We start from the raw sequence: 267,037 nt of genomic DNA on the forward strand, positions 1-267,037 counted from the left end.
ACTTTTCCAGCTTGAAGACACTCAAAGCACTTTACATCAGCTCAGAACTTACCCATTCACACACACGTTCATACACCAGTGTACACAGACACTAGGGGCGAGGTAGGTTAAGTGTCTTGCCCAAAGACAGAACCACAGCATTCATCTATGGGAGCTGGATTCGTGCCGCCAACCTGTGGGTCAGTGAAAGTCTGTCCAGCCAATGATGTTTATGTCGACAGCGGGATTCGAACCCCTCTCCCCTCTCTCTTCAATCTCCTCACGCTCTCAACCCTCTGCCTCCTCCCTCTCTCCACTTCCTCCTTCTTTCTCTCCCATCCTCTCGTATCCCACCCCCTCTCTTCCCCCCCCCACCCTCTCCTTTTCTCTGACCTTTTTCCCTCTCTCTCTCCCCCTCTCCATGTGTCCATTCCTTTCACTCTCTCCTGTCCTCTCTCTTCCTGTCTTTCTCTTTCTATCACTTCTCTTTCTTTCCCTCTCCTCTCCTCCCCCCCCCCCCCCCCCCCTCCTCCCCTCCCTCCCTCTCCCTCCCTTTTCTCCCCCTCTCAGTGATAATTATAGAGTTACAAATGGGATTAGCCCATGGGGAACTTGGACTCAGATGCTCTGGTGCTTAAACAGAGGAATGTTTAAAGAAGAAAATACCTGTGATTTTATCTGAATCTGTAGAGACCAGACTTCAGGGACATCTGTACTTAATGTCATTATGCTTGTTTCTATGGTAATTAAACATCACACTTAAAGGTCCTGTATTACACAAAATTGAATCTTGTGAGCTTTAAGGCATGTTAGAATGTGGTTATTTCATCAAAAAACAGTCCTGGAGTTGTGTTTTGTTTCATTCACACATGTTTGAGTAACACTTTATTATTAGTCTGTTTACATAATCCACTCTCAAAATGCTCTGTTCCACCTTGTGATGTCATGAAGTGGTAGTTTTTAAGTTAACAGCTCCTTTTTACCTTTAGTTCAGTAGAGATTGGCAACTCTAGGACTGAAATGAGCCAAATGATTCTAGTGAAGGTGTGTGGAGTTTAAAAACACAGTGGAGCACTTTCTGTATTATCACATGATGACATCACAAGGTGGAGCAGAGCGTTTTCTGTTTGAGAGAAGAACTCAGTCTAAATATACAGGGTTTGTGTGTTAAACATGTGTGAATGAAACAAAACACAACTCCAAGTCTGTTTGTGATGAGGAAACAACATAATAACATGGATCAGAAAATAGTGTAATATGGGCCCTTTAAAGGTCCACTGTGTAATTTTTCTGGTACAATATTACAAGTTACAAGTTATTACAGGTCAGAGCTATGGAGAGGCGACCCGACTCGCTTTAAGAATGCATCCTGTAATTGAATAAATAAGCTAGAAGTTGAATGTCATATTGTGGAACATTACAGGGAAAGCAATAACAAAGTGACAAGCAGATGATAGACCCTCCACCAGAAAAGTTACACAGTACACCTTTAAACCGTTAAAATAGAATTACAAAAACAATCTGCATCGTGATGCCCTCTGAAACACAGCAGTAGTATGATATAAAAATAAAGAAATTTTCTCCTAAAAAAAATCATTATTCATTATAAATTTATTTATCTATTTATTATTCTTTATTTACACACAAAATCAAAGTCCTATGGTGACTTACACTACGTTGCTCTCTCCCTGATTTTACACTGTTGGGACACTACAGAGATGACTGCAATTCACCTCAACTCAGACAACACTGCAGCAGATCTCAGATAATTCATAACCCACTATACGGTCCTATATGATTCTTTATGGTCCTGTATGGTTCTGTATGGTCCTGTATGGTTCTACATGGTCCTGTATGGTTCTATATAGTTTTATATGGTTCTATGTGGTTCTACTGATTTGCACATAGATTGAATGTAGAGTCTCAAAAAGCACTGGGGCACCCAGAGATGCCATGTGCTCAGAACTGCGTCTGTATTTCCCTCCATCCACTCTCTCCATCCTCCCGCTCTTCCTTCTCACCTTCACTCTCTCCCTCTTTCTCCCTCTCCCTGTATCTCTCTGTCTCTCTCTCCCTCTCACTCGCTCTGTCTCTCGCTCTCTGTCTCTCCACCTTTCTGTCTCTTTCTCATTTGCTCTGTATTAAACCCGCTCTCTCTCTTTCTGTCTCTCTCTCTCTCTGTATTAAACTCTCTTTCTCTCTCTCTCTCTCTCTCTCTGTATTAAACTCTCTCTTTCTCACTCTCTCTCTTTCTCTCTCTCTCTCTCTGTGTATTAAACTCTCTCTTTCTCACTCTCTCTCTCTCTCTCTGTCTCTCTCTCTCCCTCCCTCTCTCTCTCTCTCTCTCTCTCTCTCTCTCTCTCTCTCACTCTCTCACTCTCTCTCCTTCATGCGCTCGTGCCTCTCTCAGTCTCGTGCCAAACTTGTGGTGCGTCTGTGCGCGCGGAGTCAGTGGGACTAGACCGCGCGTGGACGGGGCTCGTGCAGAGACAGAGAGATGCTCCGTGCGCTCTTGCTCCTCGTGTTTCCCGTGTTTCTCGTCTCGTGAGCCATGGCGTACCCTCCGGGCTTCCTGTTCCCGCCGCCGCCGCTGTCCTCTTGCCCCTCTGTGGTGCTGGGGTCGCGCGCCGGCCATGAGGGCTCGGCCTTCGCTCCATACTCCTCCTCCGGCCCGCACGCGCCCTACGGAGCAGAGCCGCGCACCGCCTCCGCCATCAGCTCCTTCCTGGTGAGTGACCGGACACGAGACACGGAGGAGCGCGAGATTCGACACGCAAAAAAGTTAGCGAAACATTAAGATGTACAAAAAAAAAAAAAAAAAAAAAAACTTATCAGAGCTTTAGGTAGTGGTAACTTTTATGTTATCCTAAATAAAACAATAAAATAGGAAACGTTGTTCGTGGGAAACTCCAGACCAGCGTAATGCGTGGACCGTAAAAATGCTTTGTTTTAGCAAGTCTCTTTATTGCTCAATATAAAATAATGCAATTCAACATTTTGTTTTAATTATATGAGTTTTAGACGGAACAGAAATGTGTAGAATAGGCTCTAAATGAAAATAATGAATAGTATAATTAATAGTACCGCTCCGTGTGGCTGTGTCTATTTTAAAGTTTGAGACACGCGCGAGGCAAATCTGACCCACGCGACCCACTCCCGTGAACGTGACCAAAATGACAACAAAATGCGCGTTTCCTCAGTTTAAGATGGAGAGAATCTGTCACTCTTTATATATATACAGCTTTATAATGATTTAAATGGCATCATAATTACGCTTTTACGCTTAATCAGATCATTTTATTATTTTGATATAATTCCTAAATTCGAAACGGGGCAAGCCTGTGTTAGTTTTAAAATGAGCGAATGGTTTATTATGTTTTTATGGATTAAAGAAAAGCGCAGCGCGGTCCAGCCTGTTTTGAGTCAAAGCGCGTTAAAAACACAGAGGAGCTGTCCAGGGTGCTGAAGCTGCGACCTGCACAAAATCATCATTAGATCATTAGATAGAGTTATTTTAAACAACAGTTACATTGAACAGAAACTATAATATATGCTCCTATTTTAACCTGGGATATGTGTATTTACCGGTCAATAGTTGTGTAAGGCATCAGATGTTAAGATAATAATAATTAAAAAAAAAACACATAAATAAAAAAAAAAGAATATAATAAGATAAAAAAACAAACAAACAAAAAAAACAAAAAAAAAACAATGGTCCTATTTAAAAGTTGTGTTTTGGTTTTTTTCCAAATTTTTCAAAGTTTTGATATATTGCCTATATGTCTAAAATATTAAAAAGCTGCAAAAAGAACCAATGATATTAAAGAAAGAAATGAAACTAGTTATTTAAAAAATTGAAAAAAGTTTATGAGATGATATTTCTACACTTTTGTGGTATTTTTCTTGGATTTTTGCCAAAAATCTAGATATAGAGTATCTCCCACCCCAAACCTAAATAAAAATAATTAATCAAACTATTTTCATAAGGGTTTAGGATTATAATGGTGGGATATTCTTGTATTCTTGTGGTATTTTTTCACTCCATCCACAACAATGCAAAGACATTTACAAAATCATTTTAGCACATTTACGATGGACTGCAAAAATAAATATGATAATGTTCTGGTTTATTCTCCCAAAAATGCATATATTTATGTTAATATCACCCTCCCCTATGTTCTGTATTCTGAAAAAGAGATAAAAAAAAAAAAAGTAGGCTTACAAATGGTATTCCTGTAATTTTGTGGTATTTACAAGACATTTAAATCAGTGCTTCTCAGCCTTTTTCTCGCATCGACCCCAGTTCTATCTGTTTTGGATATGTTCGCGACTCCCACATCATTCTCCAGCCTGATAAAGAAAATATAATTGATTTTCTGGTTAATGAAGATGTTATAAAGCCGCAATTGTTATAAAATACTTCAGGGAAACAATTAACATGACATCCACTTTAAAATTCTCATAACCTTGTTTGAAGCTCTTTTTCTCTTTTCAAAGAACCCCTGGGGACCCCCTGAGAATCTTGAGGGCTGGGAAAGACTGATTTAAATTATTTGAATGAGCACATTCCTGAAACTGCAAAAAATCTATTTAATAAAGTCATAATGCACAGTCTCCCGAAAATCTAACCTGTTTAATGTCTGTCTCCTGCAGAGTCCTGGTTTCGAGGCTTCCACTGCTTTGGACTTTCACCCCTTTGCACCCTTGGGATCCTGCCACCCGTACGCTGACCCCGCCTACAGGAAAAATGCCACCCGCGACGCCACGGCAACGCTCAAGGCCTGGCTGAATGAGCACCGCAAAAACCCCTACCCCACCAAAGGAGAGAAGATCATGCTAGCCATCATCACCAAAATGACACTAACACAGGTGTCCACGTGGTTCGCTAACGCGCGCAGGAGGCTAAAGAAGGAGAACAAGATGACCTGGACCCCCCGAAACCGCAGCGAAGACGAAGAGGAGCCCGAGGAGCTAGAACCAGAGCGACCAGACGAGTATGAACCAGCACTGAGGCAGGACCACCACCAGGGGGAGACAGGTCAGACCGGGGCTGGAATGTGTGGAATGGGCAGTGGTGGAACGTAACAAAGTAAAAGTAGTAAAGTATGGTAGTTAAATATAAATTTTAGGTATCTATACTTAACTTAAGTCCATTTTACAGTGGATACTTTAACCTCACTACATTTGAGAGCAGTATCTGTACTTTCTCCACTACATTTTTGAACTGGACTGAAAAGTAAAAGTATTTTTTATTATTGTTTGAGACATTCTGAAAAGGCTGAGGGTTTATTTTTAACACGTTCATAGTCTGAGCAAACAAAAATATACAAATAAAAACAAAACTATTGATTCAATCGTTTCCGTTGAACAAAATTCAGCACAAATCTTTATTAAAATCACCACATTTGATGCTTCATTAGATCTCAAAATCTGCACAAAATACCTTTACTTTTTACTCTTCAATTACATTTTTAAAAAGCTACTTTAATATTTTTACTCAAGTAGATTTTTTCATGTGATACTTTTACTTTTACTTGGGTACATTTTGCTTTTGTGCTGTATCTGTACCTTTGCTTAAGTACCAAAATTGAGTACATCTTCCACCAATGGAAATGGGCAATAGAAAAACAATGATTCATATTTACTGCACATTTTATTAAATATCAGAGTCTGAATCACAGTGATGTTTATTAGTCCCAAAAGCATAAGTCTTTTTGTTACAGACATGCAGCCGGTCAGCAGAAGGATAGTTATCACATAAACTTATGAAATTGAAATAAAATATAAAATATCAGGAGAAGTTAAAGCAAAGAAAATAAGTCTAAACTCCCAGTGAAAATAACATAAACTTTCATCCATCTATTTTCTTCCATTTATCCGGAGTCGGGTCGCAGGGGCAGCAGTCTAAACAGGGACTCCCAGACTTCCCTCACCCCAGACACTTCCTACAGCTCCTCTGTTAAGACCCCCCAGGCCGGCCAATATAAACTTACATTTTAACTTAAACTGTAAAAATATAGTACCCTCATAACATATTTACATCTGTATAGAGTTTTACAGCAGTGAGGTGTGAACAATAATGCAGAGGGACTTGGTTTATGGTTAATATCTCTGTAATTACTGGGTCTATCCACATTAAAAACTGGCACAAACTTCCATGCACAATTGAACCTGGGGGAAATGTATTTTTTACTGTCAGGGCAAAAGCTTGAGGGATTATTCAAACACTATTGTTGAATTATTGAACTTCTAGTCACTAGATTAATATGGCAAGTTTGAGAACGCAATCTCACAAAAAATATATAAGATTCAACATCTGTGGATTTTAAATTTTTTTCTTTCAAAAACAGCAAACACAGTTATACAGACCCTTATATCTAAAATTATGTCAAATTCTGTATAGTCGTGAACCTGTTATATAACACATTTCTTAGAGGTAAGTTCATTTCAAATATGTGGAATATTACAGGGTAAGCTCTCAAAATACAGCTTTAGCATTAGGGCTGTGGGGCCGTTTAGTCAGTTAATCAGTACTGGTGTATTGGTTCACTAATTATTTTCATTTCGATTATAAGGATTTATATGGGACAACATCAGAAAGGTGAAGTGGGGGAGTTAGCTGAAGATTTGGTATTGTTTGGTATTACATGTAAAAGGCAGATTAAATTTCTTCTATTTATTAGTGATGTGACGTATGTGAGCGTTTCTTAATGTGAACAGGTGGAACCGGATCTCATTAAAAAAAAAAAAAAAAAAGCCAAATCTTTTTTTTTTTTCTAATTTGAATGTATTTTATCCTCATTAATGCTGAACCAACACAAGAATCAGCAGAAAAGCAGAGTGGGTGACATGGGTTAGAGCTTTATGAACAAACAACATATGTAAAAGTTATTATTATTATTATTATTATTATTATTATTATTATTATTATTATTATTATTATTATTGTTTTATTTTATTTATTTATTTTTTTATTGTAGTGGAACATTTCATTTTTTTGGATTATGCATACTTTGAAAGAGTAAACACTCCCACTCTCAGTTTGAACCATTTTAAACACATCTGAGCTGTGGTCAGTTCTCTCTGTGATTAGTTTTTAGATAAAATAAGTTCTCACACTGGTTTCTGTCATATAAATATAAATACTCAAATAGCTGCTCTTTGAACAGCTCTTTGAAAGGAATGGATCCAAAAGATTCAGATCCCTTAAAAGAGCCAGAAGTCACATCACTAGTCTTTATAATTCTCAGGCAGTGCATTATTTTTGTGTAACCCTGCAGGTAGTTCCGGCCAAGGTTAATCACTGCTATATATCACTACATTGTGAGCATCACCATAGCAACGGGTAAACAAATGAACTGCTGGGACTAGATTCAACAAAAACAGTGTCCTGCGCATCCACAGACACATGGAAAGTCCGTCTGATTTAAAAGTGAACTATTCTCAGTTTGAGGGACCATGGTATAGACAGCAGGAGCGGTGCTTATATAAATACATTGTTTCCTAGTACTTTTTTCTGCATAAATAGTTGCTTTTGTATGAACTCCCCCTGCAGGTGTTGGTTTGTGAATGCAGTTTGGGCCAAATACACAGAGATACAGAATAGTTTTGAGAGCTTTTGTCATATACATACATTCTATTCACATGTTTTGAATGTTCCTCCCTCTCTCTCTCTCCCTCTCTCTCTCTCCCTCTCTCTCTCTCCCTCTCTCTCTCTCCCTCTCTCTCTCTCTCTCTCTCTCTCTCTCTGTTGCAGCTCCTGTCTCAACCGGCCCCTGGTTGACCTCTGACCCCGCCTCTTCCTCTGACTGCACGCCCCACTGCAGCCCTGAACCTCCCCACTCCCAACAAGCACAGCAGCGCCCCCTCCTGCTCGCCACAAGTACTACAACACCTCCACCACGCCTCTCCTCTCCACCTGCCCCTTCTCTTCCTCCTCTTCCTCCTCTTCCTCCTGCTCCAGACCCTCCCAAACCCAAGCTGTGGTCTCTGGCTGAAATTGCCACATCTTCGGACACAAAACCCACCCAGGACCCCCCCACCCAAAGGACTTCGTTCACCCATGGGAGCCCCCTAAGCAGACCGCTGTACTTTTCCCCCACGTATATCTACCACTACAGCCCCGTGCCTCCCAGTCTGCCCCTAAACGGATTATACTCCAGACCTGATCGGGATTTTGGACTTCGGACTTTTGGATCGGAAAAACAGGACAACCAACTCCTCATCCCCCCGTGATTCAAATTATTATTATTATTATTATTAATATTTATGAAAGATGTCCCAGGAATGGATTTAAATTAACTTTTATTTAGGAAAACGAATATTTGGAAGAATTTTAGACGTTTTTCTATGTTGGTAAGATGTAAACTTTGTATTAACGTATCATCATTAAAACTAGTTTTATCAGACAGACCTGAGCCACAGTCGTTTTTGTACTTTTCAAAGAAGCCGTAGCGATCAAATGAAAATTGGATTAGGATTAGGTTTCACTAAAACACAGTTAACATCATTGTATTTAAGATTTTACAACAAAAAAATCTTGCCTATTTTTTTCTAGTTTTATAATTTTGGCGAGGGTTATAATTGTACTTCCAGGTTGGACACAGACAGAAGATATGACATACAAATTCAATAACTGTTACCTAGCAACCAATCTAAATTACATAATAGTTATAATTAGACACATAAAAGTAACTTATAACACCTTTGTTTTGTTAAATGAAGGTTTAAACTATCAAAAAATGTCTTGTGCCAAATTGTGCTGTGCTTATCATGATGGTAAACAACATTTCCCAGTTCACTTTTCCAAACAAACACAAAAATAAAGCAAATCAGATACTAACTGATACTAAAACTATTATCAAAACTAGATACTCGTTTGATCAGTATTGATACTTAAAAGGTCCCATTCACAGGACAGAAATGGACCTTTCCTGAATAGTTTTACAATGATCTTGAGCTGTATCTTTCACAAGTATAAGACACATAGACTAGTATACACCCATGGACCACTATGAACCTACTGGACACTGAGGGATTACACAGATATAAGGCCACATGGGAATAGAAAAGAAAGTACCACAATTTAATGTTGAAAATCACATTCTATTGTCTAAAGAAAAAGTATTTTTATATTATTATTGTCCACTGAGTAACGAGTCTTTGCCTTAGAATCAAAATCAAGTTTGAAATTTTAATGTCGTGACAATATTAGTTCACACACAGTTCTGCCAAAATCAGGCTCTAGTTAGTTTTAATCTTGTTGTTTTTTTCCTTATAGTTTCTAACTGAACTCTTCCCAATTGGAATCCCAAAAACATTCACCCCACTCTCCTTGTGATTTTTCCCATTTCATAAACATATATAGATTCACCATTTATTCCTCACATATTGTCCTTTCAACTTGTCCATGTGAGTCTCTTTGTGCAGAGCTGAAAATGAGGCCTTTAGCCTCTTTGAATAAATAACCATATAATTAATTACTATGTTGGATAATCTGTTGTATGTTGCCATGACAATAGTATGTTTAAATTTGTGTAAAGTTAAAGTCCAAAAGCCTCTTCATCATGTGTTTGGTTTTAACGCCATCGCCTGGACACTGAGATAACAGCAGCGTCTCGCAAAAGAATTTCACTTAAATTGTACTTGAGTAGTGTTATTACCCCATGTATTTAGTTCTACTTAATACTTAATACTACTTTATACTTAACCAACACAAGTTACTAAGAATTATGAGATAATTAAAAGTTGTATATTTTTGTACACTTCATAAAAAATATATTGTTTTTTTTTATTATTATTATTTACTGCATCATTCAAGTTTGGAAATACAATTCAATGTACCGGTATGTTTATTTATTTTATTTTTATTTATTTTATTTTTTTATTTTTATTTTTTTTTGGGGGGGGGGGGGCTGGGGGCGGGGAGTAGGTTTATAATGAATATACTTAATATTTAGATAAATATCCATCACTATTCAAAACCAGCACTTCCTGTACTTCTCCTCTGACCTGATCCTTGTTGAACCTGGCTCCTGAGGTCTGGTCTCAGGTCTTTCTGTTCTGGGTCTTGGCTCAGATCCTGCACCAGATGGTCCAATGTGTCTTCAGACCTGAGTCTCCCTGACGTCTGCTCTCCGTCTTCTCTCTCCCACTCCTGTCCTCTCTTGATGCTTTCTCCCTTTCTCTTTCCACTTTTCTTCTTCTTCTCTCTAACTTTCATTCTCTCTCTTCCCCCTCTCTCTCCACCCGCTTTCTTTCTTTTTGTGTGTCTCTCTTTATCTCTTTCTCTCACCTGTTTTCTCTCTCTCCTTTCCATGTCCACCTCTCTCTGTCTGTGCCTCTTTCTCACTCTCCTCCTTCTCTCTCTCTTTCTCACTTTCATTGTATTAGTAACCTCAGACACACCTTTAACATAGGCCAAATAAAGATCAAAATAATACATATGTTCACCTGAAAGAAATGATGTACAGTTCTTTACAGATATGTCCAAGCCTCTCAAAGCACCACAAGAGTAGGTTGGGTCAAATGCAGAAGGCAAGTGTGACTAAAAAAGAGGATATTATGCAACATAGAATTTTTGAGTTTTCTTCCATGTTACAGTGTCTTTCCCTCATCAAAAACATGTTTGAAGAGGTTTTAGATGCCATCCATGCATGTTTGAGTAATCTAGTGATCTCTCCCAGGCACTATTTGAACCCTTCGTATGGTTAGCTGCAAGATTTTGTCCAAGGCTCCGCCCACAAGCCTACATCACCCATGCTCCCACATGACAAGTCGACATAAATATACAAAAACATGATATAAAACTGTACACTACAACTTCACAAACCTGATGTGATGTGCAGTAGTTTCAATGGTGGGATGTGAGCTAAATGCAATGTGATAGCGATACTCTGAATGGGGAGTGACTTAGCATGAGGAGCAAAGGGTAGGGAGATTCAGGGTGTCAAAAATTAGGGTAGAGGGTAACTTGTTAATATGTTGTTTTTGGCAAATATAGCATTTTCATAACAATAAAAGGAAACATGGTGATGTAAATATGTCCTGTGATGGAGTTAATACCCCTCTTAACACCCCACAGACGTTAAGTACCTCCTCTTTAACTTAACCTTGCCGTAAACATAACCTTAAACATTTAACACATTCAGAACAGTCAGTCTTCTCTGGTCTCCGGTCCACACCCCCGCAGCTCTTCTTCTGTTACTCTTCAGTCACTCTCACAGCAGCAGTGACAGCACAGCCCCGGAGCGAGAGAGCCCCCTGCTGGTCACGGCCCCTCACAGCAGACGGCCACATTCACGCCGCACCTGTGCCAGAGCGGTGCATGCTGGGAAGTCCCTGCTCACCTGTGGAGGCGGAGTCCAAACAGGCATATGTCCTCGAGGCTTCATCTGTCGTCCCTGCAGGAGTCCGACAGGCCACAGGGGGCGCTGTCAACACCTCTGAGCGCGTGCCAAAGACCAGGTCCTTGAACACATCGCGGTTTACGGGAGAGTGCTGAGACGCAGCAGGAAGTGCGTGAAGAGAAATTAAACCTGTTCACACTGATAATGATAAACTGACACTTATGTGAGCCATTTGGATCCTCACAGACCCTTGATTTGTGAATGTTGTTAAAGTAATTTTTATTATTATGCCTTAAAAGTTAGAATATTGTTACCTCCTCAAAAACATATCTGGAGTTGTGTTTTTTCATTCACATGTTTGAGTAACACTTTATTATCACTCTTTTACATCTCCAAAGCTCAAAATGCTCTGTTCCACCATGTGATGTCATGAAGTGTTAGTTTTCAAGTTAACAGCTACTTCTACCTTTTGTTCAACTAGAGATAAGAAATATAAGGGCTGAAATTATCCAAATGATTCTAGTGAAGGTGTGTGGGATTTACAAACATAGTGGAGCACTTCCTGTATTACCACATGACATCACAATGTGGAGGCCACAATTTAGTTTCTTTTTTCACGCAGGTCATCAGACGGGTTCCGTAAACATGTGCAAATGAAACAAAACACAAAAGGTATGTTTTTGATGGCGAAACAACATTCATCAGAAACATCAAAACATTTCGTAATGTTTTACTTTTTTTGGATGGAGGGACCACCACCTGCTTGTCTCTATGGAAATGTTAGTGCTTTGTCAACTGCTGACTGAAATCAAACCGGAACGTTTAGTTACTTGATAGGGACAAGTTAAAAAGGGCATCGTTCACGTTTTCAATTAAAAACAAACACTATGTAATCCTTCAATTGTCTTGGTAGGGTCCATAGCAAAATATTTTTTTATTCAATTATCATTTTTGAGTTTTTTTTAAGAGTGAAAGTGAATTATTATGTGACTCAAATGTTCTATTTATTCCATCTCCGTTTTAAATAAAGATTGCATTGAATTGTACACTTATGTATTTTTCACTCCTGTCTTTGGCACCATCAATATCTAAAACATCACTGAATATAATGTCCACTTTTGTAGATCATTGTAGATGGGGTGGTGGGTGATAGTGGCGGTTGGGGAAGACACTAAACATATCATTCCTCACTCAAATTCTTTGACAATGCCAGACTTCAAAAGACCATTTATCTCCTTATCTTTTTTTTTTTTAATATTCCATGACAACACACACAGAGACAATGCCTTTTTCAACTTTTATATTCAGTATTTTAATATATTATATTACTTAATTTGTTCACTTAAAATATTTCCATTCTTCTTTGCTGTAACAGTGACAGTAGCCCATGAATCTAGCTGTAGGCCTATAAAAAAAATCCCATCACTTAGTTTTAATTCATTGTCCTACACCCCTCTGTCCGCTAGATGGCGCGTGTTTCACCCCCTTTTCACGCTCGTTTTTTACCCGAAGAACACGCTTTGTTTTGGTCCGTCCCAAGATGGCGTCCTGCGGAGAGGACAGAGCGGCATTGCGGGCCTCTCTGCTCTCCTGCCTGGGTGCTTTGGACCCGAGCATCACCCAAACCCTGGACGACCGGGTGCTGGAGCTGTTCCTGCTGAGGACGGCCGAGATGAGGCGGAGGAGGGTCCGCGAGACGGAGGCCAGAGCCCGGCGTCTGCGGCACTATCTCCAGCGGAGGAAGGCGGTGGTGCTGTCGGCCGTAGCGGGAGTCCTCAGCATCGTCAGCTCCAACACCAGGGAAATATGGAGCAGGGACCGGCCCGTGGAAGGAGGTATAAAACAGGACTAAAGTGACACTATTCTACGGCTAACCAGAACTTAACTAGGTCTCAAACCAGGACTAAACCAGGAGGCAAACCAGAGCTTAACTAGAGCTATTGTAGGACTAAACTAGGGACCAAACCAGGACTAAACCTAAACTAGGGCTAAACGAAGACGATTCTTGGGCAAAAGCAGGACTTAACCAGGTGTTAAACCAGGACTAAACTAGAGCTCAAATTAACTAGTAGTTACTAAATAAAGGATAACCTGTGTAAATAGAACTAAATAATGAGGAAATATGCCCTTACCAGGACTAAATTAAGATAAAAAAGGACTAGGATTTAAACTATTGCTAAACTAGGGCTAAAACAAAGCCGTTTAAACCAGTACTAAATACACAATTATAACATTTTGCACTAAAAAGGAGTAAATTCATCTAACCAGGACTAAAATGACACAAAAAATGAGACAACATCCAATTATCAGCGCTGATAATTGACTGACAACTGAGAAGTTGTCTGGATCAGGTATCGTTCCATGGTATCAGTTAAGCCATTATTGGCCTAGAACGTCTCATAACGTATTACCTTTCTTCATATGAAGCTGTTCTGTTAGTTATTTGAAGAATAAATAACAGTTACATAACACAATTGGATCTCTTTTGTAATGATAATGTAGTGTAATTATATCTCTATCTATCTACTTATCTACCTATCTATCTATCTAGCATTATTATATTGTGTGTGTATGTATATGCATATAGTTTATAGTATTAGAACTGAAAAAGCTACATCTTTGCATCCCTAAGTTAAACCAGGACTAAACTAAGGCTATTCTTGGTCTAAAGCAGGACTTAACCAGGACTTAAAACAAAGGGGCTAAGACAAAGCAGGTGTAAAAGGTACTAAATACATCATAACGTGTAAATAAGACTAAACAAGGAGTAATCAGGACTTAACTCTAAACTCTAGAATGTGAATACAATGTATAATTTATACAAAGGTCTGAAAAAGTGAACTAGTTCATTTTAACTTCCAGGAGACTTCTGGCAAGCGGCGCAGTGCTTTACTGATGAGGACTGGAAGGCCCAGTTTCGGGTCACGCGCGCCACCTTCACCCACCTCCTGCAGCTCCTCGAGTCCACGATTGCCCGAAAGAAGACTCACATACGAACGCCCATTGACGCACGCCGCCGCCTCGCTATCACCCTCTGGTGGTACGGGCAGGGAGAGGAGTACAGACACATCGCAGAGAGGTTTGGTGTCGGAGTGACAACCGTCTGCATCATACTGCGCCAGGTCAGAGAACTATAGTAAAAGTACTGGTTTCATGGCAACTGCTACTGTGGTAACTGTGGCAACCATTTTGTCATTTCATTGATGATATAAAATTCTTTTTTTAGGATATTGGGTATTTCCCATAGAGGTCCTATATTACACAAAACTCTTATGAGCTTTAAGGCATGTTATAATGTTGTTACCTTCTCAAAAACATACCTGGAGTTGTTTTGTTTCATTCACTTATGTTTGAGTAATCCTTTATTATTAGTCTGTCTACATGTCCAAAGCTCAGAAATGCTCTATTCCACCTTGTGATGTCATGTAGTGGTAATTAAAGTTAATGGCTATCTCTTCTCTTTAGTTCAGTAGAGGCTGGCAATTGCAGGGCTGAAATCATCCAAATGATTGTAGTGAAGGTGTGAGTTTTAAAAAAAACAAAAAAAACAAAGTGGAGCACTTCCTGTATTACCACATGACATCACAAACAGAGTATTTTAAGTTTGAGAGAAGAACGCAGTCTAAATATGCAGGGTTTGTGTGCTGAACATGAGTGAATGAAACACAAATACAACTCAAGATATGTTTTTGATGAGGAAACATTATAACATAAATCAGAAAATAGCGTAATATAGGACCTTTATAGCTCCAGTTTAGGCCAACATATTATTTGACAGCAATATTAATTCCCACAGTATTTGTGAGTTTACAAATTCACAAGAATCCATCTTCACGAGAATCAAGTGCTTTGTGTATTTGTGCACAGGAAAGACGTCTGTGTCTTTCTTTCAACTGGATTTAAAAAAAGTTTGATGTCTTGGCTTGTTCCGCTGTTGTGACACTGTGATTAATCAGCTTGAAGTTTTCGTGTGAATGTTCTACTTTGTTGATGATGCAATGATGATAAAAAATATATATATTTAAACAATATAATGTGATTTTAAACATTAAATGGTAGTACTTCCTTTTATATTCCCATGTGGTCTCATATCTGGACCTCGGTTGTCCAGTAGGTTCCATAGTGGTCCATGGGTGTATACTAGTCTGTGTGTCTTATACTTGTTCTGATACAGCTCAAGATCATTCTAAAGATATTCAGGAAAGGTTCATTTCTGTCTGTGAATGTGATGTTTTTAGTATTGATACCTGCTCAAATGAGTATCTAGTTTCAATAGTATCGTTTAGTATCTGTTTTTCGATACTTTTGACAACCTACCTTTTGGCTCATTTGGCCACATTTGCATCTTTGTAATGATTATTAATTTACACTGTCCCATTGAAAACTGAATAAAATAAATGGCTATTGACAGTGAAAAGACTCAAATCAGTCCATCTCTACTCTGGACCTATTTTCTCTTATTTATGAAAAGAAATATTCATCCAACTGTTATTTCTGTACTGTACTCACTGGTCTATACTTTATACAGAATGCCAGTTTGTTTGCATGCCATTACATTAGTATAAACTCAACCCTTGATAATTATTCTATTTATTTTGTCTCTGAGGCAGGTTACCATGGCGATCGTGAACAAACTGTTTAAAAAGTTTGTGCTGTTGCCCAGTGGAGAGAAGTTGGACGCGGCCGTGAGAGCCTTTAAAGAGTGTGGCTACCCTCAGTGCGCAGGGGCCATCGGGGCCACTCACATTCCCATTGTAGGTCCCAGAGAAAATCCACAGGACTACATGAACTCCAGCGGTTGGTACTCCGTCATCCTGCAGGCCGTGGTGGACCAGGATCTACAGTGAGAGACTTTATCCCTTTAGAAATATGCTACAAATAGTGCTGTGCAATCAATAGGCCTGTCTCTATTACACATTTTGAATTAGGGGTGGGCAATATGTCAAAAATGGGAGAAGGCCCCGGGGTAGATCCAGGACATGTGACAGGGACTATGTCTCAGCTCGAGGAAGTGTCTCGGGTGAGAGAAGTCGGGGAGTCCTGGACAAGCGGAAGAAAATTGATGAATGGACAAAATGCCAAAGGATTCATATCCCGATTTAAATGTTATCACTATTAATTTTATTATTATTGTTTTTATCATTAGCTTTTATACAGATGACATCACAACATTCAATGGACCTTTAATATGTAAGACATATGGGGCTAGTTAAAAGGAATATTGTTAAAATGCAGATCTTTGCTGTAATATAGTGAGTTCTTCGGTCTAGTAAAAAATGTATATGGTCAGAGTCAACATTTGTGAATTTACCTTTTGGATATTTAATGGAAAAGTACAATGGAATCAACAGTGAAAACTCTTGCCTCCATCTGGGACCATTACATCATCACAGTCTAAAATCTGAAAAAACACCAACTAAAGTCCTCCTGCTGCTTCTGAAATTTCATTGTTTATTCTGATTTGTTAAATCCTCCTGTCACTCACTCACAGCATGATGGATTCTGAAATAACTTTGAATAGAAAATTGAGCCCTTGTGTGAATGTTGTTTTTTCTAAATTCCAGATTCACTCACGTGTACGCGGGCTGGCCCGGCAGCAACTCCAATACCACGGTTCTCTCCAGCTCAGACCTGCTCCTGAAGGCAGAGGATCAGCTGCAGGGAGCACTCTTTCCACAAGAGGTCAGTGTGGAGCTATGACAGTGTGTCTTCTTGAATATTTATTTCAGACAGGGTTCTCAGATATAAGTAAAAACATAATGAAGTCGCAAAATGAGCTGCTTATATTCTTCTGCCAGAACATGCAGCTAAAACCAGTTTGCAATAAATCCATAATTTGTCTTCAGTATAAAGTAGTAGTAGTAGTAGTATTTTTAGCAGTTCTTAAATAGTAAGTATTAATTATGCTGAAAGTGAGTTTCCTGACCTTACTTATTATTATTATTAAAGGAGCTGTATGTATGTATTTAGAGTGTTAGTTTAATTTCCATGACCATGACCTGTTTGTGTCCCCAGATACAAGGTAAATTGATTGATTTATTCTTAATTCATTCTTAATTTTTGATTTGGTGTTTTGGTTCTCAAGACCGATCAGAAAGCTGAATGAGCCCCTCATGAGTCTTTCATTTGGGATGCCAGTTGATTAAAACCTGAATGAACTCTCTCTGATTTGTATCCTCATTACCTAAACTATATAGATGTCTATGTTAACCAGTTAGACATACTTTAAGTTATTTGGCCCTCGCCACTCACGAAGTGATGGCGAGGGGCATTGTTCTTCCTGGGTTTCTTCTTCTTATTATTATTATTGGCCCTCGCCACTCACGAAGTGATGGCGAGGGGCATTGTTCTTCCTTGGTTTCTTCTTCTTATTATTATTGGCCCTCGCCACTCACGAAGTGATGGCGAGGGGCATTGTTCTTCCTGGGTTTCTTCTTCTTATTATTATTATTTTTTTTCTCCCCCTGGGATCGCAATTTTCACCCCCTGAACGTCAACGAAAAGTCTCACATGGGGGTATCAAATCGACCGGCTTGGCAAAAAATTCAAGAAAATATGCATCACGAAAATGACCCACACACACTGGCTCGACAGCGCCACCTAGAAAATTCAAAATTTTAAAATGAATTGGGAGCCGACACGCATTTTTCGCCCTAACTCGACGAAATTCACACCAGTGATAGAGCTCATGGAGACAAGCAAAAAAGCCAATCATAGTGTGGCCCTAGGACGGACAGGAAGTCGGCTATATTGAATCGAAAATTCGCCAAATTTTTCGCAGCGTGTTTTCAAAACGCTACTAGTCTCAGGTTTTTGGTCCAAATGAGCTCAGATTTCACATGCCACATCCAGACACATGGGTTTTCAAAAGTTATCCATGTTTTCTCCAAATTCCACACGGTTCACCCGTACGGCGCCACCGAAAAACGCCTTCGTTTCCTGTTTTTTCGATGTCCTCTCACGGCCACAGGCATTGCCCTACAGAGCTCACATTCACATCACATATGCGAGATTGGGGCATTAATAGAATGCAATATTAATTTTAATCAAAATGAACACTATAGCGCCCCCTACCATAGGGGTGAATCGCCAACATTATCGGATTCCTTCGAAATTCTTGGAATCAATTCAGGGTCTCAGAAGAAACAAAAAATTACATTATGGCCATGGGTTATTTTCCACTGTTGGCCACCAGGGGCGCAATAAATTGAAAAGAAATTGGCACTTGGCACTTTGACTTGCATGTCTATGAATCATATCTACTCCTAGGTTTTTCATCCGAATTACATCAAACTCCACATACAGCATGTACACATGATTATTGTCAATAACCATCCACATTTTGGGGATATTCTTTATGGTTTATGCACAGCACACTGTCAAAATATGACTGCTTTCCTGCATATTTGATTCCCTCTCACAGACACATGGATCAGACTAAAAAGCTCAAATTCTAATCACTGATGCGGATTAAAACTGTGAATAGAGAACCATTATAAACATGTGGCCAGTGACCTCCATAGCGCCCCCTACTGTACAGGTAAAAAACTCAACTTTGTCCGATTGGCATGAAAGTTGGTGAGATCATTGTGGACCTCAAAAGAGGCAAAAAAGTCCATTACACCATGCCTGTATTGTGCACGAGGTTGCCGGTTCAACGCCGTGGACCTCCATTATAATGTGTGGGTCACACATATTTATATAGAAACTGTGTGAAGGGGGGCGGATTGCGGCCGTGGGGTGGCCAGGCGGGGAAAATGGTGCGTGGGGGCGGTGGCCGGCCCCGGGCGGTCGCATGGGTGGGCGGTCGCGCGGGGGGCGAGGGCCATCATCGCCGCTTGCGGCTTTAATTATTTTTTTTCTCCCCCTGGGATCGCAATTTTCACCCCCTGAACGTCAACGAAAAGTCTCACATGGGGGTATCAAATCGACCGGCTTGGCAAAAAATTCAAGAAAATATGCATCACGAAAATGACCCACACACACTGGCTCGACAGCGCCACCTAGAAAATTCAAAATTTTAAAATGAATTGGGAGCCGACATGCATTTTTCGCCTTAGCTTGACGAAATTCACACCAGTGATAGAGCTTATGGAGTCAAGCAAAAAAGCCAATCATAGTGTGGCCCTAGGACGAACAGGAAGTCGGCTATATTGAATCGAAAATTCGCCAAATTTTTCGCAGCGTGTTTTCAAAACGCTACTAGTCTCAGGTTTTTGGTCCAAATGAGCTCAGATTTCACATGCCACATCCAGACACATGGGTTTTCAAAAGTTATCCACGTTTTCTCCAAATTCCACATGGTTCGCCCGTACGCCGCCACCGAAATATGCCTTCGTTTCCTGTTTTTTCGATGTCCTCTCACGACCACAGGCATTGCCCTACAGAGCTCACATTCACATCACATATGCGAGATTGTGGCATGAGTGGAATGCAATATTAATTTTAATCAAAATGAACACTATAGCGCCCCCTACCATAGGGGTGAAACGCAAACATTATCGGATTCCTACGAAATTCGGGAAATAAATTGGGGGCATGACGTGGACCAAAAAATAATATTACGGGCATAGGTCATTTTTCACACTTGGCCACCAGGGGCGCAAAGACTCCAAAAAAAATCATTGAAAAATGCCTGACACGCACATGCATTGGTCTACACAGCTCAAATTCACATCACACGTGTGATATGAGGGTATTAATAAAATGGATTATTAATTGTAATAAAAATAAACACTATAGCGCCCCCTACCATAGGGGTGAAACGCCAACATTATCGGATTCCTACGAAATTCGGGGAATAAATCAGTGACATCAGAAGAAACAAAAAATTACATTATGGCCATGAGCCATTTTCCACGGTTGGCCACCAGTGGCGCAAATACAAAAAAAAGAAAAAATTAAAAAATTTCTTATACGCACATACATGGTTATAGACAGCTGAAATTCTCATCACACATGTGATATCAGGGTATTAATAGAATGCACTATTAATTGTTATGTAAATGAACACTATAGCGCCCCCTACAGTATTGGTAAAATACACAACTTTGTCCGATTGGCATGAAACTTGGGGAGATAATTGGGGGCATTAAAAGGGTCAAAAAAGTCAATTACACCATACCTGTATTATGTACATGCTTGCCGGTGCAAAGCCACAGACCCCTCTCATATAGAGTCAGGGCCACACAGCCCAGGGCCACACTGCATATTAACATTGTTCTTCGTTTTTCTGCCAAAACAATCGCATTTTTCACCCCCTGAACATTCACGAAAAGTCTCACATGGGGGTATAGAATCGACCGGCTCTGCGAAAAATTTAATAAAATTGGTGTCGGCAAAATGTCCCATGCCCCCTGACTCGACGGCGCCACCTAAAATTTCACCCCTATGGGAGAGGAGCCTGGTTTATTTTGAAAAACACACACAAAAATCAGAACAGTGATAGAGAATGGGGGGACAAGCATAAATATGAATTGAAGCACTGCTCTATGACAGACAGGAAGTCGGCTATATTGAATCGAAAATTCGCCAAATTTTTCGCTGCGTGTTTTCAAAACGCTACTAGTCTCAGGTTTTTGGTCCAAATGAGCTCAGATTTCACATGCCACATCCAGACACATGGGTTTTGAGAAGTTATCCACGTTTTCTCCAAATTCCACACGGTTCGCCCGTACGCCGCCACCGAAATACGCCTTCGTTTCCTGTTTTTTCGATGTCCTCTCACGACCACAGGCATTGCCCTACAGAGCTCACATTCACATCACATATGCGAGATTGGGGCATGAATGGAATGCAATATTAATTTTAATCAAAATGAACACTATAGCGCCCCCTACAGTATTGGTAAAATACACAACTTTGTCCAATTGGCATGAAACTTGGGGAGATAATTGTGGGCATTAAAAGGGTCAAAAAAGTCCATTACACCATACCTGTATTATGTACACGGTTGCCGGTGCAAAGCCACAGACCCCTCTCATATAGAGTCAGAGCCACACAGCTCAGGGCCACACTGCATATTAACATTGTTCTTCGTTTTTCCGCCAAAACAATCGCATTTTTCACCCCCTGAACAGTCACAAAAAGTCTCACATGGGGGTATAGAATCGACCGGCTCGGCAAAAAATTTCATAAAATTGGTGTCGGGAAAATGTCCCATGCCCCCTGACTCGAGGGCGCCACCTAAAAATTCACCCCTATGGGAGAGGAGCCTGGTTTAATTTGGAAAACACACACAAAAATCAGAACAGTGATAGAGAATGGGGGGACAAGCATAAAAATGAATTGAAGCACTGCTCTATGACAGACAGGAAGTCGGCCATTTTGGATCAAAAATTCGCCAAATTTTTCGCTGCGTGTTTTCAAAACGCTACTAGTCTCAGGTTTTTGGTCCAAATGAGCTCAGATTTCACATGCCACATCCAGACACATGGGTTTTCAAAAGTTATCCACGTTTTCTCCGAATTCCACACGGTTCGCCCGTACGCCGCCACCGAAATATGCCTTCGTTTCCTGTTTTTTTCGATGTCCTCTCACTACCACAGGCATTGCCCTACAGAGCTCACATTCACATCACATATGTGTGATTGGGGCATGAATGGAATGCAATATTAATTTTAATCAAAATGAACACTATAGCGCCCCCTATCATAGGGGTGAAACGCCAATATCGGGGAATAAATCAGTGGCATCAGAAGAAACAAAAAATTACATTATGGCCATGAGTAATTTTCCACGGTTGGCCACCAGGGGCGCAAATACTAAAAAAAAAATCATAAAAAAATTTCTGACACGCACATGCATTGGTCTACACAGAATAGAATCAACCCGCTCTGCGATAAATGTAATAAAATTGGTGTCGGCAAAATGTCCCATGCCCCCTGACTCGACGGCGCCACCTAAAATTTCACCCCTATGGGAGAGGAGTCTAGTTTATTTTGGAAAACACACACAAAAATCAGAACAGTGATAGAGAATGGGGGGATAAGCATAAATATGAATTGAAGCACTGCTCTATGACAGACAGGAAGTCGGCCATTTTGGATCAAAAATTCGCCGCTTCATTCGCAGCGTGTTTTCAAAACGCTACTAGTCTCAGGTTTTTGATCCAAATGAGCTCAGATTTCACATGCCACATCCAGACACATGGGTTTTCAGAATGGGTCTTCTCACGACCACAGGCATTGCCCTACAGAGCTCACATTCACATCACATATGTGAGATTGGGGCATGAATGGAATGCAATATTCATTTTAATCAAAATTAACACTATAGCGCCCCCTACCATAGGGGTGAATCGCCAACATTATCGGATTCCTTCGAAATTCAGGGAATAAATCAGTGGCATCAGAAGAAACAAAAAATTACATTATGGCCATGGGTTATTTTCCACTGTTGGCCACCAGGGGCGCAATGAATTGAAAAGAAATTGGCACTTGGCACTTTGACTTGCATGTCTATGAATCATATCTACTCTTAGGTTTTTCATCCGAATTACATCAAACTCCACATACAGTATGTACATATGTCGATTGTCAATAATCATCCACATTTTGGGGATATTCTTTATGGTTCATGAGTAGGATGCCCTCAAAATATGACTTCGTCATTGGATTTAAATTCCTACACGACTTTTCCTTAAGTGCAAATGAAACCTATCTAGTCCTAGGTTTTTCATCCAAATTTCCTCAAACTCCACATACAGCATGTACACATGATTATTGTCAATAATCATCCACGTTTTGGGGATATTCTTTCTGGTTTATGCACACCACACTGTCAAAATATGACTGCTTTCCTGCATATTTGATTCCTTCTCACAGACACATGGATCAGCCTAAAAAGCTCTAATCACTGATGTGGATTAAAACTGTGAATAGAGAACCATAATAAACATGTGGCCAGTGACCTCCATAGCGCCCCCTACAGTATTGGTAAAAAACACAACTTTGTCCGATTGGCATGAAAGTTGGTGAGATCATTATGGACCTCAAAAGAGGCAAAAAAGTTCATTACACTATACCTGTATTGTGCACGAGGTTGCCGGTTCAACGGCGTGGACCTCCATTATAATGTGTGGGTCACACATATTTATATAGAAACTGTGTGAAGGGGGGCGGATTGCGGCCGTGGGGTGGCCAGGACGGAAAAATGGTGCGTGGGGACGGTGGCCGGCCCCGGGCGGTCGCGCGGGGGGCGAGGGCCATCATCGCCGCTTGCGGCTTTAATTATTATTTTTTTTCCCCCCCTGGGATCGCAATTTTCACCCCCTGAACGTCAACGAAAAGTCTCACATGGGGGTATCAAATCGACCGGCTTGGCAAAAAATTCAAGAAAATATGCATCACGAAAATGACCCACACACACTGGCTCGACAGCGCCACCTAGAAAATTCAAAATTTTAAAATGAATTGGGAGCCGACACGCATTTTTCGCCCTAGCTTGACGAAATTCACACCAGTGATAGAGCTCATGGAGACAAGCAAAAAAGCCAATCATAGTGCGGCCCTAGGACGGACAGGAAGTCGGCTATATTGAATCGAAAATTCGCCAAATTTTTCGCAGCGTGTTTTCAAAACGCTACTAGTCTCAGGTTTTTGGTCCAAATGAGCTCAGATTTCACATGCCACATCCAGACACATGGGTTTTCAAAAGTTATCCACGTTTTCTCCAAATTCCACACGGTTCGCCCGTACGCCGCCACCGAAATATGCCTTCGTTTCCTGTTTTTTCTATGTCCTCTCACGACCACAGGCATTGCCCTACAGAGCTCACATTCACATCACATATGTGTGATTGGGGCATGAGTGGAATGCAATATTAATTTTAATCAAAATGAACACTATAGCGCCCCCTACCATAGAGGTGAAACGCAAACATTATCGGATTCCTACGAAATTCCGGGAATAAATTGGGGGCATGACGTGGACCAAAAAAAAATATTACGGGCATAGGTAATTTTTCACACTTGGCCACCAGGGGCGCAAAGACTCCAAAAAAAATCATTGAAAAATGTCTGACACGCACATGCATTGGTCTACACAGCTCAAATTCACATCACACGTGTGATGTGAGGGTATTAATAAAATGGATTATTATTTGTAATAAAAATGAACACTATAGCGCCCCCTATCATAGGGGTGAAACGCCAACATTATCGTATTCCTACGAAATTCAGGAAATAAATCAGTGGCATCAGAAGAAACAAAAAATTACATTATGGCCATGAGTCATTTTCCACGGTTGGCCACCAGGGGCGCAAATACTAAAAAAAAAATCATAAAAAAATTTCTGACACGCACATGCATTGGTCTACACAGCTCAAATTCACATCACACGTGTGATGTGAGGGTATTAATAGAATGCACTATTAATTGTTATCTAAATGAACACTATAGCGCCCCCTACAGTATTGGTAAAATACACAACTTTGTCCGATTGGCATGAAACTTGGGGAGATAATTGTGGGCATTAAAAGGGTCAAAAAAGTCAATTACACTATACCTGTATTATGTACGTGGTTGCCGGTGCAAAGCCACAGACCCCTCTCATATACAGTCAGGGCCACACAGCTCAGGGCCACACTGCATATTAACATTGTTCTTCGTTTTTCCGCCAAAACAATCGCATTTTTCACCCCCTGAACATTCACGAAAAGTCTCACATGGGGGTATAGAATCGACCGGCTCGGCAAAAAATTTCATAAAATTGGTGTCGGGAAAATGTCCCATGCCCCCTGACTCGACGGCGCCACCTAAAATTTCACCCCTATGGGAGAGGAGTCTGGTTTATTTTGGAAAACACACACAAAAATCAGAACAGTGATAGAGAATGGGAGGACAAGCATAAATATGAATTGAAGCACTGCTCTATGACAGACAAGAAGTCGGCCATTTTGGATCAAAAATTCGCCGCTTCATTCGCAGCGTGTTTTCAAAACGCTACTAGTCTCAGGTTTTTGGTCCAAATGAGCTCAGATTTCACATGCCACATCCAGACACATGGGTTTTCAAAAGTTATCCACGTTTTCTCCAAATTCCACACGGTTCGCCCGTACGCCGCCACCGAAATACGCCTTCGTTTCCTGTTTTTTCGATGTCCTCTCACGACCACAGGCATTGCCCTACAGAGCTCACATTCACATCACATATGCGAGATTGGGGCATGAATGGAATTCGGGGAATAAATCAGTGGCATCATAAGTAACAAAAAATTACATTATGGCCATGAGTCATTTTCCACGGTTGGCCACCAGGGGCGCAAATACTAAAAAAAAAATCATTAAAACTTTTCTTACACGCACATACATGGTTCTAGACAGCTGAAATTCTCATCACACATGTGATATCAGGGTATTAATAGAATGCACTATTCATTTTTATCTAACTAACCACTTTCACATACGTGAAACCTTTCTAGTCCTAGGTTTTTCATCCAAATTACCTCAAATTTCACATACAGCATGTACACATGTTGTTTGTCAATAATCATCCACGTTTTGTGTATATTTTTTTATGGTTTACATGTAGCAGGCCCTCAAAATATGACTTCATCATTGGATTGAAATTTTCACTTAAGTGCAAATGAAACCTGTCTAGTCCTAGGTTTTTCATCCAAGTTATCTCAAACTCCACATACAGCATGTACACATGATTATTGTCAATAAACATCCACGTTTTGGGAATATTCTTTCTGGTTTATGCACAGCACACTGTCAAAATATGACTGCTTTCCTGCATATTTGATTCCCTCTCACAGACACATGGATCAGCCTAAAGAGCTCAAATTCTAACCACTTATGCAGAATTAAACTGTGAACCATAATGAGCAGGTGGCCAGTGACCTCTATAGCGCCCCCTACAGTACAGTTAAAAGACACAACTTTGTCCGATTGAAACTTGGGGAGATAATTGTGGACCTCAAAAGGGGCAAAAAAGTCAAATACACCATACCTGTATTATACATGAAGTTGTAATGGTAATTCGACTAGCCATTGACATACACTGTACAAGTCTACTTATAGAGTCATTATAGTAATAGCATGCGCAGAACTTTGTACATGATAATGGCATGGCTTTTCACAGCAGATGTCTTTTCAGAAGTAGCACTTAACCTTTTCACAGGTTCCTGTTGCATTTCCTGTACTTCGCCCATCACTCAGCGTGAGTGGTTTGTTCTTCTGATGATTTCTGAGTTTATTTTTGGCATTCCGCAAAAAGTCAAATACACCATACCTGTATTATACATGAAGTTGTAATGGTAATTCGACTAGCCATTGACATACACTGTACAAGTCTACTTATAGAGTCATTATAGTAATAGCATGCGCAGAACTTTGTACATGATAATGGCATGGCTTTTCACAGCAGATGTCTTTTCAGAAGTAGCACTTAACCTTTTCACAGGTTCCTGTTGCATTTCCTGTACTTCGCCCATCACTCAGCGTGAGTGGTTTGTTCTTCTGATGATTTCTTTTTGTGATCAAATTTTTATTAAAGTATCAGTCTCAGGTGCAAATATACAAATTAGAATCTGATTACCTTTTCCCCCTTCTTTTTTCCCACCCGCCACCCCGATGGGCATATAGACAAAAAATAAAATAAAATGAAATAAATTAATTAATTAATAAAATTAACAATAATAATAATGACAAATTAAATACAAAATAAACATATAAAAAACAATACAATGTAATAATAATAATAATAATAATAATAATAATAGTAAAAGTAAAATAAAAAAAAAATAAATAATCCCGTCCAGGTTTGAATTCTTTCCATACAGTAACAGCAAATTTCCTCCATCAAAAGACATCAGCAGAAATTAGATTATACATATTCATTATGTACTATATATATAAAAAGGACTTAAGCATACACAAATTGTGCATCTTTCATAAATATACAGTTAGAGCAGTACAGTTTGACATAAACATCCACATAGTGCAGGGAGACAAAAAAACTAAAACAAAAAAAAAAACAAAAAAAAAAAAAAAACAAAAAACAAAAAACACCATATATTCAAATTTTGATTTTGGCTAGTAAGTCAGACCAGCAAAAAAATGTTTTTTGCTTTTGCTCCGTGCATTCGAGCAGCAGAACACTCCAGCTGAATTATTTCTCGGTAAGACAAAAGCCACCCTTTTACAGTCAGAGGTTGAAGTGACTTCCAGCGACATGTTACCATTTTTTTTGCAGCTGTGAGGCCTGCTAGTAATGCACGCCGGTCATTGATTGTCAAGTTTAGTTTGGAAAGATCATTTAGCAAAATAAGCCTCTGAGTGCAAGGGATGGTTACGCCTATTATTTTAGATAGTGTCCTTGAGACATTTTCCCAGAAGTGTTTCACTTCCGGGCACTCCCAGACCATGTGAAGGAAAGTGCCAATAGTTTTGCCAGCGCAGAGATCACAGTGAGGGTTGTCTTTTATTTTCATTTGGTGTAATCTTCTAGGGTATAAGTAAGCTCGATGAATTATTTTATAATGAATCATCTGGTGATTGGGATTCCTCGATGAAAGGGAAATATTGGACCAGATATGATTCCAATCCCACTCTGAGTGATCCCTCAGTTCAGTTTTCCAAAGCTGCTCGATCGGTAAATTTTTCTGGGAGCTCTTAAGAATTAAATTATACAGGTCTGAAATCGTTCCAGAACTTTGTGTTTTCGCCAAGATAATGTGAAGGGGGTGATTTTCCAGCATGCACCCCCAAGGAACCCCATGTGAACGCATTGCTGTGCGCAACTGTAGGTAGAAAAAAAAAGATGTACCTGGTAAATTATAGCATTTTTGTAAATCATGGAACTCTCTTAATCCATTATGCCCTATAATATTACTAAAGTCACAAACCCCTTTTTGCTCCCAAGATAAAAAAGAGATGGGTTTCTTATCAATTAGAAGTGAATGATTATGAAAGATCGGTGTCTGAAGGAAATATTGGACATCTTTCCCCAGTAAATTGTTGACTCTGTTCCAGACATCTAAAAGATGAGTAATAATGGGTCCATAAAGGCTTTTAACGGTTTTATATGGCAATTTAGCATGTAGCAAGGTGGGCATAGTATAAGGTTTAATCAATTGCGCTTCAATTGGTACCCACGCTGCAGATTTTCCAGATTTAATCCATGCAGTAAGTGATCTTAAAGCAAAGCACCATGAGTACCATTCAAAGTTAGGAAGGCCCATCCCTCCAAAGGATTTTAACCTAGACAGAGTTGAAGCCCTGATTCTAGGCTTTTTTTTTATTCCAAAGAAATAGGCTTATAATTGAATGTAATTTTTTTTAAAAGTCTTGTGGTGGGGCGAGTGGTAACATGGAGCTCATGAAATTTATACGGGGCAATAAATTCATTTTGATTACGGACATGCGAGCCTGAAACGACATTGGGAGAGAGGCCCACCTTTTAAGATCACCATCTATGATAGACAACAGATTTTTGTAGTTATTTTCAATCAGGGGATTTAGGGAGGAGTGAATGAGAACTCCTAAATATTTTATACTTGATACAATTGGTATATTATAAGAGCGCTCATTTAATATCGTTGATCCCAGAGGCATCAAGGCGGATTTAGCCCAGTTCACCCTATAACCCGAAATGTTTCCAAACAATTCAAATATGTTCAAAAGATAAGGTACTGATTGCGATGGATTGCTGGTGTAAATTAAAATGTCATCTGCATACAGTGAAATATGATGAGGTGTGTCATATATTGTAATAGGTGCAATTTCTTTAGACTGCCTTACTAGTTGTGCAATGGGTTCCAAAGACAAACAAAATAAGAGTGGAGATAGGGGGCAACCCTGACGCGAAGAGCGAGACACAGAAAAAACGGGTGAGCACACATTACCCGTTAGCACAAGTGCTGTAGGATTGGCGTACATGGTTCTAATCATGCTAATAAAACCAGGTGGAAGACCCATATGATGCAGCACATCCCACAGATAGCCCCATTCCAGCCGGTCAAACGCCTTCTCAGCATCCAGTGATAGGATAACGTTTTGATTTGCAGATTGACAAGATGAATCTATGATATGGAGCAGGCGTCGGATGTTGTCAGAAGCTAATCTAGATTTAATAAAACCTGTTTGATCATAATGAACTAAATAAGTCATATGTTGTTCAAGTCTATTAGCAAGAATTTTAGCAAACACTTTAAGCTCTGTGTTCAGAAGGCTGAGTGGCCGGTAAGAGGAGCAGTCAGTTGGCGGCTTGTCCTTCTTAAGCAAAAGAGAAATAATCGCCATATTGGCACTATCATTGAAAGATCCTTTGATTATAGAGTAATTAATCATATCTAAAAGCAACGGGCCAAGCTGAGTCCAGAAAGCAATGTACAGCTCTGGTGGCATTCCATCTATTCCCGGTGATTTACCTTTGTTCATGGAATGAATAGCTTTACTTAATTCCTCCATAGTCACAGGTGTTTCTAAAGCACCGACAGATTCAGGTGGCAATTTAGGTAGATTAAGAGAATTTAAGAAATCACTACATGCTTTTTTATCATATGTTACTTCAGATGCATATAATTTAGTATAGAAATCTCTAAATGTGCTGTTAATTTTTCCAGGATCTGAGGTGATGGTGCCTCCACTAGTGGCTATGGCAGAGATATTTGCCAGTTGTTCATTATTACGAATTTTGTAAGCCAAAAGGCGACTTGGTCTGGCACTGTTTAAGTAATGTTTCTGCCGCACACGTTGTATCTGAAACTCAGCTTCCAGTCTTAATAATTCATTTAGTTGCTCAGATTTATCTTGCCGCATTTTTAAATTTTCGGGTGTCATTTTAGTAATCATATTCTTTTCTATGGCACATATTTCTGTTTCTAGGGTCTCAATTTTAAACTTATTTGCTCTATATAATTGGGAAGAAAAACTTATAGTAGTGTTTCGTATGCACCCTTTAACTGCTTCCCAGAGTATTCTGGGATCATCTACAGAGTTCTGGTTTACCGCAATAAAGAAGTCTAATTCCTCAGATAGTGTTTCCATATAACTATCGTTATATAAAAGAGAGGTATTAAATCGCCATCTGGGAGCCCTTGATGAGCTGGATTTTAGTGAAAATGAACAAGCTACCGCCCTGTGATCTGATAAAGCGCATGGTATCATGTCAGTACTGGAAATGGTCTCGAACAGAGGAGTTGACATAAGTATATAATCTATTCTAGAAAAAGATTTATGACGTGCAGAGAAAAAGGAAAATTCTTTGGCTTGCGGGTTCATAAGACGCCAAACATCACATAAACCATATTCTTTTACAAGATTTTGAAATTCGCGTGAAGCCATTTTCTGATCACTGCTCTCTTTCTGTCCCGATCTGTCCATATCATGATGCAACACAGCATTGAAGTCCCCTCCAATTAAGATCTGGTAATCAGGGAGGTCAAGCAAGGTGGCGTGCAGAGTATCATAAAATTGCTTATCGAACACATTTGGGGCATAAACACACACCAAGGCAATCTTCAGACCATTATACAAAATTTTGCAATACGTAATGCGACCATCCTTGCTGCCTCCCAAGCCCAAGTTAGTATAGCATAAATTTCTTCTAATCGCAATAAGGACACCTCTGTTTTTTTTCGAGTGACAGGATGCATTTACAATATTAAAAAATTTAAGCTGAAATCTGTTTGCATCTGCTTCTAAATAATGGGTTTCTTGAATAAATGCAAAGTGAATATTTTTCCTATGCAAAAAATCTATAATGCTTTGGCGTTTTGGAGGGGAATTCAAGCCACGGGCATTTAAAGAGAGTACATTAATTTTATCCATAAGAAGTGTAGTCTTTCATACCATAACCTTTGTACAGAAGGACTAGATAAATAACATAAACCTGGACCTCCATACCTCCCACCCCACAGGGAAAAAAAAAAAAAAAAAAAAAAAAGACTCATACAAACCCACAAACCCATTAACCCAGATAAATAAATAACAAACCCATGCCACATCAAACCCACCCAAATAGTTGTACCAGCTGTCAAAGGCCAAGCTTAGTCCCCTCCCCTCCCTCCTCCATTTATAATTGTGATATACTGATTTAGACATCGACCCTTTATTTGAGAAAGAATAAAAATAAAAAAAACAAACAAACAAAACAAATCACACAGGCAGCAGAGATTTCTAATTAAACATAATATTTTAACATAAAATTGCTGCTGCCTCTACGCTTTCTGCGTCTGACCAAATCCTGATGTCATTTTGTCCATAAATAACAATAATGCTTTAAAGAAAGGTTGACCAGGATAGAGTCTGCAGTGAGTCTAAATCTGTAGTTTGGGCCGATTAGAACAGTCAATTTAAGCGTAGTCTCTTACCCTCTCAGCCGCCTGTCCAGCGCAAGTCATTCAGTCCTTCCCCAGGTCAATCTTTATCAAGTGAATCCAGGAACTGTTCGGCTTGCCCAGGCTCAGTAAAAAGGTGACAGTCATGCCCTCGCTGGAGTTTAATAGTGGCCGGATAAAGAAGAAACGCATCAAATCCTTTGACGCGAGCCTCGTGCATCGTTTTATAACACGCTCTCCGGCGTTTAGACGTGCGCTCGCTGTAATCCGCTGCAAACTTCAAAAGTGATCCGGCGACCTCCGGAGTATTCCTACGAGCCTCTTTAAGCAAAGCATCTCTCTCCGTGAAGCGCAAACAGTTGACAATCAGCGGTCGCGGACGCAGGCTCTTCCCCGCTGGCGTAGACCGGACCTGGCCGAGTCGGTGCGCTCTCATAGACTCCGGCGGGGCTGGTGCGAATACTGGGAACCACTTCGGGATATTCTCTCTCAGGTAGGCCAAGGAGTTTGTGCCTTCCACCCCTTCCTTGAGGTTAAGGATCAGCAGGTTGTCCCTCCGTGCTCTGTCCTCCATGTCTGTAACTTTAGCTGTAAGAGCCTGGAGCAGAATGTCCCGTTCATCCGTTGCTTTTTCCAATCGGACCACACTTTCTTGTAGCGTATTTGCATCTTTACGCAAGGTGTTAATTTCTTCTGTGTGTCGGGAGAGCACCGCGTTCAAACTGTCCAGGCGCTTTTCAAGTTTTTTGTGCCGAGCTTCTGACTTTACTTCGGCCTCTTTAAAGTACTTTGCCATTGTTTCCTCTATGACATTAACCAAGGCGGTGTTTTCCAAGCCAAGATCTTTGTTTATCTCCGTTGCCATAGCTCGTACTATCGCCGATTTTTTCCTTGTCGAACGGGTGAACATAAGCAGTTAAATTAACACCTTTAATCTGCCTAAATCAGTGATACAATCTGCTTTACGATTAGATTTGAGGAAGGAGGCCGCGTGTGACCGTCTATGCTATCGCCATGACACCGGAAGTCCTCTGTCCTCTGTTCTTCTGATGATTTCTGAGTTTATTTTTGGCACTCCGCTCAAGAAGTGATGGCGGGGGGCATTGTTCTTGCTGGGTTAGGGTGAGGGTTTTTTTTTTTCATATTATTATTTTTCCGCCCAAACGATCACATTTTTCACCCCCTGAACATCAACGAAAAGTCCCACATATAGGTAAAGGATTGACCGGCTCGGTGAAAAATTTCATAAAATTGGCATCGCGACAATGTCCGAAGCACACCGGCTCAACAGCGCCACCTAGAAATTTTGAGATTTTCAATTTAGATTGAAATTTAGACTCAGATTTTGACGAAATTCGTACCAGTACCTTTGTCCGATTGGCATGAAAGTTGGTGAGATCATTGTGGACCTCAAATGGGGCAAAAAAGTCCATTACACCATACCTGTATTGTGCACGAGGTTGCCGGTTCAACGCCGTGGACCTCCATTATAATGTGTTGGTCACACATATTTATATAGAAACTGTGTGAAGGGGGGCGGATTGCGGCCGTGGGGTGGCCGGGCGGGGAAAATGGTGTGTGGGGGCAGTGGCCAGCCCCGGGCGGTTGCATGGGGGGGTGGTCGCATGGGGGGGCGGTCGCATGGGGGGCGAGGGCCATCATCGCCGCTTGCGGCTTTAATTCTACTTTTTTTTTGCGTATAAATGCCTTAAAAATGTCCTGTGTCTGGCAGAAGTCCATTGTGTTGAACGGTGTGGAGATCCCGGTTCATCTGATTGGCGACCCTTCGTTCCCTCTCAAACCGTGGCTGCTGACGGGTTACAACCTGACTCCTGACCTTTCACCCCAACAGCGACGCTTCACGTACAGCCTGAACGCCGCACGCTCTGTGGTCAACTCCGCCTTCTCTCGTCTCAAAGGTAGGTGGAGCTGTCTACAAAAGAGGAAGGACATAGAGGTGACTGCGATGCCAGGGATGGTGTCTGCCTGCTGTGTCCTGCATAACGTTTGTGAATATTTGGGGGATGAGTTCTTTCCTGAGTGGAGCGTGGACAGTGAGGTGGGGCCTGGATTAGCTTTTCCGCAGCCGGAAGTAGATCCCTGTGAGGCGGAGGGAAACGGCAGAGCAGAGATGATCAGGCACGCTATGACCTACAACTTTTTAGAAATCCAACAGCAACCGACCACGATAAATGGATTTACTTTTACATACGAGGACTGAAGATAACTGTTTTTACCAGAAACATTTATAATGCCTGGACTAAAATGGACTTTTTTAATCTTTTATTTTTTTAACCATGTTATAATGTTTGCTCATCGTCAAAAACATTCCTGAAGTTATGTATTTTGTCATTGGAGGTATGAAGTGGAGGTATTTTGTAAAATGAAGTATATGGAGCTTTCGTGTTAACGTGTTATAACATTGTTACCTCATCAAAAATATGCCTGGAATGGTTTAATGTCATCCACGTTTGAGTTTGAATAATCTCCTGGGCCCTATTCAAACCCTCCTTACAGTTAGCAGTACGAGACTGTACAAAACAATCCACTACAACTTGACAAACCTGATGCCATGTGCAGTAGTTTATTTGAAACCCTGGCTCTTTTTGACGTTATATGTTTTTATATGTGACTTTAAAGCATTTCAATTAAAAAAAAGGAAACTAAAGAGCACTAAGGAACTTTTCTTGTGGAGTGTCTGATGGCTGCTTGTCTCGTTTAACATCTCTGTGGAGACAAGCAGTTAGCCAACCCCACATCTGTAAAGTTATATAGTGCACCTTTATGTTTACCTTAAAAATAAGGTTTTCAATGCCTCAGAGAGTTGTGCACATTCAGTTAAGATATAAATGCCATCCATCTTTCATCCAATGTTAATGGCTTTAATGACAAGAACAAGTCTGGTAAAGATGTTTGGATGTTTTAAAAATGCGGAGGAACTTCATGGATTATTTCAAAGTGCTGATGGGAACCATTGAGGGAGTAAGTGTTCAGCTCTGGTGATGCAGACTAAATAAGCTACAATGATTGATATTACATTATAATAGGGTTGTCAAAAGTATCGAAAATCTAATACTAATCGATCCTAAAACCAGTATCGAAATTAGATATTAAAAAGTCACTTTCACAGGACAGAAATGAACCTTTCCTGAATATCTTTAGAATGATCTTGAGCTGTATCTTTCACAAGTATAAGACACAGACTAGTATACACCCATGGACTACTATGGAACCTACTGGACACTGAAGGATTATACAGATATAAGCCCACCGGGGAGTAGAAAAGAATTTACTACCATTTAATTTAAAAAATCACATTTGATCGTCTAAATAAAGAGTGGTTATTATTATCTTTGTGGTATCGAGTATTGAGCCTGTTCCTTCATATCAGAATCAAGTTTGAAATTTTGGTATTGTTACAACACTACATGACATTATTTTATGCAGCTAAAACCTGGAACAGTCTTCCTGAAGATGTGAGACAGGCCTCTACTTTGACAATGTTTAAATTCAGGCTCCAAACAGTTCTGTTTAGCTGTGCATACGACTGAAAGGGTTTTATTCTGCAGTCTTCTGTTTTAATGTTCATTTTATGATGATTATCTGTGATTATTTATGTTTTGATTTGTGTGATTTTAATGTCTTTCTTATTCCGTAAAGTACCTTGAATTACTTTGCGTATGAATTGTGCTATACAAATAAACTTGTCTTGCCTATGACAGGATTCAAAGCTAAAAGAAAATTACTTTGGTTTCATATGTTTTTAACATTAAAATTTTGGCCTGGGATGACAAGGGAACTTATGGAAAAATTTTCAAACTTTTCATTGCTACTTGTACCTGAGAAATATGGCTGAAAGATAAATGTTTACTGTGACGTTACGAAATAATTACATTGATTTATTTTCTTGCCTTAAAAGTTGAAGTCTATTTAATGTCTCTTTTATAATGTTACATAGATGTACAACAGTATCATTATATCATCATCATTGGGTTTCAGTTAAAAGTGCACTAAGGATGTGTATGTCATCTGGTTGTCTCTAAAAAGATGCTATTGCTTTGCCTGAAATTTTCCACAATATGGCATTAAATTTATCATTCTAGGTGGCAAAGTTACTAGTCAGACCTGTGGAGTGGTGACCTCGCTCACAGTAAGAATACATGCTCTTTCAATGGATTGTTAATAAAACCACATTTTATTCTTTATCAATCCAAATAACCTTTACAGAAGACAAAGTATGAAAATGGATGCAAAATCTTCTCAAGTGCACTGGGACAGAGAAAAGGGCGTTAGCCAGATCGACATCTGTGAAAAATTTAGGTTCTTGTGGGGTTTGCGATAAAATTGCATATGAATTTAGAACCACCACAGTCACAGGTTCAACTTCTTCAACAGCTTTGAGATCAATAGTCAAACACCACCTGTGAGGCTCCCTCGGACCACATTGTTTTTTAAACTAAAAAATTGGGCTTCGGACCCCTCTGATTCACTTGGTACAATGACACCTGACACCTGCTTCACGTAGATCATTAAAACAGGAGCTATTTGTGTTTGGGCGAAGTGGATACTGTGGACACGCATTAGATTACTACTAGCTGGGCTAGTAATTACTTCTAGCTGGGCTCTGCATATGAGACCAACATCTTTTCAGGCCTTTAGCCCAAAGCTTGTCTGGAATTTCTTGTAATTCCAGTATGGCGTCTGCCTTGGATCAAGAAAGAAAGTAGCCCTCCTTAGGAGCACTGTTTACATTATCAGGGGTCACACACACAGAGCGGGCGGGAGAGAGGGGTAATAACTGTCCTCCACATCCAAGCTGCTCTTGAGAAGAAAACCGACGTCACTGGTGTGCACCCAGTCACAGCTAATCATTTAAATGTTCTTTTGGTTGAATAAGTGTGGTGTTAAATTCCATGTTTTACTTCATGTAAAGATTTTGTTTGAGTTGATTAAGAATAAAATGTGATTTTATTATTATCAAAAGAGGGGAATTGTTATGGAAGTCTTTCCTTAGTGTTTTACCTATTTTGTACTTTTAAAGTATGGTATGCAGGCCTCTTAGTCTCTAAACTTTTAGTTCAATTATATCTTATCTGTTTGACCTGAAGATCCAGTGCACTGTGCTCTGTGTCCACTGTCTGAATCACATTAGACAAACTGCTTATCCTATGTCCTTAGAAGTGTTTTGGCCTTTATTGGGGCTAAACTGGTTTTCTGATTTATACAATTCTTATATGTTATAAATATGCTGTATATACTGACACTGACACACCTTGGGGCAGGACAACATTCTGTCAGGGACAGGTGGCTCTTTACAAATGTGCACAATTGCTTTAATAAATCAGACTCTTTGATTCAAGACAACTTCTCAGTTGATTTTATTCTTTAGTTGTTTTGCTTGTAGAAATTCCACAAGACAACAGCACCGCAAACCTATGGGTCAGTGGACCTCACGGCTCTACCAATGATGTTTATGTTGAGAGTGGGAATGGAACACTTCAAACACCAACTGAGCTACTGTAAAGTAGCTGACCTTGCCGCTGCCTCTTTTTTCCATGTAGATTATAGATCCATACAGAGTCCAATACATTATAGTGACCTACTCCACCTGTTACTACAATGAAGCGTTCAGCCATCATTTAGTGCGTCCAAGGGATCAAACCGGACATTGTAGTTTGACCAATCCTGTTCAGTCACTTAAATTAGGCCTTCACCCTCCACAGCTACAGTTCAAAGGTAACTCACTCTATATTAAATAAATATAGACTGGACCATCATTTCATTCCGTTGTTGCTGTGTTGTTGGCCAAGATATTTAACATTTGTTAAACTTGTTTGAGTGTGTTGATTTTTTTAAAATTAGTGGCTCGTCACTTTGGGCTATGTAAATTTGCTGGATGTAAATTCCAAGTCCTATGCCATACAAAAAGGCAAGAGCTCAAATACTTAAATGCAGCAACACTATGCTAACGTTACCGAAGATTTCTCCCCAAAGCTGTGAAGAAAATACCAAATGTACTAATCTAGCAATGGAACAAAGCGATCTTGGAATAACCATCAAAAACATGCCTAAAAAGCTTTTCTCTGGCTTGTCTCCATTAGGCTGGCTATCTAGTGTTCTGAATACATCTAAAAAAATATAGAGTAGTCATGTCCATCGAAAGGATCCACCTTGTCATCAGAAACACTAGATGCTTCTTCGTTCTGTTGTTGTAATGTTGTCTCCATTATTTTCCATGTTGATCTTCAAATCTGGAGCCATGTTCGGTCTTGGGACTGGACTACCTCTGATCCATCTTGTCAATGACACCGAAAACCCTAATGTGAATCTAATACAGAAGCACAGAATAGTTAAAATGAAAATATGACCTGAAATGAAATTTTTAACATGATCAGGAGCCATTTTAAAAGTGCCATTGTAAAAAAGTATAAAATCTAACATTGACGAACACTTTGCAGAAGGTGCTGATTTGATCGTATGTGGCCACAGGGGGATCTTCTCGTTGTGTATCTTGGACAAGAGGTGGTAAAACTATTCCTGAAAAAATCTTGGGTAAAATATCCCAGTTGTCTTTAACATTCCCATTTCTTCTTTAGCAGCAGTTTCTTCCTCATCAGAAACACATGTCGCCTCCGCATCATGTTGTCAAAATTGTCCTCACCATTCCTATTTTGGGATTCCACATTTTCAGTAGAGGTATCATCAGAAGCACCTGTTGCCTCTGTATCATGTTGTGAGGTGTTGTTAGCATTTTCTGCAAATACAACGGCTAAACTGTCGAGCAAAATTTGTTCAACAATGTCAACGATTTCTTCAGTGACTAGACATCTCACCTCTTCCTGCTCTAACCACTGTGGACAGTTACCTCTGGGTTCTCCATACTCTTTTCCGTGTTATTTACTAGAAACCCAAGAACTTCTGGTTCTAGCCCCTCTACCCAATGAGCACCCTACTTCTAGCATTCTTGCTTGTTTGTGAAAGGAGACTCAAATTGAACTCATGCAATGAATCCATGTCATAATCTGATTCTGTGGAAGTTTCCAAATCAAATTCTAAACCAGATAAATCTTTGCAGTTTGAAAAGACCCAATACAGATTTCCTGTGGTGATCAATTCTTCACCAACCTCATCTTCATTTTGTAGAAATTTCAAATCTTCCAGGTCTAACCATTCTGACCAGTAAACCCTAGTCTCTTCAAAGTTCAGCCTTGATGTTTTGCTTTGAATGGCCACACTGCACTGACAAATTCCTTCTTTTTCCTCTGCTGACGTTAAGATATCCAAACAGACGTCAGAGATGGGCATGTCATTGACACCCCGTTTGGTCAAAGGGTTTTCAATGGTAGGTCCATGGTTCATTTTTAGCATTCTCGCAAACCAGTTCATCTTTGTCCAATTTAGGCAAGGCAAGTTTATTTGTATAGCACAATTCATACACAAAGTGATTCAAAGTGCTTTAGAATAAGAAAGACATTAAAATCACAATAAAACAAATCAAAACATAAATAATCATCATAAAATGAACATTAAAACAGAAGAGTACAGAATAAAACCCTTTCAGTCATATGCACAGCTACTGTAAATAGAACCATTTTGAGCCTGGATTTAAACATTGTCAAAGTCGAGGCCTGTCTCACATCTTCAGGAAGACTGGTCCAGGTTTTAGCTGCAGAAAACTGAAACACTGATTCCCCATGTTTAGTCCTGACTCTGGGACCAGCAGGAGGCCGGTCCCTGAAGTCCTCAGAATGTGAGATGGTTCATGTGGCTCTATAGAGATGTAGAGACCTCCTTGTTATTTGCTACAATTTTCAAATCTTCCGGCTGTAACCACTCTGACCAGTGACTGTTTGAGGTCTCAGCATTAGCATTAGCTGTTGGTTGTCTTATCTGATTGGCTGCCGGCTGCCATATTTGGGTTAAGTTGCATTACGACAATTAGAATTTTCTCTTCAGTGCGTCTGAGACGTTCTGTTGTTTCCATAGGCTCATTTTGGGAGCTGAAAATATAATATATATACATACAGTTAAATCCAGAGGTTTACATACACCATATAAAAAGACATATACATGTTTTTTTTCTCACTGTCTGACATGAAATCAGAGTTATGAATTTATTATTTAATTAGGATCACCAAAATTATTTCTATTTGCTAAATGCCAGAATAATGAGAGAAGGACTTTTTAGACAATTTTTCATTACTATCTTCAAAGTCAGATGTTTACATACAGTACATTTAAACAATTTGGGGAAACCCAGATGATGATGTCATGTCTTTAGAAGCTTTTGAGGTTTATTGACAACATTTGATTAATAAGAAAAAAAAAAATTAATTAGAGACAAACCTGTGGACTTATTTGACGGCACACCTGAAACACACTGCTTCTTTGTGTAACATCATGGGAAAGTCAAAGGAAATCAGTTAAGATATCAGCAAGAGAATTGTGCACTGGTTCATCCTTGGTGCAATTTCCAGATGCCTGAAGTTGCCACGTTCATCTGTTCAAACAATTATACTCAAGTATAAACATCAGGGGAATGTCCAGCCATCACACCGTTCCGGAAGAAGACGAGTTCTGTGTCTCAGAGATGAACGCGCTTTGGTCCGAAATGTCAATATCAACCCAAGAACAAAAGCAAAAGACCTTGTGAAGATGCTGCTGAAGCTGTAAGAGTGTGTCATTATCCACAGTGAAATGAGTACTGTACCAATATGGACTGAAAGGACACTCTGCAGGAAGAAGACATTACTACAAAAGAAACAGACAGATTAGAGTTTGCAACTAAACACAGGAACAAAGACCTCATTTTCTGGAGTCATGTCATGTGGTCTGATGAAACTAAAATTGAACTGTTTGGCCATAATGAGCATTGTTATGTTTAACAGCAAGGCGCCTGACAAACTTGGCTCAGTAAACTTCTGACTTTGAAGAATGTAATGAAAATTTGCCTAAATAAATCCTTTTCTCTTCATTCTGGCATTTAGCAAATACAAATAATTGTGGTAATCTTAACTGACCTAAAACAGGAAAGGTTTAGTCTGATTTTATGTCAGACATTGAGAAAAAATACACGTGTCTTTTTATATAGTGCATGTAAACTTCTGGTTTCAGCTGTATAAAGCCTACAGTATTGGGCTGTAGGCTTTAGGTAGGCTGTAGTCAGGCTCATAAGTCGTGCTCATAAGCTCAATATAAATCACTTATAGACTTCTTATGCCCTGTAATTTCATACAGGCCTACAGTAATTCTTCTGTTTGATTTTGTTATTTTCCTTATCATTGACAATTATTAATTTCATGAAGAAACAACAAATGCTAATTGTAAAGTATCTAGTGACATAAACAGCCTTTATGACAGGTGCGTTCTGTTGTCTGACTGTTATTTTCTCTCTGATCCTTTCCTCAACACAAGATGGTGCCATTAAGCCAGACATTTGAAGAAAACTGTACACTGTAATGATCAGCATAGATCTGTTTTGGGATAAATTGTGCACCTTTAATTCATGACCTAGAGGGCCTGCCACCTGCTCTTCTTCCAGGATATATTGCTTATTGCTTTGCTTGGGAAAGTTCCACAGTTCGGCATTAAACTCATCCAACTCCATGAAGACAAGCAAATTGTACAACCAGGCAATGTTACAGATCAGATCAGTGGAGAGGCGAACAGACAGACTGTAAGAATGCATGTGTTTCAAGGTGTTTTTGTAGCAAAAAAAAAAACACATCAGGATGAGTCAGTTGCATTTTCATGGAAACAAAGTGGGGAACCTCCAACCAGAAAACATACCAGAACCTTTAATGTCAATGCAGCCTAATTTGTTTGTTTATTGTTTTTTTTGTTTATTTGTCTTCCCTATGTTTATACTCGTATCAGTGTTTTTCTCTTATGGATTATAGTAGTAGCAATATTAGTAAAGTTCAGTTCAATTTGTTCTCTATTCGGTTACAGTTATCACAATGTTGCCACAATTCACAAAAAAAAAAAAAAAAAAAAAAAAAAAGTACATTTATTTTAATATTTTGAGTAGCTGGGCGTGTAGAAGAAGCGATATGCCAGTCGTAGAAGTATTAATAGTAGTAGTAGTGACAGTGATGGTAACAGTACAGTAGTAGTATCAGTAGCTGCAGTAGTAGGCCTGGTGCTTGTACCCTGGATAGTGATGTTTTGCTGCTGTGACCTAAATCTGTTAAATGCGAGTCTCGTGAGCAGATTCCCTTAATCCTGGCATCACATCTGCAGCTCCACATCTGTGAACAATAGCTCTGTAAACGCATCAGAGCGGAGTATAATAATAATAATAATAAAAACTGTTTATAAGTTAATTATTCACTACAAACAATATAACCTATGCAACTTCCATATATTCCAATTAGGCCGATTGAGTGGGTTGAAATCAGTCTGTCGGTCGAGTGGAGCCCGTCTGGAGCCAAGTAGAGTTTAATCTGATTTTCACATTTTGCTGGAGTGTCCCTGGTTTCCTCTCTCCTGGCCCAGTTCCGGCACAAAGTCCTGTGCCTGACGCCGCCCCCTCAGTACCTCAGATGCCGCTGTCAGTCACGGTGCGTGGGTTTGAGTAGGAGCGCGACGCACCGCTGGATTTTACGCGTCTCCGTTCGTTCACGCCCACTCTGCTCAATAGGCCCACCCACCGGTCCCTGTTTCCCCACGAACCGACACCGCTGCCGGACACTATCCCTGCGTCTATCCGCTCTCTGTCATCCCGTTGTTTCACCCACAAACCGCCGCTGCTTCGCTCTTTTCCCTTCATGCCTCAGCGCCGCAGGAGTTAAAGCGCGCCGGATGCGCCTCGCTTCAGCGCGCCGCTCCACTTCGAAGATGGCGTCGGAGGGAGCCAGCGGAGAGGCTCCGGGACAGTCCCTGACCGCGGCCGTGCTGACCAGCGCTGACACGGTAAGAGCCCCGGTACCTCCAGAGCACACGACTGTCTGTGAGTGTTTACGATCAACGACAGACGCGGCGCGGAAAAACATCTGCGCGTCTCAGAGGCGTAAAGAAAGGAGCGACAGCGGCAGAATTTGTGAGCACACACGGCTCCTCGGAACTCGCAGCCCGGACAGAGCGTCTGAACGGACCCGGGTCTAGTCTGGACCTGGCTCCTGGTTCTGATTCGGGTCTATTGTTTCTGTTCGCTTTTGACGCTCTTTACGCAGGGCTGTTACGTTACCGCATCAGAGAAGACCGCGTCATACACATTTATACACGGTCTACTCAGCTCTCAGTGGAAACACGACCCAGTTTATTCCTGATTTATTCCTGGTTTAGTCCTGGTTTAGATCCAGATGTCGGGTCTGTATTTTGCTAAACCTGTCCTTTTGTTATTCTCTGTCTTCTGGTGCAGGTTTTGCAGCTTGTTGCCTTGAAGAGACATATCATATTTACAGAATCCCTAGTAACAGGTCCCTGGTTTAGTCCTGGTTGAGATCTGGATAAAATCTGGTTCAGTTCTGCTTGAGAACCTCTTTGTTAAGCTGTTATTAGTCGTTTTGTTGCCCTGTGGCGTTCAGCTGGTTGGGCTGATCTTAATTTTTGGGACCCACTTTCTAGAGAATTAAAGAAACCAATTTAAATGAATATCTCTGCTCCAAACAAGCACAGAACCAATGCTTTGTTACAACTGGGTCTTTTGTTATAGATTTTCTAAAGCTGCTCTGTGTTATTCTGTACTAAACCAGGTGTAAAAATGGTACAGGTATACTTCCAGACAGTAAGGGCATTATAACATCTGGTTCATTCCAAATTCAACAATAGTAGTGACAGTGTGTGTAACTCTTGTTCATTATGAGACTGCCATTTCGCCCATCTCTCTCTGGACCTAATACATCGATCGTTTGGACCCCTTTTTCCCTACACGTTTGACAAAGGGGAGCTGGTGCGGTCCATGTTTTTCAAAGTGTCTGAACAGCAGAAAGAAAGATAGGAAGATAAAGAGAGAGGAGGAGATAAAGAGAGAGAGAAAGAAAGAGAGCGGGGGAAAGAAAGAGAGAGAGAGAGAGAAAGCAGGAGAGAGCCGTTAAAGTCTGGAGCCCACGTGAGACATTTCAGTTGAACTCACTGTAAACAACAGACCAGTGAACCATTCTGAACAAGTAAACAAGCTAGTCCTGGTTTAGTCCTGGTTTAGTCCTGATTTAGAACTGGTTTAGTCCTGGTTTGGACCTGATTTAGTCCTGATTTAGAACTGGGTTAGTTCTGGTTTGAACCTGGTTTAGTCTTAGTTTAGTTCTGGTTTAGTCCTGATTTAGAACTGGTTTAGTTATGGTTTGGACCTGGTTTAAACCAGTGTCCCCTCATTAGACACAGGTTAAGTATAGAGTATTAGAGTATTATCTTTTCACTCCTTTTTAACTTGGATGCAGCATCAGTTTGGCCTTGGTTCTGTTCTGCTCGAGTCCTGATCTTGGCTTGCTTCAGAAGGGGTGGGTATTATTGACATAAATTAATTTCTTGATTTTTTTTATTATCCCAAAGACGAGATTCAGATGGTCAGGAATGTGAGCAAATCTGCCTGTAAATGTTTGTTAAAATTGAGGTACCTTATTTTCAAACCATGAAAATGAAGTATGCATTTAACTTTACATATTTAATCCTTTATCTGTCACAAACTTCTTGGCACATCACTAGTATTCACATGCATGATTTTTGGTCAGAAACCCTTCATGATGAGGATGCAATCAGGGCCAGTTACTTCGCCTGGAGTGGGTGCGGCAGTCAAAGTCATGGGCTTCGATGACTGGATCTCTGGACATGGAGACTCGCTCTATGAAATGACATGAAATATCACCTCGCTGGGGGGGAAGGAGCCTGAGCTTGTGCGGGAGGTTGAGTGTTACCAGCTAGATATAGTCGGCCTCATGTCCATGCACAGCCTGGGGTCTGGAACCCAACTCCTTGAGAGAAGCTGGACCCTCCATTTCTCTGGCGTTGTCTGTGGGGATAGGCGGTGAGGTGTGGGCTTGCTTATTGCCCTACAGCTCAGCCGTCACGTGTTGTAGTTCACCCCAGTGAATGAGATGGTCACGTCCCTGCGCCTTCAGGCTGTGGACAGGTCTCCCACTGTTGTGTCAGCCTACGGGCCGAACAGCAGTGCAGAGTACCCGGCCTTCTTCCCCTGGGAGCGGTGCTAGGCAGTGCACCGACCAGGGACTCCGTTGTTATGCTAGGGGACTTGAACGCCCATGTGGGCAATGACAGTGACACCTGGAGAGGGGTGATCGGGAAGAACGGCCTTCCCAATCTGAACCCTGAGAGGTGTTCTGTTATTGGACTGTGGTAATCACAGTTTGTCCATGACGAACACCGCGTTCAAGCGCAAGGGTGTCCATCGGTGCACGTGCATCTGGACTCCTTAGAGATTGGAGATTGATGATCGACTTTGTTGTCGTTTCATCTGACCTCCGGCTGCGTGTCTTGGACACTCGACTGCAGACAGGGGCAGAGCTGTCAACCAATCACCACCTGGTGGTGAGTTGGATCCGCTGGCAGAGGAGGAAGCCGGACAGACCTGGCAGGCCCCAGGTGTACTGTGAGGGTCTGTTAGGAACATTGGTGGAGCCCCCCTGCCAGTGGGGTTTTCAGCTTTCTGATCTTGACTGGGAATGCTGTTGGATGGTGGAAGGAATACTTTGAAGATCTCCTTAATCTCACTGTGACATCTTCCGGGGAGGAAGCAGAGACTGAGGACCTAGAGGCGGACTCAACCACCACCCTGGCTGAAGTCACTGAGGTGGTTGGCAAGCTCCTCAGTGGCAAGGCTCCAGGGGTGGCTGAGATCTGTCCCGAGTATCTTAAATCTCTAAATGTTGTGGGGGTGTCGTGGCTGACATGGCTCTGGAACATCATGGACTGGCACACCAGGGTGGTGGCCTCTCTGCTTAAGAAGGGAGGACCGGAGGGTGTGTTCCAACTATAGGGGAATCACACTCCTCAGCCTTTTCGGTAAGCTCTATTCCAGGGTACTGGAGAGGAGAATCCTCTCCTCAAGTGGAGGAGTTCAAGTATCTCGGGGTCTTGTTCACGAGTGAGGGAAGGATGGAGCATGAGATTGACAGGCGGATCGGTGCAGCGTCTGCAGTGATGTGGTCACTGTATTGGACTGTTGTGTTAAAGAAGGAGCTGAGGCGAAAAGCAAAATTCTTGATTTACCGGCCAGGCTACATACCCTCACCTATGGTCATAAACCTTGGGTAATGACCGAAAGGATGAGATCTTGGATACAAGCGACCAAAATGAGTTCCCTCTGCAGGATGGCTTAGAGACAGGGTGAGAGCTTGGTCACATGGGAGGAGCTCTCTCCTCCATGTAAAGTGGAGCCAGCTAAGGTGGCTTGGACATCTGTTCAGGAATCCCCCCTGGACGTCTTCCTAGGGAGGTGTTCAAGGCATGTCCCATCGGGAGAAGGCCCTGGGGAAGATCCAGGACACGCTGGAGGGACGATGTCTCTCGGCTGGCCTGGGAACACCTTGGGGTCCTATCGGAAGAGCCTGAGAATGTGTCCGGGGTGAGGGAAGTCTGGGAGTCCCTGCTTAGACTGCTGCCCCCGTGACGCGCCCCGGATAAGCAGATGAAAATGGATGGATTTCTGGTCAATTGCACAGATTTAGAACAGCTTTTATTTTGACAGAAATGTGAAGCAGAGTGGACCAGCAACGTATACAGCCAATCAGCTCTCACCACATACTACTTTAGTATACTAGTCTGGTTTAGCCCTAGTCTAGTCTTGAATAATTCCTGGTCTAATCCCGGTTTAGTCCTAGTTTAGTCCTAGTCTAGCCCCGGTCCAGTCCTGGTCTGGGCCTAGTTTTCAGGAGCAGAGAAAGTGGGTTAGGACTCACTGGAGAAGGCTAAACGCAGCTCTGCTTTAAATAGAACAGTCCTCTGGTTCAAGCTTCAGTCAAACCTAAACAAACCACTGTTTAGGTTACACATGTCTCTATTATCTTGTCTCCATAACGCTTTATAGATAATCGAGATTATGTACATCATAATAAACATATTCTCCAGAAAAGCTTTAAATCATGTTATTATATTTTCTCCTCATCATTAACTTGTTCTAAGTGGTGTTTCTGGTGTAGGGTAGGGCTTAAACTTTTTCATTGCTATGAGGGATTTTCGTCAATTGGAGATATTTAGGGAAACATTTTGGTCAATGCATAATGTTAAAAATATAGGCAAGGCAAGGCAAGGCAAGTTTATTTGTATAGCACAATTCGTACACAAGGTAATTCAAAGTGCTTTACAGAATAAGAAAGACATTAAAATCACACAAATCAAACATAAATAATCACAAATAATCATCATAAAATCAACATTAAAAGAGAAGAGTGCAGAATAAAAACCTGTCAGTCATATGCACAGCTAAACAGAACTGTTTTGAGTCTGGATTTAAACATTGTCAAAGTAGAGGCCTGTCTCACATCTTCAGGAAGACTGTTCCAAGTTTTAGCTGCATAAAATTTAAACGCTGATTCCCCATGTTTAGTCCTGACTCTGGGCACCAGCAGGAGGCCGAAAATATATATAGTTTCTGCTTGGGCCTGACAATCTATCGGTCATTTAAGTCCATGTTAGAGTTTTGATTCTGAACCCGCAGGGTCTACTATGATCCAGAGAGTGCAGCCTGAACTGCACACTTTGTATTCGCCTGCTGCCATGTTCTTCAAGGACTAACAGCAGCCCCAGCGCACAGAGCTCAGCCACTGCCACGTTTTTTTCTCTCTCTCACAGCCCTGTACGTGTGCACTCCCACACGTGAGTCCCGCTCTATAGAGAAAAGTCCTACCTGTCTGCCTCATGTGCATCCAGTGTCCTGACTCCTGACCCATTACACGTCAATGAGAAGAGTGAACATTGCAGAGCTAAACTCTAAGAGTTTCTGATCCAAACTAACTCTGACTATCTCTGGTTTAAACTAGCTCACAGTGTCCCAGCAGAGGACCGACATGCTTTCTCTGTTGCAGTTTTCTTCATAAAGTGCGATTAACGGCTAGGTCGATTTGTGCAGAGGCACTGCATGATCTGTGCAGTCTAATACTAAAGACCTAAAGTGTACCGCCAGTTCAATGCTGTTATGTGTTAAGTGCAAATTAAAGTTAGTTTGAAGCAGTGGTTCTTAAACTGGGTGAGGGTCCTACGAGGGAAAACAGGCTGAGTCCAACTTGTAAACAAGAGCAAAATAAAGCTAATAAAGATAAAATAGAAAATATAGGGCAGGCCTGGAAAACATAATAATAAAATATATTATAGCCTATATTAGAAAATGACAAGTGAATTGGTACTAGGTGAACATGTTAAAGAGGCACTATGCAACTTTTGGGGAGGTTTTTGTTTTGCCTGTAATATTCCACAGAGACAAACAGAATACTCGATCACACCATGGCACAGGCCACGTCAGTGGAGAGACACACAATAAAATATATTTATTTTCTTTTTATCCATACAAACTATGCGTTCAATGACATACTTTGGAACAGTGTAGGCCCTTTAACATAAGAAAACGTACATAGTGCACATTGAAATTCAAAATACAGTAAAATATGGTCTGTTTTGTTTTTTATTCTTCTGGTCAGTATTGTTTCAAAATGAGCAAAGTGTTAACTCATAATCTGTTTGTGCCGTAGTTTATAACTTCAACAAATTGGTGAAATCGCTATTTGCATTTTTTTTTAAGTACCATCATTTCCTCCATAAACAACATCTCCTGCCTTATTCTGCATAAGAATGTCTAACCCTGTAGTTTAGATCTGTACAAACATGTTCTGAAATGTGATTCTAGTATTGGTTTGTCAGTTCACATTTCAGTCTTTTTCTTAACTGCTCTGGACAGTTGTGAACTCTGAACAGAATCCTAATATTGAAACATAAATAGCAAATCTAATTGTAATGCTAGTCTGAAAAATCACAGTTATAGATAGTAGTTTGAGGTAGATATTTTTCCCAAATCCTTCATCCCTACTGTTGTATTGTTCAGCTTGTATTCCTAAAATCCCACTGAACTTTGGCCATAAGCATCCTCGGACTGCACTGTTGTGTTCCAGGTTATCTTTGTTTATATATCTGTCAAATCAACCAAAATAAACAAATGAATGATTAACAGCCATAGACTGTAAATAGTGGATATCATGTTAATGACTGAAAAGCTTCCAGGCCCAACCTAATGCACTCTGCACACTGAAAAATCCAGGTTAAAAATAACACCAGTGGAGTTGTTTTTAGCAGGTTCACAGACTGTGGATGAACAGTACAGTAGTGGACACCCATCACAAATATCTGTACTCAAACTTGAATCAAAACTACTAATTTGAAGTATCAATGAGACAATGTAAAGCCCCATTTACACATGTTCCCGGGAAAATTACTGGGTACAGAATGCCAGGTTGCAGGTAACCAAGGAAACCAAGTAATGATCCTGTTTTCTGATTTCATTCATGCATACACCTTCCCTGCATATTATTGGTAACTTGGTAAAATTCAGGGAAATCAGTTGTGGCTTCTTTCACACATGACTCTGATCTGGTAAAATGCAGGTAAATTCCCAGGTGAGGATGCACGTGCGAATGGGGCTTAAGTTTGTGAATGGTTTTGACCTAATACAGAATCAAAACCACTTAGAAATATTGCTGAAATTACTTACGTATGCTCTTGATATGTTTGATATGTTTTTGGTTGATATATAGGGACAATTTTGATTATTTTCCCCAATTTATTTTAATGTTAATTTACTACAAGCTCATCCACAGCCTTTTTGTACCATAAACCTTTAAGAGAGCTGCGTATTCATGTTTTGTGCAGTAATCTCATCCCATTAAAGTGTTCAAATAAAGCTCTGTGTGTACTCTTTACGCAGCAGGTCGGCCAAAACGAAATATCAGCCTGGAAATTCAAGATTAATCAGTGCCATTTAACACAAAAATGTCTTCCTCAAAGTCTCACGTCTGCTCCAAACCACATGCTTTCACTGACAGAAGGACTGGCTGTAGAACTCTCCATTAAAAAGACCCAAGCTGATCCCTGACCATTAGAAACTACTGAATCTCTTGATTAAAATTCAGTTAATTGCGCAGTACAGCCCTAATTGTTGTCATGTGTGGATGCAGGATGAACGTATTTCTTGTGGCCTCAGCGCTGCACATTACTCAGGCTGCTTCCCCTCTCCCCAGACACTTCCCTGTCCATGCATTGGGGCTATTGGCCTGATTTCTGTGACTCAGCAACGAATAACTGTGGTTCTTGTGTCCTTGGAAGAAAAAAAAAGACTAACAAATCTGTTCTATATAGCACATTTTCTTTATAAAACATGAGTTATTTTACTTCTATGAGGTATTAACTGCTAACACATAACATATTTAGAGCACCATGTTACCTTTTATTGTTTTCAAAATGCTATATTCCCTGAAAACAACATATCTTTGCTCTCTGCCCTAAATCACGACCTCTTCAGAGCCGTATCACAACACGATCTGCGTACATCCCACTAATGAAACCACTGCACATCGCGTAAGGTTTGTGAAATTGCTGTGTACAGTTTTGTATCACTGAATTGCTGTGCAGGAGTCGTGGAGGTGACGTAGGCTTGTGGGCGGAGCATTGGACAGAATCTTACACCTAACCGTAAGGAGGGTTCAAATAGGGGCAGGGAGAGATCGCAAAATTACTGAAACATGCATGGATAACATCTAAAACCTCTTCAGGCAGGTTTTTGATGAGGGTACAACATGGAAGAAACCTCCAAAAAGTCTGTTTGGCTTAATACCCTCTTTAAATTCAGTTTTTGTTGCATATTTCAAAATTGTAAAACTGGTGTGGGTGGATGGACATGTCTCACTGAGCGTGCCCAGTGCAGAGAGGGGGAGGGGGGGAGGGGGGGTGTACAGAGCGCTCTCAGTCTGTCTCTCTGAACAGGTGCAGAGGTCTCCTGGGTTAAATTAAGACCAGTGACTCTGCTCTCAACCTGGACCACGCACAATGTAAATACACTGAGAAAGACCTGGTTTAGACCCAGTTCGGTCCTAGTTTATTTTAATTCAGCCCTGATGGTTTAGTTCAGCCTGGGTTTAGTGCTGGTTCAGTCCTGGTTTATTCCCGCTTCAGTCCTGGTGTAGCCCTGGTTTAGTCTTGGTTTAGTTCTTGTTCAGTCCTTGGTTAGCACTGTTTCAGTCCTGTTTTAGTCCTTATGTAGCCCTGGTTTTGTCCTTGGTTAGCCCTGTAGTCCTGGTTTAGTCCTGGTTTAATCTTTGTTTAGTCCTGGTTCGGTACTGGTTATTCCTGGGTTAGTCCTACTTCAGTCCTGGTTGAGTCATGGGGTTTAGTCCTGGTTCTGTCCTTGTACAGTGTTTGTTTAGTCCTGGTTTAGTTCTGGTCTGGTTTAGTCCTGGTTTAGTCCTGGTTGAGTGCTGGTTTAGTCCTGCTAATTTCGCTAATTGATTCCGCTCATTACACTGGACAGTCTTTAAATAAATGAACTCTGTGTCACACCTGTTATTTGTGCATCATTTATAAAGGCACACATTAATAATGGATGAGTTGTATTATTTACTATTTATATTTTAAGTGCAAAGCCATAAATATACTCTTCTCTCCTGATCTTGGTTTAGTCCTGGTCTAGTCCTGGTTTAGTCGTGATTTTGTCTTGGTTTAGTCCTGGTTTAGTTCTGCTTTTGTTTTGTTTTTAAACTTGCGGTTGAGCAAACATTTTTTCTTTAACCTGATGTTAGTCCTGTGGCCATCTTATATTATATCCTTATTTGGTTCAGTTTTAGCCCTGGTTTAGCCCCATGTTAGTCCTAGTTTAGTTCTGCTTCAGTCCTGGTTTAGTTGCCCTGGTTTAGTCCTGTTTTAGCACTGGTTTAGCTTTGCTTGGTGCTAATTTAGCCTTGTTTTAGTCCTGGTTTTGCCCTGATTTTGCCCTAGTTCTGTCCTGTTGAGTTGTGAGTCACTGTTTTTGTGACTTATTCCACAGGGATAAAACCCTGAAAATAGTGGGAAAAAATCAGCCTTGAGCAGAAACTTTGAGTAAAACATTGACCTCCTCATCACATTATTTTTGAAAAGTGAAAGTTTGTAACAGACTGTGAAGTTTCAGTTTGTTTACGACCTCTCTGGGCTCTGCTCTGGCTCAGGTCTTTGGCTGCACTGGTCCAGCGCTGTATCGACTCATTGATTTTGAATGGATTTTGTGCTCTTTTTTCTGGTGTGAAATGAACTCAGAGCTTCATTTCAGCTCAGCTTCAGTCACAGCTCAGATCTGGAGAAGGGTCCAGTCTTTCCTGGCTAAAGCTGTCAAAGTATCAAAAATTAGATACTAATCGATACTAAAACTAGGATTCACATGCCACACATGAACCTTTCCTCAATGGAGTTCAACAGTCATTTCCATAGCCCATTTCGTAGCCTGCTCTGGTTCTGAATGTAAAACTTCCATTCATTTTTCTCATAGACTTTTGGAAAAAAATTAAATGTTAAGAGTTCAAAGGCATCACGGAGTCTAACCAGCAACGTGCTAACTAATATCCATAACACGGTTGCGTTAAGTCCAAAAAGCACATTTAAAACACAAGATTCAGCCAAATGCTTTAATAATTTAACGGTTTATAAAATTTCAGAAACAGATATTAGATAAAATTATAGTTTTTGTGCTCATTAGTTAACATAAGTCTAATCAGCTCTGAGCATTCAAACTTTGAATTTTATTTTATTTTTTCCTAAAAATCTATGAGAAAAATGAATGGGAAATGTATTTCTGGAGCTGGTCACAGTTGAGCTCCATATTTTTAGAATGATCTTGAGCTGTATCTTTCACAAGTATAAAACACATAGACTAGTATACACACATGGACCACTATGAACCTACTGGACACTGAGGGATTACACAGATATAAGGACACATGGGAATATCAAAGAAAGTACCAGTATGTGGAAAATCACATTCTATCATCTAAATAAAGAGTATTTTTATTATCATCAGTATCATTAGTATTGGATATCGAGTCTATTCCTGTTTTACTTTCTGGCCCGGCTCCCACTGGTGTGATGGAGGCTGGGAAACCAGCGGTTCAAACCAATCAATGAGCAGGCACCTTGTGGTTTGGGCGGAGCCAGCAGTGAAATGCCAAAACAAACCAAAGCAAACACCAAAACAAACATGGCGACGCAAACAGACCTTATGTCCTTTTGTGCATTTGTGGGGTAAAGATGTCTCTCAACTGGATTTAACAAGTTTGAGTTCTCGTCTTGTTCAGCTGTGGTGACGTTACGACCAATCAGATTGAACTAATTGTCATGGTTGGTTCATAACTCCAGATAACAGTATAGCAGTAGTCAGCAGACTATTATAACTTTTGTACCAAAAATGTCAATATAAAATAGATATTGAGCATTTTCCTTAGTATCAAAACTGACTTTGACATTTTAGAATCGTTTCAACTCTGAGTTTGTCTGAGTCTTTTATTTCCATCCATTCAGTAGACAATTAAGAATATGTTATATTATGAACTGCTTTGCAGAGTTTTAAACCTGATGCCCTCCCTACCTTAGTTTGGTACACAGAGTTCTCTGCAGTCTCCAGTCCAGTCTCAGTTTGGACTGAGAGTTTAATCTGATTCAAGACCAGACACATTAGAGAGGCTTCCCAGCACTGACCCTCAAACTGCTGTATGTAATAAAGCAGAACTGAAACAGGACTGAACCAGGACTAAAGCAGGACTGAACCAGGACTGAACCAGGACTGAACCAGGACTGAACCAGGACTAAAGCAGAACTGAACCAGGACTAAAGCAGAACTGAACCAGGCCTAAAGCAGGACTAAGGCGGGACTAAACTAGGACTAAGGCAGCACTAAAGCAGGACTAAAGCAGGACTAAGGCAGAACTAAACCAAGAGTAAAGCAGGACTAAGGCAGAACTAAACCAAGAGTAAAGCAGGACTAAGGCAGGACTGAACCAGGACTAAAGCAGGACTAAGGCAGAACTAAACCAGGACTGAACCATGACTAAACCAGGACTATAGAAGTACTAAATCTGAGACTAAACTGGGACTAAACCTGGACTAAACCAGGAATAAAGAATGCTAAATCTGAGACGAAAGACTAAACCTGGACTAAGGTTGGACCAAACCAGAGCTAAATCAGGACTAAACCAGGACTCTCCTCTGTCTATTTTCTTGTCAGCTGAGATGCTCCAGATTCTTGTGTACATTTTTGTCTCTAGTGTTTGTCTTTGCTCTGGTGTGAAGTGTCTGTGAAGGAATGTAAACTTTAAGTAAATCCTCTGCTCCATCAGACCCTCTCCTCTCCATGCTCTGTACCCTGCATCCTCTGTATCATCTGACTGTCCATCTTTAATTGGATTCTGTTCAAAATTCACATTTTAAACTCTAGAAGTGTAGAAGAACTCTAGAAGAAGCTAGAAGTACAGGGTTAGCAGAATAAGACAGGAGATGACGTTTGTGGAGAAAATTATGATACTTTAGACTTTGCAGCCTTTGCGTTTTGGGCATTGCATCCATTCAAACTGTAATTTCCCAAACAAACCTGTTATGGGGACTTTAAGAAATAATCTTGCATTCCTGTATTATTAACGTTTAGCCTTGTTTTTGTGTTTGTTTCAGAAATGTGGTCTGAACATGGATAACCTGAGTAAGCCTGAGCTGCTCACTCTGCTCAGTATCATGGAGGGAGAGCTGGAGGCACGAGACCTGGTCATCGAGGCACTGAGGGTGAGTCCGTCTGATGCATTCACCTTTTCTCTGTTCAAAGGGGACGTGTCATGTAAAATGTACTTTATGAGATTTTATTTGTTATAATGGTGTTTCTTCATCATTAACTTAACATGAACATTACAGTGGAGTTGTTTCATGCCTGTATAATCCTGTGCTGTATTGAGGCTTGAGTGGTCAGAAAATGTTTTCACTTACCCCCTATCTCAGCCCACTTCTGTGTACTTGCATGCGACCCTTCAAAACATTAAGACTCATAGACTCAAAAGGTTCAAAAATGTCACAGCAAATTTTCAACCTGTTCCAATTATTAAGCATTTTGTAAATCAAATATAGATAGATATAATCACTACATACAAAATAATCTTTTCTTCTAAATACACTGCTGTGACCATGACTGTACACACTGGTCACAGCAGAGAAAATGACACAAAGACAGACCCAGGGCCACTTGCGCAGACAGAGGCAGGAGGAGACTGTCGCTGATATTTAGTTGATCCAGGTGCCCTTGTCAGACGACCGTGTCAAACAGCAGTGCCCATTTGTACAAGAATACATAATCCAAGTTTTTTTTCAAACTTTTTCAATTTCAAACTTTTTTACTTTTACCGTGGCCTTTGTAGATTGGCCTGAGGTTGGCCATGTTCACATCACTCTCGGCCCACTCCAGAGTCCGAGAGGAGCTGCTCCGAGATCCCCCTCTGATGTGAGTGAGAATGTGGCTGTTGTGTTCACACCGGCCCACGAGCACCGCACTCGGAGGGAATGATCTTTTACATGGACCTAAATAGTGTCAGTGTGAAATCGACCTCACACACCTGTTTGTCTACAGTTTCTGTTTGTTAGCTCCACATCTATTGAACTAAGAGGCTAATCAACTACTGGTCACCATTATTCCAATAAACTGTCCCAGCCCAATTTAACGGCAAACAACTGATCACTGCAATTTTTAAAGTTATAATGAGATATGATGAACCCAGCATGAACCATAAACTGTGATCAGATCCAAACAGGAGCACACACAGGAGCATTTCACACGCTCCTGTGTGTGAAATGGGAACCTCTGGGTTTAGACGAGGCTAATGTAGGTCACTCTGCTCTATTCATTTAACAGGACAAAAATACTAGCCATCATTCAGCCAATCAGATGCCTCTGTTTGTCACAAAATAATTGATTAGTAACAGCAACTGAAGGGTGTTTTAATTATGACTGTGGCAGATTATCCTGTCTCCTCTCAGTAAGGAGGTTGTGGGTTAGACTCCGGATCTCTCTGGGCCACAACCACCACCAAGACTAGACCAGGACTAAACTGGACTATGACTAGATTGGGAAACTAAACCAGCACTAAACTGGCACTAAACTGAGACGAAACTAGGACTAGGCCTGGACCAGAGACCAGAGACCAGAGACCAGAGACCAGAGACCAATAACCAAAGACCAGTGACCAGAGATCAGACCAGACCAGGGAAGAATGTGAATACTTTTGGACTTGTTCAAAATATGCTCTGTGAACTGAATCTTGATTTTAAAACACAGATTGTGAATCTAATTGAAATATTTCAAATGAGTAAATTACAATTTCTTTTTTTCCTTCAAAAGGTTTGAGCTGTGCTCCTCTTTGTATCTGGTTCACCTCAGGTCTCCTCTGAGCTCTGTAACACAATCTGCCCCTGTGTCTGTACTGCTGTAATCTCATCACACACTCACATAATATATCTGTATTACAGTATAACACTGAGCCTGACAGACAAAACAATGGGAACCTGCACATAGATATGCTTCAGTTCTGGTTTGATCCTGATTTGGTCCTGGTTTAATTCTGGTTTGGTCATTGTTCAGTCCTGATTTAGTCCTGGTTTGGTCCTAGGTTTTTCCTGGTTTTGTTCTGGGTTTGTCCTTGTTCACTTCAGTCCTGGTTTGGTCTTTTTAGTCCAGGGTTAGTCTTGACTGAGGCCTAGTTTGGTCCTGGTTTAGTCTAGTTTAGTCCTGGTTTAGTCCAGGTTTAATCCTGGTTTAGTCCTGGTTGGGTTCTGGTTCAGTCCTGGTTTAGTCCTGGTTTAGTCCTAGGTTTGTCCCGGTTTTGTTCTGGGTTTGTCCTTGTTCACTTCAGTCCATAACATCCCTGTTTAGTTCCTATCAAGCCTTGGTTTAGTCCTGGTTCTGTCCTGGTTTACTCTTGGTTTTGCCCCTGTTTAGCCTGGTTTAGTCTTGGTTTAGTCCTTGGTTTAGGCTTTGTTTAGTCCTTGGTTTAGTCTTGGTTTAGTCCTTGGTTGAAATTTTGGTTTATATCTGACCAAAGGTTGGCACGATTTGAGAGTTTTAAATCCTGCTTTAATCCTGGTTTAGAGATGAGATTATTGTCCTAAAATGTGCACTTTTGAGTTGTAGCTTTGCCGACTCAGAGAGCGATGAGACTGAGGAGGAAGTGAAGAGGCAAGTGAGAAACCCGATCCACAAATGGTCCTGGATCAGATCTAGTCTCCACGGCAACGGAGACAGAGCCGTGAGCCGATTGGTTAAAAAATAATCATCAAAGAGAAGAGAGGGAGAGAGAGGAAGAAGATCAGAAAGAAGAGAGGAGAGGAAGAGAAAGGGAGATTATGGACAAATCAAGATTATTTGGGTATTCACTTTTATTGAAAAACTGTGTCCTCTCTCTCTCTGTAACTACTGCTGCCAGACTCGTCATTTTAAAATCTTCATATTGTTTCGTTGTGTTTCATGTTTTTTCACTATTTTGTTCATTAAAACAAGATTTGAGCATTAATAACAGACACATCAGGCGCCTTCTTTCTCCGAGGTGGCTCCCGGTAGTGTTAGCAGACAAGTCAGCTGTGTACTGTCTGCATTTAATTTCAAAGTGTTTTATTGTCCAAGAATGAGGAAGTGCACTGTTAGCTTGCTAGTTGTTAGGCAAAACTCTGCTCTGGCCTCTGAGGGTTGTGAAATGTGCTTATAAACTCATTGTGGTGAGTAATTACGATGTTCTGAATGCATAAGGTAAGTGAGGAATAACTTTGGACCTCTGCAAACCGTTTAAAAAAATAGTTCTGTTTTTCATGTTTTTAAGCATCTTTAAAGCTTGACTAACATATTTTAAGACATGTTTTTCCCCATTGACATTATATTGTCTGTATATCATTATGTTATTGGGATACTCAAAAAAGTTTTTATAATCGACTAGTATTTCAGAATTGATTTTTTTTTTTTTTGGCAGCAGAGATGGAGAGAGTTTTTCCTGACCACAGCGGACTGTCTTAGGTTTATGTGCACTTTTTTAATGGTCTGGACTGTGCTGATGTAGTCTTCCCTGTGAGGAGTAGCAGAGCCAGCAGAGTCCACACTCATCACTATTGGACTGGCCACTGTTTGTGCTGAAGTCCTATCTCCAGACCTGGGTCTGGTTTTGGTCTTGGTTTAGTCCACTGGAGAGATTAGACCTGGTTTAGACCTGGTTTAGACCTGGTTTAGACCTGGTTTAGACCTGGTTTAGACCTGGTTTAGACCTGGTTTGGACCTGGTGTAGACCCGGTGTAGACCGGGTTTAGCTATTGTGAAGGAGCAGCAGTGACACTCGTCACTATTGGACTGACCTCTGGTCTGGTTTGGTCCTAGTTTTGGTCTTGGTTTGGTCCAGTGTCGAGACATTGATGAGACCTGATTCAGATCTTGATTAGACCTGGTTTAGACCTGGTTTGGACCTAGTTTAGATCTGGTTTAGACCTGGATTAGACTTAGTTTGGACCTGGTTTAGACCTGGTTTATCCATCGCGGAGGAAGAGCTGAGTCCAGTCACATTCAACACTCCTGGTTTTGATCTTGATTTGGTCATCTACTGAGACCTTGATTAGACCTGGTTTTGACCTGATTTGGATCTGGTTTAGACCTGGTTTAGACCTGGTTTAGACCTGGTTTAGACCTGGTTTAGACCTGGTTTAGACCTGGTTTAGACCTGGCTTAGACCTGGCTTAGACCTGGCTTAGACCTGGTTTGCACCTGCCTTTTACCCGGTTTAGCTCTGGTTTGGATCTGGTTTAGAACTATGAAATTCAACACATCTGGATGGTCCTTTATGTCTGACTCTGCTTAAGTCCCATCTGTGGACTGGATTCGGGTCTGGCTTTACCTGGATTTAGCCCTAATGCTGCGATATCAGATTTCCTCGCATCCTTATCTGCCCTTTCTGTCGACAAAGTGCCTTTAATATAGTGAACAAATAAATCCCATTTTGCCACTTTGGCTCGTTCAAAAAGTGGGTTCCCTGTAAGTTAGATTCAGAACTGCTCTGCACAGAGGCTCGGGCAGGACCGCTCAGAGGAGGGACAGTGGCTGTAGGAACGCTCTGTGCTGTGAGAGCAAAGTGGCGGAGATGAGATATATGAATGTTAAAACACAAACCCTGCATATTTGAGTTCTTCTCTCAAACAGAAAAGACACTGTACCACCTTGTGATTTCATGTGGTAATACAGGAAGTGCTCCACTGTGTTTTTAAACTCCACACACCTTCACTACAATCATATGGATAATTTCAGTCCTGGAATTGCCAATCTTTACAGAACTAAAGGTAAAAAGTGCCTGTTAACTTGAAAACCATCATTTCATCAAGAGTCAATTTTAACATAGGACGTCTTAACTCCAGTCTAGTTGCCAGATCATAGAAAACAGTTGGGGGAATGCTCTTTGACCGTTGCCAGTTCTGGCTCAAATTGTACACATGTGATTCTTTGTTGTTGTTGCTATGGTGATAAAGGAGACATATTATGCAGAAATGACTTTTATGAAGTCTTAAGCTTGTTATAATGGTTCCTCTCATTATCTCACTCAGTTGTATTTTGATTCCTGCATGTTTCAGTAATGTCGTATTGTTCTGTGTTCAAGGCTAGAGTGCTCAGAAAAATTTCAGATTTCACCTACCCCCTATCTCCTTGTACCTATTAGCAAAGCCATTTTTCAAATCTAAAATACACAAATGGGCAAACACAGATCGTAGAATCGCATATGCCTTCTTTAATGATGTTGTTATGTTATGATTATTTATATGATGTTTTAAAGTCTCATTCTAACTCCTTTCGGCGCCTCTTATGTTTGTGTGAGGAAATGATCCGTGAATGATGAAATGTTTGACACAGATTTGACGTCCCCTTAGTTCTGCCTGATTTCTCCATTATCACGCTAACTAGCATCACGAGCTAACGGCTAACGGAGGAAACAGAGCAGACAATTCAGAACTCCACTCAGGCAGAAACACTGTAATAAGTCACTGCACTCCTGTTCCTCTGTATACTCCGTCTCTGTTTTATTATACTGCAGATCGCATTTTGTAATTATTTTTATGTGAAGTTAATTTTGAACTTCATAATTTGCTTGCTGTATTTATTTTGGTATTAACGTCGAAAAATATCACTTACTAGCCTAAACAGCAACACCGCTGCACCACTGGTTTAGCAGGGAGTGCACTCTTAGCAACGTTATCAATCAAACCCGCTGCTAACGCTAATGCCTGATTTTGTCTGTTATTACTGTTCATATCTTGATTTAGAGACAAAATAGCGAAATGAAAATGCCAGAATCATGTAGAGTTTCGGGGAGAGGGGCAACAGTTTTTTAATAGAAAGTGAATTGGAGCCAGAGTCAATAGAGCCGGAAGTGCACCCATACTCACTTCCTATTTGCAACGCGGCAGCTAGCAGATTAGCTCTGTCCATTTAAATATATCTCTGTCATCTTATTCAGTTCTGACGTTGGCCAATCTAAAAACTAAAAAAGCAAAAGTTACATTTTGTTTTGTTTATCTGATTTTTGTCACGTTATATCATACATGCTCAAGTGAGTATCTAGTTTTAAGAGTAGTTTTTAGTGTCAGTACATAGCTTGGCTTTTGGTTTGATTTAAAATTCATATAGAAGTCCATAACTGTGAATATCGTTTTAATATTCTGCATGCACACTGGGAAAAGAGTGATTTAACTGGCTCTCTGGAGAAATCCGACTGTTATCAGACTATGATTGGATAACGAGCATAGTGGGAGTTCTGTGTGCGCTGAATAACTGTAGCGAATGTGCTGCTAACAGTGAGTCAGACATCACAGGCCTTTAAATGTCAGCTCTTTATTAGTTTAATTTAAGTGTGGCCTACAATAATGAACCTCCTTAATACATGTAAGTACACAGGAAAACAGTGGAGCAGAACCAGAGGCACCACACAGGGATTATGAAGGGGACCAGGGGTAGTTTCATAATAAGGCTAAACTTTTAGAAAAATATCTAAGTGCGACTAGATTTGCAATTTATGTTTTAATAATCAGATGCTGTGTCAGATGCCCTCCCATCCTCTTATATCCCTGTAGTGTTAGACTGACATGGGGCTGGTCAAATGTCTATAGTCAAACTCTTCAGATGTTGTGGTGTGGTTGGGTAAATACAGAGGTAGAATGGAGCTTGTCACTGAAAGAAATGATCAGAGAAAATATTTGTGTTTTTAACTTTCATAGTTATAAAAATGTAAAATAATGGTTTGATCAGAGAGAGGGTCTTTCTGGTTGCGTGTCTGGTTTGAAGTTGACGTGTGCTTTTTAGTGAGACATATTTGAGTCTGTGGGCGTTCTGTGTTACATAACCAGTTGCACCTGACCTAAATATTCACAAATGTGCAAAAGAACAATACAACTCATCTTCCTGTATCATTGTGTCAGATGCCCCCCCTGTGTGTTAGATGCCCTCTCATCTCCCTATATTCAGATGCACCTCTTATCCCCCTATATCCCTGCGGGTCAGATGCCCTCCAGCCCTCTTGTATCCCTGTGTGTCAGGTGCCCTGCCATTCTCCTATATCCCTGTGTGTGTGGCAGATGATCTCCCATCCCTCTATGGTTATCCTCGTATAGGATGGGAAACCTCCTATATCTCTGTGTACTAGATGCCCTCTGATCCTGCTATCGCTGTATGTCAGATGCCTTCCCATCCCCTTATATTCCTGTGTGTGAGGTGCCTTCCCATCCTCCTATAGTCCGTTAGTGTGAGATTCAACATTGTAAAATTGGCCAATTAATAGATTAAAGAAAGTTAACAAAGTGTGCATCAATCCTGGACTAAACCAGGGCTAAACCAAGTCTAATCCAGGACTAAAACTGGTCTGAACTAGGGCTAAAACGCCATAGTGCACATATGTCAAACTCAAGGCCCGGGGGCCAAATGTGGCCCTCCACATCATTTTATGTGGCCCTCGGGTAAACTAAAAGGTATGATGGTCTTAAAATGTAATTTTATCAGGAGATCAGCAGTTACACAGCCACATTTTTACATCTAGGCTAATGCATATGCAATATTTGTAACTTGAACAAGTAATAAATACAGAAACAGTTAATTAACAAGTTAAAAAAGTAGTTAGATTTATTTTACATCCAGCCCTTTGAAGGCAGCTATTTTGCTGATGTGGCCCCGGTGAAAATATGTTTGACACTCCTGCCATAGTGTATCTGTAGCGCATTGACAGACAATTGAACAGATCAATATAAACTTGGAGAGAGCAGCTCAATGTTTCCCAGAGATCGAACCGATGAACTTTGAACTCTGACCTCTTCACAGAAATCCACTCTGCCACCAACACCTAATGCAAATGATACACTATGTGATAATAGTGGTGGTATACTGTTAATGGGAGCTCATTATAAACCAGGACTAAACCAGGTCTAACCAGGTCTAAAGTAGGTCTAAAGTAGGTCTCAAGTAGGTCTTAACCAGGTCTAAACCAATTATTCCTTTATTAACAAATCTCTTGTGTTTTTTTTATTGAACTCTTAAAGTGTGAAAGGTACATGGGTCAAAGTTCATGGTGGATTATCGAGAAGATCAATATAAAATTGAATTAGTGAGAGCAGGCTACATTTTAAATCCTGGTTTAATCCTAGTTTAGTCCGGGATTAGTCCTGGTCTAGTTCTGGGCTACTTCTGGTTTAGTCCACATTAGACCTGGTATGATCCTGGTTTTGTTCGGCTTTAGTCTTAGTGTGCAACCATTGAATTAAGACATGGCAACAGAGGATGAGGAAAAGACAACTGGAAAAACAGGACTGGACCAGAGTAGACTGTGACAATGGAAAGAAGTGTTTATAAGGAACATAAATGCATTTTTTGCCCTACTAAACTGGATGACACCAGATTGATACATGCGGCACTATGGAATCTGGAAAGGCTTTCACCGAAAGTGATTGTCAAAAGATAGAACAACATGACAAATATGTGAATCTGTCAAATCCAGTTGAGAGAAAAGCACCAGCTTGTCTCCTAACTTGTCTCATAACTTGTCTCCTCACTTGTCTCCTCACTTACATCCTAACTTACCTCGTAACTTATCCACTTGTCTCCTTGCTCCCTAGGCCCAGAGGAAGGAGGTGTTTCTTCAGGAGCGCTACGGACACTTCCAGCTGAGGGACCCCTTCCTGGCTCTGCAGAGGGACATGCAGTGCTCTGTCTCTGGGGACAAAGACACACGAGTCCCAGGCTCAAGCCCCATGGCCGTGCTGCAGGCCGTCATGTCCCACTGCAGGAAGATGCAGGAGAGAATGTCTGCGCAGCTCGCCGCCGCAGAGACCCGGCACAAGAGGGTGAGAGCTGCTATAACGGGTTTAGACAGAGTTTTTTTCTGGGTTCAAACCAGGTTTTAGACGTGGCTCAGACCAGGGTTTGACCAGGTTTAGACCCGGTTTAGACCGGACTGGATTTTGACCTGGGTTTAGACAGTGTTTATACCCGGATTTAGTTTGGTACAAGAGGGTCAGAGCTATTAGACTGGGTTTAAACCTGGGTTAGACCTGGGTTTAGAAAGAGTTTAGAAAGGGTTTAGACTAGGCTAGTTTTGTCTTGGTTTAGTACTGGTTTAGTCCTGGTCTAGACCCTTAGACGATTTTCAGACTGCGGTTATTGCTGGGACAAACCTTGTTATAGTTGTGAATCATGCTGCAATGATTAATCTGATTAATCATGACTAGTCAACAACTAAAATAGCCATAGTCCCCATAACTTCATGGAGACAGAGAAGTATAATGCTATACTGTGTAACACTCCAGCCAAAGCCATGAGATTCACCATATAACTTTTCAGGTGGAGAGTCTGCCATCTTGCATTTGTTGAATTACAAGGCTGTGCTCACCTTTCCACAGATCTATAATTTGGTCCGGTGGCCTCGCCTCCTTGTCTCCATGAAGATACATTTTAAAGTCATACTATGGGACATTTCAGGCAAAGGGATAACAGTTTGTAAACAAAGAGGTGGTGTCCCTCCCCCTGAGAAGTTACATAGTTCAGTTGTGATTTTGAAGGTGGATTTAGTCTGAGTTGACTTAGTTAGTTGTAATGAGAACTGAAGCCTGACCTTAATGGTTAGTGGGCGCATGTCTCTACTCTCTTAACTACAGCTGGGAGCCCTGAGAGAGGAGCAGAAATATCCCGTTACACTTTTAAATCTAATTCATTCCTCTGAGGCGAGGTCTACCCGGCGACAAGGGCATTCCGGTGAGCGCCGTGTGTCATTGGTGGAATTAAATGACCCAGGGCGGCGTGTGATTGGCCGATTTAAAGGCTCAGATCTTGTATGACAGGAAGTAAAGCTGTGTAATCTGCTTTGACATGAGATTTATATGAGACGAAGGATTATTCACACATTCTCCTCCTCTCTGTATGGGAAGAGAGAGTGGAAATGACTAACCTAGTTTAAGTGTTGTATTTAAAAAAGTTGTGTTTACATTTGTGTTAGATGCCTTCCCATCCTCTTATATCTGTGTGAGCTGCAAGTTTGTGATGTAATCTGGTTCCATATTTATTTTCCTTTTGAGTGATGCATGAAAATACTATATAGAGGGGTTATTATGCAAAATCCACTTTTTTGTAGGTTTCATCCATGTTGTAGAGATGGTTTCAACGGTGGTCATCTGGACACTGTTTTTGAAATCAAGGCATTTCAGCTCCTATCCAAAAGCTAGAAGCCAGAAGCATAATGACCCATAATGATGTTAGCTAACAAACAGGGCAGGGCAGTTTCACTCTAAAACTCCTTCCTTTGTGGCTAGATGTAGTGAACTCAGAGTAAGATAAATTCTAGTGTCTCAAGCCAGTACAAATTGAGTACAAATTGAAAACGTTGATGCCGTTTCTACACTGAATCACTCCTGGACAAATGAAGGATTACACTGTCCCCTTCTTACAGTGGGGCAAAAAAGTATTTAGTCAGCCACCAATTGTGTAAGTTCTCCCACTTAAAAAGATGGTCATCACAGGTACACTTCAACTATGAGACAAAATGAGAAAAAAAAACATCCAGAAAATCACATTGTCTGATTTTTTTTAAAGAATTTGTTTGCAAATTATGGTGTAAAATAAGTATTTGGTCAATAACTAAAGTTCATCTCAACCAGCCATATTCCATCTTCAATGCCCTTGCTGATGAAAGGAGATTTTCATTCAAAATTTCACGATATTTGGCCCCATTCATTCATTTCTACACAGGTCAGTCGTCCGGTCCCTTTGCAGAAAAACAGCCCCAAAGCATGATGTTTCTACCCCCATGCTTCTCAGTAGATATGGATATGGTGTTCTTTGGATGCAACTCGGCATTCTTTCTCCTCCAAATATGACAAGTTGAGTTTTTACCAAAAAGTTCTATTTTGGTTTCATCTAACCATATGACATTATCCCAGTCCTCTTTTGAATCATCCAAATGGTCTATAGCAAACTTCAGACAGGCCTGGACATGTACTGGCTTAAGCAGGGGGGACACGTCTGGCACTGCAGGATTTGAGTCCCTGGCGGCGTAGTGCGTTACTGATGGTCATGAGAGATTATCATTGGTCTTGTATGTCTTCCATTTTCTAATAATTGCTCCCAAAGTTGATTTCTTCACAGCAAGCTGCTTACCTATTGCAGATTCAGTCTTCCCAGCCTGGTGCAGGTCTGCAGTTTTATTTCTGGTGTCCTTTGACAGCTCTTTGGTCTTGGCCATAGTGTAGTTTGGAGTCTGACTGTTTGAGGTTGTGGACAGGTGTCTTTTATACTGATTACAAGTTCAAACAGGTGCCATTAATACAGGTAACGAGTGGAGGACAGAGGAGTCTCTTAAAGAAGTTACAGGTCTGTGATAAAAAATTCTACAATGTGATTTCCTGGATTCTTTCCCCCATTCTGTCTCTCGTAGTTGAAGTGGGCCTATGATGAAAATTACAGGCCTCTCTCATCTTTTTAAGGGGGAGAACTTGTGCAATTGGTGGCTGACTAAATTATTTTGCCCCACTGTATCTTGTTAATAATGTTCCCTCATCAAAAACATTCCTGAAGTGGTTTTAGATGTCATCATTGCATGTTGGCATAATCTAGCAATCTCTTCCAGGCCCTATTTGAATACTTCTTACGGTTAGCAGACCACAAGTGTACATCAAGACCTGCGCCATAATTCACCATGAATATACAAAACCATGATGCAAAACAATACACTACAACTTCACAAACGATGCAGTGTTCAGTAGCTTCATTAGCAGGATGCACATTGATTGTGTTGTGACAGCTCTCTGAGGGGGGAGTGAGGGGAGACTCAGAACCTTTATTGTTTTTGGCAAATATATAATTTTCAAAACAATCAAAGGTACCATGGTGATCTAAATATCTTATGTGTTTAGCAATTAATACCCCATAGGAGCGTAATGCCCCTCTTTAATGCCAGCTCCAGCTACTAGTGACTTTCATAAGCTGAGTTTGACATAGGAATGAGAACTACTACTCTAAACCCCACTCAGATTCCAAGTTAAGTTCATTTTAACTTGTGTTTAGATCATTCCCAGCAGTTCTCAGAGCAGTTTGTACATGTTCAGACCTGCTCCAGAAGACTGAGGATCTGAGCTGTGATCATCCTCCTTCATACGGGTTAGACCAGTCACAAGAGCGCTGTGTCAAATCACTAACAACTATAAAACTTCTGAGTTCAAAACAAGGACACGTTCAAATGAATACACAATGGAATGACACTAAAAAATAACTCATGTTGTTTCAACAAAAAACATATTTGGAGTTATGTTTTACTGAAGTAAATGGATTAAAAACAATCTCAAACAATAATAAAACAAATCTGTTAAAATGTAGTGTTGTAGAAAGTATAGATATCTGCTCTCAAACAGTGAAGTAGTTAAGTAAAAGTAAAAAATATCCACTTCAAAATGTATTTAACTATACATTTTAGGTACTACTACTACTACTACTTTTTTACTACTTTTACCTTGTTACATTCCACAACTGTGCTTCAGTAATCCTTTGTATATAATGGTGCACTGCATTTATGTAATTGCATTCTTTTATATTGCTGATTATATTTGAAACTTTTCTAAACAATTTAATATCCCATCATGTAACTTTTTTTTTAGCAAAAAATAAACACAAACAATTAGTCTATTTTCATTTTAGATGTTTTTAATTGCACTGAAAAACTGAAGAAAAAGATGCGTCCTCACTACTCACTATGACTTTTATTTGGCCTGGATGAGAGCCTCCACCTGCTTTTTTCTATGGAAATGTTGTTTCTTTGGATATAATCTTCCACAGTATGACATAAAACATATCTGTCTCCGAAGATTGGTTTTAGCTTTCTGTTTACGTGGAATCATGCAGTTGATGTGCCATCACCAGAATGTTACACAGCTTTACTTTAAATCATCCAAGAACATTTGAGAGAAGACTAAAAAATGAACTGCTAAAATCTTAGTCCTGGTTTAGTCCTGGTTAGGTCTGATTTGGATAGTAAAAGCAGATCTGTCACGGTGTACAATGGCACAGAAGGACCAGTCAGCAGGTAAGTTTTTAACAAGTTTATTACAGGAAGGTGAGTATTTGACATCTTGCAGGTGGAACAGGATTGTGGCGGTGAGCAGGTAAGAAGATAGGCAGGCAGGATACTAGGCAGTCAGAATGGTAGCTGGCACCTGTTGGTGAAGAAAACGGTGCCAGCTACCATCCAGAACACAGATGGGAGGAGGAGAGGGAGAGGGGAAAAGGCAAAACCAGGAATGGATCCTCACAGTACCCTTGCCTCAATGGACGTCACCAGGCAGACCACCAGGCTTGCCAGGATGGGAGCGATAGAAGTCAGAGCGCAAGCCAGGATCAAGGATGAGAGGCCAAGACACCTAGGAGTGCTTTTCAGGACCGTAGCCCTCTCAGTCAACAAGGCACTGACAGCCTCTGCCACGACACCGCACATCCAGGATCCGACATACAGTGAATGCAGGATAATCATCCACAACCTGGGCAAGAGGAGGGGGCACAGTCGACTGGAACAAACTGGTTTCAACTGGGACACATGGAAACTGGGGTGTATGGGTTGAGTACCTTCTCAATCTCAAATGACCCAATATACCAGGAAGCAAGTTTCTTCGAATCTGTTTTTGAAGGAATGAAAGCCAAACTTTCTTACCTGATTGATAATCTAGAGCAGAAGTACAGTGTTTGTCAGCAATTCTCTGGTTTTGTTCGGCAGAACAAAGTAAAGCAGCTCAGTAAGTCTCCAGACACAGCGACAACGTTGCAAGTTATCCTTCACTGACGGAATTACAATGTCCCCTTCTTGCTCAGGAAATAATGGTGGTAAGTATCATGAAGACCATTCAAAGCAAGACAAGTCAGTGGCAGATGAGGTGAGAGAGTTATGACTATACTCCACCCATGGCAGCAACATTGCGTAGAGTTGCTTCAAGGTCTTCGTTTGCCCTCTCACACTGTCCATTAAGTAGGACCTGCAGATGGAACCCAGAAGACAGATTCACCTTGGCTCCCAAGGCTTGACAAAAACTTTTCCAAACTCTGGAAACAAACTGTGGACCATGGTCAGAAACTATATCCAGAAGGATCCCATGAATACAGAAGATATGTTAGACAGGTCTGAAAATTCTGCTGAGACAAACTGACGGGAGAGAGCATCTGATTTTGCATTATGTGAGCCAGGGCAATAGGTGAGGCCCAATGAGCCTGCCGGGAGTTAAGTTGCTTTGCTGTTTTGAAGTAGGCTAGGTTATTATGATCTGTTCAGACCACGAAAGCATGCTTTGCCCCTTCCAAATAGTAGGACCAATTTCACAGCTAATAGGTCATGGTTTCCAATGGAATAGTTGTGTTCAGCAAGAGATAGACGACAAGAAAAGAAAAAGCACAGGGGTGAACTTTCTAATCTGCAGTGGAACGCTGTGAAAGAACCACTCCAACTCCAGAGTCAGATGCATCAACTTCAAGAAGAAACTGAAGAGATGTGTCTGGATGTATAAGAATAGGTGCAGAGGTCAGGGACATTTTATCTGAGGCACATTTTCCAATTTCAACAAAGAACTCCCTGTCTTCTAGATAGGACTTGAACCAGTTTAGTGCAATACCTGAGATGCCCACCCAGTCCTCTGGTGTCTGTAAGAGGATCCCATGATGGACAGTGTCAAAGGCAGCACTCAGATCTAACAGGATCAAGACTGAGACTTTTCTTGCATCGGTGTTCAGGCAGATATCATTTGTCACCTTGATAGGTAGTCCTGTGGTGGGGTCAAAGGAGATGTTAATTTGGAGAAAGTTAAAAAGCTGTTAGTAAACAACTTTTTAAAGGACTTTGCCTAAAATGGCAGAATAAGGAGGGTGATTGTTTTAGCCCCATTTTAAAGGAAACATACTCAAAAGATGAAAACACCCCAAATGACAACCTGTGAGTGACTAAATTATCTCTAAAAACAGCGTACACACACACCTCCACCCTTTCTGTTTGCTTGTGTTTCACATTCAAATTTGAAGTTGGGTGGAGTTGATTCCACTAGAATTGCCTGTGTTTTTGTCAAGCCATGTTTCAGATAAATCATATGTCAAGATTAAAAGAAGAAATAAAATCATTAATTAAAAATGATTTGTTACATAGATATCTGACGTTGAACACAACAAGTTTCAGATTAGTTTCAGTAGGACTGTATTTTAGAGGGTATGTGAACTAAATTTCAGTTCAGTCTAACTGTCCTTCTGTCTTCTATCAGTCTACGTAGTGTAACTGCAGATATAGCTCCTTCACAGGGCCTCAGCATGATATTATCTTTATCATGACTGTAAAGGGATTTTAGGAGAAGTCAAATGAGTTAGGGTGGCTGCTATTTGACTGAAGTTTTGTGGTGGTAAAAATTTACAAAACCAAGGAACCTTTGGAGCTGCTTAAGATTTTCTGGTTGGGGCCAATCTGCTACTGCCTGAAATGTAGCTGGATCTGGCTTCACCTGCACGCTGCCAATTATGTACCCCAGGAAATTCACTGACTGCACATGGAATTCACACTTTTCTGCTTTGACAAAAAGTTTGTTTTCTAGCAGTCTCTGCAGAACTTGACAAACATGGTGCCAAGTGTTCTGTGAATTGGAAAAGATCAAAATATCATCAAGATACCTCTGTTGAGGTACTCCTGTAAGACATCATTCACCAGTGCCTGATATACAGCTGGAGGATTGTTCAACCTAAAAGGCATCACAAGATATATGTGCCCAAGTGTTCAAGGGGGGTATTAAATGCTGTTTTCCACTAATCACCTTTGGGGATACTGACAAGATGACAAATGTTTTTAAGGTCAAGTTTAGAAAAGATGGTTGCATTATTCAAAGGCAAAAAAGCTGAGTCAATCAGTGGGAGTGGATACTTATTTTTAACTGTGATGTTATTTAACCCTCTATAATCAATGCAGGGACAAAGGGATTTGTCGTTTTTATCCACAAAGAAAAAGTCTGCACGAACAGAAGAGGAAGAAGGGTGAATAATACCTGCTGTCAGAGAGTCTTTGATGTAGTGCTCTATTGCTTCTCTTTCAGGATGGGACGGATTGAAGAGACGTGAAGAAGGCAGAGAGACAGAGAGAGGAAATTAAGTGAAAAGTTAACTGCTCTCTACATTGCTGTCGACATTCCTGTTTGGGGGGCAAATGTAATTTTAGAATGGCTCACCAGAACCCCCACAATCACTGGTGAGGCCCCTCTTTTGGTCATGACAGGGCAGGTGGCAAGGAAATGGTGTTAAATGGGCTGGGCCAAGTTGCATCGTTTTTTCAGCTAAAACTAAGACTGGCAATGGACACGAAGGAGCAGGAGGCGGGACTGCGTTCCAAGGGACAGGCGTGGTGCGAGCAATGACATACTGCCCAGAGGACCGTGTATCTCTTTCTCTTCTGTGTCCAGTTTGATAGCTGTTGAGATAACAGAATCAGAGTCATCCTTTAAAGCCAACTCATCCTTCAACTGTTTCCCGAAAGACCGCTTATATAAACTGTTTGCAGGGCTGCATCATCCCATCCAGCTTCAGCAGCCAATGTTCTAAACTTGACAGAATACTCTGCCATACTCCATGTGCCCTGGTGAATAGTGAGGAGGCATTTGGCAGCTTCTTTTCCTTTAACAAGATGGTCAAACACTCTTTTAAGTTCAGTCACGAATTTATCATAGCTTTGTCGTATTTCAGGGTAACTTTTCCATCTAGCTGAAGCCCAATCCAGAGAATTTCCTTGTGGCAGCCCCATAATATGAGAAAAGCCTGTCACACAAGTTACTGGCTTTTGACTGAAAACTAAGGAACATTGTAGAAGAAACCTCCCACACTTCCCATATCACCTTGATAGTGGTTTGGGTCTGGCACATGCACTTTCTTGAAGAGCTGGGCTGGGTCTAGAGGAGCAGGAGACTGGCCCTGGTTCTGGGAAGCAGCAAAATGAGATAAGGCAGCACTCTGAGGAAGGCTAGTTGTTAACTCACAGTGGAGTTCAACTGAGCAAATCTGAGCAGAAGTTGTCTGTTGGTTGTCCATTATACTACGTAAAACTTGATCATGCTGCCCGAGGATGGCACCTTGGTTGTTGATGGCTTTGACGACGGGATCTGCTTCCACTGGGTCCATTTCTATCAAGGTGATATGGAGAAGTGTGGGGGGTTTGTACTCTCATGGTATACAATGACCAGAAGGACCAGTTAGTAGATAAGTTTGTAACCATTTTATTAAGAGATGAGTGTTTGATATCTTGTGGGTGGAACAAGTTTGTGGCGGTGAGCAGGTATGAAGATAGGCAGACAGACAGTAGGTGAGGAACCATGCTTCTTATACTGCAGCTGAGGAGTAGTTCTTATGAGACAGGTGTGCCGGCAGCCAAGCCACTCCCAGAGAGGTGGAGAAACAGGACACAGAGGGGAGGAGGAGGAGAGGGGAAAAGGCAATACCAGGAATGGTTCCTGACAAGATCGTCCATAGTTACTATACAAATCTACTAATACTAATTATTAAAAAGCCTAAAGTGCTTTTTAATAACAAAAAAAAAACAGAAAACACTTTAGAAAGCAGCTTAAGTGTCCTTAAAACCAGATACTTCCTCTTCTTTCACACAGCATCTAAAAATTGAGAACATTTAAATTATTTGTGTCCAATCGCAGTCGTGGATAGCCCCTTCTCTCTGTTGCCGGGTAAACTCTGTTTCTATCTTTACCCTGTCCCCTGTGCGCGCCTTATTGAATTATCCATGAGTTTGTGCTGTACTTTAGACTCACTTTATGGACCATTCTTTCCCCCCTCTCTCTCTTTCAAGGATAAAAATAAACCAGGTTTTGTAGATTTGAAATATTAATTACAATCAAAGTTGAAGCACAATTTGAATTATAATTAAGAAATTACAAAGACCTCTACAAATATGTTCTGAAATGCATGGGATTCCTGTATTAGCTTAACAGGTCAGATTTCAGTCTCTCAAATATTAATGCTCCTTGATATGCACTGTGAACGTAAACGTGCACATTGTAACTTTTCTTAGCTTCTTATCTCCATGGGGATGTTATTGCTTTTTCTGAAAATTTCCACAGTATGGCATTAAACTGATGTATTAAATGATCTTTTAATTATTTATACGATTTAACCAGAAACAGATAATGTCATACTGTGGAACTTTCTAAGCAGAGACAAAGCAGGTGGCGGCCACATCAGAAAAGTTCTGCAGTGCACTTTAATCTTCATTTACAGTTTGCATATCTATTCACAACATTTGTCCAGACCTGTCAAAGTTGTTTTTAGTGTTATGACTTGGTCTTTGAAGGGTGCCAGTGTTATTGGGATCATTTTTGTCTGAAATGTTCGACACTATGGCATTAAAATCATGATCTGCCATATATATATTTCATTACAGATGTTGCATACATTTTTACTGTAAGCTCGTGCCTACACAGATCTAAACTGAAACTTGGCTTGTCTCCATGGAAATAGATAATGCCATACTGTGGAACATTCTTGGCAGAGACCAGCACACTCCCATCAGAAAAGTTACGCCGTGCAACTTTAGATCTACAGGTTTGGATAAAAAATCGTGAACAGATTTTGAACATTTTAAATAAAGATTAACCTGCAACTTGGCTTGTCTCCATGGAAATAGATAATGTCATACTGAGGAACATTCTTGGCAGAGCCAGCACATTCCATCAGAAAAGTTTAGCAGTGCAATTTTAATCTTTGTTTAAAATTTGCTTAACTATTCACAGTATTTGGCCTGTTGATTAGACAGTTGTTTTTAGTCGTATGGCTCGGTTTCTCTTGGTCTTCCAGTGTTGTTGGGTTAATTTTAGCCCAAGCTCAACCAGTGAAGCTGCAGTTACAGAGTTTTAAATAGAATGACCCCACTTCCTCCCCACGACTCAGCAAATATTTAGCAAGGTACTTTACAGCCGAGCTAAAGTTCCCAGTTGTAAAAATAAGGCAAACAAACGTGTAGTGCAGTATTTAAGTGTGTTATGGTAAAATGCATTCACTAGTTTACCAGTGTGCTGTCATTTGTAGTGTTGTCATGATATCATAGACTGTACATAGAAGTGGACTAAGGCAGTGTGACATCACCCATAGCCTTCGGCTCCAGTCAAATGAAGCTCATTGAATTTGGAGCCGAGTTCCATGTTTGGAATTCTGACCGTAAGTATCATAGCAACCAAAGACCCAATCTGGAGCGAGACTAGTGAACCCCCCTTCCTGCCCACACCACTGGTTTAGTGGGGGGCAGGCGCTTAGCAACATTGTCAATCAAACCTGTTGCTAATGCTAGCAGAAGTGACCTTTGGGGTTCTTGATTTATGGACACAATTGCGAAATAAAAACATCAAGATCATGTAGAACGGGTTAATATGAACATTTTAAGACCAAAATGATGAGTCTGACAGGAGCAGTTATAGAGAGAGGGGTGACAATTTTTCAATCAAAAGTGAATTGGAGACAGAAGTGCAGCTGGAAGTGTGCCCATGTCCATTTATACATACAGTCCATACATGATACTAAAATTTTTAACTCGATTTCTCAATACCGTTTCCGATGGCACGATGATGATAAAAACACTCTCTTTAGACAATATAATGTGATTTATTTTGTATTACCATGTGGCCTTATATCTGTGTAATCCCTCAGTTGTCCGCCCTATTCAGACCCTCCTTACTGTTAGCAGTACGATCCAGCCCATATAAGGCTTTGTCACCTATGCTCCCACACGGTCATTTTTCATAAATATACAAAAGCATAATTCAAAACTGTACACTACAACTTCACAAACCTGATGTGATGTGTAGTAGTTTCATTAGTGAGATGCACGCTGATTGTGTTGTGATAGCGCTATGTAGGGAGAGTGACTTAGCACACGGAGTATAGGGAGGGAGGTCTCAGCGTCACAAATGAAACCGAATAGAATTTTCAGTGAATAAAGCATTTTCAAAACAATAAAAGGTAACATGGTGATCTAAATATGGCATGTGTTGAGAATTAATGCCCCATAGAAGTAAAATACCCCCTTTTTCAGAATTCAACCCCAAAACACAACAATAGGCAATAAACAGTTGAAGCAGTGACTAAACAGCTCAAACTGGTAACATGCAGTTCTGTATAATGCTGTCATCAACTTTAATGACTTCTCCAACAGAGGCATGAGCCCTGCTGCGTGAGTGATGACACACCCTGAAGTTTGGGCAAAATGATCTTTAAACTTTGTAAATTCACAGTTTTTTTTACCTGAAAGTTGACTTCAGATGAAGAGCAGGAGCCTATGTAACTCTGTGGTTGATTCACTGTTTTTGAATGAAATAACCAAATAGAAATAGTGTTGAACCATATAATTTCCTCTGTCATGAATTGGGTGAACTTTGTGGCTTCAATGATGCACCACTTTTTATTTATCTACTGAAATCTTATTGTTTGGTCATGTGTGCTGAAAGACACTTCACTTCGTACCGGTTTTTGTTTCATACCTGGAGTTGAATTTAGTTTTATTCACAGCTTGTGTAATCAGCTCCACCTTATGATGTCAGTAAAGGAGTATTTATTTTATAATGTTGTTCTCGCATCTCCAGTTTCCTGAGTTGTATTTTTGATTGATACAAGCATGTTTCTATAATCCTCAGTCTGGAGAGGAGTCCTACATTTAAGGCTTGAATGCTCAGAAAATACTACTCTCTGTGCAATTATTTAAAACAAAATCAGACAGGTCCTAGATACTACTAGGCTTCATAAATGTCACATGGCAATTTTTCAAGAATAAAAAAGGAAGACTTAGATCAATATTACAGTGAACAAAATGTAAAATTCAGGTCTACGTATTTTTATGGAAGCTTAAAACAACTCGGAGCCGTGTGTTATGCTGTTGTCACACGGCTCCGAGTTGTTTAATGTGCTGTTACCACGGCTACAAACTGAAATGTCTGACCGGTGAATCTTAAAAGCCTGTTCACTGTCTGTAAATGTGTAAAATATATCAGTTATTTCATTGTTTTAAATCAGCTTGTCTCTACATTGTACTCAGAGCAGTTGAGCATTTGTTTACACGTTGCTATGGTGACGTCATGGTGATAGCAGCAGAGCAGTGATATGGAATGTAATTTAACAGTTGCTGGACTAGTTGTGTGTTATGCAGTAATAACACACGGCACTTAGACTTTGGTGTTATCATTGGCAGTGGTAAATTTCATTCTAAATACCAGAGAAAAAGCATAATATGCCTTCTTTAAAGGTCCTATGTTATGCAAAATTTTCCCTTGTGAAGGTTTAGACATGTTGTAATGTTGTTACCGCTTCAAAACATGCGTAGAGTTGTGTTTTGTTTCATTCACATGTTTGAGTAACTCTATTATTTTCTCTCTACATCTCTAGAGTTCAAAATGTGATGAAGCGCACACGAAGCGGTAGTTTTCAAGTTTCAACAGCTACGTTTTACCTTTTGTTTAGTAGAGATTGGCAGTTCCAGAGCTGAAATTACATAAATAATGCTAGTGATGGTGTATAGAGTATAACAACACAGTGGAGCACTTCCTGTGTTACCACATGACATCACAAGGTGGAACAGAGTGTTTGAGAGAAGAACTCAGCCTAAACATAAAGGGTTTGTGTGTTAAACATGTGTGAATGAAACACAAACACAAATCCAGGTCTGTTTGTGATGAGGAAACATTATAACATAAATCATAAAATATTATAATACGAGCCTTTTAAGTGGTACATCTTTTGCATCACCCCTGACCTGTTTCATTCTTTTTCTTTTTACAGTTGGAGATGGAGAAGCTTCAGTTGCAGAGCCTGGAGCAGGAACACCGTAAGCTAACGGCGCAGCTAAAGGACGAGCGTGACAAGAACAAGCATATCGTCATGATGTTAGTGCGCGAGTGCAAGCAGCTAGCCACCCGTGTCGTAGAGGAGTCACAACGATTCGACGAGCTACAGACGCGATATGATGAGGAAACGCGCAGCTCTGGACGACTACAAGAGGACCTCGAAAATGAGAAGCAAAAATCTCAACAAATGGAGGCTACCATGGAGAAACAGCTGTCTGAATTTGACACGGAGCGGGAACAGCTACGTGCTAAGCTAACTCGTGAAGAGACAGAGAACCAAAATTTACGACAACAAATCGAAACACTCAGGACTGGTCAGAGCGATAGCAAAGAGGCTAAAGCTAACGAGCCCGTTAGCAAAACAGAAAGTAGTAAAGTTGAAACTGCTTCGGTTTCCGTAGCGACAGATCCGGTAATGTCCAGAACAATATCGTGCCAAACGGACGCCGAGATAGAGGCGCAGAAAAAGGGCCCTCTGAACATCCCAGTGAAGCCAAGTCCAGCGAACTACGTGGGGCTGAGTTTACCGAAAACCCGGGCGCTGAGTACGGAAAACGGATCGGAGTCGGCGCAGCACGTGAGCGGGATTCCAACTGGAGTCAGCCCTCGAGTCCAGGCCGCCAGGTACAAGTTCCAGGAGCAGGACCAAAACCAGAACGGGTCTCAGAGCAGTCCTCCCGCCAGAGACCTTTCCCCAACCAACAGAGACACGAACTTCGCAGCCAAACAGCAGGCCAGGCACACAGTCACGCAGGTTGGTCTGACAGAGATTCATTTATCATGTATTAAAGGTTGACTATGTAACTTATGAACCTTTTCTAGTGGAGTGGTGCCACCTGCTTGTCTCAACAGAGATGTTTTTGTTTTGCCTGAAATGTTCCATAGTACGTCATTTAACTTTTTATATTTCCATGGAGACAAGCAGATGATACCACCAGGGCAAGTTACAGGCATGGATCTATTAAAATAACTGGATAGGGTGTTGCTAGCTTAGAGCTGTCTCGAGTTGGATTAGTGGCCCCTCATTGGTACTACAACGAAAAAATTGCTTCTGCCCAGAAAAGATTTTTCTTATAGAGCACAATGTAATCACAACTGCTTGTGTTCGGCTGACAGCAAATTTTGTGGCAATTTTTACCTATTTTCAGATCATAAACTTTTTCCTCAGCTCCAAATTCGTCTATTGTCTTAAAGAGCACTTTTTAATTGTTAACTTCGGCTACGCTCTATGTCCACTTTAGCTAAACTCGAGTGCTGATTGGTTAGAACTGTCACATGGAATGACATGAGCGAGCATGTGAGCGATGTGAATGAGCCCAACTGTTGTGAACGAAGTTTAGAACATGGTTCTGAAGCTCCTGGAAACATAATGTAATTTGTAATATATTTATTATTATTCCATTGCCTCCTCCGCTCTGCTTGCTCTTGTTGTGTCTCATGGAGGGTAGCTTAACTGCGCGTGGTCCATGAGCAGGGCCGGACCGGATGTACCAAGCTGCTAAAGGCTAAACTTGTGACATGCGCCATTGAGCACGGACCATTGACTTTCGTGGGTAGCCATGTTTAGACCCCGGGGCTTGTTTACAGGTCAGATCCGCTTGTTCCCAAGGAGATTATTGCTTTCCCTGAAATCTTCTACAATATGGCAGCGTTTTATTGCTAATATGGTGAACCACAAGGCTTACTCGTAGATATAATTAGTTTATTGCCACACGGTGGAACATTCTTAGCAAACTAAAAACATGGAGAAAAGGATTTGGTGGACCCTTCACAAGATAATTTACCCTGTGCAATTTAAATGTAAAACAATATGTGATATCTTTTGAATGGGAAGAAATCCTCAAAATGTAGCTTAATATAGCAGGAAGTAAAACCATGAATATTGTGTGCTGTTTTTTGTTTTTTTAGGTTTTATCACGATTCACAAGTCCTCCGGGCTCCACGCCACTCCGACCGGGCCTTCCTCACTCGGCCTCGGAGAGTGGGCCATTTCCGGGGCGACTGAGCCACCCAATCGGCATTAAGTCTCCCACCGTCGCCCGTATCGACCGAGGGAACCCGCCTCCCATCCCACCCAAAAAGCCAGGCCTGTCGCAGACCCCTGCGCCCTCTGTGAAGGCGGGAGAGGGGGGCAGGGGGGGACTAAAGATCACACCACAACTGCCCCCCAAACCAGCGCTCGACCTGGTACCTCCACTCGGCGCTTCTCAGGTAGAACTGTGCAGTGTGGGCATGGTTGTTATCTAAACTCTGTGTTTATGTGTCATGCATGCGTCATTTAAATAGTGAAATGTGGAATAGTAATGTTACTGTAGAAGAAGTCTGGCGTAGTTGATTGCGTGATAGTTTTCATCAGGGCTGTGCAATTAGTCATATTTGAAATCATGATTTCAATTATAGGCTCTGTGCACAACAGCAGCCGGCTAGTTCCAGTCAGAGAGACTGCCCAACCATTTCCGCTGTAATCCCTATGCGGTTTTTGCCGAGTCGCGCTAAAATCAATAAATCCTGACAGATCAGGCAGTGGGCGGTGCTTTACAGATGTGAGGAAATCTTCACAGGAGACTTCTGCTTTTACAAAGGTACGTCTTTGTGTCAACAATTTAGCATTAGCATTGAGACACAGAGATGTACTTTGTAAGAGCAGAGGTGTCCTCTGGTGAAGGTTTCTCCTCATTTGTAAAGTGTTTAACATGTTGTCAATGTCGTCCACCCACAGCTCCCTGTCCACTGACTGATCTTTCAGGATTTATTGATTCTAGCGTGACTCTGCAAAATCTTCATAGACATTACACTAAAGCAGAAACTGTCCTGCCGACTGTCCCTCTGAAGTAGCCAGCTACTGTTGTGCACAGAGCCTTTTGCTGTATTCAGTTATAAAGACTTTGCAGCCCTAAAATCTATTTGTAATGTGAAACTTATTTTTTCAACATTACAGTTATCAGTAAAAATCAGTATTTGATTTGACCATGTTTACTACATATCCAAGAACATAGATAGATATGTTTATGAAATATTTGGAATGTTCCACAGTATGGCATTAAACATGTCTATCTAAAAAACCCCGAAAAACATGCATTGTCAGTGTGAACAAGGCCACAGATCAGACCTGCTTATTTTCATGGATATGAGCTAAATTTGTTGTCTTATTATTTTAGTTTATAAGGACTGATGTGGGACAACAGCAGAAAGGAGAAGTGAGGGCGTTGGCTGAAGAAGTGAGGGAGTTGGGTATTTGTTGGTGTTTATATGTAAAAGTTGTAGTCGTGTGAGTGCAGTTTGGGTCAGATACATAGAAAATAGTTTTGAGAGCTTTTGCTACACCCCCTTTTTACTCGCCTAATCGGTCAGCAGCACATTTCTTTAGTCGACCAAGAATTTCTGTAGTTGACAACAGCCCTACACTCCAGAAAATTTACGCAGTGCATCTTTAACAGTGTTGAATATTAGACTGTATATCTCCAAGTAAATAGTTTCATCATTACCAATAACATTACTGTTCCACTGATGCATATGTTTGTGTCCCATTGTGTTGTGTGCAATTAACTGTGTCATGTGACTGTCATGTGATCGCCTGGACAGACCAAGATGGCTGCCGCAGCATGTGCCCCTCCCCCTCCATCCTCCCCCGACTGCGTTAGCCTCCTGGCAGCAGCATCAGGTAAACTGGGCTCCTCCCACCGCACCTCCAGGCCCCGCCCACTACACACCTGTCCTCTCTGCTCCAAGCTACGCCTAAATATTACTAAAATTCCTGTAATGCTCTGTCCTTGTTTTGATTCGGATAATGCTACAGATTGTGTTACCTTTTATGGAGTCGTACTTTTGGATCAATTGTCAGAATTTCCATAGACACATAGTGGGTTTCAGCTTCCTGTTATATGCAACATTTTGAGGACTTTTTCTCATTCAAAAGATATAATATTTAGTTTAAAATTGTTAAGTGCTATGACAACAGTTCTTGAATCTCATCATTCTGAAACCCATGGATAGGTTTAAAGATTTCATATTATTTTTTGCCTGGGATCCAGAATACACACTTTGAGTCTGGTCACCAGTGAATCTTGAGATACTTTCAAATAGGTCTGATTGACAGGTGGATAAGCCAATCAGGGGCTCGCATGGTCCATCCGTATCAAAGGCAAAAAGAAAGGAAAAAAAAATATCACAGGGGAGAAAACATTTTTGCAGAGTCAAAGAGTGACGCTACTCGCTAATCTGAGGGAGAGAAATATGATTTTGTTCTAAATCCTAGATGACAAATGTTTACCTATCAATCAGGCTCCTTGGAACTCTGGGAGATTCACCGGTGACTAGACTCACATCTTCATAATGTACCGGAGAAGTGTTTGTTCTGGATCTCAGGCAATAGTTTGACATCTAACCAAGCATCTATGTGTAGACTTAAATTTGTAATTCAAATACTTAACAGAACTATAATGGTGTATTAAAATTATATCAATTACAACAAAAACATAAATAAACTCTTCTTCCCCTCCTTTTGTGAATCTGGACACTTTTACCTCCTGTTTTTGTTTCTTCCTGGTTTTTCTGCGGTGCTCTTCTCAAATGGGCGTTCTACTTCAGCCCTTCCCTCATTTATCATAGCTTATTATATCTCTGCCTTATTGATTTAGGGCCTTTTTCACTGGTTTAACTCTGAAGCTGATGCCAGAGGCTCCCCCCATCCTTCAACATCAGCCAATCACAGCTTCACTTCCTGCTTCCTTTAACCACCTCTGCATGTTTCATTTGGTTTTCGTGGATTTCTATGGCTCCATTTTGTGATATTGGGGGTTTCAGATGGCACGGCAACATCCTATAGGCCATTGTTTTTTTAATACATATTTTTAAAATGCTGATTTTTGTGGCACTAGAGTTAGTTTTTGGGTTTGGTCACTAATAGAAATGATCAGGTTCAAGATTTGTGAATTTACCTTTTGGATATTTCATGACAAAGTACAATGTAATTATATTCTATCATCTGAAAACCACCAATATGTTACAATGAAAACATGATTTTCTGTATTTAGTATATCTAGCATTTACTACTCGGAGTGGGCTCGCCTTTCCACATATCTGACCTGTAACTTCGCCTTGTGGTGTCACCTGTTTGTCTCCATGGTGAAAGATAAGTTGAATGCTGTGTTGTGGAACAACCTAAGTATAGCAATAACATCTCCATGGAGACAAGTAGGTACCATACAAAAAAAACTTACAGAATGTGCCTGTAACTGAGACAGTAACTTAGATTTGTTGCTTCCAAATTGCATTTTGGGTTGTGTTTTTTAATGTATTTGTTTTGACAGTTGCATGAACTTAAATGTCTTTTCTCTTTCTTTTGTTTTTGCAGCACTTTTAACCATTTCCACTTCCAACCTTTTATTTTCCAATATAACCTCATCCCTCCTTTACCATCCTTAAAATTGATAGTTCTTACCAGTGAGATGCAGTAGAACACAATATAAACTGGTGTACTGAGTCACTTTGCTGGTGGGGGTCTTCAACCTGTTTGTCTCCATGGAGATTATTTTGCATGGCCTAGATCTGTGGTTCATAAATTTCTGGTACAGTTACCGCAGGGGTATGCAGAAAGACCTAGGAGGTATGCGAGGAGGGTTTTCAACATCATGTCTTTAATTAATACCCAAAATTATTAAAATTCGTATCTCGAGCTTACCTAAAATTTTTAAGTGTGATGAGCTGTTTTAACGTAATCAAATATGTTGTCACTATTAGGAATTGTTTTATTATTATGTATGCAGCATCCACAGACATTCTCTCTCTAGTGCATCTTCAAGTGAGTAGGGATGACTAAACAGTATAAGATATATCCATGGAGACAAGAAGGTGGTGGACCCTCCACCAGAAAAGATGTACAGTGTATGAAGGAAGCTAACCAGCTATATGGTAATTAATAACGTGATAAGATTCATTATTTAAAAAATGGTCAAATACATTTAAACACATATTTGGCATAGCCAGTCTTCTGGAAGATTATAATTAGTGTTTTATTCTGTCTCTCTGGATTTAACCCTGTAGTGTCTTGTACTTCTTCTTGTAGTGCTAACCATGTAGTCTCTCCCTCCCCTCCTCCAGGCTGCTGCCCCCCCTTAGCGCCCGGGTCGGGGGGAGCCTGGTCCGGAGCCCTGGACTCAGACCTGCTAAAGCTCCCCGCTGCTCTCCAGGAACACGCCACTTTAATGTCAATGTCAATGCTGCTCAACCCACGACAAAACCTACAAAAACTACAACTCTCCGACTGTGATCCCGCCCAAAATGTCCTCTCCACCAATCATAACGCTTACCTGGACTGTGATCCCACCCACAACATGCTCTCAGCCAATCATAGTGCTCCTTTGGACTGTGAGTCAGTCATCTACGCCAATCGCAGTGCTCCGGTAGCCTATGAATCAGCCCACAACCTTCTGTCATCCAATCACAGCACTCGCTCAGACTGTGAACACACCGACAATCGCATCTCCTCCAATCACACTGAACCTACCTACAACATCTTCTCCTCCAATCATAATGCTCTTCTAGACTGTGAATCCGCCCACAACCTCATTTCCTCCAATCAGAATGTGCTCTCAGACTGTGAACTTGACCATAACGTCCTCATCTCCAATCATAACGCTCCCTTGGACTGTGAACCCGGTCACTACCTCTCTCCATCCGATCACAATGCTCCTCCTGACCTCTCATCCAATCACAACGCTCCACTGTTCGATGATCGGGACTCCATTGAAAACCTCAGAATCTCCGCTCTCTTCGCTGCTGCTCAAAATGGACAAACAGGTAAGACATTTATATCTGAATTTTGAATTTCTCTGACTTGGGGCAGACTGACAAAGATGGGGCAGGCATTTTGGGCCAATAGCGTAAGCTGCACCACTATACAGCAGTAACGTGGATAGCATCTAGTGGTGTTATGTGAGACTGCAGGGTCAGCCAGTCTAATTCCAGATAGTAGCTTTAATGACCTCTTCTTTTGATTTCCTGGTTTGGTCTTGATTTAGACTATATTAATCCTTGTTAAGTCCTGATTTAGTACCCAGTCCTGGTTCAGACATTTAGGCCTATTTGGTTTAGTTTTGGTACAGTACTGGTTTAGTTTTGGTTTAGTCCTGTTCTAGGTTTCCATGTTTAGTCCATGTTCAGTCTTGGTTTAGTTCTGGTTAGTCCTGGTTTAGTCCTTTTCTTGTTCCAGTTGAGTCTTAGTAGAGTTAGTTGAGTTTTGGCAGAGTCCTGGTGTAATCCTGCTGTAGTCCTGGTTTAGTCCTGTTCTAGTCTATGCTTAGTCCTGTTCTTGTCTTGTTGAGTATTGGTATAGTCATATTTTAGTCCATGTTTAGTCCAGGTTTAGTCATGTTTGGTCCTGGTTTAGTTCTGGTTAGTCCTGGTTTAATCCTTTTCTTGTTCCAGTTGAGTCTTAGTAGAGTTCTGGTGTAGTCCTGGTGTAATCTAGGGGTATTCCTTGTGTAGTATTGGTTTAGTCCTGTTTTTTTCCTGTTCTAGTTCATGTTTAGTCCATGTTTAGTCCTGGTTTAGTTCTGGTTAGTCCATGTTTAGTCCTGTTCTTGTCCTGGTGTAGTTTTTTCATTGAGTCCTGGTTTAGTCCTGGTTTATTCCTTTTCTAGTCCTGTTCTTGTCATGGTGTAGTCCTTGTCTAGTCTACTTTCAGTCCTTGCAGATCTGTGGGTCATGGCCCTGCCTTGTACACAGCCGTCTCACATGTCTCTGTATGTTTGTGTGAGGGTAACATTGAAATATAATTATAGCCATGTTAAAGAGGCTCTGTCATTATGATCCATGTCACTGTAACTCATGACCCTGCGGTTTAGACAGAGATCACACTGTGTTTACTGCAGCCTGGGCTAGAGCTGTCATGATACTGAAATTTCAAACTCAATTTTGATACTAAGAAATAGACTCGATACTGAATCCGATACTATAAATGATAATAAAAAACACTCTTTCTTTAAAAAAATAAAATGTGATTTTCAACATGAAATAGTAGTACTTTCTTTTCTGTTTCCATGTGGCCTTATATCTGTGTAATCCTCAGTGTCCAGTAGGTTCATAGTGGTCCATGGGTGTATACTAGTCTATGTGTCTTATACTTGTGAAAGATACAGCTCAAGATCATTCTAAAGATATTCGGGAAAGGTTCATTTCTGTCCTGTGAATGGGACTGTTTTAGTATCAATACTTTACTTCAAATGATTATCTAGTTTTGATACTAGTTTTAGTATTGATTGTCTGATTTTTAATACATTTGACAATCGTAGGCTGGAGTTTAGAATTAATAAGAAACTCCACAAAGCAATGGGAAAAAACAAGAGCGTACTATATTTTGCAAATTGAAGTCGTGATTAAATTCTGATTCAGTCCTGGTTTAGTCCTGTGTTAGTTATGTTTTATACCTGGTGTAGTATTTGTTCAGACTTGTTTCGGTTTAGTCCTAGTTTAGTCCAATTAGTTTTGGATTAGTCCTGGCTTAGACACATGACTCTGTGGTTCAAACATAATATCACACTGTGTTTACTGCAGGCTGGAGTTACAAGAATAAACTTTGCAATGCAATTCAATTCATAAGATTACAGAATTCTTTGAAATGCATGAATCACTCAAATACAAACCTTACTAAGCAAACAGAGGGTTATAAAAATCTCATAACAATTCACTTGCATTTTTATTTATTTATTTTGGATTTCCCCTTGGGATGCCTCATCAGTGTTACTTACACCAAGACTAATATCTCCGAAGTAGTGCCTTTTACCTGTCCAACCAGAACCACACAGTTTCACAAAACTTTGCAAAGACGAGTGGGAACTGTTTCCTGTCTCTCCGATTTCAGAGGGCGTGATTGACAGGCGGATTAACCAATTAGAGAGACGCATGCTCTGTTCGTGACAAAACAAACATATAAACACATTTACACAATAAAAAGGGGGAAAATTACACAAAGGTCCAAGCAACAGCACACATTTTTGCAGAGTCAACAGTAAAAGCTCTAAACTCGTCTCTGGTGAAATGTATTTAGTTGAATGATATGAGAATTTGAGAGACACATGATACAAATGTGCGGCTGTGGTTGGACTGTCTCAAGTTAGGACGAGGGTTTCATGCTGTATTCTGTGGTTGCAGGCTCTTTTGGATTCAAACTTCATGTAGAAGGGACTGGCTGGTCAAGTAGAAATCCTAAATATTGTTACTTCTTCCCTACAGATTGCGTGGAGGAGTTGTTGTCTGTCGTCTCTGCTGATGTCACCGATCTTAAAGGATTCACTCCTCTGCACTTCGCTGCGGCTCAGGGCCACTCCAGGTCGGTCTGAAAAACAAAAATGTCATATGTGCAGAAAATAAGAACTAAGAACTGGAGCTACTGTATGAAACGTGATACTATATGAGACACTAACAGGTTCAGAGCAGCTGGAGTCAAAGTGAGTGAGGGAAAGTTTGAACAAAGATCCTCAGAGGGAAAGATGATCCACTCGAACGTGAGTCACTGCTCAGGCTAGAAATATCCCACTCCCCTTCTCCAGATCTGAGCCAGGAGCTTATAAAGTGAATTTATGTCTTGTTGCTAAGGAAATTGTTCGATAAATATATTTGGGAATGTGTTAAGGGATGCATGATATTAGTAAAAATGAAATATCTAAGTATGTCACAGTAACCATAATACTGCAGTTTTTTTTAATGCAGAAGTTAATAAAACTGTTACTTGTTAAAGAGCCCATATTACACTATGTTCTGATCTATGTTATAATGTTGTTTCCTCATCAAAAACGTGATTGGAGTTGTGTTTTGTTTCATTTGCACATGTTTAACACACAAACCTTTCATATATAGGCTGAGTTCTTCTCTCAAACAGAAAACACTCTGTTCCACCTTGTGATGTCATCATGTGGTGATACAGAAAGCGCTCCACTGTGATTTTAAACTCCACACACCTTCACTAGAATCATTTGGATAATTTTAGCCCTGGAATTTCCAATGTCTATTAAATGAAAGGTAAAAGGTAACTTATAACTTGAAAACTACCACTTTATGACATCACAAGGTGGAACAGAGCATTTTGTGCTTTGGAGATGTAGACAGACTAATAATAAAGGGTTACTAAAACATGTGTGAATGAAACAAAACACAACTCCAGGTATGTTTTTGAGGAGAATTGTAACATGGCTTAAAGCTCACAAGAGTCAATTTTGTGTAATAGAGGACCTTTAAGTAAAATCCAAAATGAATCAATATTTAACTAGCACAAAAGAGTCAAATTAGCACAGAAAATTATGACTAAAATCGAACGTTATATTGCACATTTTTGGGAAATTAGGGGAAACTATTTCTAAAATGGATTACTGTAGCATTATAGAAATCTTGTCAGCTAATATTGTGATGATGTTGGCATGGTGTCTGAGGGTTTAGCATGCCTCACAGTAAGAAGGTTGTGGGTTTGACTCCTGGGTCTTTCTATGTGGAGTCTCCATATTCATCTTGTGCCTTGATGGATTTCTTCTGGCCACTCCGATTTCCTCCATCACCTCAAAACATGCAAGTAGTCCTGGCCAATACTAGCTCAGCATCTGGAGATTTGTCCCACTGCTCCTGAGAGGTTTAACCCAGAGACACTGAAGGATGGGTCAAATGCAGAGTACACATTTCCCTATTGGGACGTTAAAGTGTATCTTAACCTTAACCTCATTTTGTGCTGTATTCCCATGTCCCTTCGCAGTAGCGTCTCCGCACTCCTGTCCTCCATGGCTCAGGTGAATGCTGTTTCTTCTGGAGGTGTCTCTGCCCTGTCTCTGGCCTCTGAATCTGGACAAACTCACTGTGTGCGCCTGCTGCTGGAGTCTGGAGCTGACCGCTACATCTCTACTACTGTGAGTACTCATGCTAATTTGACCTCCATGACTGCTAATACCATTACTACAACTACTATTACTACTGCGCACATTGGTGTATGAATGTGTCTTGAATGGGTGAGTGGTTCCTTGATGTAAAGTGCTTTGAGTGCCTTGAAAATAGGAAAGTGCTATGTAAATGTGACCTTTTTCTACCATTTTCTACTACTATCACTACTATCACTACTGCTACTGTTATTACCACTACTACTGCTACTGCTACTACTACTACTACTACTACTACTACTACTGCTACTACTACTACTACTACTACTACTACTACTACTACTACTACTACTACTACTACTACTACTCTGTGAATTATTTTGTTACTGTGGCAGAGTGGCATCCTTTCTGCTCTTCTCAATCAGGAGGTTGTGGGTTAGATTCCTGAGCTCTGAGTTGAGTGTGTGCATGTCCTCCTTATGTTGCTGTGGCAGAGTGGTTATCCTGTCTCTTTTCTTGATGTTAATGAATGGGGGCTCTGTCTGAATTTGGTCCCGATGAGAGTGTTTCCTGTGTTGCCGTGGTAACCCCCTGGATGCAGCGGTTGCCATGGCGCTGGGTGATGGTGATGACAGGGCCCTCTGTTCGTTCACATGTGACACAGATTCAGGCGCAGTTTCAGATGAGCTACACCAAAGCCTGTTTGAACTACATCAATGCTTTTGGTTGTTTAAAATACTGATCCTCAGATACTAATTGCGGTGAAGCTAACTAGAGGCACTGGTCTCTCTAAAGCTCTGTTACTCAAGTTAGACTTTAATCTGAGCTTTGTTTAAATGCAGTGCTGACTATAAAGAACTGACTTACAACTACAACAGGTGATCCCACAGTTAGTCACTCTCACCTTTTTGTTGAAAAACAAATACTTAAATAGGACTATGGACGCTCATATCGATCACAGGCTTCTGAAAATATCTTGTTTAAATCCATTTGTTTTTCTTGAGTTTTCAGACCATTTTTAAACTTTTTTTTGGCTGTATTAGCTAATGTGTGCATTGTGTCACCATGGTAACTGCTGAACATTCTGCCACAGGCATAGGTGCAAAGAGATACATACACCAGTGTGTACACTGATGTCTGAATGTGTGTTGAATGGGTGAGTGGTGCCTTGATGTAAAGTGTTTTGAGTGACTTGAAGGTGGAAAAGGACTATATAAAAATATGATCAATGTGTGACCATAAATATGTATTTGAAATATCAATACTGGAGTAAAATTGTATTTATCCGGATTAGTTTGGTATCAGGGGATTGATATATATCAGACCACTACTATAACTGTTGAAAATTACACTGCATTTTTTTTGTTGTACAACACTACTTTACTCAAACAGACATCAATCAATCTAATTACAACTCTGAGTCTGCTACTTATGAGGGAACACCCTTACAACATGATTAACAGCTCTTGAAAGTTTGGCTTAGTGGTGGAATGTAACTAAGTAAATTAGTAAAGTACTGTACTATTGAGCAAAATTCAGCACAAATCTGTATCAAAATCACTACATTTGAAGTTTTAATAGATCTGAAAATCTCCACAAATACTTTGACTTTTTACACTTTAAGTACATTTTCAAACAAGTTAATACTTTTCCTTAAGTTGATTTTTTCATGTGATACTTTGACTTTAATATTTTTTTCCAGTATCTGTACTTTTACTTAAGTAACAAAATTGAGTACTAGTGCCTGGACTAAACCAAATCCAAACCAGGACAAGAACAGGACCAAACCAAGTCTACATCAGAACAAAAAACAGGGTTCAAACCAGGGCACAGCTCATATACTTGTCCTGTAGTAAGACTAAATGCAGTATTGTGTTTAGGATGGCTGCAGTCCTCTCCATGCCGCTGTGCGTTCAGGAAACCTTGAGCTACTACGTTTGCTGCTGTACCACACGAATGACTCCCTTGTGACCCCTGACCCCAGCGATCTTCAGAGCTACTCCAGAGTGAACTTTGGTCACATGGCGTCCTCTCCTGTCGCCGCGGTGACACTGAACATCTCCTCTGAACTCCTGAATCAAACCAACACAGAAGGATGGACCGCTGCTCACATTGCTGCTGCTCAAGGGTTTAAGGTGAGAACTAGACCAGGACTAGACCAGGACTAGACCAGGACTAGACCAGGACTGAACCAAGCAGAACTAAAGCAGGACTAATGCAGGACTGAACCAGGCACTAAATCAGGGGACTGAAACAGGACTGAACCAGGACTGAACCAGGACTGAACCAGGACTGAACCAGGACTGAACCAGGACTGCAGCAGGGCTGTAGCAGGACTAAAACAGAACTGAACAAACCTATTTTTTCAATGTAAATTACTATTTTATTTATAACAACAACAACAACAACAACTACAACTACTACTACTACTACTACTACTACTACTATTATTATTATTATTATTATTTAGAATCATTTACATCTAGTTTAATCCTGGTTTAGTTCTTGTTTATCTCTGGGTCAGCCTTGCTTCAGTCCTGGTTTAGTCCTGGTTCAGTCCTGCTTTAGTCCTGGTTCAGTCCCAGTTTATGAAACAGATCTGATGTAATAATCCCATTGGAAGTGATCTTTACATAACATTATTGCTCAACAATCTCATTTGGACTCCTCTAAATGAAATGCACCCTTCTCTTACTCTCATCTATCTCTTCTGTCTCTCCCTCTTTTTCTCTTCATCCTTCCCATTCTATATACTCTCCCTCTCCATTCTCTCTGTCTCCCTCTCTACTAACTCTTTACCTCTGTCTTCCTCTCCTGCTTCTCCTCCTCTTTCTCTTTCGCTCTGTCTGTCTTCTCTTTCTCTCTCTCTCGCTCTCTCTTTCATTTCATTAATGGCGCTCTGTCCTTGTCCCGGGACGATAACACAAAGTCTAGACCAAGACTGGACCAGAATCCCAATGAAGGAATTACATTACAATTATGTATTCACTGACCAAATCAGTAAGTATATGATCCCTAACTACAACTACAACTACAACTACAACTACTACTACTACTGCTGCTACTACTACTACTACTGCTGCTGCTACTATGACTAGTACTACTACTACAACTACTACTGCTAATGCATATACTGTATATAGTACTACTTTTACTTTTTACATTTACTACTATTACTGTCAATACTACAATTATTCGTACATACATTGTTTGATAGTTTAGTCCCAGATTAGGTGCTAAATAAATCTTAGTCCTGGTTTAGTCCTTGGGTATGTTCAAGCTTGATTTAAATTCTGAAGATGCATATTTTGTGGCTATTGAAATTGTCTATTTCCTGGAGTGGTGTTGTTTTACATAAATTTTGACCCAGGGATGTGTCTAATTGCAGGAGTGTCTGGAGGAGCTGTGTTCTCATCCTGAACAGAACCTGAACATCAGAGACAAATGGGACCGGACCATCCACGACCTGGCCACAGACGACTGCAAAGACCTGCTCGAGAACCTGAGTAAGACCAGGACTAAACCAGGACTAAACTAGGGCTAAACCAGGACTAAATCAGGACTGGACCAGGACTAAACCTGGACTAAACAAGGATTAAACCAGGACTGAAGCTGGGCTGGACCAGGACTAAACCAAGACTAAACAAGGATTAAACCAGGATTAAACCAGGACTACACCAGGACTAAACCAGGTATAACCCTGTCTAATGCTCTGTTGCAGATTCATATCGAGTTCGTGTGGTGTTGCCTTGCTCAATGGCTCCTGATGGCTCTGCTCTGGTTGCCGGTTCTGTTCCCCCTCCAGATCATTTGGACCTCAGTTCTGTGGTGATAGACCGATCTACAAAATGGTCCCAGGTGTGGTCTGAAGTGGTCCAGATTTTCGTGGACTTTGTCAGGTCTCTGTGTGAAAGTCCAGATCTAGACCAGGATCGAAACCAGGATCAAGACAAACCTCTAGGACTCAGCCACAGGAGTATCAAGTCCATCTGCATCGGTGAGATCAGGACTAAACCAGGACTAAACCAGGACTAATCCAGGGCTAATCCAGGACTAAACCAGGGCTAAACCAGGACTAAACCAGGACTAATCCAGAACTGAACCAGGATTCAATTTGGATTAAACCAAGATAATCAAGAAATCAAGACTGAAACCAGGATTTAACCAGGACTAAACCAGGACTTGACTAGAACTAACCCAGGACTTAACCTGGAATAAACCAGGACTGAAATCAGGACAAAAAACAGGACTAAACCAGGACTACACAAGGACCAAACCAAAACCAAACCAGGACTAGATCAGGACTAAACCAGGACTAGATCAGGACTAAACCAGGACTGAACCAGGATTTAACCTGAACTAAACCAGGACTAAAACGGAACTAACAAAGTCCTAGAACAACTTAAATTATTAAATTAAAAATAGACTGTATATTATTCTACCTAATCTATTTAAAAGTATTTTATATTTTTCAGTTTGGTCCAATAGTAACAGATCTGTCATAAATAAGTAATACCTCATCTGCTGTCCTGTGTCTCTGTCCCTCTGTCTCTGGGCTCCGGGCTCACACTCTTTTCAATAATTCATAACAGACATATGTTCAGTGGAGGCAACACAGTCAATAAACAAAAAGAGGTCTGGCTAATTAACTACTTTCAGAAAGGTAGGGTATGTCTTTTAATACTAGTATTATATCAGTACCTACAATGGCTAGTACTCTCCTCACAGCAAGAAGGTTCCAAGTTTCACTCTCTCACCTTTCTGTGTGGAGTTTGCATGTTCTCCCTGTGTCTAGGTGAGTTTTCTCACACCCCGGTTTCCCCCATTATCCCAAAACAACACAACACAATATGTAAAATCCTACCCATGTATCTGCAAAATGTGTCTTTCAAAATGTATTTATTCTGTTTTTCACGTTTTTAAAATAAAAAGATAAAGATAAAAATCAGATACAGCACCTTTAACTAAATTTATAGATTGGATCCCAGCGCTTTTATATGTGAGGAGATGGAGAGACTGACCGAGCAGGCCAAAGAATATCTGTGTTGTGTGTACAGGGTCTTAACCATGTACTGTTATATCTTTGTTTTGCAGGAGACAGAGAGTGGTCTGTGAGTGAAGAGGTCTCACTCTGTCCCTGGGATCTGGTCCGAAAACCTCCAAGTCCCAATATCAGGATCCAGCTCAAAGGTAGGACTAAACCAAGACTAAACAAGGACCAAATGGGGACCCAACCAGGACTAAGCCAGGACTAAGCCAGAGCTAAACCAAGACTAAACCCATAATGACTAGCACAGAATTTTACCTGTTGTTGTTTTGACTGGTAGGCTTGTCATAGTAGATATTTTGGCAGTTTATTCTGGCACATAAACAGTTGAAAAATGATCTTGAACTGAAGCGGGTTTATTCAAACTGAGCCAACATCACAGCGCCCCCCTCGTTAACAGTAATTAGTCACATTCCCTGTGGAGATGTGGAATTGTTTGGGCAGATTTTCAGCCAACTTCTGCTAATTGGTTTTCTGTTGAAATTATTATCTTCTGGCATTGGACGGTTGTAGCCGTTACAAGTGGTTGTTTTGTTTTATGTACAAAGTGAGTATTGGAAACTAGATCTACCTGTTGAAGTAATGTGAAAGTGATTATTTATTCATGAATTCTGGTCTAAAAGTCACTCAAAACTGGGATATCACCAAAGAGTTGTGTTTTTTAGTAATAAATATATTTTGACCTTCAAATTCTTTACAATATTTAATTTAAAATTTATAATACAGACGTTGGCAATACGAAAACAGGAGTAAATTAGGTTTATACAAGTAGTAGTAGTAGTAGTTGGACTATATCAAGACTAAACCTGGATTAAACCTGGACTGAACTTGGACTGAACATGGGCTATACCTGGACTAAACCAGGACTAAGACTAAACAAAGTTCAGTTTGCTAGGACTACATTTAGGACCAAACCAGCACTAAATCAGGGTGCAGACTACTCAAGTATTCTTTTGTTCTTTTAGGTCTGTCTGAATCATGTCTGGATGAGGTCGCTCTCTTCTCTCTAATCCCTCTGTCGACTCTCAACAACTACGTACGACTGGTATGTACAAATGTAGTAGTAGTATATTAAAGTAATATTTAATCATCATCAAATCATAGGACTTAATGAGTACACGACAAGTTGGTTTTAAACTCTTTAATTAATCAGATTTTATATAAAAGAGAAATAGTGATTTGTACTTTGAGTAGTACTTTTCATGCATATTTTATACCTTTACGTAAGTACAAATTTGGCAGCTGTATTTAAAATGTTTAGTACAAATTTTCAGTACTCTTTTCACTACTGGTAGTACTAGCAGCAGCAGTAGTAGAAATAGTATTAGTATCTAATATATTTATTTTGTGTATATCACAGGTGGAACAGTACGGAAACCTGATGCTTCATGGAGTTGAAGGCAGCCTCCAGGAAAACATTGCTGCTGTGGTCGCTCACTGCATCAAGGTAAAAGGTTCTACCTCAAGACCTGGTTTATTCCTTGTTTAGTCCTGGTTTAGTTCTGCTTTAGTTCTGGTTTAGTCCTGGTGTAGTCCTGGTTTAGTCCTGGTTTAGACCTCGTTTAGTCCTGGTTTAGTCCTGGTTTAGACCTCGTTTAGTCCTGGTTTAGACCTCATTTAGTACTGGTTTAGTCCTGGTTTAGACCTCATTTAGTCCTGGTTTAGTCCTGGTTTAGACCTCGTTTAGTCCTGGTTTAGACCTCATTTAGTCCTGGTTTAGTCCTGGTTTAGTCCTGGTTTAGACCTCGTTTAGTCCTGGTTTAGTCCTGGCCTAGACCTGTTTTTCTCATATTTTTATGCTAATATTTGGTTTCACTGTAGTTGCATCACACTCTGACAGATGCAGCAGGCTCCATTCATATTCAAATACTACAATTCCCATGATTCTCCACTGTGTCTCCTGTGCTTTCTTTGTGAATATTTGAAGTTTCAAATCCATTTCCTCTTATGTTTATTTGCAGAAAAAACAGGAAGCGCTGGGTTTTCGTTGTGAGGTTTTCAAAGTTCAGGTGGACTCCAGTCTGACCAGAGAACAGCTCCTGGACTCCTTCATCCAGGCTGGTATGACATCAACATCATTTATATTAGGGCCACGAATCAACAAAATCTTTCACCTGCTTCTCCCGACTCCATAAGATATTTTAAAGTGGGGACATTATGCAAAGTTTACTTTTTAGAGCTTTCTTACCATGTTATAATGTTGTTCCCTCATCAGAAACATGCCTGAAGAGGTTTTATATGCCATCCATGCATGTTTGAGTAATCTAGCGATATGTCCCAGGCCCTATTCAATCTTTGCTTAAGAGTAGTAGTAGTAGTAGTTAGTTGTACAAACCTGTAGAAGACTATGTCACCCATGCTCACAGTGTTTAAAAAAAATATATATATATATACAAAAGTAGGATACAAAACAATACATTGTAACTTCACAAACCTGATGTGTTGTGCAGTAGTTTCATTAGCGCTGATTGTAATGTAACAGCACTATGAAGGGGGAGTGACTTAGCACAGAGAGCAAAGGGAGGGGTGATCTAAATATTATGTGTTAGGGTTAATCCCCCATAGAAGTAATACCGCATATTTATTATTAAGAGACAGTGCCCTCTGCTGCTCAGTCAGAGGACACAGGCTGAGGAGGACTGAAAATCGTGTACTGGATGTGTACAAACATGCTCACGCTCAGTGGTTTAGAGCGGTGTTTTCCAACCAAGGATATGGGACTCTTGGGGGCATTCGATTTCTGAATAAAAAATGAAATGAAATTGAATGGTATTTATATCCTTGGGAATGTTTTTTTTTATAGGAAGAAACAGACATAGATATCATTAAAACAAGACAGTATTATATGGAAATAGACTTACAGGACGGAGGTAGGCACAAGTTATTGGCCAAGTTCTCATCAGTCTACCCCAGGGCAGCTGTGGCAATAAAATTTGATTGCTTACTAGTACATTTAAGTCAGTGTTAACTTAACTTGCCATTATGTTATTTTATTTTGAAGGGTATTTTTAACTGTGGTCTCTCACTATATTCGAATGCAGACACAGGTCCACTCTTGGTAGTCTTGGTTTGGTTCAGGTTTGGTCTTAGTCCTGGTTTAGTCCTGGTTTATTTCTTGGGTATTCCTTCTGGTTTGATTGTTTTTGTTCTTGTGAAGTTCTGCTTTACACTTGGTTTGATTCTAATTTAGTCCTGGTCCTTACTTTAGTCCTTATCTAATCCTGGTTTAGTTGTTTTAGTTGATCTTGTGCAGTGCTGGTTATGAATGTTGGACCTACTAGTGAAATATGTGTTTATTTCTAATTTAGCCTTTGTTTAGTTCTGCTTTACTCTTGGCTTGGTCCTACTAGTCTAGTTCTGCTTCTGGTTCTAATTTAGTCTCGTTCTAGTCATGGTCTAGTCCTATTTCAGGATTTTAACCTGATGTGTCTGATGATGTGATATTTGCAGGTCTTCTGGCTCCTGCAGGCTCAGAGGGATGTGCTCGTGTTGTAGTGACAGTGGAGCACCTAGAGAGGGCGCTATCTCTCTGTGCTCTGATGGGAGACATCTGCCACAATCTGGACCATAGAGGACCCCAGCACACAGTCCAGACCAGCTCAGGTAAATGTACCTGTTAAGAAATAAGCTAACAAACATGCTAATAATCTATGAGAGGTTGTAAAGGCACTCTACCGGATTTTTACTGCCTTATATTATTCACCACAATTAGTTTATAAGCGCTTTTCATAACTCTCAGAGACCAGAGTGAAGTGAACCTAACAACAAATAGCATGCTAGCAAGCACGCCATGATTATTGGACAATAAAACACTTTATAATCAGATGCAGACAGTACACTCAAGAGCGGCTTATACAATATGTGTGTACTGAGGAAATACATGGGGAGAAAACAGTGAGTATTTCTTAACTGACACAAAAATCCCAAAATATAAACCTTTGAAAATTGTTAGAGTGACTCTATTTAACATTACAGTGTTACATGTGTTTGTAATTTATAAATATGCTAGCGAATACTAATACTAAAGTGCAAAATAGTTTAACAAATACCTGAGTAATGCAGAATATAGATCCTTGGACCATAAACTGTAAATCTTAATCACTTTCTCCATCTTTCCTTCTCAGGCCCTCATTGGTTGGTGGAGGGAGGTTACATCATCACCACACTGTCTAAGCCCCGCCTCCAAGGCTCAGAGCTCCGCCTCCAGCAGCACCTACGTTGGGTCTCCCTCCGATGGGACCAAGAGCCAGTGTCAGGACTCCTGCACCGGACCCTGAAAGCAAGACTACAGGTGAAGAACTAGGACTGAACTAGGACTAAACCAGGACTAAAGCAGGACTGAACTAGGACTGAACTAGGACTAAACCAGGACTAAAGCAGGACTGAACTAGGACTGAACTAGGACTAAACCAGGACTAAAGCAGGACTGAACTAGGACTGAACTAGGACTAAACCAGGACTAAAGCAGGACTGAACTAGGACTGAACTAGGACTGAACTAGGACTAAACCAGGACTAAAGCAGGACTGAACTAGGACTGAACTAGGACTAAACCAGGACTAAAGCAGGACTGAACCAGGGTTTAATTTAATCAAACCTTAACCAGAACTTAACCAGAACTTAGCTAGGACTGAACCAGGACTGAACCAGGAATAAACTAGGATTGAAGCAGGGCTAAAGAAGGACTAAACCAGGCTGGAACAAGGGCTAAACCAAGACTAAACCAGGGCGCAATAAGGACAAAACTAGGATTAAACCAGAACTAAACCAGGCCTGAAGTAGGACTAATTCAGGACTAAAACAGGACCCATCTCAGACTGAACCAGTGTTAAACCAGGACTTAACCAGGAGAAAAAACAAAAAGTATTTTTCTTTTCACTGATTTTGTTTTGGTTTCCTGTATTAAGGCTGCAGCAGGGTCACATGACAGCTCCCTTCAGCGCTCGGCCTTGTGGGTAGCACGGTTCTGGCAGCGGCTGAACTCATGTTTGTGTCGTCTGGGGACTACGGAGGCTCTAATTGGACCAGAGCTGTTTATGACCTGCCCCCTGTCCAGCGCAGAGGATGCCGTCAGGTACAGTTGTGCACAGAGGAGCTCATTGGTCAGCCATCTGAACAAAATCACATTAACAACGTTTAGTGCTTCACTCATTGAGTCTACAGAAATCCATCATGTTTTTCATCCCCGTTATTTATAAAAAAATGTCTTTTTGTTCCCTTTGTTTAAGAAGAATCTATGTTTGTTTTAGAAAAAAAATGTCTTGCTTGCCAGGCAATCTATATGTTTTAAATCAGCTTTCTTGATAAAATACAGTGCGGAGTGTTGCTGTTTAGGACAGTTACTGCAGTGAGAATGAAGGACTTCTGGTAGATGTCCCTGTAACTCTAACGTCCTGTATCGTGTGTGTGTCTGTGCAGGTTTCTCTGTGCTCTGTGGAACTCTGTGGTGGTCCCTCGAATTGAACAGGCCATAGTCTCCAGAGTCTCCCCAAGACGCACCCCTCTCTCCCCCCTCAGCCCCTCCTCCTCCTCCACTACAGACCCCACTGCGAGCCAGACTCCGGGTCAGAGGGCGCTGGTGAAGGCCGCTCTGAGCATCGTCCTGAACAGAGCCGTGCTGCAGGACTGTCCCCTCTCCAGATCAGGTGAGGGACACACTATCATCTCAGTGTAGTATCAAAGCCTGATCTTGTCTGAACCTAAGCAGGGCTGGGCCTGGTTAGTACCTCTGGGGATAGCAGGAGCCACAGTGGGGCGCCAGTGTCAAAACTGTTGTTGTGTCCTTAGGCAAGACACTTTACCACATGGCCTGGTATGAATGTGTTGTGTGAGTGTTGGTGATGGTCAGAGATCGATGGTGCAGATTAGCAACCTATCTTCTGTCAGTCTGTCCTAGGGCAGCTGTGGCTACATTAGTAATTTACCACAAGCGAGTGTGATGTGAATGAATAATACACACAATTTTAAAGTGACTGAGTGTCTGTAAAAGTGCTGTATAAGACTAATAAATTATTATTATTATTATTAGATACTGCTGATTGTGCCAGAGTACACATGCGGCAGCTTGTCTCCGTACAAGCCTATTTCAAAAATCAAAAACATTGGATGACAAATTGATTAAAATACAGTATTTTCTTGTGTTAATTTGTATTTTTGTTGTCTCAAAAATCCCCTCTTTTCCTCAGAGATGGAAAAGTTCCTCCCAGACTTCACTGGCAGCTCATTCCCTCTGTCGGCTCTGAGTCCAGTCCCCAGACCCGGACCAAGACCTGAATCTGGATCAGAATCTGGATCAGGATCTGGACCAGGATCTAAACCCGGGTCTATGCCTGCGAGGCTCTGGAGGAGGAGGGAACACAGGCTGAGACGCTCCAACACATCCCCCAGGAAGAGAGCTGTTTCTGGGTCAGGTCTCAGCGGAGCAGGGGGGTCCTTCAGGGAGGGTACGGAACACAATCAAAGACACAACTATACATTTAGTATTTTAATATTTAAATAGAATAATTGAAAGAAAATTAATCTGTAATTTTATTTTAGCTAGTTTTTTTTAAAATATAATAAGACTTTAGAGAATTTAACTTCCACTAATGCAACTCTAATTAGGCAGGAAAGTAAAATGCTATTATTAATTTAAGGAGCACAATGTAACTGTAATGTTCTGGTGTGTGATCTGTACCTGCTCGTCTCCACGGAGATGTTATCACTTTGCCTTGAATGTTTGACAGTTTAGCATTAAACTTATTTATCTCCATGGAAACAAGCAAGCGAACCAAAAAGTAGTGCACCTTTAACCAATACCATAATGAATAAATTTTAATATAATGTTGTTTTGTGTGTTTAGCCTCTCAGTCCACCTCTGACGTCCGCTTCCTGTCTGGTGAACAGCTCCACAGGTTTGTTCCAAAAATAAATACATAATTAATAAATAAATAATAAAATAAATAATTCTTGTGAAGGCACCAGATCTGATTTGATCTGACTGCAACATGTTAAAATATTCACTAGAGGGCGCTGTCCCACTTCAGGCAGTTCACCTTTGGTCCAGTAGGAACATAGCAGAGAAAATCAATATATACCTTGAATATGGGGAACAACCTGATCTAGTATTAAACTGTGTTATCACATGAGAAATACACAAGACTAACTTTGATTCCACTGGTGATATATTAATTGAAAAGTAAAATAAATTATAGTAAAACAATTGTGACTTAAAATTAAATATAAACATGTGTATTTTGAACTTTTGTTTGCAGAGATGGAGTGGGGCTATGTGTGTTTTCAGATGAAGAGACAGATCTGATCAGAGAACTACAGACAATGTGCTCCAGCAAATCTGAGCCAGACATCAGCAAGGTACCACATGTCAGCAAATACACTATGAGAGAAAACAAAAATAATAATAATCTTTTATGATTTGATTAGCCACTTGTGTGACATTAGTTTTAAAAGATGATGGGGCTTCTCTCCACTGATGTGAGGTTTTCCTTTGGGGAATAGTGCAGCGCCCTCTAGGGGCTTTATGCACTAAACCGATATGATACAAATACTTGGCAGATACTCTTCTTCCTACGACTACTACTGCTAGTGATACTTCTTCTTAAACAATCAATACAAATTTTTTCCCCCAGATCTCTCAAACCAAAGAAATGTTTCCTAATGAAAGTTCGAGACAGCAGCAACAGCAGCCAAGAAACAAGGTAAAAGTAAAAAAAAAACTGTCTCTAGCTCAGTGTTAAGATATGAGTATAATTTATAATATTGTGATCTCTTTTCAGCCTCCTCCTGTTTCTCCATCCATCCCTCGTTCCAACTCGCGCTTGCCTCTTTCATCCACTAGAGTCTCCCACCATCACCATCACTCTACACACCCCAGTTATACAAATACTACTACTACTACTACTACTACTACTACTACTACTACTACTACTACTGCTACTACTACTGCTACTACTACTACAACTCCAGATGACAACCAACATTTTATCAACAACAACCACCTTCAAAACCAGAGCCGGCGCAGCAGCGGAGACGACGTGTGGATCCTGCATGAGAACTACATTACCCACAATCCCTCGCTCCTGCCTCGTTAGCGCCCCGCCCCCCAGCTGTAAAGACTCGTAGGACTCTTCGGACTTAATCGTGATTTGTTGTGGTGACTTCGTACTGAATTGTGGGACCATAGTTTTATTAAGATGATTTTAAAAACAGGCTTGGATATTTAGGATTAACATTGTCAAATTGAAAGTATTTAAAGATTTAAAGCTGCACTGTGTAACTTTTCTGATGGAGTGGTTCTGTCACTGCTTCCATGGAGATGTTACTATGTTATTGCCTGAAATGTTCCGCAGTATGGCATTGAACTTATCCATATTACATTTATTCTATTCAAGGTGTTTTAAAAATACCTTGAAAAATATGCATCCTTACTGAGAGTGGGGTCGCTTGTCCACAGACCTAACCTGTAACTTGGCCATTCCAGGCAAAGCAGTAACATCTCCATGGAGACCAGCACCTGAAAAGTTACATAGTGAGACTTTAAAATGTGAAATAAGAAGAAGTATTTTGTGAAGGTGAACACATTTGAATAGTATTATAAACAGGTGATGTTTCAGAAAGCAGAATAAAACTTATGAGAATTACAAAGACAACACAGTGGCATAGTGGGTTAAGCATTCGCCCACCAATGAGAGGGTCGGTGATTCAAATCCTTCTCAAAATGCATGCTGTTATTGTGTTGCTGGGCAAGACACTTCACCCCATCGCTATTGTCAACTCCGGTCACAGTAATGTTGCATCACTTTGAATAATACTTTAATTTATTCTGGTCAAGATAAATGCTCCTCACACACAGACCCTTTAAAGAGGGGGTATTATGTAAAATAGATTTTTTTTTTTTGCTTTTTACCATGTTGTAACGTCATCAAAAACCTGCCTGAAGAGTTTTTAGATGTCATCCATGCATGTTTGAATAATCTAGTGATCTCTCCTAGGTCGTATTTGAACCCTTCTTACAGTTAGTTCAGTTAGATTCTGTCCAATGCTCCGCCCACAAGACTACGTCACCCAGCTCTCACATGACAATTCTCCATAAATACACAAAAACATGATGCAAAACTGCACCCTACAACTTCACAAACCTGATGTGATGTGCAGTAGTTTCATTAGAGGGATGCACGCTGATTGTGTTGTGATGTTATGTGTTAGCAGCTAATACTCCATGAAAGTAAAATGCCCGCTCTTTAATACCCCATAGAAGTAAAGTACCCCCTCTTTAAGCTCTGCAGCCTAAACTGTGCGAATATTTTATGACTATAGATATTTAATTACATTGAAAATTCTAACTGGACTCCAAACCCAGTATTATTTCAGTCTGCTTTCTGAAACTTGCCTCTACAAATCTGTGCTGGCTTCACTAACTAAATATAATTAATATTTAAATTAAAATCTGTATTAATTGTATTATTGAGCTGTTTTAGGCAAACGTGGAAGATTTTTGCTGTTTTATCCGAGCCGTATTTTTTCTTTTTTTTTCTTTTTGAATTCAGTATTTTTTGTGTTTTACAATTTTAAGTTTAAAAGCTGTCGAAATAATCAGGGTTTAACCAAATCTATATTGTACATAAGAGTTGGTAGCGAGGTAGATTTCTGTATGTGGCTTGTACAGTGAAAATTACACTTCAAATTCTGAAAAATGTTGAAAAAAAATCTAAAATTGTGAAATTGTAATTGTACATAATGTTTGTAGAAATGTTAATTTGTTTTTATGGGAGTTTTCCACTTGTTTCAATGTGGCAATAAGTCCAAAATGAACCAGAGAGAGAAGAGGAACGATAGAATTATTTTAAAGAAAATTTAAATACTGTAGCGTTTTGGTGTAAGAAAACACGCCGGAGTTCTTCTGGTTGTCTATTTTCTGAACACAAGGGCTACTGGAGACCGTAACCCACAACAAAACAAGAGTCAAACAACGACAGTCAGAACTCACCAGAACCAGTCTCCAAAACAGACCAGTGACTGACCAATCAAACCACACATCAACCTGTTGCCATAGCAACCACGAGTCCCAAAGTACAAAAGTACAAAAGTACAAAAGCATTTACATGAACAACACACAAACAGATACAAGAACAACAAAAACTCTGCCCCTGCAGCCAGGTGTTTGTATCAGAAACATCTGTCTGTGATCAGGGCAGTCCTGTGTGATGTCACATAGTACTTGAAATCACAGAGGCCACTGAAGGCAGACAGTTTTGGAACACAAAGCTGCTCATTACTACTAGTAACTATTAGTAATTAATCATTAGTTACTACTAATACTAAAACTGTACAAAAAAGGACTATGGACAGTAGATAATCTTAGAGAGACAGTTTAGTTGAAAAAAGTTTAGTTCCACTTTAAGATGTTTTTTGTGAGACAGTTTAAACACAGAGTAGCCAAATACTGTCCTCAAGTAAGAATTAAAAGTATTTGGGAAAACTGCTCAAAACTGCTCAAATTAGGTTAATTGTAAGAGTAACTGCTTGTAACGTCTGATTTATAATTTAATGTTCAAATCATTTCATATTGTCAGCACATATTAGACTTATTCAGAGTGGGATGAAGAACCACAACTTTTATGCAAGTTAGAGTACTGTTACACTGTACAATATAGTATTCAAGTAGGAGTAAAGTAAAGTATTCAGTTTAAATAATGCTAAAAACAATAACTGTGAGCCAGTGTCAAAACACACTCTTGTAGATAAGGCATACTGAGAGAAGTATTTATGGGTTTCATGTTTCTGTTTACAGTACTTATAGTACAGTACTTCTTGCCCATTCAGAAGATATGATATTATGTTTTCAGTTGTTAATTGCTATGGCAACAGTGCTAGATTTTCATTACTTTGAAACCCATGGATGTGCAAGACTTTAAAAACAGAGGAGGACCACCTAGTGACATCACCAGGTGAAACAGAGTGTGTTAAGCTCTTTAGTAAGAAACAGACACTGCTGTATTATTTAAACCTGAGTGAATGAAACAAAACATAGCTCCAAAGTTGTTTTTACAATTTTAAAGGCTCAAAAGGTCAATACAGCAGAAGACAGTGTGTTTATATATTGTTGAGTTTTAGCCTTACCGAGCGACATGCCTTCAGGTTCCTTTGGCTGTGGCTTGTTCATACTGCCGCTGTGTCCTTGGGCAAGACACTTCAACAAAAATTCCCCTTACAGGTCCTACGCAGATTATGCAAAATTGACTCTTATGAGCTTTAAGCCAAGTTATAATGTTGTTATGTCATCAAAACCACACCTGGAGTTGTGTTTTGTTTCATTCACACGTTTGAGTAACACTTTATTATTAATCTGTTACATCTTCAAAGCTCAAAATGAATGCTCTATTCCAATTTGTGATGTCATGAAGCTGTAGTTTTCAACAACAGCTGCTTTTTACCTTTAGTTCAGTAGAGTTTGGTAATTCCAGGACTGAAATGATCCAAATGATTCTAGTGAAACAAAAGACAAAGTTTAAATCTGTCAACTGGACAAATTGTTGTAGGAGTGAAGACGTTTTCTTACAACAGTTTGTCCAGTTGACAGATTTAAGCTTCGTCTTTTGCTGTGGATCAGACCTGGACGACTGAGGGATTATACAGATGATTCTAGTGAAGGTATGTGGAGTTTAAAACACAGTGGAGCACTTCCTGTATTAACACATGACATCACAAGGTGGAACTGATTGTTTTCAGTTTTCAATTTGAGAGCACTCTCAAACTTAAACATGTGAATGAAACAAAACACAACTCCAGGTCTGTTTGTGATGAGGAAACAACATTAGAACACAGATCACAAAAGAGTGTAATATGGGTCGTTTAAGCATTCATGTAGTTTTATTCTCTGCTCCCTTCTCCTCTCTCTGGTTCCAGCGATGTCTTGTTTAATGTAAGCCATATTTGAGACCCTCATGTTACTGGTTCAGTCACTGTTTGAGAGTTTTAAGATGATTTGAATGTTTTTTTGCTCACTGTTCCTCACTGTGCGATGTTGTGTTAATTTAAGGTTTCTTTGTTTATATATAAATATAATTATAACCTATACATATGTACAGAGAGATTTAGTCCATATGATTTTAGCTGTTTGAAGTTTAACTCTTTGTCTTTAAGCACATTAAACTGGCACTGACAAAATCCAACAAGGACTCCAGATTGGTTATCTTGTTTTAAGCTGTTTTTACATTTTATTCTCTTATCTATGGGTTTCAGAATAATGAAAAATTATAATATATAATATAATATTATAATCAGTATTAGTTCAGTGGAGATCAGTATTAGTTCAGTAGAGATTGGTAATTCCAGGACTGAAATGATCCATATGATTCTAGTGAAGGTGTGTGGAGTTTAAAAACACAGTGGAGCACTTCCTGTATTAACACATGACATCACAAGGTGGAGTGTTTTCAGTTTGAGAGAACTCTGCTTACACAACACATCAGAACGGACGTCCCAAATGTCTTCTAAGCGTAAGTGTACCAAACACCTTTAATATTAAGTGTACCAAACACAATAAACATACCAAATGCGGGCGAAATATATGCCACTTTAGAATCTTATTTTTTTATAAATGCATCTGGAATGTGTACAAATATTACTCTAAATATGTTATACAACCGATCAATTTTTGCTCCTTGACTCTACCTTCTCCCACTCACATAAATTTTGTAAAAAAAAAAAAAAGAAGAGAGACAGAGAAAGAGAGGAACTGTACAAAAGATGGTGATCTTGAATTTCATAAATTTATTTTTGATTCGTCCTCAGAAACGAGGTGAACATTTAGCTTAAATGTGGCTTTTACTGATTACAATGGATGTAATGTTCCATATATTTATGCTATAATTTGTTGTTGTGGTTCTCTAATCTAGATACAGGATGAGCTCCAAACGAGACTCTTCTTTGCACTGTGATTGTAGTAGTACCCCTTTTTCAAACATTAAGTGCCCTTTTTAGATATTTGATTAGCTACATAGATAGCAATTTCAAGTGCCGATTTATGTGACACACATGCAAAAAAGTACGAAATGGGCCAAATAATTTTATACAGCACTATATATCTTAAAATCCTTTCAACTGACATGTTTTTGTGGTTGAATAATAGCAAAACTTTCTGAAGATATTGTGAAAAAATAATTTCACTTTTACTTATTTAAACTGACAGAGAAGATGATGAACTTTGTGTCAGTTTTTGTTTAATGTGGATTGTCCCAGTAATAACAGAGATATGAACTATAAACCACACATCTGCATCTGACAGTTTAACAGCAAATTAAACCAGAGAATTCTCACCCGTCTCTTGTTCAGTTTAAACTATGAATTATTAAAAAATCCCAGTAAAAACACAACATGTATTATTTTGTCAAAATCTTGTTTTTATTGTAAATATATTTGATTGAATAATAACATTACACTGATGGGCGTCGCATCAGTTTCCTATGAGTCATTTACACTGTAAAAAAATCTCTTTGTCCCGGTTCAGACAACAGTACCTTTCAACTCTGCACAGTACAAACATTCCCTTCTGCTCCAAAAAAAAAAAAAAAAAAGACACTATTCAAAATGTTTCCAGTCCATAATTTAGCTTAAACAGAACTCAGTCATATTTTTGACTTAAATTTGAACTTAACAAATAACAAAAAGCTGCACAAAATATTGTAAAATAATGAGGTGAGAGTGACTAACTGAAATACTATTGGCTAATGCTAGCTAGCTTGTGTAATTTCATGTGAGAGGGACTTTTTTAACAGCACAAATCAACTCACCTGCTGTAGACCCAACTAAGTCAACTCTTTCTAGTCGGATTGTGTTAAAATAAAGCTCATATTAAAGTCTAACTTGAGTAAAAGCTCCAGACAGAGCAGTGCCTACAGTTAGCCTCGCTCGCACAGGGAATGTTGATGACATCAGCTGCAAGGTATGAATGTTTAAGTTGGTTACGTAAAAAATGGAAAACAAACATGTGTGAACCAGAATATACAAGAGAATTGACTGTTTTCTGCTTAAGCTTTGACATGTTTAAAGTTAAGACACTGTGTGAGTAGGTTTAGTATTTGTATTTGTCTGGTCTGTGGAGCTGCGAGGAGCTCAGACTAAAGTGCATCAAATAGAAAAATAAAACTGAGCCCTTTGGTTTGAGAGAGTGAAGTTGACAACAAAACATCAACAAAAACAACATTTAAAATGAAAATATATTAGTCCAGTTTTAGAGAAAAGCTAAATATCTACATTGGTTTAGTGCTGATTTTGACACGTGCATATGGTACTAAGTCCTTGTTTAGTCCTAGTTTAGAGCTGGTTTAGAGCTGGTTTAGACCTGGTTTAGACCTGGTTTAGACCTGGTTTAGACCTGTTTGGAGGAGGATTTTGTTATTTAGTATTTCATTTTTAGCTCTAATTTTGGTCTGGCCTCTGGTCTGGTCTTTAGAGTCTTGTATCGTGCACGTCGTCTTCGCTCTCCTCTGGCAGACTGGAGATCTTGATTGGGCCCTGGTTTGGTGCCCTCTTGCTGGAGTTGAGGCGGTGCAGGTTTGGGAACAGTTTCAGTCGGTCTTGGGGACTCATGGCTTGTTTGAGTTGACTGGTTTCGTTCAGGAGTTTCTGGATGGAGTCGTATGTTTTCAAGGAGCTGCCTTCGATCATCTGGGAGAGAGAAGACAGGAGCATACAATCAATGTGTGACTGACAGATGGATTAGCCAATCGGAGACACACATGGTCTGTCCCTGGTTTAGCTCGTTTTTTTTTTGTTTTTTTTTATTATTCTAAGTTTTAATCTTTTACAATGGTGGGGACATTTGACATGCACATCTTTCCCCTGCCCAACACACATTCCCATCATTTCAACAGAAAACAGAACACAAATGGAACAAAAGGGAGCGACCACAAACTGCACTTACACTCACTATTTACTTACACTCTTTAAGTAAAATTGGACCTTTTTAGATTTGTATATTCAACCCACTCTTACCAACAAGACACAAATCAACCTTGTTTGTCATTTACAAATGCTGTCATCTCTTCCATTTTAAAAATGTCTAATGTCATTTCCCACCATGTTGTCAAATTGGGTCTTCCCTGTCAAAACCATTTCTCTCTTGCACATTTCTTGCTAGCAACCAATGAGGCACAAAAAAGGCATTTATCCTTCTTCATCTAATCCTGTGGTACACATCGAAAGAAGACATTTTTTTATTCCAAAGGGAAATGCAAAGTTCTATGAACATTAGTCCAGTATTGCTTAATCAGTGGGCAGTCCCACAGGATATGGCAGTGATCCGCTCGTTGATTTCTGCATTTTCTCCTGCAGATAGGAGGATTTCTGTCATAGAGTCTTCTGACATGGGTAGTGAAATATCAAATCAAAGTTCTCTAGCCAAACTTACTCCAACTCTGTGAGGCAGTAAATTTCCATTGACGTTTCTATATACCGTATTTTCGGACTATACGTCACTCCAGAGTATAACCAGGGTTATAATTGTGGGAAAGGGTCTGAGTCTTATTCATATTAATTTTATATCCGGATAGTTTGCCATATTGTTCACACAGATGCACCAGTTTAGGTTGGGAGTTTGTAGGCTGTCCTAAATAAATTAAAATGTCATCAGCATAACAAGCTAATTATAATGTGAACAGGAGTGGTGACCAGGCACATCCCTGTCTATTTCCTCTTTGCAGTGTGAAACTATCAGACAGGTGACCGTTAACTTTTATCCTTGCAGTGGGATTCGTATACAAGGCCTTACTCATTTAAATAATTGTTTCATGTAAGTAAAATTTATATAGAACTCTATAGAGAAATTCCCAATTAACCGAGTCAATTGCTTTCTCAGCGTCAACACTTATAAGCACAGCTTCAATTTTATTTTTTTGTATATGGTCTATAACGTTAGATATTATCATGAGTTTGGCAGTTTCTTATAAATGCAGTTTGGTCGTTATGTGTCAGCAGGGGTAAAAATTCCTCCATTCGTCTGACCATTATAAAGGTGAACAGTCCGCAGTTGATATTAAGAACTGATATTGGCCCGTATGATATGCCCCACGACTTATTAGATTTCAGTCGGCTTTCTTAAGTTCACTCTGTTAAAGCTGTTGTAATTTTTTCATTTTGCTCTACATCCAAATTTGGGAGGTCCAATGAGTTCAATAAGTCATTGATTTCTTTTGTATTTCCCCCAGGGACTTTAGAATATAATGTTTCAAATGCTTTATGAATTTCCCTTAATTTTATGACAATTTTTGACTTTAGTTATTGTTTTATCAGCAATTTTCTTTTTTAATTTCCTTGCTAGCATTTTCATTGATTTTGATCCACTTTCATAATATTTTCATTTCAAAAAACATAAATTTATTCTTAGTCTCCTGTTTGTTAAAACAATTTAATTCATTTCTAACATTTTTTAATTCCTTTTAATATTTGGTAAAGGGGTCTGTTTATGTATTTTCCAATTCTTTTAAACCCTTTTGTAGGTCCTCCATCCTTTTGCTTTGTATTTTTTTCTTACAACAGGCTATTGTTATCTTTTTCCCTCTTATGACAGCTTGTAGTGTGTCCCAGAGTATTGGAGGCGAGACTTCTCCATTATCATTTATATCGAGAAACTACTTTATTTCTTCCTTAAACTTGATATTTTTGAGCATATATGAATTTAATTAAAGTAGTGACTGGGACTCAAATTTTGATCAACAGATACAAAGGTGCCTGATCACTCACATCTATTGTTGACATCTCACAAATTACATTTTTGTTTTTGTCTTTTCCAAAAGTTATAAAGTAATCAGTTCTGGTATAAAGTGAATGTGGAGTTGAATAATGAGAGTAGTTATGCCTCATGGCGAAACGATCTCTCCAAATATCAATCAGACCAACCTCCTCAAAAAGACAGGAGACTTTCTTATATAAAGTGTTTGATTCAGGAACTTAGCCCCTGGTTTAGTCCTTGATTTAGTTCTTGTCAGACTCACCAGAAAAGACTCGCACTCGAGCAGTGGCTCCACTCTGTGCTCTGACAGGATCACTGTGCAGTCAGAGAAGGACTGTTTCAGAGTCTTCCTCAGGACCTGCAGCGTTCTACAAAAAAACACAACTACATTAAAAATAACAAAATTAAAATCCAACATCAAACACGTTCAAGTGCTACTGGTCTGAAACGCAACAAATCACATTATTTGTCAGTACATGTGTCATGTGTGGTACTGCGGCTGCTCTCTGAGTATAAGGTCAGATCTGAATCTAGAGTTTAAATGACCCAAATGAACTGTGAAAGGAGCAGAGCAGCTTAAAACACACGGAGGAATACAAGGGCCACCAACATGAACACAAATAAACTCCAGATGGGCACGGAGTTAAAGGTGGAGGACTCACCCAGCAGTAGCAACTGTAGTGTTATTAATAACAGTGGTGGTAGTAGTAGCAGTAGAAATAATAGTAGTAGTACTCACAGAGTCTAAATATGAGGAGGGCTCATCCAGCAGGACAAGTGTGGTAGTAGTAGCACAGTAGTCGTTGTAGTAGCAGTAGTAGTATTAGGAGTACTCACATAAGTCACATAGATGGGGGGCTTGTCCAGCAGCAGTAGTAGTAGTATTAATAGTAGGTAGCAGTACTCACATAGGGTCTAGATAGGCGGAGGGCTCGTCCAGCAGCAGAATGCGGGCCTTGCTGAGGATGGAGCGGGCCAGACACAGCAGCTGTTTGTGGCCGTAGCTCAGGACGTAGCCTCCATCCTCCAGCTGGAAGTCCAATTTATCAGGAAACTGCTCGATCACTGACTTCAGACCCACCTGAGATACAAATGAAACACAGGAGGAGTAAAAAAAAAAAAATAGGCTGGAGAGGGCTCATGTATTCAGGCTTTATATTAACCTTCATTTTGGAGGTGGGTAATATAGTGTCAAAAATAAACATATATATAAAATATGGCTAAAAGTCCACAATAAAACTTGGGTAATCCTCCAAAAATGAATATAAGGAGATATTTCTGCACTAATGTTTAATTTTAAAGTACATTCACTTTTTGAGTGATACTCAACAAAGACATTTATCGTCATGTTCTAGCACATTTCGGATAGATTTATGCTTGGAAAAGGTCACATCACATTAAAAGTCTGTACCTCATCTGCGACTCTCCACAGCTCCTCGTCACTATGGCGACTGTACGGATCCAGGTTCATCCTGAACGTCCCGGTCAGAATGAACACTTTCTGTAACAGGGACACGGCTCAATTAGGAATATTTCATTCATTGATAAGAGAAACAACAGGGCTGGAGTAACCAGTCAACACTAGAGCAGTTACCAGTGCGGTTACGGTCCAGGTTCAGGTACATATCACTACAAGAGCATATGGTCTACAGGTGTGTATATGAAACAAAACTTACTAATGTAACTACTGTTCTATGAAACCCGGATGACCGCCAGAAGAGGTGCATAAATGTTCATTCAGTGTTTTAAACATCGCCTCTGGTGGTCAGTTGTGATGAAATAGAACTGTATGTAGTATTTTAACCTGTGGGACGACTCCAAAGGCCTTCCTCCAGGTGTGCAGAGATACAGAGCTCCAGGACACTCCATCGATGGAGATGTCTCCATCTGTGGAGGCCAGTCTGAGCAGAGCTGAGAGCAGAGTGCTTTTACCTGACCCTGTGCGGCCAAGAAGACCAACCTGAGACAGAGAGGAGATGGGGCATTTCAGTCAGTTGTAATTGCTATGGCAACAGTGCTAGACTCCATCACTCTGAAACAGTAATAGTAACAGTAGTAGTACTCCTTACACTGTGCCCTCCCTCCACAGTGAAGCTGATGTCACTCAGCACAGCTCTCCCAGCCTCTGTGTACTTGACGGTCAGTCCCTGTACGTCCATGTGTCCTCTGTTGGGCCAGTTGTCCTGCACATGAGGATTTTCCACGACCAGGTCTGGACCTGAGCGACCCGGCTTCCCAGAGCCCGGCTCCTCTGACGGCAAGTCTATGAACTTAAACACCCGGTCCACTGAGCGCATCTGTGAAGGAGAGACGGCAATTAGAACTTGATTAGAGGGGCTTTGTGTATGGTGTGAGGATCAGTCTTAGTCTAGACCTGGTCTAGTCCTGGCCAAGTTCTGGTCTAGTCCTAGTTTAGGTATGATTTTGTCCTGGTTTAGTGATAGTGTAGTTATGGCCTACAGTTGGTTTGGGTTGGGTATGGTATAGTACGTACGTATGTACAGACGTACAGACAGACAGAGAGAGACAGAGAGAGAGAGAGAGAGAAGGGAAGAGAAAAAGAGGTTGAGAGAAGGATAAAAGGAGGAAGGGTGAGAGAAAGAGAGAGAAAGAGTAAGCCTAATTGTAGTTGTGTACCAGTCCGTCCACAGTGATGCTGGTGATCACGGTCCATTGAAACGTTCCCAGAATCAGCATCGCCAAAGCCACGATGATCCCAATGTCTCCTGGTTTATCCTCTGGGAAAAAAAGGATTTAAAATGTATTCAAATGTACACCGAAATACAAACATATTTATAGACACAGAATGTTCTACTCTAGCAGCAGAACTCCTTGTGCCCTCTGTTGATGTTTTGTGGGTAAGAAAAAACAAACAAAAAAAAAAAACACTTGGTGACCCTTCAATTTTAGCTTTAATTTTATATAGCCCACATACATTTAGCTAGCTATTTTGTATTTTATATTATACAAAAAAACAACATGTTCAAACATATAGAGTTCAGTTTTGTCCCTGTCTGGTCCTAGCTGCACGGTGGCAGTGACCCTCTGAACTCCAGTCTTTAGTTTCTCCCGATTTAAATCTAATGAAGCAGAAAATGAGGTCCATCTGCTCTGACCTAAACACATTTAAACACTGCTCTTTAATGACACACAGAATCTACCCTGAGCTCATCTGACTGTGAACATTTTTTAGATTACTTTTAAAGCACTTTTAAATTGGCATCATATTTTTATAAATTCCCAAAAAACGAGCATCTTATTGCAGACACTCCCATGTTCACACACAGGCAAAACAGTGAAGTCGTGCCTCTCGTGTGGCATCATGATAGAACATACACTAGTATGGGAAGTTAACAATTTTAACAGCTCAGTTAAACCCTAAACTGAAATATAAAACAATAAATCTGATTAATCCTAAATAATCAATGATGGAAATTTAAATTACTTTAGCAGTCAAATTCTTGTTATCAAAACTAGATATTAAGGCTCTGCAGTTAAACAAATCTCTCAATTAAATGTGATTATTACACAGAAAAATGACATAATTCAGAAAAAAAACAAAAAAAAAGAAAAAGCCTGTGGGTTGTTGGAGCTTTTGTTAATATTTGTTTGTATTTCAATTAAAATCTAAATGATATAATTATTCTTCCCATCATCAAACAACCCTTCTACACTGATCACAATCATGCCATGTGCCCAGAGAAAATGTTTATGAATCAGGCAGAGCAGAAACAAATTACTGGCGTCCGTATTATCCAGACTTACTGTTGGTTCCCACGGCGATGAAGGCAGCAGCACCGAAGAAGAGCACAAAGATCATGTCACAGCGGAAGAGGAACCATCGGAGTGTGGCCAGGTAGTGGAACCATATGGCCGTGTGTGTGTTCAGGGCTTTGTGAAACAGCATCTCAAAGTACGTCTGACGCCCGAATGCTCGGATGGTCCACAGCCCCTTCAGCGAAATGATCAGGTGGGAGAAGATTGGACTGCGAGCTGGACACAGGACAGGAGCACGGCATTAGTACAGGAATTCAGATTAAACAAAATCTAAATGCATCTATAATATCTTTATATTAAAAGGAACAATACTGCGAGTGCAGGGAGCAGGCTGCCAATGAGCTCTACAAATATAGAAAAGAGTTTAGACATCCACAGCCGTGTGTAGCTCTCTGTAGACATATATAAAACTGGAACGGCTGTCGCTGAAAGTGAGAAGGTAGAACATTATGATGAAAACTTGAATTTGACTGAAGCTGAGAAATCAAACTTTAGTTAAATTCCGTTGAGAGAACAGCACAGGAATCTTTCCCTCTACAAATGCAGAATGCATTAACCTTTGGTTTTTCATAAGCAAAATGTTCTGTATTTTCGCTAAAATCAGCTGAAGTAAGTCTGTCAGCATCACCATGTTTGTTTTTGCACTTCACCTTCGGCTTCTGCATGGACTACAAAGCTGCTCTGTGATTGGTCCCTATCGTTCAAGTGGGAGAACGTCAAGATGGATTCTCGCGAGTCTGTGAATTTTCTAATATTGTGAGAATCCATCTTGTGGTGCAAGATTACCACAACCACTACTACCACTGCTACAACTACTGCTACTGCTCCTACTGGAGGGAGCATAAACTTAAATTTATGTTTTCTCAGGTCAGTAAAATGACCTTAAGTAAAATATTTAAAAATAATAATTGCAATGCTATAGTATATTTTATGACAATTTTTGCTCGAAGTCACTTGTCATGCATTACTCATTCACCACCACAGCTGCCCTGGGAGAGATTCACAAAAGTGAGGCTCCCAATCTCCCCCATCGGCCCTTCCAACCAGCACCAACACTCATGCCCCACATTTTTACAAGGCGTGTAGGATGAAGTGTCTTGCCACAACAACAGTTCCCAACACCACCTGGTATTCCCAGCAGTTTCCCATCCAAGAACTAACCGGGCCCAAACAGTGGTGTCATTATTCAAACACTCTGGTATGACTGTTGTCAGTTGGATTCTCTGTTTAGTTACTTCTCTCGAAAACAGTGACTGTCCCATAGACACTCCATCCTTCCATCTGAAATCATGACACCGGTTATTGTAAAATCATGAACAAGACGTATTGCTTTGACGCACTCTTGTAACAGCAACTGTTTACATGGAAAAGTCCAAATGTGAAAATATGTTTTGATGTTTCAAGCCTGAGTCACTTCACTGTCACTCTGTGCAGGTCTGAAGTCTGTGGCATTATTTCCACTGAGTTCTGGGTCGAAGGAAACACGCTCCAATCTCAGACTGACCTTAAACTGTGAGAACAAGAGCTGTCGTCAGAGGAGGGGAGACAGGGAGAGAGAGGGAGAGAGGGAGCTAGAGAGAGGGAAGGGAAGGGAGGTAGGGGAGACAAGGAGAAAGATAAAGAGAAGGGAGGGAGGGATGGAGAGGGAAAGATAGAAACAGCAAGAGAAGGAAAGACAGGGAGGGAGACAGGGAGGGAGAGGGGAGAAAGAAAAAGAGAGAAAGAGAGAGAAACAGGAGAGGTATGAAGTAAGGGAGAGAATAAATAATTTCCAGTAAACACAGAGGAAGTATTTATACTGATTTATATAAAACTACATACAGATATGACCAGAACATGAAGTGACAGCTCCTCTTGTATTTCATCACATTTAAATGACGCCAGTGCAGTTCATAAATCAACACATCCGATCCCCAGAGCTCCATCAGCCCGGACAAACAGGCATGAGCCACTTCCTGTCTGTGGCCCTCTACTTCCTGTTTCACTGACGACTCTATGACAGATTAATCAGGGAATCCTCCGCTTCACTGCCCACTCTCCCCTGTCCCTTTTGTTCATTTATAACAAAAGGGACAGGGGAGAGGAAAAAAGAGAGGAGAGTGAGAAAGAGGAGAGAAAGCACATAAAGAACAAGCAAGTGGAAGGAGTGGAAGGAGAGATAGAGCGATGTGGGGTCATAGACAGATAACAGGAGTGGTTCATTAGAGTGAGTAGAATAACACTGACACAGGGCTTTGTGGTTGGGGCTCGCCCTGTCTCCAGCCTCTTCCTCTACCTCTGTCACTGATCTTTCCACTCTTGACCTGTTGAATGTTGCCTCAGTTTGTGTCATTTCCAAACTCAAAACCTGCAAAAGCCAGACTGATGTGTGTCTCACTCTGAGTTTTACAAAAAATTACTGTTCAGTTGGATACTTCAAGCTATATGTTAAGTTATGTTTTCTTGTGTGCCCATGTGGGAGGTTTAGGGGGTGTGGCAGTGTGTTTGGCGCGGGCTGGGAGTTCACGCGAGAGCGTCTTGAGTGGTAGACTGTTGTTCACGGAGATGCTAATGACGAAGGAATAAAAGTTATCTGAAAGAACGTTTCTTTATTGTATAAACATTGGTAGCAGAGGATGGCTGCTGCTGGAAATTACAAGATTCCGCCGCCATTTGATGAGAAGACATCTTATGAAACTTGGAAAAATGAAATTGAAATCTGGAGATTAGTGACCGATCTGGACAAAAAGAAGCAAGTGCTAGCAGTTACCTTATCGCTAACAGGACGGGCGAGGGAAAGTGCGCTGTAGATTCCCGCTGATGGTTTGAATGCTGACACCGGTATGGCTGCTCTATTGGAAAAACTAGACTCCGTGTTCTTAAAAGAAGAAAAGGATCGCCAATACGAGGCGTACACGGAGTTTGATCGTGTCACTAGAGAGAGCGCTGTGTCCATGGTGGATTACATTGTCGAGTTTGCTTCCAGATGCCGTGCTAGACTTTAAACTACTAGATACGGCCGGACTCAATATAAAAGATAAACAGTTAGCACTCACAGCCTGCCCCACTGTCTCCTTTGCCAATATGAAATCAGCTTTGAAAATAATTTTTGGAGACGTGACATCACCACGCGAGGGTAGCAGTCCGATGCAAATGAGTAATGACAGTGAGTGCGCCTATTACACGAGATATACAGGTAAAAGAAACAGCAAAACAAACAGTCCACAAGGCCAAAAGGTGGCGCAAGGCACAAACCCCATTGATAAACACGGGAGGAGAACAAGGTGTGCAGTTTGCCAGAGCACATTTCACTGGGCAAAAGACTGTCCAAACAAGAGAGAACATGTAAAAGTGACAGAAGATGATGAGCAAAAGGCTGAATATGAGGAATGCAACATCACTTTGTTTTCAGATGAGAGACTGTCTGACACAGATATCTTTATGGTGGAGGCTTTGGCATTAATCGACACAGCCTGCACAAGAACAGTGTGTGGAGAAAAATGGCTGGAAGATTAAACAAGTGGACTGCCAAAAAGTGAGTTACACAAAATATTAGGTGAAATCAGTGCAAGGCCATTCAGATTTGGTGATGGTAAAGTTGTTCATTCCACAAGAAAAGTTACCTTGCCAGCAAAAATAGGTCAGACCAAATGCAAAATAGAAACAGAGGTTGTCCCTGCAAACATACCATTGTTGCTAAGCAAGGCTTCACTAAAAAGGGCAAGTGCAGTGTTAGATATTGAACATGACAAAGCGACAATGTTCAAACAACCTGTTAAAATTGAACTGACATCTTCTGGACATTACTGTGTGACCTTGAGAGACAAGAGCAGTCAGGATAAAAAGGAGACAAGACGTGAAGATGAGGAGATTCTCATTGTTAAAGAAAACATGAGTACAGAAGAAAAGAAAAGAATTCTTTGGAAACTACACAGACAGTTTGGACACGCCTCAGTTGACAGGTTGCAGAAATTACTCACCTGTTCAGGTGCTCACGACAAAGAAAGCAGCACTATTCTCAAGAGCATTGTAAAAAACTGTGAAACATGTGCCAGGTACAGCAAGCCAAAACATAAGCCAATAGTTGGTCTGCCGATGACTACAACCTATAATGAAACAGTGGCTGTTGACTTACATGAGCTCGACCATAATGTGTGGTATTTGCATGCGATTGACCACTTTACACGCTTCAGTGCAGGAAGTATTGTCACAACCAAGAACCCCAAAGAAATTGTGAAGCAGTTTATTCACTGTTGGATCAGCGTTCATGGTCCCCCGCGCAGACTGTTTAGTGACAACGGTGGTGAATTCAATAATGAAGAAATAAAGGACATGGCCGGAAAGTTCAATATTGAAATCAAAACAACTGCAGCTTACAGCCCATGGAGCAATGGGCTTCTGGAAAGGCATAATCAAACTCTCACTGAAATATTGCTCAAAGTTAAAAAGGACAACAATTGTGACTGGAGAACAGCACTAGATTGGGCACTAATGGCAAAGAACTCTATGCATAATGTACACGGGTACAGCCCCTACCAACTAGTGTTTGGTCAGAATCCAAACTTGCCCTCCGTGCTTACTGACAAACCCCCTGCCCTGGAAACCAGTGTGAGCTCCTGGGTAGCTCAACACATTGCGACGCTACATGCTATGAGAAAGGCATTCACAGAGGCAGAATGCTCCGAAAGACTTAGGAGAGCCATTCGGAAACAACTACGGCCAGTTGATGAAAGGTATGTCACAGGAGATAAAGTCTACTACAAGCGGGTGGACTATAATGAGTGGAAAGGTCCAGGTGTGGTGATAGGACAAGACGGAGCTGTTGTATTCGTGAGACATGGAGGATCTTATGTTCGGGTACATCAGTCTAGATTAAGAAAGGTGAATGAAACTCAAACTAAGGCAGGTGATACAAAATCAGAAATGAAAACTATTGAAAACCCTAAAGTACCACCAGCAGCAGATCTTTCTGACACTGAAAGTGATGAAGATGCAACACAAGACCCTGAGCCACTTAATGCTGAGACCAATGAACCCCCTGATGCAGCAGAGCTAACTACAGGAACCAGTCATGGACAGTCTCAAACACCACAAGCCCCTTCTTCCTATGAAAGCCTTCAATTAAAAGTTGGCCAGGTGATTACATATATAGACAATGAAAGTGGTCAAAGCCGTACTGGAAAAGTCCTTAGCCGAGCAGGGAAGGCTAAGAGAAAACATAAAGACTGGTACAACTTGCAGTTCAGCCAGCCTCAGGAAATAGCAAGTACATCAGGATCAGTCAACCTTGAAGTAATGGACAGTGTTCAAGTGGTCCCCTCAGAAAGTAAGGAGTGTGCTTACAAAAATAGAGATGATGTTTTTGTTGTCCATGACGATGTCTTTATGCCTGCCAAATTTGCAGAACTCACAAACTGGAAGAAAAATGATGTATTTGAAGACATCAAAGATGAAGGTCAGAAATGTGTCTCAACAAGGTGGGTGTGCACACTTAAAGAAACAGCTGTAGGGGTTGTGCCAAAAGCTAGACTAGTGGCAAGAGGCTTTGAAGAGCTAAACACACAGGACTTACCGAAAGACTCACCTACATGTGCCACGGAATCCTTGAAAATCATTATGGCGGTTGTAAGTCAAAACAAATGGCAGCTGAACTCCATAGACATAAAAGCAGCTTTTCTGCAAGGTAAAACACTGGATAGAGATATTTACATTCGTCCACCACAGGAAGCACAGAGCAAAGGAAGAGTATGGAAGTTAAAGAAGTGTGTTTATGGTCTCACAGATGCTTCTTTGTACTGGTATCATAGAGTCAGAGATACAATGCAGCAGTTGGGAGCTTAAGTGTCTAAGATGGACCCAGCAGTGTTTTACTGGCTCCATCAGAGTGGCACAGTGAAAGGAATCCTTGCGACTCACGTGGATGATTTTATTTGGGGGGGAACCGGTGTATTCTCCACTACTGTCATCCCGCAGTTAAAAGCTGCCTTTCAGGTAAGACGGGAAGAGCACAATGACTTCAGCTACATTGGAATGGAAGTTCATTCGGTGGAGGGTGAGATACAAGTACAACAAAGATCATACATTCGGCATCTGCAGGCTATTCCTATTGACCCCACCAGAGCAACACAGCGTGAACTAGCATTGACAGCCAATGAAATGGACATGCTTAAGTCAAAGATTGGACAAATACTGTGGGTAGCAAGGCAAAGTAGACCAGACATTATGTGTGACATATCAATCTTGGCATCTAACACCAAACATGCTACTATTCAGACTCTGCACTGTGCAAACAAACTTGTTAGAAAAGTCAAGTCAGATGATGTCATGTTGAGGTTTCAGCACCTGGGAGAGAACAGCTCCCTCAAACTGGTGGTGTATAGTGACTCCTCCATGGGAAACCTGACAGATGGAGGTACACAGGGTGGACACTTCATCATGCTCATGGGTGAAAATGGAAAATTTTCACCCATATCCTGGCAGTCCAAGCGCATCCGGAGAGTCGTGCGGAGTACATTAGCAGGAGAGACTTTGGCGCTTGCAGATGGGATTGATAGTGCAGTCTTTCTAGCTACACTTTACTCAGAAATCACCACTAAGAACTACTCATCTAAAGCTGTGCCCATTGTTTTCGTGTTTGCGTATCATTCTCTTCTGGATGCAGTTAAATCTACAAAATCAGTCACAGAGAAAAGACTGCGCCTTGAGATCAGCAGTATGAAGGAGCTCATACACACTGGGACTATTCAGCAGATTGTGTGGTCGACCACCAAAGAGCAGTTGGCTAACTGCTTGACCAAAAAGGGGGCTTCCGCACTTGATCTTCTGAAGGCTCTCAGTGAAGGCGTTTGCAAACTAAAAATCTAAATGAACTTTGCAATGCTTTACTTCTGTTGTTTATTGTTTATTTGTTCTTTAAGTAATGTTTGCATGCTTTGTTGTTATGGCACTTTTCTAAAAAGAAAAAAAGGGGAGATTGTTAAGTTATGTTTTCTTGTGTGCCCATGTGGGAGGTTTAGGGGGTGTGGCAGTGTGTTTGGCGCAGGCTGGGAGTTCACGCGAGAGCGTCTTGAGTGGTAGACTGTTTTTCACGGAGATGCTAATGACGAAGGAATAAAAGTTATCTGAAAGAACAACGTTTCTTTATTGTATAAACACTATAGACTATAACAGAGCACGCTGATATTAAGCAAATTTGACTCTCGTGAACTTTAAGCTTTGTAATTATGCTGTTACCCCCTCAAAAACAGTTGTGTTTTGTTCCATTCACACATGTTTGAGTAATCTTGAATTATTAGTCTGTCTACATCTTCAAAGTTCAAAATGCTCTGTTCCCCCTTGTGATGTCATGAATCGGTAATTTTCAAGTTAACGTCTACCTTTTACCTTTTGTTCAGTAGGGGCCGGAAATTCCAAAGCTGACATTATCCAAATAAATCTAGTCAAGGTGTATGGAGTTTAAAAACCACAGTGGAGCACTTCCTGTATTACCACTTGACAAAATTGTTTGAGAGTGTTTTCTGTTTGAGAGAAGAACACAACCTAAGTAAGTTTGTTTGTGATGAGGAAACATTCATCAGAAAATAGCATAATATGTGCCCTTAAACAGATACATCTACTTGAGTTTAAAACACAAACATCCACAAATGCAGAAAAACAGCTGTTTTCAAAAACAAAATAGCTTGAACAGTCAATATCCACCTGTTTATCATGTTTAGGTCGATTTATTTGTGAGTTTTTCCTTTGGCTCCTGCTTCAAATCACATTGCTGCCTTGTGATTGCGCTGACCCATCCCATCCACCAGAGAATTCAAGCTCATACCCAGCAGATGACAGTGACTTTGTGATTCAAAATTATGGTTTGAATTAATCTGCACATGGTAACACATTCCTGTGGTGTCAGTCAAGTGGATTTATTGCTAATCTCTCTATTTAGTTTGAAAACACATTTAAATTAAGAGGTAATCTATCCACACACAGGAATAATATGCAAACTGCAAGGACCACCCAGTCAAACACGAGAGACAGAAAACAGTGACACAATAATTTGACTTAAAAAGAACTCTGTGGAACCCACCTTCAGCCTCGAGAAGTTTGAGCTGCTGCCCAGTCCTTAGAAAGTACTTCCTGAGCATGACGAAGATGATGGCCAATGGGATCGCAGCGATGAAGATGTAGGGTCGGATGATGGACACAGTGAAGATGGCTCCGGTCACAATCAGGGTGAGCTGAGGGAGGAGGGCACAGGGTTTACACCCTGACACTTAGACATGATTAACAGTGGTCACGTATTTTGTAATAATAAAAAACAATCGATTCACCTGAATGAGGTCAAACAAAACCAGAGGCAGCATGTCGTCGATGGTGGCCATGTCTTTGGTGAATCTGTTCATGATTCGACCTGAGACAAACAGGAGGGAGTTCACCAGTGAGTTAAAGTTGCAGTTAGTTACACAATTTCATCAAGTCTGACAGGGGCCTTCTGCTGTTGTGTCCTTAAAGCCACTTTTTAGGAAAAAGAAAACAAAGGTATATTTTTTCTGTTGCTATGAAATACTTGCATTCTTACTCTGAGGTGCATTATTACTCTGAGAGGGCTTGCAGCCCCACAAACCTGATAAGCAAGACACTCACCTTGCCTGTATGAACATAGAGTTTGTGTGGGAGTGAGTGTTGGTAGTGGTCGGAGGGGCAGACTACCAATCTGCCCCAGGGCAGTTTAGCACCTCCAGTTGTGGAGTGAATAAATGAATAATGTAGCACTTTGATAGGCTCATTTAAGGCATTTCTTATTATCTTTTAGTTTTTACCTGTCTTCATAGTGTTGAGCACAGCCATCGGAGCCCTCAGCACCGCGCTCAGCATCTGCTCATGGAGGCGCTTGGAGACAGTGAGCAGAGTGTGCACTAGGGGGAGCCCTCTGAAGAAGCCAAGGGCCAGCACACTCTCAGAAGTGGCCACGTAGATGTAGATGATGTAATAGGCGCTGGTGGGTGTCACGATCACAGCCAAGTGCACTGGGGGACCTGAGGCGTTCGGGTGCTGCTCGTCAATGTAGTTTGGAGAGTTCGGGTTAGCGGCATCCCTCCAAATCTTACTGAGAGAGAGGGGAGGGGAAAGACAGGAACAAAAATCAAATTAAAATGGAAAATTGGTGGCACAAACTTCCCTCTCCACACACACCTCCTCCAGCTCTTCCCGGGGAATCCCGAGGCGTTCCCAATCCAGCTGAGAGACATAGTCCTTCAAGCGTGTCCTGGGTTTTCCCACCACCACCCCGGTCTGCCAATCCAGAGGTACTGTCCGTGACCACCACGTGATGTTGCAGAGACATGTCAACGAAAACAGCCCCACAACATCCAGAGACCTAAGATACTTAGGACAGATCTCATCCACCTCTAGAGCCTTGTCCGAGGAGCTTGCCAACCACCTCAGTGACTTCAGCCAGGGTGATGGCTGAGTCCACCTCCAAGTTCTCAGTCTCTGCTTCCTTCTCAGAAGACGAGAAGGAAGAACTGCTTCCCCTTTCTGAGGCACCGGACAGTTTGCCAGAATTTTTTTGAGGCCGACCAATAGTCCTCCTCCATGGCCTTTCCAAAATGTCTCCCTTTGCGACTGCACAAACTGCGTCACGCTTGGCCTGACGATAGCTGTCAGCTACCTCAGGAGTCCCACAAGGCAGCAGGGCTTGACAGGACTCTTTCTTCAACCTGACTGCATCCCTTACTTCCGGCGTCCAGGCTCGGGGGTTACCGCCATGGCAGGCACCAGAGACCATGTGACCATAGCTAGGAGCGGCAACATTGACAATGGAGGTGGAGAACATGGTACACTCAGACTCAATGTCTCCAACTTTCCATGGGATCTAGGAGAAGCGCTCCTGTCCAAGACACATGGCTGGAGGTCCGATGATTGACTTTGTTGTTGTGTCAGCTACTTCCGGCCTAGAGTGTCCAGGTGCCATGTGGACTGATGGACACTCTTGTGCTCGAACACTGTGTTTGTTATGGACAAACTGTGACTAGCACAGAAGCCCAATAACACAACACCACCCGGGTTCAGATCAAGGAGGCTGTTCTTCCCGATCACCCCTCTCTGAGGGTCTCTGTCGTTGCCCATGTGGGTGTTGAAGTCCCCCAGTAGAACAATGGAGTCCCAGGTAGGTGCACTGTCCAGTGCCCCTCCCAGGGACTCCAAGAAGGCTGGGTACTCTGCACTGCTGTTTGGCCCGTATGGTGACACAACAGTGAGAGACCTGTCCCTGACCCGAAGGCGCAGAGACGCGACCCTCTCATTCACTGGGGTGAACTCCAACACACTCCAACACACTCTCCCCACGGGCAACACCAGAGAAATTGGGTACCAGAGCCCAAGCTGTGTGTGGAGGTGAGCCCAACTATAACTTGCAGTACCTTTCAACCTCCTGCACAAGCTTAGGCTCATCAGTGATATGTACTGATGAGCCATGCAACTTCCTAAAATTTTCTTTCCTTTTTTTCTAATCTTTACTTCAAACTCAGAAATCTGCTACGAACGTTTAAATCCAGTAACATTCCACTGTTGGTTCTACTTATTAAAAGTAGACTCTAAACAGTGATATGATTTTTTTTTTTTTTTTATAAAACTGAGGAGTTTTAGTTTGGCTGACTGATATTGTAATCCATATTTTCCTTGCCCATTACCACAGTAAAAACTGCGGACAATGCTAAAAAAAACTTTTTAAAAAAAGCAAAGCACAAGTCAAAACAGTGAAACTGCTACTTACTCAGTGATGAGGTAAATGCCAATGACAGACCCAGCCACCTGTTCAGAAAGTTAAAGTTAAATTTCAGTTTCATTGTTTTACCATAAGAATCAAGTGATCAATTTATCGATCTAACTATTGTTTGGTGTAAAATTGTATCTGCACCTCGATGATGAAGATGAGGAAGATGAAGCCCATCACATAGACCAGGCTCCTGTTGGTGGTGACATATCTGAGGTAAGTGCTCCATGATGTTGTCTCAAATACAGTCTCGTTCTCATCTGCAAACGCTTGCTGTCAAACAAATACAGCAGTTATACAGCATACAGTCAGTACAGTACAAGATCAAAGCAGGACAAAGAAGCATACAAGGCAAAAAGATAACAAAAAGTTAATGGTTAAAGTAATGGTCACTTGCGTGTGCTCACATTTAGATCAGGTTTACTCCTAATTTAGCCCAGATTAAATCCTGGTATAGTTAATCCAGGTTAAGAATTGGTTTGGTCCTGGTACAGTTCGAGTTTAAACCAGGTTTAGACCTAATTTAATCCTGGCCAAATCCTTGGTTTAGTCCAGGTTAAGTCTGCTTTAGTCATTGTTTTTGTCTGTCTTTAGTCCTAGTTGAGAACTGGTTTAATCATTGGTTTAGTCATTAGTTTAGTTTTGGTTAAATCCTGGTAATGTCCTGGTTTAGTCCTTGTTTGGCCTTGGTTTAGATCTGATTTTGTCCTGGTTTATTCTTGGTTTTAGCCCGTTAGAGCCCATTACTCTTGCTTTCACAGTAGTAAAATCTAGACAACCAAATGAAGTTCAGATTTTGAGTAAATTTATAATCCCAGTGGTTTATGTTTCACCAGCTCCCCTCAGAGACAGTTTCTCTTTGTCTTTATTTTTCTAGCTCCTCTCACCTCCATGTCCTGCTCGTCCACGTCTTCACTGATGTCGTACACACTATCTTTGGACAGCCTCCTCGCATATATATCCAACTCCGAGGCCAGATCGCACTGTGGAGTTATGGATAACTTCTTCCTAAAAGATGACTGCACCTGTTCCCTCCTCTCCTGTCCCTGCGCGTTCGTGATGAACGCCAAAACCGACTGCCTCCTCTGCCCATTCAGATGGTGAAAACCGTGATGAAACATGTTAGAACGCGGCAACACTTCCTCCACCTGGTCATCCTCGGGTACTACAGAAAACCTCCTCTCGTTCAAGTCTCGGATGCCATCTTCCATGGGCGTATTTTGGGGATTGGGCTGGTTACTCCCGCTGAGTATTGAAAACTTCCGTGCTGCAGCTAGTGGGTTTAAAATTAAAGATTGTTTACGTTTTTCCGGATGACTCTCCCCTCCGTTTTGCATTTGATTAGAGATTATTGGGTTATGATTTTGCCGGAAAGATTGCCGCAGGTTTTCTGGGCCTCGGAATCCTGCTGTCTCGTCTATGGACACTCTCCGTAATGTTTCGGTGAGGATGGAGCTTCGTCTTTCCGCGTTGATGTTATCGTAAGCTTCCAGCCCGAGGAGCAGAGCGCTGAAGTCTGGACGCTTGGCTTGGAGCTCGGAGAAGGTGCCGTAGAAGTAACAGTCTCCGTTGTGAAGGAGCAGGATCTTATCAGCGCGTTTCAAATGGTCCAGTTTAGACGTGACCACAATGCGAGTCTTAGAGGCCATGAGCTTACACACACATCTGGAACACAGGAAAACATACAAAAGATCTTATTAAAAGCTGAGCTGTACCTGATTTTTACTGTCTTAAAAAAAACTAAACTAGTTCATTGTAAATGGTTTGCAGTGGTCCAAAGGTATTCCTCGCTTACCTTATGCATTCAGAACATCTTAATTATTCACCATAAATTAGAGCAGAACTATCATAAATTAGAGCAAAGTTTTCCCATCACGATAAAGCAAACAACTAGCATGCTAACAATGCACTTCCTGATTATCTGACAATAAAAACTTAATTAGATTCAGACAGCATGTTGCTGATTTATCATTCATTAATTCATTAAGACTAAAACCAAGGAATCTGAAATTAGATACAAAAAGTATAAAAATAAATTAACAGATATAATGAGGAAATGTAAGAAAAACTACTATAGGACTTTGCTTGACAGCAACAAAAACAATATTAAAGGTTTCTGGAAAGTATTAAATGAGATCATTGGTGCAAGGCCAAAAAACAATTGCATTCATTCATTCATTCATTTATTTTGACCCCAAGAGCTGCTTATACAATACATCTGTACTGGGGCAAGAAGAGAAGAGATTTTGCTCAAATACATGGAAATAAACAGGGTACAGGGCCTTATTCAACTATAGTGTATTATTCACTTGTACACTGTACTTCAAATGTGACAGAGTCTCAAGTCTCATTATAAAACAATATAATATTCTGCCCTCTCTACACGACTGTGTAGTTTGGCAGATAGCAAACAGACTTGAAATGAATACAACGTTGAATGACTTAGGTCAGGCGTATCCAAATTTTTCTTATTGAGGGCCACATATAAAAACACAAACAAAGCTGAGGGCCATAAACTCGTCGTCAATACAGTGAATACTTCAAATCTGTGTTATTATTACAAGTTCAGTACAAGAACAATTAGACATTCATGTTTACATCCTCAGGGGGACACATTAAATATTTGATATGGCCTTGTTAAAGTAGATTTTCAGGTAATATGGTCAAATTCAACTGGAAGCTTGAGGGCCAAGATTTTGCCCCCGGGCCACAGTTTGGGCATGCCTGACTTAGGTCATGTTTATTGTTTCATTGCTCCAAGTGCTTTACCTTCTTTACTTTGCAAAACAGATAATAAGTCTCTGTATACAGGAAACAAATGACACATACAAATACGACTAACAAATGGCAGCATAGGTTAGCAGTGGCTAGCCACTCAAACTGGTAATGACCATGAATAACAATGTAAGGCCGCTAACATAGCGAGTATCAATTAGCATAGATAGAAACAAACGCAATCTAATTAGCATATGCATAGGATCAAACAGAAATCACATTAACAGTCTATAAACTTACAGGCATACACTCCCTTAAACCCTGGAGAAGATATTTAAGCACTTTTTAACACAAACTGCAGCTCGTAGCTAGCAGAAAGAACATGGCTGCTACATCAACTTCCTTTACAAACAACAAATCACAATATGACATGCGCCCACTAGAGGACAATGTTTCACCACCTGCCCTTAAAGGGACAGTACAACAACAACTTTTTTAAATACTTTGGACACATTAGCCTGTGTACAACCCCTATTCCAATGAAGTTGGGACACTGTTTAAACTTTAAAAAAAATACAGAATACAATGATTTGCAAATCCTTTTCAACCTATATTGAACTGAATAAACTACAAAGACATAATATTTAATGTTCAAACTGATAAACATTATTGTTTTTATGCAAATATTCACTAATTTTCAATTTGATGCCTGCAACACTTCCAATAAAGCTGGGACAAGGGCATGTTTACCACTGTGCTACATCACCTTTCCTTTTAACATCAATCAATAAGTGTTTGGAACTGAGGACACTAATTGTTGAAGCTTTGCAGGAGGAATCCTTTCCCATTCTTGCTGAACGTACAACTTCAGTTGCTCAGTAGTCCGGGGTCTCCATTGTCGTATTTTGTGCCACACATTTTCAGTGTGAGACAGGTCTGGACTGCAGGCAGGCCAGTCTAGTACCCGCACTCTTTTACCTCGAAGCCACGCTGTTGTAACACATGCAGAATGTGGCTTGGCATTGTCTTGCTGAAATAAGCAGGGATGTCCCTGAAAAAGACGTTTGGATGGCAGCATATGTTGCTCCAAAACCTGTATGTACCTTTCAGTATTAATGGTGCCTACACATGCCATGGCCACGAACACACCCCCAGACCATCACAGATGCTTTTGAACTTTAAGATGATAAAAATCTGTATGGTCCTTTTTCTCTTTGGCTCGCAGGACACGATGTCCATAATTTCCAACAATTTGAAATGTGGACTCGTCAGACCACAGCACACTTTTCCACTTTGCGTCAGTCCATCTCAGGTGAGCTCGGGCCCAGAAAAGCCCGTGGCGTTTCTGGGTGTTGTTGATATTTGGCTTTCTCTTTGCCTGGTACAGTTTTAACTTGCACTTGGAGATGCAGCAACAAACTGTGTTAACTGACAATGGTTTCTGAGCACATGTGGTAATATCCTTTACACATTCATGTCTGTGTTTAATACAGTACCACGTGAGGGGTCGAAGGTCACGGGCATTAAATGTTGGTTTTGGGCCTTGCTGCTCACGTGCAGAGATTCCTCCAGATTCTCTGAAACCTTTGATAATATTATGGACTGTAGATGATGAAATCCCTAAATTTCTTGCAATTGTATGTTGAGAAACATTGTTCTTGCTTGTGAATGACTGAGCCCTTCGGGGATGCTCCTTTTATACCCAATCATGACACTCACCTGTTTCCAATTAACCTGTTCACCTGTGGACTGTTCCAAACAGATGTATTTTAAACATTCCTCAACTTTCCCATTCTTTTGTTGCCCCTGTCCCAGCTTTATTGGAACGTGTTGCCGATATCAAATTGAAATATCTGCATAAAAACAACAAAGTTTATCAGTTTGAACATTAAATATCATGTTTTTGTAGTATTCAGTTCAATATAGGTTGAAAAGATTTGCAAATCATTGTATTCTGTTTCTTTTTTTAGTTTTACACAGCGTCCCAACTTCATTGGAATTGGGATTGTATTTCCTGTAATATAAAATATACAAATGTATGTAGTTATTATAAAAGATGTATATAAAATCCTGGCACAAAGCGTTTTGCCTGCATCTGTGACACAGTGAAACATTGTAAAAAAATAAAACTAAGTCTGCTTACGGTAAACTAACTTCTATTTTCCAGATCAGCCTCCACATAGGGCACTGAACAAGGGTCACCTTTAGTCACGTCCAAATGTCCAGTGGGTGAAAAAGTAGTGCACTCCTACTTTTCAAGATGCATTTTGGTAAAGTTTGCCAGTCAGTATAGACCACAATACATTGCATGATTCAAGAATAAACATACATAAAAACTAGAGATCAACCGATATGGGTTTTTCATGGCCGATGCCGATATCGACTGTTGTGAATCCAAAGCAGCCGATGGCCAATGAGCTCTGCTGATATTTTTGGACCAATACATAGAGCAGGTTTGGATAATTTTTCCCCAAAATATATGATATGAAATGACTACTAACATAAATATTATTGATACATTTTACTGCTCCTGCATAATTAAATTATAAGGAAAATAATCTCAATAGAAATCATTTTTAGATATCCACAACCCTGTTTTTACTACTACCCTATAATGGAGCTGTGCAATCTCACTTTGTGAATGCCACCGTCAGACTAAAGTGTTAAAATAAAGGTTTATGCAAGCACTAGGTGAGCCCAAACGAAATATCAGCCCAGGCATGAGATTTAAGGCCAATAACAAATACACAAAAAAGCACAAATATTGTTCCAATATATCTGCAAAACAATACATCTCTAATAAAAACATGTCAGTTGGATTTGATTAACATATATATATATATATATATATATATATATATATATATATATATATATATATATATATATATATATACACACACACACACACACACACACACACACACACACACACACACACACACACACACATATGAATGACAAGTGGATATAGTAATTATTATGAGGCCTACCAAATGCCAAATGTGAGAAAGTATTGAGTGTCCAAATGGCTCCCTGAATGAGGTCACTATATAGTCTGTTAAATATAGTGAATGAGGGGTTAGGGGCTAGAGTGCATGTAGGAAATAAAACACTAGGTATATTTTACTAGGTATATTTTTGCTCTGGATACATAACAATGTGGTTATTAAAAGCCCAAATAGCATATTGTTGGCTCTTTCAGACTCCATAAACTGAAAGTAAATGAGGTAAGCAGTAGTATGTTCTGTTCAGCAAACATACTTCTCAAAGATTTCCTTCTCGGTGACGATGTCGAGGTGAGTGAAGGGAGCGTCCAGCAGGTACAGGTCTGCGTCCTTATAGACGGCTCTGAAACAGACAGGCTCAGTCAGAAATACATTCACACATTCATATACATGGAGAAAATGGATTCAGGTCGTGTCAGACAAAGTGTGGTGAGAATAAGAAAGATAGAATTTAACATCAAGACACTTGAATAAAATAAAAACAGATGAGTTGCAGTGGGGTCTAACAGCTGATGTCTCGCCTGTCAAATGGAGCAGGAACTAGTATTCTGTAAATTATATTTTCTTAAAGACCACTGTACTTGTATCCATTATTATGATTATTATGTTATCATTTTCACATTTTAAATCGTAAAATTAATCTAAAGCAACTTAATAAAAGAAACAAGTGTGTTGCTTTCTGTATTAGAAAACTGTGGTGCCCAATGGGAGCTGAAGTGGCCATAAATGTCATCAAAACATGGCCCCCTTATGGATAGCTGCACATCACACTAGTGAGTAGCAAATTTTTTTTCCAGTTGTACCAAAATGACTATGCAACGCTGCTGAATCCTATGTGCAGTAAAATAAAATTGAAGAACGAAATAAGTGCGTTACAGTGGGCATATGCTAGTGGTGGAGATTGCAGAGATTGATGGCGTCATGAAAATAAGCAATTAAAGATTACTCAAACATGCACAACTCACTCCAAAAACAACTCTGAGAAGGTAAATGAGAAGAGGAAACAACTAGAACATGGTCAAAAGCTCTGAAAAGTCTATTTTGCAGAATAGATCTGCTTTAAGAAATATCCAATATGAAAAGCTCATTATTCTGCTATATTTATCCAACCACAACACAACATCTGCAGAGTTAGGAGCCCACATTTTTTATCTATGTGTTATGGTTGACATGGCCTTAAATAAAAGAGGAAGTATTTAGTTGTGCAAAACTTAGGTGCCACAGAAAATCAGTAGATCTTTTGACATGAGAAAGCTTTTAAAACTATTGCAAACACGTCCATAAATATTTTTTACATATAAACGAAGAAGATCATTTGAGTTGGGTCGATAAAACTGTCAGAGGAGCTGATAAAATTGGAGCAGATTTTTACTCATTAATCCTCAAAGGGATTAAACTCGTATCAAACCAGGACCAAAATAAAGACTTAGGGTTAAACAAAGAGAAAGGAAAGACTACAGCAGGACTAAAACAGAAAATATAATATAACAACTTGGTGTTTTGTTGTTTAGTTTGTTTGTTGTTCTACAATTACACAATTGCATGACAACACCTTTATTTTGTTAAATGAAGGTTTAAACGGCCAGAAAATGCCTTCCTTTTCTGTCATGATGACATAAGTAGAGCTATTCTGTTTTCAAACTCAGAGCTACTTCCTGTATTTTTGTACTTTTATTCTTAACTTTTTCTCCTGAAACTGCCACTTAACTAATGTAAAACTATGATAAATATTTACCACAGGCACTATCCCACCAAACCAAGTCATAATTAGAAAAATATCGAAACCTTTCTTGCACACTTTACTTAATGAAGGTATGACTAGTCAAGGTCAAAATCTTTAGTCTGAGTTAATCATAGAGGTTCACTTAATCTGAAGTTAATTATGATCTTTTCTTTAAAAGTCTTCAAAGCCACTTCGTCTTTAACTCATATCTTTGTGTATTAGTGCGTTTGGACCTGGGATTATTCCAGTAACACACACAAAGCGTTCCTTGTGCGTTCCTGTTTTTAATAAAGCTTCAAAATAACTGCAGTGAGGACAGACAACAGAAGGATTAAACAGGAAGTACCTGGCCAAACCGACCCTTGCCCTTTGACCCCCACTCAGAGTGACCCCGCCCTCCACAAGGTGAGTCTTGTCCTTCTCCGGGAACTCAGCAAAGTCCTGGGGAAAAAAAAGTTATGAGGTTAGGGTTTAAAATGCTACTGTCATCACTCTTACTTTTTCATAATTGTATTTAAATATCCTGATAATCACTGAAGATAATACAGAACTTTAAAATTAAAGAGGGAGAATTACACTGTGGCGTATTAACTTCTGACGTATAACATATTTAGATCACATTTCAATGTGATCTAAATATCTCCGAAAACAGATCTCCGAAAACAACATATTAACATGTTAAGTTTCTGTTTCGAGTCCCACCCTATCTCTTCTCCTTCAGAGCACTATCACAGCACAATCGGCATGCTGTCTGCTAATGAAACAACTGCACATTTCATCAGGTTTATGAAGTTGTGATGTATCGTTGTTTTTATCATGCTTTTAGGAAAGATTATTGTGTGGGAGCATGGATGTTATATGCTTGTGGGCGAAGCATGGAAACAGAATCTTACAGCTAACCGTAAGGAGGGTTTGAATAGGGCCCGGAAATTACTCAAACATACATGAATAACATATAAAACCTCTTCAGGCATGTTTTGATGAGGAACAACATTATAACATGGTAGAAAGCTCCAAAAAGTTGATTTTGCATAATATCCCCTCTTTCCAGTATTTTTTGTTTGTAATACAAATGTGCATGCACACCGATGAAATAAAATACGACACAAAACAACTAAGCTTCAACAGAGATGGCACTAACCCAGACACATTTACTGAATCCACCAGAAAGGTACACTTTAAAGTGTCAGGCATGGCACAGAAAAAGTTATCATATTATTGTAAAGGCCACACATATAACAAGGAAGAACAGAAACACATGTACTATATCATTAGATGAGCACACACGTATATAGGGCCCGTACCTGCTGCTGTTGTCTGCAGTCTGAGAAGCACAACACACAGTTTAAAGGTCTATAAATAGCACAGACACATGCTCCAGTCTGTACAGAACAAAAGAGACCACCGAGCTCCCTGTCTGAACGCACACCGCATAAAAGAGCAGGAGGGTATACTACAAGGCTGTAAAACTAATACTAATACCACTAATACTACTGCTGCTACTGCTGCTACTGCTGCTGCTAGTACTACTGCTACTACTACTTCCCCTGTTCCTCATTCAGTTTATTATGTTTTCATTCATGCCATTTGAATTATAAAAGTTGAGATACATGATAATATATTTCTTTCTTGTCCTACCATGTTTCAACACAAATCTTGTCCAAAACATTCATTTCTTTCAATTTAGGTACAAACTTTGTTAAGTGGTTGAGCCTGTGCCCTACATTAAACTGATGATATTTGGCTCATAATTTGAAGCTGTTGTTTTCATGTTGGACAGGAGAAGCGTTACTCTGTTTGTTCTCACAACACTCATTTCCCTCATACAGGTCTGAGGTCAATACTGCGGTATATGGGTCAGGAACAAAGACATGAAAACATAAATGTACAACTACTGAAGATTACACTAACATAAGGTGACTTCTTTGGCTGTCAGGCTCATCATTTTGGTCTTAGAATATTCGTATTAACCTGTTGTACATGATTGTGGTATTTTTATTTTGCTATTGTGTCTGTAACTCAAAATATGAACATTAATAAGAGACAAATCAGCTGCCTTCTTTCCCTGAGGTCACCCCCGCTAGCGTTAGCAACAGATTTGATTGACAGCATTGCTAAGCACCCGCCCCCAGCCAAACCAGTGGTGCGGGAGTGAAGGGGCGTTGCCTTCAGCAGCTTCACTCCAGATTGGCTCTTTGGTTGCTATGACACTCCCAGTCGAAATTCTAAATATGGCCATCTACTCCAAATTCACAGATATAACTGTTGGTCTCCATGACCTTCATTTGACTGGAGCCAAACGCTCACTTAGTGCACTTCTTTTTACAGTACAGATATGTTATACAAGCAGCACTTGAGATCAAAATAAGTTGTGTTGACTGCATCTAATTATAAAATGTTCTATTGTCTGATAATCAGGAAGTGCTTGTTAGCATGCTAGTTGTAGCTTTATCGTTTTGGCCAAACTCTGCCCTGGTTTCTGAACGTTGTGAAAAGCGCCTCTAAACTCATTGCAGTGGATAATTAGGTTGCTCAGATTAAGCATAAAGTAAGAGGAATAAATTTGAATCACTGCATATAGTTTAAAATTAACTAGTAAAATGAACTAGCTAATTAACTCACTAAAAATTAAGTATTACACACTTAAATATTAATAACTTACTAAGTCCAATCAGTTAATTGAAAGTTCATCTAAATTTAACCCGTGCCTCATGAACCCTGTCCATCCTGTCTATCTTTACACCTCAGATTCCCAGTTGTGTTTTGAGAAAATGAAGTTGTGTTCTGCTGTATAGGATGAGGCTCCGGTTTCAGACAAAGGGGCTGTCTCTCAACACGCACTTTTATGAGAAACACGAGACTTGAGTAAAAAGGATGCAAACTATCAGCAGTCAGAGAGGGCAACTGTGGCAAACTGTGTGCATAAAACAAACATGTGAGACTAATTTATTAATGTGACTATTTCAGAACTGTGCTAGGGTTGGTCTGAGCTGTATCAGAACAAGTATAAGACCACATAGGCTAGTATACACCCATGGACCACTATGGAACTATGAACAACTCAGGGATTACACAAATATAAGGCCACGTGGCAAACACTCTAAACTATTACATCTCTCTCTGTATCTGACCCAAACTGCACTCACAAGACTACACCTGCCCAGGAGTTCTTGCAAAAACTACTATTTATAAAGAAAAAAAGAAAACAATGTATTTATGTAAAGAGTTAATTAGCCCATACCTCCTCGAGCTGACAGGCCTTGATGACGGAGGTGTAGCGGTACTCGTCGTAGGTGAGTCCAAACAGGATGTTGTCCCTGATGGTCCCGGGCATGATCCAGGAAGTCTGCGGAGAAAAGGAGATCCGACCGCTGTGCCGGATCTTACCCTCGGAGGGCACCAGCTCACCCAGGATCATCATCAGCAACGAGCTCTGAAAAGAGAAAGGGGGTAAACTGGGGCTTAACCAGCACTAAGCCAGGGCCTAAATCAGGACTGAACCCGGTCTGGACCAAACCAGAACTGAACCAGATAATCAACAAGAATGAACTAGATCTAAACCAGAACTTGTGAAACGTTGACCTAAAATGGGACAAGATACAACCTAAGGAAACTCAGCCCGAACAACAGCACCTGCCCCCCGCACCTGCCCATTGTTGAACTGTTACAAACTGGTTCTTATCCCCTAAACATCTGTATTTTTACTAGGCCACATCTTTCAACTTATTTTCCAGCATAAAGGTTAAAATAAGAATGAACCACTTTCTATACATTAAATTAACCTTTATTTAAGAGTCAAAGCGGATGACAAAACACTATTCACCCTTCATGAGGTTCAGCTTCCTGTTTATAACAGAGGCTATGCATGGACATCATTTTATTTGAAAAATGCTCCTCAACATCTTGACTGAGTGGCACTAAGGCAAAACTATGAGCAGCCTAACAGACAAATGCGTTTCTTTGCTTTTATTTGGCCTAATTTTTGTACATGGAGCTAATTTTTTTATTTAGCTCAAATGATCTTTATACAGCAGAAATTGAAAGTAGATTCTCTGTTGTTGCTGTGACTGTGCAAAGCTAAGCTATCCTGTTTGCTAACAATAGGGGGAGATAAAGACACTTCAACTTGCCCCAAAACAATGAATCTGATCCACACACAGACTCAAACATGTTATTTAAGGAGAGAAAGGTTCACTTTAATTGTGTCTGATCCAAAGTCTGTTCATAATGTTGTGATAACATCTGCATAACCTCCTTTTTTTAGAGGACTTTTGACCATTCAAATTCCAAAGTTATTACCTTATGCATTCCAAGAATCCTAATTATTCAGCTTTACCGGCACTTTACACAACTCTCGGAAACAAGAGCGGAGTTTTGCCAAGACGGTAAAGCTAACAATAACTAGCATGCAAATATGCACTTCTTGGTTATTGGACAATAAAATGCTTTATAATTAGATGTAGCTAACACACAGTGGACTTATTTTGACCTCAAGAGTTCTTTATACAACATATCTGTAATGGGGCAAGACAAATTTTGCTTAAACACATACATACATCAAATACAGGACCTTTAAGTAATTTCAGTGACATCTCACACCTCAGTTATTTATTTAATACATATGTTCACATAATTATCCTGGCTCAGATCTGGAGAAGGGTGCAGCTGAGTACTCCTGTCCCTGTACACCTGCTTTTTAGACCTGGTTTTAGTCTTAGTCTTACCTTCCCAGAGCCAGTGGACCCGGCCACAGCCAGCATATGCCCCTTCTCCAGGTAGAGGCTGATGTTACGCAACACTGGGGTCACATACAGGTTAGTGAAGAACATTCCTGGGTCTGAGTGTGGAGGTCTGGACTTGTTCTCCTGTTGGATCTTCTCAAAAAGCTCTCCAATGCCCTGCACAAGGACAGTCAAGCAGGCTATTAATGTGTGTCAGACACCGTCCTGTTCTTCTATCTCCCTGTGTGTTAGATTCTCTCTCATTCTAAAATGTCATGATGTCATACTCTCAGATGGGGGCAAGATCATTGGGGACATTGCACTTTCGCATAAAATATCCAAAAGGTACAATCACAAATGTTGAACCTGATCATTTCTATTAGTGACTAGACCTATTCAAAAAAGGAAGAAAACATTTTAGCAATATACATTTTGGCTTTCCCCATCTGTTTTAAATAATATTAGCATATAGATTGTTGTGATGTCATCTGAAATTTAGCAATATCCCTGTGTCAGATACCCTCCCATCCTCCACCATTATTGTGTGTCAGATGCCCTCCCATCCTCTTATATCGCTATAGTATTTAACTGAGATGTGGGCAGGTCAAATGTCTCTAGCTAAACTGCAGATGTTGTGGTGGAATAAATACAGCAGCAGGATGGTTCAACATTCGTAGATTTCAAACATTCTATTGGGTGGAAAATGTATATCGATTTTTTTTTTGTTTAGAAAAAAACATGTTACCTGATGAAAATAAACTACTGCACATAACATCAAGTTTGTGAAGTTGTAGTGTATTGTTTTGTATCATGCATTTGTATATTGTTAGAAAATTGTCGTGTGAGAACATGGGTGATGTAGGCTTGTAGGCTGAACACTGGACAGAATCATACTGCTAACCAAAAGGAGGGTTTGAATAGTGCTAGGGAGAGACTTCTGGCATGTTTTTGATATGGGAACAATTTTATAACATCGTAGAAGGCTCCAGAAAGTAAATTTTGCTCTTTAAAGAATTTTAATCTTTCGCTTCACAACAACATTCTCTTCTTTCTTGTCTTGACACCATTTTTAATTCGTTTACGTCCAGTGATCCTATTCTCCCATTACACTTGTTTACACCAGTCTACACCAGCACCTCCTTTGTCTAATTCCAGTCATTTGTCTCATTTTCAACTCACAAAAGCCTCATTTAAGACCTGTCTTACTGTCTGCTCACTACCTTATAGATCTAACTGCAACTTCACTGGTGGCTTTCCATTGACTTTGCAACACAGCATTCTTTGCTTGAGAGACTTAGGTGACGTATCTGCTGTCGGAGAAACAAAACAAAGAGACCCCCCCTCTTCCCCAACTCACGTCCAAATGTGTTTCAGGGAGAGTTTGCGGGAATTATCTTAGAATTGAATAGGCAGTGGTTCCCAACAGAAGACACTGAACTGTGGGCTGATTAATTATGGAGAGTGGAAGAGAGAGCAGAGTTCTCACGGTGTACGGTGCTCTGAGTGAGAGGTTTGTACGTGTCCAAACAGATAAGATTAAAATACCTGTGTTAAACCAAGGCTGAGAAGTGACTGAGAGAGGAGCTTTTTGAGTTTTGTGGTTGGTTGGTTGGTTGGTTAAATGGTGAATTTTACAATAAGTGCTTGTGATTTTTATAATATTGTTCCCATGGCAAAATAGATACAAATCACTGTTGTTTCTAGGTACAACTTTATCTAGGATGAAATAAAATAAATAAATAGAAAAAACTATTGAAAAAGATGTCATACTAATGCCACCAAAAGCACCAGGGGCAGCACCCGGAGGACATATATGAGGGCTTTTTGTAAAGGGTCTAAGGGTGCATTCATACTCACAAACGAAACCTGGACTAGAATACGACTAGAAATACGAATAGGCCAGTACTAGACTAGGACTAGAATAGGGCCAAATAAGTCTATATAAGGAATAAACTGGGCTCAAACTAGGACCAAAGTAGGACAAGAGTGAACGCACACTTAGATGTAGAAGTAGTAATAACAGAGTAACTAGAGAAGTGATACTAGAAGTATTTGAATACTAGTAGTAATATGCTGAATGATGGGCTATATGATCAAAAAATTTTATCCGCAATTTTCTTGAAACTAGTTCACAATTTCAATGTTATCACACTTCATGTACAACTAGTAAAATTATATTGTAAGAGGTAAATAAAATCATCTGTTCACACTTCACTGTGATTGGTTAAATTCACCTGTCACTCATTCAGAGCAGGACAGAGGTTGACCAATCAGAGGAGTTGGTGGGTTCTGTGTTTCAGCCTAGAGCTTGCATTAAAACCTCACCTTAGCCCTACTCTGCTGTAATCTCCTGTACTCATGTGTAGAAGAAGTAACTGACCTCATCCCATGAGGCTGAGACATTGACCAGCTCCAGTTCTGTGGTGGTTAGATTATACTCCAAAACCCTGTACTCCTCCTTCATTAGGAACTCCTGGGAAGACAAAAGCAGGGATTTTTTAAATGTGCATGTTTATATGATTTGTTTTTAAAGAATAAATTTAATGAATAGGTTTTTGGCCTTTGAAGATTTTTTTCAGTTCTAAAACATGAAATTTCAGACAACAGAGACCATACTCATATAGTTGCTCCCCTATACTGGGGTTAGTGGCAGCTGAAGGAATTACTTTGAAAAAAATTCCAACAACTAAGGTTAAAAACATTTTTGATACGCTAACAGAAACATGCAGTATATAATGAACGGCATAAATACTCAGATTTTGATTTATGGATTTAAAACAGCGTAGGAGACATCTGAACTTTTACCTGTGATGTAACAATCCTGGGAAATAAAAAATTACACGCTCAGAGGGAGCAGGCTTTCTAACAGGATTCATTGAACCAGAGTGAATAAAACAAATGACATATCTGAAGCTCCATACCTCTATCTTCTTGACGAGAGCCAATGTGTCGTACCACATTTGGATAGAGCCGGGTAACTGTCGCGTGAGTGTCATTCTCAGGACCATACAGTAGGAGGCGGTAGTGAAGATTCTCCTCAGAATGATGCCCTTACTGAGTGCGTGTGGGACAATTGCCGACACAATGACTAAAATGGCGGAGAAGAAGTATGCGGCACTATAAAAATATCGCAGAGAGCCAATCTTCCTCGTCAGCGTCACCTCATCTCTGCAGGAAGAACAATACAATGTGGAGTTATGGAAATTAAATCAGATTTTACAACCGGTTTAAAAGACTAACCCATCCTGAGTTCTACATTAACATTTTAGCTATTGTTTACTGTCACAGAATGCAGCCTTAACAATATATGATTTAAAATAATTGCCCTTTAAAGTGCAACTTTTCAGGTTTGAGGTTCGTCACCTGCTTGTCTCTATGGAGATGTTATTGCTTCCTTAGAACAAGTTACAAGTTAAACATTGAAATGATCAGTCTGGCATTTTTTAAATTACAAGTGGTTTTATTGCTGAAAACATATCTTGAAAAAAATTTATTTATACTGTTGCTTGACTTGGTGATGTCACCTGCGTGTCTCTATGGAGATGTATTGGCTTTTTCACACCAGAAAAGTTACTTGGTGCAGCTTTATTGCTATTGTTATTTATGGTATTTATTAAAGTCAATCGTTGATTTTGCTGATTTTAGCAGAAAAACGAATAAAAAAGACACTTTTGAACATCTTTCCTTTTCATGAATAACAGTTCTTCGATTTCTTGTCTCCCTCACACATCTGCCTGATGTTCTGTAGTGGGACTATTGCACTAGAATCTGACTGTGGCACTGCTCTGTGATTCAAACAGGTTTAACACAGATGTATCAGTCATAACACTGAGTCATAAGAGCCACATCACAGATACAAGAGAATAAACCTGAGCCAGATCACGTGTTTATGGTCTTAATTTATTATTATGTGACAATAGGCGAGGGATGAGAAGCAAATTCCATTAGATGAGACAAGATACAAGATTGGGTTGAGAAGAACAGGACGAGATTATAGCATAATTACTGTGTCACATGTTTCTTATTATTTCCAGTAAACGTCTCGGTTTTACTCCAAATTAAAATTAGCGTCTTCTGCAATCTAATTACTACCTATTTGGTTCCAGTTGAAAAATATAATATTGCACATTCAAGACGTTTTGTTCCATTTTGAAAACACAAGATCATGTCCTATCCCAATGCGACGTCATAACTTTCTAAACTAGAGTTAAAATTTGAGCTGGAGCAAAGGTCAGAATGCTGTCAAAGAATTTGTCTTTTTCAAAATGCAGATGTTTTGACTTACTTTATGGTTAAGATAATGGGACCTACTCAGCCTTTTCAGATGAAAATGGCAAAAAGTTAAACTTCTACTTTATAAGCACAAGTGAACTAAGCTGAAGTATGAAAGTGGCATTGTTCAATCGGAAACAGGATTGTGAGGCATAAACAGAAAGGGAAAAATTGATTTTCTTATTTTCTTCTAACTGAAATTATGACATCAAATTCTAGGATGCAGTGAACAAAACATCTTTATTTGGTACAATTTATTTATGGTCCAGTTCTAGTGTTGTCCTATATAAATGTTCCTCTATCTGATATTTCTGATGAGTGATTATATTTTTTAGGGTAGTTGTGTTGCTCACTGTCTGATGTTCTTGATGATGGTCTCCATGATGTCCTCCCAGCCGTATGCTTTGACCGAGTGAATGTTCTCCACGATTTCAGACGTCAGAGCCAGACGCCTGTTTATCAGACCAGCCCGCTTCACCCTGGGAAACAGCACAAAATATTCACATGTATATTATAATTATTAATTCAGAAGAGAGATGGGCAGTAAATGTATTCAGATTCAGATAACTGTATTTATCCCTGTGGGTAATTAATCTGAATCTCCGCTTCTGTGCATTTGATGATCAAAAACATAAAGAAGACACAAGTCAGTGGACAACAAGTCAATTGGAGAAACAACAAAATTTACAAATTTTCTACAAGATAATTGTGGTTTTGAAGATTGGATTTTTTTTAATATTGAGTGTATTCATGGCTGGTGCTGATCATTTAGAATTCAGAGCAATAGATGGACAATAAGCTCTGATGATATTTTGGCCCGTTTTTGATTCCACATATAATGTAATTTAAATTTACTACAAACTCCCCCCAAGCCCATTTTTTTATCACAAACCTATAAGAGCTGTGTAGTCATGTCTCCATCTCTTCATATTTAAGTGTTAATATAAAGCTTTATCTGTATTTTTTAGGCATTAGATTGAGCAAAACAAAATATCGGCCTGTGTTGGAGATTTAAAGCCGATACGCTAAATAGTCCAAATGTTGGCCAAACGAAATATAAGCCAAACGATACATTGGCAAAATGATATATCAGTCTATTTTTAGTAAAAGGTGCAAAACGAATTGGTAAAAATAAAAATAGAGGTGTGCAGTGTAAGGATGATAATGTGAGCTTGATGATGTACACAGACTTACATATTACATATACTACATTAACTACATTAGCAGAGCTGTGGCATCTGGAAACTGAGGAACAAACCGGAAAGTCTTTGACTGCCTGTGTAAACTATTCCCCCTATAGCTCTGCTGCACAGGTTGGGACATACCGTGCTTCTAAATTAAATGAAACAATAATACAAGAAGGCACTGCTTTTACTTTAAATTTTGGAGGAATTTGTGTTTCATGCTGTACATTCGGATATCTTATGACCCCCAGTGACCCTGAGCACAAAATCAGATTACAATAAAGCATGAAAAAACAACTGGACACAAATACCAGAGGAGCAGAACCAGAGGAGCAGAACCAGAAAAGCAGACAGGTGCAGATAGGAGCAGACAGGAGCGAACAGTTCTTACCGATGAGGGCCCATCTTCTGGGAGAGCCAGGCCTGGATGATGCCTAACAGAGTGAGAGCTGCCAGAGCACAGAAGCCATTCACCTCAATGAGCTCCCAGATCAGTCCCACACACAGGATGCACTGGAGCGGCGTGATCCACACGAAATGAGCCAAACCTAAACTCTAAAAACAAAAGGGAAGATTTGTCAGATTTCTGTGTCAAACTGGATACATTAAACATAATACAGACATCAATAATAGCATACTATACAATAGTTTAATAGTTAATTTATAATAGTTTATTTTTCATATGCCGTAGTCAGGTGTGTCACTCTGATGCTCCGTTCAGAACAAAGACTTTATTTACATAGCTAATGCGCTATGTCCAAGTGAGCAGGGCACAAAGCGAGTCCTACACTCTACATGATCCTGTTTTTCACAATTGTATCCCTAAATCAAGCAATGCTCCCACTAGCGTTACCAATGAGCCATGATAGCTGTCAATCAAACCTTTTGCTAAGCACCTGCCCCCTGCCAAACCAGAAGTGGGGGAGGTAGATTAGCCGGCTAACTCCTAGCCTTGATGAGTTTCATTTGACTGGAGCCAAACACTATGGCTGACGTCAGGTGACACATGTGACGAAGATGACCTTTACACCCTGACCTCCCTCACATTTTTGATTATCAAAACATTTGTCAAAAAAGAAAGGTGGCAATTTAATCCTCAGCAAGTATAGCAAGTCCAATTTCTATCCAATTGAAACTGTCCTATTAGAATGTATCTACTTGGCTGGTAGTATTTACAGTGAAGACAGTGTTGTAAGACTGGTTTAGTGCTTAGAATTTGTACACAAAGAGTAGAGTGTACAGAACATTCAGTCCAGTGCTGCTTATTTCCTCTCATGAAGTGTTAGCCTGCACCTTTGCTCATTTTCATCAAATTGGTCTATCAAATAATTTAATACTGAAATGAGATGAGAGAGATGGCGCTTTTCAACATGAGGGAGAATCATTTCTGTTGAAGTGAATGTCGTTTTGGTGATAATTGTCTCTGAGCTGATGACACCATGTCCCCACATTCTACAGCCCCCTGAGACCTGGCACTGGGCTTCACAACCACACCAGCTCTGCAAGCTAAAGATGCTAAAGAAGCTAAAGATGCTAATAAAGCTAAAAAAGCTAACACTAAATCAAGATGCAATTTTTCTTTTCCAACACAGTTATGCAGAGCAACATGCACATTGTATTGGTGGCTATGCTAGCAAATACTTATTTTTGCTATGGCCACCAATATTACTTCACAATCAAGTTATACATGCTCTATATGCAGAATTTCTTTTTTAGAGCTTGCCACCTGCTTGTTTCCATGAAGATGTTCTTGTTTTCCTTGAAATGTTCCACACTATGGCATCAAACTGATCATTCTCAGTTCGATGAGAACTTACAATAAGAACACATGGTATTTCAAGGTATTGTAGAACAGTAAAACACCCCTAACTGAATAAATACTAGCCAAGACGTGAAGGTGATGTCACTTGAACTCCTTACATTCAACTGCTTACCTTAAAAACATCCTGAGATGCAGTGAGGTCGCTCTATCTAGACTTTCAGGATCAAATCTAGTCTCTTAATCCTTTGCGTCTGTACAAAGTGTTTCTTATCTCTGTCTTTTAAAGTGTTTTATTCACATTTCCCTTGTTTTATCCTGTACCCCCTGCACTACCACACACCCACAGTCTCTCTGAGCACTCCAGGGCTCAGAAACACAGAAAATAAACCCACTGGTATAAAAATCATCAAACCAGGCTCAGGCTGAAAGACTCAAATCTGTACAAGTGTACCCTCCAGCTTCAGTCTGAGCTGTAAGAAAACATGTGGAAAAGATCAATTACTGCACAGCAACAAACATTTATGCAGGAAGTACTTTGGACAGTTATTTTACTACAAGTATGTAACTTCTACTACAAGGTTAAAGAGTTTGAACAAGATGTTTTGGGCCTGTGGTAATAAGGTTGGATGATTTGGTGAGAATACAATTTTATTGTGATTTAATTTCTGTGTTGATCTGCACCTGTCATATCGTAATGCACACATTTTTATCTTGAAGGAGGCTCTATGCTTAAACAAGGACACTTTTTCGACACCCACTACTCCTACTGGTCAGCCTTGGCAATACTCAGAGTGAGTGACAGGTGGATTTTACCAGTCGCAGTGAAGTGTGAACATTCTGAAGAAGTAGATTATATCAGTTACTGCTTCCAGGAAATATAGCGATACTACGAAAACATCAATGGAAATACAATCAAAATCATGACATACATTTTTCAGCATATGACCCATCCTTACTCTGCAATAGTTTCAATGTTTTTGTTTTATTACTGAAAAAAATGTAGGGGAAAGGAGGGGCCAGTCTTTTTCATCGCACAAAGAACACGGACTGTTTCTCTTCATCTAAACAGAGAAATTGAAACATCAACGCTAACACATTGATCCCATGTGAGGGCATTTTGAAATCATCAGCAAGTCTGTTGAAGGTGTATGCACTTTTAAAAACATGGACAAGCACTTTGGCTCAGGGATCAAATGTATCTTGAGGCTTCTGTGTGAACTGACCCAAACGTAATAATCCTATACAATTATAACCTCAATCACAAACATTTAGGTGTGAGACAGACCGTACAAAAGATTCCATGCGTGATTAATGGTGGCTTGGCAAAACTGACAAGTCTACAGCCCTCTGCATCATATTTGTTTCATTTTAAAACAATTAAAAGTTTCAGACACTCCTGGGTAAGAAGCACTACTGGTGCCACACGATTTCTTCACTTTGGATCACCTATGGCTAAAAAAGTAGCATATTATATGTGAAACAGTCTCTGACAGCTGGACTAGTCCTGACTAGTTTTGTTTGATTTTTACTTTTTTGGTAATATCTTGTATTTGCTGACTAAAAAACTAAAACAAATTATAATATATAAGTAATGAGCATAGTAGTATATATAATATAAGTAATGACTATAAAAACTAAAAACCTAAAATTACATTGATTTTCGTCAACTAAAACTAATAAAAATGTTATTATGTTGTTGAATTAAAATACCAATATTTCTGTCAAATAATAAAAATGTAACATACAGCAACACTGTACATGTCCCATAAAGCAAGTGTGTGGTATTCTTCTGGTAGTCTCTCCAGTGTGTGCTGGGTCTGCCCCACGGTTTCCTCGTGGTGGGACGTGCCCGGAACACCTCTCCAGGGAGGTGTCCAGGAGGCATTCAGAATAGATGCCTGAGCCACCTCAGCTGGCTCATCTCAGAGTGGAGAAGCAGCGTCTCTACTCCGAGCTCCTCCCGTGTGACTGAGCTCCGCATCCTATCTCTAAGTGAGAGCCCAGCCACCATGCAGCGGAAGCTCATTTTGACGGCTTGAATCTGCGATCTTGTCCTTTCAGTCATCATCCAACACTCATGGCCATAGGTGAGGGTAGGAACATAGACTGACCAGTGAATCAAGAGCTTTGCCTTTCGAGTCAGCTCCTTCTTTACCACAACGGTTCAATACAGCACCGATCCGCCTGTCAATCTCACACTCCTTCCATCCCTCACTCGTGAACAAGACCCTGAGATACTTGAACTCCTCTACTTGAGGCACGGACTCTACACCCACATGGAGGTGTGTAATTTGGAATTTTATGTAAATTTTAAAATCAGTTTTAATCAGTAATTATGGGTGAGCCGTGATGAAATGTAGTCTTAATACCTTCACTATGAAGAGCATGAACAGGTGTGGTGTCAGATTATGTGGGTTGTGATTGGTTCTTACCTCGTCGAGTTTGTTGAGATGTGCCGACATGAGGCTGACCAGCTGACCTGTGCTGATTTTGTCCAACACCCGACTGGACAGCTTCAGTGTCTGCGAGGTCACAAAGGGCAAAGGTCAGGGGTCACACAGATACACAAAGGGCAAAGAGCGGAAACTGGGGACACAGACATTTAGCAAGCTACCTTACCTTCTGTGACACTCAAACAAAACACTGTTACATTTGGTATAACATTATTATAAATTATATGAAGAAATAGAAATATAACTGTATCTAAACTTGCAGTATAGCTTTTCCACTGTGTTGTGATACGGTGAGGACACTCATTTAAAGTGTTTTATTCTATTAAAATGCCTTTCTTGCTATATATGCACTCACCTGAAGGATTATTAGGAACACCATACTAATATGGTGTTTGACCCCCTTTCGCCTTCAGAACTGCCTTAATTCTACCTGGCATTGATTCAACAAGGTGCTGAAAGCATTCTTTAGAAATCTTGGCCCATATTGATAGGATAGCATCTTGCAGTTGATGGAGATTTGTGGGATGCACATCCAGGGCACGAAGCTCCCGTTCCACCACATCCCAAAGATGCTCTATCGGGTTGAGATCTGGTGAATGCGGGGGCCATTGTAGTACAGTGAACTCATTGTCATGTTGAAGAAACCAATTTGAAATGATTCGAGCTTTATGACATGGTGCATTATCCTGCTGGAAGTAGCCATCAGAGGATGGGTACATGGTGGTCATGAAGGGATGGACATGGTCAGAAACAATGTTCAGGTAGCCCGTGGCATTTAAACGATGCCCAATTGGCACTAAGGGACCTAAAGTGTGCCAAGAAAACATCCCACACACCATTACACCACCACCACCAGCCTGCACAGTGGTAAGAAGGCATGATGGATCCATTTTCTCATTCTGTTTACGCCAAATTCTGACTCTACCATTTGAATGTCTCAACAGAAATCGAGACTCATCAGACCAGGCAACATTTTTCCAGTCTTCAACTGTCCAATTTTGGAGAGCTCGTGCAAATTGTAGCGGAGATGAGTGGTACCCGGTGGGGTCTTCTGCTGTTGTAGCCCATCCGCCTCAAGGTTGTGCATGTTGTGGCTTCACAAATGCTATGCTGCTTTCCTTGGTTGTAACGAGTGGTTATTTCAGTCAACGTTGCTCTTCTATCAGCTTGAATCACTCGGCCCATTCTCCTCTGACCTCTAGCATCAATAAGGCATTTTCGCCCACAGGACTGCCGCATACTGGATGTTTTTCCCTTTTCACACCATTCTTTGTAAACCCTAGAAATGGTTGTGCATGAAAATCCCAGTAACTGAGCAGACTGTGAAATAGACCGGCCCATCTGGCACCAACAACCATGCCACGCTCAAAATTGCTTAAATCACCTTTCTTTCCCATTCTGACATTCAGTTTGGAGTTCAGGAGATTGTCTTGACCAAGACCACACCCCTAAATGCATTGAAGCAACTGCCATGTGATTGGTTGATTAGATAATTGCATTAAGGAGAAATTGAACAGGAGTTCCTAATAATAGGAATAGGTAGGTGAGTGTGTGTGTGTGTGTGTATATATATATATATATATATATATATATATAATCACAGTGACATAGATTAATTATCTAGTTGGTAGAGAGTCAGACCTATTGACCGACAGTTTGGAGGTTTGATCACAGCTTAAACAGGTGAATACTATTGTGTCCTTGGGCAAAACAATTAACCCATCTGATGTATGAATGTGTGTGTATGGGTGGAATGTCTTCTTTATGTAAAGCTCTTTGAGTGCCCATTAGAGGTAGAGCAGCACTAAATAAATGCGACCAACAGATAACTTTCTTAAATGGAACAGAGCAATGGGTCAACTAACACAAACTTTCACTATAATTTTTTTCCCCAGATTGAACTGGAGCAGGGATGTAACCTGCACAAACATATACAAGGGCTTGCAAAAGTATTCATCCCCCTGGAACTTTTTCACATATTGTCACATCACAACCACAAATTTAAATACATTTTCTTAGCATTTTATGTGAATGAGCAACACAAAATGGCACACAAGTGTGAAGTGAAAGCAAATATTTGACTAGATTTCCAAAGTTTAAAAAAAATAAAAAACTTAAAAGTGCAGCATAAAAAAGTGTTCAGCCCCCTTTTTCTTGAATGCAACCAATTGCTTTTAGAAGTTTCCTAATGATTTTGGAAAGATTGAATGTTGACCTAATGACTGAAAAGAGTCCACCTGTGTGTAATCTTGTCTCAGTATAAATGCAGCTGTGCTGCGAAGGCCACAGAAGTTTGTTAAGAGTGTTGGGGAATGAACCACAAAATGAAGTCAAAGGAGAACACCAAACAGGCCAGAGAAAAAGTTGTGGTGAAGTTTAAAGTGGGGCTTGGATCTAAAAAGATTTCCCAAGCGTTGAACATCTCAAGGAGCACTGTTCAATCTATCATCCAGAAATGGAAAGAGTGTGGCACAACTGCAAACCTACCCAGACATGGCCATCAACCAAAACTTACAGAATGAACAAGAAGAGCACTCATCAGAGATGCAGCCAGGGGGCTCATGGTGACTCTGGAAGAGCTGCAGAGATCCACAGCTCAGGTGGGGGAATCTGTTCACAGGACAACTATTAGTTGTGCACTACACAAATCTGGTCTTTATGGACGAGTGGCAAGAAAAAAGTTATTGTTGAAAACCATCCATAAAAAGTCTCATTACAGTTCACTAGACGTCATTTGGAGGACACAGGAAACATTTGGCAGAAGGTGCTCTGGTCTGATGAGACCGAAATCAAACCTTTTGGCCTAAAAGCAAAACGCTACGTGTGGAGGAAAACTAACACTGCATATCACTCTGAACACACCATCCCCACAATCAAACACGGTGGTAGCAGCATCATGCTGTGGGGGCTTTTCTTCAGCTGGAACAGGGAGGCTGGTCAGAGTCGATGGGAAGATGGATGGAGATAAATACAGGGCAATCTTGGAAGAAAAATCAAATCATCAAATCTGACAGAGCTTGAACTGTTTTGCCAGGAAAAATGGGCAAAAATATCAGTCTGTAGGTGTGGAAAGCTGGTGGAGACATACCCCAAAAGATTTGCAGTAATTGCAGCAAAAAGCAGATCCACAAAGTATTGATTTAGGGTGGCTGAATCCTTTTGCACTTTTCAGTTTTTGTTTTTTTTTTAATCTGGAAATTATGTATAATTTTCTTTCTACATTACTTTTTCACATAACATGCTATCTTAAATCTGTGGTTGTGACTTGACAACATTTGAAAAAGTTCCAGGGGGATGAATACTTTTGCAAGTCACTGTACAGCAGTGAACAATGGAAGTATTTCACTATAATGTGAGCAGGAAGGTTCCAGTGAATACTGAAATAAAAGACACTGACATGAGTGTTTTGTGCTGCAGAGTGAGCATGTGCAGAGGCTGTATATATTAAAGTTATTAAGATAACTCAAAATGTATTATTTTAAACAGTCTGTTTCTAGTTAAATGTGGATGATCTGTGCTGACTGTGAGCTGAAGGGCACTGGTCTGAGCTCATAGAGAATCTGTATCTTATCTGCTACAGTGTGGGTTGTTTTGTTCCTCACAAAGACACAAAGACACAAAGAGAATGAAACGCAGCTGAAAGGACATGTTCACACTGCACTTCCCAACTACAACTATGTTTAATTAAAATAAATTAAAAAAAAAAATTATAATATAAACTAAACACATTATATTTTCACACAGATTTGATCGCTTGGCATCCTTAAAGAATTGAACTGTATGTAAGAGTTGTTTATGTTATAACTTGGGGTTTGGTTCTCAAAACAAATGTCCAATCAGAAAGCAGAATGAGCCTCATACGAGTCTCTCATTTAGGTTGCCAGTTTCAATGCTGAAATCCAGTTTCCAGTTGTGCATGATAACTTCACGATATAAGCTAAAAAAACAAAACAAAATTGGCTCTAAATATAAATAAGGACATGAACTACAGCAGTGGTTCTTAACCTGGGTTCGATCGAACCCTAGGGGTTCGGTGAGTCAGTCTCAGGGGTTCAGCGGAGGTCAAAACACGCACCCGACTCATATGATTAGCGGACTGCGAGCGTCTCCAGACGTTGGCCCAATTCAACAAAAGCACCCTTTGATGTGTCCATCGAAGTACCTGCCCAATTTAAATGAGCTGTTTGAACACTGCTCACGCCTCACAGACCCAGCTCACAGTCCTGCGTAAAGACACAGCCCTGATTTTCAGACGCTGTGCGCAGGAGCTGGAGGATCAGGAGGACGTAACTTTCTCCCGTCCCTCATGACGCGCTAAAAAGCTTGTCTGTAGATGTATAATGAAAATCCTGAAATCGCCACAGAAATCTATTTAATGTAGTAACAAGTTTATTATATCTGTGATAGATCTGCTCTTGTCTCCGCAATGACGTATCACGTAAAACACATCAGACATGTCACCCAAAAGTAGAGCCACAAGCGAATGAAAATGAGCCAAAACAAAAGTCTTTGGAGAGCTTTTTAACAAAGGGGGAAAGGCCAACTGAGGAGCCAGAAGAGGAGCCTACGACCTCCAAGAAAAAGGAAGATAAATTTAAGAGACAACACCAGGAGTCCTACTTAAATATGGGTTTGTCGCCACAGGTGACTCTCACACGCAGAGTCCGCTCTGCGTAATATGCGGAAAAAACAAATGAGGCAATGAAACCTTCAAAACTGCTTTGGCACATGGAGACTAAGTACCTGGGATTAAAAGATAAACCTTTTTTGAAAGAAACTGTGGAGCAGACTAGACATAATCACACTGTGGGTGTCATTGTCTCTCATCACTCCTCGATGGGTCCACCTCATCCCAAAGACACAAGTGCAGGACTCCCACTGATGCAGCGGTTTGGTGAGTTGTATTTTTTATGCACTTAACTTACTTTTGCCATATTTATCTGCCACGTGTAGAAGGCATGTCCGTGAAAATAAAACCTACATTATTCTGTTGCATTATTATTATAATTATATACTTTGTTATCTTCATTTTAGATGTCAAAAAGTATTTGCGGCTCCCAGTGTTTTATTTTCCGTGGAAACTGGGTCCAAATGGGTCTTTGCGTGTTAAAGGTTGTCGACCCCTGTAGCATGATGGAAATTAGGTGATGAGTGTGTGTTAAAATGTTAAAAATTATAAATAGCATAAATACAATAAGTTCATTATTGAAATACATAAGGTTCAAAATTTAAATAATTTCAGTGTGGTAGAATTAAAAAAGGTCATGTCTTTGTAAAATGGTATGTATGTAATTTGTTGTGAGTTCATGCATTTTATTGGTTTTATTCTTTGAACACAGTGATGTTAATGCACGGTTCATTTTGTGCACCAGAAAAACATCCATATGTCTTGAATTTGGAAAAAAAAAATAATAATAAAAAAATAAAAAAATAAAAAAAAAAAAATATATATATATATATATATATATATATATATATATATATATATATATTTTTTTTTTTTTTTTCTTTTTTTTTAATTTATTTATTTTTTCAATAAACAAGGGTTCGGTGAATGTGCATATGAAACCGGTGGGGTACCACTGAACTACAGCCTGTAGCTTTGTGGCTTTGTGCCATCAGTGGACTTTTTGGTTTTTTTTTAACTGAAAGGACAATTAAGTTATTTTTTATCCATGGGTGTCAGAATATAGGACCGTTACAATAGTTGTAACAATTCAAAACACATTATTATATGTTTAAAATCTTTAAAAAGTCCTGAAAATGTTTCATATAACATGTTGTGGTACCTTCTTGTATATCAGACTGAAGAGTGCTATCCGGATTTGCATGCCCAGGTGGTGTAGTCCAAAGATGGCTGGCTGGAGAAGCATAAACCGGGCCACAAACAGCAGGCAGAGCCCCAGGGCCAGGTAAAACCCCTGCTCTCTCTCTGGGGCGTGAAATGGGTCGAACGAGGCAATGATCCGACCCAACAGCTGCGGCTGCACTGTCTTTGAGGCCTCCTGAGAAAACAACAAACAATATATTTACTAGGGTTGTGGTTGAGTAAAGACATTCTTGTTGGACTAAAGACGTGTGCTACTGATCAATTAAAGAGGGGGCATGGCCAAAGCTCTCAAAACTATGTACTCACAAGACTACACCTGCAGGGTAAGTTCATGCAAAAACTAATATTTATGCAGATCTCTTCGCACCCGCCCCTCACGGCTCGTCCCGCAGGTGGTGGATACACGGGAGGATGGCCCCACGTCACTCCTTCGGGCTGGGCCCGGCCCCGTGGGGAAAGGCCTGGCCACCAGGCACTCGCTGCTGAGCACCCACCTAAGGTCTGGCTCCAGGGTGGGGCCCCAGTAATGCCAATCCGGGTGACATAACTGGCCTCGTTCTTAAAGTCATTATGAGGGCTTTTGAACCGCCCTTGGTCTGATCCATCTCCAAGGACCTGTTTGCCATGGGTGACCCTACCAGGAGCATGAAGCCCCAGACAACATAACTCCCAGGATCATTTGGGTGCTCAAACCCCTCCTCCACGTTAAGGTGGCGGTTCAAGGAGGTTTTTTGTTTTCCAGTGAAACTCATGGGTGGTATTGTGTCTCATGGCTCACCACCATTTTCAAGCGATATGGGAAAGAAAAAGGATCTCTCTACTGTCATAAAAAGAAAAACTCATGGTGTGGCTCCCATACTGAGAACCTTTGTAGCATCCTCAAGTGAAAGATCTATGAGGGCGGGAGGAAGTTCACATTCAAGCAGCAGCTCTGGGAGGCTATTCTGACATCCTGCAAAGAAACTCTCCACAAACTCACAAGTTCAATGGATGTAAGAATTGTGAAGCTCCTATCAAATAAGGGGTCCTATGTTAAAATGTAACTTGACCTGCTAAGATGTTTGGATTGAAATAACTTTTGTTTATTTTTCAATTAGAAGTGTTAGCATATTACTGAAATCAAATGACCATTTTCAGTTCTTTACAACAATAACATGGTATGAAACTCTGTTGTGCATAATAATTTAGAACAGTGCATTTTAAGTTTTTATTTTTGAAAAAATATTGTTATCATTGGGAGGTTTGTTCAGTAACAGCTGAATTGTACTCTTAAAGTTGATGACTTGAAAATTATGACATTTGTCACCTATACTGACAATTTGGCAAGATCAGAGAAAAATATAATTTGCATAGTAATTTGGAACGCAGTGTATTGTGCTTATGCCTGGTAAAGTGGCCCTGGGTGCAAGAGAAGCAGACACGGGTACAAGAGAAGCAGAATTGTATCAAAATTTAAAAACAAAAAACAAAGTAAGTACAGCTGTCAAGTTACCAGCTGGACACGAAAGTTACATCATCACTCTATTGTTACTGAGTTATTTACACAAAGTTCGTTCTGGGTATAAGAGAATCATTAGATCATTAGTTTGTTCTGCAGAAGGTTAGGTCCAGTGTTTTCTTAGTGACAGCTCCAGTCCTGCCTCTCTGTGTGCTCAGCTGCTAAAATCTGATAATTATGTGATTTCTGGAGCTTTAAGATTATTTAAATAACATGCAAAACCCAAAATCTGATGTGAGTAATAATTCAGACCATGGTAAAAAAAAAAAAATTGCATGATTTTGCTGTTTACATGTCATGTCATGACAATGTGTTGAGACTATTGGCCTCCATATTATGAAATGATTTGTGTTTTGGGTAATGTATAAAATTGTGAAGATCACTGTCACTTTTATCCCAATCTGCACCTGTAATTGCTGTCACCTCATTGGTCCATAACTAAATCCTGCTGACATGCCCATATTCACTGAGCTGAAGTTATAATGTGTTTGTGGATGAATGAGGCCAGTAACTTCCAATAATCCAAAATTAGGACAAATTTGGGTCCTAGCTGTTACCACACAACACTGTTCATGAATGTCAGTACTGTTACTTCATAGGTCCATCAGAACCTCGAAGTAGAGGAGGATGGTAATAATCAAACACCATATTTTGGACAGTGATCAAAATTAAATGTACATTAAGCCAATCTGCGCCATCGGCCCCTCCGACCACCAATCATTCACGCACACATCACTTTCATACTAGGCAATGTGGGCGAAGTGTCTTGCCTCAGGACACAACGACAGAACTTGGTCCGTGTGGGACTCGATCCTCCAACCTTCGGGGTTGGGGGACCAAAGCTCTAACCACTGAGCCACTGTTGCCCCTAATAATCCCGTTGGCCACTAGCTGTTACCGCATTAGTCCATACCCATCAGTGCTGTAACATTACTGATTCATTTGTTTCTTACCCAGAGTGCAGTACTGTCAGACTCACCCCAAGGTAGAGGAGGATGCCGAAGAAGGCAAAAGGTGCCATGAAGCATCGGGCCAGAGCTTTGAGCAGACGAGGCTTTTTGGCTGAGACCACCTCTCGATCCCATTCCCTAAAAGAAGAACAGAAATAAGCAGAGCACATATAATTTAGAAATAAACTGATGTGGATTTTTTGGAGCCAACACCGATATCTGATATTTGGCCTGCTGCTGTGGTTGACACCAATATTTAGCATTTAAAATCCATAACGAGATCCACAAATGTATCTTACATTGAAGTAAAGATCACTTTTGTAAAAATAATAACAAAATGTATTTACCTGTGATATCAAATAATTTGTTACATGATCGTGTAAACATACAACCATAGAACTATCTTCTATTTAAATTGTTTGTCATGAGTCTCTTTAAAAATCTAAATCTGAAGCACTGAGGTAACACTGAGATGAGACATGAACACACAGACACTGGAACAGAGCAAAGACAAAAATCATATTGAACATCGGCTGATACTGATATCAACAAAAACTGGTAACAATAGCCGAACCAATATATCACCCAGCCCTAAGACAATACACTCAAGGGCTACTCAGGGACGCCTCTCCACAGACCAGGCCTGTTACATGGCCTTGTGGCGGCACCTGTGTGTCTCCATGGTTCAGTTAAAGGCATACTGTGTAATATTCTAGGAATCTAGGCAAAACCATGTCAATTTTATTTGTAAAGCACATTTAAACAACCACAGGTGACCAATGTACTGTACAAGTAAGTGTATACATAAGACAATACAATAGCAAAAATACACAAAAATACAGTACAATATTAAAGCTAAAAAAAAAGCTACAACATAAGGTGACCTGGTTGACATTCAATTAAAGCCAAAGCAAAAAAAGGGTGTTTTTAGTTTAGGCTTAAACTGCTCCACAGACTGAGTGGACAAGGCTGTACTTGAAGGCACACATGAAACACACTGCTTCTTTTTGTAACATTATGGGAAAGTCAAAAGACGTCAGCCAAGCCATAACAGGAAGAGAATTGTGGACTTGCACAAGTTTGGTTCATCCTGGGGTGCAATTTCCAGATGCCTAAATGTGCCACGTAATATGTTCAAACAAATATAAGCAAGTATAAATGCCATGGAAATGTATAGCCATCATATCCCTCAGGATATGTGTTCCAGAGATGAACCTGCTTTGGTCAGAAATGGGCATAGCAATCCACATTAAAACGAGTACTGTACCAACATGGACTGAAAGGCCACTCTGCCAGAAAGAAGCTATTACTCAAAAAGAAAAAAGTCAGATTACAAATGCTCACAGAGACAAAGGCCTTAATTTTTGGAGACATGTCCTGTGGTCTGACAAAACTAAAATTTAACTGTTTGGCCATGATGAGGATCATTACATTTGGAGGAAAAAGGGGGAAGCTTGCAAACCTGAAAACACCATGCCAAATGTGAAATACGGGGGAGGCAGCATCATGTTGTGGGGTTGTTTTGCTGCAGAGACTGGTGCACTTCACAAAATAGATGGCATTATAAGGAAAGAATATTATGTGGAAATAATGAAGCAACATCTCAAGACATCAGCCAAGAAGTTAAAGCTTGGATGCAAATGAGTCTTCCAAATGGACAATGACCCAAAGCATACTGCCAAGCTGGTTACAAAGTGGCTTAAGGATAACAAAGTTAACGTTTTGGACTGGCAATCACAAAGCTCTGATCTCAATCCTATTGAAAATTTATGAGCAGCCCTGAAAAGGCATGGGTGAGCAACACGGCATACAATCTTAGCTCAGTTACTCCAGTTCTGTCAGGAGGAATGGGCAAAAATACTTGCCAACTAATTTGAGAAGCTTGTGGAAAGATATTCAAAACATCTGACCCAAGCCATACAAAGGCAATTGTACCAAATACAAATGAAATGTGTGTAAACTTCTGACTTTGAAGAAAGTAATGAAAAATTGTCTAAAAAACATTTCTCTCAATATTCTGACATTTAGCTAATAGAAATAATTTTAGTAATCCTAATTGATCTAAAACAAGAAAAGTTTGGTCTGATTTCATGTCAGACATTGAGAAAGAAAAGGATATCTGTCTTTTTATATATTGTATGTAAACTTCTGGTTCAAAGCATGGTGATGGTGTTCTTTAACATTCCTTCAGACAGTGTCTTGACAAGTATTTTCATTGAGCCACAGTTGCGAGAGAGCCTTTGTGCGTCTCAATGAAGATGAAGTTATCGTGTATAATACATTGCCACAAGTCACATCAAGATAATAACACATCAGGATAATAATCGCACAGGTATTCCTGCGTAAAGAGCTCAAAGTCACCAGAAGTAGCTGAAAACAGAGAAGCAGTTCGAGTTCATGGAGTCTACAAGGTGCCCAGTGGTGCACAGTTTAACTTGACTCTGAGATACTGTTATGTAAAAGAGGACAGCAAAATGATCAGAGAAATTAGTTTTAAAAATCACAGAAATATGAACATCCATCAGAATTTAAGGTTAGTCTCGTAACAAAGTCTGTAAAGTAATTTATAAAGCCTTGGTTGATTTTAGGGGGGGGGGGGGCGATACATCATGACGCAAAGGACTTTGTGGTTGGATATAATGTATTGGATTTAGCAGCATATTGAAAGAAACATTGTAACATTAAGACGTTAAGATATTCATTATTTTAGCTGTGTAGATTGATAGTAACCAATCAGAATCCATGAATTCCCTGTTACTTTTCTTTACGACCTTAATGTAGTTTGTGATTAAGCCATGGGTTGTGTTGATGCCTCCCCTGCAGCGACTCATGTCTGCAGCTGTCCATTCACTTCACACTGAATGAGACCTGCTGCTTTGTCCTCATGACGGATCTCTGTGTTTTTCAGCCAAAGAAAAAGAATTTAAAGTTCAGTTTCCCAGAATTCCTTGCATCTGTGTTAGACAAACGAGCCACGCACCATTCAAAGCTGTGGTCCCAGTGTAAAGGTCAGAATGTAACTACAGTAAAGAGTTGGCACCAAAGTTACAGAGAGATACAGGGGCTAAACCAGGACAAAATAGAGGATAAACCAAGAGAGATAGCAATTGGAAGACCAATTCCAATACCATGATGATCACTGAAAAACACTATTTAGACAATAGAATGCAATTTTTGAAAATTAAATAATTTGTATTCCCATGTGTCCTTCAGTATCCCTCAGTCATCCAGATAGTTTCCATAGTGGTCCATGGGCGTATCCTAGTCTATGTGTCTCATACCACTGAGATCATTCTAAAACTATTCAGGAAAGGTTCATTTCTGTTCAGTGAGTGTGACTTTTTTAGTATCGATACCTGTTCAAATGAATAACTAGTTTCAATACTAGTTGTAGTATCGATTAGCATCTCTTTTTCTATATTTTGATAACACTAGATAAGAGTAGGGTTGTCATATAGCTACATTTTAATCTATAAATGAATAATATTATTTTAGGATCAATAACTATCTGTGTGGAATAGTGGAGAATGTTTTCATATTTTAAAATATGTCCTTTAAAAAATTAATAATGAATAACAATAACAAATACTAATTAAATCATTAAATATACATTATGTATCTGTCTGTGGCATGTCATCTGCATGATTCCATAAAAACTGAAAGTCAAAACCATACTTCAGAACATTCTCCATGGAGATAGATATACAAGTTCTATGTCATGCAGTAGAAGATTATAGCCAAAGCAACAATAATTCCTTGGAAACAAGGTCCTCCGGTCCTAATAAGAGTAAAGTTTGTAAAGGCTGCTCAGAGTAAGGACACAAGTTTTTCAGTGCAATAAACACAAAAAACAAACAAAAAAATAAACAAAAAAATAAACAACAACAGAAAACATGATTTTATTTTATTTTATTTCTTTAGCTAAAAAGTTACATGCTGTGGATTTATTATATCTATGACTTAATATATATGATAATATTCATTTATAATCCTGTTTAGTGAGATTATCCTGCTTTAGGTTTATTGTTTCAGGGGTATAAATTTGTCTTCTGTGATGTTTAGTCATAATTTACTGCAGCAGTAGACCACATTGTTGGTTGTTTTATCATCGTTTCTCATCACGAGACTTAGCAAGAACTATAAAATATTACATAACTTTGCCTTACAGGAAAAAAACAGAATCAGGTGTAAACCAAGACTTAAAAACTAAAGCATTGTCCTACTCCACTGGCACATAATGTCAAACCTAAATCAGGTCTGACCCTACAGCTTCAACTTGGTCCACAACAAGGACTTAACCAAGATTAAACCAGGTCTAAACCAAGACTCAAATTATCCTAGAATCCCCTTACCCTGAACCAAGTGTAACTGTCCAGTCTTCACCCGGTCCACAACAACATCTTAACCAGGACTAAACCAAGACTAAACCAGTTTTAAACCAGGACTAAACCAGGGCTTAACCAGGGCATATCCAGGTCTAAACCAGGTCTAAACCAGGTCTAAACCAGGACTAAAGTGATTCTAGAATACCTTACCCTGAACCAGGTCTAACCCTCCAGTCTCAACCTGGGCCACAAAAAGAGCTTTACCAGGTCTAAACCAGGCCTAAACCTGGTAAAAAGAAAAAGAAAATCTGTCAACAGGACAAAGCGTTGTAGGAGTGAAGACGTTTTGCTGCTCATCCAAGCTACTTCTTCACTTCTAAACCAGGTCTAAATAATGTCTAAATCAAGTCTAAAACAGGATTTAACCAATGACTAACCAGGTCTAAAGGTCTAAACCAGGGATCCTAGAATCCCTTTGCCCTGATATTCATTCACTGTCCTCTGTGGTGTGTTTGTTTGGACACACAGAGAAAATGGCGGCCCATATTTTAGAGCTGGGAGACAGTAAACAGCTGAAAAGGCCACGTATGGAGTATAAATATTAAACATGAGAATCACAATAGTAAAGATTATTACGAAGATTACCTCCTTTTAGGACCAGGTTTTTGGTTTCAGGTAACATAACACTCTATATTACTATATATTTAAAAGGTGCACATATCATATAACTAACATTATTGGAGTAGGAGTAGGATCCCCCATTTACATGTGTCCATGGAGATGTTTACCTTGCCTAGAGTGCTTCATAGTATAGCAATAAACTTAGACAAATAGGTCAAGTTACAAATCAGATCTGTAGAAAAGCGACACACACAATAAAGGCCTGTTTCCACTTGTTCGCTTTGGAACAGATCTGAGTGGGCTGAAAGTGTCTCCATAGTCTAAAGTGAACCATACTCCCCTGTTTGAGAGGTCTGAAGCAGACCCTGGATGGAGATCGGCCATAAAATTACTAGTATAACTGAGATACAATTTAGATTTTATTTATTAGATTAATATTAGTTATGTTTGGGTGACGTCAGTGTCTCACGGAGCAGCCCCTGGACCCGGAGCCGCCATGCCTTGAGTATTGAAACGCAACTCGGATGGAGGGAGCCAAACCAAACCCGCTCCACAGCAGCCCCTAAGGGAACCATGCCAGTGGAAAAGAGGCTTAAGAGTGTAGCTTAAAAATACCTTGAAACCACGGAAACAACATCTGCAATTGAATACATGCAAAATACGTATGCTGTGATGTCATCTGAAACCCAGCAATACAGTACAAGGACAATATTTGCTGATATTTACCTCTCCAGTCTCTCAGACAGGTTGTCTGCATGGTCGAAGGATGGGGCTTTGTATACATCTGTGAGCTCGAGTTTCTTTGTGAAGCCTTTTCTCAACAGCGGAGATGTCCACCTGAAACAGACAAGAAGAACTTTTAAATAAGTACTTTTAAATATGTTTGGACAATCACAATGCAAATGGTATCAACCTCATTAACAGAATAAAATATAAACATGTATTGATACTAAGCAGTGACATCAAGCTTGGGGTGTTTTACATGTACACACACTCTAATATTTGGTTGGACAGCCTTTAGCTTTGTCATACTGGATATTGGATCGATGCCTGCTACTAGTACATCTTACTGATGTGCCTCTGATCATGACATCTTAAACCTTGCCTGTGTGAAAGTTTGAGTTAGTTTGTGGAGGGTGGCACTGAATGGCAGCATGTCCAGGGCAAAAGTGACTACAGAGAGGAGGTGGGTAGGATAGCCAAAATATATAAACATATACTTTTGATGTAAAATGTGAAGTCAATGTATTTTGATATAGAAACAAATCTCTATACCACTGAATTACAGAAAAGCCTTTCTTTCTGTACTGAATTATGGAGATCTAATACGCAGACTTCATCCTCTACTTTGAAATCTTTCGATCCTCTCTTTAACTCAGCCCTTCATTTCATAACAGTTGATGAATTTAAACCCATCTCTGTTCACTCTATGAAAAAGTAGCTTGGCCATCGCTCTCTGTCAGAAGAGAACAACTGTATAAAATGTATTTATAAGGGAATACTTGATAGACTGCCTGAATATCTCACTTGTTTGTTAAACTTTGATACAGGAACTTTTAATACAAGATCTAATGATTGTCTATGCACTAAAACTAAAATGGGGAAAAAAGCTTTTGGATACAAAAATGGAATACATTTCAAGGACAAGCAAAACTGGATAGATTGGTGCAACTAATGCACTTTAATAATCTGGTGTTTTTAATGTTTTAAAGAGACTTAGGTAGTTGTTTGTTTGTGTTTGTTTTTTGTTTGTATTTACAGGGGACTCATGAAAAGACAAGTCTGAGAGCTCTCATTGGACTCTCTCTGTAGAAATAAAAGATAAAGAAAAAGGACAAAACATTAATAATCAACAACATTTGATATTACATGGAAAGACCAAAAAATGCCAAAAACTAAAATATTTAAAGTTTCAAAAAAAAAAAAAAAAAAAAAAAAAAAAAAATTAAATATATATGAAGCTTGTGACTTTTACACTTACTCATAGTGCAAAAAGTAACCAAAACTTTTTACTCAAGTAATAGTACGCTGTCAAATATATTACACAATAGGGAATAAAAGTGGCGATTGAACGCCATCCTTAGAGGTTCGGTTTCATTACTACTCAGGTACTAATCAATACTAAAACCAGCATCAAAACTAGATACTCATTTGAGCAGGTATTGGTACTAAAAAAGTCCTATTCACAGGATAGGAAAGAATTTTTCCTAAATATCTTTAGAATGATCTTGAGCTGTATCTTTCACACGTATAAGACACATAGACTAGTATACACCCATGGAACCTACCTAGACAAAGGGATTACACAGATATAAACCCGCATGGTAATGTAAAAGAAAGTACTACTATTTAATGCTGAAAATGATATTCTATTGTCTAATCCTTGAGGTACTGGAATCAGTATCAAAATCAAGTTTGAAATTTTAGTTCCATGACAACACTATTCTCTTGTAGGGTTTAAGAAAATTTGAAAAGTGAGTGAAATCTCATAGTCTAAATCTGTAGTTTAGTAAACAGAAACATTCCATAGCAGGAACAATGAAAAGGTTCAGAAGAATGTACAGACAGTGTTAATTAGGTTATGTTTCTGTGGGTGACAATGCCTGTACTTTGTTTTGTAGGTTTAAAATACCTGCAGAATGTTAGATTAGACAGAATTAAGTTTAGTGGCACTGACTTGTGACCTCCATCAAAACACTGGCATGAGTTCTATCTGTGACGTGTTTGACAAGTAAACAAGGACTTGTGATTTTTCTAATAAGCGTTGTGATTGGGATTAGATTTGCAATGTATATCAATAGGATTCTGTTCAGATTCAGTGTTAAATTTTTTCCAGAATTTTTTAAGTGTAATTTTTATTTGAACAGACAATGTACAGAGACATTGACAAAAAGACGAAAATATGAACTAATACAAGAATCACTTTTCAAAATATGTTTGCACAGATATCCAACAGGGTTAGCAGTTTTTATGTAGAATAAAACTGGATATTGTTGTTTGTCAAGAAAATTATGACAAAAAAAATTACAACCTTTGCGATGTGTTAATTGTGTCCATTCAAATTGTGATTTCAATTTTATTATGATTAATCTTGCCCTAATACAGACAACATTGCAAAATGATTACATCTAGCCAGCATGTAAAGGTGCACTATGTAGATAGATAGGATGTTTTTACTTTGTCTGGTATGTTCCACAGTATGGCATTAAACTATTCTATCTTTACGGAGACCAGGAGGGGACACTAACAGAGTTACAAGTCAGATCTATAGAGAGGTGACATAAAGAATGCACTTTTGACTAATAAAAAGCTCTACTTCAATAAATCCAAGATAGTTAAGTTTAATGTCATAATTTGAAACATTCCAGGCAATACCATAACATCTCCATAGCGGTAGACCCACTACTACAAAGGAGACATAGTTTTGCATAGCTACAATGTAGATATTGATATTCACATTAGTAGTTTGATGGGTACATATGCTTTTATTAATGTCATCAAGAGAAGTATCACCAAGTATCACCTAATTGTTCTCTTGAAATAAGGTGTGTAAAACCATTCAAATAACCTAGGTCTGGTCAGAGGACATATAAAGTAGTAAAACTATTCAAATCCAAGTCATTTCATTTCTACCCATGCACTTCAGTGAGAGCAGCAGTTCGGACATGGTTTGAATACTTTTGGTATGGATGAAATCTGTAACTCACGTTTAATAATTTTCTTGTCAGCAGAGTCATTATCTCAGAACAGGACACAAAGTGAAACAGAAATGTCAACAGCTGCAAAAACTTACAAATAACAAAGAATACAGATAGTGTAATGAAATGACACTTAAGTTTTAAAGAAGTCTGTTGTATCTTTTCTCATTATATGACTATTGCTGGCTCCAACACTCATTCAAGCGGCCAACCGGTCAACTATGTTTAATTTGTCAAAACCAGATCTTGAGAAGGATCCTCTATGGAAAACGATGCATATTTGCTGTACGTGATTCGCTCCTGTCCTCTCCAAACAGGAAAGACAGCCATTTGCTTCAATGACAAAACTTTAACAATTCTAATAAATAAAAAAGTTCGATTATTAAGTAGATTATTAACTTAGTAGTGTGCAATATAACTTAATATGGACACACGTGACAAACTTTACGCATGTTTACGCACTGCATCAAATAGTCTGAAACAGGGTTCTTCACAAAGAACGTGGTTGAAATGAACAATATAACTTCATTAAAATGTGTTTTGCGATTAAAAAGGTATTTTAAATGAAACATAATCGATTTTAAACTTCACTCCACCATGCGTAAAGAAGTGACCTCGCTCTCAAGTTTACAAAACGCTCTTCCAAGTCTATATATTGTTAAAATTCAAATTCCAAACTTTATTAACACGTTTTTGAATCGCTTCTGAGTGACTTACCAAAAGAAGTATTTGGACACGAAGTTGGCATCTTCCACGGGCGATTTCTGCATCCTCACGCGCACCTGACCACCTCTTACATTGGTCTCCTTTTATGGGCTTTTAAAATCCTTCAGTTCCGGATGCACCGTTCACTTTACCCAAATAAAATGCGCTTTAAAAGATCATTGTTGCCACATAAAATATCGTTCAAACACGTTGGTAAATTCAAAGTAATCCCAGAAGTTGATGTTTTAGTTGTCGCTTGCTTCTGCTCTGTTTTCGATTCTGCTGTTGCCGGTTACTTGTCCCAAACTTGTCGCATTCAGTGGCACAAACAGGACAGTCCCATCTTTTATGAGCGCACGAGAGCCCGCTGTGAACGCGCACGTCATCCCCAAACATCCAAACACAAGGCGAGAGAAAAGGAGAGACATGTGTGCGCGCAATCTGACGCACGGGGATAAACTTCACTATTAAAAGACCCTGATTCAAACCGAGATACGGGAAACGCCAAGACAATCAATGAATAAGTAAAAGGCCACGTTATTTGTATGCAAATTGAGTTTTACAAATTAGACGCGTGCGTAAAAACATTGGAAGTGCTTCAAAAGTTTAATAAACAAACAATTGAGACTAATTAGATACAAGTTAAAAATATCTTGCCTAAATCTACAACTTCAACACGTGTTTCTTTTTGAAGTGGCCTAACTGTGCCTGCCATAAAGTTTGGAGGAGAAAACAAGACCAACTAATGCGATTATAATAGTAGTAATAGTAACAGAAGCAGTAGTAATAGTAATAGTATGTAGTACTACCATCACACCCAGCCCTGCACTCTCACATATTTCATGTCCTTTTACATTGCTCATCTGGCTCTGTTCATCTGGCTCTACATCTCTGGCTCTGCACCTCTAACTTCCCACTTCTGACCCTGCACCTCTGGCAAAAACAAACACTCTTCCAACAATATATATATATTGTTAAAATTCAAATTCCAAACTTTGTAAATACATTTTTGAATCGCTTCTGAGAGACTTACCGAAAGAAGTATTTGGACATGAAGTTGGCATCTTCCACAGGCGATTTCTGCATCCTCACGTGCTGGACCTTCCTCGCTGGCCCTGGTCCTGTCTACTCCTCTGGCTGTTCACCTGTCTGCTCCTCTGGCTCTGCTCCTCTGGCTCTGCTCCTCTGGCTCTGCTCCTCTGGCTCTGCTCCTCTGGCTCTGCTCCTCTGGCTCTGCTCCTCTGGCTCTGCTCCTCTGGCTCTGCTCCTCTGGCTCTGCTCCTCTGGCTCTGCTCCTCTGGCTCTGCTCCTCTAGCTCTGCTCCTGTCTGCTTCTTTGGATCTGCTCCTCTAGCTCTGCGTCTGTCTGCTTCATTGGATCTTCTTCGTTGGATCTGCTCTTCTGGATCTGCTCTTCTGGACCTGCTCCTCTGGCTCTCCTCCTCTGGCTCTGCACCTTTGGCCCTACTCCTCCGGCTCTGCTCCTCCGGCTCTGCTCCTCCGGCTCTGCTCCTCCGGCTCTGCTCCTCTGGCTCTACTCCTGTCTCTTTCACAAATGTCACATTACATCACCTTTGACTAAACCATTAGAAGCAAGACCTTTACAAATTAAATGTTTTATCTCCTTTTTAGTTTCTGGAGAGTTTGCAGTGAAGGGAGGATCAAAACTGAACAACAACGCATTCCTCTTGGGAACACAGATAAGAAGTCAGTTTGCTCCAGTTAATAATAGATACTGACAGGTGTATAGAATTGTCAAAAGTATCAAAAAACACGTATTAGTCAATACTAAAACTAATATCGAAACTAGATACTCATTTGAGCATCGATTCTGCAAAAAATATCACATTAACAGGACAAAATTTGAGCTTTCCTGAACAATTTTAGTAAGATTTTGAGCTTTATCAGAACTAATATGAGACCTCATGCTAAGATAAAGAAAGTACTATTATTTTCTATATGAAAATTACTATTGCTTAAAAAATGATTGATGATGTTTTATCTCAACTAAACTAACTTTTTTAAGTTTCCTCTTTCTAATCGAATATATTTTATTTTGTGCCATTTTGTTATAATTCTCACATTTAATTTTCTGCTCTTATGAAACAATGGGAAAGAATCCAAAAGATCCAAATAACAGAGCGCCCTCTGTTGGTCATGGCACATCTCTGCACCTCTCTCTGCAGCTCCACCTTCACCGCAGCTTGGTGTGAAGAAAAAAAATCGATAGAAGTGGCTGTGTGGAAGAAGCCAAGAAAGAAAATTATGTAAGCTAACTTATGTAAACAAGATTGCATTTATAGTTTTTTCGTTGTACAGTGATATTTACAGCGCGACATATTCTTTGGTATTTTTTTTAAATAATAAATCGTCTTTAATTCGTCTAACTGTCCCTAGTTGTGAGGGACGGTCAAAGAAAGAAAAGCTTTGTATATTTAGGACCTACATCTAAATATGCAAACCAATCTTTGGTCAACTGCCATCTTTAAAATAAATGTGTATAACTACAGACAAACATGCGGTACTAGCCTAATTGCTAAAGTTAGTCTGTTTTCCGCCTTTCCCTGGCTGCTGTTAGCATTAGCCCCTCACCTGAATTAGCATACTGTATTTGGTTTTGTTTTTACCTCCAGAGCTTCAAAATCCCAGATGTGGTCCGCAGACTTGGCCTTTCCCGCTGGAGACGAGAGTGATAGCAGCGATGAGTGGGACATCGGCCTCTCAGAGAAAAAGCCTTCAGCTAAAAAGGTAAACAATAAAATAACCTTAACTTTGACCAGAATTTTCTACAGCGCGAGATCTGTCTGCTAACGGCTAACCGCTAACGTCAACATGTCAACTGCGGCTAACTGACGCTTTTCTCCATGGATGTGGAAACATTAATGCCATAACATGGAACATTCCAGGCAAAGCAATTAGATCTCCTTTGAGAGCATTTGAAAAAGTTATGTAGTGCAAAAATATTTCTTAATTAATGTGAAAAGCTTGTCACCTAGAACGATCCCAAGGGGTCAGTTTGTGTAATGTTTGAAAGGAATTACATTACAGCCTTCATAAATCAAGCGTAATGTGGATATAGGGCTGGGTATCATTAAGAAGTTGCTGGTATAATACATGCATCCATACTTAGACCACGATATGCATCTCGATACAGTGCACTGTTGATTTGATACAGTATGATACTATATATTTAAAATCGATTTGATAAGATTCAGTGAAAAATAACGGCTTTTAGGACACTTAATGATCTACCCCATTTTCACAAAAAATAAACATGCATTTTATAATTTTTTTAATTTATCTTCCATTTATTGAAGTGAACATAACAGTGCGTTTTGTTTTGTGCATTTTACCAACAAGAAAAGCACGTCAGACTGTCACATTGGCCAGTATTACTCATCCACAATTTATATGAGCTCCATATTTAAATGTACATGGACATGTGCAGTTTAACAGCTCTGAAGGATCACAACATATCTACTAAATGACAACTGTGATACTAAAGGTCTTTGTTAAACCAAAGTTAATATGAAATAAACAGTGAATCAAATGTTCTACATAAACAAGTTTCCTTTAAATAAGCCACACAAATGTAGCGCTGTGACAGAATAATTTGGGAAAATATAAAAAAAAATAATAATAAAAAATACTCTCATATATATCAATACAGCAGCCCACGGTTATTGATACTATATCTTTAAATGAAACGATAGGATATATCATTATTTTTGCATACCCCTGGTAATACAGTTTTTTCTCATAGTTAGACCTCCGAGCCTGTTTTATAATTTGCTTGTTTTATGTTTTAACAGCGAGAAGCTGACACTGCTCCTGCTGAAGATGACCCTGTGTCTTTGTTAAAGAGAGCCATCTATAAAGGAGATGTAGAGACTATGGAACAACTACTGGACAATGGTACAGTATATTAGCCATAGCACAAATGTACCAATCATACATCAAAAATGCAATATTTTAAGTCAAATGTGACTCCTTTTCTTCTCTTATTGATTTATTATATAATTATTATATATGATTGATTTAAAAATTTGACCCTAAAGGAGCTTACTTAAAAGCCCCCATTGGTTTACTAACATGCTAACTGTTTTCTGACGGTGTGACGACACAACCTCAAGCTCCTCTGTTGTCTTTTTAACAGGCGTGAATTGGCAAAATACAGGTATGTTTTTGATGAGGGAACATGCTCAAAAACGAGACGGAGGGGGAGAGAAAGACAAAGAGGGAGCGGGAATAGAGGTAGAGAAAAGAAAAAGTGAGTGAGAGAGAGACGGGCGAGAGGAGGAGAGGGAGACAGAGAGTAGAGGGTGCCAGGAAAAAAGGAAGAGAGAAAGGAAGCGGAGAGAGAAACAAAACTGGGGAAATAGAGTAAGGGAAGAAAGAGAAAGAAAAAAGGGAGAGAGATCACAACATATCAGAGGTAGAGGGAGAGTGACAAATAAGAGACAGGTTGGAGGAACACCTGTGAATTTAGCAGATGTCTCCTTTAAACTTACGGGAGTTGGAGTTTCCCACAGGTTTATACTGAGACGTTGGTGGCGCAAGTGATCCATATTTGAATAACTTTGTAATACATAAATAAATGTAGTTCCTTCTATATGCTTACAATACTACAAGAATAAATGAATAATAAAGAATAATTGGTTCTATTTTTAGTAGTAACGTTCAATAGTGATTGTGTATTGTTTTCAGGCCTGGATGTGGACAGCAGACTGGACTATGGCTGGACTCCTCTCATTTACGCTGTCAATGGTGGAAACATTGAACTCACCAAGATGCTGCTGGACCGGGGAGCCAGCGTCAACTTCAGCAAAGGTCAGAGCACCAAGACACTCTCCAAGATTTATGGGGAATAATTAAGATGCCAGTAAAGTTAGGAATAACTTTAGTCCAGAGCAAAAAGTTTAAAATGAACTTAAGTTGAAATTCAGGTTTACATGTTTTTAAAAACAGGTGCAGTGCTATTCTAATAAGGCTGTACTACATTTTCACGTGTGTCTCTCCCTCTGTCTTTTTCTGTCTCTTTTTCTCTGCTCATTTCTCTCTCTGTCCTCCCCGTGCGCTCTCTCTTACCGTCCCCCCTTGTGCATTCTCTCTCTCTCCTCCTCTCTTACTCTCTTCTCTTTCTCTCTCCTCTCTCTCTCTCTCCCCCCCTTGGGCTCCCTCTCTCTCCTCTCTTTCTCTCGCTTTCTCTCTGCCTCTCCTCTTTCTTTTCTTTCCCTCTCTCCCTTCTCTCCCTCTCTTCTCTTTCTCTCTGTCTCCTCTTTGCCCTCTCTCTCCTCCTCTCTCTCTCCCTCTCTTCTCTCTGTCCCTACCCTCTCCCTCTTTGCCATCTCTCCCTCTTCTTCCCTCCCTATCTCTCTCGCTTCCTTCTCTCTCTCTCGCTCTCTCTCTCTCTCTCTCCTTCTCTTCCTCCGTGTCCTCTCTGCCTGTCTCTGCCCTCTGTGTTTACACTGAGCTGGGGGCAGTAAACCGCTCGGCTGCGTTTGCGTCTGTTCAGGTCTGGAGTAAATAAACTTCTCTGTGACAAACCAGTTATCAATCTCTTCACAGGGAACAATCTGGGCTTCCTCCGTTTAGACGTGACCAGGATCATAGCTCCTCTCTTCTGCAAATCATAAAGAATGAATGAATGGGCAGAACAAATGCATTATAAAAAATTACTTTTGTTGTCTTATTTTGATCTTTTGGATTCCTCTTTATTCATAACATTAGAAAGAATATTTAGAAAGATTAGAGAAATACATGGACAAGTTTATTGCAAATTGAAACATATGAGAAAACTGGACATTATTACATTATTGCAAACTGGACATTAGTCCATCAGTAATCTGTCAGTCATTCAGGTTTGATCCATAGCAAAAGAAAAAAATCTATTCTGTCAAATGGAATTTTTCTTTAGCTTTTTATCAGTTACTGGAGATATGAGATGTTGGTGGATTTTCATAGATATCTATATTGGTCCAGTAGTGAACATTTTGCCAAAATCTGCCACTAGTATTTTTTCTGTGCTGCTCCAGCCCATGTGTTATTCCCTGTTTGTCCTCAGTGCATCAGATGTGTCTTTTTAAACAGACCCATGAGTGAAAATATGTGTTACATGTTGTGTTGTTGTCTGCAGATCTAAACTTGTCGGATAGGTCCCCATCTTTTGTGTGGATTACAATATCACTGGATGACTGTTGCCCTGATTGTTGTCTGTTATAAAAGAAATCATGAGCATATATGAGAGGATTTTAATTGAACATCTTGCCTCAAATGTTCTACTGTAGCATGTTTGGACTGATGTGGGTGTATTTTTCTTGTGGTGTTTTGCTTCTTGGCCAGCTCATAATTGTTAACTGAGAATCTTCTCAACTGACCTACCTGGTAAAATATTGAATAAATATATCTAGGCTTCTTTAAGACTAATTAACAAGACAATGAGATTGACAAATATGGGATATATAGGGATAAACAAATAGGCATATATTGTGGCCCAGAGGGACAGATTACCCCCTGGTACACTCTGGCCTAGGACAGGTTACCTCCGGGTACACTTGTTTGGCCGAGGACAGGTTATCCCGGGTATAGTCTGGGCAGGGGTTAACCTGGCCTGTTAAGCCTGGGATCAATAAAGTATAAACAAAAGGCCCCATACTGTTTGTGAAAAAAAAAAAAAAAATCCTCAACACCAATTATATATTTAGATATTTTTTCAGTGGGTGTCAGTAGCTACAGTTAGTAGAGCATTTGTCCACCGATTTGAAGGTTGGCAGTTTGAATCCCACTAAATGTAAAAATATTGCATGTTGAAAGTAGTTCTGAAATGGCCTTACAAAGTTCTTATTTTGTGAGGTCCCCATGAGCAGTGAGCAGTAGGAGCCCTGTTTCTGTCAAATGAAGTTTAATAAACACATTAATTTATCAAAGACTGGCCCCATTCAAACATGTGCATTTGATTCTTTTATTTTAATATGATCCACACTTCAGCTCAGAGTCTGGCGTCAAAGGAAAATCAAAATCACCTGAAAGAACCAAACAAGGCAAACGTGCATTTATAAACCAATAGTTCAGATATTTGGAGGAGAAAATTTATTGCAACTACGTTTCATTTTAAAGAACAAATGTGATGCATTATCTGTTTTGTTATTGTCCTTTAATCATGCTCTTGAGTACCTTTTGCTTTATTATTTCATGTGTTAGAACTTAAAATAATATCTTCTGGCAGTAGACTAGAGGTGCGCTCCAATAATAGGAACTGGGGTTGGGACGCCATCTGACGAAAGGTAGAAGTATTATTCAGTTAAAAAGCCGCAGGTAGGTTTTGCGACTTTTTACGACATGCTAACTCAAACACGCAGTTACAATGAACGCTTGTTGGCAGCAGAAATGCTTAGATTTGGACTTTGAATTTTCCAGGATTATTATGTGACAGGCGAAAATCCGAAGTCACTTGATTGTGTGTCTTAGAGGGAGCTGACTTACTAAACAAGGATTTATCAAACGGTATGCATTGTGATGGGTTCAGGTTTGAGTAATCTTGAACTGTTCTTCATTTTAGGCTTGAATGCTCTGAAAATTTCTGTTTTTCCCTACCCCCTATCTTCGCCCACTACGCTGTACTTAATTAGTTATGTAAACGTGATTAAGTACTTGAAGCAGACTGGGTTTAGGCCATGTTAAGTCCTAGTTTATGTATCCATGGGTCCAGAATGATGAAAATTAGTTGCAAGAGAGATTAACAATTTATAACAAAATATTATATATTTTAAATGAGAAAAAGTTTTCAAAATGATGAAGAAGCTGAACCCCATGAATTAGTTGGTTTAGTCTTCAGAGAACCAAACCAGGTCTAATCCAGGTCCAAATGAAGACCACGTAATGAGGTAATCCTGGTAAAGACTTGATTTAGTCCATGTTTAGACCTAAAGTATGTTTTTAGTATGTTTTTTAACTTTCTATTTCCATGGAATCTTGCAGATGACATACCACTTCCAAAAAGTTGTGTAGTGTTACTTTGAAGGGCCCATATTATGCTGTTTTCTGGTTTTCTATGTTATTATGTTGTTTCCTCTTCATAAACATAACTAGAGTTGCTTTGTTTCATTCTCACATGTTTAACACACAAATCCTGCATAGTTAGGCTGAGTTCTTCTCTCCGTTCTGTTCCACCTTGTGATGTCATGTGGTAATACAGGAAGTGCTCCACTGTGTGTTTTTAAACTCCACACACCTTCACTAGAATCATTTGGATAATTTCAGACCTGGAATTGCCAATCCTTACTGAACTAAAGGTAAAAGGAGCTGTTAACTTAAACTCCTGCTTCATAACATCACAAGGTGGAACAGAGAATTTTGAGCTTTGGAGAAGTTACAGACTGATAATAAAGTGTTACTCAAACATTATAACATATCTTAAAGAGTCAATTTAGCATAATATGGGACCTTTTACGACTGTTTTTTGCACCTAGATTAGATTTACTTTAGACCAGACTTCACTTAAATGCTCCTTGTTCAGATTTGTTTTGCAGTAAACTTGACAGTAAAGCAAACATGTTCACTGACAGGCAGGGGTCAACTCCCTCGGTCACAATGGTAACAGTTGAATTATGTAAGGAACGTCCACCTCTGTGTCTCAGACACTTCTGACCCCTGTGGCCTCTGAGTGAACCGTCAGGTCAGAGGACGGTGTCTTAAGCTGCAGGCAGCTGGACTCAAAACCAACATAAAAGGTCTGATTTGAGCCATGGATTTACAAAATGTACTATGATAACATAATCTGGATTAGCACAGACCTCTTATCTCAAATCCAACTGAATGTGTTAATATTCTATATTAAAAATAACCTTTTTCCAGCTTCAGTCACTGGGTGCCATATTCAATATCATATCAAATCGTTACACATGGCTCATCTTTGATTGGTTTGTTGGTGCTCAAGATGGCAACCTCAACAAACATCGTATACCAACATGCAAACATTATGCCACTTCTTCCTGGAATTTAATACTAGCTGGACAGGATATCTTGGTGTTTTATTGTTCTTTTCCTATGTGTCATGTTATCTGTACATATTTGTTTTGTTATTTTGTTGACTTTTATGTGTAGCACTTTGAGCAGCTGAAGTTGTTTTTAAATGTGCTATAGAAAAAAAACTTCAAGTTAAATTCATTTGTATAATGTTTATAATAGATATAATGTATTTTGCGATGCATGATTATATTAATATTTGTTTGTGTAAGAAATACTGTTATTATTTTGCTGAGTTTTTTCAGACAGAGCTGTGTTCACTAAACTGTCCCTTTCCCTCAGATCACTGGACGGTGCTAATGGCCTGCTGCACAGCCTCTGTCCCAGAGGAGAAAATCTGCAGCTGTATGGAGCTTCTGCTGTCCAAGAACGCAGACCCCAACATGATGGACAGGTACGTGGCTAGTGCTAGATAGTCAGATCCAGAGGGACAGAAGTGATCACATAGCTCTGGTTGCCACAGCAACATGTTAACTTCCATTGCCTTGAACACGCCTAAAAAGTTTTTTTTTGTTTTTTAAGGTCACTTCTGCTAACATCTCAACTAGCCGAAAAAGATTTTCCAAATGGAAACCAGCTATATCTTACCCTAACCCTAATCTTAACCTTAACCCTTTCCCTAACTAAAAATGTCACTGTTCTTAATCTTTATCACATCGAATGACCAGTTGCAGCAGACTGGACCCAACACACTAGCATTAAGCCACATCACATCTGTATGAGTTTCTGTAACCTTTTAAAGGCAATAGAAAAATACTAAGCGTTAGGGATTGGACAAGATCTCTTGGAATGAAATTGCCACAAGATTGTGCACACAGGAGGAAAATTATCTTGAAAGATTTTATTCCATGTATTTACATTTGATTTGGACAAAAAGGGGTAAGTACTGGTGACTTCTTGAGAAGCTTTACTTCTAAAAAGCAGTTTTTGTAACACCCAAAATCACAACAACATTTGTCTCGAAGGGCGTTCATGTTTTGGTTGATGGGGGAAACCGGAGTACCCGAAGGAAACCCATTCAGACACGGGGAGAAACATGCAAAACTCCACACAGAAAGGCCTGGGCGACCCGGGGATCGAACCAAACCCTCTTGCTGTGAGGCATGAGTGTTGCCACTCAGCCACCGTGCTGCCTACACACAAAAACAAACAGGATAATCAAACGACAGGAAAATCAGATAAAACAAGAAAAATTGGCCAGGAGGGAGGGGGGCCGAGGAGGGCCAGGCGAGGAGGAAGACCAGGCGAGGAGAAGGAGAGCCGGGCGATGAGGATGAGAGCCAGGCGAGGAGGAGAGGGAGGCGGGTGGAGGAGGGCCAGGCAAGGAGGAGAGGGAGGCGGGTTGAGGAGGGCCAGGTGAGGAGGAGAGGGAGGCGGGTGGAGGAGGGCCAGGCGGGGAGGAGGTGAGGGTCCAGTTGTCATCGGGGCATCTGAAAGAGTTACACTCCATAGGGGGAGTGGGACAGGGGACAACATGTGAATAGCATTGCTGATGAGAAAATGGGAGGAAGCAGAAGATAGTGCTCAGGTTGCCATACTTCCCCCAGCTAGTTATCTCCTACTTCAGCCTGTCTTATCCCGGGTTTTAATGTCCCTAACTCCCTCACTAAGTAACCTGGTCATATGCTATACTGAAGAGGAAGGTTTTAAGCCTGGTCTTAAATACAGAGACTGTGGGGGCCTGTTTAACATCAGCAGGGAGTTGATTCCATAGCACAGGAGCTTGGTAACTGAATGCTCTCCCTCCCACTGTACTTTTGGACACTCTAGGAACCACTAATAGTCCTGCATTCTGAGAGCGGAGTGCTCTGTTTGGCTGGTACGGGACAATAGCATCTTGCAGATAGGATGGGGCCATACCGTTTAGGGTTTTGTATGTCAGGAGGAGGACTTTGAATTTGATTCTAAACTCGACAGGAAGCCAGTGCAGATATTTTAGTACAGGACTGATGTGGTCTCTTCTTTTAGTTCCTGTTAGGACTCTGGCCGCTGCATTTTGGACCAACTGGAGGCTCCTTATAGTACTTTTGGGGCAGGCGGCGAGCAGAGAATTACAGTAATTAAGTCTGGAAGTAACAAATGCATGGATGAGTTTTTCAGCATCGTTTTAGGTAAAATATTTCAAATTTTAGTTATATTTCGCAGGTGAAAGTATGCGGTTTTACAAGCTAGGTTTATATGGGCTGTGAATGAGCGATTTTGATCAAATAGGACTCCAAGATTTTTTACAGTAGGGCTAGAAGCTATACTCACATTGTCGAGTGAGATTATCTGGTCCGACAGACAATCTCTTTGACCTTTGGGACCAACGACAATGACCTCTGTTTTTTCAGGATTTAAGAGCAGGTAATTCAAGGTCATCCAGGTTTTGATGTCCTTCACACAGGCACTGAGTTTATCTATTTGATCAATCTGATTTGGTTTTATTGATAAGTACAGCTGAGTGTCATCAGCATAGCAGTGAAAATTAATGCCATGTTTTCTGATAATGTTCCCCAATGGCAACATATACAGAGTAAATAGGATTGGACCAAGCACACATCCTTGTGGAACACCACAGGCTACTTTAGAACAGGGAGAGGTGCTCTGGTTTATACTAACAAACTGGTACCTATCTGATAGATAGGATTTAAACCATTTGAGGGCAGTCCCTCTGATTCCAATGTCACATTCTAACCTCTGCAGTAGAATGTTGTGATCAATGGTGTCAAACGCTGCACTGAGGTCCAGTAGGACCAGGACTGAAGCCAGCCCGTTATCAGCAGCTAGTAGTAAGTCATTTGTTACTTTAAGCAGTGCAATCTCTGTGCTGTGGTGAGCTCTGAATCCAGATTGAAATTTTTCAAATATATTATTGTCCTGCAGGTGGCGGCAGAGCTGTTTCACCACCACTCGTTCTAGAATTTTTGAGAGGAAGGGAAGATTAGAGATAAGTCTATAGTTGGCTAGTTCATCAGGATTTAGGTTCGTTTTTTCAAAAGGGGTTTAATCACAGCATTCTTAAAGGACTGAGGAGCGTAGCCATTTTCTAACGACATATTTATTATGTTATGGATGGAATCTATTATTAGGGGGAGGGCTTCTTTGAGGAGTCTGATTGGCATAGGGTCGAGCATACAGGCTGATGGTTTGGACGACATGATGGCTGAGGTAATCTCCACCTCATCAACAGGAGTAAATTTATCTAATATTAGAGGATCTATGTGGGATATTGGTATTACAGACTGGATTTGCTCAGAGCTGATTTTAGGAGTAGCTTTGTTGATTTTGTCTCTAATGGTTGTAATTTTGTAATCGAAGAAGTGAAGAAAGTCATCACAACTAATGTTCGAGGGGATAAGAGACTCATTAGCAGTGTGGAAGTTTGTCAGCCTGGCTACAGTGCTGAACAGAAATCTGGGGTTATTTTTGTTTACTTCTATTAGATTTGAATAGTATCTGGTTCGGGCTTTCCGCAGAGCGGCCTTATAAGTGAGCAGGCAGAGCTTCCATGCCTTCAGAAACTGCTCAGAGCGCGACCGCCGCCAAAGCTTCTCTGTGCGTCTTACATGTGGTTTGAGTGTCCTGAGCTGTAACGTGAACCATGGAGCCGGAGGTCTTGGTTTAATGCTTTTCTGTTTTAGCGGAGCTACAACATTGAGAGCAGATTTTAAGGTGAGCATTGTTTTGTCAACCAATTGATCAGTGACAACTGGATTAAAATTATTCTCATTGACACATGACATATCTTTTAGTAATGGCTCAATAATTTCTTTAAACTCTGTAACCGATTTATCTGATAATGTTCTTTTCATTATAGTTTTTTTCTGCGGGACTGGATAGTCTTTTAGTATAAATTGAAAAGTAATTAAGAAATGGTCAGAGTATAGGGTTTGGAGGAAGGACAATTAGATCATTAATCTCAATACCATAGGTTAGAATGAGATCTAGAGTGTGATTGTGACAGTGAGTCGGCTTATTCACACTCTGGGTGTAACCGATCCCATCCAGGAGTGCGCCAAAAACATTACTGAGGCAATCACTGCCGTTATCAACATGTATGTTGAAATCTCCAACTATAACAATCCTTTCCCAATTCAAAACTAAACTTGAAATAAAATCAGAAAACTCTGTCAGGAACTCGGCATATGGACCAGGAGGTCGATAAATTATTATACATATTACAGCTTTTTGGTTTTTCCAATTGGGGCACATAATGGAGAGGTAAATGATGCCAAAATCTCATCTCATTCTTGTTGACCTAGTCTCATATCTCATCTTGTCTTCTGAAAATTGTGTCTTGTCCCAACCCTTCAAAGTCTACATGAATCATGATCAAAGTTGTGATCTGGCTCTATGAAAATCATTACATTTTTTTTTTTGTCCTATTGGTCTCATTTGGCTGTAGTTCTTCTCTCCGTCTGTAGTTAGCCTGACCCTGAGCTGTCATCACTCTCCGTTCTGTTGCTTTCTCTGACAGTTTCCTCTCCTTGTCTCACGCCTCTGTAGTAAACCTCACTGTTCTCCTCTGGACACCGGAGCTTACATTCCTGGTGCCTTCACGCGACGGTCCAACCGTAGTAAATATCTGTAAATATGTGGGATTCCTGCGGCGCTTTCAAAGGCAGCTCGGATTTACTCAGAAATGTGACTGTTTACTCCCCACAGTTTACTGGTATGAGACGCTGCCACTCAGAGCATCAACATCGCACCCAACTCTCAGACAAAGCCACATGCACGCAGGCCTGTCGCTATAACAAATTTTCAAGTGTGATACATTGCAGCAGAAAAGATCCCGATAAACTAAAATGTTGAACTTACCTTAAACTAACAGGTGACGTGCCACCTCCAGAAAGTTACATACTTTTTGAAGGTGGCACGTCACCTACATGATTCCATGGAAATAGACAGTTAAAACAACACTTTGAACATTCTCCATAGAGGTAGATATGTTTTGATGTTATAATGTGGAATATTATATCCAAACGTATTTTCATATAAACAAGCAAGAGGAAGTCCTCCTTCCGGCCAAATAAGAGTAGAGTAGTTTTTGGAGATGCAAACTCACTCTGTGTAAAGACACATGCTTTTCAGTTTTTCAGTGAAATAAAAATATCGATCATGAGAAAACATGCATTTACTTGAGTCTATTTTTACTGGTTTTATACTGCTTCTTTAAGCAGGATAACCCCGTCCATCTACAAAAAATAAAAATTGTCTTTACATCTGTCACCAGAACAAATTTTGAAATGCGATATCTTGCTGAAGAAAATATAGTGGACCATAAATGATAATATTGGAATATATATATATATATTTTTTTTTTATTTTTTTATTTTTTTTTTTTTTTAACACTGACACAAGAATCCTAATACAGGGTTATCCTCCAAAAACCCTATTCTAACTGTACCATAGTATTTATAAACTCTTCTCTTTATATGTGCACGTTTTGGACCCATAGCTGCAGCCCATCACCTCACAGAAACGGAAGGGTCCTGGGGGGCAGTGCACTTTGTTCATAAACCAACTATTTGAGTCAATTTTGAGAGGATTTTGGGGGAATGCAGTGGAAATGTCAGTCATGGTCAGGTCTCATCAGTCTGTTTGAAGCTATTTCAGTGTGAGAGGAGAACCAGCCTGATGTAGGGGCTCGTCTCACAGCAGCAAAGTAATTGGTCAGATTCCCAGACACTTAAAATGACTGGTTATTTTCTATGTGCCCCTTGTGTTTGGGTGGCTCATGACTGACTCTCCATCGTACCTCATCTTCACCTGTTCTGTTCACGTTACCTCTTAAATCAAGATGGATATGACATGGCTCATTTTTGTGTTGTCATGGTACAAAAATTTCAAACTCTATTTTGATACTAAGGAATAGAGTTGATATTCAGTGCTGATTCCAATACCAGGATGATAATTTAAAAAACACTCTTTATTTAGACAATAGAATGTGATTTTCAGCATTAAATAATAGTACTGTAGGTGTCAGACTTGAACTGAAAACAAAATAGTCCACGAGTGTATACTAGTCTGTGTCTTATACTTGTTCTGATAAAGCTCAAGATTATGCTAAAGTTATTCAGGAAAGGTTCATGTCTGTCTTGTGAATGGGACTTTTTAGGAACAATACCTGCTCAAATGAGTATCTAGTTTTGATAATATTTTTATTATTGATTTTAGTATCTTTAGTTTTGATACTTTTAACAACCCTCTTTGCTCATAAACATGCACCTCTTTTCTCTGCCACATAGGGCTTGTAGAGTCCGAGGAGTTCAGGAAAAGCATGCATACAAAGTCAGTAAAAGTGCAATAAAAAGATGAACAATTTATTAAAAATAAAAATCAATACATAACCAAGCCCAACTCAAAATTGTCTCTAAAGAAGTCCAGTTAACCCTGCCCTTCCTCTTGCCCCCCTCAGTTTCACTCCTGGTTTCACCCCCTGGTCTCTCCCTGTGTCTCTCAGTGAAGTGTTGAGTAAATAAATGAGTGTTTGGGCTCTGCTTCCGTCCAGTGTGACGTCTCTGCTCTGATTGTGCCCACATGTCTAACACACTGATGCAGAAGATTATACAGATGTTTGATACAGATGTGTTGTCGTGGAGACCCGAGGTAAACATCTTTGTCCGAGCTCCATGGGGGGTCTGTGGCTCTCATCTGTGGAGAACATACAGGTCTGGATTCCACTGTAGAACACAGATGTGTAATTCGCCAACATAGGGCTTTTTAAAATTTCAATATAGTTTTTTTTATTTAAAAATCTATAAAATACAGTATTGTGGGTAATTTTACATGTGTCTAATACTTAAAGCAGTTCCAGAACTAAATGACCCATTTATTTTTCTCATAGACTTTTTGAAAAAAAATTAAAAGTTCGAAAGCTTGCTTGGGGATAATCAACTACCTGGTAACTAATGACGACAAGACCTAGAACTTTATTTAAAATCTTTTTCTGAAACTTTAAAATGCAAGATTCTGTGAAATGTTTTAATAACTTTGCGGTTTATCAACTGAGTTTTTGGACTTAAAACCACTGCAGTTGATATTGATATCTAATTAGCCCCCATGATGCCTTTGAACTCTTAAAATATGAATTTTTTCGAAAAGACTATGGGGAAAATAAATGGAAAATTTACTTCCTGAAGTTGAGCAGGCTGTCACTATTGAGCTCCATTGTATCCAAAGGAACAACATTTCCATGTTCCATGGAAACAAGCATCCTCCAGGCCAAATAACAGTCAGGTTTGTGGAGATGCAAGCCCACTCACAGTAAAAACACGCTTTCTACACATTTCAGTGCAATAAAACATCTAGGAAAAAAAAGTAGTTTTTTTTTGGGGGGGGGGCCAAAAATGTACGCAGTGGGGCTTTAAACCCCAACCAATACATTTAAAGACATGTTTCAATACATTTCTGTTGGACTATTGTCATCTTAATATTGTCATTAGGATACTTCAGAAATAACAAGGTATACATTATTGTCAAGTATGACCCATCTAGGTGCAAGACTAATTGAAACTTCTCATCTTATGTAGTGTGTCTGTTTTTTGTTTGTAGAGAACAGTATATAATACCTGCAGCCTTTGTGATTTGCTCATTGCCACCATTTAAATGCATTTTCAATTCATGTGTTGCTGTAGCTATATTTGAAATTAGCCCTTGTCAGTTTTATTTTGGAAACATCTTGGTGTCTTAATGTTTGTGGGGTTTTGTATAGTTACAATTTTACTACACATCAGTACTTTTACCATACCGTATCTGAGCTTGTGTAGCTATGACGATGACACACCTTGATGGCTATTTGTCTTGTCTTTGTGTTACGGCATAATACATCTATATAGCTTAAAAGTTCCAAGAACACATATTACTTTTATTGACTTCCTTAACCTGTCAGCCACTTTTACTGCAGTTACATATGATTATTGACAGTGTTTTTCCCTGGAACTTCCTTAAACCGGGTTAATAATCTCGACGTTCCCAGCGCTATCCCTGTCTGATAGATTTACACTTTCTCTGCGTCACAGATAAGGCCTAGAGCTGAGTTAGTTATAAACCTGCTCACATTTAAACAAACACAAAACTTGGGACTAAAACATACCACTGTTGAAGTTTATGTACAGTCCCATAACCTCTATATGAAGGTGTTTGGACTGGAATGGGTCATATAGTAAAAATGTTTTTTTTTTTTTTTTTTTCTTTTATATCGATTGATTAGAACATTAAAATGGCATTGAATATGATTTAGAGCTAAACAGGACAGAGGCTGGCCGTCCATTTTATTTATTGATCTTATTGCAGCTTTTGACAGAGTGGACCATGATATAGTCCTTGATCACCTCGAGAACTGGGTTGGTATCAAGGGTACAGTACTCCTGTTACTTCACTCTTACATTTTAAACAGCTTGTTTTATGTGACTTTTAACAATACGCACTCTGCACTTTCCAACCCTAAGCGCAGTATCCCCCAAGACTCAGTTTTAGGTCCCCTTATATTTTGTATCTACATTGACCTCACAATCTATACAGTCCCTCAATGTGTCATATCACTTTTAAGCTAATGGCATGCAAATTTACATGCCGATCAGCATCGTAGCTGCTGCCCGTACGCCCGACTTAGGGATGTACAGTGCTCACTGTTGCAGAATTACCTCTGCTTTAATAACAAAAAAAACTTCTGATCTGACACCCAGAATTTGGGAATTAGGGGTTTGGCTTTTAATATTAAGCCTAGGCAAGAAGTCTTGGTGTCTTGTTTGATTCCGAATCTATACTTTAGAAGTCAGATAAATTGTGTGGTTAAGCTTATTTCTACAATTAAATAGTTTTTAGCTGCATCAGATCTCTAAAATGTTTATGCTTTATTATTGTAATGCACTGTATTTCAGTATTAACCAAAATTCCATCTCCAGAATTCAGCAGCTCATCTTCTCGCTGGTTCTCACAGATTTGAGCACATTATTCCTATTCAAAAGTCCTTGCACAAGCTGCATATACAATTTCGAATTGTTTTTTAAATTGTGTTACTTGCTTTTAAAGGTCCTAATGAAGTGGTGCCAAAATCTTTGTTTGACCTCCATAACCCATATGTTTCCTCCAGAACCTTTTCCTCTGGGGGAGGAGCCCTGCTGGTTGTCCCCAGGACTCAGCGGATCTCTCCCTCCCTCTGGAACATTCTCCCCCTGGACATTAGACAGATTAAATGTTTGTGTACGAAGAAGCAAAACTTTGCCATAGCAATGCCATTATTTATCAGAAAAATTCTGAAATCTCCTCTAAACCACTTGCTTTTACTGACAGAATCTCTCCATTAAAAAAGACCCAAGCCTGACAATAACTGAATCTTGTTGTTGATTAAAATTCGATAACCTGCACAGTCCACGGTTATGTTCAAATTTTAATTAATCAGATTTGTGGTTGATAAGGAAAAGACTACTTAGAGGGTTTTTTTTCCCTTTATTTTTACTTAGTTCACTTTGGCTATGACACTTTTTAATTTTCCATATAATTTAATGGCATGGCAGTCCAGTGGAGATGTTTGATTTAGTGCTTCCACCTTGTGGTTTCTGGCAAAACTACCTGAAAATGAAGGCACCTCATACAATGTGGTCTTAATGTGACTATGGCATACGAAATCATTCTTGGAAAACCAAGCCAGTTGTAGAATACCTTGAATATTTTGTGTCTTAAAGATGTCAAGAGTTTGACTGCAATATCAGTGTTTTTTGCCATTGTTGTCAACATGTTGTTTATTTAAGTATTATAATGTATAACATACATTGTATACCAGTAGTACCCACATTTGTTAAGGTATTATTATTAGCAATACTCTGTCCTAAAGCATTGCTTCAAACATATTTTATTAATTAATTAGCTTTAGAGATTAAAGATTAATCGCAGAATTAATTGAATGAATGGAATTAGCAAATCGCCAAGGCTGCAATTTTTTAAGTACCATAATTTCCTCAGGAAACATCAAAATTTCCTGTCTTATTCTGCATAGAAATAGCTTACCCCTATAGTGAAGATATTTACAGAACCTGTTCTGATATGTGATTCTTATATTAGTCAGTTCATATCTGCCAGTTCTTCTGGGCGAAGAATTGTTTAGCCCTAGTTTTCTTTCATTAATTCCCTTGTACCAACTCATAATATTGTTCTTTAGGTCCCATATGTCATGCCTGATGTTGGCCTCTAGAGATGGCTATTCTAAAGTCATCAACCTGTTAGTGTCCCATGGAGCCAGCGTCAATTCCCAGGACCTGAATGGATACACTGTGAGAAACCAGGGGGACTAAACCAGGGGGACTAAACCAGGGGGACTAAACCAGGGGGACTAAACCAGGGGGACTAAACCAGGGGGACTAAACCAGGGGGACTACGCCAGGGGGGACTACGCCAGGGGGGACTACGCCAGGGGGGACTACGCCAGGGGGACTACGCCAGGGGGACTACGCCAGGGGGACTACGCTAGGGGAACTAAGCCAGGAAAACTTAAACAGGAGGACTAAGCCAGGGACAAAACCAGAGACTAAATGGGACTGAACCAGGACTGAACCAGGAGGACTGAACCAGGGGACTAAACAAAGAGTAAAGTAGGGCTAAACCCGGGGACTAAACCCGGGGACTAAACCCGGGGACTAAACCCGGGGACTAAACCCGGGGACTAAACCCGGGGACTAAACCCGGGGACTAAACAAAGAGTAAACCAGGGGACTAAACCAGGGGACTAAACCAGGGGACTAAGCAAAGAGTAAAGCAGGGCTAAACCAGGGGACTAAGTTAGGGAACTGAACCAGGAGGACTAAACCAGGAGTATTAAATATGCATGAATTGTGTTGTTTTCATACAGGCCCTGTGTTATGCAGTGCAGTACGGCCGAGAAGAGTCTGTGCTCAAACTGCTGCAACTTGGAGCTGATAAAAACCTCAAGACCAAGCTCGGAATATCCGCATCAGATTTGGCAATGCAGTTTAAACATTCACAGGTCCATTATTACAATCACTGAATTACAATAAATCTTTGCCTATAACTGACATACCATATTACACTTCTATAGGGTATTAATTGCCAACACACTACATATTTACATCACCAGGGTTGTGAAGTTGTAGTATATTGTTCTGTATCATGTTTTTGTGTGTGTGTGTGTGTGTATGTATGTATGTATGTATGTATGTATGTATGTATGTATGTATGTATATATATATATATATATATATATATATATATATATATATATATATATATATATATATATATATATATATATATATATATATATATATATATATATATATATATATATATATATATATATATAATCTTACAGGTAACCATAAGTAGGGTTCGAATAGGACTCGGGAGATTGCCAAACATGCATGGATGACATCTAAAACCTTTTCAGGCATGTTTTTGATGAGGGAACAGTGTTATAACATGGCAGTATGCTCCAAAAAGCACATTTCGCATAACACTTCTACCCTCTTTTAACATGCACAGATTCACACACTTTTGTACTTAAAGTTCTAATTCCAGCTCTTCTTTAATCTTTTGTCTCTTTCAGATTACTAGGATCCTGGAATCTACTTGGAACCAAAACCCCTGTGCTAATCCATACTTCTCAGAGGAATCTCGAGACTGGTGAAATTACTTTTTATAGATATTTTTTTTAATTTTGCCAAAAAACGTAATCAATTTCCCAAAAATGCAAATAATAATACTAATCATAATTTCAATAAACGCATGATATAGTTTAATGCCATACAGTGGAGCATTACAAATTTTTATGGATACATGGAGCCTATGTATCCTCCACTAGAAAAGTTAAAATTTTGCATAGCTTCAAATCCTCTGTTTTAATATTATTTTGTAGATGTTCCACCTCATGAACTGTACTCTTTGTTGTATATTGCCCCCTGCTGGTGTGTGAGTGAACAGCCCCTTTAGCAGGTGGAGTCTGAGACATAAACAATAACAAACTCCAGCTCTGTGTTTATCAGTTCAGACAGTCAAGAGAAATCACCACAGAAACACTTGGGTGAAAAAAACTCATTCAAAGCATTCATCACTAACTTTATTTAAAAAAACATTCATCATTGACACTTTTACGTCAAAGCGTTTGATCTTCCAGCCATTCTCAGGGTTAAGGGTTAAAATCCAGGGAAAGAGGAAGCAGAAGTGATATAATTCATTATTATTGGACAGAATAAAGTAGGTGCACAAGTACAAGAAGTCAATCATGTATTACAAAAGAACAAACTGCTCAGAAAGACACTTGGTACTAACATGGTCATATTTTTATTTATCAGAAATCATGTCAAAAGCCTAGACAAAAGATCTTGCACATTATTTTTGTTGATAGTATGAAATATCAGCTGGTATGATTCAATTGAAAATGGAAATGAGAAGAAATTGGTTATTAAAATTTGATTGTATGATAATTTCAGATGGAGGCAGGGGTTTTATAACTCTATGGGAGATTTGCTGTTTTTGAAAGAAGTCTCCAAACTTATGATCCACAAATGTTGAATTTCTCATTATTTGTTTGGGATTGGCTCCACAAACTTGTCATATTAATCTTATGACTCTTATCTTATTATAAAGTTCTTTCAACCGACGACTATCACATCTTTGGGATTGAATAATGGCACAACTTTCAGAAGATATTGTGAAAAAATTATTTCACATTTGTTTATTTAAACTGACCAGAACATGTTGAACTTTGTGCCAGTTTTTGTTTCATGTTGATAAACCCAGTAATTACAGAGATATTAACTATAAACCAGGCCAACACAACAGCAGACAGTTAAATGGCAAACTCCACCTGAGGATTCTGACCTGTCTCGATGAACGATGAAATGTTTGGACTGTAGCCATAGTGAGTTCAAAACTAAATATTACATCTTTTAAACCATCCTCAAAATATAACAGGAATCTGAAATCCATGAATACCGGTGTCATTACGTGAATACAGAATGTTTTTTTGCAGTGTATTATTAAGCTCTGTGTCTTTTTCAGCGCAAGCAAACTGGATGATCTGGAGCTTCTGTTTCATGGTTTCGGCCTGGGCTACCTCGCTGACGTCATCATTGTGAGTCTTAGCTCATGTTAGCTTCAGTTAGCACCTCCATGCTAAGATAAGTATCTAATACAGTAACACAGTGGGACTTCACACATCTGCTGTATGGTTTACATTCTTCAACAGTGTCTCATAGTGTCTCTGTATCTGCCACTGACCTCCATCAAACTATGGTCAGACTATGGTTTGAATATCAGTGATGCTCAAGTGAAGTCACATCATTTATATTGGTAGACAAATGTTTATATCTGGCTCATCTGCTTTGTCATCTCATTTTTTAAACATTCATTCTGTGGCTTTATTTTGAAGGACCATGACATCAGCTGGAGTCAACTGCTCACCATGGACAAGACTGATCTCCACAAGGTACAAACTCATTTATCAAGAGTTAGAATCAATCCGTTATCGGATGCAAGTCAAGAGTAAAACTGCTTCAGTGACAGGCAATACGGTAGTTTAGTGGTTATATAAAACATAGCTGACAATAAAGTACATTAACCTTTAAGAAAAAAAGGAAAAACACAGGTCTAGACTTCACTGAAACTTAGTAAACATTTTTAGTTTTTTACTATACATCATGCCTAGTTTTTGGGCAGCAGATATGATAAATATAGAGGAAATTTCAAAACTGTTGCCTAGCAACCTTAGGACCAAAACTTGCCTAAACTGCACAATAGTTATGATTAGACTAATACAAAATAAATGACTTTTTTTTTTTAATGAAAGTTTAGTCTTCCAGAAAAATGTCTTTCTTGTGCATATATTGTCCCTGCATTAAAAATATATATATATATATATATATATATATATATATATATATATATATATATATATATATATTTACCTTTGCTATCCCACCAAACCAAGTCATAATTGGAAAAACATGAAATCCTGTTATATGCACTTTTATCTTGCTAACTTTTGTGTTGTGTCTCAGATTGGGATAACAGAACCGAAGGACCAACAGAAGGTTTTGACTGCAGTGCAGCAGATGGAGCTGGACCGAGTGGATCTGGAGAACATCAGTGAACTGGAAGCAGCCAACGCTGGGTCAGTGTGCGCTGTGTTACATGTATGAAGTGTGAAATGTGTAGTTTTGCTAGAATTATATAGAATATATAAGAAAAACACATTTAAATCACTCTACAAAAGACATACATACATACATAATGATAAAATCAATCCTTGATCTGATCTCTGTGACGATCTCCTATGATGCCTATATCAGAAGTGCGCATTAGCATGCTAAGCGTTGTTAGCTTTACCATCACAACAAACTTCACTTTGGTCTCTGAGATTTTGAAAAGTGCTTATAAACTCATGACAGTGAGTAATTAGGATGATCTGAATGCATAAGGTAGGTGAAGAATAACCTTGGACCACTGCAAATTGTTTAAAATGAACTAGTTCTGTATTTCACATTTTTAAGGCAGTAAAAATTAGTTACAGTACCTTTAAACAATATAAATCTTAATCTTTACACTATGACACTAAAGATAACACATTGCCTGTTAGAGGAATCCTGCATTACCACACTGGGTAACTGTATATAATGGACTCTGACTGGACTCCAGCTGATCTGTCAGCTGGAGTCTGCCAGGTTTAAATCGTCGCCTCCTCCTCGTTTGTCTTTATGGCAGTGTTTCAGATATGAACATGTGTAATCTCAGCTCTCTGACACAAACAGTAACAGAGATATGAGTCAGACTGGACCCTCCTCTGCTACGAGACAATGTATACAGGGCCCTCCAACAGTATGAGAAACACAGACTGGGAAATATATGGGAAATTAGGTTTGTTTGCCAGGACTGAATACTTACAAATACGTTAAATTTAAATAGAGCTGCAACGATTAATTGACTAGTCATACTCATAGTCAAGACAGTTATATTTTTTAATAATTGTAATCATTATCTAGACTAGAAACTCTATAAGACCTTTTTATAACAGGGGACAGTGGTATTGGATCAAAATGTCCAAAAATTATAAACAATTTCTGATTCCCATTATTTATTAATTATTAATGCCCTAAAAAAAAATCAGTTTAACTGAATCAGAAAATATTTCAAGCTATAGCGCCCATTTTGCTGACTAAATGTGTAGTTTTAATCAAAATAATATTTAGAGTTTCAAAATGTATTTATTTTTTCAGATCCAATACACAGTTGGTGCTGTTATAGTGTCAGAAGAAATGGGCTACTACGTTACTGATACAGGAGTAAAAATAAAGTAAATGTAATAAAATGACCAGGGGCGAGAGATTTATCAAAGAACTTGTCAAATTATGCAGTTATCTTTACCAAAGTTTTGCTTCGACTCCAAAGGCTAAATGAAGACATCAAAGAGGTAACACAAATGTTTCTGCAGTCTGGCTGTCAATAGGAGCCGCTTACATTTACAGCTGCTCATTCAGGAAAACAGTGTTTTATTTGATTGTGATTTGGTTTGGATACTTGCCAGAAAAATGTGTGGAAAAAACTCATAACAACAGTAAAGTTGGGTCCGGCAGCTTTAAATTGAATTTTGTCGAATGCGGTATATGTAAAATTGCTCTTAAAAGTCCGTGTTGTTGGCTGATCTCCAGTGCAGGCCACAGTGGAAGTCGTTTGTCAGTCTGTGTCTCTTATGCATCTGTGCTAATGCTCCACGCCGTAATGAGTTAAACTCCATTTGGGTCAAAACTGTGAGATTTGTGATGTGAGAGCGAAGCAAGAAGAGCTGAGAGGACAGAGCTGCACTAACACTCCATTCATCCAAACACTGAACCAAAACCCAAACACTTAAACACTGAACTATGGCTGCACTATATATTGCAAAATTATCGATATCGTAATATTGACTGACACAATAATTGTTATGGCAACATACTCAATATCACAATAACACTAATCTCCATCTGAAAAAAATGCACCTTAATTGATACTTTGCCGTGACGTCACGCTGGGGGTGTTCTACATGTATCTCTAAGGTGGAGTGTTCTGTAAGTTACCATATGTAAGAGACACAATGCACACTTAACTAAACACTGGCAGATTGTTTGAAAACGCAAGAAAAAATACAAAATGGATTTAAACAGCACATTTTCAGGAGTCAGTGATCGATATAAGTGTTTATGGTCCTGAGAGTGTCTAACTGAAAAACTGTTGGCTAGCTTGTGATTAATTCGATATCGCAGCTCTTAGCAGCCAAATCGCAAAATATTCCAGCATCGTACAGCCCGACATGAACTCGACTACAGCCTGAAAACTAACCTAGAGATGGATCAGTTTCCCACTAAAGATATTCAGACAATATTATGTCAATCCAACAAAAGGCGTATACAGCTGAAATGACTGTAAAATGACCCAGGAGCATTAGATACTATTTAACATCTTTATTTGGAAGGTTACACTTCTTTCCATTTAAATTTTTAATCAGCTCTGTTTTCAGATGATGTTAGGTATGTAACAGTACACTAAAACAGGCTGGTTGGGTATATTTTTACTTCAGTTTTGGTACAGTAAAAGGCTGGAGAAAGAAGTTCCAAAATATATGAAACATCATAAACGTTGTAAAATATATAAAGTTGGCATAAATATGTTTAATGTAAGAGTAACTATTCTTATTTTTGTGAAATTTAAGGTCCACTGAAGTTAAATAAATATAGTAGTGATGTCATGTTGTAAACAGTAATTTAAAAAAATCTGTCAATTACAATAATGCCTGATAAAGTATCATTTGTACACTCTTTTACACAACACAATGACCAGTGGATCATTATAATGACTGTACAGTGCAGCTGAACATCACAAGTTGATTTTATAATGAAAAAAAACAAACTACAGGAACGGTACTCATGGCTAGCATATTTAAATTTCTGCTATGTTGGTCGTAGTACTGTACGCAGCGCGCGCACAGCAGAGAGCAGGAGAGAGCGAACAGACCATGACACAGGGCAGTGAACAAGAAACACTTTAGCTAAAGAGACACTATGGAAAACATTTTAACAGGGATGAAAAGAAAGGCAGAGATAGACGGAGGTAAAGTCACCCGAAAAATAAAACAAGGAAGTCTGATGAAGCGTATTTAGCACTTGGCTTCACTGTGACTCCAGTGGGACACGAGAACAGACCGGTGTCTGCTGTGTCTGAAAATGTTGTCAGCGGACAGTATGAAGCCAAATAAGTTAAGACACCACCTCATTACACGTCAGTCACGCTGATAAGACGCTGGAGTTTTTTCAGCCTAAACGTGCCAAATATTGCCAACAATCATCCCGCTTTGTAAATGTCACTTAAAGCAGCAAGCACTGAGCATCATATAAGGTGGCATACCAAATTGCTAAATTACTTGTTTTAATTTGATATTTATTTAATTTTAATGTATTATTTTGATATTTATTTAATTTAAATGTATTCATTTGATGTTTATTTAATTTTATTTTTGATATTTAATTAAATTTCATTATATCATTTCATTTATTTTATTTTTTCGGGGGGGGGGGGGGGGGGGGGGGGGTGATAGAAAATAATTGAGAAGCACTGGTCTATTGTAACATGGACCCAGTTCCCACCGTCCCCCTCTCTGTGCTCTCAGCCCTGATTGTTTCTGGTCTTGTTGCTGAGGAGGATGGAGTGACTCTCTGACACTGTTTACGCTTGACTCTGACACCAGTCTCCTCACACGACCACAGCCCCATTTACCACCAACAGGCCGACAGCAGGAGGCCAGCGCATTCGCACAGAGCAGACATACATTTAAACAAGCCCAACGGGTTTATCATTTAAGGTGGAACCACGTTTATTATTATACATGGGCAAGTTTAAGGTAGACTGACACCGACTTGACCTGCTCTCTATCACTCATAGACAGAGTGAGTGTTGACATGTTCTTTGTTTTTCCCCGTGGACCCAGATCATTAATAAGCAGCAGGTGTCTCACTTTGTCACTCCTCTTAAAAACAATCCACCTAAAGTGTAGTGTTGTCAAAAGTATCAAAAATCATATATTAATCAATACAAAAACTAGTATTGAAACTAGATACTCATTTTTCACAGGTATCAATACTGAACTTGTGAAATGAACTTTTCCTGAATCTCTTTAGAATTATCTTGTTTTCTTTCTTTATTCTTATTTATGCAGGGGAACCCAATGAGAGCACTTGGCCTCTCTTTTTCATGGGCGCCTTGTTTAAAATACAAACAGAAAAACATTAAACGGGTGCAGGTGTGTATAAAAGTTTACCAGAATTGTCTCACCAACATGTCCAGTTTTGCTTTTCCTTAGAGTGTATTCCATTTTTGTGAAGCAAAACTGCTAAATGTCCTTAGTCTTATGCCGTCTGGTATTAAATGTTACGATGTCAGTGATTAAGAAGCAGGTGAGGACTTCTTGTGAGGTGAGGTATATATCGAGCTCTATCTGAACAAGTATAAGACCACATAGACTAGTTTATGTCCATGGATGTACCAGAATTGGTATCAAGTCTATTCAAGTCTATTCAAGTCTATTCCGTATCGAAATTTAGTGGTGTTGTCACAATACTAAAATTTCAAACTCAAATAGTTTGCAAAACGTTGTCTGCTTTATTCTTAAAGGTGCACAATGTAACTTCTGGTGGAGGGTCTGCCACCTGCTTGTCTCCATGGAGAATTGCTTCCTGAGGGTGACATCTCCACCCACTGCTCTGCACTTGTCATTATTTTTATTCAGTTGAGATTCCCAAGTCATGCATGTAGGATTCAGAAATGTCACAGTCATTTTCAGCAATAATAATAATGTGCTTGCTACAATGAAATGCCCTTAGCACAAACAGTGTTTTTTGTCTTGTCTGTTTAATATGTTTTTAATATAATCATCATCTTAAAGGACCTATATTACACTATTTTCTGATCTTTGTTATTATGTTGTTTCTTCATCACAAACAGACCCAGAATTGTGTTTTGTTTTATTCGCACATGTTTAACACACAAACCCTGCATATTTAGTTGTGTTTTTTTTTTTTTTTTTTTTAGTTTTTCCTCTCAAACTGAAAACACTCTGTTCCACCTTGTGATGTCATGTGGTAATACAGGAAGTGCTTCACTGTGTTTTTAAACTCCATACACCTTCACTAGAATCATTTGGATAATTTTAGCCCTGGAATTTCCAATGTCTACTAAATGAAAGGTAAAAGATAACTTATAACTTGAAAACTGTCACTTCATGACCTCACAAGGTGGAACAGAGCATTTTCAGCTTTGGAAATGTAGACAAACTAATAATAACTTCTGAATGAAACAAAACACAACTTCCGGTATGTGTTTGAGGCGGTAACAGCATTATAACATGGCTTAAAGATCATTAAGAGTCAATTTTGTGTCATATTGGACTTTAAGCTGACGTGTGTTCTGTGTGATAGGACTGAGGAGCTGCACAGGTTCCTCATTAGTGTGAGGGAGCAGTGCCGTGACGTCACAGAAGCCATTCAGGACGTGGTGAACCGTTTCCCCCGCAGGGCCTCTCAGGTACTGCAGCTCAAGCTTCCATAGGCGTTCTATGACTAGGGATATAACAATATGCAAATCCATAATATGCAATATTTTGTGGGTGCTAACGAAATTGTGAATATGCTACTTTTTTTATTTTAAAATACCTTGACAAAAACGTTGGTCCTGTCATAATTAAGATTTAAAAGGCCTTAATGTCATCATATAGTCTAAGAAACCGAGAAAAGGATCATGGTCTATGTAGTTCTCTGTTGTTTTTTTGTTTGTTTTCTTGTTGTTTTTTTTTAGGTATTTCTGCACCACAACAATGAATTTAAGCAAAGAGACTTGTAATTCATTGCAGATCTCTCGGCACATACAGAGACATCGTATCATCAAAAGTCTCACAAACTGAATAGTCCTCTGGGATTAATAAAGCTGTTGGTCGATTGATATTTCAGTTATTGTTACGTCCCTGTCCCTGATGCTGTCTGAAGAGTATGCAGTTCTTATTTTAGTATAGTATAGCTGAGTAACTTTGAATTACTTTGTGTCAGGGGTGCATCAATATGTCAGGTTAATATTAGTATTGGCTGTTATTTATATGATCGTGTAACATCGGTATCGGCCAAAAGCACCAATAACAGTTGGATAATATTGCCCTTCAGTAATGAAAGAGTTAACTCTACTGCACCTTGATGCAGAAAGACAGAACAGCTCCATGGACAGAGCATGGATCTGGGACAGAGACGTGTTGCTGCTGTATTCTAACAGTAGACTGTAAACTTACGTCCAGTCTTTAGTCCAAGCCAAAAGACTCAGTAAGAACAATATTATGGTATTTTAAAGGCTCTAGAAGTTTTAGCCATAGGTTTCATTAAATAAATCTGCATCTTATTCACTCGCAACCTACTGTGATGCAGTATTTAATTTGTTTTCTTCCTAAATTATCAATTTAGAGTGTAGTGCCTGTGAGCAGACTGTAGGGGGCTGAGGAGGAGGGACTGTATTATCACTGCTGCTACAGGAGGAGGCAGAGCAATGCGATGACACACTGAGGAACAAGGGGAGACTTTACTCTTATTTATCTAAAATGTATCAAGAAAACAAGAAATTCACAGTAAAGAACCACATTAAACCTTGTAGACATATCTCTAAACATAGTGCTTAATAAGTTATAAACATATCAAAAGTATGTGTTGTTTAAAGTGAAAAAAGAGTTTTCCCTAAAAATATTGGTATCAGCTTAAGATTTCCATATCGGTGCATCCCTATTGTGTATGAATTATGCTGTACAAATAAATTTACCTTGCCTTCCGTTTAAACTTTCCTCTCTCTCTTTGCAGTTGGTGTTTTCTCTGGACCCTGATCAAGAGGCTCGGTATGCGTGTAACCAGCTCCTGATCCAGACCGAGGAGTTGCAGCGGGAGGTCACTCTGCTCCAGAACCTGTTTTGCCAGGTACAAGCTACATGCTACACACTACACGCTAAGGCCTGTCACTATAATCACGATATCGACTTATCGTTACATGAAAGCTGGAATTTGAGGCTCAATATTTATCGTGTGTACAATTTTTTTGTAATAGTGGGGGGATTTTAGCTATTTTATTGAATTAATACTTTGTAGAGACATAACACTGGGGGTGTTCTACATGTATGTGTATGGTGGAATGTTTAGCGGTTACCATGGGGACACATTTTCAGGAGTCTGTCATCAATCCAAGCGTTCATGATCCTGTTTAGGAGTTTGATTTTAAACTAAAAGGTGAGAGTGACTAACTGAAAAACTGTTGGCTAATGCTAATGCTTGTGACTGTAATGTTATTTGAGAGGGACTTGTTTAACAGTTCAAAATCACCTGTTGCAATTCCAGGTCAGTTCTTTATGTTCAAATTGCATTAAAAACAAAGTTTAAAGTCTAACTTGAGTAACAGCATCAGACAGAGCAGTGCCTACAGCTAGCATCACACCCCCAGGGAATGTTGATTACACTAGACTTAAGAATTGAGCTGTAAAGGGTAGATTTAATAGCTTCTATTATGATTGACTCCTTCTGCTGTTTATTTGTTGCAGCCCAAGCCTTTTAATGATGCACTATATTACTAATTATTATAACTAATTTACTGGGATTATCCTACTTTGTGTCTGTGGCATAAAGCAGTTTCAATATTATCATTCATATCACAATGTTTCTCTGTAGCGATTATATCATGCTTCAAAATATTTTATCGAGACAGACCTCTACATTCTACACACTGTTTAGAAAGATACAATCCCAACAATACCACAATCCCTTGGGGCAGCCTGACGTAGACATGGCTGCTGTATCATATACGTCCTCATTTCTGATCCGAGATTTGACCCCTGAAGCTCCGCCCCCTGCTGGCTGGTACATACCGGCACAGAGAGACCTGCTCCGACGTGCCCCTCACATTAAACCTATGAACTCACAGTTTAAACATGAACTGTCAAACGTATGAACCTTTCATATTCTGCTTAATAGACTTTTTGGTAGGGCTGCTCTATTTATGGGGGAAAGAAAGCCTATATGTCAGAAAATAATACAGTTATTGATACTATATGCCAAAGAAGTTTAAAGATAGTCTGAAACTTCAAGAAAAAATGCAAAGTGGATTTAAACAACACATTTTTAAAGAACCTGTCATTAATACAAGCGTTTATGGTCCTGTTTAGGTGTTTGATTTTGAAACAAAGGAGTGACAGTGACTAACTGAAAAACCTGTTGGCTAATGCTAGCTAGCTTGTGACTGTATTGTATGTGAGTTTAACAGCACAAATCATCTCACTAAGTCAGTTCTTTCTGGTCAGATTATGTTAAAATAAAGCTCAGATTTAAGTCCAATAGAGCTTTTAACAGAGCAGTGCCTACAGTTAGCATCACGTCCCTAGGGGATATTGACATGACATCAGCTGCAAAGTATCAGTTGCGTTATTTTTTTAAAATTAATTATTAATATATTTGCTATTGAAGTTTTCATTTGGGAGATGACTATACTGATGAAATATACTGAATTGCCAAACTAATAAAAAAAAATACATTTCAGAACTTGTTTGTAGAGGTCCAAAAAACGTCCAAACATCCCCCCACTGGCTTTATATTATAATATATAATTGCCACAATTAAAAATTTGATGAGATTGCAATTCATTGGACAGCCCTCTTTCACAATTTTATGAACCTGTCTCCTTATTGATGCTTTGCAGCAATATCAGACTGGGGGTGTTCTGCATGTATCTTTATGGTAGAACGTTCAGCAGTTACCATGGTGACACAATGCACACATTAGCATACACTGCCAAAAAAAGTTCCAATAGTCTGAAATCTCAAGAAAAAAAAATTCTTCATCTGTCATCAATCCGAGTGCTCATTGTCTGGATGGACCCAGAGCCAACTTGGCTGGAACTGCAACAGGTGAGATGATTTGTGCAGTTAAAGTAAAGCTTATATTAAAGTCTTACTAAGCCACAGACAGAGCAGTGCCTCTGGTTAGCTGACATCAGCTGCAAAGTTTGAATAAACAGACAGAAATTATACTTTCCTTTCTCTTTACAGAGCTGAAACCCAAATTACGTTGCTTCAATGTGAGATCATTCATTCTGATTGTGGATTTCACTACAAAGCCTCTGCTAATGCCGTGTTGCTAATAGCTGTGCTGCTGAACCAGCCATTTCAACATTTATGCGCAAAAAAAGCATTTTTCTGTCATTTATTTTTACTTCTCTAATCATAACTTTTGTGTAATTTTTTTTTGGTGTATGTATTCCGTCATTTCCCATTTCCAGTAACTGTGTTCTGGTACAGTTATTTCATTTGGTGGTATTCGGAATACAATAAATCAATCTTAAAATCTAAGGGTTACATTGCTGTACTTGATCACACAATTTTGAGTTCAAACTGCACCGTATTCATGAGGAAAATACAAAACACATTTTTTCTTCCCTAATCAGTGATAGGAAATGCAAAACAGTGAAACAAACATAAAGCTGTTTTTAATTCTGTGTTGCACTATAACTTAAATGTGACTCAATGTAAAAGTATTCTAAGTATTCAGAACTCTGTACTCTGATTGGCCCATGTGTTGGAATATGCTACAAAATACATTTTAATGCAGGAATTCAGTATTCTGTTATTAAATACATTTTCAAAGTATTCTTCCCATCACAGTTATGGAATTACCGCTCCGTATGTCACATCTGCTGCCCGTGTCCAACCAGGTAGTAAAATGAGAAACTTCACCAAAATAAAACATACTAGGCAAGATTTTAGTAAAATGTTGAATAGAATTATGTTAACTATGCTTTAATGAAGTGAGAAGTCTAACCTGTCATATGCTCTGTCTGAGTTTGAGTTTGAAGTGCTGCGAGCTGAGACAGGCCTGTGCACCTGATCCTCGGGTCACTGCAGCAAAGATGGAAAATATGGAATATGACTTAAGCTCCTCCAAACCTATAAAAACACTACAGAAGATCTGTGTCAGACCAGGGTGATAAACACTGAATCATGATCTCAGTCATGTGACGATCTGCTGGTTTAGAAATATCACAGTGAGATTTATTTTCTTTAGCTTAAAAAGTCGATTTTGCAGAGTAGGTCTTTTCAGAGCTTTTAACCTTGTTCTTGTTGTTTTCCCTTCTCATTTACCCTCTCAAAGTTCTATTTGGAGTGAGTTGTGCATGTTTGAGCAAAGTTTAATTTCCTTATTTTCAAGAAGCCATATCAACCCCTGTTTTCAGCACTCTCCTCCCACTGCTCTGTAGTTTACTTGTTCTCCAATTTTATTCTTAATCAATGATACACATATGATTTGGTACTGTTGTGTAGTCATTTTGCTAGCAGCTATCCATTGAAAGTGTTGACTTTGTTGTGATGATGATTACAGCAATGTCTCCATTGGGTGTCAGTTTTCTAACACAGAAGTCAGCAGACTTGTTTCTTTTATTACGTAATTTTATATGAAAATTGTGTTTTAAAATGTGCAAATTATAACATAATTATTCACAGGTGTCATAGATTATAACTATATAGCAAGCTCAAACACAATATGTGTTCTTTAATGTAGCTCTGTGCTCAAAAGCAGACACTTTTCACAGGTGGAGTGACAGGTGGATTCAACCAATCACAGTGAAGAGTGAACTTTCAGAAACAGCTGGCTTTAATTACCTCTTAAAGACTCTATAAAGGATAGAAAACATGTAGAAAATTGTGATATAATTTTTTTGGCATATCGTCCAGCCCTAAGAAGGACCAACATTATAAAGCTCAAAAGGTTTAGCAGAATATTAAGACCACTTTGTCACAGCCTGTGACATAATCCTTTTCAGTGTGATGGGTTAGACCAGTGGTTCCCAAAGTCGGGGTCAGAATGCCACCGAGTTGATTTCAAGATAGAATTTTAAAATGATGGTGACTGTAGTTCCCATATAAGTCTATGGGCTCATTGTATTCACTTGCATAATTTTTCCATCTGTGAATCATTTTGCTGCAGTGCCAGTTCAGTTGTGTTCACGTCAGATCAGATCATAGTTGGATTATAACGGTTTATCTCTGTGTGCTTCTGCGGAGTCTTCAGCAGGAATCCTTTAGTAGATTTAACTCATGTTTTCCGTCCAAAATTTGTGTTCGTCAAACCAGGAATAATCCAAGACTTTAGACTTAACCTACTGCCCTCTGCTTCCACTGCTGGACTGGTCATGTGATCACAGTGGTCATGTGATCAAATCTTAAAATCATCACCAGTAACAATAAAAATAATGTACAAATGTTTGAATTCAGTTCAAGTTTATTTATGTAGCACATTTAAAATAACTTTACCTGACCGAGTTGTTTTTCTTTTTACCTGCTCAAGAGACATATCGTCCCTTTGTTGTGTTCAGGTGAGCCAGGATGACGACTGCCCTAACGTTCCAGAGCTTCCTTCCAAACTGAGCTGGAGGCGTGTCCTGAAGGGGGCATCACTGAGCATGCTGGGAGCCGGAGCCCTGCTGCTGTGGGCTAAAGGCTCAGGTGTGCGAGCTCACCTGCACCAGTGGAGCAGGTGGTAACAAACACTGGAGGTTTCCATGGAGAGCACAGGAACACAATCACATGTTAGACCAGTAGCTGTGTCGACATGTTGACTGAAGTTTGGATTTTGATGTTTGTAGTTGTTGATTTATGTTAGCAAGCTGTTCAGAAAACTTTTATAATAAAAGTAAACAGTATATTGAAACACTTATCATATTGCTGCTGTTGTTTTGGGGATATGCACATTGTTATTTTTATATTAAATATACAAAAGGTTTCATTAAAACAAGACAGATATAAAAGCCTAATTAGAATATCAAGTATATTTAAAAGGGACCAAAAATAAGCTCATAAAGTAAAACTGACTTTGAATATAATGTTTGAAAAAGGGGACATTTCTGCGTTTTTTGTATGATACTTCCTCAACCAACCCATCTAATATTTTTTTCAATCCTTCAGATATGTGCAGATAGAGTCAAAATATGAAAACATATTCTTTCTGTTTTGTCCTTATCTCTAGTCCTAGGAACTCGTATGTTCTCAAAAGATGAAGATGAAAATTTCTATGTAGAGATTAGGAAGAGAGACTAGAAGTAACATGTAATGACCCAGTTATAACTATGTTTGTCTTGCATTTTAAGAAATTGTTATGTATAAGTATTTAAGTTATTTGCAAAACCTTTAGTTCAAGTTACAGTGCCATCAGTTTATAGTGATGTGTGGAAACTGTTCTAGTTTTGGAAAGAGACGCAGTCACAGTGATTCATGGACTTAATCTGGGCTAAACCAGGACTACACTAGGATTAAAGTAGGATTAACCTAGGACTAAACTAAGGCTACACCAGGACTAAAGAGATCCTAGAATCTCCTTACTCTGAACCAGGTTCAACCCTCCAGTCTCAGCCCGGACTAAACCAGGACTAAACTAGGTCGAAACCAGGTCTAAACCAAGTCTTTAACCAAGCCTAAAGTAGATCTAAGCCAGATCTAAAAGTAGACAAGATGGCCACATGTTTTATCCATTTTACTGAAAAAAAATCATTGCAAGATATTATGTTTTTTATTTCATCAAATCATTTCATTTTTATGTATACACTTAAATTTACGCACAAACCTAATTTGTTTTTCATTTTGTTTTGTGAATGAACATTTGGAGACAAGAAGGACTTCACCCACTTTTATTCACAGCTGCCAATAGCACCAAATTAGAGAGGACGCTGTCTGGTTTTGTAGAAAGTTTGTTCAAATTGAAATGTTTGGTTGAACCAGTTGAATAAATATCAAATTGTTCCAGGTTTTTTCATATTAAACACTGAAGTAATTGTTGGACCCGTCTCTCCTGGTTCATGGGAAAATCCAGTGTGGAAGTTTTAATCTCGTGCTCTGGCCTCAGATCAGATCAAAGATGAAGGAAACTCAAATCGACAGAAGCTTTTCCACAGATAATCCTACAGAAGAGCAGCGCCCAATACTAATGAATACAGTGAGGCAGAGCTACACCCTCTTCCTCCATAAATGTTTTTATATGAGAGGCTGTTTGAACTTAAACATACACTCAATTAACACACACAAACTTGCTAAACAACAAGTAGCTTACTTCCTCTAAAGATACTGTTTATTTTGAATGGAAAACAGGGGCTTAGGCTTGGACAGGGGACTGCAACCACTCTCTAAAGAGCCACATACCACTCTTTAAAGCCTCCAGTGTGGCTCTTTGCACTTTGATTGAGGAAAAAAAAAGTGCACCAGAATGCAGGGAATTACATATCATTTGCTTAAAACACCCAGATCCCCTAAAAACACTTCAAATAAGTCTACAAAGTTCATAAATACAATCTGTTACATGTTCTTTATAATATTTTAATAGCTGCAAACAGTTGACTCACTTCTTTTACATTAATTTAACTTCATCTTGTCACTTGAAAATATTTTCGGACTTTCATTTGGTGTGAAATGGGCCAATGTGCTTCTTTTGCTGTTGGCGGGTTGCAGACCTTTGGGGTAGGGTGACCAGACGCCCCTATTGACCCGGGACTGTCCCAGTTTTGATCATTGTGTCCCTTGTCCCAGTTGCCTTGCAAATCCAGAATGGCCTCTCTCTGTAGTTTTTATACAGATTGATACCAGTCTGGTCCCCACATCCTCCACTGCATCTCATCCTCAGTCAAACGTGATCGTCCAATCACATCAATTATTTCAGTGACACATGTGAAACGGAGGAGCTCATTGGTCACCTATGATTTACAAATGAAATGTCTCACCACAGATTAACAGTTCATGCTTCTCTCACTGACTCTACAGACGTCTGCCATGTTTTTCAGCCCCCTGTGATATTCTTTTTTCCTTATTATTTCCGATAAGGACAGACCATGCCTGTTTCTGATTGGCTAATCCACCTGGCAATCACACTCTTTGGAAATGTGGAAATTCACTGCTGACCAGATTCACATCTTTGTAAAGTATTGAAGAAATGTGCATTCTGGATCCAGCCAACTGTCCCAGCAGATTTATCCAAAACCAGTGATTTGTCCCATGTGTCCCTATTGTTGAACAATTTGAACCACAGCAACAATAAAAAGGGAAATACATTGTGAAATGCTTTTGTTCAAATACAAAAAACTGCCTGAAAATTGTCATAAGTCCAAAAAATGCACTTTGATGCAGTGACTGAAGCCTCAGTTATAAACTGATTCACAAGTGAGTTGAGAATGGAGCAAGTGCCTAATAATGTTCTTCATGTTTTCTTTTCACAGTTGTATAGTCACCAACCAGCCCACTGAGCTCCAGTGTTTCATTTTTGCTCATCCTGGTCTAGTCTTTAAGAGCTTTTCTAGTGGAGGATATGCCACCTGCGTCTCCATGGAGATGTTACTCCTTGGCCTGGAAAGTTCCACAGTGTTGAATTAAACTTGTATAACTTGCATTTATTCAATTCCAAGTAGGGCCTATGAGGATGGCAAAAAGATGTTTTCTTAGGAGCAGATTTTCCTCTCCATAGATCTGACCTGTAGGATAGTGTCTCCGTGACGAGAAGTAAGTTTAATGCAGTTTTGTGGAACATTCTGGACAAATAAGCAGGTGGCCACCACGTTTTTAAAGAATGCATAAATTATATTTTAGTAACTAGATAAGATGGATGGATGGGCGCGTGGGCTTCAGCACAAACGGGCTACTCAAATATTGGGCAGTTCTTTGGACTTTTACGCATGATTATATCGATAACTGGCACAAAAGGTACCGCTGTTTGCCAGGAGACTGTGAACAATTTGCAGTTTATCTGTGGGCTGTGCCTTTCCACAATATTTCTGAAGAGCGCAACAATATGGCAAGAAACTTTTAGTGACTATATTTTTATTCGCAGACGGCACATTTTTAGCCTCATTAATGCTTTCTTTGACACAAGCCTTTTGCTATTTTTGATACTTTTAATTATTATTATATTGTAACGTGTGCGCTACAGTGCCCGCGTAATTTGTCCTGTGCGTCAACAGTTTTTCAGTGTTTAAGTCTCTCCCTCTTTACGCACGGTCCCCCCCACCTCGCTCTCGCTGGACCCGGCTTGTTCGCGTCCCTTCCCCGTGTTGCTCCGCTGTTTGGCCGCTCTCCAAAGCTCCTGTCAAACCCACAGACGAGACGAGCCAAACCCGCCCGAACAGATCCTCCCTCCGCGCAAAACCGCACCTCCACCGCGTCTCCACCGCTCCACTCCGCTCTCCGCTGCGTAAAATGACCCGCGCGCACTCCTCTCCGCCGCTCCACTCCCCCGGACCGTCCGCTCACTTCACGCCGCTCTGAGGGCTCTCTCCCCCGGGTCACTGCAGACTCTTCGCCCGTGGAAATGCTGCGCCCGGACCCGTGAGGACCCGTTAATATGAACTTATGTGGATTATGTTTGCTGCTGTCTGTGGAAGTGTGCTGGCTCACGGTGAAAGTGGACGCGTCCTGGTGGTGAGTTACTTTATACTACTTCTACTTTATACTACTACTACGATTACTTCTTCTGCTACTACCAATACTGCAACTTACTCACTATTTCTACTGCAGCTGTTATTATTACTACTACATGTACTACTATACTACACTTTCATAGTGGCGGGGGGCTGGTGAAGAAAGCCTCCCACAAAAACAAAAACTATGTAATAATAAAATGTACAAACTTGACTAAACAAATGTGTAACTGCCCGAAACTTTTTCTCTCTTTCAAATAAAATACTCCAAAAAGTCTTAAGTCAGTGGAATATTTGTACAGACACACTATAACTTATTTTAATCAAATTTTCTTATTTGCTTAAATTATATAATCTGTAATTCATAGGCCTATTTCTTGTTTTTCAATAGACCAGAGACGGTCCAAGATTCACAGCAGCATGTCTTAATAAGGGAACACTTTCATACTGTGTTTTTGTACTTTTCAGACCACTTTGTTTAAGAGTATTTGTATTGCATTAAATCAAGTGAACTCTACTACTACCACTACCTGCTACTGCTGCTGTTATTACAAATTAGCCACTATAGCAGGTACTACTACTACTACTCCTACAACTGCAACAACTACTACTAATACTACAACTGCAACAACAACTACTACTAATACTACAACTGCAACAACAACTACTACTAATACTACAACTGCAACAACAACTACTACTAATACTACAACTGCAACAACTACTACTAATACTACAACTACAACAACTACCACTATCACCACTACTTGCTACTGCTGCTGCTATTACAAATTGGCCAACTACCACCACCACTACTACTACTACTACTACTACTACCACCACTGCCACTACTACTACCTGTACTACTGCTGTTATAACTATTTCACATTTGAGAAATTCACCTTGCAAGGCATGAAGCAAAATGTTTTTAAAAAATGACTTTCTTCTTATTTTCTTAAATGATATAATCTGTAGTTAATATTTCTTGTATTTCAAACACCCAGATTCACAGCAGCTTGTCTGAATGAAGGAACATTGTCGTTTTCATACTGTCTTTGTCATTTTCACACACGATTTTTAAAGAAGAATTTTATTGCATTAAATCAAATAAACTTTTTACTACTTTGTACTGCTGCTGTTATTATTATTTCACAGCTGAGAAGTTCACTTTGCAAGACATAAACCAAAGGGAGACCAAATAAAAAATATGTCAAATAAAAAAAGAATAGAAAAAAAACTAATTATAATTGTATTGTCGTCTTATTTCATTCCAATAGTCCAGAGATATCCCAAGATTCACAGCCTCATGTCTTCACAAGGAAGAGTTTTCAGACACCAATTTTCAAGAATAATTTTGAATCTTTAAATGAGACAAACTTGTGCGAATTAGGCTCCGACTGCCAACCAAAGCCCCTTTAAATTAAATGCAACCTTCAAAATAGTTGTAATTCAAAATCTTAACTTTTCACCAAGTCCTGTACTACTAAAATGTATCTCACTCATTTGAATATATCTTTAAGAAGTTATTTATTTTTCTATACCCCTTAACTTTTTCAAAATTGAATCAATTTGTCTTTTATTCTATTTCTTTCTTGCACAAAATTCTACATCTGTTTTACATTTTTGGATCTACGACCTGAAATTGCATTGGGTTATTTTTGTAGAACTGCATCAGAGCCAGTGACTCAGACCAAACACAGGGAATAGAACCTCAGGGCAGTCTGGTGTCAAGTGTCTGGCTCAAAGGCACGGCGGCAGTGAAAACAAGAGAAACTCAATCACTTTCTCTGGTCCTGAAACCACAGCTGTCTCAAACATAATCCTTTCTCTCTCCTCTCTTCTTTCTGCTCTTTCTCTCTATGGAGCATCATTGCTTTGGCTCAAAAGTTCCACAGCATGGCATTAAAGGTTCTATATTACGCAAAATGGATTCTTGTGAGTTTTAAGCCACTTTTGTGTTGTTATTCATCAAAAACATAGTTGTGTTTTGTTTCATTCACACATGTTTGAGTAACACTTTATTATTAGTCTGTTACATCTCCAAAGCTCAAAATGCTCCGTTCCACCTTGTGATGTCATGAAGTGGTTGTTTTCAAGTTAAGAGCTCCTTTTACCTTTTGTTCAGTAGAGATTGGCAAGTCCAAAGTAGAAATGATCCAAATGATTCTAGTGAATGTATCTGGAGTTTAAAAACACAGTGGAACACTTCCTGCATCACCACATGACATCACGAGGTGGTGTTTAGGAGAAGAACCTAAATATGCGGGGTTTGTGTGTTAAACATGTGTGAATTAAACAAAACACAACTCCAGGTCTGTTTGTGATGAGGAAACATTTGAACATAGATCATAAAACATAATACAGGCCTTTTAAACATTCAGTTTGCATTTGTTTAATTATAGGTGTTGGTGTTTTTATGGCCAAAAACCTTGAAAAACAACTTGCCCTGGTGACTTTACCTGCTTGTTTCTATGGAGATAGATAAATGTAATCCCTCGTTCATACAGGCAGGTGGCCAACCCTCTACCAGAAAAGTTACACAGTGCACCTTTAAAAATAAAAATGTGTTTCTAAATTAATTCTAAAGTTAGCCTTGATTTAATCTTGCTTTTGTCTGTATTAAAGCCACAGTTTTTTACCCTTTGTGCGTGTGTGTTTATTGCGCTGAAAAACATGTGTCCTTACTGCGAGCGGGCTTGCATCTCCACAAACCTGACTCTTATCTGGCCTCCTCTTGCTTATTTCTATGGTAATGTTGTTCCTTTGTCTATAATCTTCCACAGTATGGCATAAAACACATCCATCTCCATGAAGAATGTTCCAAAGTATGGTTTTAACTTATTTCCATGGAATCATACAGGTGACATGCCAAGAAAGTTACATAGTGTAGCTTTAAGTTTTGATTTTTGATAGTCTGACCTGTACACTAACACTAAGCGCATAAACTCAGTACCACTTGTGAATTAGGAGGTTGTGGGTTAGACTCCTGATCTGCGAGTGGAGTTTGCATGTTCTCCCTGTGTGACTGTGGCAGAGTGGTTACCCTGTGTGTATTTGTGTGTGCGTGTGTGTGTAGGAGGTTGCGGGTTGGACTCCTGACTCTTCCTCTCCTCAGGTTCATGGGGTCGCTGGGCTCTCGGCTGGTCTGTGATCACGTTCCGGGTTTGGTGAACAGACAGAGGCAGATGTGTCGACAGTTCCCGGGCGTGATGAAGGTGATCGGAGCCGGAGTGAGCGACTGGATCCAGGAATGTCAGCACCAGTTCAGGACAAACCGCTGGAACTGCAATACCACTAACGACCACAACCTGTTCGGGAGGCTGCTGCTGCGCGGTAAGGCATCACAAGTAACTATCTTTTGGACGGTATGATCACAGCAAGATGGAAAGACATTTTTATTTGATTTTAGTTTGAAAAATGTGTTTTATATATCTATACAGTCGTCCCTCGTTTATCGCGGGGGTTACGTTCTACAAATAACCCGCGAAGTAGTCAGCTTTATTTTTTACAATTATTATATGTTTTAAGCTGTAAAACCCCTCCCCACACACTTTATACACTTTTCTCAGATGGGCATAAACATTTTCTCACATTTCTCTCTTTAAACACTGTCAAAGTTCAGACCTTCATAGATTATATCCGTCTTCCTCGATGATCACTTTAAATGTGTTGTTCACGTGTCTCTGCTCCAGTGGTATCCACAGAGGCGCCTCTCCATGCAGAGAAACACTTTTAAGTCCAAAGTGTTTCTGAAATTTGTCGGTGCAGAACGTTTCATCGACATCGTGTGTTCTGTCAGGGAGAAAACTTGCAAACATACAGCACTTCAGAGTCACACTGCGATACATTTATGGAGATTTGTCTGAACACATTCTGTACTGTACAGGAGACACGGCACAGAGGAGACTGATGGACAATGGTCTACAGTCCCTTAGCCAATCAGGACGCAGAACACAATGCACGTTCATACACTGTAAAAAAAAAAAAAAAAAAAGTATGCACAATCCACGAAACAGCGAGGCCGTGAAAGTTGAACCGCGATATATAGCGAGGGATAACTGTATTGATTTGATTCTACTTAAGTTGTGCTATGCAAGTACCAAAATTGAGTCCAAAATTGTTAATCTGCATGGTTTTACTCACATCAAGAAGGTTCTGGCAGTGTAACAGATCTGGAGATGGGTCCCACTGCTCCTCACAGGTTAAACCCCAACGGCATTAAAGAATGGGTCAAATGCAAAGGACACATTTTCCTACGGGGACAATAAAGGGTCTCTTAACCCTAATGTGAAAACCAACCAAATCCAGTTGACAGAAAAACAAGTGAGGATATAAAGAGGTGTTTGTGTTAAATCGACTTGAACCTCAACCCAGACATTGACGAGCACATCTCACATTTATTAGTGGCTGATACAGTCTGTTGTATCAGGAGAAGTAAAACAACATGTCATTTGTTCTCAAACGTCCCTCCCAAAGTTCAAATCAGACTTGATCATGTGACAGAGGAGATACAGCTCTCCCAAGATCCAGTTTAACCTCTCCTTTAATCCTCTGCTGCTCTCTGCTCCTCTCCTTTAATCCTCTGCTCCTCTCCTTTAATCCTCTCCTCCTCTCTGCTCCTCTCCTTTAATCCTCTGCTGCTCTCTGCTCCTCTCCTTTAATCCTCTCCTCCTGTCTGCTCCTCTCCTCTCCTTTAATCCTTTCCTCCTGTCTGCTCCTGTCTGCTCCTCTCCTTTAATCCTCTGCTCCTCTGTGCTCCTCTCCTTTAATCCTCTGCTCCTCTCTGCTCTTCCCCTTTAATCCTCTGCTCCTCTCCTTTAATCCTCTCCTCCTCTCTGCTCCTCCCCTTTAATCCTCTGCTCCTCTCTGCTCCTCCCCCTTTAATCCTCTGCTCCTCTCCTTTAATCCTTTGCTCCTCTTCTTTAATCCTTTGCTCCTCTCCTTTAATCCCCTGCTCCCCTCTGCTCCTCTCTGCTCCTCCCCCTTTAATCGTCTGCTCGTCTCTGCTTCTCTCCTTTAATCCTCTGCTCCTCTCTGCTCCTCCCCCTTTAATCTTCTGCTCCTCCTCTCCTTTAATCCTCTCTTCATCTCCTTTAATCCTCTGCTCATCTCTGCTCCTCCCCCTTTAATCCTCTGCTCCTCTCCTTTAATCCTCTTCTCCTCTCTGCTCCTCCCTGCTCCTCCCTGCTCCTCTCTGCTCCTCTCTGCTCCTCTGCTCTTGTCCCTTAGGATCAGGAGAGGGGACATGTTATGTAAAATGTACTTTTTTGAGCTTTTAACCAGTTATAAAAGTGTTCCCTTATTATCTTACTTATTGATGTCGCTACAAAGTATCAATACAAATCAAATGTACTTTTCTCTGTGTCCAGGGTCTCGTGAGGTGGCCTTCCTCTACTCCATCTCCTCCGCGGGGGTGGTGCACTCTGTGGCGCGCGCCTGCAGCCAGGGGTCGCTGGACTCGTGCTCCTGTGACCCCGGTAAGAAGGGTCGTTCCCGTGATGACAGGGGCGTGTTCGACTGGGGCGGCTGCTCGGATCACGTGGACCACGCAGTGAAGTTCAGCCAGATGTTTGTAGACGAGCGAGAGAGGAGACAGAGAGACGCTCGAGCCGCAATGAATCTGCACAACAACAGAGCCGGACGAAAGGTTTTACTGTTATTACTATATTTATACTCGACACCGATTCTGATACCACGTTGATAATAAAAGCACTCGACAACAGAAAGTGATTTTCAACATTAAATGGTAGTACTTTCTTGGTGATTTTAGTCCCTGCATACAACACCCTAACTGCTCCACAATAAATAGATTTTTTTCCAGCCTGGTTTGGAAGTCAACCCAGGCATCTCTATAGTAAAACACAACTCCAGTCCTGTTTGTGATGATGAAACAACATTATAACATGGATCAGAAAATAGCCTTATATAATGAGATTGGAGCTGGTCAGAGAGGTATACTGGTCTTTGGTGATTCAAATTGAGAGTGGAGAAGTTACACTGAATAAGATGTCATATTTTTTAGCTCAAATGAGTCCAAATGAGTATCTAGATTGGATTCTAATACTGTATAAACTGTATTCTCATTGTGTTCTGTGTTGTGCTGTGTGCTTCCTGTTTAAACTGTTCAAATGACTTCAAACGAGTATCTAGAGTTTTAGTATCGATTCAAATCTGTGTGTAGTGTATTTGATAGTACTGTATAAACCCTGATATCCTCTGCAGGCCGTGCGGCGCTTCCTGTCTCTGCAGTGTAAATGTCATGGCGTCAGTGGCTCGTGCACACTCAGGACCTGTTGGCTCGCACTCTCAGACTTCAGACGAACCGGGGACCACCTCATGAGAAAGTACAGACGCGCCGTGCACCTGTCAATCAACCAGGACTCCTCCGCAGGGTCTCCCACAGGCCAACGCAGGGGCCAGGAACTCAGGAGGCCCAGCAAACATGACCTGGTGTATCTGGAGGAGAGTCCAGACTACTGCGTACGTGACACAGAGTCAGGTACAGACTACTACTACTACTACTGCATATTGCTCCCACAGTCACTGATCGCTTTTATTGTGTCCTCTGCATTTGACTCATCCTTCAGTGTCTCTGGGTTAAACCTGTCAGGGGCATTGGGACACATCTCCAAATCTCGGTCTAGTCTTTATCAGGACTACCTCAGCTGGAGGATTTGACCTATTCTGCATGTTTTGATTTGATGGAGGAAACCGGAGTCCCCAGACACTTGGAGAACATGCAAACTCCACACAGAAGGAGCGAGGGGAGAGCGATTGCTACAACTACTCCCCCTAAATCAAAGTTTCCATTGTCAGTGAACATTGTTGAGGACGGGAGGGCATCTGATACACAGGGATATAGGGGGAGGATGGGAGGGCATCTGGCGCACTGCTCTGTAGCCTGCACAGATGTGGGTTAAAGCGTCTCGTGGAGGATCAGGTGTCTGTGGTTTTGGAGCCGTCACAGTTTAGAGTTTAGAGTGAAACTGAAGGAGGCCCTGTCTCCATCAATCACACTGCGCCTCAAGACAGTAATATTACAGAGAGAGAAAGAGATAAGAGCGGAGAGAGGGAAGGAAGGAAGGAGGGAAGGAAGGAGGGAGGGTCGCAAGACACCAATATTACAGAGAGAGAAAGAGGGGGATGGAGAGGGGGAGGGAGGGAGGGAGAGAGAGAGAGACAGAGAGGACGTTCAGAAGACAGGACTATTACAGAGAAAGAGAGGAGAGAAGGAGAGACAAAGGGAGGGAGGGAGAGAGAGGGAGGGCTCAAGACAAGAATATTACAGTGAGAGGGATAGGAGGAAAGGGAGGACAGAGGGGAAGGGGGGACAGAGAGAGGGAGAGAGCTCTCAAGACATGAACATTACAGAGAGAGGGCGAGGAGGAGGGAGGGTGAAAGAGAGGGAGGAGAGAGAGAAGATTATAGACAGAGAAGGAGAGGGAGAGAAAGAGAAGGGGAGAGGAAAGGAAGAGTCCCAAGACACAAATATTACAGAAATGGAGGGGAGGCGAAAGAGAGGGAAAGGAAAAGAGAGGAGGAGACACAGAGGGAGACAGAAAGAAAACAGAGAGGGGCAAGGAAAGAGGAGAGAGAGGAGGAGGGCAAAGACATGAATATTACAGAGAGGAGAGATGGGGAGACAGGAGAGGAGAAGAAAGAAGTTAAAGTAAAGTTACAGAAAAAGGACAGGAGGGAGAGGGAAGAACTTTACTTGTTTTTGTTTATATACCAGTAAGTTGGTACTAAGACTACTTTCATTACTTGTGTGTTCCTCTTGTGAATAGTGTGAAACTTGGGTGGGTTCCTGTAGTGCTGTGGACTTTGGAAATGGGTGGCCTTTATGATCCAGAACAGGTCAAAGGTCATTTCCACCATCTTCATAATGGTTTGGACCAGTTCTCCTTCGTCACACATGTTCAGTGAGTGCGAGTATGTGTCTGCATGTGTGTGTGTCTCTCTCCTCAGTGTAAGTCTCGTCTGTCGTCAGTCGCTCATCTTCGCTCGTCTCCACAAATACCTGAGTCAGGCCCAAACGTCGAGGCAGAGTCAACATGGCATTCCTCTCCTAGACTCACCTGTACTATGCTCGTCTGTATCTGTGAGCTCATATCAGATACAGCGACGGGGAGGGAGAGGAGCGCGACTCGCATACAGACCACAGACTGTATAAAGAAGCGGACTAAGCGAGCGTGACGTCACCCATAGCGTTCGGCTCCAGTTGCTAATGCTAGAGGGAACGACCTCGGGGAAAGAAGGCGGCTGATTTGTCTGTTGTTAATGTTCATATCATGATTTACCGACAAAATGGCAAAATAAAAATTCCAGGATCATGTAGAGCGGGTTAATATGAACATTTTAAAACCAAAATGTGCAGTTACAGAGAGAGGGGTGACGTTTTTTTAATAGAAAGTTAATTGGAGCCAGAGTCGATGGAGCCGGAAGCGCGCCCATGATCACTTCCTATTTGGAGCGCAGTGGCAAGTGCAGATTTGAGATCACTATACAGTGGCAAGGTGGCTGAGGAGCTAGCAATCTTGCCTCACAACAAGAAGGTTCTGGGTTCAACGCTTGGGCCTTTATGTGTGGAGTTTCCATGTTCTCCCTGTGCTTCCTCCGTTTTTCCCATCAACCCAAAACATGCACAATAAGTAAAATCCTACAGCTGAGGTGGTCCTGACCAAGACTAGACCAAGGTATGTCCCACTGCTCCTGACAGGTTTAACTCAGAGACACTGAAGGATGGGTCAAATGCACAGGAAGAATTTTAGGAGTAGTTACCGTAAAAAGTTGGGGCGGGCTGGCTATGGTCTGATTAATTAGTCTATATGAGCACACCTCACGGTTTGGGAATTGAACCAGTGACTCTCTCGCTCTGAGGTGAGGGTCAAAACTCAAGGTCAGTCTGATTGAGAGCAGTCAAAAGAAAAGTGGTCTGATGCCAGAAGATCCAGACAACAAAATGACTCAAGATACACGAGGAGATGAGAAGAGAGAGAGAGGGAGGGGGGAGGGAGAGAGGGAGGAGAGTGATGAGGGAGGAAAAGAGAAGAGGGAGAAAGAGAATGATAGAAGAGAGCGAGGAGAGAGAGCAAGGAAAGGGAGAGAGAAATAGAGGTGAGAGACAGGGAGGAGAGTGGTGAGAGTGAAAGAGGGAGAGAGGGAGGGGAGAGAGAGTGTGAGAGAAGAGGGGAGAGGGAGAAAGTGAGAAGACAGCGAGAGAGGTAGAGAGGAGAGTGAGGAAAGACAGAGAAATGAGAGAGAAAGGGAGGAGAGGAGTTGGTGTGGAAGGACAGAGTGAGAGCTCCTCTGTCTACAGCTCTTCATTACTGACACATCTCAAACTCTAGACTGTACAGATCCATTTCACCTGCACTGTCATACTAATACTACGAAGGACAGTACTTCCACTACTGTCCAGCGAGGTACTCAAGACTTGCGTTGTCAAAAGTATCGAAAATCAGATACTAATTGATACTAGTTTTAGTATCAAAACTAGATACTCATTTGAGCAGATGTCAATACTAAAATGAATGACATAGACTAAAATGAATGACAAAAATGAACCTTTCCTGAATATCTTTAGAATGATCTTGAGCTGTATCTTTCACAAGTATAAGACGCTTCGACTAGTATACACCCATGGACCACTATGAACCTACTGGACACTGAGCTGGAGACAGATCAGATCCTCAGGTGGAGTTCTCTGTGTAACTGTCAGACTGCAGCTGTGTGGACCTGGTTTATGGTCAATATCTCTGTAATCACAGGAAACGAAAACTGGCACAAAGTTCAACATCTTCTCTGTCAGTTTCTATAAATTAAAGTGAAACTATTCTTTCATAATAGCTACAGAAAGTGGTGGCATTATTCAACCTCAGAGATGTGATTGTTGTCAGTTGAAAGGACATTAAGCCATAAGATTAATATGACAAGTTTGTGGATTCAGTGTCAAACTATTAACAACATGGTTCGACATTTGTGGAAAGTTGGGAGAGTTCTTTCAGAAATGGTGATTCGCTAAGAGTTATATAGGCCCCACCCTCCATCTGAGATTATGACAACATAAAATTCTCGAATGTGAATGTGACCTATTCATAACAAGATTCATTCTCAACTATAATAGATACTTTGCAGTGACATCACCCTGTGGGGTTTTGCATGTATATCTATGGAGGAATGTTCAGCTGTTACCATGGTGACACAATGCATACATGTTTTAATATAGTCTGAAAACTCCAGAACAAATGCATTTTAGCAGATTTTCAGGAGCCTGTGATCAATCGAGCATTCATGATTCTGCTGAGGAGTTTGATTTTCAACAAAAAGGTGAGTGACTCACTGAAAAACTTGCTGGCTAACGCTAGCTAGCATGTTATTTCAGAGACTTGTTTAACAGCACAAATTAGCCCACTTGCTCTAGTTCCTGTTCCAGCTCAGTTCTTCAAAGTCAGTTATTTATGTTCAGGTTATATTGAGAACAAAGCTTAGATTAAAGTTTAATTTGAATAACAAAGCTTCAGTCAGAGCAGTGCCTACAGTTAGCATCACACCCCCAGGGAATGTTAATGACGTCAGCTGCAAAGTATCAAGACATATTGCAGTCTTCATAAATGGATTTAATTTCCCCCCTCTGTCCTTAGGTTCTCTGGGCACTGCTGGGCGTGTGTGTAACCGTACGTCCCGTGGCGTGGAGGGCTGTGATGTCATGTGCTGTGGGCGCGGCTACGACACGGCGAGGGTTCGGCTCCGGTCCAAATGCGAGTGTAAGTTTCACTGGTGCTGCTCTGTGCTGTGCCAGGACTGTGACCACGAGGAGGACATGCACTTTTGTAAAGGACACACGTGACATAAAACTACAATACAACAAAATATACAGAGATGTGCTCAATGAAGATGAACCAGCAAGAAACACATCTGTATCGACCAAAACTCACCTGTGTACGCCAAATATACATGGGTCAAAAGTATGGAAAATCAGACACTAATCAATACTAAAACTAGTATCAAATCTAGATCCTCATTTGATCAGTATTGATACTAAAAAAGTCACATTCACAGGACAGAAATGAACCTTTCCTGAATATCTTTAGAATGATGTTGAGCTGTATCTTTCACAATTATAAGACACATAGACTAGTGTACACCCATGGACCACTATGAACCTACTGGACACTGAGGGAGTACACAGATATAAGGACACATGGGAATAGAAAAAAAGTACTACAATTTAATGCTGAAAATCACATTCTATTGTCTAAATAAAAAAAAACACTTATTATCATCATGGTGTCGGTATCGAGTCTATTCCTATCGAAATACTTTGAAATTTTAATATTGTGACAGCACTACATCAATATTCAAAAATACTGTGAACTGTCAGGGCCATAGACCAAAATCTTGGTTAAAGGCAGAGGTGGGAGAGTAGCCAAAAATTGAGAATCAAGAATAATGTTTAAATTAATATTACTTTAGTAGAAGTACAAAGTAGTGGTCTAAGAAATTAGTCAAGTAAGCATAAAAAAAGTATTTTAGGAAAAATACTAAAAGTAAGAGTAACTTAAAGAGTAACAGTCGAGATGTAACACATGATTTATAATTTGAAGTTAATGTAATTTGAAGGACTAAACAGTAAATAATGCTCAAAATGTGGTATTTTCAAAGGGTAGGAACAAAAATGAGACAAACTAAATCATGTCTGAAGGAGCTGCAAGAAACAAATGTTGAGATCATTTCATAAAGCTCACAGTGAGAAGAGGAACAACAACTTTTACTCAAGTAAGAGTACCGTTACACTGTACTATATATTACTCAAGTAGAAGTACAAAGTAGTGGTCCAAGAAATTACCAAGTAAAAGTAAAAAAGTATTTGAGAAAAGTACTAGTCAAGAGTACCGTTACTTCAATAGAAATATTACGTAGGAGTAAAAGTATGCTACTAGAAACGTACTCTAAAAAGTACAATTCCTTTAAAAAGTTACTCGAGTAAATGTAACTGAGTACTACCCACCTCTGGCTAAAGTCTCTGTACCTAATTTTTACTGTTCTAAAAATGTGAAAAACAGAACTAGTTCATTTTAAAAGGTTTGCAGTGGTCCAAAGTTATTCCTCACTTACCTTATGCATTCAGAACATCCTAATTATTCACCACAATGAGTTTATAAGAGCTTTCAGAAATCAGAGCAGAAGTACAGTTTATAAACTGAACTCTAATCTGCATCACATCCCAGATATTTTTATGTGTTGCACCTGGTTTTGTGCTCTTCTTGTGAATGAATATATCACCTGTATTTATTGTCTAATCTGCAGAGAATATCACTGAAGTGTAGATTATCCACTGTCAAACATGATGTGTTATAGTTATTAGTTTGTTCATCACTGGATTATGGTCCATGTAAATACTGTAAAGATGTGCTCCCTTATTTCAAATTATTAAATAAATCAATTTAAAATGACAATCTCTCTGTGTCAGTTAATATCTGAGTTAAAACCCTCCCGTCAGTGTTTGAAGCCCCTGAGAGGCGACGGCTCTTGTGGTTTAGGGCTCCAGAATCCAAGATATTTTGTTTCATCAGATTTAAAACAACAAACTATTTTTCAGGGCTAAAAAATTAAAAAGAAATTTACCAGAATTTAAAATTGAAATTTTAGTTGTCAAATTTTGCAGTACTGTATACCTTTCGTGTTAAATATATAAAAAGGTGATGTTTTTCTTTTTGAAATATTAAACACATTTTCCAGCCCTCAAACAGGCATAAAATTCACTATGAAAAGATGCGCACACATTTCAGGCATTAGCAAACGATCCTGAGTGAAATCACCTTGGCAACAATGAGGAAATGTTGTGGGGAACCTAACTGGTCAGAATCAACCAAACCAAACACAGAAGACAAACAAGAGAAGCAGAAGAGAAACAGAAGAGAGAGGCCAATAGGAAACAGCCTCTCTCCTCGTTTGCTAATGCCTCAGCAGGTTGTATCTTTGCTAAAAATTTGTTCCCTGCAAATTAAACACTTCAAATTTGGCTGGATTTTGGGTCTTGAAAATGCTTTTACATCTGAGTGTCAACAAAAGTGCTATATAGAACTGATACATTATTATTAAAGACTGAAAGATGCTTTACAGAGCTTCACTCATTCACTCCACACTGGTGATAAGTTATTGTAGCCACAGCTGCCCTGGGGCAGACTGACTGAAGCGAGGCCGCACAATCGGCCCCCTCCGACCATCACACACACCACACATTTATACTAGACAATGTGGGTGAACAACTTTTCACTTTTTAACTTTGAATAAAACTCAGAGATGTGGTAAATGCAGCGATACACAAAAGTCCTTTATTGTGTTTTTGACGTTTTCACCGTTTTTGTACAAACTCCAGCAGCAAATGTCCCTCAAATTCATCCTCCTCTGAAAATCCACCTGAATCTGTAGTCGTACTGTCATTGGCACCGGTTTGAAGCGGTTAGTCCTGGTCAAATCCGGACTATTGGGTTCTGGGTGGGATCTTGAGAAAGTCCTGGTTTAGTTCCTCACTTTGGGACCTATATGGAGTAATCTGGTCCTGGAGACTGTAGTCCTGCTTGAGTTCTGGTTTGGCTCTTAGTTTGGTTCTTGACTAGTCCTCGTTCAGTCCATGGTTTTGGGCTCAGATTTCCGTAACATGATTATTGGTTGGATTTTGAAGAAAGTCTGTTTAGTTCCTGGTTTTTAGACTGGTTTGGAAAATAGTCTTCCAAATTACATTCCTGGTAGTATCTGTGTGATTCTGGTCCAGTTTTATGATCAAATCCTGCTTTAGTTCTGGTTTAGTGGACCCGGGTATGTGTGAGCTGGTCTGTAGACAATCCCAACCCAGTTCTAGGTGGGGTTCTTAAGTAAATCCTGGTTTAATTCTGGTTTAGTCCTGGTTTTGGGGTCTCAGATGCGTGTGAGCTGGTGCCACAGACTGGAGGGTAGAATGCTCTCCACTTTTTCCATGATGAAGTTGAGAGGAGCGAACAGCGTGCTCAAGAACTAGAAAAACAAGAGAGATAATATGTTAGAAATTAAAACAGGCAAATTTCTTTATTTACTTTATTCATGTTTACATTTATTAACTTCTGGGTCCAATGGAATTTCAATCTCATTCAGTCATTTTAACCTGACATAGGACTAGACTATAAAAAATTCCTGTTTAATCAAGGTTCAGGCCCTGGTTTCTGTTCCATTTTAGTTCTGATCAAATTCAGATTCCCTGGTTCAGTCCCAGTTCTGGTGTAGTCTCTGGTCTAGTCTCTGGTCTAGTCCCTGTCCTGTCTTGGTTTAGTCCTGGTCTAGTTCAGGAACTCAGAAAACTGGTGTGCGAGCAGAGCCAACACGGTGATTATGGTCTAGCCCTGGTCAAGCCCCGATCTATTCCCGGTACTCACAGCCTTTGCAAAGACCCCCATGAGCTCTGGAAACTGGTGCGTGAGCAGAGCCAACATGGCCGTGAAGGAGCAGAGTCCAGCCGTGAAGAGGATGAAGAACGGCAGCTCCTTTTTGGGGTAAACTGAAACCTCATGGAACACTGCTTCCACCACAACAACAACAACAAACACACAGGGAGAAGGGAGAGAAGGGGAGGAGAGGGGGAGAGAGAAAAGAGATGGAGATGGAGAGAGTGACGGAGAAAGGGAAGGAGAGGGAGAAAGAAGAGTGGGGAAGGGAGGAAGGGACGGAGGGGGCAAAGGGAAGAGGGAGGGGGGTGAGAGGAGGACATAGTAGTGGGAGAAGTGAAGGAGGAGAGGAAGAGGGAAGGAGAGGAGGAAAATAATGTGAGCCCAAAGGAAACTCATTTAATTGGTTAAAGTAAAAACAAACTCAGCTGGACACAGACTCAAACTGGTTCTGAAACTAGACTAACTATTATTATCATTGTGGAATCTAAATTAGTATATGGAGTATCACCCTTTTTCCTTAGCATCTAAAAAGTTTGATTTCAGTATCGTAATAGTACATAATGGTAGTACGTGTTAGTGTCTTACTGGGTAGCAGCTCGCGGTCAGCTGTCTCGGTGCAGATGGGGTAAGGGTAAAACAAGTGTCCCTTCTCCAGAGGATATGGGATCATCCTGAAAGCTACAACAACAAATACACAAGAAAAACAGGTTTAAAACAATAGTCTCATATCTGACACCCAGGGATATATGAAGACGAGAGGGCATATCCATGTGTTTCAGAATGATGGGAAATTATGACTGTTGCCATAGTGATTAACAATTTCAAAAAGTCCCGACATGTTGCATGTAATGGAAAGTTGAATGCCATAGAATATGGGAATGGGAGGGCATACAGGAGGACGGGAGGGCATCTGACACACGAGAGACGTACTTCCTTCCCAGGTGCAGTGGAGCAGGTTGAGCGCCCCCTCGACTCTCTTCCAGTGCTGCAGGTGGAAGAAGGCGTACGCGATGGCCTCACTGTCCCCACGCTTCAGGATGTGCTCCGGAGGAAGAATCAGACTCTTCATCTCCAACAAGTACTGAGGAAGAGGAGGAGCAGATGGTCAGAGGAGCAGAGGATGCAGAGGAGGTACAGTAGTGGACTCACTTTTGGAACGTGTGGGTTAAACTCCACCGCTCTGTGAATTGCTTCTACTGCATTCATTTCTGCTGTACTCAGCCCTCGTCTGGATGCAGCCTCTGGAGAAAACCTGGAGCAAAAACACAAAATGTCTTTAAGGGTGCACTCACACTGGCATTTTGAACCATAAAGTGCTCAATCATGATTATGCAGAGTTCTATGGCCCGTACTCACACCTGCACAACCGAACGAGCCACAGCCCAGGGATGTCATCACACGGTGCTGTGTGTTTGTGTGTGTGTTTACATGTCGCACAGCTTTAGCGGAGAAAATAAGAACAGGGCCATGAAATATCTCAAACAGTGAAGCAGATATAAGTCGTACTGTGACATGCTCCTCCGTGGGTTTATGGATTAAACGACAGTGTGGAGCAGCGAGGACAACAAGAAAACTTCTGTCTGTCAGTCCTGACTGAAGCTGAGCGCGGATTCATTGACAGGTCTCTAATCCTCTGTCCTCTCTGTGCACAACACAGGAAACATAAATTGTGCATGTGCAAGTACATGAGGAACCAACCTCCAACCATCCCAACTGGACAACTGGACCAGCGTACCACACTTTAGGGACCATCTGTGCTTGGGCACAGTTTGATTGAACTAGCGAACCCTAAATCTCCACACACTTGTACAGGTGAAGTGTCCATGTCCACAAACACACATTTGCAGGTGAAGCATCCCTGTCCACACACACACTTACACACACACTTGCAGGTGAAATTGGAGTCTTACTTGTCTGAAACCGCCCGTGCCTTGAGCAGAGCAGCTGTGTAGCAGATTGTGGCTGATTTTGGTAAACTTATATCTGTCAAACACAAAATACAAAAGCGTTAGAGACAGAGGAGAAGGATGAAATTTCACTTTAAAAACACGACTGGGAGAGTTTCATCGCTGCAGGGGGCGATGCTGGTTTTTAAAAGACAAGAGGAATGCAGATGACCATAGATGTGGAAATATAAGATGTGCTTCAGGTTTAAAATTATGACAAAACAACTTATCTGACAGACAAACTGACCAAAATAGTTCAATCATTGAATGTCATAATTGGCCAATTCAAGTCCTTTGTAAAATATTTAGTCCTGGTTTAGTTCCAATTTATTCACTGTTTAATCACAGTTTAATCCCGGTTTAATACTAGTCCACTTTTAGACCTGGTTTGGTCTTGGTTTAGCCCTGATTTATTAACTTATTTAGTACTTATTTAGTCCTGTTATAGATCTCTTTAAATCCAGTTTTAGTCCAGTTTTAGTCCAGTTTTAGTCCAGTTTTAGTCCAGTTTTAGTCCCAGTTTTAGTCCCAGTTTTAGTCCCAGTTTTAGTCCCAGTTTTAGTCCCAGTTTTAGTCCCAGTTTTAGTCCCAGTTTTAGCCCCAGTTTTAGCCCCAGTTTTAGCCCCTGTTCAGCCCTTGTTTAAGTGTAGCAAACTGTTACCATCGTATTTTGCGAGTACAGCCTGCACGTCTGCATAGTTTTGCAGCTCCAGCAGAGATTCCAATAGATTCTCGTGGATATTAAACATACTGAGGAGCGGAAACTCTTTCATTAACTGCAAAAACAAGAGAGAGAGCACATGTTAGAGTAACAGGGGGCACTATAACAATACTACCCAAACCTGAGTAGAGAACAATCACCTCAAACTCTCATATTCAATGTAAAACACAACAGTCCCACATCCAGTTAAAGTTATAAATCAGGGACTGCAGATGGAAACTAGACATTTAGATGTAATCCGGAGCACATCAGGAGGGATGAAATAGAGCTGATGTACTGTGGCCAGCTCAGTTGTGATATCTGAATAATTAAAAATCCCCCAACTGTATCAAATGAAAAAAATATAAGAATTTTAATAAGCAAAGTGCTGGGTGGCCAAGGTCAATGATGCTAATGATGCTAGCATTTTGTGTTGCAAATGATTCTGGAAGTTCAGAGAATTAAAATGGGGCATTGTGTCCACATACACAGAGTAAGGGCAGGGACTCAGTCAGTGCTTTGAGCATTGTCCTCTGGTGGTCATCCAGGATTCATAGAACCTTAGTTACATATGCAACCGTCGTTTTAAACCAAAAGGAGCAGCATACGTCATTACCTTTAATATGAGTGCAGTTCAAGAGACACAGTTAGTAGTTTTGGTTATAGTAGTATCTATTTTCACTCACATCTCTCATCATTTTGACAGCTTCTCTGGTTCTTCCGAGTTTTCTCGAACACATTGCCAAACGCCGCTTTATGTAAACAAGCACATTAGTGTCTCTTCCTGAAACAAGAGGAAAACATCTACATTTAGTCCTGGTTTAGTTCTAGTTTGGTCCTGGTCCAGCCTTTGCCTGGGAAGTCCAACACTACACACTTTTGCCTGTCTGTGGTTTCCGATGGTTCAGTCCCCGGTTCAGTCCCCGGTTCAGTCCCCGGTTCAGTCCCCGGTTCAGTCCCCGGTTCAGTCCCCGGTTCAGTCTCCGGTTCAGTCCCCGGTTCAGTCTCCGGTTCAGTCTCCGGTTCAGTCTCCGGTTCAGTCCCCGGTTCAGTCCCCGGTTCAGTCCCCGGTTCAGTCTCCGGTTCAGTCTCCGGTTCAGTCCCCGGTTCAGTCCCCGGTTCAGTCCCCGGTTCAGTCCCCAGTTCAGTCTCCAGTTCAGTCTCCGGTGCAGTCCCCGGTTCAGTCCCCGGTTCAGTCTCCGGTTCAGTCTCCGGTTCAGTCTCCGGTTCAGTCTCCGGTTCAGTCTCCGGTTCAGTCCCCGGTTCAGTCCCCGGTTCAGACTCACTGTGTTGGGCCTCATACTGTGTCCCGTGGTGTTGTAGCGTCTGGCTCCTCCTGTAGCAGAGCTCTCCTGCTTTTAGAGCCTGTTTAAAGAGCCGCTCTGCCTCCATGATGGTCGTGGCCTCCTCCTCTGCCAACAAGATGTACGCTGTCGCACAACTAAAATGGAAAACACACAAAAAACAACTAAATATACGAGTGATGTTTGAAGAGGCTGTACCTGCTTCTTTTTTCATGTAACCAAAAAAACTTGCCTCAGTAGTGTCCTCACAATACAAAGGAATAGACTTGACACACAAAACTGATTCAGATACCACGATGATAATAAAAATGCTCTTTAGACAATAGAATGTGATTTTCCACATTAAATGGTAGTACTTTCTTTTCTATTCCCACGTGGCCTTATATCTGTGTAATCCCTCAGTGTCCATTAGGTTCCATAGTGGTCCATGGATCTAGTCTGTGTGTCTTATTCTGATACAGCTCAAGATCATTCTAAAGCTATTCAAGAAAGGTTCATTTTTGTCCTGTGAATGGGACTTTTTTAGTATCGATACCTGCTCAAATGAGTATCTAGTTTCAATACTAGTTATAGTAAATTAGTATCTGATTTTCAATACTGTTGACAACTTTAGTCAGTGTAAATATGTTGTATAAGCAGCTCTGAAACACTGTGTACTGTCCTGCATCTAATTATAAAACATTTTTATCATGTGCAAACTAGTAAGTAAAAGGCTGATGCACTGTTAGCATGCTAGTTGTTGTTAGCATTATTGTGACACCAAAACCTCCTCTCTGGTCTCTGAAAGTTGTGAAAAGTGCTTATAAACTCATCCTGGTGAATAGAATGCTCGTAATGCATTAGTTAAGTGAGGAATAACTTTGGACCACTGCAAACTGTTTAAAATGAACTAGTTCTGTTTTTTGCCTCAGTTCTGCAGTTTTGAAGAGGAAGTCATTGTTTTGTTTTGCGTTTTGTTTAATGTAAACCACAACACTGATTAACAAAGTATGTCATATCGTATTACTAAATATAAAAAGCAGACTAACTCTACAACATTAAGTCTGTATCTTTGTGTGCACAATGGTGACAGTGGTTTGTGTAGTAACAATGTGTGTCCAGCAGAGAGCACTGTACTCACTCCTCCAACTCCAGAGCTTCATGAGCGGCTGAGATTCTGGCCTGAGGATTCCTCTCTCTCCACGCCTTCTGCATAACTGAGCATACAGAGCATTACACTCAGGAGTCTAACCCACAACCTCCTACAGACACACAGGATAACCACTCTGCCACAGCAGCACATGGAAGACATGCATACACACAGAGATCAGAAGTCTAACCCACAACCTCCTGGTGAGAGGGAGGAGATAGGCTAACCACTGTGCCTCTCTTACTTGCGTCTGCTGGTCGGAGGTGGTCTGAGTCGCAGGTGAAGAATGTTTGATGATCCTGGGCCGAAAGATTCATGTCGTAATATGTGAGCGGCTCTCGACCTGTGACCCACGTGTAACTGAAACACAGTATGGGGCAGTACGGCAGATCTGCCTTAGTATTATCATAGCACATAGAAGTAACTCTAGTCCATCAGTACAAGCAATAAGTGATATTTATACTCAAAAAAATGTATTAAACCATATTTGAGTCATTGTATTTGATTGTGCCACCTTATATAGTCTCATAGTGTAAATCTGTAGGAAGTACTGAATACTACTGCATAAATATTTACATTTCTTAAACTTAAGAACAAATATGATGAACAAATGCCTGTTTTGTATTTGACAACATTTGAGTTTTTTACAAAAAGTGAAAGACTTTAATTTTGAGAAAATAGCAACTGAAGTTACATTTTCACACAATTTATACTAATATTAATAATAACAACAACAATTACAATTACAACTACTACAACAACTACAACAACCAGTCCAACTACAACAACTACTACTACAACATAAATTACTCCAACAACAACTACTACAACTACTACAACTACTGCACCTACAAAAACAACTACTACTACACCTACTACTGCAACTACAATTACTGCAACTACAGCTACTGCTACTACAACAACTACTAATAATACATTTTATTTATATTGCACTACATTTCAAGGATATCTTAAAGTGCTGTACTTAATTATAATTTTCTGGAATAATGGAACATCACTCTAACTGAATTAACAGAAAATACATTAAAATAGAGTTACTGTTTGAGATGAATTACTTTTTTGCTTTACTTTTTTTTAAAGAGGGGGTATTTTAATTCTACAGAGTATTAACAGCTAACATAACACATATTTAGATCACCATGCTTCCTTTTACTGTTTTGAAAATGCTATATTCAGCCAAATGAACATACTAACATGTTTTAGAAATTTCACTTTCGTTTTTTTACGAAGTCTCCCCCTCCTCCCCTTCAGAGCGCCATCACACCACAATCAGCTGCATCCCACTAATGAAACCACTGCACATTTCATCAGGTTTGTGAAGTTGTAGTGTACAGTTTTGTATCATGTTTTGTACATTTATGGAGAATTGCCGTGTGGGAGCATGGATGACGTGGGCTTGTGGGCGAAGCTTTGAACAGAATCTTACTGCTAAACGTAAGGAGGGTTTGAATAGGGCCTGGGAGAGATCGCTAAATTATTCAAACATGCATGGATGACATCTAAAACCTCTTCAGACATGCTTTGGATGAACGTTATAACATGGAAGAAAGCTAAAAGAAAATGTTGAGAGAAACTTTATAACCAAGTATGGACTCACCGATTATATTCTGCTCCTCTGAATAAATTTAATGGATTTCTCCAAACTTTACATTCTGTGGAAAACAAAGACACAAGAAGTATCAGAATAGCAGTAGTAGTAGTAATAGTATCAGTAGTAGCATTGGAGAAGCAACATTAGTAGTAGTAGTAATAGTAGTATCAGTAGTAGTATTGCAGTAGTAGTAGTAGTAATGGCAGTAGCAGTAATAGTTTTGGAGCAGTAGTAATAGTAGTGATGGTAGTATCAGTAGTATCAGTAGTAACGAAGTAGCAATAGGGGTAAGACTAGCTGTTTGTAGTAGTATTCGTTGTACCTGATACACTTTGTCGACTGGAGTCTGTCTCTCCATTACTGTTAGTGCTGCTGTTGTTGTTATTGGGAGCTGCAGTGTCTACTCCTCCCAGCAGAGGGCGCAGGTGGCTCACGGACACCTGCTCGATGAAGGACGTGCCATACTTCCTGAAGTACCACCACTCAAAGATCTAGAAAAAAAAACACTGTGTCAGATGCCCTCCCATGCTCTTATATTCCTTAAGTTTAAGGTGCACTTCATTGTTCTCTTAGCATCTGCATTTGACCCATCCATGTCTCTGGGTTAAACTGGTCATGAGCAGTGGGACCCGTCTCCAGATGTTGAGTTAGTCTTGGTCAGGACTACCTGAGCTGGAGGATTTGTTCTGCATGTTTTGGGCTGATGGGTGTTGCATGTGCTGTACAATCTAGCTATGGAGTAGTTCTCAAATTTAAACAATTTAAAGGATTTAAAACATCACATCATTACATGATTATAAAGATGATATGTGCTGACTAAAGTCCAAAAGAAAAGTTTTATATTATTTATTTGCTTGACTAACCACAACACTGAAAAATGTATGAGCCAACTTGTAGTTTTTTGGCCGGGGAGTTGCAGACGTACAAATTCTTGGATTTGTACTATACTCCACTTTTACTGTTTAACCAAACTTATACCTGGCTTTGAACAAATATTTAACTTTAAATAAAGGTTTATTGCTGTGATAATACTTATTTCTGACTGATCCAGCAGACTGCGCAGCCACAGGAGGAAAGTGCAGACCCACCCAGGCACAGAGAGAACATGCTCCACATATAAAGGCCCGGTGACGCAGGAGTTGAACCTAGAACCCTGTGATGGGTGAGTGCTAGCTATTCTGTCACCGTGCCAATAAATCTATTTTACAGTGAATTATGTTTTTTCTTGGTTTAAACTGACCAGGATGAGTCCGGAGATGAGGGAGGAGGTTCCAGTCAGGGCCACGTAGAACTTAGGGGTGAGTGTGTTCAGAAACATGCTCACTAGAAAACACAAAGGAAAGAAAAATTACTTTCAAGCGTGACTCAATAAAAAAATCAAACCTTGGTCTTAGTTTTTTGGAGTCTGTGAAAAGAATTGAGAAGTCAATGGGATAAAACATAATGCTACAGCTCAGGACTGTCCAAAGTCTGGGGCCAAATGAGCACAGAGAAAACTTTACTACAGACAGTAGTATTTCTGTCTCTGTAACCTCAATATCATCTCATTGTGTTATGAAACATAGCTAAAAGTACAATGGCTCTGTAAAACGTAAAATGCATCTAATCGAAAGACATACCTGGTCTGCTCTGGTTTACATATTCAGTTTTTAACAAAAACCCAACAGAGATTCTGATAAAAAAAAAAAAAAAAAAATGCAACTGCCAGTAGTAGCAACATCGTAGGGAGGGCATCTGACACACAGGGAACATGTTTGCAGAGGTCTAAAACACAGGGTTAGCAGCAACGAGACCCCATGGAGACACAGGAACATTTAGATCTTTGCAGAGGACATTTGTCGTTTAATTGCAGTCGTTCTGATTTGCAAACTGTGACCATTCAAATGCCAAATTCAATTAACGCCCCCACCCTTCTTTCACACTCCCTCTACCCATGTCCTTATTCCCCCCTCCACCAGCTTTCTCTATCCCTCATTTCTCCTTTCTCTCCCCCTCTTCTCTCTCCTTCTCTGCTTCTCACCCCCGATCGCTCTTCACCCTCCCCCTTGTCCCTCCATCCTCTCCTCTTTTTATTTCCACTCGCCTTACCTCCTACTTTCTCCCATGTCTATTCCCTCCTCCTCCTTTCATTTCTCTGTTCCTCTCTCTACAACACTCTTCTCTCGCTCTTCCTTTAGTTCCCCCATTTTAATTTTTTTGTCTCTCTTTCCCTCTCTCTCATCCCCCCCTCTTCTCCCCTCTTCTCTCGCTCTCCATTGAAGAGGCAGCAGCTGTTTGCACTGCTCAAAGACGCTCTATGTGAGGAGAGCGTCCACTTGAACTCAAACACACTGAACCAGACTAAATCAGACTAAAGCGTGTTATACAGAGACATGAGGCCAGCTGACCACAGACAGAGATCCTCTATGAGACAAGAGCATCCACTCCACCGTTAAGACACTGGGCCAAACTAAACCAGACTGACCCAGACTAAAAAATACGGATTAAATTGAATTTTAATTAACATAAAGATTCCAGGCTCCAGAGTGCGACCACATGCTCCTTGGGCTCACCGGTGCGTCTGCCAGATCCTCATCACATCCTTCTCCTGGGTCCTCTCTCTTCATTATAAACGCAGATTAAATAGTGTAGAGCACATTTAAGTCATTGTTTTAATAGACAACTAAACGAAAAAAGCATTAAATCACTCGCCCTCACCTCTGACCAGACCTGAGGCCGAAGCGCTCAAGTCACTCTCTGGTGCTTAGAGCTAAACGCACCTCAGAGATCAAAACTCTGGCTTTTTTCATCCATCTGTGAATGAGACACTAAAGAGACGCATCAAACCTGTAGATCCTCCACACGGTGTTTAGTTTATGGAGGCATCGATACTGTTATCGATACTCTGACTTTACGTTATTGGTCATACCTGATATTAATCGATATTTTACTGAAAAAAGGCACTAATTTCTTTAAAATACAGTGTCCAGTTCACCTCCACCTCCCTCTCACTCCAGCTCACCTCTACCTCTGCCTCACTCCAGCCCACTTCAACCTCCACTTCACCTCCACCTGCGTCTCACCTCCACCTCTGTCTCACTCCAGCCCACTTCTACCTCTGCCTCACTTCAGCTCACCTCCATCTCACTCCAGCTCACCTCCACCTTCGTCTCACTCCAGCTCACCTCTACCTCTGCCTCTGCCTCACTCCAGCCCACTTCAACCTCCACTTCACCTCCACCTCTGTCTCACTCCAGCCCACTTCTACCTCCACCTCACTCCAGCCCACTTCTACCTCCACTTCACCTCCACCTCTGTCTCACTCCAGCCCACTTCTACCTCCGCCTCACTTCAGCTCACCTCCACCTTCGTCTCACTCCAGCTCACCTCCACCTGCGCCTCATTCCAGCCCACTTCAACCTCCAACTCACTTCAGCTCGGTTCTACCTGCGCTTTACTCCAGCCCACTTCTACCCCCACTTCACCTCTACCTCACACACGGATGAGCCGAAATTCAGCCCGAATTGAAATTGTCATGCAACAAAATAGTCACAGTGTAAGGCCAGCTGTGGGCGCCCCGGTGCTCCCAACTCAAATCGTTCGTCTGGAGCCCTTCAGTCATTTCTAATCGTCACTGACAACCAACAATCTACAACCAATTCTTTGTCCGTAAAAGTTTTCCAGTGCAATAAAAGCATAAAAAAATGATAAAACAAAAGCATGTTTTTTGCTATTTTTGGACTAAAAAGTTACACGGTGGGGCTTTAAAGACTAGACAGAAATAAACTGTCCCAGACTAAAACAGTTATGGTATGGGTCGAATGTAGGAGAGACAGAAATAAAACCAAGTTAGCTGTTACCGTGGCAACAGGACTCTGGTCTCCATGGTGACCCGAGAAACACACTTTGTCACCATGGATACAAACTACAGTACTTCTTCGTCACCATGGAGATGTAAAGAATACTTTTTTTGCAACGTTAATTGTGACTTTAATACTTTTCTTTATCTATAAAAGGACATTGTGTATTTGTACGGCACAGTTTGTACACAAAGTAATTCAATTAGCACTTCCTCCAGACTAAATGTTTGATCACATCAGTTTGTAAAGATAATATTTAAACTGATTTAGGGATGCATCGACCCAGCCTTTGAAGTTCTGATAAGATATATTGATACTTTGACTAAGCATCTGCCGATATCCAATATTAACTACCAGGACAGGGGCAGAAAATGGCTCTTATTTCCTTAAAACGCTGTTAACTTATCACACAGAGATCCAACTGCGTTATGTAACTGTTATATATCTTCACATAACAGAACAGCTTCATATGAAACAAGTTCAAACATTATGAGACGTTCAAGGACAAAATCAGCCTGAAAAAAAAGTCTTGTTACATCCAATTAAAGGTCCAACCAAGATATCGACTGGACCGATATCATGGAACTGATACCCAGTCCAGCTGATTTTTCAGTATCAGCACCGATATTCGATATCAGTGTCTGCATCGGTGTTTCCCCAACTAATACTAAAACTAATTAAAAGTTATCACAAAGACTAAAACTATGACAGCAGTGGAACACAGTGCCTGAAGCCATTAGAGAGTCTCCATCATTATTTTCATTTAAAAAGAATGCCAAAAAATGGCTTGTGGAAACTCAGTCTTGTGAGCATTAATTGTAAATAGGTATTTGTAAATGTACATATTTTTAATTATGTCCACATTATATTGTCTTTCAATATGATTAATTCTTATCTTTGAATGTTTTTGATATGAAATGTTCTCTTAATTGTAGGTTGCCTTGTTACATCTGGCCTGGGGACAACCGATGAAAATTAGCTCTAGTCAGCTAACTCGGGCACATTTACATTTTTTTTTTTTGTAATGTTTATTAATGTGCATTGTCCCTTTTTTAAAAAAAATAAATAAATAAAAAATAAAAATATGACCAAAACTAGTTAGACTAAAAGTAATATTTCTGTTGAATAATAAAAACTAAACCTGAATGAAAGGAACGAGTGGAGACTTGACCCAAGTTACATTTTTCAATCCCAGAGCCCCAAACCAGACCATCTGTACATGATCTGTACAAACATGTTCTGAAAAGGTCATTCTTGTATTAGTTTGTCAGTTCAAATTTCAGTCTCAATTCTTTTGGACATGGTTTAAATGTGAACTTTGTACAGAATCCAATTATTGAAACATTAATCACAAATCTAATAGCAATGCTTGTCTGGGGAAAAAAAAAAAAAAAAAGATTGCACTTTGATTTGATTTGATGGTTCATTGTTCAGCCCTCATGCCCTGTACATGTGGAATAGGCTCCGTGAAGCAGTGACTCATGATTAAACACTGACTAAATAACACTACAAAATTTACTACATTTACGTGATATTTTAGTTGCATAATCAAAAGAAGATTAAAAAAAACAAAAAACTGTAGAGTTTGTGAACTCACAAACATCTCGAGAATCCATCTGCTGTAGCCTGAGCTCTTACAGTTTAATAAAGGGTCTACAGTCAAATATGACCCTGTGTATCCAGAGCCAAGTGTTTATGGACAGCCCTCAAGTGAAACCTCAAAACCTCTAGAATTCACTCACTGAGGCATCTTAGGTTTAACCCAACTGGATTTCAGCTTTGAAACTGGCAACCCAAATGAGAGAGTCATGTGCGGCTCATTCTGCTTTCTGATTGGATAATCATCCTGAGAACCATCTAGCCATTTTCTTCCACGTATCCGGGGCCGGGTCGTGACGGCAGCAGTCTAAGCAGGGACTCCCAGACAGCCCTCACCCTAGATACTTCCTCCAGCTCCTCTGGTGGGACCCCAAGGCGTTCCCAGGCCAGCTGAGAGACATAGTCCCTGCAGCGTGTCCTGGGTCTTCCCCGGGGCCCTCAGGGAAGCGTTCAGGAGGCATCCGGAACAGGTGTCTTGAGAACCAAAACACCAAATTAAAACAAACAACTTAGCATAATGTCCAATGTCTTTGTAAAAAAAAAAAAAAAAAAAAAAAAATCAGCATTAGATTTGTTGTTCAAATTACATACAACTTTACTGACATGTTTACCTTGTATCTAGTTACACAGATGTTTCAAGTTTATGAAATTCACAAACAAAATCTTACAAACAGTTCCTTTAAACCAAATTAAAACTGCTGTCAAAAATTAACTGCTAAAACAGAAGCTTAAACATATGATCTAAGCAAAAAGCTGAGTTGAAAAATAACCCAAATCTGTTTGTTTTGTTAGCATTCAGAGCCAACATTAGCTCTCTAATAGAGGCTAGCAGCTAGAGTTACCTAACCTGAGCTATTCTGAGCCTCTGTGAAAATATGCAAGGATGCTATATTAGCTGCATGTGTTTTAGCATGCACAGCCAAAACACACAAGAAAGTATGAGATGGGATAGCTTTATTGCTAAGAATAAAATGCTAAACTGATATTTACACATGTCTAAAATATAGGTTAGTAGCATGTTTTGTTAGCACTGAGAGCCTGCACAGCACAGATAGCACATAGGATGCAACAGAAAAGAATAGGCCCATGGAGTTAGCATACATGCAGAAAATGTAAGAAATTGTGGCAAAAATGTAAAAATAAATAGGATTTTGTGTAATTTACTTACATGATGATTCGGTCCCAAACATGTCTAGGCCTCACGCAAGCAAGGAAAGGAAGCAAGGAGAGGATGGAGGAGAGAAGAGAGGAGAGACTGACAGCTACACCGCGGGGGGCATCCAAGCAACAAAACATCAAAGATCGGGAGGTTCCTTCTTTGTAATTCCACAAAAAAAAAATCTTGGAAAAAAAAAAAAAAATTAGTCCATTGCAAACGCTAACGCTTCTTGTTGGGTTAGCATCTCGCTACGTTGATTGGTGATAGATAGACAAGGGCCGGAGGAAGGGAGAGGAGGAGGAGGAGGAGGAGAGGAGGAGAAGGAGGAGGGGGAGGTGGAGACGGAGGAAGCCCAGAGAGAGAGGCCTCGGCTGGGGTAGAGCTGCAGCGGCGTTGGGTTGGTTGTGGTGGTAGTGGCGGTGGTAGGGCCTCCTGGGTGATGGAGGGATGATGCTGGAATGAGACAATAGCAAAAACAATGACGTCACAATGGGGGAGGAGAGAAAGAGGACAACGAAAGAGAAAATGGAAAGAGAGAGTAGAGCGAGTAGAAGGGGGAGGGTTGGAGAGGGGGCGGGGGTAATAGAGAGATAAATGAGGCTAGACACTGAACTGGGGATAACGCAGGACTACACTGGTTTGTACGGAACGCAACCAATGCAACGATTATTACTGTTTATTACTAGAGGATTTTTAAAATACATTTTTTACCTGATAATTAATAATCCTAGATAGACAATATTTATATAAAAACTGTACATGTTGCTGCTATTTTAATTAGAAAACATTTTGGCATTGTTTTATTTCGATTGCAATCAAATAATAGGCCTGTCTTGATAAATACTATCTAGACTTCAATATATTTTAGAAAGAACGATCATCTGGGGCTCAGTATTTATTATGTGCACACTTTATTTGCAGTACTGGGACATTTTTGGTTATTTCTTGGCGATATGATAAAGATTTGAGCCCCAGAAGGTTGAATTTAATAGCTTTTATGGCAAACTAAAGTACTAAAGTGTCTCATTCTGCTGTTTATTTATTGTGGCTCATGTTTTTTAACTATATTTTACCTTTAGACTCATTTAAGTTATTGCATCAGTGGCATAAATGAGTTTAAACATTATCGTTTATCGTCTATATGTCCTTCAGTGATATGTATCAAAATTTAAAATGAATTATTGTGACAGTGCTATTAGATAAGCAATTTAGGCTAGCAAATTAACTGAAATATAAACTGTAGGGCTGAAAATAACGATTATTTTAGTAGTCAACGAAACAGCGATTATTCTTTCGATTAGTCAAATGATTATTTCTTTTTTTAATTTAGAGTTTTACAACATTTTTAACCAAATAAAGGTTGATATATGGAGACTGAAGGCTTCTATTCTAGTGTATTATTGATATAAACTTGAAATGGTCCATCAATTTGCCCCCGTCTGTTGTAAAAGGTTTTTGTGTATCTGTTTTTTATAGTTAACTAGTCATGATTAAACAATTAATCGTTACAGCCCTAATGAACTGATAAAAGCATGGGATTCTTGTATTAGTTTAAGAACATATTTGTAGAAATAGGCCTGTCAGGATAACACATTTTGAAGCATGATATATTGTTAGAGAAAAATATTGCGATAAACAATAATATTGAAACCACTTTATACCTGATGCAATTCAAATAAAACAAGATAATCCCAGTAAATTATTTTTAAAGAGACAGTATCATTAAGAGCAACAAATAAACAGTAGAATGAATCAATAATTAGCCATAGAAGTTAGTTATTCGACCCTCTACAGCTCAAATCTTATCGTGTTACAACCAAAATAGCAAAAATCTCCACGTGATGATAAGTGGATGTAATAATATCATGACAGGCCTAAGTAGAGATCTAAACTACAGGTACAACAAGATCACAAGGATCTTTTGCTCTTTGCAGGAAAAAAAATATTTCCATTAAACTGCATTACACAGAGCAGCTCTAGTCCAGATACTAGTCCAGACTTATTTTAACAGTCAATAGTTGCCGTCCTAGTGGTGGTTAATGGCTAATGAAATTTCTTTCTACACATGTGATTATGAACCAGGGGAATTATCAATACTGGTTCTGGTGTGTGTTGGTGCTTTATGAAAGACTGTTCTGGTGCTGCGGGGTTTTCCAAAGAGAAGAGCTCTGGTGTAAAGTTTCTGTTCTAAATAAAGACTACTGCATGTGTGAAACTGCAGTGAGACCAGGGACATGTGGATATAAGCCCACACGTTTACAATAGCATAGTGATGGAAGTGTGAATATATTGTAGGGATGGGACTAAGTCAAAATCACAGAAGCATATCATCCCTTTAGAAAGTGACCCTGTGATATTTTTGTTTAATGAGCCAGATATCTGCACCCAGTTTTAAAGCTGCTCGATAATGACAAAAAGTATACTCACGATTATGTGGCTCATAATTGAAATCCCAGATATTTCAAACGATTACTTCTAAACTGTCAAGAGAAAGTATAGACCTACTACTTCAAAAGCAATATTCTGTGACACTTGTTTTTAAAGCTTTGGTTGGATTTACAGACTATATAAAGAAGTGGACTAAGAGAGTGTGACGTCAGAGTTCACCTCCGGTCAAATGGAGCTCATCGATGTTAATAGTTAAGGGCCAATTTGGAGCAGAGTTCCATATTTGGAATTCTGATCGTGAGTATCATAGCAACCAAAGAGCCAATCCAGAGAAAGGCTGCCCTCTGGTTTAGCAGGGAGCGGGCAGGTAGCAATGTTGTTAATCAAACCTGTTCCTAAAGCTAGTGGGAGCGACTCTCCCATTTGGGTTGCCACCTGATTTATCTGTTATTAATATTCATTTCTCGATTTATGGACACAATAGCAAAATAATAATAATAATAATAATAACACCATCATGTAGTGAGTTAATATGAACATTGTAACTGCTGCTGTCAGGATCATCATTTTGGTCTTACAGAAAGAGGGGCGGTAGTTTTTCAATAGAAAGTGAAATGGAGCCAAAGTCGTTGGAGCCAGAAGTGCGCCGTGCTCACTTCCTATTTGGAAGTGAGTATGAGCACGGTGGCTAGCAGGTTTAGCTATGGCCATTTATTTATACAGTCTATGGTCACATGGTGGATCTTTAACCACATCTAGAATGATTTGGATCCATATAAACACCTTATTTTTGTAGGTTTTTTATTTTTGTTTAAAAAAAATCATGCTTTCACTAGGGACGATTTATCAGTTATGGGATAGCACAATATATCAAAGGGTTTTCTCCAGGTATCGGTATCGGTCCAGTATTGAAAATGTTGCCAATATTTGGCACAAATAATTTTTCTGCACTGCCCCAGTCGGTGTGTGCCCATGTCCCATGTGTCCCAGTTTGTGCTCAGTGAATAACATTTGACTTTTTAAACAGACGCATGAGGAACAATGGAAACTAAAAGCTAAATATGGTTGTAGTTTACACAATCATGCAAGAAATTTTATATTCCAGATAAATGCATTTTGTTATTATTGACAAAAGAGAAAATACATTTCTGAATTTTACTACAATGTGACATACATTTTTAGTCGTTGCTATGGATTTTATCATGTTTATATCAGTATATATATCAGTAGTGCCATATGACCCATCTCACACTCTGAGACTCCAGGGACCAGCCTCCTGCTGGTGGCCGGTCAGGACTAAACATGGGAGTCAGTGTTTCAGTTTTATGCAGTTAATACCTGGAACAGTCTTTCTGAAGATGTGAGACAGGCCTCTACTTTAACAATGTTTAAATCATGTACATATGACTGAAAGGTTTTTATTCTGCACTCTTCTCTTTTTTAATGTAAATTTTATGATGATTATTTGTTATTATTTATGTTTTGATTTGTTTGTATTATGATTTTCTTTCTTATTCTATAAAGTACTTTGAATTACTTTGTGTACCAATTGTACTGTATAAATAAACTTGCCTTGTCTTGCCTTGCCTTATCAGCCACAACATCAAGTCAAATTGGATATCGGTATTGGCTCAAAAAATAAAATAATAATATAATAATGATCCATAAAGCGTCATACTTTCCACTACACTCATCGATGTTTGATGACGTATTCAAATATTCCCGTGTGAGCGCTGTGAGCAGAGGTGACCAAAGTGAGCGGTCTCTGGATTATTTGTGCAGGACATAAATAACCTCATTTACATCGCAGCTTTTGTTTGAATTTGAATTTACATTTGCAAAACATTTGAATGGAACCCCAGCTATAGTCAAACTATGAAGTTTGATGGATTTTTACAGATGAGGGGTTATATGGGTTAGTCTTGTTCTGGTTAAAACCTTTTTAGTTCCTGGTTAAGTCTCAAAGCCCTTACTCAACTCTAAGTCCTGGTTTAGCTCCTGGTTTAGCTCCTGGTTTAGCTCCTGGTTTTAGACCTTTTAGCCCTGGTTCACCCTTGGTTTAGCCCTGGTTCAGCCCTGGTTCAGCCCTGAATTTAAAAGTAGTTTAGACCTGGCTGAGTACTTGGTTTAAGCTTGAATCTGTTGATAGTTTGGTCTCTGGTTTAGTGCTTGGTCTTGTCCACCTTTAGTCCACATTTAGCCCGGTTTAGTCCTAGTTTAGTCCTACATATGGGACTGGTTCAGTTACTCTGTATATGCTTGTTTAACCTAGTTCTGTCTAATAATAACAGCAACATAATTGTTTAAAAATATATATTATTAATGCAAGTGTTTCAATATAATAAATATTAATAATGTACAATTGTATTTTATTTTTTCGTATATATAAATAGTACTGTTTAACATTTAAAGTTTGGCACAGTAAGCGTGAGGTTCTCTGAGTATCTGTTATTTGTAGAGTAAATATACTGATGCCAAGGCAGATAAAGGAAATTATGGTCTGTTTTAGTGACTTTCCATTACAGCAAAGCTTTATCCTTTTCAACACAATTCCAAAATCTAAACTCAGACTCTTTACAACAAAAATTCAGATATTTTATAGTTTTAAAGCACAATGCATTCCCCTCAACTGCAGAAAAACACAGCGTTTGCATTGTCTTGTATTCGTGCCATTATTTACAACAGTTTATAATTCCTGGTCAAAACAAGGGACTGATATTAAACATAGCACTGTATCCGTTTTATGTAAGTTTGTACAGGCAGGAAAATCTAATACACACGTTTTCTTTTAAAGGGAAAAGACACCTAAACTTCAAAAGTGGTATCTACCATTAAAACCTATTGAGAGTTAGCCGCTGTTAGCCCCACTGCTAACGATCTTAAGTTTATTAAAAGTAGGATTATGGCACTAAGAGGTGTGTTTTTCAGTGCGGGGATTACAGCGGATATTGGGCTTACCTTGGAGCGGGATGAAGCGTGTTAGATCCGTGTTAGATCCGCGTTAGGAGCGGGCATTTCCCCAGGAGCCGCAGGAACATGTGTCGGTGTGTTGAAGACGTGTCTGTTAGCGTCTGTTAGCGTCTGTTAGCATCTGTTAGCTCAGGGTTAGCTCCGCAGTTAGCCACACGCTCCGTTAGGCGAGAGGTGGAACAGTCGCAGGTTCATTTCATTGGCCTGTATTTTTTGTTTATTTAAGATAAATTCAGTATACATCTATAAACATTATTTGTAGCCCTTGACACTTTTTTGCTCAATTTTTGCTAGTCCTAACTCATTAAACTCTTCTTGTTGCCACTTAAGTTAAATCAAGTTTTGTGTAGGAACTGACCACCTATAAAATACTAATAATGTAATGTCTATTTAATCTATTATCTATTTTTTATATAACAAAAGGCCAGGCTTTAGTTTTTATGAGGGCCTCTATCAAAAAAATAAATTAAAAAACTTTGTACAAAAATTATTCCAAAAAAATAGCCTGCATATTTCCCCCTATTTCATTTTCATATTGTATATTAAAGATGCACTAAGAAACGTTTCTGGTGAAGGGTCCACTTCATGCTTGAATTGTTAAATTGCTTTGTCCAGAATGTTCCACAGTACAGCATTAATGTATCCATCTCCAGTGACAAGAAGGTGACACTACCAGGCCAAGTTACTGGTCAGGACTGTGGAGAGATGAGCCCACTCACAAAAAAGATGCTCTTTAAGGAACGTCTGTGTAATCCCTCAATCATCCAGGTCTGATCCTTAGCAAAAGACGAAGTTTAAATAGTTTAAACTTCATCTTTTTCTTTAAGGCACATTCCAGCCAACACTGGAATGTGCCAAAAGTTACACACTGCATCTTTAACTGAGATGTGCAATTCAAAATTTGTGTGACAAACGCCAAGATGTTGATTAAAACTAGAATTATAAAAATAACTGACAAAAGCATAATTACAACTAAAAAGCTGTATTTATGTATATGTATATGTAACACTTCTGGTGGAGGATCAGCCACCTGCCTGTCTCCATGGAGATGTTATTGCTTTGCCTCAAATGTTTCACAGTATGGCATTAAATTTATTAATCTCCATGATTTATTATTATTATTATTATTTTATAAAAAAAACAAAAAAACACCTCTATTTGAATAAATACAACACAAGTAAGGTTATCATCATACTGTGTGACATTCCCATCAAAGCAACATCTCCATCGAGACAAGCAGGTGAAACACCCCACACTAGAATGTTACTTTAACTTTCTCCCAAGTTTTCACAGAGCAGAGTCGAGTCATTGATAGAAAATTTGACTTTTAATGCAACATTTTGTGAAGTACAGTTTTGGGATGAAGACTCCACTGGACAGACTGACACACGTGGGTTAGAAGTGTGAGCCATGGTACAGAATATACAGGCCTTTATCATGAAGTATCAGGTTAATATCGTAAAAATAAACAGTGGAAGATAGAACTGTATTTTAAATCGATGCACATTAAACGATATAATTCTGTCATTTATTTTGTTACAGTACCAAAAACAAAGTCGAAAATCTGTGTTGCAAAGATATTTTTTAAATTTTCAGGAGGTGAAGCTAGAGGGAAGCCCAATTTAGCTCGTGTTTTTAAAATTTTTCATTCATTTGGACAAAATTCTCCCCAAAATTGTTTACAATCGGCACAAGAATAAGGTTAAGTCTCACGGTAACATTGAAATCGCACATTCTGAACAGTATTCCATCAATATTGTCATGTTTAGGAGTGGCATTTGCATACAAGTGCTGTTCCTATGTCTTGCAAATTGAAGTTTTATGCAGTAGTGATGTTTTTGTATTAAGAATTTCATGATATTTGAATGAAAGTAGTTGGAAATTGTCCCTTTTAGATGAAGCTTTGAGAGTTTAAGGAGCTATTTTTTCACATTTCTTTAAGATATCTTCTCTCAAGTTGGTTGATATAGTCGTAATCACATGCAACTTCTGTACTTTGTTTAATTTAATGGCAAATTTAAATAAGACTTTTCTAATAGGAGACCATTTTCAAACAAAGATTACTACTTTCCTTTATATTTTAACAATCTTGTAGTTAGAGCTATAAGTCTGCATATTTCAATGGAAGCGCATTTGAACAAAAACACTATCTAAAGTAATTTAAATATTTTTATTTTCACAAAAACAAAACTACTGCTGTTGAAAATCTTCCCCAAATCATGAAGTGTGAGACCAGACCTAATTTTGTCGCTTATTCCCTAGTTTTTGTACAAAGACGAGACATCTATCCATTCATGCAGAGAGTGGGGTTAGAGGGTGGAGGGAGCAGCGGAGGAGGAGAGCTTGTCCATATGTTATTCCCATGTTTTTCATATTTTGGTGAAGTTTTGCGTTGTTTTTTTTAAGCATTTTGCATCTCTTTTCCGATCTTGTAGCTCAGGATCTTATTCCAGTCGATCTTGGTGCGCGTCACAGGGAGCTGGCGGCGTAAGGCTTTGAAGGTGGTGTCCGACATCGTCTGATAGTTCTCGTTGATGGCCGTCTGGAAAAAAACAAAACAAAACACACTTAATCTCCAAAGATCTTAAACAAAATAAATTGTGCTTGTGTCTGCTTTATAGATATGATGATCAACATCTGTCATAGATTGTTATATTTTGGACATTTTAAATCATAATATGGATCTAAAATGATTTAATAAATAAGTCTACTGATTTCTATGTTGAAAACTGAGACAACAAGGAGTAGCTGCTGGCCCCTCCTATGGATAACTGCACATCACACTAGTAAGGAGCCTATTTTTTCCATTTTTGCCAAAGTGACTATGCAACACACTGACCTAAAATTGGAGAAAGTAAATGGTATGGTTATACAGCATAGCGCTTTTCCACCTTCAAGGCACTCAAAGAGCTTTAAGTCAAAGAACCACTCACACATTCATACACCAGTGTCTTAAGTAAATCTAGATGATAAATGATAATATTGAAACCAAACCATAAAGTAAAATTATCCCCAAAAAACTATTCTAAATTTATATATATAAAAAAACCCTAGTACTTAAGTTTGTATCCATAATAAGCCATAGAAGACCCCCTACAGCTCAAATCTCATATTGCAAAAAACAAAATAACCAAAAATATCCCCTTACTGTACTGTACTGAAGTCGATAGTCATTATCACGAGCCTGCTTACTACTATTTAATCTTTTTCCAAACCACATTATCGGCCTAAACAGTGATAACCTGAACCTCGGGACAGCCTTTGGGTCTTCACAAAAACATGAGATAAAAATATGAGCCTGGTACAAACCTGGTACTCGTGCTCTGCGTTCTTCATGATCGACACAAACGATTCTGCGGTGGTTGCCTCTTTCTGAAAAAAATAAATAAAACGTACACATAACATTTTTACACACGCATCATAAAAAAGGAAATAATGTTTAAAACATTCCAAATCCCAAGTATTCCCAAATGGAATGTAGACATAAATTTTTGACTCATAACTCAATTTTAAAAAAAAAATAATTTTATAATTATAAAATAAAAAAGTATTTAAAAAAAAGAACATTTTAAAATGTATATAAATAGACAATAGTTGATCATAAAAAAATACTAGTAAAAATAATAAAAATATCTGAATGATATTAGTAGAGAAGAAAATGCCCCTCCACATTCCAGCTGAGTGACACTGAGGCAGAACAACAATCAAAATGTGTTTTTTATTTCCTCATTTTGTCCATGCAGATATTGTTTTCACACAATAATTTCCTCAACCCATGAACTGAACCTTTCTCTCCTTAAATAACATGTCCAACTGCGTCTGATCCAAAGTCAGTGTGTCAGTGATAAACGCGCCTGTGGTCTGCAATTTCCCTGCTGTTTAACAAACTTAACTGGTTTTCTACTACTGTTGACTTTTTTTTTTTTTCTTGATGTATTGCTGGTATAAGATTTTATGTTTAGTTTATTTTTAAATTCCCACTCACAGAGACGCTCATTTCCGCCTGCACTTCTTTGTGGCTCACCAGCTGCACATTTCCATCCTCATAATAATGAACCTGCAACAGAAACGCAGCATCAGTTAAACATTCACAACACCCCTGCTCTGGCCTGCTCTGAAATAGCCCCACCTTGCCTACACCTTGTGATGTCATGTGGTGATACAGGAAGTGCTTTTTAAACTCCATACACCTTCACTAGAATCATTTAGATAATTTCAGCCCTGGAATTGACAATCTCTATTGAAATAATGGTAAAAGGAGCTTGAAAACTACCGCTTCATGACATCACGAGGTGGAACAGAGCATTATGAGCTTTTGACTAATAATGCAGAGTTACTCAAACGTGTGAATGAAACAAAACACAACTCCAGGTATGTTCTCACAAGATGACAACATTATAAACACAGCTAAAATCTCATCAGAATCCTTTATGTGTAAGGCCCTTTGTTAAAACAATTAAAATTGCCAGGTCGCCTGCTTTCGCCCGTTTAAATTTGAATTTCGATGCTTTATTCCTCTAACCACCAATTGAAGCTCACTCTTTTCTGTCCCCTCGTTCAAGTTTTTGTTTGTACCTGTATTTTCATGATGCCGGCCACCTTAGTGGACGGGGGGGAGATGGTGAACTTCCACTCTGACCTCCAACGACCATTCCTGTTAAAAAGAAAAAAGAAAAAAAGTTCATTATTGTCCTACTCTGCATCCTCTGCTCCATCTGATCCTCCTGTTTTGGGGCAGATCTAACTTCTACCCATGTAATCTCTATACCTCGTATGCACATGCCCGAGTATCTATTATTTTCATCAACACACAATACAAATTACATATTTTTAAATACTCAATAAGCCAAATTCACTTTTTAAATGTGATTTTCCAGTAAACAATAAATTGCTCACCTTTGCTCCTATTGCTAAAATACTCAGGCAGCAATAATCAGGATTGGAGCTGCTCTAATGGGATCCATTAGATTAAACCAGATTATCAGCGGCTAACAGGGCTTGAACCAGTCAAGATCTCCACAGTTAAACATCCATCTTAAACAATAGTCAACAGTAATCTATGTGCTTGAAGTCGGAGCAGTAACAGTCGTAGTAACTATAGTATTAATGGTTTTTAGACATGGTCTGATGTGGATTTTTTAAATATCTGATAGCGATGTCTTTCTGTTAACTGATATTTGTAGATAATAATAAATTGTGTTAGTAAGTTCACAAATATACTTTTAACTTTAATAATTGTTAGTTGCATGATTGTGTAAACATACGGCCACACTTTTATTTCTAGAAAAATATCTAAATAGCTAAATATCGGCTCCATTTCTAAACTCTGACCGGTATCAATATCTGGGAAACCCTTTAATCTCACTGATATCAATACAGAAACTGATAGAGTGATTATCCTGACAGTCCTACATGTGATGGCACTCTATCAGCTTTGTTCCATATATGAACTATATATTTTTGGGGTCAATATTTATTGTGTGGAATTTTTCTTTGAACGTCTGGATCATTTTTGATTATTTTAAGATTTAGATTTAAGCCTCATTGACTTACTATAGATGCAAACTAAGTACTAAACCCTTTCATTCGGCTGTTTAATTTTTTGCAGCTCATAATTTATTTTAAAATATTGTCGATTTAGAATAGTTTTTGTGGTTTAAATGTGCTCTTGGGTTACAGTGTCAGTTGCGTAAGTTGCATAAATAAGTTTCAATATTATCATGTGGTTATCTGTTTTAGTAGTGATATTTACGCTCTGTGAAAAGTGAACCTTCAGAGTAAACTTCAAATGAACTCACCAGAAGTTTTTTGGTTGAAATTGATGGCACTCGATGCAGACGATGATGGTTTGCTGTCCGTCAATGTTTTTCCCATAAATCTGGAAATGAAAGAAAAATAATATTAATCAAATTTTAATTACAGATTTCTTGTAGACTTTGCATTTGACCCATCCTTCAGTGTCTCTGGGTTAAACCTGCATTTGACAGGTTTTTAATCATTCTCTAATTTTTATTTTATTTGGTGGGATAATACCTGATGTACATATAAATTATACTTTAAAAAAGTAAAACATTTTGGATTCACAGAAAATAGACTTCTGCCTAGTGCCATGTGATCCATATGGAACTCACTAAAACAACAGTTTAAGTTCTCTCCAAGTTCAGCACAATTTACACATTTTTTGCGATACTTTATTTAAACAAAATAAAGGTATTTTCTTATAATTGTATTCGACAAATAATAATTTCTGTGAGGAGAGACATTAGACGAGTTTCGGCCCAATGTACCACACGGTTGCTAGGTAACAGTTAAGGAATTCCCTACTGTGAGGTCATGATTTTCAAATAGGAAGTACAATTTTAAACCTAAAAAATTGCCAAACTGGGAATTTTTTAAAAACTTCCTTCTTAAAATCTTTAATATAATGATTTTAACTGTGTTTTTGTAAAATGACACCAAAAATATCTCTGGAAAAATGCAATTTTTAAATCATTATTTTATTACTAAAATGTTTGTTTATCTGTACAACTATTTCATTTTTAAACTGGGATGGAGCCAGAATAATGAGTCAATACACAAAGTTAAAACTCTAAAGTATTGGAGTTTCCTTAGATCAATATTGCCATATTTCCAATCTGCAATGAGATGGTGCGTTGATTTTAAAGATCAGGAGTCTAACCCATAACCTCTTGGTGAGAGGGAGGAGACAGGCCAACCATTCTACCACAGTAACAAAGGGAGGACATGCACGCTCTGGTTCCTTACGGTGCAGACGCCGTTGGGGTAGTGATCCTTCACGTAGACCCTCACAGCCGAGTCCACGGCGCTTCTCCAGCTCTCGATGGAGGAGTCAAGGTCATGGGATCGGGGGTCACTGGCCTCTCTGCGCAGGTGGTCAAACTTAAACGAGATCTTGTTTTTGGGGTCCAACATGCGGCCATTGCCCAGGTCTCCATGTTCTGTGATTAAGACCTAAAAATATATGAGGGAGGAAACATTTAAGAATTTAGATTTTTGGGGTGTGGCAAAATCTCTCAAAAATATTATGTATCTCTATGTATCTGACACAAACTGCAAACAAACCCATTCATTCATTCATTCATTCAAAAACTACCAGTTATGCAGAAAAAAGTAAAAATAACCCTAAACCTAACACTGCATATTTAGGTTGAGTTCTTCTCTCAAACAAAAAACAGGAAGTAATACAGGTTATGCAGGAAGTTCTCCACTGTGTTTTTAACTTCACACCCTCACTAGAATCTTTTGGATCACCTCAGCCCTGGAATTACCCATCTCTACTGAACTAAAGGTAAAAGGAGCCGTTACCTTGAAAACTACCACTTCATGACATCACAAGGTGGAACAGAGCATTTTGAGCTTTGGAAATATAGACCGACTAATAATAAAAAGTTACTCCAACAGTGAATGAAACAAAATAACTCCAGGTATGTTTTTCAGGACAACATTCCAAGAGAACTTTACACTCACAAGAGTGAATTTGGTGTAATATGAGAGCTTTAAATGTTTAACTCTGGGCAGATACATGAACTCTGATACTGTGTGGTACATTACATTCGTTACTGAACTGAAGTGTTTCCCTTTGCCTTTTCTATGAACTGGTTTCAAGATGACACTATGGCACAGAGGCAGGCCCATTGACAGAAATTTTGGGGCATGTGGTAGGAATATGGGCACCCCTCTGATATAAATTTAAAAGAAGATATTCAAGTTCTGCGCTCCTAAGACCCTGGTGCCCCCCTGCACGGAGGTATAAAGGGTAGGACGAATAAGATTAAATTTCAGCCTACACCTTTTTGGTCTTGCTCCATGTTAAATATCATTGTTTCTGGAATAATGCCAGAACACACACTACCAGTCCAATGTAACTGCTATGTCCATATCAAATAAAAATACTAAATAAAACAACACTAACCCAGAATGAACCCAAGGACTAAACCAAGACTAAAACCAGGACTAAACAAGAACCAAACCAGGACTAAAAAACTAGGGACTGTTTTGTTTGTTATGTAGCAGCGGGAGGAGCAGTGATGATGACATTCTCACTCAAACTAAGGCAACAGTTCCTCAGCTCTGACACAGGACTACAGAGACTCTGAGGTCTGGAGCCAATCCCACATATTAAACCATGACTGTATCTCCAGAAACGCGGCTACAGAACTCCACTTTGGTTCAAGAATTTCTGTTTCAAGTTTGAGAGATTCAGTCGTGATGTTTCTACCTGTTCATCGTATCCCTCGATCTTCACTGGAGTGAACTGGTCCAGGTTATACTGTGCAAACGCACTGGGAGAAGAGGAGGAGAGATCGAAATGTTTTATACAAGGTACATAAAGACTGGGACTTATTTACTGCAGTTAAAATAAAAACAAAATGATTCTGTATTTCCTTAAAATAAATGTATGTACTCACTGTGCTGCACCTTCCCTGAGCAGATTGTCATTGTTGAGCAGCAATCGCACATCTGAAAAACAAAGAAAAATATTAGCTCAGCCAAGAACAATATCTTCCATGAAACTGAGTTTTTCACATAAATGCACCTATAAACCTGATTTGAGTTTTTATTTATTTATTATTATGGCCCAATGTGGATTCCCCCGTTGTTACTGTCATTTGTCTGACCATTTTGGCAGACACCGAAATTTATCCATAAGAATGTTTTCATTAAAAACTACAACAAGGCCCACAAACTGAAAATAAACTGTAAAATTATTTTTCATTTATAAGATATAATTACAGACTTTTATGGTTGTGTAAACCAGGGGTTAGGGTTATGTGGCTCTTATCCTGGGACCTGGAAAGTTCTCCCTGTGCCTGCTCCGGTTTTCCCCACCACTAAATACATGTACAGTAGGGTGCACTCTGGAGCCAGGACTCTCCTGAAAAATACTTCATCTCAGAAGGACTTTGCTGCTTAAAGAGTTACTGCAACAATGTAAATAGTCTGCCACTAGAACTTAAAGCAGCTTGCCTATTCTGGCAAAGTATTTTTCAGAGCTTTTAACCATGTTACAGTTGTTTTCCTTCTCATTTAACCTCTTGACCTTGTTTTTAGAGTGAATCGGGAAAGTTTGAGTAATCTTTAGTCACTTATTTTTAAGACGCCATTTTGCCAATTAATCCTCATTTTCACCTCCACTGAAATATGCCCACTGTGACGTATGCACTTTGTTTTTCAATTTGATTTTCTTAATCGTGATACGCATAGAACTCGGCAGCGTCACGTAATTGTTTTGGCACAAATGAGGAAAAAGGGGAAGACAGCAACAAGGCTCTTTGGTGTGATGACATTTACGGTGACGCCAGCTCCCATTATGCACCGCAGTTTTCCAACACGGATTTCAGCGGATTTGCTTCTTATTTCATTTTAGATGAATATTGTAAATTAACATGTGCAAATTATAACAATGATCCTCGGGTGTCACAGATTATAACTATAGAGCAGATACAGGCACACTAGAGGTCTTCATAAATAACTAAACATTTTGATATGAGACAGACCTGATATTAAGGTTCTGAGACTGAAGCTGCACTTTAAACCCTCATAAAAGATTTTTTAATTGATTCACATTATTGACCCCCAGTCTGTGGCCCTTCACGTGGTCTGTTTCAATCTGTGACAGCCCTTGTATAAATACGCAGCTTCCTCTTTAGATTAGTGCCTCTTCTGTTTGTCTTTTTGAGCTAATGAGTAAAAATGAAAAGTTCAGGCATTAGAGACACATTAGACAATTAAAGAGTGTGAGAGCTGATAGGATTTGGACGGTTTGTTACGGTGAATTTAAGGATTTAAAAAACAGCCTTAATTTGAGTCTGGGCCACAGAGATAAGACAGAGACACGAAATAGGAAAAAAAAAAAAGAGTGAGATAATAAATGTGGTTACAAAGGGTAGGAACAGTTGATTTTGACAAAATAACGTTTAGTTTTTGATTTGGTCAAATACACTGCCTGGCCAAAAAAAGTCACCACCTGGATGTAACTAAACAAATAGGCTGGTGCTGCTGCAGTTGGTCAGGTCTAGGTTCAGCAACAGTCTGTGCTCAAAGAATGAGGTCAGCTGACACCTGAAAATACTGAATGACCAGGTTATTCCATCAATGGATTTTTTTTCTTCCCTGATGGCACGGGCATATTCCAAGATGACAATGCCAATTCCACCACAGAGTCCAGACCTTAACCCCATTGAGAATCTTTGGGATGTGCTGGAGAAGGCTTTGTGTAGTGGTCAGACTCGACCATCATCAATGCAAGAGCTTGGTGAAAAATTAATGCAACACTGGATGGAAATAAATCTTGTGACATTGCAGAAGCGAAATCGAAACAATGCCACTGCGAATGTGTGACATAATCAAAGCTAAAGGTCCAACGAAATATTAGAGTGTGTGACCTTTTTTTTTTTGGCCAGGCAGTATAGTTCTGTGTTACAGGCATGTTTAAGATGGAACTAAAAACTCAAACTAATTGTCATGGTTAAGGAGAAAAAAAAAAATGTTTGCAGTGGTCCAAAGTTACGCTGGGTAGACACTGACTGTTTACAATGAACTAAGTGCAGCGTGGTTCGGGACTTGCAAAATAAAAAATTAATGCACCCTGCCACATTGACCTCTGCACTCTGCACCCTGCCACATTGACCTCTGCACTCTGCACCCTGCCACATTGACCTCTGCACTCTGCACCCTGCCACATTGACCTCTGCACTCTGCACCCTGCCACATTGACCTCTGCACCCTGCCACATTGACCTCTGCACCCTGCCACATTGACCTCTGCACCCTGCCACACTGATCTTGGTGGAGTGCGAGGGCAGGTCCAAGAAGTTTATTTTTGCCGAACACCGCAGCAGTCTTGTACGGTTTTCATGTCATTTAATGTGTATGAAAACAGCATTATTTTAGTCAAATGCACACCGCACTCAGTGTAACAGACAATGTGCAAATAACTCGCTAAAAGTATGCACCGGACCCACTGTGGCGTGTGTGTAAACTCTGCATTATTCCTCACTTACCTCATGCATTCTGAACATCCCAATTATTCACCACAATGAGTTTATAAGCACTTTTCACAGCTCTCAGAGACCAGAGCGAAGTTTTATCATCACAGCAATGCTAACCACTAGCATGCAAACAGAACACTTCCTGATTATCCGGAAATAAAACTGAGTGGATTTACACAAACAGAACACAGTGGATTTATTTTTACCTCAAGAGCAGTTTACACAAATATATCTGCACTGGGAAAACTCATGGAAATATAATTTAAGATATAACACTTTTACACTTTTGCAAGCTGTATACAGTTTAATTCCCAATACTTTCTGTTATAATGAACCAAAGAGGCGGTACAAACCATTGAAGACTTCGTTGAACTCTCCGGGCGGGGCATGGATGATGAAATTGGCTGCTACACGTACCTGAAACACACAAAGAATTAGGATTAAATAAAAAAAAAAAAGAAATATAAAAATTAATTATTTATTATCATTAAATACACAGGGACATATCAAGTTGAACTGTTATCAGAGCACAGAATTTCCAGTTTTGTCTGTATACAGTGAGGTGTCAAAAACTTACAAACGATTCATCATCTCATTAATACTACAACTGCAGGGGAGTTCATGCAAAAACAACTATTTATACAGGAAAAGTAATATTAAACACAGGATTCACTCCTAAATCCCATCAGCAGTTGTGCAAACTGCCTTCTCTAAACTAAATAGTTCAAAGAAAGCAACTAAAAGTAAAACTAAAAGTTTTGGTCACCACAAGACATCACTGATCCATTAATTGACTAAAAGACTGAAGGAGAACAGTCAAAAATATTACTACGAAGAGAATTTCCTATGAGGGATGACATATTTTTCACAATCAAAAACAACTATGTAAAAGGCTGTAATGCAAACTAAAAGACTCCAGTTATTTAGGTAATTTAATGTCCTCTTTGAGAACTAAATGTCCCTGTGTGTCGGATATCCCAAACACATGCTTTCACTGACAGATTAGCTGAGGACCTCTCCATTAAATCCCTGACCAGTGATTAAAATAAAATGTCTTGAAAATCGTTCAAACCTAAGAAGTATCCCAAATAATACCCACAATTCTTAAGCCTGATCGTATAAATTGTATAATTTGGGTCACTCTGCCCCTAATGTTGTTGTAGCTCCTCTCATCTCCACTGGGGGCCGCTCTCCGCCAACCCTCTTGCATTTCCTGATTGTGGCTGGTCACATGACACCTCCCCCTCACAGCTCACGACCAAATAAGGTCATGAAAATGTGCAGTGTGCCGGAGGATACACTTCTTCTCAGACACTGGATGAAATGACAGAATACAGAGATAAAACTATGTGTAAAAAATATAATTAAAACAGATTATCCAAAATGCCTTAATCTTATGTCTAGAAATGTTTTTAAACTATAAAAACAAAAAAAAGTATAGAAATTTCACCTGCCATTTCAACATTATGAAACGATATTAATATAAGCCCATATTATAACTGCGTTCCAGTAATACTAAAAAAAAAAAAAATATATATATATATATAGTATTCAATTACATTATTTTAAATTTTAAATCTGTGGAGAGGCGAGCCTATTCACAGTAGGAATGCATGTTTTTCAATGTATTTTTGAGTGATTAAAACGCCTGTAGTTGAATGAATGCCAGGTGGGTAAGTTAAACGGCACATTAAACTGTGTGGAACGTTTCAGTCAAAGCAACGACATCTGCATCTTGAACTTTACTTTGCATAAAGAAATCTCAAAGGTATAATAGATATTACTCAACGACCAACATAAACCTAATTACAGAAATGGGTGAATCGGGTGTCACCACAATTTCTGGATTTGATACGATTCCAAGTACTGATACTGGGTACTAATCTAGAGAAATATTGCAATAAAAGATAAGAGTGGAATAAAATGGTTTCAATAATGCAATAACGCAAAATAATCCTACTGAACCGGTTTTAAATGGACTATCATTAAAAGGTCTGAACTGCAACAAATAAGCAATAATAGGCTCTGGGCACATCACTACTTCCTGTCAAATTTTATCTCTATGACAACATGACAACTATGACAACATGTTTAACACTACACAAATAAATACTTCACTGGAGGACACTTTTGTGCGTGTATGTAGAAAGATGGATGTTTGTTAATAAATATTAAACAATGCCAAAAACTGAAGTATTCTATATATAAAAATAATTTGTCTTTTAAGGAGTCTTTGTTTTAATTAATTTGAATTATAATAGGTTGTTTATTTTATGTTCTGATTTTAATAAAGGTGAGTGTTAGCTTTGAGACACAATGAGCTAGCTAACATGCTGTTGCCTATTAGCTGTAGCTGAGTCACCCATTTAACCTACAGCTCAAAAACTGTTTAAATCTCTTCATCCTACACTAGGCTGACCATGATAATCACTATATGAATACAAAAGAGCTAATAGGGGCTAATATGGCACCATATGCTAATTAGCATTGATATTTCCCTGACAGTATCGATACCCACATTTGCTTCGAGTTAGTATCAATATATAGATTAGAGATGGGGCGATATTTGATAATATCGCTTATCGCGATCAAAAAGGTCCACATTAAATAGTTTGTGCAGTTTGTGTTTTTTAATAATTGTGATCATCGCACACAATCATAATCGTCTTTACGGCACCAGGCTCCCTCATGTTTCCAGTTTCAATACAATGTTTAGATATTAGCTGTAAGGTTTGCCCACAAGGGGGCCCTCTATCATAGCAATCAAACTTGTTAGCTTCAGTGCCTAATCTGAATTGGGGATGACTTTTCACCGTCAGTCACCGTCATGGCTCGTGGGCAGTGGATCTGGATCCAGATGATGCTACACATTTATATCCTTCACTCAAGAAGGTGAAGTCTGATGTGTGAAATTATTATGGCTTTGAAAAACAAGACCAACAAAGTGATGAGCTACCAATCTGCAAAGTCTGCAAAAAAAAAAAGTCGTGGCTCTGAGGGCAAACACGAGCAACTTGCATGCACATTTACAAGACAACCGTCCTGTATTGTTCAACAAACTTGAGCCGAAAATACCCATCATGAGTAGCATACCATGTGAAACAAACTATTTAATGTTGTTTGTGCTAGTTTGAATTTGTATGAATAATGGTACGTGTTTGTGTTGATTCTGCTATCGCTAGGTTAGCGCTAGCTAAATTTCATTTTGCACAGCTGACCATTATATCCTTTATCATATCCTTTTTCCGGGGCATTTCTCAGGTTGATTCATGTGCTTTTTTATAGTTAAGAGTCATATTATTGACACATTTATTAACACACTGGACTCATTTGTCTAGAGATATGTTTTCAGTTCATTGTTAATTTCACTTGCAGCAAAAAACAAAACAAAAACCAAAGGTGATTGCTCAGACACCTGCAAATTGTATGGTAATTGATGTTTTAGTGACTTTAACTGTAAACCTCGGTTTAGTAATTGTTGTGATATCGTTAATTGGAATTTTTTTAGTCAAAATAATCCTGAGTCTAAATTTTAATAATATACTTTGATATCGATACTCCCATCTCTACTTTTAAAAAATGTAACTGGTGTTAAATCTCTTCTCTAAGGAACAAATTGCTGTAGTTTTTATTTTGTTTTATTTATTTGCATCAGATGAAAAGTATGAGATCGACCTAGTTTCAAGGAGGATCAAACAGAGCTGCGGTTGAGGGTTAAATTCCCACAGGAGGCTCATTAACCAAAGCAGCATGAACAGACATTTGACTAGAGATAAAAGAGCAAAAAGCAAAACAAAAATCTACAAATCTGATCATTTCTATTTGTGACATGTGACCTGGACCGGGGACCTGGACCGGGGACCTGGACCGGGGACCTGGACCGGGGACCTGGACCGGGGACCTGGACCGGGGACCTGGACCGGGGACCTGGACCGGGGACCTGGACCGAGCCAGAACTAAACCACTCTGAACTAGGGACTAAACCAGGGATTTAACCAATGATTAAACCAGGTCTAAAGCAGGAACTAAATGAGGTCTGAACCATGTTATCATCCACAAACACAAGCGTGACTAATGCAGGGAGCAGCGTGTCCAAACGGATTAGCATAAACACACTTTGATTTGAATTGGTTTAACACAGTTAACCAGTTTATGACTTAAGTAAAAATATAAAATATTAATTCCTTTTTTACATTTTATCTAAATTGTCAAATAAAAAGGTTATCTGTGTAGCAGGCAGGTGTCCATATTGGTCTCAGTTATATACTAAAGTCGTGATTATCTGAAACATTTTATTAAAGTTTTGTAATATATTTTTAAAAGCTATGGTGGTTACACTTCAGGCTTTGTGAGACAGAAGTTGAACTATCCCAGGTTGACCAGATGCTCCTCTTGACCCGGGACAGTCCCATTATTGATTCCCCTGTCTAAAAGCAGATCTAAAATCTGATCTAAACTGGGTCTAAACCGGGTCTCAAACAGGACTAAAACAGGACGTCCCTATTTTTAACCAATCTGATCCCCACATTTGTTTAGCTATAATGTAGAAACCATGCTTGAAAATGACCATAAGGGAAAAAAGTCCCTCAGATAATGACTGACCCACAAATGTGCCGAGAATGGACAACATTACGTGTTGTTTTCACTATTTTATTTATACCAACCATCCCAACCCGGGTGTGTCCCAGTTTTGAATTTTGAAAATCTGTTCACCCTAGCGTAGCGTCGATGTCACTCAAAACAGAATGCACTGGCTTTTGTATTTGAGAGAAACATTTGTGATCACATTTAAAATTCAACTAGTTTGACAGCCCCAATCAACGTTACAAGGGCCAACAGTAAATCCTTATCTGATTTGAAGATTTACTTCAGATCTGAGGACACAAATAAGTTAAGTTTATGAAATATTTAAGTATAATCCCACAGATAAAATTTGAAAATATTTAAAAAGTAGTTAAGTTAAAGTTTCTCCTTTTTTCCGGTGGGCAGTATGCTCCAGCTCTATTGCAGGAATGTGTCATGTCTGAACTTGTCCCACAGACAAACTCAAACACAACATTCTCTACTGCTCCCTCTTTAAACCAGGGTCACCAAAAATACTCCAGCTAGGTACTCCTAACCTCGGGCCTGGCTCAGATTTGGACTCGGGTACTCCATCCTAGGAATGGGCCACTATGGATTTTTTGAGCCAATATAGTTACCCCGTATTTGACCTGCTGCTGTGGCTGATAATTGATTTCTGCCTAAACAAATATTTTGTGTTTGAAGTCCAATGCAAGGCCCACAAATGTATGTTTATAACAGTAAAATAAGGATAAAATGTATCTTAAGATGGGCTTACATAAGCACACGGCCTAATCCTTTTTTGATTGTAATTATGTGAAGAAAATGTTGTGTTTTGTCTTTTTCAAAAATATGTAAACAACCAAAATAAAATTCATTCATTAATTTATCTGGAATATAAAATCATTTGTGAGATGTTTACTTTTTTTACACTAATATGTTCAAAAAGGGCATGCAGAGAATGGGGAACACAAAAAATATCGGTATTGAGTGTCAGTAACAGATATCAATATCTGAGAATCGATACTGGAACCAATATATCACCCAGCCCTACACTCCTGGACCTGGATCCTGGCTCAGACCTGGTCCATTGCTCTTGACAGGTTTAACCAAGAGAAACTGGAGGATGGGTCAAATGCAGAAGACATGTTTCCTTATGGAGAAAATGAAGTCTACACATAAGGGCTGAATGATTTAAGAAAATATAATTAATTAAATCTAGAGTACAATTAATTATTTCAAATCAGGATGTGGTTCACACAGGGCAGAGTTCAAACATGTCCTGGAACATGAACCTCAGAGAGGACTAAAATCTGAACTGCTAATGCAAGAATCCCATGCAATTCAGAACATGTTTGTAGAGGTCTAAACTACACGCTTAGCAGCTTTGAAATAGAATGAGATTTGGGGTGAAAAGAGATGCGAGTTCCACAAGATGAGATTGAACTGAAATGAACCACAAAATGTAAATTATATCCCAAAGTTTTTGACCTCTCAATTTTGTTTTTTGTGTATTGTTTTTCGGTTGTCATTGTATCACTGCTTTTTACTACAGCGTCTATGTCAGGGGTGGAGAAACTTTTTGACACACGGGCCACAATGGATTCTAAACTTGACAGAGCGGCCGGGCCAGGACATATATATGTGTATATGACATTAGAGATTTGGCCTGTAACATGTAGCAAAGCATGAATATGTAAGGCTCATTGTACAAAGTGTTTTCCAAATGTGTTAATTAAATTAATAATGAATTTTCTAAACTAAATTTCAGTTAAATAAACTCAGCAGAAAAACTTTGAACAAGGTTTACCCTTACCTATTTTAATATAATTTTGTCATGTCCAGCCAGCCGTAGTTTGCCCATGTCTGGTCTACAGTAATGAATTATCTTGTGTTGCTAAGTTAGCAATAATTCCAGTTTTATCTGGCGAGATCTTGTCCCATTCATAGTTGAGACGACTGTGACAGTAATACATGACTATACGGAACAGTATTATCATTAGCTTCCTGTGTGTGCGGTCCGCAAACAGTGATCAGGAAGTTCCTCTGAACCACACTTTCAAAACCACCAAAAACTTCTTAAGAGATAGAAAAAATAACCTATTCAAAATCATAATTCAACTGGAACTTCAACTTGAAGTTTGCAAATCACAAGACTGTCGATATCCAAACATCCCTGTGTGTCAAATGCCCTCCCTGTGCCTCCATCTTATTCTGTGTAAAAGCTGTTAACCCTGTAGTTTAGACCTCTACAAACATGTTCTGAAATGCATGGGATTCTTGTTCTTGATTTATCAGTTCAGATTTCAGTCCTCTTTCAAATATTAATGTTTAAAATACACATTGTGAAATGAATTGTGATTTAACACAAAATGCAAATCAAATCATACCTGTAATGTTTTGTTTATCTGTCAACTGAACCAAAAATAGATTTATCAGAACTGCTCAGGGCCCTTTGTAAAACAGGGAACTCCACTCAGACATTCAAATAAAAATAGACACAAGGCGCCAGTACTTCTCTCAAAATCAGACCTAAGGGGAATCCTGCCTCCTCCTCCTATCAGTGTGGAGGTTGTGGGTTAGACTCCTGATCTGTCGGAGTGGAGTTTGCATGTCTTCTCTGTGTTACTGTGGCAGAGTGGTTAGCCTTCACGAAGATCAACTCCACCCAGAAATGTGAACCACCTTTTCAACAATGTAAGTCTCTAATTACAGACTATTATCATACAAGTCAAATAGTTCAAACACCAGGTATATGTGTACAGGAACTAAACATCCCTGTGTGTCAGATGCCCTCCCTGTACCTCCATGGGGTCTTAATTCTGCTGGCCCTGTAGTTTAGACCTCTACAAACGTGTTGTGAAATGCATGAGATTCTTGGATTAGTTTAGCAGTTCAGATTTCAGTCTGCTCACAAATGTTAATGCTCCGGGACATGTTTGATATGTGAATTGTGAAATGAATGTAGCCTAACTTTTTAGCCAAAATAAAAGCATGTTCTTTTCATTTTGGCTGTTTTTATTGCATTGAAAAATGTAGGGAAAAAAAGTGCGCCCTTACTGTGAGTGAGCTTGCATTTCCACAAACCTGGCTCTTATTGGTTTCCAATTGCTTGTTTTCATGGAAATGTTGTGACTTTGGCTATAATATTCCACATGACAGAAAACTTCATCTCCTACCCCATAGAGAATGTTCCAAAGTATGGATAAACTTTCTATATCCATGGAATCATACAGGTGCCTCCAGAAAGTTATATACTGTACCTTTAAATAATTCCAAAATCATTCAGACCAAATCCTAAGCTTGAATACACACTTATCTACGCCATTTGGTTTGAGGGTATTCGCTTAGCTCACTGCACCAACGTGGTACCATGTGCATTACCTCAAATTGAAACTGATAGCTCTGGACAGCAGCCTATTTGTGAATCACCTCCAGAGAAAAGGCTGAGTCAATACTGGACAAACAGCTCCCTCTCACTAACAACAATATCCATGAGATTATGCTTATATAATATTAGAACAATGTTATCTAGGGATCAGGCTACAACAAAAACCTGCTCAAGTCTGTCCTGTTTGACCTCTTCAAAACTCAACAGGAACTAAAACAAGACTAATACAAATAAAGCCCAGGTCTCAGGGGTCATTACAATAGTAAAATGTGTATATCATATTGTAAACACATTACGGTATGAAAATAAAACGCCCTTTTTGCAGATGCCTAATAAATCTTGAGTTTAATGTTAGGGATGGTATATCTAGGCCCATCACAATAACAAAGTTTGAAGTGTGATATATTGATGTAAATATAGACGGTAAACGATAATATTAAAACTAATTAATGCCACTAACCCAAAAACCCAAGAGCGGATTTAAACAAAAAAAATTATTCTAAATCTACAATATTGTTTAAAAAAATGATGAGTTGCAATAAATAAACAGCAGAATGAAACACTTTAGTACTTAATTTGCATCTGTAATGAGTACGGTTATTCATTCAACCTTTTACGACTTAAATCTTTTTGTATAGCCAAAAAATAACCAAAACTTTCTGAGTAGTGCAAAGAAAAAGTAACACAATAAATATTGACCCCAAAAATATACTCTTCCAGCTTTCATATATTGGACTATAAGTTGATGTAGTGATTATTGTGACATACCAAGGTATTTCAGCTTTCAGCCCTGTCAGAGGATTTCCCCAGATATCAATATCAGTTGAGTAGTGAAAACTTAGTTGATATTTGGCAACAATATTTTTTCCTGCACAGCCCCGGTCAGTGTGTGTCCATGTGTCATTCCCAGTTTGTCCTCCTTCAGACCTGTCTTTTTAAGCAGACTAAATTAGTGAAAATGAATGTACATTTTGTTATTGTTTTTCCAAAGTGATAAGTTAATTTGTAAACTTCACTACAACTTAACATACATTTGGTCGGTGCTATACATTTTACCATCCTTAATGTAATAAGTTTGGCTGGGCTGAATAAAGGTCTACAATCAATTAAGTGTGGGTCACTTTGATTATTAAAGTTATATTTTTTGTAATTATCAGAAATTGAATCGCCAGAAATTGAGGCTCAAGCATCGAACAACACATCAACACATGAATGCACTGCATAAGTAACCACTCAAATGGACCAATACCACAAGGTTATACTTTAAAACTGTCTTTTTTTTCTACTAAATTCTTATAATAAGCAGATTTTTTTCTTACACGATATAATTGATGTTCTAATTTTGGGCAATGTTTTTTTTTCCAGATATCATTATTTATCCCCGGCCAATAACCTTACTATTGCACTGCTACAAAAACTATACATTTTAGGAAGTTACCCATTGATTTTGTGGAAGTTATTTTAAAAAGATATACCAAAAGATATTGTTTTTTGTTGTTTCAAAGCCTGTACTGTTTGTTGCACGTAGGAATTATGAATGCATGAGCTATACTTGCCTAATGCTCATTGTATTGGGGCATTTTCACTAGGTCAGAGTACATGACATTTCTACTATGTAAAAACACCTTAGGCTACAGATTGTTACTGTCTGTAGCTGAAGGGGTTACAGACGTGTACTGTTTTACACCCAAATAAATCGATAGGCTACTTTTCTAAAACATAATGAGGTTAACTATAGGAGGCTAACTTTATTTTCAAAGCAATATAAGCCTTCATAATCCATATAATAGTCTGGAAACTAATTAAAAAATACCACTCCCTGTAGCCACTTATAACGCTAATCAAACATCGTCCCCAAGCGGATCACTAGCTATCAGGAAATACATTCTTACGAACATTTAGGCAAAACGTGCTAAATTAAAATGCGTGGATAGCTCTTTAAGCATGCAAAGTACATTAAAACATGCCTAATTTTCAACGCAATCAATGCATTAGTGTTAGAAGTTCAATGTAACATTTAATATGCAACACTGGTAACTCTGATGTCAAGCTAATTCGCTAGCATTGTTGCATTATTGCAAATTTAAATTACATCATGATTGTTCAGCATGATTTATTTGTTTATTTAGTATTAGTTATCAGTATTTGTGTTCATCTTTAAAATTAAAGACGGTTATTTTGGTGTACAAGTTCATTTTAGGCTAAATATGTGGCATTGGCATTTCTGAAGTGATGCTAGTTCGATAGCATTCAATTATACTTAACTATTCAATACGTAGTGTCGCTTATTTATGATTATTTGTGAGTCGGTTTAATAATAAGATACCAACTGTTTGGTTGTTAGTAGAAGTGGTGTTATAACTGTGCATTTTGACACCTAAGTGCCACCTAAGTGCAAAAGGGCGTGTGTGTGAACTCGGCAAGTTAGCCACCGCGGCTAAAGCTAAACTAGCTAACAACATTTTAATAGTTTTCAATGGAAATAAACGGTCAGTTCTGTTAGCATCAGGTTTAGCACAACCCTGGACGCAGCAGAGGGGAGACCAAGCACTTAGGGTCGAGATCAAAGTTGTATTTAGCGTCTATTTTGAGCCAGGACCGTACAAGGAGCCTGAGAGCGGAAGTTGGGGCTAAAAATAATAAAAGGCGAAGCGGCAGGAGCGGAGCAGCGGAGGCCCGGGGGTTTGCACAGCCGAAGAGAGAGCGCCGCAGACGAGCAAGAGCTGCGCCGAAACCCCCGGACAGCGCACTCCGGTGCAAGCCCCTATGCTCCGTGTGAACAGCGGGTTATTAGCGGGTTCGTGTCCGGTTCTTACCTTCTCTTCGTCGCTTAGCTGCTCATGTTCCTCATGATCCGCCATCTTTTCTTCCGGCTCCACCAGCTTCTCAGCCCGGCGACGTCAGCTCAGGGGCGGGATACTGGAGCTCGACAGGCCGGGGGGAGGAACCTCAGGGGCGGGGTACTGGAGTTCGACAGGCCGGGGGGAGGAACCTCAGGGGCGGGGTACTGGAGCGCCTTAGCCCGGGGGAGTGGCGTTTGTTGGCTGTACTCTGTGTGATTCTGGGTGCTCCCCTTTTGCGTAATATTGCACAGTGTTTTCATTTCAGTGTTCAAAAGACATTTGAGCCACACACATAATCACAAATTATTTTTTTTTATGAATTTCACAGTTTGTTGACAAGCTAGGTCCCGATTTTTATCAATTATTATAGCATATTATTATAATCAATGTAAATAAAAAGCTTCACACCCTCTCCTCTACTCCATCTGACCATCTCTTCTTCATCCTCTACTCCATCTGACCATCTCTTCTTCATCCTCTGCTCCATCTGACCCTCTCCTCTGCATCCTCTGTTCCATCTGACCCTTTCCTCTGCATCCTCTGCTCCATCTGACCGTTTCCTCTGCAGAGGATGTGACTCTGCAGTCACACTAACTTCTTTTCTTTCTCATGAATCTCCTCTTTGGTCTTCCTCTAGGCCTCCTGTTTCCTGGCAGCTCAAATCATCACTTTCCCTTCTCTGTTCCATGTACTGTATTCACTCTCCCTCTTACCAAACCACGCCATTCACAAAATCTAACAATGTGGACATTTTTTGTGTGTGCCCCAATTACAGACGAAAATAATAAACAGTTTTCCATGTAATCTGTTGAAGCTCTTCCTCCACTAGATGTCGCTGTCTCCCTGTTTATTTCTCATCTGTTTTCTTTTCAGACACTGAATATATTTACATGGCCAAAATCTGGCAACTGAAATAATAAAGTAACCCAACCCAATTCTTAGATCTGATTTTTGATGTGTCAGTGAATCAGTGGATTTTTAGAGTAAGCACTGTATTTGAGAGATGCAGTGCAAAGATTATATTTCATTTTTGTATTTGCAACTTTAGTTTGCCAATTTTTGTGTAACACTCTTAACAATTGTTATGGTCACATTTTTACACTTACACTTACACTTTCAAGGCTCAAAGTGCTCTACATCAAGGAATCACTCACCCGTGTATACACATGTATACACCAGTGTACACAGACACTAGTGTGGCCAGGTGAGGGAGTTAGGTGTCTTGCCCAAAGACACAAAGACAGCATTTATTCTTGGGAGGTGGAGTCGCACCGCCAACCTGTGGGTCAGTAGATCTGACCTCTCAACCAATGACGTTTACGTCGAGAGCAGAATTCGACTCGCCAGCCTTTGGATCAGTGAACAAACACAACCAACTGAGCTACTGCTGCCAGAACAACAGAAAGAACTCAGATTAATCACATCAGGTTGTTTTAGACATGAGCATCAGAAAAACGTTGTAGGAGCTTGCTTCGGCGTTAATAATAATAATAGTGATCCATAATTGGATTATTCCGGAAATCAAATTACAAAGATGGAAGAGTAGCCAAAGCTTTGCTCGGCTAAGATTAATGTTACTTTAAAATAATATTACTCAAGTATTAAGTGCTCCAAGATACTCAAGTAAGAGTAAAAACGTATTTAGGACTGTGTTTTTGTTTGTTTGTTTGTTTGTTTGTTTTGAAAACTATTCAAATCAGGGTAACTTAGCTGTCAGTAGCTGTCGAGATATAACATTTGATTGATAATTATTTACAATTTTGAAGTTAACATGATTTGAAGGACTAAACACAGAATAATGCACAAAATGTGGTATTTTCAAAGGACAGACACAAAAATGAGACAAACTAAATCATATCTGAGGGAGCTGCAAGAAACACAAGTTCAGATCATTTCATCTTGTCGACATAAAGTTCAGGTCACTTTAGACTCACTCACAGTAGGAAGAGAAACTACAACTTTTACTCAAGTAGTGTTACTCCAATAAAAAAATATTACTCAAGTAGAAGTAAAAGTATGCTGCTGAAAATATTCTGAAAAGTACAATTTCTTTAACAAGTTTCTCAAGTAAATGTAACTGAGTAGTGCCTGCCTCTGAAAAGTCGCAGTGCGAGTAGATTCATTACAATTATAGCGGCTAATCTGATAACTCCAAAAATCAGATTATGATCAGATTTTTGGTGTGCGTGTAAACATATCCAGCATTATGTTTTTTAGACTTTTGTTCACACGGAGCTGTAACTGGATCTATCCCGCAGAGACAGACGGAGCGGCTCAAAGCACTGTAATATTTTCTCAGATGGGCGAGTTCAGAGGAGGCGGCCATCTTAAAACACAGAATCACACAGAGAGGAGACTTATAAGGACAAAAACAGTCTGCACCAATAATGAAAATGTATGGAGTGACAAAAGACGCAGGCAAACAGCTGTTCAAGCACACAGTGACATGCACGGCTCACATTTTTATCTCAGAAGAATCGCAAAGGTTTGTTGAAAATGCACTGAAAATAGACGTATATAAAATAGATGTGTGTAGATTCAAACAGCAGAAAAACAAATGAACAGAACACAGTGTTTTTCTTGACTCTCAGCCCTGATGCCACCTGACCCTGGGTAATAAACCAGCACCTGGCGTTTCTATTGTTAAAGCTCCATTAGAGACCCCCTCCTTCCTCCTCCTCCTCTTTTCTTCTTCCCCCTCTCCAACCCTTTGTCCCCCCTCTCTCTTTCTCCTTCACTGTACCCTCCCTCTTGTTATCTCTTTTCCTCCCTTCCCCCTTTTTACTCCCCCTCTCTCTTCCTCTTTCACTCTCTCTCTATTTGATCATCCACCCTATCTTCTCTTCTATTGTTAACTCTCTATTAGACACCCCTCCTCCTCTTTTCTTCTCTCACTCTTCCCCCCTCTTCACCCTTTGTCCCCCTCTCTCTAAATCCCCCCAGTATTTGTCCGCTGATCTGAAGGTTGGCGATTCCAGCTCCCACAGATGAATGCTGTCGTTGTGTCCTTGTGCAAGACACTTAACCCTCCTCGCTCCCAGTGTGTGTGTACACTGGTGTATGAATGTGTGTGTGAATGTGTGAGTGGTTTCTTGATGTAAAGTGCTTTGAGTGAAAACATAAAAATATAAAAAACAAAAAAAAGTGACCATTTACCATTCTTCCTTCTCTCCCGCTCTCTCTCTTTCTCGCTTTACCCACACTCCTTCTCTCCTGCTCTTTCTCCTTCACTCGCATTCTCTCACACACTTTACCTACATTCTTTTTCCTCTCTCTGTCCCTCTCTCCTTCCTTTACCCCCTTCTTTCTCATTTTACCCATGCTCTCTCCCTCCCCCTCCTCTCTCTTTCTCTCTCTCCTTCCATTACCCCCTCTCTCCCTCTCTCTTTCTCACTTTACCCACGCTCTCTCCCTCTCTTCTCTCTTCTCTCCCTCTCTTACTATACCCACTCCCTCTCCTCTCTCTTTCTATCACTCCATTCTTTACCCCCTTCTAACTCCCTCCCCTCTCTCTCTCTTTCTCTCTCTGTCCCTCTTTTTCACTTTACCCATGCTTTCTGCCTCCCCCTTTAGCTCCTGCTCCTTCTCCTCTCTCTTTCCCTCTCTCCTTCCATTACCCCCTTTCTCTCTGTCTCTTTCTTACTTTACCTACTCTCTCTCCCTCTCTTCCCTCTCTCTTACTTTACCCACTCCCTCTCATCTCTCTCTCTTTCTATCACTCCCTTCTTTACCCCTCTCTCGCTCCCTTCTCTCTCTCTCCTCTCTCTCCCTCTTTTTCACTTCACCCATGCTCTCTGCCTCTCCCCCCTTAGCTCCCTCTCCTCTCTTTCCTTCTCTCTTCCTTTACCCCGCACTCTGTCTTTACCCATCCTCCCCCCTACTGTCTCTTTCTCTCTCTCCTTCCATTTCCTCCTTTCTTCCTCTGTCTTTCTCTCTTTACCCACTCGCTTACCCACTCTATCGTTCTGTCACTCCCTTCTTTACCCCTCTCTCGCTCCCTCCTCTCTCTTTCTCTCCTTCTCTCTCACTTTACCCATGCTCTCTGCCTCTCCTGCTCCCTCTCCTCTCTCTTTTTCTGTCTCCTTCCTTTAGCCCTGTCTCTCTCTCTCTCTCTCTCTCTCCGCCTTTAAACCAAAAGTCTATAATTCTGTCCATTCCAACAGAAGCGGTGCCAGCACTTCATTTGAGGACACAGCATTACAGGGCGCGGGTTACAAATATATGAGCTCTCCTCAATGTGGCTCTACAAAGTGTATTTTCTCCTGGTTTATCGGCTACAAGTGTGGACAGACACTCTCCATCCTGCCTCTGCTCCTCCTCCTCCTTTTTGTCCTCCTCCTCTCTCCTCTCTGACAGCATTGAAAGTGAAACTCATAAATAAAGGAAGGCACGGGTCCCTCTGGATGTAGAACATTTTCTAAAAGTCTCTGTACCAGATTTTTCCTTAAAAAAGTGAAAAACAAAACTAGTTAATTTTAAACAGTTTGCAGTGCTGAGTTATTCTTCACTTACATTATGCATTCAGAACATCCTAATTATTCACCATGATGAGTTTAGAAGAACTTTTCACAACTTTCCGAGGCCACAGTGGAGTTTTGCCTTCATGATAAAACTAACAGCAACTACCATGCTAAAGTGCACTACCTGATAATCAGACTATTTTAAAAAAAAACCCAACCTTTTAATTAGATGCAGACAGTACACAGCGATCTCATTTAAACCTCAAGAGCTGCTTATACATCATATCTGCACAGGGGCGAGACACAGTTTGCTTTAAAAGTGCACTATTTTCATTTTCTCTCTTGTCTCCATGGCGATGCTATTTCTTTACCTGGAATGCCCCACAGTATGGCATTACACTCATCTATCACCAAGGAGAGGAGCAAATTACAGGTCAGGTCTTGCCCACCCTCAGTGAGAACCTTCAAGGCACTCACAGAGCTTTACATCAAGAAACCACTCACCCACACATCAGTGTACACAGACACTGGGGACGAGGGGGTTAAGTGTCCTGCCCAAGGACACAACTACAACATTCATCTGTGTGAGGTGCAATGGCTCAACCAATGATGTTTATGTTTAGAGCGTGAGTCGAAGTGCCAACCTTTGGATCAGTGAACAAACACTCTACCAACTGAGTTATTGTCATATTCAAGGTTTTTAAAAACTGTACACCTGTAATTAAATGAATGTGAGATAGATGGGGTTAATGCCATATTGAGGAACATTTCAGGTGAAATACCTGTCCACATCTCCTCAGACCCTTCTCTTTGCCTCTCTGGGTGTGTGCAGATCTGTGTCATAGACTGTGACTCATCCTGAACAAAGACCCGCCCCGGGGTACAGACCGCAGCATTCCATTATTCTGTATATGTCATGGATACGATACAGGTGAGAGGGACACCTGGGAGCAGCTCGGGCCCCTCAGAGAGGCCCCTAATGTCTCCTAATGGGCCCCCATCCATCAGCACAGACCTGAGACTGAGGCAGAACAAGAACCAGAACAAATGCAGAACGAGCTGTTTCTGCCTATTTACTTTCTGTTTATTCTCGTCACACAAAACATATGATCTATTCCAATAGTTAAAGCCACATTGTGTAACTTTTAAGCCAAAAAATGAACTCAAAATAGAAGCATATGGTTGTGAAAAACATAAATCTTTACTGTGAGCCGGCTTGCATCTCCACAGACCTGACTCTTATTTGGCCAGAAGGAGGGCCTTGCTTGTTTCCATGGAGATGTTGTTTCTCTGGCACTAATCTTCCACAATATCTATCGCCATGCACTAAGTATTGTTTTAACTTTCTTTTTCTGTAGAAGCATGCAAAGTTACTGTACCTGTACCACTTGCTTGTTTCCATGGAGATTTGATTGCTTTGTCTGAAATGTTCCACAATATGACGTCAAATTTACAATAATGTATGAATGTTTATTTGAGCAATAACACCTGAAAAATGCCATACTGTGGAACATTCTAGGCAAAAAAAGAAATTAACTAGTAGTAAAACAAATTTTGTTACAGGTCAGATCTGTAAAGAGGCAAGCCCACTCACTGTAAGAAAGCATGTTTTGAGCAATAAAAACACCTGTAATCAAATCCATTCTAGATATATCTGTTTATTAATGCCATACTGCAAAACATTCCAGGCAAGGACATTGACACAAGCAGAAAAGTTACACAGTGTAGCTTTATGATTAATATTTAAGTGTTTTTAAATAATCAGTTTTTTCTGCAGTACAATGATGTCTTCCATAGTCAAAATGTTGTAAAAAAATGAGATAAAATTGGGGAAATATTTGTTGAAGGTGAAATAATAACCTCCTGATGAAGTGCAGTGCTTTGCTTTGATAAGACTAACATCATAGTGTCCTCCTCTCCCACTGAATCTCTGCTGTTTGGACGGTAACAGGGAGGAGTGTTCTGCAGGAATTCAGAGGAGGAACTTCAAAAATGGAGGTGATGAAAGCTCAGAAGAACCGCATGCCCCACAATGCCGAGCGGGGACCCATCCTTCAGTGCCACAGTGCAGCACCTGGGGCCCCATCTCCAGATCTTGAGCTTGTCTTGGGCAAAACTACCGTCGCTGGAGGATTTGACCTATTGTGAATGTTTTGGGTTGATGTGGGAAACTGGATTAGACAAAGGAAACGCACCCAGACACAGAGAGAACATGCAAACTCCACACAGACACAGAGAACATGCAAACTCCACATAAACACAGGGAGAACATGCAAACTCCACATAAACACAGGGAGAACATGCAAACTCAACACAGACATGGGGAGAACATGCAAACTCAACACAGAGAGAACATGCAAACTCAACACAGACACAGAGAACATGCAAACTCCACATGAACATAGAGAGAATGCGCAAACTCTACATAGACACAGAGAACATGCAAACTCCACACAGACACAGAGAGAACATGCAAACTCAACACAGACACAGAGAACATGCAAACTCCACATGAACATAGAGAGAATGCGCAAACTCTACATAGACACAGAGAACATGCAAACTCAACACAGACACAGAGAGAACATGCAAACTCAACACAGACACAGAGAACATGCAAACTCCACATGAACATAGAGAGAATGCGCAAACTCTACATAGACACAGAGAACATGCAAACTCAACACAGACATAGGGAGAACATGCAAACTCAACACAGACATAGAAAGAACATGCAAACTCAACACAGACACAGGAAGAGCGTGCAAACTCCACACATAGACACAGGAAGAACATGCAAACTCTACACAGAAAGGCCCGGGAGTCGAATCTGTGTGCCACCAAAGTTGAAGCACTCGTCCACACTAGTTTAGTCTTAGTTTTATCCTGGTTTAGTCCTGTTTTGATCCTGGTGTAAATCTGGTTCAGTCCTAGTTCAGTCCTGGTTTAGTTCTGGTTTACAGTCGGACTGGGGGTCCTTGTTTAGCCCTCCTTCTGGACAGGTTTAGTCCCGGTTTAGTCCCGGTATAGACCTCCTCCTCTGTAGAACAATGAGATGTATTCAGACGAGGTTTCACTGATTCAGATACAGCCCAATGATCAAACATGACTCAGGACTTTCAGATGATAAAGACCTAGATTTTTGTCTTCTCTTCAGAGGCGAGAGGTGATTATGTGGCCATTGTGTTGTTCGGTTTCAAATGGCGTCACAACATTCTGTGGGTCAATTATATTTAATACAGATGGGAGCAGCTAAAATGAATATTGTTCAAATATAGATTTGTGTTGAAATACAGTGAGTCCTTGGGTCTAGTCAGTGATATTTTAAACAGTTTGCAGTGGTCCAAAGTTACTCCTCACTCACCTTACGCATTCAGAGAATCCTAATTATTCACCACGATGAATTTATAAGAACGTTTCACAACTTTCAGAGGCCAGAGTGGAGTTTTAGCATCACGGTAAAGCTAACATTAACTACCATGCTAACACTCACTTCCTGATTATCCACACAGAGAACTTATTTTGACCTCAAGAGCTGCTCATACAATATATCTGTACTGGGGCAAGATGCATTTTGCTCAGATACATGGAAAAAAAAAAATCTTGTACAGGCCCTTTAAGTTGGGTTAAATGTCTTGCTCAAGGACACAACAACTGTATTCATATGTCCATAGAAATGATCAGGTTCAACATTTGTGAATTTACCTTTTGGCAAAGTACAGTGTCATCAATAGGGAAATCTATCTGTTACCCCCCATCAAATGAAGTAAAAGTAAAAAGTACAGATAAAGTAAGTAAAGTAGAGATACCTCAAATGTACATATATAAAATGTAATTAACCTTAAACCAGGTCTTCAAATCTTCAGTGTGACAGTTAAACAGCAAATTCCACCTGAGAAGTCTGACCTGTCTCCAGCCCTGTGTTAAAATGAATGTCATGATGTGAATGCAAAGTACTGGGACTATATAAGGATGGACAAAGCTGTACAAAAATAGAATAGCTCACACATTTTGAGGAGTTACGATGGCTCTGAGTCAAATGCACTCTCACGGTTTGATTAATGCAGTCTGCAGAAGAAGAAAGAAACGCTGATTTATGAAAAAAATATGGCTTTCTTGGACTAAAAAGAAACGAATGGACTAAAGACCTGACATCACACAGACAGAGGTGATGGAGTTTAGAATGTCTGTAAAAACATGAGAGTGATGATGGACTAGACCAGGACTAGACCAGGACTAGAACAGGACCAAACCAAGTCTATATCAGGACTAAACTGGGCTCAAACGGGATGAAATCAGGAGAAGTTAAACAGTTTTATCTCAAAGTAGCACATACAAAGAACTAAAGTAGGGGATGAACCAAGGTTGAACTAGGACTAAACCAGGAGTAAACCAAGACTAAACCAGGACTAAACTAGGAGTAAACCAGGACTAAACCAGAACTAAACCAGAACTAATCCAGGAGTAAACTAGGAATAAACCAGGACTAAACCAAGAGTAAACCAAGACTAAGCCAGGACTAAACTAGAAGTAAACCAGGACTAAACCAGATCTAAACTAGGAGTAAACCAGGACTAAACCAGAACTAAGCCAGAACTAAACCAGGACTAAACTAGGAGTAAACCAGGACTAAACCAGAACTAAACCAGCACTAAACCAGAACTAAACCAGGACTAAACTAGGAGTAAACTGGGACTAAACCATGACTAAACCAGGACCAACTCAGGACTAAGCCAGGCCTAAACTAGGACTAAACCAGGACTAAACCAGAACTAAAGTAGGACTAAATCAGGAGTAAACCAGGACTAAACCAGAACTAAAGTAGGACTAAATCAGGACTAAACTAGGAGTAAACCAGGACTAAACCAGGACTAAACCAGGACTAAACCAGGACTAAACCAGGACTAAACCAGCACTAAACCAGAACTAAACCAGGACTAAACTAGGAGTAAACTGGGACTAAACCATGACTAAACCAGGACCAACTCAGGACTAAGCCAGGCCTAAACTAGGACTAAACCAGGACTAAACCAGAACTAAAGTAGGACTAAATCAGGAGTAAACCAGGACTAAACCAGAACTAAAGTAGGACTAAATCAGGACTAAACTAGGAGTAAACCAGGACTAAACCAGGACTAAACCAGGACTAAACCAGGACTAAACCAGGACTAAACCAGGACTAAACCAGGACTAAACCAGGACTACCTCAGATTAAACGTGACTCAAAACTGGGATAAGGTGTACATCATTAGACACCACATGATTTTTATTTTTTTTAGATTTTAATAAAAAAATAAAATGTTTCCACTGAAATGCACACTGTTAATATCTCAAAGCGACATACAAAGACTAAAGTAGGGAATAAACCAGGACTAAACCAGTACAAGGATTTAAATAAACCAGGACTATAGCTCAGGGTCTGAACCAGGATGAACCAGGATCCAAAATAAGAGTCTACATCTGTCCCGTCCAAGTATAACATACTGTAACTCCTCCATGAAAGAAGCATTCAATTCAATTTTTCAATTTTTATTTTTCACAATGGTCAAAGTTTAGTAAGGCACATACACACATACACACACGTAGCAACATACTATCTACAATTCTGCGTTTATATGCTACATATGGAAGTGTCTATCGTTCACCTATTCCCAATTGACCCTGTGAAAAACATGGAACCCCCAAGAAGCTGTAAAGCTTATGTAATGGGGTCCATCACCCTGTGCGCAACACCCAATGATGGCTTGGCAAGTATTCCTTTTCTTTACTTTGCCCTACACACACACAAATATATATATATATATATATATATATATATATATATATATATATATATATATATATATATATATACATATACATATATACATACATACATACACACATACATACACAATATATCCATATATCTACATATCTATCCACATATATACACACATACATATACATACATATAGCACACACCAACACAACCTATACATTATATATGACCTATACAACATATAATATCTATATATGACACATGCATAGCATACATATATACATGCAGCTGCACACATATATAAATATATGTATAATATATGTATAATACACACACACATATCCACATACGTTTACATACACACACCCGTTATGAGCAGAGAGAAGATCCAATGCAGAACTTGAGCCGCACTCAGTCAGGCACTATAGCTTCCCAGTAGTTTGCATTTCAGATTTCTTTTAAATATATGTAATGAGGGAGACTGTTTAATGTCAATGCTTAATTCATTCCATATTTGTGGACCTCTATAGCAGACACTAAAGCTGGTACATTTTAATTTCCTAAATTTTCCTTTTAAAATACTTTTTTCCCTTGTGTTGTGCTGATGAGAGGATGATTGTAGTGGGATAAGGTCACACAATCGACTGTTTAGTTTGTGAACCACACTGTACATTGTACAAGCATTGTGATATATGTTACTTTCACATAGCTTTAGAAGACCATATCTGTGGAATAGTGGATTTGTTGGGGAGTTTGACAAGGACCAGGTGATCGCCCTTATGGCTTTTTTTTGTAATATCTGGAGTTTAGCAGTGTAAGTGGGATAGGTGTTGCACCATATCAC

At 39.8% G+C, this 267,037-nt stretch overlaps 8 protein-coding genes across 10 annotated transcripts; 5 read left to right on the forward strand and 3 right to left on the reverse strand.

The window, feature by feature from the left end:
* Nucleotides 1-2,530: 2,530 nt before the first annotated feature.
* On the forward strand, nt 2,531-11,482 carry LOC129456332 (iroquois-class homeodomain protein IRX-5-like). Its single transcript, XM_055222561.1, has 4 exons — nt 2,531-2,707; nt 4,633-5,017; nt 7,943-8,113; nt 11,130-11,482. The coding sequence occupies exons 1-4, from the start codon at nt 2,531-2,533 to the stop codon at nt 11,480-11,482; spliced, it is 1,086 nt and encodes a 361-aa protein (XP_055078536.1).
* Nucleotides 11,483-12,865: 1,383 nt separating this feature from the next.
* On the forward strand, nt 12,866-36,970 carry LOC117372498 (uncharacterized). The gene is made up of 5 exons (XM_033968313.2): nt 12,866-13,162; nt 14,190-14,449; nt 15,938-16,170; nt 16,892-17,009; nt 33,346-36,970. Exons 1-5 carry the CDS (start codon nt 12,868-12,870, stop codon nt 33,832-33,834), a joined length of 1,395 nt encoding a protein of 464 aa, XP_033824204.1. The 5' UTR covers nt 12,866-12,867; the 3' UTR covers nt 33,835-36,970.
* Nucleotides 36,971-42,224: 5,254 nt separating this feature from the next.
* On the forward strand, nt 42,225-102,027 carry cttnbp2 (cortactin binding protein 2). The gene is made up of 25 exons (XM_033968314.2): nt 42,225-42,527; nt 54,237-54,344; nt 62,721-62,948; nt 75,919-76,737; nt 77,892-78,194; nt 79,566-79,644; nt 82,083-82,781; nt 85,215-85,311; nt 86,722-86,872; nt 88,720-88,974; nt 90,228-90,345; nt 90,561-90,836; nt 91,934-92,029; nt 92,852-92,931; nt 93,247-93,333; nt 93,848-93,947; nt 95,337-95,489; nt 96,011-96,177; nt 96,793-96,959; nt 97,304-97,530; nt 98,071-98,328; nt 98,727-98,778; nt 99,139-99,238; nt 99,514-99,582; nt 99,661-102,027. The coding sequence occupies exons 1-25, from the start codon at nt 42,417-42,419 to the stop codon at nt 99,973-99,975; spliced, it is 5,115 nt and encodes a 1,704-aa protein (XP_033824205.1). The 5' UTR covers nt 42,225-42,416; the 3' UTR covers nt 99,976-102,027.
* Nucleotides 102,028-105,271: 3,244 nt separating this feature from the next.
* cftr (CF transmembrane conductance regulator) lies at nt 105,272-162,915 on the reverse strand. The gene is made up of 27 exons (XM_033968096.2): nt 162,610-162,915; nt 158,921-159,031; nt 153,278-153,386; nt 150,760-150,975; nt 144,950-145,039; nt 141,147-141,310; nt 139,925-140,050; nt 138,221-138,467; nt 137,680-137,772; nt 135,303-135,476; nt 133,820-134,011; nt 130,925-131,019; nt 129,112-129,198; nt 124,020-124,797; nt 123,277-123,405; nt 123,133-123,170; nt 121,178-121,464; nt 120,689-120,768; nt 120,445-120,595; nt 112,380-112,607; nt 111,252-111,352; nt 110,684-110,911; nt 110,419-110,574; nt 110,026-110,115; nt 109,523-109,695; nt 108,877-108,982; nt 105,272-106,552 (listed from the first exon to the last, which is right to left on the reverse strand). The coding sequence occupies exons 1-27, from the start codon at nt 162,660-162,662 to the stop codon at nt 106,334-106,336; spliced, it is 4,521 nt and encodes a 1,506-aa protein (XP_033823987.1). The 5' UTR covers nt 162,663-162,915; the 3' UTR covers nt 105,272-106,333.
* Nucleotides 162,916-164,808: 1,893 nt separating this feature from the next.
* Nucleotides 164,809-197,358, forward strand: asz1 (ankyrin repeat, SAM and basic leucine zipper domain containing 1). The gene is made up of 14 exons (XM_033968315.2): nt 164,809-164,863; nt 165,230-165,344; nt 166,409-166,511; nt 167,304-167,426; nt 171,903-172,014; nt 181,762-181,873; nt 182,449-182,583; nt 183,163-183,239; nt 184,617-184,689; nt 184,987-185,043; nt 185,615-185,727; nt 191,057-191,162; nt 192,470-192,583; nt 197,019-197,358. The coding sequence occupies exons 2-14, from the start codon at nt 165,246-165,248 to the stop codon at nt 197,184-197,186; spliced, it is 1,392 nt and encodes a 463-aa protein (XP_033824206.1). The 5' UTR covers nt 164,809-164,863; nt 165,230-165,245; the 3' UTR covers nt 197,187-197,358.
* Nucleotides 197,359-200,896: 3,538 nt separating this feature from the next.
* Nucleotides 200,897-213,211, forward strand: wnt2 (wingless-type MMTV integration site family member 2). The gene is made up of 5 exons (XM_033968144.2): nt 200,897-201,096; nt 204,211-204,428; nt 206,465-206,742; nt 207,318-207,594; nt 211,739-213,211. The coding sequence occupies exons 1-5, from the start codon at nt 201,020-201,022 to the stop codon at nt 211,942-211,944; spliced, it is 1,056 nt and encodes a 351-aa protein (XP_033824035.1). The 5' UTR covers nt 200,897-201,019; the 3' UTR covers nt 211,945-213,211.
* Nucleotides 213,212-214,406: 1,195 nt separating this feature from the next.
* Nucleotides 214,407-234,313, reverse strand: LOC117372000 (suppressor of tumorigenicity 7 protein homolog). 3 transcript variants are annotated; one of them, XM_033967704.2, is made up of 16 exons: nt 234,153-234,313; nt 228,816-229,259; nt 223,450-223,532; nt 222,532-222,700; nt 222,216-222,270; nt 220,842-220,957; nt 220,589-220,664; nt 219,451-219,605; nt 218,851-218,948; nt 218,126-218,240; nt 217,429-217,501; nt 216,668-216,770; nt 216,449-216,599; nt 216,104-216,196; nt 215,507-215,649; nt 214,407-215,111 (listed from the first exon to the last, which is right to left on the reverse strand). In XM_033967704.2, the coding sequence occupies exons 2-16, from the start codon at nt 228,835-228,837 to the stop codon at nt 215,016-215,018; spliced, it is 1,548 nt and encodes a 515-aa protein (XP_033823595.1). In that variant the 5' UTR covers nt 228,838-229,259; nt 234,153-234,313; the 3' UTR covers nt 214,407-215,015. The 3 variants fall into 3 exon arrangements, with proteins under 3 accessions (XP_033823595.1, XP_033823596.1, XP_033823597.1); XM_033967705.2 differs by having other exon boundaries at nt 215,507-215,646; nt 234,153-234,283; XM_033967706.2 differs by lacking the exon at nt 228,816-229,259 and having other exon boundaries at nt 234,153-234,277.
* Nucleotides 234,314-235,472: 1,159 nt separating this feature from the next.
* LOC117372002 (F-actin-capping protein subunit alpha-2) lies at nt 235,473-256,087 on the reverse strand. The gene is made up of 10 exons (XM_033967707.2): nt 255,946-256,087; nt 245,529-245,592; nt 242,594-242,645; nt 242,404-242,467; nt 240,930-241,136; nt 239,963-240,042; nt 238,740-238,818; nt 238,150-238,221; nt 237,474-237,536; nt 235,473-236,706 (listed from the first exon to the last, which is right to left on the reverse strand). Exons 1-10 carry the CDS (start codon nt 255,988-255,990, stop codon nt 236,566-236,568), a joined length of 867 nt encoding a protein of 288 aa, XP_033823598.1. The 5' UTR covers nt 255,991-256,087; the 3' UTR covers nt 235,473-236,565.
* Nucleotides 256,088-267,037: the final 10,950 nt, after the last annotated feature.

The sequence above is a fragment of the Periophthalmus magnuspinnatus genome, chromosome 6 (genome assembly GCF_009829125.3).
Source record: "Periophthalmus magnuspinnatus isolate fPerMag1 chromosome 6, fPerMag1.2.pri, whole genome shotgun sequence".
In the NCBI taxonomy this organism is placed as follows: Eukaryota; Metazoa; Chordata; class Actinopteri; order Gobiiformes; family Gobiidae; genus Periophthalmus; species Periophthalmus magnuspinnatus.

Excerpts from the sequence above, each read along its gene's own strand:
- LOC117372002 (XM_033967707.2), bottom strand. The coding sequence starts at position 255,990 with ATGGCGGATCATGAGGAACATGAGCAGCTAAGCGACGAAGAGAAG. Across the intron at positions 238,222-238,739 it reads CCGGCATCATGAAAATACAG|GTTCATTATTATGAGGATGG; the intron begins GTACAAACAAAA and ends TTTCTGTTGCAG. Across the intron at positions 237,537-238,149 it reads AGGCGGAAATGAGCGTCTCT|AAAGAGGCAACCACCGCAGA; the intron begins GTGAGTGGGAAT and ends TATTTTTTTCAG.
- cttnbp2 (XM_033968314.2), top strand. The coding sequence starts at position 42,417 with ATGCGCCTCGCTTCAGCGCGCCGCTCCACTTCGAAGATGGCGTCGGAG. Across the intron at positions 85,312-86,721 it reads GCGGCTCAGGGCCACTCCAG|TAGCGTCTCCGCACTCCTGT; the intron begins GTCGGTCTGAAA and ends GTCCCTTCGCAG. Across the intron at positions 86,873-88,719 it reads ACCGCTACATCTCTACTACT|GATGGCTGCAGTCCTCTCCA; the intron begins GTGAGTACTCAT and ends TATTGTGTTTAG.
- LOC117372000 (XM_033967704.2), bottom strand. The coding sequence starts at position 228,837 with ATGTTTGGGACCGAATCATCAT. Across the intron at positions 222,701-223,449 it reads TCATCTCCGGACTCATCCTG|ATCTTTGAGTGGTGGTACTT; the intron begins GTCAGTTTAAAC and ends TTTTTTTTCTAG. Across the intron at positions 218,241-218,850 it reads CTGTCAAAATGATGAGAGAT|TTAATGAAAGAGTTTCCGCT; the intron begins GTGAGTGAAAAT and ends TTGTTTTTGCAG.
- wnt2 (XM_033968144.2), top strand. The coding sequence starts at position 201,020 with ATGAACTTATGTGGATTATGTTTGCTGCTGTCTGTGGAAGTGTGCTGG. Across the intron at positions 204,429-206,464 it reads CGGGAGGCTGCTGCTGCGCG|GGTCTCGTGAGGTGGCCTTC; the intron begins GTAAGGCATCAC and ends CTCTGTGTCCAG. Across the intron at positions 207,595-211,738 it reads CGTACGTGACACAGAGTCAG|GTTCTCTGGGCACTGCTGGG; the intron begins GTACAGACTACT and ends CTCTGTCCTTAG.
- LOC117372498 (XM_033968313.2), top strand. The coding sequence starts at position 12,868 with ATGGCGTCCTGCGGAGAGGACAGAGCGGCATTGCGGGCCTCTCTGCTC. Across the intron at positions 13,163-14,189 it reads GGACCGGCCCGTGGAAGGAG|GAGACTTCTGGCAAGCGGCG; the intron begins GTATAAAACAGG and ends TTTAACTTCCAG. Across the intron at positions 16,171-16,891 it reads GTGGTGGACCAGGATCTACA|ATTCACTCACGTGTACGCGG; the intron begins GTGAGAGACTTT and ends TCTAAATTCCAG.
- LOC129456332 (XM_055222561.1), top strand. The coding sequence starts at position 2,531 with ATGGCGTACCCTCCGGGCTTCCTGTTCCCGCCGCCGCCGCTGTCCTCT. Across the intron at positions 2,708-4,632 it reads CCGCCATCAGCTCCTTCCTG|AGTCCTGGTTTCGAGGCTTC; the intron begins GTGAGTGACCGG and ends TGTCTCCTGCAG. Across the intron at positions 8,114-11,129 it reads CTACAGCCCCGTGCCTCCCA|AACAGTCAGTCTTCTCTGGT; the intron begins GTCTGCCCCTAA and ends TAACACATTCAG.
- cftr (XM_033968096.2), bottom strand. The coding sequence starts at position 162,662 with ATGCAGAAATCGCCCGTGGAAGATGCCAACTTCGTGTCCAAATACTTC. Across the intron at positions 150,976-153,277 it reads GCATCCTCCTCTACCTTGGG|GAGGCCTCAAAGACAGTGCA; the intron begins GTGAGTCTGACA and ends TTGTTTTCTCAG. Across the intron at positions 110,575-110,683 it reads CTGTGGAGGGAGGGCACAGT|GTTGGTCTTCTTGGCCGCAC; the intron begins GTAAGGAGTACT and ends TCTCTGTCTCAG.
- asz1 (XM_033968315.2), top strand. The coding sequence starts at position 165,246 with ATGTGGTCCGCAGACTTGGCCTTTCCCGCTGGAGACGAGAGTGATAGC. Across the intron at positions 167,427-171,902 it reads CAGCGTCAACTTCAGCAAAG|ATCACTGGACGGTGCTAATG; the intron begins GTCAGAGCACCA and ends CCTTTCCCTCAG. Across the intron at positions 184,690-184,986 it reads ACCTCGCTGACGTCATCATT|GACCATGACATCAGCTGGAG; the intron begins GTGAGTCTTAGC and ends TTTATTTTGAAG.